This window comes from Artibeus jamaicensis, unplaced genomic scaffold (assembly GCF_021234435.1).
Source record: "Artibeus jamaicensis isolate MK-2021 breed Jamaican fruit bat unplaced genomic scaffold, CSHL_Jam_final scaffold_537, whole genome shotgun sequence".
NCBI classification, from domain to species: Eukaryota; Metazoa; Chordata; class Mammalia; order Chiroptera; family Phyllostomidae; genus Artibeus; species Artibeus jamaicensis.
The window spans coordinates 44,401,614-44,645,406 of NW_026522047.1; the positions used below are offsets into that span (position 1 = coordinate 44,401,614).

The 243,793-nt window shown below is 51.3% G+C and overlaps 11 protein-coding genes, 2 non-coding genes and 1 pseudogene across 20 annotated transcripts; 9 read left to right on the plus strand and 5 right to left on the minus strand.

Annotated features, from left to right (window-relative positions):
• Positions 1 to 1,319: 1,319 nt before the first annotated feature.
• Positions 1,320 to 5,840, minus strand: FBXL12 (F-box and leucine rich repeat protein 12). The gene is made up of 3 exons (XM_037127323.2): positions 5,408 to 5,840; positions 5,250 to 5,322; positions 1,320 to 2,608 (listed from the first exon to the last, which is right to left on the minus strand). Exons 1-3 carry the CDS (start codon positions 5,491 to 5,493, stop codon positions 1,787 to 1,789), a joined length of 981 nt encoding a protein of 326 aa, XP_036983218.1. The 5' UTR covers positions 5,494 to 5,840; the 3' UTR covers positions 1,320 to 1,786.
• A 3,469-nt stretch (positions 5,841 to 9,309) lies between these two features.
• On the plus strand, positions 9,310 to 11,179 carry UBL5 (ubiquitin like 5). Its single transcript, XM_037127329.2, has 5 exons — positions 9,310 to 9,417; positions 9,665 to 9,747; positions 9,920 to 10,003; positions 10,516 to 10,553; positions 11,014 to 11,179. Exons 2-5 carry the CDS (start codon positions 9,692 to 9,694, stop codon positions 11,055 to 11,057), a joined length of 222 nt encoding a protein of 73 aa, XP_036983224.1. The 5' UTR covers positions 9,310 to 9,417; positions 9,665 to 9,691; the 3' UTR covers positions 11,058 to 11,179.
• Positions 11,180 to 17,127: 5,948 nt separating this feature from the next.
• Positions 17,128 to 28,402, plus strand: PIN1 (peptidylprolyl cis/trans isomerase, NIMA-interacting 1). The gene is made up of 4 exons (XM_037127322.2): positions 17,128 to 17,219; positions 19,176 to 19,388; positions 26,832 to 26,942; positions 27,808 to 28,402. The coding sequence occupies exons 1-4, from the start codon at positions 17,162 to 17,164 to the stop codon at positions 27,915 to 27,917; spliced, it is 492 nt and encodes a 163-aa protein (XP_036983217.2). The 5' UTR covers positions 17,128 to 17,161; the 3' UTR covers positions 27,918 to 28,402.
• A 3,430-nt stretch (positions 28,403 to 31,832) lies between these two features.
• On the minus strand, positions 31,833 to 101,943 carry OLFM2 (olfactomedin 2). Of its 2 annotated transcripts, none has more exons than XM_037127327.2 (6): positions 101,833 to 101,943; positions 37,048 to 37,197; positions 35,291 to 35,437; positions 34,843 to 35,062; positions 34,415 to 34,521; positions 31,833 to 33,302 (listed from the first exon to the last, which is right to left on the minus strand). In XM_037127327.2, exons 1-6 carry the CDS (start codon positions 101,899 to 101,901, stop codon positions 32,625 to 32,627), a joined length of 1,371 nt encoding a protein of 456 aa, XP_036983222.2. In that variant the 5' UTR covers positions 101,902 to 101,943; the 3' UTR covers positions 31,833 to 32,624. The 2 variants fall into 2 exon arrangements, with proteins under 2 accessions (XP_036983222.2, XP_036983223.1); XM_037127328.2 differs by lacking the exon at positions 101,833 to 101,943 and adding an exon at positions 71,402 to 71,445.
• Positions 101,944 to 117,397: 15,454 nt separating this feature from the next.
• Positions 117,398 to 163,872, minus strand: COL5A3 (collagen type V alpha 3 chain). Of its 4 annotated transcripts, XM_053658532.1 has the most exons (68): positions 163,613 to 163,872; positions 162,779 to 162,853; positions 159,625 to 159,786; positions 159,340 to 159,529; positions 159,111 to 159,267; positions 158,324 to 158,428; positions 157,895 to 158,047; positions 156,280 to 156,393; positions 156,028 to 156,174; positions 154,686 to 154,733; positions 154,572 to 154,613; positions 154,209 to 154,271; positions 153,655 to 153,729; positions 153,492 to 153,575; positions 153,242 to 153,298; positions 153,101 to 153,154; positions 152,858 to 152,911; positions 152,226 to 152,279; positions 152,092 to 152,145; positions 151,843 to 151,896; positions 151,434 to 151,478; positions 151,277 to 151,330; positions 151,054 to 151,098; positions 150,839 to 150,892; positions 150,654 to 150,698; positions 149,679 to 149,732; positions 149,532 to 149,576; positions 149,334 to 149,387; positions 147,788 to 147,832; positions 147,626 to 147,679; positions 147,374 to 147,481; positions 146,877 to 146,930; positions 133,261 to 133,314; positions 132,363 to 132,407; positions 132,089 to 132,142; positions 131,923 to 131,967; positions 131,565 to 131,618; positions 131,411 to 131,464; positions 131,264 to 131,317; positions 131,019 to 131,126; positions 130,759 to 130,848; positions 130,319 to 130,372; positions 129,479 to 129,586; positions 129,269 to 129,376; positions 129,132 to 129,185; positions 128,531 to 128,584; positions 127,799 to 127,906; positions 127,669 to 127,722; positions 127,437 to 127,490; positions 127,278 to 127,331; positions 127,088 to 127,141; positions 126,451 to 126,558; positions 125,749 to 125,802; positions 125,470 to 125,523; positions 125,128 to 125,181; positions 124,939 to 124,992; positions 124,641 to 124,748; positions 124,417 to 124,470; positions 123,885 to 123,938; positions 123,601 to 123,708; positions 123,307 to 123,360; positions 123,191 to 123,226; positions 122,720 to 122,773; positions 122,021 to 122,234; positions 121,829 to 121,941; positions 120,278 to 120,346; positions 118,452 to 118,691; positions 117,398 to 118,361 (listed from the first exon to the last, which is right to left on the minus strand). In XM_053658532.1, the coding sequence occupies exons 1-68, from the start codon at positions 163,698 to 163,700 to the stop codon at positions 118,215 to 118,217; spliced, it is 5,322 nt and encodes a 1,773-aa protein (XP_053514507.1). In that variant the 5' UTR covers positions 163,701 to 163,872; the 3' UTR covers positions 117,398 to 118,214. The 4 variants fall into 4 exon arrangements, with proteins under 4 accessions (XP_053514507.1, XP_036983216.2, XP_036983215.2 ...); XM_037127321.2 differs by lacking the exon at positions 162,779 to 162,853 and having other exon boundaries at positions 159,625 to 159,783; positions 163,613 to 163,868; XM_037127320.2 differs by lacking the exon at positions 162,779 to 162,853 and having other exon boundaries at positions 163,613 to 163,868.
• A 1,611-nt stretch (positions 163,873 to 165,483) lies between these two features.
• On the plus strand, positions 165,484 to 171,965 carry RDH8 (retinol dehydrogenase 8). 2 transcript variants are annotated; one of them, XM_037127319.2, is made up of 6 exons: positions 165,484 to 165,609; positions 167,924 to 168,082; positions 168,685 to 168,864; positions 169,836 to 169,929; positions 170,158 to 170,341; positions 170,426 to 171,965. In XM_037127319.2, exons 1-6 carry the CDS (start codon positions 165,501 to 165,503, stop codon positions 170,660 to 170,662), a joined length of 963 nt encoding a protein of 320 aa, XP_036983214.2. In that variant the 5' UTR covers positions 165,484 to 165,500; the 3' UTR covers positions 170,663 to 171,965. The 2 variants fall into 2 exon arrangements, with proteins under 2 accessions (XP_036983214.2, XP_036983211.2); XM_037127316.2 differs by having other exon boundaries at positions 170,447 to 171,965.
• A 7,350-nt stretch (positions 171,966 to 179,315) lies between these two features.
• LOC119037075 (complement C3-like) lies at positions 179,316 to 204,867 on the plus strand. Its single transcript, XM_037129119.2, has 41 exons — positions 179,316 to 179,466; positions 179,602 to 179,809; positions 180,263 to 180,437; positions 180,595 to 180,665; positions 180,760 to 180,848; positions 180,926 to 181,008; positions 181,245 to 181,332; positions 182,119 to 182,221; positions 182,319 to 182,439; positions 182,705 to 182,820; positions 183,477 to 183,617; positions 183,701 to 183,910; positions 184,111 to 184,320; positions 184,608 to 184,769; positions 185,003 to 185,132; positions 186,229 to 186,312; positions 187,634 to 187,831; positions 187,983 to 188,094; positions 188,355 to 188,443; positions 188,551 to 188,690; positions 189,085 to 189,291; positions 189,948 to 189,999; positions 190,171 to 190,257; positions 190,417 to 190,620; positions 191,901 to 191,976; positions 192,200 to 192,368; positions 195,479 to 195,574; positions 195,735 to 195,888; positions 196,704 to 196,882; positions 197,050 to 197,208; positions 198,337 to 198,396; positions 199,304 to 199,394; positions 200,620 to 200,665; positions 201,679 to 201,766; positions 202,063 to 202,149; positions 202,376 to 202,481; positions 202,867 to 202,956; positions 203,197 to 203,283; positions 203,369 to 203,458; positions 203,555 to 203,690; positions 204,357 to 204,867. Exons 1-41 carry the CDS (start codon positions 179,396 to 179,398, stop codon positions 204,487 to 204,489), a joined length of 4,998 nt encoding a protein of 1,665 aa, XP_036985014.2. The 5' UTR covers positions 179,316 to 179,395; the 3' UTR covers positions 204,490 to 204,867.
• Positions 204,868 to 204,949: 82 nt separating this feature from the next.
• On the plus strand, positions 204,950 to 214,622 carry LOC128626340 (translationally-controlled tumor protein-like; annotated as a pseudogene).
• A 1,508-nt stretch (positions 214,623 to 216,130) lies between these two features.
• Positions 216,131 to 220,869, plus strand: SHFL (shiftless antiviral inhibitor of ribosomal frameshifting). Its single transcript, XM_037129134.2, has 8 exons — positions 216,131 to 216,433; positions 216,900 to 217,023; positions 217,208 to 217,257; positions 218,614 to 218,652; positions 218,800 to 218,949; positions 219,399 to 219,502; positions 219,589 to 219,743; positions 220,259 to 220,869. The coding sequence occupies exons 1-8, from the start codon at positions 216,413 to 216,415 to the stop codon at positions 220,483 to 220,485; spliced, it is 870 nt and encodes a 289-aa protein (XP_036985029.1). The 5' UTR covers positions 216,131 to 216,412; the 3' UTR covers positions 220,486 to 220,869.
• Positions 220,768 to 226,187, minus strand: ANGPTL6 (angiopoietin like 6). The gene is made up of 6 exons (XM_037129108.2): positions 225,966 to 226,187; positions 223,345 to 223,927; positions 222,521 to 222,695; positions 221,794 to 221,981; positions 221,443 to 221,713; positions 220,768 to 220,958 (listed from the first exon to the last, which is right to left on the minus strand). Exons 2-6 carry the CDS (start codon positions 223,918 to 223,920, stop codon positions 220,768 to 220,770), a joined length of 1,401 nt encoding a protein of 466 aa, XP_036985003.2. The 5' UTR covers positions 223,921 to 223,927; positions 225,966 to 226,187.
• Positions 226,188 to 228,498: 2,311 nt separating this feature from the next.
• P2RY11 (purinergic receptor P2Y11) lies at positions 228,499 to 235,352 on the plus strand. Of its 3 annotated transcripts, XM_037129130.2 has the most exons (13): positions 228,499 to 228,580; positions 228,669 to 228,839; positions 229,558 to 229,659; positions 229,852 to 229,902; positions 229,998 to 230,168; positions 230,729 to 230,805; positions 230,996 to 231,103; positions 231,204 to 231,327; positions 231,410 to 231,488; positions 231,604 to 231,733; positions 231,804 to 231,967; positions 232,050 to 232,133; positions 234,061 to 235,352. In XM_037129130.2, the coding sequence occupies exons 1-13, from the start codon at positions 228,563 to 228,565 to the stop codon at positions 235,164 to 235,166; spliced, it is 2,385 nt and encodes a 794-aa protein (XP_036985025.2). In that variant the 5' UTR covers positions 228,499 to 228,562; the 3' UTR covers positions 235,167 to 235,352. The 3 variants fall into 3 exon arrangements, with proteins under 3 accessions (XP_036985025.2, XP_036985023.2, XP_036985024.2); XM_037129128.2 differs by lacking the exon at positions 234,061 to 235,352 and having other exon boundaries at positions 228,528 to 228,585; positions 232,050 to 232,412; XM_037129129.2 differs by lacking the exons at positions 228,499 to 228,580; positions 228,669 to 228,839; positions 229,558 to 229,659; ... (7 more) ...; positions 231,804 to 231,967; positions 232,050 to 232,133 and adding exons at positions 232,201 to 232,338; positions 232,692 to 232,774.
• LOC119037094 (small nucleolar RNA SNORD105) lies at positions 229,702 to 229,788 on the plus strand. The gene has a single exon (XR_005080153.1). It is a non-coding gene; the product is annotated as a small nucleolar RNA SNORD105 (small nucleolar RNA).
• Positions 230,842 to 230,921, plus strand: LOC119037090 (small nucleolar RNA U105B). Its single transcript, XR_005080149.1, has one exon. It is a non-coding gene; the product is annotated as a small nucleolar RNA U105B (small nucleolar RNA).
• A 76-nt stretch (positions 235,353 to 235,428) lies between the features above and the next one.
• On the minus strand, positions 235,429 to 239,699 carry EIF3G (eukaryotic translation initiation factor 3 subunit G). The gene is made up of 11 exons (XM_037129133.2): positions 239,619 to 239,699; positions 239,435 to 239,481; positions 238,868 to 238,951; positions 238,663 to 238,751; positions 238,463 to 238,522; positions 237,564 to 237,668; positions 237,283 to 237,472; positions 236,309 to 236,416; positions 236,045 to 236,181; positions 235,851 to 235,957; positions 235,429 to 235,547 (listed from the first exon to the last, which is right to left on the minus strand). The coding sequence occupies exons 1-11, from the start codon at positions 239,636 to 239,638 to the stop codon at positions 235,532 to 235,534; spliced, it is 963 nt and encodes a 320-aa protein (XP_036985028.1). The 5' UTR covers positions 239,639 to 239,699; the 3' UTR covers positions 235,429 to 235,531.
• Between the last annotated feature and the right edge of the window lie 4,094 nt (positions 239,700 to 243,793).

Sequence of the window (243,793 nt, forward strand, 5' to 3'; positions counted from 1 at the left end):
GGAGAACTCATACCCCAATGCTCATGCAGCCAGATGGGGAGGGAATCTCCACTCCAACCTGCAGTGGGAAAAGCATGGGAGAAACACCTGGGTCTTCTCTGACAGGTGCACTTGAAATAAGGAATCAAGGTGTAGGGTGAGTGCAGGCAGGCTGGCTTCCCCACCCAGGTGTCTGGGTGACTAAGTGGAGCAGTGTTCCCATAGCCTTGGAGGGGCCTGATAACCAGTGTTCTCACAGCCTTGAGACTGGGTCCAATAAACTGTTCCCATAACATGAAGTGGGTTCACATGTGCAGAATAATGTTATGTTATGTAATATTCTGGCATCTTGCCAGCTTTGTTCCCCTCTAGTACTTAAACAGGTAGGGACTCCTTGCTAGGGGTGATGATGGGAGACACATACAAAGGGACAGGTGCCATGATGGGGGCCACGCTGGGGAGCAGGGGCCATGACATGAGACATGCATATAGACATGCTTGCAGCATGCGTGGCTCACCCACCCATGAATAAATGCACGGCAGACATCTCAAAGTCCCTGTGAATCTTTTTCCGTCTGCACAAATACCATGAACCTGCCTGGCCTTGAAGGGTGGCAACACACAAGGTTACCCAGCTCAGCCCCCTTCTCTGTCTCCTGGCTCTGCCCACCACAGAGCAGGCCGACTGGCTGAGGGGGCAGATGGTGAGGCGGAAGAGACCTCCTACCTCGCTGGGCTCAGAAGTAACGCTCATCTCACCAGGTGGCGCCCATGATCACTATCAGTCTGCCACCTGCATGTTTCAAGTGGTTCAGACTCAAAAGGCAGGAAGAGGAGCCCCTAAAACCAGAGCCACCTGTGAGGCCCTCTCCAACCTCACCCCATCATCTCCGACTTCACTCCTATTGCTCACTCCTCGTTCCTTCAACTACGGGGACTTTCGTCCAGTTCGTGGAAATGCTAAGATCATTTCCATCTCAGCAACTTTGCCTTTTCTATCTTCCCCAGCCCTCCCCAGGGCTGGTTACCCAACGCAGCTCAGAGGCCCACTCTACAAAACATGCACCTCCATCACGTGACCCTGGCTTATTGTCTCGGTTTCTGAAACTGTTCCCTGGACGTGCTCATGTGTTTACCACCCTGTCTTCTCAGGTCTTGTCTGTTTGGTCACTGCTGTGACCCAGCACCTAGGGCAGTGCCTGCAAAATTGTAGGGGCTTAGAAATGTGTGTTGAATAAACTGAATGCTTTCTTTTTCTAAAAAAAAATAAGTGTATTTTTCTTTAATAGTAAAGTAATATATATTGTGGAAAACTAGAGAAATATAAAATACAAAAAAAATAAAATTCATTAACACTTTAATCCATGCATGTAGGTATAATCGGTGTGTAGGTATATGGTTGCACATGTACTCAGTCCTTCCAGGCTTCCTAAGGGCCCCTATCCCTTCAGGTCCCCCTAACTCCTAACCACACCCTTCTGCATCCCTCCTGTTCCTGAGGGCTGCCTGACAATGACCCTTCACTGAGGACCTTTTCGGACCCAGGAATGTGTAAGGCTTTGCAATATAACCAAGAGGTAGCTATGGTCTTCCCCATTTCCAAATGTGGGGGGCAGGCCAGCTGATGTCACAGAGGCCACACAGGTGGCAAACAATTCCAATGGTCTGACGGTGCCAAGACCATTGACCTCTCTCTACCTTTGGCCTTCAGGCCCTCTAATCAAATTACCTACCAGCTGCAAGATGCTGCCTAAAGGGCTTGGGTCTCATTGATAAAAACTGTTACACCTCAGGGTCAGGTGGTGAGTCATATCCACCAGTCCATAGACTCATTGGGGCAGGCCCTGACAATGACCAGACAGTGGGGCAGGCCCTTACGTAGGATCCTCACTGCCTCCTGACCCTCCCACTCCAGCCCCTGCAGCTCCAGGACCCTAAGCTTGGGCATAGTGAGGCAGGAGGAGATTATTTCTGCTGGGGAAGGCATTTCCGGGGTGATGTGCAGGCCCTGCAGGCACAGACTCTCCAGGGCTGGCATTCCCTCCAGAACTGACAGACCAGGGGCAGAGAGGCCTCTGATGGTCACCCGGATCTTCCGAACATCTCGGAGGTGGCGGCTGATGGCCAGGAGGGTGCTGTCAGCTGAGGGGGTGCAACCCAGAACCTCCAACCTTTGCAGGTAGCTCAGCTCCTGCAGGCTTGCATCCAATCCTGTCTCAGTCACCCGGTAGGTGCCGCCCAGCACCAGTGAGCGCAGGGCGCGAAAGCGAGTCAGGCCCTGCAGATGCTCATCCCGAAAGGCAGGAACGCGAGACAGCACCATGCACTCAAGTAGAGGCAGCACGGTGGGGTCCTGCCTCTCAAGGAGCCAGCCCATGGAAATCTCACAACTGTGCAGCTCCAGGGTCCTCAGGGTGCAAGGTAAACTGGTGACTGGCACCATGCTCAGGTTGGCCACATGCAGGCAGAGATGCTTCAGGTTGGGGCACTTCTGGCCCAGAGCATTCATCAGGGCTGGGGACAACTGGGTAGCCTGGGAGTCTGAGAGCAGGTAGCCACCCAGGCGCAGAGAATGGAGGCGGGGTGTCATGTACCGGTGAAGGAGGTGCCATATGACTTTAGGCCGCACCTAAGAGCCAAAGATAGGGGTGACCAGGTGAGACATACAGGGGTCTTCCAAGGTCCTCACCTATCTGGAGTCCTCACCTATCTGGAGTCAGATGAACCCCAGTCAGATGAATCTGGAGTCTACTGCTCCCTTGGAATTATCCTCCCACCACCAACTTCACCTGACCAGACACTCGTCCAGGGTAACAAAACAATTTAACTCCAACACTTTGACTTCCAGATTTGAATAAAAACAATGACAGAAAAAGACTATAACAGACCTATAACTCTGTCTTTAGCAACAGAGTGGATTCTCTTTATGTTCTGGAGTAAGTAACCACGATTTTTATCCCTATTTTAATGACCACCTCGGAAAGAAATAATGTAAAAGAAAACTGAAAAAAGCTAAAACTGCCCAGGGTACATCAGTTCTAGGTTAAAAAAAAAAAATCGCAGCCTAGCAATAGCAAAAACTGTAAAAAAGTAGCCCTGAGAAGTTAGACTGAGAAAACAAGCAACTGACAGATAGCACTGTGCCAATGCAGGCCATTGCCCTCTCTCTACCTTTGGCCTTCAAGCCCCTCTAATCTAATTCCCTGTACACTGTATGTACATTTTACCTAGAAAAAAAATAAAAAGAAAACACGGCATAAATCTTGTTTTATTTTTCACAGAGGAATCACATCTTCCTAGCCAACTTTAAACCTGCAACTTTAAAGGACAAATTTTTTTGTTTCAGAATATCAAGTATTAGCCAACATGTGGAGAACCAGCTCTTGAGCCCTGCTGGTGGGAACTGATCTCGCTACTTTGGAATGCAATCTGGTGATTTCTATTAAAATTTTAAATGTAGATACCCACTACCACCTGTTTTGCTTTTTGAGATAGATATTTGTGTTTTTGCATGCAGAAAATACCTCCAGAAGGATTCCAAAGAAAAACGGGAGCATCTGCTGCCTCTGGGGGAAAAGCCAGGGTGACCTCGGTGACAAGATTGATGGGGGGAGACACTCCTTTCCACCTTTTATTATTTTGCATGTTTTGAATCCTGGTTACTCTGGGGAAGGGTTAAGGGCACCAGGAAACAACCATCAAAGGCTCTTAGCTTCATCTGTAGTAATACTTCAACATTTTTTATTTTCCTTTGTTTTATCTGCAATTTATTTTGCAATGTATTTAGAAAATAAAATGGATTGGTGGATGGAAAGAGGGATGAATGGATGGATCAACAGGTGATAAAACAAATGTAGTTCCCTATAAATGGTGGCGTATCTTGGTGTTCCCTGTACTATTCTTTCAACTTTTATGTATTTTTTAAAATTTTTCATAAGATAATAGGAAAAAAATAATACAGAAAAAATAATCATTTTTAAAAAGTAATCTCAATAAAAATAATTTCTATACAGTGCCACAATTCCTTATCCAAAACCCTTGTGGACAGATGGGTTTCAGAAATCAGAATTAACGTGGTTCAGACACCATTACGATACCATTAGTGGGGTCTAGGTCAGCCCCCTGTTATCGGATTACTGTTACTCAGTATAACATAAGACTATTCTAAATGAAATAAGAAAAAGGACAATATCTTCACCCCACTTCAGGTCAGGTTTTGACAACAAATGAATTAGTGTCAAACTTGCAAAACAAAACTTTCCACTTTGCGAGTTTTGGGGTTTTTTTTAATACTCAAGGAGGACATTTTTTAAAATGCTTTTAGAGAGGAAGAGGGAGAGAGAGAGAAACATCAGTGCGAGAGAGAAACATGCATTGGTTCCTTCTATTATGTGCCCTGACCAAATCGAACCTGCAATTTGGGTATGTGCCCTGACTGGGAATGGAACCTGCACAACAACGTGATGTTCCTTTCTCTCTCTCCCTCTCCTCTCCTCTCTCTCTCTAAAATAATTTTTTTAAGTGATGTAATGTGAATAAAGCTAGTTGTGGGTGGAAATATAGGTAAAACAGCATTTAATTTTCTAAATAGATTAGCATTATGTAAACTTTAGAAACACATTAACAGTACTGTATATGGCTTATGGGCACACAAACAGGAAGTAAATAAAACGCCAAAGGAAAGCTACGATTCCATTTTATATAGTGGTTCCTCTGAGGAAGGTTTCGTTTCAAAAAAGGCAAAAAATATATCTATAAGTGTTGTGTGTGTGTACGTTTCATGTGATCCTCAATAAATTAGGCTAAAGAGTAAACCAGCTTAAATCTAGGTGGTGAGTATCTGTTTCTCTGAAACCATGTTATCCTTTATACATTTCTATATAGTTCACAATAAAAACAAAAAATGCAAATGGTGGAAAGTGGAAATGGTTCAGCTGCACTACTCAGGAAATTAACTCTGGAAATAAGTTGACTATGGAAAATTATTTTCCCGTGAAAACTCATCAATAATAATAATCACAAGTGATAATCTAGTCATCTGCCAGCATTTATCATATGTTGACTATGTAATCCCATTTCCTAACAATCTGGGCTATCCTCCCTTCGGAGATGGGGAAACTGAGGCCAGGAGGTCGCAAAGAAACACGTAGGTGAAAACAGCGGGGATGTGCCCAGGACAGCCCGGCTGGAAATCCAGGGTAGGAGGGGGCTAGTCCCTGAGGTCCAGCAGCCTGCCCGTGGCCCAAGCCCGCCCCGCTACCTTCACTTACCTTGTAGACTGACAGGTCAATGTGTCGCCACAGCCACCCGTCGTTCACCAGCCTCTTCCAACGGCGACAGACCCTGAGGAAGGCAAATGGCATTAGAACAACCCCGACCCTGCCCGGCCTTTCCCTCCCGCCCTCCCAACGAGGAGGCGAGGCCGCACCTGGAGAGGCGAATCCGGTCCCGAACGGGGAGATAAGAAAAGATGTCTAACAGAACCAAGTCTGGCAAGTCCGAAAGAGTCGCCATGATCCCGCCGACACACAGTGCCACTTCTGGTAAAGGAACTCCGTGATTCCTCCTGGAAGCGCCTCAGGAGGCGAGGGTAGTGGGGTGCGGGCAGGGAGAGGGCGGCCTCCGGTAGCCGCCGAGACTTTCAGCTTTCCTTCAGAGGGAACGTGGTCGAGTCCCAGTCTGGGGATTCCAGACGCCTAAGATGAGCTTCCAACCAGTAGTAAGCCGAGAAGGCCTTGCGGGGGGTCACTGACGCACCAGGGGGCGTGGCTAAGGGCGGGGCAGGGGCGGTTAGGGGCGGGCTTAAGAAAGGTGAGACCCCCCCCTTGGGGGCGGGGCTTGGGACCAGGACCAACCTCCCAAGTGACAGGAAGCGCCTTTGACAGAGGTGAGGACCAGGACAAGCCACAAAGCCGAGTTTAGGGTTCTGGACTGGGACCGAACTCAAAAGGCGTGGCTGGGGTGGTGACGGGCCAGGGAGCAGAACCGGAAGCAGACGTGGAGGGCCCGGGCTGGGGACCACGGCAGAGCCCAGAGGGTGAAGCAGGTGTGATGACCACCCCTGAGGGCTCGTGTTGGGGGCAGGACCAAGAGCGGAAACGTGGCGGAGTGCGGGGCTTCTACCTTTCAATACTTAACAATGTTTTTTCATGCATATGCAGGAGAATAATTTGTAGACATGAAATAATTTGTGAAAGGGCATGTTGAATTTTTCATTTTGATTGATAGTGATATTGTTGCCATAGAGGTTGAGTTGACAGTCCTATCAAATGTCATTCATTTTTACTTATTTTTTAAAAGATTTTATTTATTTTTAGAGAGAGGAAAAGGGTTGGAAAAGGAGAGGGAGAAAAACATCAATGTGGGGGTGATACATCCATGGGCCACCTCCTCAGGCCCCCAGCCAGGGACCTGGCCAGCATCCCAGGCATGTGCCCTGACTAGGGATCGAACTGGCAACCGTTTGGTTCACAGGCTAGTACTCAATCCACTGAGCCACACCAGACAGAGCTAAATATCACTCATTTTTAAAATAGTAATTAATAAAGAACACAATCAGTATGCCCCCAGGCCAGGAATCAAACCCACAACCTTTTGGTGTATGGGCCAATGCTGCAACCTAGCCACCTGGCCAGGGCTACAAAATGGAAACTTTTAAGGGTAGTTGTTCCTGGGGAGGGGCGGGGGTCTGAAGGCAAGCCGACTTTGTGTGCTATATATATACTTTTATACTGCTTGAATTTTTACCATGTGCAAGTACATATTACCTGTAAAAAAACTTAAGTCCCCAATATTTATTAATAAATAAAACCTTTGATATTTTTCCTCAAACAAGAGCACAGGAAACATGTTTCCAGCTCTGGCAGCCATCCTGTGACTGAAAGAAAATATCAAAAGGTTTTATTTTGCACAGAGGTCAAGTCATATTCCAGGACCCTAATCTCAAATTTTTCTGATGCCAGAGCATCTCACAATGCTCTATTGTCATGATTTCCTCTGGAAAACCCACATCATCTTGCAGAAGCAATGCCTCCTGGGCTTCTACTCACACCACCTATCATATCGCAGTGTGTTGCAAGGACCTCTTAATTTGTCTTCTTTTTCTTCCTCCTCTATCAAACTGAACTCTGAGGTGGCAGGTCGGCCCTGGTCATTGCGGTCATTTCAGCCAACATGCTGAAATTTTAGGGAAAGGGAACTCCTGAGCAACTCGCTCTACCCCTCAGATGATTTCCCCTCTGGTGAACCTTGGGTGTGAAGGGTACTGTTAAGTTCAGGTATCTCTGCCATCAGCACAGTTACAAGAGGTTCCTAAGAACCATCTTCTACCCCACCTGCAGAATGAAGAGAAGGGATCCCCATAAGAAAGTTCTTCCCTCTGGGCCAGAAACCCAGGAAACAAGGGAGCAGAAGGGGCCTGCCCAACTTGCTCCTTGAATCAGGACCCAGACCTCTCCTTCCTAGGAAGCACCTACCTCCCCCAGAAGGAGCAAATCTGACTGCAGATCCTACTGCCTCTCAGGCAGGGGCATGGGGCTGCCCTGGCCCTTCAATGTGCAATCACTGAGCCCCTTCCTAAGAAGCCCCAAATTAAAATTACACCTGGGTGTGGTGTCCTGTCCCCTGAGGCCCCCTCCCCCTCTAACCTGGGTTCAGGAGAGTGTCTGTCGCATTGGCAGTCTAGTACTGGGACTTCCCACTGCCTGCCCCACTCAGGATGGTTTAGCCCAGCGGGAACTCCCCATGGATCCCAAGCCCCCAGCAACCTCCGCCTTCTTTCCCTCCCCTTTCCAAAACACTCCCCACCCCTTTCCAATCTCCCCCAGCCCATAACTCAGCACCATGATCCTGTGCTTGAGCTATCGATGATTAACATTGAGAAATTAGAACTTCCTTAAAAAAACAACAAAAAATACTAACAGCCCTGGCCAGTGTGCTCAGTTGGTTGAAGCATCCTCCTGTACACCAGAAGGTTGCAGGTTTGATTCCCAGTCAGAAGGTTGCAGGTTCGATCCTTGGTCGGGGCTTATAAGGGAGGATGTTTCTCTCTCACATCAATGTTTCTCTCTCTCATCCCCTCTTTCTCTCTCTCTAAAAGTAATGAAAAATGTCCTCAGGCAAGGGCTAAGAAACAACTCACATTTACTACCCCACCCTCACCCCATTACAAATGTAACATGTTCACTGTAGATATTCTGGGCAAATACCAAAAAGTACCAAGGAAAATAGGCCTCAGCAATTTATCTTGTGGTATCAACATAAGAAACATTCAAACTTGTAGATAATTTTTACAAGACTTTATCTGAGTCAAACTGACAACATGCTGGGAAGATCTCAAATGCTCCACAGAGCAAGTTTTGCAGCTCTTATGCATTTGAAATTAAGGAGGGAACCAGCAAAGAGAGAAAGGAAAGGCAGAGATTGGATTACAGGATAGTTAACAAGATTATGTGCTCTCTTGATCGTGGTGAAGTTCATTACAAAGGTGTATTACCCTAGATTCTCGGAAACAAAGGACAGTACTGGCTTAAAGCAAAGTAAACCTTTTACTAAAACGTTCTATGCCCGAGACTAGACTACCCACTATGACCTCTCAGTTTGGAATTTATAATCAGATCACCCTATAAGGTTACTGTCCTTAGAACTCCCTTTCATCCACCGAACATAGGGAGGGGTGTCCCCTGTCGCACCAGCCCTGGGGAACCAGCCTGTAGTACAGGGGCTACAAGGTATGTTTGAGATTTACAAAGTGCTTCCTTGAGGGCGTAAGCTACCTTTGTTGAAAATAAAAACCTGGAAGATTTTGCATTTGTGCCATTTCCACCTTCCTCGCTTCTGTTGCCGTCAGCGTGCAACGTCCATTCCAGTAAGTGCTGGTATCCGGGTGAGGATCCAGAATCTGGCGGTTCCGTTCCTTCGCTTATCGACTCTAGTCTGCACCCCAGAGGGGAGGCCCAACCTAGAATGAAGGCAGAGAGCGGGACTCGACCCGGCTCCCCGTAGGCCCCGTAGCTGCAGTAAGAGGCACCGGCAGGCTCAGGAACAGCAGGTCACCCGGGCCCCCTAGAGTCCCCACCAACTAACGGTGTCTCCCCACAGCAAATGGGGCCTCAATCAGCTGAGCCCTGACCCTTGACCTCTGACTCCCCTCTACGTCCCTTCCCCCGGCCTTCCACAGGCTGGGACCCCACTCGGCCCCAGGCACCAATTGCAAGTTTCCCCTACCTAATCTGGGGACCCCAAAACCGCGCCTGAGGACCGCAAGCCTAAGCTGGTGTGATAGAGCAAAGAATTCAATGGGGTGTTAACCGGCACCGGGGAAGGGGCGGGCGCTTTAAACTGCGCACTTCCGCTTCCGGTTCTCATCCTAAACTCTGGCCTAGACACAGGTTTCCCCACGACTAGGAGGTGGCGTTGGGAGGTTCTAGGCGATTCGAGGTGAGCGGCCAGGTAGAGTGGTCTGGAGTCAGAAAAAGCTGTCGGGACCCGGCTATCGACGGTTTACAGTCCCGAGAGAGGGGACCTGAAAGGGGGGAGGTGTGGCTAGGTGGAATCCGCGGTCCTGGGACACGGAACTGGGGGTCCCGGAGGACTCGCGTCTGGGGGGTTGGGAAGTGAACCTAAGTCTAAACCGGAGGTCTTGGGGCCTGGGAGACTTTGACGTCCCGCCTCTGCTGCTTCCCAGGTACTGCCCTCTGTAGTTCCAGACAGGATGATCGAGGTTGTTTGCAACGACCGTCTGGGGAAGAAGGTCCGCGTAAAGTGCAAGTATCCACTGGTGGCAGAGAGACAGTGGTCCCTGGGGATGCATGGAGTAAGACAACTCAGTCTGTGTTGCAGAGGGGGTGGATGGGGTCCTGGCAAAGTGCATTCAGCCCTGCAGTGCCCTCTTCTGCCTTCTACTACTCCGAACCGTTTTCCTTAACTCCTTTGCGCCCAGCACCGATGACACCATCGGGGACCTTAAGAAGCTGATCGCAGCCCAAACGGGTACCCGTTGGAACAAGATCGTATTAAAGAAGTGGTGAGTGCAGTGACAGGACTGGGGGACTGACTGGGCAGGACTACATCAGAATGTTTGGGCTGGAGGAGTGCTGCAGACAGCCCTTTGCTTAGGCAGGGCTTCCTTAGCTGACCTCCAGGGTGAAGAGCCGCCTCGGGTTTCTGTCTGAAAGGTTGCTGTCCCGTAGGTACACCTGTTTTGTTTTGGTTTTCTTTTCACTTTTTTTCCAATCTTTTTGTTGTTGTTGTTATTCTGTTATGGTTGGCCCAATTTTCCCCCTCTGCCCCCCTCTGCCCATCCCACTCCGGCTCCCCCAGCCAATTCCCACACTGTTGTCCATGTCTATAAATCATTCCTTCATGTTCTTTGTCTAGTCCCTTCCCCTTCTTTCCATCATTATCCTCCTCCCCATCCCCTCTAGTCACTTTCATTCTGTTCCATATTTCCATGCCTGTGGTTCTATTTTGTTCATTAGTTTATTTTGTTCATTAGATTCCTCTTATAGGTGAAATCATATGCTATTTGTCTTTCAGGTACACGATTTTTAAGGACCATGTTTCTCTGGGGGACTGTATCCTTTGTGTGATTTCTTGAGGAAGGGTCCACACACCGCATCCTGGTTCTCTTTGTTCAATACTTAGTCTGAGATTATGCAATAAGATGTTTAACTTAGTATGTAGCACATGGTAAGCATTTAGAAAATGGGAGTCACGTGATCATTTTGTTGGAGGAGGAGGGTGGTTTCCTTGTTAAATGTTTCGAGGCTTAGAAGACACTTTAAGGTCAAAATATTTATTACTGAGCTCCACCTAGTGTGGACAAGAGGTCAGGGTGGAGTGAGTCAGCTGTGCAAACGAAGCATGAGCTTTTTTTTTTTAAATAGTTTGGATTCTTTTCATATCAAAATGACCCAGTACAAAATGGCTTCCTTGACTCTAGGCTGAGCACTCAAGTTGCCCTGTCCCAGCTATGAGAGATGAAAGGGTGGGGACCGAACCCATAGTAAGGATTCCTTAACACCTTTACTTCAGATGAAATCCACGATGGGATGAACCTGGAGCTTTATTACCAATAAAGCAGAATTTCTTCTCTACGCTCTGCCCTGCCTAACTCTCCCCACTTCTCCCACCCTCAACCCCCACACTGGTATGGATACTTGTTTTTAAAAAGTCATGTTAATAAAAACTTAGAAGCAGATTGCTTCACTGTTGTCATCTTTGAATGAGAGCTGTTTAAGGAGGGGAGGCTGGCATCTTGTTGTCACTATATCCTCAGTGCCCAGCTACTCAGTAAGGGCTCGAGATTGACTGGATCAGTGAGGGAAGAGCAAGCCAGTAGACTGGAACCCTGTGTGGAAGCCCAGCGCTCTGGGGCTTTCCATTGGTTTCTGAAGGGCAGGAGATCCTGAGATGATTTTCGTCCTGATACACCAAGGAGCCTCTGGGTAGGAATAGTAGATGTAGTACAGTAGTTAGAAATACAGGTTCTGGATTCAGACAGACTGTGGGTAGAATCCCAGCTCTCATACCAACAGAAACCCTGCACAAGTTACTTAACGTCCCTAAGCCTTCACCTCCTTTTCCAAACTTGAACTGATAGTTCATTGTCGTGTTGTGAAGTATAGATGAGACAAAACATGGTTAAGCATCTACAGTGCCAGACATTTATGAAGTCCTAGTGGACAGAGCAAGAGAATGTGGCATAGGCTGAATTTTGACTGATCATTAGTAGTGGGATTTGAGGAAGTCAGCTTCTTTGATCCTCAGTTTCCTCTTTGAAATGGGGTACCATGATGACGCTCATATCTCAATGAGATGATGTAGTTAAAACAGCAGGATGTCTGCTGTGTGGTTTTATTAGTTGTCTCCAGCCTTCTCCAAGATGTGAGTAGACAGGATGCCAAACACCCCATCTCTGTTTCCCTAGCCATAGATCCAAGGCCAAGAACCTTGGCCTTGTTCTTTCCCAGACCCATATACTGGAGCCCTTCTCAGGAGCTCCATTCTTTCTCCCCGGTCTTGCACTGACCTGCCCTATCCTACCTCAGTACACAGTCAAGTCCAGACAAGTGCTCCTTCCCTTCCCCCCAAGCTCCTCCCAGCCTCTGCCTCCTCTTTATCACCAAGCTTCTTGGGAGGTGAACCCACCAGCTGCCAAGGATGCTGCTGGCCTGTAGTCAGTTGAGAATGTTTCTCTTTGGTCTCCATTAGTCACATCTCTACCCACCTGTCGGCTTTCCTCCTGTCCCTAAGAGATACCGGTTTCCGGGTACCCTTCCTCTTACACTTACAGCTCAATCTCCCCTTTACTTGTCTGTTGAAATACAACCCCACACCAAAATTTTATAGCTCCATGACAGCCTTTTATTAACCAGTATTACCCCAATACATTTGATTAAAAATACATATATAGGGAATTAACAAATGTAAAACCTGAGATAAAGCAAAAAAGAAAAGATGTAATAATAACCTACGTGACAGCCTTTACAAGGTGATTCCTTATACATTCACATCAGCATAGAAAAGTGCACACTAAAAGTGAAACCCCTTTCCTCACTGCAGTCTCCTAGGTCAGGACTTTTTCAGTGCATTGGTATAAACTTCAGTTTTATTTTTAACAGATAACTATGCTAATATCTGTTGGTAAAAAAAAAATCCAGATGTTATGTTAAAATTGTTTCATATTAAACCACCCCCCCCACCGGGGGAAGTCATTAACATATTTGAGTGAATACAGACATTTTCTGAAACACAACCTATAGTTTTTATACAATTGGGATAATTACATATTCTGTAATATTCACATACCATGCAGTTTGCTTTTTTATGGTTTCGACATCTATCCATACAAGTTATATATCCCACTCTTTAATTAGTATTTTTTATTGATTTTTGTTATACTCTTTTTTTAAACATAAAAGGGCAGTATGGAGGGCACTGTGGTGGTAGAGGCAGAACTCTTCACCTGTCAAGAAAGATGTAGGAAGAAAGATGGAATGCAGGCCATCAAATGATTCTGCCTGTATTATAGATGAATCACATGACTGCACTGAAGAGGCTGAGAATGAGAGCTGACCTAAGTCTGGGAAAAGTGTATGATGTGGGCCCTGGCTGGTGTGGCCCAGAGGACTGAGCGCTGGTCTGAGCACTGGAGGGTTGCGGGCTCAATTTCCAGTTAGGGCACATGCGTGAGTTGCAGGCTGGGTCCCCCACGGGGGGAGGGTGTGAGAAGCAATCGATGGATCTTACACATGTTTCTGTCCCTCTCCCCTTGCCCCTCTCTAAAAATAAATAAAATCTTAGAAAAAAATTTAAGTAGTATATGATGAGGTCCTAGAAGGTTATGGACAAAAAGTGTGCAAAAACACTATACTGGTAAATATGTTCCTCGCAGGGGTATGGTTTAGCAGTTCTGAAACTTTGTACATGTATGTCCACACAGCTGAACAAATGGGTAAATATATTATAGATAATGAGAGCCAGGTTTCTCACTGCTGGAGAAAGAAGTTACAAATAAAATAAGGATCGGTGGGTGGGAGGGTATGCTTAGAATGAACCCTGTAGGACTGGATTAGACCTGGAGGCATCCATGTGGACATGGTTTTTATTTACTGTGTATACAGACAATGCAGATATATGTGTGTATACATTTATTTCCTTGCTTTTTCCACCTAGAGGGACCAGAAGCAGTGACACCACACTAGCAATGGGCATGCCCAACACCCAGGTCTTGTTGTCTAAATAACATTCTCCAATGAAAGAAGCCAGGGTTTCTTGGAGAACTGATTGTTTCCAGAGCTAGGGGCAGGGAAGATATGAGCTGAGCAGGGAGCACCGTGTGGTGTCAGGAAGTAGGAAGTGCCCAGACAAAAAGGATGATGGCATGCTGAAAGCACACAGTCTCAAAGTATCTCCTTAAAGTATTTATTCATTACAATAGTAAGTTCGGAAACTGCCTTAACCAAATGATCAAAGTTAACATTTCAGGTGTGGTACGCAGCCTTTGAAGTGGTGCCTAATGATCCCCTTGTCCTTGTGTATTCACACCCTTGTGTAATCCCTTCCTCTTGAGTATAGGCTAAATCTAGCTTCGAACAAATAGAACATGGCAAAAGTGATGGCATATCACCTCTGAGATGAGGTTGCAAGGAGACTGGCTTCTGTCTTGCTCTCTCAACTGTTCATTGATGAAAGCCAGCTGCTAATGTTGTGAGCTGAACAGTAGCCAGCAAGGAACTGCAGTCTTAAGACTAATATCCTGTTAGCAACTGAATCCTGCCAGCAGACACAGGAGAGAGCTTAGAAGCAGATCCTGCCCCACTCAAATCTTTAGATGAGACCACAGCCACCCTTGCTGACACTGGCTAAACTGTGCCTGGATTCCTGAGCCACAAAAACTGTGAGGAAATAAATGTTAAGCCACTAAATTGTGGGGTAATTTGTTATTGCAACCGGTGTAATAATACCTTACTACAACCAAGAATACATCCCATACTAGGTATGATGCACTGAAGTTATATCGTCTCTATGGTATCCTTCCCAATAATGTATAACCTCAATCTAATCATGAGAAAATGCCCAACAAAGCCCATCATGACAAAACATCAAAATCAGGGCCATTCTACTATTCAAAAGCATCAAGATCGTGCAAGACAAGGAAGACCTAAAAATTGTCATATATCAGAAGAGACTAAGGAGATGTGACAATGTGGATTCAAGTCTAGTTTAGCTAATAGTATTGCACCAATGTTGACTTCTTTCCTTTGGTAGTCTATGGCAGAGTTTCTCAGCTCTGGCACCGTTGGCATTTTGGGCTGGATAATTCTATGTTGTAGATGCTGTGCATTATAGGTTATTTAGCAGCATCCTTGTTCTCTACCCACTAAATGCCAGTAACATTTCCCTCCCCTCTTTTGTGACAACCAAAAATGTTAAGACATTGTCAATCCATGACAGGTGTGGCTCAGTTCGTTGGGCCTCCTCCTGCTAGCAAAAGGCCACTCACTGGTTCAATTCTTGGTCGGAGCACGTGCCTATGTTGCAGGTTTGGTCCTGGGCTGGGGAGCATATGAGAAGCAACTGATCAATGTTTCTTCTGTCTCTCTCTCCCCTTCCTCCTCCCTAGAGGAGAATAATAAAAAGAATAAATAAATAAAATCTTTTTAAAAAAATACATTGTCAGATGTCTCCTGGGGAACAAAATTACCTCTGGTTAAGGACCTCAATTCTGTTATTTGCATCTGTTATTAAGTGCTAATACAAGGGAAGGCTGGGTGAAGGGTATGTGAAACTCTATATTCCATATAAACTCTATACTACTTTTGTAACTCTGCCCTAAGTCTAAAATTATCTTTTTTAAAGAAGATTATTATGCTAACCATGCCTGAAAAAATCAAAATGTCATATTTAAGTTGCTTGTTGCTTCCTTTACCTGCATCACCATTGGTAGTCATTAACATTTGATGGAATCCAGAAATTTTCTGTGATATAAACCTATATTTTTTACGCAGTTGAGGCAATTATACATACTCTAATATTGATACTGTTCAGCAGCTTGTTTTTTTAATGCTTTGATATCTTTCTATAAATGATGTCATTTTTTTAAAGGAATTGTGCCTCAAGGGTCATTGGCCTGCTCCTTTTTTTTTTAAATTTACTTTTAGAGAGAAGGGAAGGGAGGGAGAAAGAGGAGAGAAACATCAATATGTGAGAGATACATTGATTGCCTCTCACACACCCCCTCCTGAGGACCTGGCCCACAACCCAGGCATGTACCCTGACTGGGAACTGAACTGGCAACCTTTTGGTTCGCAGGTTGGCGCTGAGTCCACTAAGCCACAGCAGCCATGGGTGATACCATTATTTTAAGTAACTATTTATTGATTTGTTATGCTTCTCTACACACTATAATTGCTATGCTGTACTATGATTTTTTTTCTACCCAGCAAATACATCCTTGCTATGTATAGGCCAGTCACTGTTTTGAGTGTTATATATAAATTAACTCATTTAATCTTTACATCAAGGGTATGTATGAAATATATTTTATTTCTTATCCTCATTTCATAGATGGGAAAGCTGAAATGCAGAGGTTAAGTAAGTAATTTGTTCAAGGTCATAGCAATTGGTGGAGCCAGGCTTGAACTCAAGCAAACTGGCTCCTGAACACTGTTAACCTTCTACTACATCCTGTCTCTACTTTCTTGTGAACAAGTTTCCCTGTTTTTCATGTCACTGCACCTCATTCTTTTTAAAGGTGACATAAGGGTCCATGCTATAGATGACCTGTATTTGAACTCTCCCCCATTAGTGTCTAACTTCCATATGTATCTCCATCCCTGGGTCCCCAACCACCTCCTCAGTATCCCATGGGTGCTGTAGACTCCATTTGAAATTGACTCAACTTGAATTCATCCTCCTCCCACCTGTGCTTCCTCCCATGTCCCTATCTGAGTGGCAGTGCCAACAACCACAAGTCATCAGGATGGAGGCAAAAGTCAGCATAAGAGAAAAATAGTGAAGTGAGTAGGTTCCGAAGTACCAAAGTGCTTGGGTCGGTGGCATAGGGAAAGGATTAGATTTGCACAAAATATAAAAAAGGGTGTGATAGTCTGAGAGGAAACCAGAGGGAAGAGGGAGGATGGAGTAGCCAAATTCAGGTTTTTAGTTATCAGTTGCTCATCACCAAGGCAACTGCGTTGCTACGGCAACAGCAAAGGCAGTACCGCATAGTTCCAACTACCCCATCGACTGCCGTTACCTCCACCCCAGCCAGACACTTCCGCATGGGGGTCTGCGGACGTCCGGAAATGGTTTAGGAAGAAGGGAATTGCTGCTGCAGTATCCAATCGGATGGGTTCTGTGGCTAAGAACGCGTAGAAGGGGGATAGAGATTTCTCTGAAGCTTGCCAGAGCTCCTTGAGAAGGTGGGAATGTAACCCTTCCTCGCCACTAAGGGGGCCAAAGAGAGGAGAAAGGCGTGGTTCAAGTTAAAAAGGGGGATACGCCTACTCTCGCTCCTGCCCAATAGAAAGCTATAAACCCAGTTAAGGTGCCCAATGACTGTCGTTACCAGGTTTCTGTTCCAGGAGCTACAAGCCAATAGGCGGCGGTAGCGGGCGGGCACTGGTGGTAGAGGCGGTGGGGCGGAGGCGGAGCAGGCGCTGCAGCAGGAGGGAAGATGGCGGATGAGGAGAAGCTGCCGCTGGGCTGGGAGAAGCGCATGAGCCGCAGCTCAGGTGCCGCGGGGGTCGGGGCTGGGGCGGGGCCGCGTGGGCCTGCTGAAGCAAGACTCGAGCTTGCCCCTCGGGCACGGTGCAGCCTCCCGATTCCCGTGGGGTCTTGGCTCCTCCGCGTCGTCTGGGGTAACGGCTCCGGCCCGTCCTGTGGAGGCTCGAGCCTCTGGACCTGGGAAGCCGGAGAAAACTGAGGCAGGGACGGGGTCAGGGGACCCAGCGCGCTGCGGCGCTGCTGGGGGCGGGGGGGGGGCGGTGATCCCCTGGCATCTCTCCGGGCTATGGCCCTGGCCCTGGCCCTGCGAATCTGGCTGACGTCTTTCGGCCTAATGCACCTGGTGTCGCTGGGGAACGTCTCTGCACCTCTTTGGGCCCGGGGGGGTGACCCCTGGGAGAAGATACCTCAAGCTCATGCTCAGGGCGTGGCTCCAAGGTGTTGCCAGGCCTCGGATGCACAACCTAACCCTGCCACCGCGCCTGCCACCTACACCTAATCCTGAGCCTATGGTTATATTCTGCCTGACGAGGGCTCCCATTCTTTGGTCCGGTTTAAGACTCATCTACAGTAATTATGTCGACAACAGGGCACTTTTATCAGCACCAATCATTATGCCAAACGTTTTAAGTTTCTTCTCTCTGAATGGCCAACTTTGGGAAGTCGGTTTCCATTTTGCAGGTGAAAAAACAGAGGCCATAAAAATGTAAGGAACTTGCTTAAAGTCATTCATCTGAGGGGGTGGGGGGCTTAGGGCTGGGTTAGAACCCAGTCAGTTGGACTCCAGAGCCCCATGCCCTTGTCACTGCAAGCTGGGGAGGAGCAGTCCCTGCATCTCACTCCATTGCCCACAGTAATCATAGTTGAAGTAATAACTCTGGCTTATTGAACGCCAGGCATTCTGGTGAGCATTTTTCGTACATCCTCATCCATGCTCCACATTAACTCCGGAAGTTTGATGGCCTTACCTCATAACTTCACCACCACTTTTCAGGGAGACAATCCATTGTTGAGGTTTTAGAGACCATCAGTGGCTCAGCTCTCGCTCACCTTACTCCATCCCTGCCTGTGGCTGTGACCTGTGGCATAAACCTGGTTCTCTGCTCAACTCTGGGCCCCCAGTCCTGCCATTTCTGCTTGGCCGGACCCTGACAATCCTCAGGGGTGGCACCCAGCCCTTTACAAATGCTGGCCACAAGTCTTCCATATAACCCAGGCTCTAGGGCCCTGGGATGACACCCCTTTTCTACTGGGTCCCTCCTGCTTCAAGTTGTGTGCGGTGTTCACTCCATGCTCCTCAGTCCCTGGGTAACATCTGGCCCCCAGTAGTGCGAGGCCCATTTTGTGCACTGTAGGGGAGAGAGCAAAGCTTTGGTCTGTGACATCTGGGTACAGTTCCTGCCTCTCGACATAATGTGCTTGGGGCACAGTACGTACTCAGAAAACATTACCTAGTTTTCTTGTCTATAAAATAGCAATAGTAATAGCTATCACACTCTTAATATGTGTGAGGAGCTATACTAAGCACTTTAGAAATATGAACTTATTTAGTTCTTACAACAACCCTACAGGCAGGTACTGTTGTTGTCTCCATTTTATAGGTGGGAAAACGGAGGCCTGGGAAAGGTAGGTCATGCAGTGAGTGAGGGACAGAGCCAGATTTGCGTAGGTGGTCTGGCTGCTGAGTGCATGCTTTGAACCACTTTGTCTCTCCCATCCTGGCTGCTTCTCTTGTTACCCTGGGTTATTCAGACTTATCAATGACTGAAGTTACCATGTCTTATTTGTTTGACTGGTGCCGATCTGCCCCCACCTAGAATGGTAGCTTCCTAAGGGCCTGTGGCACATGGTGAGCACACAGTGGATTTGCTGAATGATGGCAATTCATAGGCCAATTCCTTCTGACTTCAGGGTGGTGTCCTATAAGCAGGCCCAGCTGAGTTTCCCACCTCCTCTTCTTCCAGGCCGGGTGTACTACTTCAATCACATCACTAATGCCAGCCAGTGGGAACGGCCAAGTGGCAACAGCAGTGGCGGTGGCAAAAATGGACAGGGCGAACCCACCAGGGTCCGCTGCTCACACCTGCTGGTCAAGCACAGCCAGTCACGGCGGCCTTCGTCTTGGAGGCAAGAGAAGATCACTCGGACCAAGGAGGAGGCCCTGGAGCTGATCAATAGTGAGCAGGGCTGGACACACGGTCTGGGGGGAGGGGGGCTTCTCTCCCCCAGGAGGCCAGAGCAAACCTTGCAGAAATCACACCAGACCCTCCACCCCAGCTTGCTCAGCTGTCAGGTGTGGCATTGACCAACGTGGAAGTGCCTTTATATGACATGAGCCTGGCCCACACAGACACCTCTTTTTCTTTCCATCTGTAGGAGTGGGAGGACCCAGCCTTGGGGGCTGGCAGACCTGGGTCCAGGTAGTAGCTATGCCCCTATAAGCTCTATGACCACAGGGGACCCGAGTCACCTCCCTGAGACTCACTTTTCACCTCTATAAAACGGACATTGTCATATACCTGCCTCTGGGGCTTGTTGTGAAAACCCAGCGGGATAAGACAGTGCGTGGTGCACAGTGCACCCTCAGTCAGTGGGAACGGTTGTTGATGATATCATCAAGCAGGTTCTGCAGTGCATACAGGGCCCATACAAGAGGCCAGAAAGGTAGCAGCAGTACACGGCTGGCCAGCAGTTTGTAAGTTTATTCTGCCCAGGAAGAGGAGACTGTTCCTTGCTAGAGCAGTGGCTGGCAGAATTTTTCTTACAAGGCCCAATGGTAAATAGTTTAGATTTTGCTGGCTGTACAGTCTTTATAAGCTCTGTAGGCATTTTGTCTGTGATAGCAGCCACAAACAAAATGTAAACAAATGGGCGAGGCTGTAATGCCAGTAAAATTCTCTACAAAAATAGCAGGCTTTGGCCTGTGGGCTGTTGTTGGGAGAACCCTGATCTAGAGCTGTCCAGTGTGGCTGCTACTACCTACATGTGGCTATGTCCATTTAAATTAATTAAAATTAAGTAGTATGAAAGATTACTTCTTTTTTAAGATTTTATTTCTTTTTACAGAGGGGAAGGGAAGGAGAAAGAGGGAGAGAAACATCAGTGTGTGGTTGCCTCTCATACTAGGAACCTGGCCCACAACCCAGACATGTGCCCTGACTGGGAATCAAACAAATGACCCTTTGGTTCACAGGCTGGCACTCAGTCCACTGAGCCACACTAGCCAGGGCATAAGGATTGTTTCTTTAGTAGTGCTGGCTGCACTTAAAGTGTTCAGTAGCCACATGTGGCTAGTGGCTGCCATCTTGGACAGCATAGATATAAAATATTTACGTCCCTGCAAGACGTTCTGCTGGACAGTGCTGGTCTGCACCTCCATGCAATTTCATCATCCACTGAGCCTCTCCCACGAGAGACCCCAGACCTCTCCCTGGCCATTGCTACCCCACATAACTGGTCCCTCACCCATGTCCAGACAGCCTGAATTCCCATCTGACTGCCAGGTCCTGGCCATGTGACCTTAAGCAAATGACTTAACATCTCCAAGCCTCAATCTCTTACACCTCTAAAGTTAATATGATGTTAACAGGATTCACCCATAGGGAAGTCCTGGGGACTCCAACCTAATACAGTAAAGCATGAGTAATAGCACCTGGCAGCTAGTAAAATTACTAACGGCGATTATGCTTGTTATTAGCACAGGCCTGGCAAAGAGTACCCACTCAGTATTGGCTGTTGTTTAACCGTCATATCACGTGGTCCAGTACCTGGCCTGTAGGATATTTCTTACACTTGCACACACGCACCCATGTGGTGTCTGGCGTGATTAATGGCACCTGCAGCCTCATACCTCCTAGCATTGTAGAGAGGATCTGAATTCTTACACAGAATCTTTTTCTTTTTTGAGCAAGTACATCTTTGTTTTGTGATGCACATTAGGTTGAAACCCAGCTGACGCTGTTTTCTTTTAGCTTGTTGGCATCATTTTTTTTTAAAGATTTTATTTATTTATCTTTAGAGGGGAAGGGAAGGAGAGAGGAAGAGAAATATCAGTGTATGGTTGCCTCTCGTGTGTCCCCTGCTGGGAACTGGCCCGCAACCCAGGCATGTGCCCTGACTGGGAATCGAACTGCGGTTGTTTGGTTCAGAGGCCCGAGCTCATTCCACTGAGCCACACCAGCCAGGGCGGCATCATTTTGAAAAATAATTTTTTTGAGGGAGGGGCACAAAATCTTAAAGGCAGATTAAAAATCTTGCCTCCTGAGCTTTGTGAGGGCAGACACTGGATCTGTCTCCCCGCTGTATTTCCACTGCCCAACACAGCCTGGCCCATGTTAGCACTCACTATTACATGAACCAGGAGGAGGTGAGAAGGACTATTGGCAGAGGCAGTGACAAATAAAGGCCTGGGGCCAGGCTGTGCAGGGGACTGAAAAGGGACCAAGTCCTTCAGGGGCAGGTCCCAGCCAGGCAGAGGAGTGCCTAGAGTGAGGCAAATAATTGGGGTCTCTCGTGGTGATAGCAGAAAACACATGGCCAAGTGTAACCCAGAGAGGGGCCCTGCAGTGGTGTGGTTTCAGAGGCCGAAGGGCCAGGGAAGCTGGAGGGTCCAGAGCCCAGGCTGACAGGGACTGACTATCAGTGTTGGAGAAGAGGAAAAGCGGGGATGGGGGTTGTTTGCCCCAGGGGAAAAGGAGAAAGTAGGTGGGGAAAGCTCAGAGAGAATCTCGAGATGACGTCTTGGGTCCTCCAGCTCAAATGGTCCCCATTCCAAGGCTTCTGGAACACTTGAGATTGAGCAAGAGGTAACAGGCATTTGAGATTGAGTGGCAAGAGGCACCACTACTAGTAGAGGGGACTCGGGAAGAGGTGCAGTCTGGGGAGGGGCTCAGTCTGCGAAGCCAGAGGAAAAGAACTCGGGGAGGCAACTCGAAGAGGTCTTGGGTTCAGCAGATCAGCCAGACCAAAGGCAGAAACTCTTGGGACAGTCCTGGCAAGAGATGGCAGGAGGCTAAGGCAGGCAGGCACAGTGAGATCTCATCGTGTCTTGGAAGGAAAACGGGCTGTGGGGACTGCCTGGGAGCAGCAGTGAGGATGCCTCCGCCCATCTCTAGGATGGACAGGTGAGTGAGTGGTGGGGCCGACACTGTGGTGGGGGCCTGAGAGGCTGAAGTCAGCTTGGATCTTGGGGAGGGTTACCTGGGGTAAGGGGTGCTCCCAGTAAGCAGCAGGGCCCTAGGGCCTAACTTTAAGTGGATGAAGACTAGGGTTAGAGAAGATAGGGCATGCCTGCCTGTGATGGGGGGCCTGGTAGAAGCTGGGAGGAATTAGAGCTAGAGATGATGTGACTTGAACTTGGAGGTAGGTGGGAGGAGTGAAACAGATTCCAGAAAGATTTAGGAGGCAGAATCCAGAAGGGATGGGGTAAGGCTGGAACCAGTGTGGCCCGCCCTAGAGTCACGCAGAGATGGACGCTGGTGCCAGCTGTGTGGCCTTAAGCAAATGTCTTCATCGTCAGAGCCTCAGTTTCCTTTCTGTAAAACCGGGACAAGATGGCCATGAAAACCCACGGAGTGCTGAGTAGAGCAGTGGGCTCTGTCGGGCACTCACTTTCTACATGTTGGAGCCTTGACCTCAGTCATTTAGGCATGTGTGGTGGGGGGGCCAAGGTCAAGTAAGGCCTTTGTTCACAGGCAGCCCCTGCTGCTTCCCCAAGGCTGATGGAAAGAGCTCTGGGCAAGAATGCAGGAATCCAGTGGGTTCAGCATGCAGACCCTCTGATGACCTTGAGCACACTCAGGGAGACCTTGATCTCCCTCTTGGCCTCAGCGTCCCAAGACACTGAGATGGGGCTGGGCCAGGCCTCCTTCAGCCTTGTTAGGAGGGAACAGCAAGATGCAGGCTGTGGTGCCGTGTCAGCAAGCTTGGGGCATTTGGGCCTCCTGTTTTCTCCCCTGAAAGTGAATGTTCCCCTTGTCATGGCTTGTTCCAAGTGATCAGGAGATGAGGATTGGGGCAGCATGATCTGTAGCTGGCAACCTGGTCTGGAGTCCCATTGGTATCCATTTAGACCCAGTGCTCCCTCTTGCCCCAGGGAGTCAGGCTGCCTGCAGTGAGAACCAGCACATCCAAGTTTTCTGCTGATGCACCTTTTCTCAGCATCGGCTCCCCTGCAGCTGCTGGACCGTGGCCAGGGGCTATCAGAGATCCAAGAACTGGCTGCCTGGAGTTGCCGGTGTCCTTGTCTGAGGAGGCCAGGCCATAGAGGAGCCCTCCCCACCTGCTCTTTATCCCTTTGCCCCTATATTCCCAGGGCTTAGGGCTTCAGGGAGGCCCCAGTGTGAACAACAGTCCCTCCCCCCCCAGTACACCCACACCCAGGATGGAGGGTCGGTGCATGCCTTTGGTCAAGTCCCCCACCCTTGGTCAGTGACTCCTTCTGGCCTGCTGGGTTTATGGTCTCTCTGGGTCCTTCCTGCTGGATTTTGGATCTTCTGGGATGACAGGACTCAGCCTGTCACCTTTTTCCTGTCAAGGTTTCTTCCCTTGTTTGTCTCCAGACCTTTTTAAGGTCAGAGACTACCCCATTTGTTTGTCACTTCCCCTTAGGTAATTTTGCTGTGTTGGCTTGGGCTGCCATAACAGAATACCAGAGCCTGGAGGGCTTAGGCAACAGGGATTTATTTCTCACAGTTCCAGAGGCTGGAAATTCGAGATCAAGGCTCTGACTGTTTCTGGTTAGGGCTTTCTTCGGGCTCATTGACCGCTGCCTACTGATGTGTGACCACACCACCTTCGTGTGTGCCCCCGTGGGGGGAGAAAGCTAGAGCTTGTTGGTGTCTCTTATGAGAACACTAATTATTGGATCAAGGCCTTATCCTCATGACCTCATTTGACCTTAATTACCTTTGTAAAGGCCCATCTCTACATACAGTCACATTGAGAGGTTAGGGCTTCAACATGAACTAGGGGCACACAATTCGGTCTGTATTATGGGGACTGACAGCTGTTAAGGGCTTGCTCTGATCCAGGTCCTGCTCCAGCAGTAACTTCTTTACTCCTAACAGTAGCTCTCCAAGCTGCTAATTGCCCATTTTACAGGTCAGGTAAGTAAGGCTTCAAACAGAAAAGTCACCCACCAGGGTCACAGCTCAGGAGTAGCAAAGCTGGGATCTGAACACAGCAGTTAAGGTGCAGAGTCCACCCTCCTCAGCCTCCGGAATATGTTGTGATCTGCCGGCAGGAGGAGATGCTGTTCTGTTGTGCCTCCTGTTTGAGGGGCTCCTGGACTCCCCGAAGTTGGGGGAAGGTGCCTGCCCCAGACTGGGAGCTCCCTGAGAGGCCCCCATGGTCTGCTTAGCTCTCAGTGCCCTGGCTGGAGCTCTGTTTTGGTGACACTGACACAGTGAGGGGAGGCCAGGACATTGCTGGGGAAAAGCCAGGGGGCTCCGGTTTGTACTTCCTTTCTTGCTGCCTCTTTAGCATTTGGGCCTGAAGCTCACAGAAAAAGCATGAGATTTCAGCACTTCTGCCTACAGAGCCCAGTGGTGGAAGCTCTCTCCTTCCCATGGCCTGTTTCTGTCTCATTTATTCATTAATTCCTTCAACATTAGTGGACACCTGTTCTGTGTACAGCGCCGGCTACTGGGGACCCAGCAGTGAGCAAGGCCCACCCAGCCCCTGTCCTCCCAGTGTGAGGCAGGTCACAGATGCACAAACAGGGTGGTGTTCAGTTCACACCCAGGGAGGCACCTCACGCAGCCAGGTCTTAAGGAAGCCTCCTGGGTGAGACCAGAAGAGAGCAGACGAGCTTCAGGCGGGAAAAGATACCTAAGGGTGGTGTTATGGGCGCCAAGGTGGCAGGTCGACGGGTGAGAGAAGCAGGTCAGGTCAGGGGGGTGCGTGTGTAAGACTGAACTGCGGGGACGCAGATCTAAAGATTCCCTTACATCCTGTGGCCAAGAACAGACCCCTGTGACAGGGACATGGGGAACACAGGTGACAAGGATATTTGTGGGAGTACCAAGTAGATTAGATACCAGGACACTGCAGTGGCTGCTGTGATGTGCAGTGAATGGGTAATGGCAACGTAGTCATAGTCATGCCATTTTAACTGGGCCCTGGCAGGTGGGTGACAGTGACTTTGAGGTCAAACAGGAAACTGAGGCTAGTAGGCCTGGTGAGGTTTGCAGCCCAGCATCAGGCAAGTGACCCTGGTTGGGTGTCTGAGCCTCACAGTACCAGGCAGATGAATCCGCAGTGTTCCTGTGCAGCTCAGACAGGTACCAGACAGGTGTGTCACAGCCATGTTTTTATCAGACAGGAGCAGCAGTCAGAGCATCACAGGGGTGTACAGAAACCCTGGGAGGGTGACCCTCCTATCAGATGTGTGCTGGTGTCCCATTGCTGAGCCAGGTGTGCACGTGGCCCTGGGAGAGGGGTGTTCATGAAGGCCACAAGGCCCAGCTGGAGTGGAGGTCTGGGGCCAGATGTCGTGGGAGCCTGCCCTGTTGCTGCGCCTGCGGGCACAGGGAGGAGGCCTGCAGGGGCACTCATTCACGTGCCAGGGCAGCTGGCCAGAGCAGGACGGAGGCATTTCAGGGGGAGAGGGATGGGTTCTGGTGCCAAAGCCTCCTGCCTGGACTCAGAAGAGTAGGTTGTGGCTTCTTTCTACCTGCATACACAGGGTCCCCTGTGCCCTAAACCCAAAGGAGAGTCACAGTGATGCTCGTTGCTTCCCCCGGCACCCTCTACTGGGGCCCTTTTCCCTCCCCCCAGCCTCCCTCTCCATCCAGAGGAAATTGGTACCCAGTGGGGACAGTTTGGGCCACACAGCGAATATGGTGCTCTGCCAACACACCCTGTTAGGGCAGCTGGGAAAATAGCCTTGTCAGCTGCCTGTAGGGCCATAGTCCATGGGAATGACACGTGTCCTGTCACGGGGTCTCTTCACAATGCCCCAGTGGGCCACCCAGGCATTCCTCCAGCTTTTGACCAGGACAGCTAAGGCCCAGGGGCTGAGGACTCTGCTGGCTCCCCTGGGAAAGGTGGGCTCACACTCTGGCCTCCTGCCTTTCTAGAGGATTCTAGAAAAGTTCCCCACCACTGTCCTGGAGAGCCCCAGTCTTCAGCATCCCTTTTCCTCTGCCTGATTTCCTGCTGTCCTCCCCTGTGGGGCCTGGAGTTAGCTTTTCTCAGAGTATGTGTGGGAGGCGGGAGGGGACCATGCTAGCTTCATGTTATATTTGGGTGGAGTGATGGGGGGAATGGGAGTTAAGAGTGGGGTGTGAGACTCTCATGGCTGTTGAGGTTACTGCAGGGCCTCAGTGCACATGTATATGGAAGGCACCACTGCAGGGACACCTGGGACTCCAGGCATGACTACACAGGTGTGCAGGGAGAAGGCATTTGTGGATGTGTTAGCATGTGGGGGTGGCGAATATTCACCCATGAGTGTGCGCGCGCGTGTGTGTGTGTGTGTACACATGCGCACAGTAGAGCGAAGGTTGCACGGTTCCATCCTAAGTGATGTGCCACCGTCCACCTGGAGCCCTCTGCCCTGTCCGTGCTGCTGCTGACTTGGAGGTCTCCTGTGTGCCTCATGTCATGTGTGTCCACAGGCTACATCCAGAAGATCAAGTCGGGAGAAGAGGACTTTGAATCTCTGGCTTCACAGTTCAGTGACTGCAGCTCAGCCAAGGCCAGGGGAGACCTGGGTGCCTTCAGCAGAGGTGCGCAAATAATGGGCACCACCGGGCCTGTGGAGGATGGATGGCATGGTCCCTGCCGCACAGGCCTTCAGGGTCCACCAGGTGGCAGAACAGTCCCTCCCTCAGGCTTCAGAGGCTGCCTTGCTGGTGGGGGACAGGGGTGACTGTTGGAGCCTTCTCCCCATGTCATTTCATTCCGGGTTGGGGAGTCACTCTGTGTGTTTCTTTGCACATTTTTCCCCATCACAGACCCACCAAGCTGCCACTTGCCTCTCCCCCTGTTGGAGGTATAAGGCAGGGTTCTCTGAGAGCCCCCGGGTAGTCTCCCAGAATCCTCCGCCCAGCCCTTACTGGTGGGGAACCAGAGGTGAGAAGAGGATGGGTTGGTCAGATCAGCGGCCCTGAGTTTAGGCCTATATGTCTGGGACGGGAAGGGAAGAGCAGAGGGGACCAGATTTCCACCCCTTCTCTTTGTTCTCCTTTCCATCCCTAAGATACCTAGGGGGGGTGAGGGGTGTGGGGTAACCAACAAGGAGCTGCTACCCACCCCAGGAGGCAGGCGAGACATGAAGTGGCAGGGGCTGGGAACTCAGCCCAGGGAGACAAATTCATCACTAAAATGCATCTCTAAGCACCCAGCAGCGCCAGCAGCTCTGCCTGACATCCCTCATGCTGTCCTCAGGCTTCCCAGGGCCTCTTTAATGGCCCTGCCACCTCCAGCTGGGCTGCTCAGCACTGTAACAGGGCCATAAACCTAGTGACAGATGAGTGCAAGGCAGGGTGCAGGTGGGAGCCCCATCTGGCTGCCCTGCCTGGTCCTAGTTTCTGCCAGGTCTTGACCGCCCCCCCCCCCCCCCCTGCACATCATCCCTTAACGCTTCCCCAGGTCAGATGCAAAAGCCATTTGAAGATGCCTCCTTTGCACTCCGGACGGGGGAGATGAGCGGGCCCGTGTTCACAGATTCCGGCATCCACATCATCCTGCGCACGGAGTGAGGGAGCAGGTGTCCCAGGCCTGGCCTGTAGGGTGGGACGGGGCGGGGTGGCTGGGCCCGCAGACCCTGCTTACTGCCACCAGCCAAGCATGGGCGCCCCTCCCTGCTGATATCACACAGTATTTATTATTCCCAAAATGGCAAGGAGAGGGGCTCTGCACCATTTGGGGCTACCCCTGCCAGATTCCCTCCTCTTTAGGAACTGAGTTCTAACGGACAGCAGTATGGGGAGGCTCCCGGAGCTCCCAGACCCAGGGGGTGAGGGCGACCAGTCCCAAAGGGAAGGCCCTGTCTGCTGAGCTGTCCCTTGTACCCCCAGGTCCCGGACAGGGGTAGGAGGGCCTTACTTGGTTTCTGGCTATGCCATGTTCCTCTATTAAATTGCAAAAAGCAAATGCTCTGCCTGGGGCTCCAGCTGCCACTGCCCCGGGTCCACTGAGCAGCAGTGCAGCACCCTCCGCACCCTCCATTAAACCTGGAACCCCTGCTCTGCCGTCCTGTGTGTCATTTCCTTCCTGCTGAGGTGATTGGGGGCATAGGCCTCTCCTGCCACTTCTAGTGTCCAAGTGTCCAGCTGCACTTGCTCCCTCAGAAGCCTCACCACGTCCCAGACCTGAGGATGCCCTCCAGGAATTCATCCCAGCACCCAGACTCCAGGGAAGCAGGGTGCCACTCAGCGCCAGCCATCCTCAAGCCTGGGTGTGCTAGAATGCAAGGACCCTGCCTTGACCACACAGCTCTGGATTCAGCAGGTCAGGTGAAGCCGGCGATCTGTGGGGGATCCTTGGAGAGCCAGATCTGAGCCCCCCTGCTGTGGGTGCTTTCTGCAGGCCCCTCACCCCCCCACACATGGGCCACCCAGTTAGAAGAAAGGATGCCTCGCACCCTGATGCCTGCCTTCCATACCACAAGCTCTTCCGGCAGGTGGTGCCTGGGTCCTGCTGTCTTTGCAGATGCTGGGGAGGGCCTGTGCTGGAACACGGGGGGAGGGGCTGTCCTAGAGCAGAGGGGAAATCCTGTGGCAGATGGGAGGTGGGGCATGGTGGGCGTGGCCCGCCTGCTGTCCACCTTGCACTCAGTTGCCCTGTGCCAGCACCTCAGCTGGAGCTCCGAGTTCATTCTGGTGATTTATGGGTCTGTTAGGTGGTTGTGCCCACTCAGGCCACCCCTTCTTCATGGGAACCTGAGCAAATTAAAGCCTCGCTGGCTTGACCCCAAAGGAAGCCCCCAGGGCCAAATCTGCAATATAATGGCCTGAGTCTCAAACAGTCACCTGGGTGGACTCCAATCTGGCAGGTTTCTGGAGCAGTCACTGCCTGCTGCCTGCTGGAGCATTTGTCATTAGGAAGGTTTAATGACTTTCAGCTCTGGCAGCCAAGGCAACCCGCTCGGAGGCTGCACCTCCTGGCAGAATCTTCCACTGCCTGTGGGGACCATGGGGCAGGCAATGAGCAGCCCCACTGTTTGCACCAACAGCTCTGTGGGGTTGGGGGAGCAGTGGCACCCCTCCTGGCCCAATAGTGCCTCTGGGAAGGATCAGAAATGGTACTGGGTGGGGTGGAGGGTGCTGGGCAGCAGTTTGTGGAGTTCTGCTTCAAGGTGGAGGGGCTGCCTGTGCCTCACTTTCAACACCAAAGACAGAGGTGTCCCCAGGCTCCCAGATGGCTAAGAGGCTGCCAGAGAAAAGGGTGTGTATTTTCCTGTTCTGGCTGGCGGGGAAATGGTCTTTGTGGTATCCCTGTCACTTTGGGCATCCGTGTGTCTCTGTCTTTCTCACTTTCGCTCACTCTCACTCGTGTGCATGCGGCCATGTAACTGGTTGTGTCCAGTGCAACCATGGGAGTGTCCAACCCCCACCTGGGTTTGATTCCCTGCCTCTGTGGACCCCCACCCCTTCCTTTGTCTAGCTGTGCGACAGCCAAAACACAAACAAAACATCGCTCTGAGATAAACATGCCCCCAGAGCCCACTCAATGTCGGGGCTGATTCATGGTTCAGTAGCTGTGCCTTTCCTCACCTCCACATTCCCCCACCCCCTACTCCCTGGAAGCGGGCCATAAATCCCAGGCCTTCAGGATGGCAGCAACAGTGTAGTCTTCCCTCCCAGCCAGACTCCGCCCCCTCTTCCCTAGGCACCAGCCCAGGTTTCTTGTGCCTAGGCTAGGGAAGAGGGCCAGGGAAGGCCCTCTGCGCAGGGCAGGGCCAGTTCAGGTCCCTTCAACTCCAGGTAGCCCAGTACCACCACCGGATGGGCTGCAGTTATTTCCGAACGTGACCAGGTGCACATGCAGCTGGGATGTTGGAGCTCACGGAGGGTGGCCTAAATAAAACACGCTGGCGGGTGATCCTGGCCCACTGAGGGGGCGGGGAAGTATTCCTGCCTTTGCGTGGTTGGGTGTACAGTCAAACAGTGCAGGTGATGGGGCATCGGCCCTCACAGGGTCAAAAACACACATGTAACTCAAGATTTCCCCAAAACTACTTATAGCCTACTGTTAACCAGAAGCCTTATGGATAATACAGTCAATTAACACTTTGTATGTTACACATATTACATACTGAATTCTTACAGTAAGCTAGAGAGAAAAAATGTTATGTTAAAAATCATAAGGAAAACACATTTACTATATTGAAAAAGAATCAGCACATAAGTGGGTGTGTACAGCTCAAACCCATGTTGTTCAAGGGTCGGCTGTGTTTCCAGAAAGGACATCCAGTGTGAGGAGCCAGCACTAGGTCTGCCTTGGGGGGGGCATGGTTATGATGCCAAGTGCCTGTGGCATCCATTTGCGGATTGGCGTGCAGGTGTGACACACCCACACCCTTGTGTGAGTCTCCAAGTCTGTGTGTGTTTTAGACAAAGATTGTTGAACTCCGCAGCTCTACTTGGGGGAAATTCGCCATCAGAGAACAATGCCCTACCTTCTCCCCCCCTCAGCTTGGAGATTTGCCTCCAAAAAATAGAGGGCTAGTGTGCAAATGTTTTAAGTGTCCCAGCGCTGTGCCTTTCTTTTTAAAAAGGTACAGAGCAAAGTGCCTCTCAACATGTTTACCCAGGAATCGATTCTTTTTCTATGTCAACTTGTTAATTTAAATAGAAATTAATTGCTTTTCTTGAAGATTTCTTTGAAAATTGGTTTTAAGTGAGAGCATTAGGCAGTCACATATTATTCATTGGTTTCCTTCACAAGGCAGCCCCCATGTTCCCGGAGATGATTTAATCAGGGAGATCACTAATCAGAGCTGGGGTGGGGGGGTCCTTCCAGAGGAGCAGGTTTCACAGCCTCTGTGGCCTCCGTGGGGTGGAGTCTGGGCCAGTGGGGCTCTGCACAATGTTTCTGCTCAGGGTTCAGTGGGACCCATATGTTGTGGTGGACAGTACCACCCTTGTTCCCAACCAGCGGCCCCAGAGGTCACTCTCCCCACTGTCCTTGCACTGTCTCACCCAGACTACTAGCAGTCTGGCTAAAAAATGTCTTGATCTGCTCGCCCTTCTGTGACCCACTCAGCCACCACCCCCTTAGTCTTATCACCAAAGGCTACTGAGGATTTGGCCTCAGCTTGTTTCAGTCTCTACCCGAAGCCATCCTTCCCACACCCCTTCCTGTCTCTGATACTTCCTAGCTTTGCTGTCCTTCCCCTTCAAAAGCTGGGGTCCCTATGGCGGGCCCAGGCCTGACCAAGCCCCTTCCAGGTAAATGGGACCCGGGTGTGGGTGTGTTCAACGGATGGCACACTGCACCTGCAGGCTTGTTGCTAGCTTTTTATTATTGATGCAGAACAGGTGTGACTCAAAATGATTTTAAAATTACAAAGCAAAAAGAGAAGAAAAAGAAAAAATTCAACTGTGTCCTCCCAACTCATACCCAAATTCTTAAAAGCGGCCAAATTGTTTTAAAAAATTTAAAAAAAAAAACATTTAAAAAGTTGCCAGAGGGCTCTGAAGTGCACCAGAGTGAGCAACGAGTGAAAAAATGAACAACAAAGAATACTCATTTAAGGCCTGTCTTCATTGTTGTGATAGAATTCTCGAGTGTTTGGATCAAACTGCTTTTAAACAAATTGTTCTTGATTGAAACAACTTAGCCTATTTCCCCAAAGGGCTCGCCCTGGCTGCCCCACAGGCTGGGCTTGCCTGCCCTGGTTCACGAAGCTTGCCCTGTCGGACCAGGGTCCAACAGGGATGGGTCTCCGGGCTTGGGCTTACCCTCCAGGTCTCCTCTGCCCCCTCCGGACACACAGAGCAACAGAAGCATCAAATGTCAAAGGTCCCGTTTATTCCGGCAACCCAGGAAAAAAAGGTGTAAATGGAAAAAAAAAACAGATCCATGCACTCAACTCCTTGGAGGGCAAGAGGGAGGGTTTGGAGAGAGGGAGAAGGGAATGGGAGGGAAGCAAAGAGGGAGAGGAGGGAGGGATGAGGAAGAGACACGCAGGGCCGGGAATGATCTGGAGAGTCAGATCAATAAAAACAAAGAGACAGTGACATCAATAAAAAGGCAGAATGACAACTGGAGTATCAAAATCAGATCAATAAAGGAGAAGAGACAACACTGAGAAAATGCACCAGGAGAAATACAGAGGCAGGGAAGGAAAGCTGGGCCAAAGGCAGGGACAGAGAAAAGGGGACAGGGGAGGAGGTGGGGCACAACAGACAGACTAACTTGAAGGGACACAGGCAGAGTAGAAAGGGACCCTTGGAGGCCGCCTAGGGCTCCCCAGCAGTGCTGATGACATGGAAGAGGGTGACATTGTAGAGCACCTGGTGGCCATTGTTCCAGGTGTAGAGGGCCCGCTCCCGGGGGTTGTAATCCAGCATGGAGATGTGGGAGTACTGGTTGTGGAAGGGCACGTCCGTGTACTCGTAGCTGGACGTGTTGGTGAAGTAAGCAAAATAGACCTTGGCTCCGGCCAGGTGGGAGTTGGTCACGTAGAGCACGCCACAGATCATGAAGGCCTCCCCAGCGCTGCGCTTGGGGTAGCCGGTGTCCCAGGACCGCATGACCTCCAGGGTGTGCGGGTCCAGACGGCTGACCACGATGTTGCCTGCATTCTGGTTGGTGGTGTACACGGCCCAGAGCCCGCTCTCATCCACCATGAAGTCCATGTCGGAGAAGCCGCCCCAAGAGTAGGGGAAGGTATTATTGTAACCAGCTCCTGGAAGGCTCCTCTGCACCAGCACAGAGCGGGAGCGGAAGTGGTATTTGACCACCACGTTGCTCTGGTACTTGTTGTAGAACAGGGAGCCATTGTACACCACGTGGCCTGTGCCTGCCCACGGCTGGGGCAACAGATGCTGGATAAAGTTCTGGCCTTTGATGAAGTCTCCCAGAGTGCGGAACTCCAGGACGCGCCGGCCCTTGTAGTAACCATCCATGTACCAGACCTACGAGAGAGCCACTGGTCACTGGGGGGCTACTGCCAGTGACCCAAAGTCTCCAGCAACCACTCAGGAATAGACCATGGCCATTAGGGCCAATGGTCACTAGTCAGTAGTCAGTGATGGGATGACCAGTGACCATTCATAACCTGTGATAGTCCCAGTGACTAGGACTGTTTGATCAGGGAGTGCCACTAAAACACACTAAATGGGTGGTGCTTGGTCCCCAAGGATCGGAGAATTGCAGTGTCTGGGGTCTCACTGGACCCAGGAATTCACTGGCCATTGGCTATTGGACAGCCATTCAATGATGAGAGGTCACTTGAATTCATTGCCCATGGTAGCCCCTGTGACCACGAGATGACCAAGCCTGCAATCAGCATCTTCTTCACTCATCAGCCTGTTTATTAGCATGTTCACTAGCCCTAGTGCCCTTAGTAGAGCTGGTTATTGGGCTATGCATCTTAAAAGCTTTAATGCTGACATCATCATGTCCCTTTTGAAGATGAGGAAATTGAGTATCCAAGACATTAAGGAAGCTTAGACAACTAAGAATTGGTGAAACTGATACGCAAATCCAAGTCTGATTCCCAAACCCAAGCTCTTAGCCACCCGGTTGAATCACCATAATCCCTGGGAGGCCAATGCACATGGCAAGGATATCAGTCACTAGTGTAGTCACCAGGCAGTTCATGGATGGATGGTTCCTGTGGGTCAGAGGTGATGGGCAGTTGTGAATATGGAGGCCACTGGAAGTCAGTGAATGGTGCTGGATGCAGGAAGTAGGGGTGGTCCCTAGCCCTATGAAGGCACTGATTATTACTAGGTAGTTACGTAAAGGTCAGTGCTCATTGGAAGCTGGTCAGTAGTACTAGTAAACATTAGTCTCTATAGATTCATCAGAGGTCAACAGACTTGGGGATTCATAGGGCTGGAGGGCCCTGAATCGCTTGGTAGTCACTAGACACGCACGCACGGGGAAGTCCAAGGGCACTGGAGATCCCAAGATACTTCGGACTACAAGAGAATCATTAGTGTGAAGTCATCAGGCACCTACAGACAGCCACAGGCTATGTCCCTCCCAGGCTCTGACCCCTGGAATGGGCACAGTCACTCACCCGGCTATCCGCACTGGGGGCCATCGTGTCGGTCATCCAGGAGCCAAAGCGGGACCCCATGGCTCGAATGGTGATGGGGTTACTGACCCCGGTCAGCTTCCCACAGCCTGGGAGGCAGGAACAGGGGGAATAAGGGAGTGGGGGTGGAAAGAGCCCAAGGGAGGCCGGGCAATGATGAAGTGGGGTTGGGAAGAGTGGGGGCCAGGGGTGAGAGTGGATCCAGGGATCAGGTTCTAAGATGGAATTAAGTTGGGAGTGAGGGGTAAAAGTCAAGGGTCAGGGCCATTTCCAGCTTTGGGGTCTATATTTGGCCTTGGGAAGGGAGGTTAAGGTTCAAAGTTTAGAAGTTGGAGATCAAAACTGTCTAGCTTCTGCATATTGGGGTTGGGCAAGGAGGTCAGGGGTCAAGGTCAAGGATCAAGGCATACCCAATTTCTGGGCACAGGCGTGGAGCCGGGCCTCCAGAGCCATCACCCGCTGCTGTAGGTCCTCATACCCGTAGGCACCCATCTCTTCCTGGATGGCTGCAAGGCTGCCGGACAGATTCCTCACCTCTTCCCGCAGGCGCACGATAGTCCGCGTGTCTGCCTTATACTGCTCCAGGACTGAGCTCAGGGGCAACAGCTCCGTCATCCTGTCCTTCAGTTCCTGCCCACCAAGACGGAACTGTTGCTGATCCCTACTCCTGACCTTTGACCCAGACATGATCCAAACATGTGACCCATAACCTCACCCCTTATGTTTGACATTTTGCCCATACTGGACCCTAGACCCCAGCCAACCCTCAGTCTTCCCAGATGTGATCCCATTCTCAGAAAAATGGGCATCATTCCCAATTCTTCCTTTGACCCCTGTCCTGAACCCAGAAGGACCCACCTGGAAGCTCTTGGCCGAGAGGGACCCATCAGCTGCCCGGAGGCGTGCATCCAGGCTCCGCATGAGGGTCTCCATGCTGCGCACATACTGGAGGTCACGGTACGTCCGCAACTCAAGAACCTCCATGGACTGGGAGACATTCTGGACCTAGGAACTGGGAGGGTTAGAGAAAGCCAGACTCCTGCCCCCACCCCATCCCTGCAGATGCCACAGACAAGACCTGGCAAACACCCAACCATCCTTTTCTTCCCCTGATCTTACAAGCAGTCTCCCAAAGGCATGCCCATCCCATCCATCGGCTCTTCCTGGAATGGCCACCATCACCTTTCACCACCCTCCTCTCCTCCCTGGCCTCGTGCTCCCACCCTAGCCCCCAACAGTCAGATCTCCACACAGCAGCCAGAGGGAGATTTGCCAAAGGAAGACTGGATCACCTCCTTGCCCTGAAGACCCTGTGGGCTGGTTCTGCCCCCCACCTTGCCTGTCTCCTCTCCTCGTTCATCCACTCCAACCACCAGACCCCCTTCACTCTCACAGATTCTAAGTTCCTTCGCTCCTCAGGGTCTTGGCACTCACGATCCCTCTGCCTGGAGCACTGTTACCATCATCTTCCCACAGCCTCTCCTTCTCATTCTTCAGGTCTCGACTCCAGCACCACCCCCTCAGAGTGACTTTCTCTGACCACGTTAGCTGGTTATTATCTTCCCAGCTGTGACTTTTATCTGGAACGTTCCTATTCATCTGCCTCCTTCAAGGGCCTAATTCCTAGTGCCCAGCATTGGTCCCAAGCAGATGCTTAATAAATACTTTTTGGCTAAATGAGTAAACTGAAATTCCCTAGACCTGTCCTCTCTTAACCCAAACTGGGCAAAGTGAGCTGCACAAGGCCGAGGTGAGCCCCACTGGCTAAGGTGAACTCAAAGGCAGCACTGGATGCTTGGTGAAATACACAGGCTTTCCACATGACACTTGGAAGCTCTCAAAACCCCAGCAGCCTGCTACCCACCCTAGTCACCACAGAACATTCCACAGCCATTGTCAACAATCAGGGGACGGTACATGGGCCTCCCAGATTGCTGAGGAAAGCAGCTCTGGTGTTGAGGTTAGGGCAGGACCCTACAGAGTGAACGGGTGGGAGCCTCTCGCACTGAAAAGGGTCTCTCCTGTCCTCTGCCAAGCCTCAGCTTCCCCCTTTATAGGGTGATGCTGGGGGACAGCCAGTGCCTTTCAAAACCAACATTAGAATTGTCTAATGGGCAGTCAGCTGGGCAGCAGCAAGGGACAGCAATCAGTCTATAAAGGGCAGTAAGACTATAAAGGGATGTATTGAATGGGGATCATTTTCTACTGACCACAATCAGAGGGGGAGGAATTTTTATACAAGCCTCTTGGGATAGAGGGTGAGACCCCCTCCCCAAGGGACACCAAGCACCTTTTCAGCAGGTGAGTCTGGCGAACCACAGGGCTGAGTGGGGTGTGCACAGTGGGCAGGCCAGAGCACACACACGCAGGAGGCACAGATGCTGCCATGGGGGCCTCTTTCCTCCTGGTCCCCACACAGCCCTCAGCTCCTCCTCCAAAGAATCACGGAGCAGATGTTAACTAAAATATCCACCTGGATGGGAGGCATGTTATCTGCCAGCTCTGAATAACCTACATGGCTAGATGTGGCTCTGGCTGACCTGAACGGGGCCAGGGGGCAAGTTGGGGACCGAGACAGTTCTCTGGCTTCCGCAAGGAACCTGGAAGGCTCTCACCTTCTCCATCAGTTGCCGCAGCTCACGACTCCTGCCATCTCGGGAGCAGGTGCTCTGGGCAGGGATCACCGCAGTGCAGATGCATTTCCCATCGGGGGCCTGGGCCGAAGTATACAGTTGCCAACCTTCCTCTGGGCTTTGAAAGAGGGTCTGTGGGAAGGTCAGGGATTAGAAAGCAGGAACCTAATGGAGGAGACAGGGGTCCCAGAGAAAAAACAGATGCCCTTTGCTGGACCCCTGGAATGTGCCGGACCAGGTGCTGAGTGCCCGATGCATGGAACCCCACTTTGCAGATGGCAAGACTGAGGGGTTAAAGAACATGGCAAGGACTTGTGGGATTTGAGCCCTTCCACAAGACAGGAATTTATTCTCTCACACATGTTGCCTCCATACACACAACATTGCCTCCATAACAACCATTAGAAATTGGCCTTTTAAAAAAATTGTTGTTCTATTACAGTTGTCCCAGCTTTTCCCCTTTTGCCCTCCTCCACCTATTCCACCCCCGCTCTCACAGTCAGTCCCCACACTGTTGTCCATGTCCATGGGTCATTCGTTCATGCTCTTTGGCTAATCCCTTCCCCTTCTTCCCACCATTATCCACCCCCGCTCCTTCGCTCTGGCCACTGTCAGTCTGTTCCATGTTTCTTGCCTCTGGTACTATTTTGCTCATTAATTTATTTTGTTCATTAGATTCTTCTTATAAGTGAGATCATATGATATTTGTATTTCACAGATGGCTTATTTCACTTAGCAATATAGGCTCCAGTTCCAACCATGCTGCAGCAAAAAGTAGGAGTTCCTTCTTTCTTTCTGCTGCACAGTATTCCATCATGTAAATGTACCACAGTTTTTTTATCTTCTCATCTACTGATGGGCACTCAGGCTGTTTCTAGAAAAAGAACGAAGCCTGCTTGTACTGACACCAAACCTAGACCGCTCTTTCTTGCTTCCCCAGTCCAGGGCAACACAGAAACCCTGGGCACACCCTGTTGTCCCCACCAGACCTCTGCCCCTGCTCCTGAGAAGCCCAGGCAAGGCAATGGCCAAACGGCGACGACTCTCTCAGAGAACTCCAGGCCCTTGAACAGAGCCATCACCTTCAGACCCCTCCTGATGAAACTTCCAGCTAGTTTACATCCCTCGGACAGCTCTGGGATCAATCACAGCTGTGTTTCCCAAGCCGTAGTCCTGGGAACCCTGGCGATCTCACCGGGCGCGCTGAGAAGGGGTCCTCTGCGGTCAGGGGAGTTTGTACGCTGTTCAAAACACACCCACTGCCAAAACTTGGACACTGCTCTCAGCAATATTTTTCTGATTTATCACCCCAGGCAAGGAAAACAGAAAAATAAATAAATAGGACTATATCAAACTAAAAAGGTTTTACACAGCAAAGGATACCATCAACAAAAGAAAAAGACTACCTACCGAACGGGAAAAGATATTTGACAACGACATGTTCAATACACCAAAAAAGGTGCACGTACACTCAGGGGCTCTCAGGAGGCAACCAATCAACATTTCTCTCTCATGTCTGTTTCTCTCTCTCTCTCCCCACACCCCACCCTCTTCTCTTTCTAAAATCAATAAGTATGTCCATGGGTGACAAAATTTATAAAGAACTCACACAACTCAAAACAAACAAAAAAAAAACCTATTAAAAAATGAGCAGTCCTCCATGACCAGTGTGGCTCAGTGTGTTGGGCGTCGTCCCATAAAGGGAGAGGCAGCTGGTTTGATTCCTAGTCAGGGCACTTGCCTGGGTCACGGGTTCAGAAGAGCCCCGGTGGGGCACATATGAGAGGCAACCAATTGATGTTTCTCTCTTTCATCGAGGCTCCTCTTCCCCTCTTTCTCCCTCCCTTCTCCTCTCTCTAAAAATATTTTTTAAATAATGAGCAGCCCTGGTAAGGTGGCTCAGTTGCTTGGAGCACCATCCTATACACCAAAACAGGTGCACATACACTCAGGGGCTCTCAGGAGGCAACCAATCAGCATTTCTCTCTCACGTCTGTTTTTTCTCTCTCTCTCCCCACACCCCACCTTCTTCTCTTTCTAAAATCAATAAATAGACTTCCGCCAAGATGGAGGCATAGGTGGATATGCCGTGCCTTCTCACACAACCAAGTTTAGAGACAACTAAATATTAGCAACAGAAAACACAGCCAGAACACAGAAAATTGAACTTTTCAGAAGTCTGTTAACAACAAATTCTTCAACCTGACCGGTAAGGAGTGAAACCAGCAGCTGGTGGAGCGGGGTTGCACAGGAAAACTCGGTCAGACGGACTCAGGCGCACGGAATCCAGGCGTAGGGTTGGACCTAGTGAGCGACCGAGGGAGCGACCAAGCGAGTGACCGCGGGGGAAACAGCGAGGGAGCAGTGCCACGGGGTTGACTGTGGTCACGCATTTGTACGTGAATAGACAAGTGAGGGAGTGGGCAATTGGACTGGGACCCAGCGGGTCCCCACAGCAAGCGGCAGGGAGGGCGCCGCCATTTCCCTGCTCTGACCCCACCTCCACATATAGCGTCATAACCCAGCGACTCTGAGTGGCATAGCCCTGGTGAACCACCTAAGGTGCTGCTCCTCACCCTGCGGCACGAAACAGCAGAGGGGACCGCTATTTCCCTGCTCTGACCACGCCCCCACATACAGCGTCACAACCCAGCGACCTGGGAGTCCAAGGCACCGCTTCTCACACTTAAAGAGCCAGAACAGACCAAAAATGGCTCAAGAAGATTTCAAAGCCCCAGAGCCTATAAATCTAAGTGATGAAGAAATAGCAAAACTCTCAGACGCACTGGTGATCAGGATCCTCAAAGAACTGGTTGATTACAGCCACAAATTAGACAAATATATAAAGGCAAAACTAATTGAAATGAATGGAATTGCACAGGACACCAATAGCAATGAAAAGGAAACTGGGACTCAAATCAATGGAGTGGACCAGAAGAAAGCAAATAATGGCCAAACAGAAAAGAGTCAAGAAACAAGAATACAAAGAAATGAGGAGAGTCTTAGGAACCTCCAGGACATCTTTAAACGCTCCAACATCTGAATTATAGGGGTACCAGAAGGGGGAAAGACACAGCCACCAGTGGAAAACTTATTTGAACAAATAATAAAGGAGAATTTCCCTAATCTGGCAAAGGAAATAGACTTCCAGGAAATCCAGGAAGCTCAGAGAGTACCAAAGAAGTTGGACCCAAGAAGGAACACACCAAGGCACATCATAATTACATTAGCCAAAATTAAAATGAAGGAGAGAATCCTAGAAGCAGCAAGAGATAAGGGGACAGTCACCTACAAAGGAGTCCGCATCAGACTGTTAGCTGATTTCTCAAAAGAGACCTTACAGGCAAGAAGGGGCTGGAAAGAGGTATTCCAAGTCATGAAATCCAAAGACCTACAACCAAGATTGCTCTATCCAGCAAAACTTTCATTTAGAATGGAAGAACAGATAAAGTGCTTCTCAGATAAGATCAAATTCAAGCAGTTCATCATCACCAAGCCCTTATTATATGAAATGTTAAAGGGACTTATCTAAGAAAAAGAAGTTAAAGAAACATGAACAGTGAAAGGACAACAAACTCACAGTTATTAACAACCACACCTAAAATGAAAGCAAACTAAAAGGACAGCTAGATCAGGAGTGGAAACATAGAAATGAAGATCTCAAGGAGGGTTAGCAACAGGGGAGTGGGAGGAGGAGATGGGGGGAGAAGGTACAGAAAATAAGTAGCATAGACAGTAGATAGAAAATAGATGAGGGGGGCAAGAATAGCATGGGAAATATAGAATCTAAAGGACTTGAGACACATGGTCATAAACTAAAGGGGGGTAATGGTGGGGACGGGGGGGGTAGGGTGGAGGGGAATAGAACAACTGTAACAGCATAATCAATAAAAAAATAAAAATAAATAAAATAAAATCAATAAATATATCCATGGGTGACAATTACAATAAAAAATGAGCAGAGGACATAAATAGACACTTCTCCAAAGAGGACATTCAGATCGCCAACAGACACATGAAAAGATATCCAATGTCACTAATCATCAGAGAATGTAAATTAAAACCACAATGAGATATCACCTTGCACCTGTCAGAATGGCTACTATCAATAATCAACAAACAAGTGCTGGAGAGGATGTGGAGAAAAGCAAACCGTTGCGCACTGCTGCTGGGAATGCAGATGGGGCAGCCAGTGTGGAAAGCAGTGTGGTGATTCCTCAAAAAAACTAAAAATGGAACTGCCCAGCAACTCCACTTCTGGGTATATATCTGAAGAAACCCAAAACACTGATTCAGAAAAGATACATGCACCCCTATGTTCACTGCAGCAGTATTTACAATAGCCAAAATATACAAGCAACCTAAGTGTCTGTCAATACACAATTGTTAAAGAAGATGCAGTATATATATATATATATATATATATATAATGGAATATTACTTGGCCATAAAAAAGAATGAAATCTTACCATTTGCAACATCATTGATGAACCTAGAGGGTATTATGCTAAATGAGACAGAGAAAGATACATACCATATGATTTTACTTATGTGTGGAATCTAAAGAACAAAGTAAAAGAACAAACAAAATAGAAACAGACTCATAGATGCACAGAACAAACTGACGGCTGTCAGAGGGGAGGCACATCAGGGGATGGGTGGAAAAGGTGAAGGATTAAGAAGTACAAATTGGTAGTTATAAGATAGTCACAGGATGTGACATACAACATAGAGACTATAGTCAATAATATTGTAAGAACTATGGATGACGATATCAAGTAGGTACTTAAATTATTGGGGGGTCACCTTGTAAATTTATAATTGTCTAACTGTGGGGGTGACTTCCTCGAGAGTCCCCCCATGTACCACGGATGAAAATTAATGTGGCCAAGACATGACAGTGATCTTTTTGGGGGAGGAGAGGTGAGCAGTGGCCAGTTTCCCTGGTGAAAAAGGCCAGCAGCAGCCAGTTTCTCCGAGGAGAAAAAGGCCCCGAGGGCCCTGCTCCATAGCCTTTTATTGGGTTGTAATACACAGGAATACAGTGCAGCAAGGATCAAACAGTAGATAACATTTCAAAGAAATCTGAGGGCTTAGTCTGAGTCAGTGTCTGTCAGGAAGAAAGTTGCAGAAACTTCGGGAGACATACTCATTTCCTCTCGGACCCTTATCATAAGAATGAAAGCAGTCTTAGCAGAGCAGATTTCACAGGTTTATCAGCAAGTCTTTGTGATGCCAGATTTTTTGCCAGGACACACTCTAGCAAGGCAAGGAGCTGCACCTCTCCCCAACAGGTATTCAGGCTTAAGGGGATTGGAGCCAGGAAGCAATTGTCCCAGAGAACATGGGGTCTCAGGCTATCTCAAAGCTGGGGGAGGGGGCCCAAGAGTCCACTGCTCCCTCTTTGTTGCAGCCCCGCCCACCCCCAGTCCTTCCATGAAGGCCTCCCAAGTGATCGAGTCTGGCTTAGGTTGCCCCCTGCTGTGAGGGGTCTTACCTGTCATTGACTTCCGACCAAGCTTTGGGGGCAGGGAGAGGAAACTGAGGCAGCATTTCCTACCAGAGACAGGCTTTGTCTCCTGCAGCTCGCATTCCAAAGGTCATCCCTCGCCCTTAGCCACAAGGGATCGAGACACAATTCCTAAAACCAGGCAGAGCGGTCTACAACATCTAACCACTATACTGTGCCCTGAAACTAATATAAATGATACTGAATGTCAACAGTAATTGAAAAATAAGCACTGATTGCCACTGGGTGGCGCATGCTGAGCCCCCAGGTCAGGACCCCTTCAGCTTCCCCAGAACACGCTGAAGTTTATCACAAGTCCCAATCCTCTTGTTTTCATTAGGGCACGAAGGTCTCATTTGTTCAACAAGTATTTGTAAAGCACCTACTGTGTGTCAAGCTCTATTCTGGACCCTGAAAATACAGCAAGTGAATAAAACACAAACACAAAAACTCTTCTAGGAGTGCACATTAGAGACACAGAAATAAACATCACGTGTAAGTAATGTTTATTACTTTACATGTGAGTGTAAACATCACGTTTTTAAAGGGCAATGAGTACCACAGAGAGAGGTAACACGGGGAAGAAGTGACGGGGGGACACAGGGGCTGGGGGTAGTTAGGGGTTGCAGTTTTAGGCCTGGGAAAGCTTCCACGAGAAGATGCATTTGAGTCCAGACTTGAAGAAGGTAAGGGGGAATCATGTGCAGCCATCTAGGAAGTATGTTCCAGGCAGAAAGAACACAAGGTGCAAAGGCCCCGCGGCAAGATCATGCCTTAGCATGTTTAGGAAACAGGGAAGAGGCTGGTGTGGCTGGAGCAAAGTGAGCAAAGGGATAAGTGGTGGGGGGTGAGCAGGGAGGAGGGAGATGAGGGCAGAGAGGAGACAGAGCAACATGCCCAGGGCCAAAGGCAGGGAGGAGGATTTGGTGTTTGCTCTGAGTCAGATGGGAGCCATGGAGGGTTCTGAACAGAGGATGGACGTGACCTAACTCACAGGCACCCTCTGGCTGCTGTGGGGGAAACAGACTGTGGGAGTTGGGGAGCTGGGCCAGGGCAGGAGACCAGGGCAGAAGTGACTGCACATGCAGGCAAGAGAAGATGGGTGGTGAACATAGAGGTGGGAAGTGAAAGATTCTGGTCCTAATTAGGATGCATTCCTACAGACACCATAGAAATTCTGATAAAAGCCCCACAATAATTGATCATTTGCAGGCTGTTAACTAAGGCTGTTCCCAGGAGTTGTAGCAGAGATAAGCCAGGCTGTGAGTTACGCACAATCTCAGAGTCTCCAGCTATTATACGCCCACCTTTTTCTCTCGCACTCAATAAAGTCTTTTTTTAAAGCTTATTGGAATGTGAGCAAGTGATATAATTATACAGATGAGTTTGACTCCTCACTGATTTATAAGGGAAAAAGCACTCATAAACACCATCTAAAACTACTGTACTTAGTTATTCTCTGTGCCTTATGGACACCCTTCTGAAGTTGGGAGAACCCCCTCTTTATGCGTCCACATCTCCCCTGTGGAGAAATGGAGTCACTCACCTCCCCAGACTTCCTCACATGCAGGTATGCTTCAGGTGGAGCCTGGCTCATGACTCTGCAGAATTGCCCAGGATCCCCCACTGACAAGGGCTTTCTCTTCTGGTCTGAGCCTGTTCTGCCTTTGCACTAGGCAGGCAGTCCCTCCCACCCGCGGGCCCCATCCACACTTCATAGGAGTTACTGATAAGTTCCACCCCTCTCCCTGAGGTGTGCACTGCACGGTTCCCCACGGGAGCCCATTAGGACTGGCGCTCCAGGAGCCCACGGCAGCACCCTGCTCACTGGCTCACCCTGCGTGGGTTTCCTTGGCTCCTCGTCTCACTTCCCCCACTGGCTCCTCTGGGGGTCACCTGAAGGCAATTGCCTGTATTCAACTCCTCTCCTCCAGCTCTGCTCCTGCGGTAGCCCAACCCAAGACAAGACGGGCGACCCAAGATGAGAAGTGACCCAAGACAAGATGGGTGACTCAAGAAAGCTTCCCCCTTGGCTTTGCCTCCTTTGAAAACAAATCCAGTTCTTTAAAAACACACACACAACATAACACAACACAAACAAAAACAATGAACATGAGACCCAGATTCCCATCCCTGTTCCCCTGGCTCTAATCCCCAAGCAATTTGGACAAAACCCCCTGAAAATTCTCACTTGTGCAGAAACAGAACTGCTCCATACAACAGAATTAACATCACCTTTCTACAGTTCCTACCCTCTGCTTTGAAGCAAACAATCCATGTTCTCTCAACAACTGAAATACTGAATTGCAAAAGAGAAGCAAGATTTAAGTGGCCAGGAGAGGCGGCCTCCACGGCTTTCCTAAAATAATTGTCCGCGTGGACACACCCCGCCAGAGTGCTCTCTGCAGCAGCGTGATTAAATGCCTGGGTTTGGCTGCCAACTCTCGGCACAGCAAAGATCCTGAATTTTGCTCCTTGTCAGGTTCAAGATCAAATGCACAGGCAGTTCATGTCCTGAGAGGACCCGTGGAATGTCCTGGAAGTTTCAATGTTTGAGCATCCAAATGCCTGCTCTCCAGACTGGGTTTAGCTTGGACCCAAAGTCATGCAGTCTTGGTGGTCACAGCCTCAGGGACAGAATGGCGTACACTAAAGGAAATGCTGTAACAGCAGGGGTGAGAGCCCAGGAGCTCCCCAGGTACAGACACCTCCGACGGGATGGCCTGTCTCACCTCAGATGCAGCAAATGCTCCTGAGAAGCCAGCCACTCTCTTGGCTCAGCTGCTAGTTCCAAGTTTAATATTCCTGCTAATGAGCTCTAAGAGGGTAAGCTATCCACTCGGTGGCTGCTCCTTAAATTGTCTTTCTGGCTGGGATTTTTCAAACACTTCTGCTGAGGCTGCTGCCCCAATTAAGCTGATGTCTCTATAACAGACCCAGGATTGACAGAGTATGAGAAACTCAAGAAAATTTTTCTCGCTGTCACACCCAGGGTCATCATCTCAGAGTACAGTTCTGCCACCTACACCTTGGTTTACAAACAATTTCTGGATCTTCCAGGGGTGGAGGGATTGCTCCAAGATCCTGGGGGCAGCCAGCCAGCCAGCACTGGCTATCAGGGATTAGCCAACAGGAATAGAGCAAGCAGCTGCCTCTTAATAAGACAAGGATATTATTGCATTTGAGGCTGGACAATTTAATCAGGAAATAGAAGTGGCTTGGGGCTTATAAATATATTTGTACCTTGCCTTATTCCAGACAGGACTCCGAGTGGTTCACAAGGATATGTAAAATACCACACGATAGCTCCAATTAAATAGAAGAGTGGGAATTAGATGTTTCTGGAGGGCAGTCTGCCAATCCAGGGCCAGAGCTTTAAGGTTTCTGCATTTGTATTTGACCCAGCCAAGCTGAGTCTGAAAATTTAGCCCAGGGAGATGGTGTGGACGAACACACTGCTACAAGAATCCTCATTAAAGTACTGTTTAAAATTGGACAACTGGAATTTTTTCCCTCATTTTGCCTGATGATAAGAGGATTGACTTTGAAACTTAAGGTGCATTCACAGGATGAAATACTATGCAGACATTAAAGGTGGAGATTGGCCCTGGCCCGGTGGGTCAGCTGGTTGGAGCGACGCCCCCAGCACCAAAAAAGGTTTCCATTAGATCCCCAGTCCGGACACACACAGGGGGCAACCAATCAATGTTTCTCTCTCACATTGATGTCTCCATTTCTCTCTCTCTCTCTCTCTCTCTCCCTAAAATCAATAACTATATTTCCTTGGGGGAAGATTTTTTAAAAATTGGGGCTTAGTGGGGATTTTTATTGCCATCTTCAAAAGTACCTTATTTTCTAAAATGAATGCATAGTGGTCTTGCAAAGATTTTTTTCAACCCCTTAATTTTTTTTTTTTTTTTGGCAAGGAAGAAAAGGGAAAAAAGAGAAAAGTGGGGGCAGAGAGACAGAAACGAGGCTAAGAAAAACCTGAACAACCAGCATATGGCTGGGCCATAAAACTGGCTCCTGGCTCCTTAGCAGCCAAACTCAAAAAGGGAAAGCTGGTCATTTATGCGGTTCCCAGTGTCCTGAGACAAAGAACACCAGATGCTCAGGGGATGGCTTGAGTATTTTTGGTACCCAGAACAGGCAAGGATCTCTCCCACAGTCCTCCGGAAAAGGGGCCCGTGTGATGTCACCAGCATCTCTCCAGACAACTTCCTACGGCAGGAGCAACTTGTTCCTCTGGCTGCTTCCTAGTGCCACTCAGGTGGCAGAGTCGAGCCACATGGTTGAGAGCTGTGTCCTGGGGTCAGGCTGCCTGGGCTTATGTCCTGGCTCAGCCACTCACTTGCTGTGTGAAGTGGGCAAGTCAGTTAACCTCTCTCTGCCACCATCTCCTTGTTTGTAAAAACGGACATGATAACTGTACTGATCTCACAGGGTTGCTGGGAAGCGGGAACACGTTCATACTGTACATACAAGCAATTAGAACAGCCATCAAAAGTGTTTGTTGTTGTTGTTTCAACCCTCATGACACTCTACAGCCAGTCGAGGAACTTTCTGAGGGCAGAATGGTTGGAGCTTGATGTGGTCACTAAATTGAGACAATCTGCAAGGACTGATGAAACTCGTCATCAGTCCCCGTGGAGTTGGGGCTGAGGCTGTGGAGTGAGGAGGCATCACGTAATGTCCAATGAGAGAGGAGTGAGTGAGAGCCCCGCGGAAGATGGCCAGAGACGCTTGCAGTGTCCTGGTCCCTACGTGGCTCAGCGGCTTCCTGTCCAAGGGGCTCTCTCCTTGATACAACCTGGCGGAGGTGAGCCCTGCTTCGACGAGGCTCACAATGCCGTGCTCTCTCTGGCCCATCCTCTAGTTGTCCTGCCCTTCCTGGAACACACCAGGCTTTTTCTCACCACCAGGCCTCTGCACTGGCTGGACTCTGCCATCGACACCCACCCCATCTCCTGGCCGGGCTCGAGCATAAACGTCTGCTCCACAAGCAGCCCGGCTGCACCTGTCCCGTGTAACCCATCGCCCAAGGCATCCTGTGCATTTTCCTCCCAATACTTCTATTTTTTACTATATGTTAAGCACTGTTCTAAGTACTTTTCATGTTTTAACTGATTCAGTTCTCACCACAAAGCTAGGAGGCAGGCGCTGTCATTATCCTCTTCCTAGAGTTGAAAAAACTGGGTGTAAGAGGCCTCGTGTCTCTTGACCAGAGCCTCACACCCTGTAAGTGGTGGACCTGGGATTCGAACAGGGGTCATCCGGCTCCAGTCCACAGCATCAGGCTGCACCTCCCTGTCCTCCTTCAAGCCCTGATCACAGTGGCCATTAGGACCTCATGGTGAGAGAATTCTGTCTGTTTTGCTCATCTCTGAATCCCTCCCCCCCCAAGGCCTGGTACAATGTTTGTTGAATGACTGGATACTAGTCGGACAGTGGGACAGAGAACAAATATCTTCACAGATCCACCGTGCCTCTCCCTGCTGCCACCAAACGGGCTCCCACAGAGGGGTGGTCTGAGATCAGGCTGCAGACGGACCCCCAGCAGGCTCAGAGGCAGCTGTGAGTGGCACATAGCCGTGTGTGAGCCATGACAGGGGCCATGTCCCTTTGGAGGGCTTAAAATAACAGCAGGCAGCCCCTGTCAAACCTCGAGGTATTGGGCAAATCCTCGCTGAGTGATAAGCTTGACAGGCCTTAAAGAAGATGTCAGCTCATTCATGCCAAGAGAGAGAACTGGGCCCTCCCTCAGGCTGAGCGGCTGGGGCTTTGCCTGTGAGAGACTGTGACTTCGGGGGGGCTGGGTCGGGGGCAACCTCCAGTCTGTCCGTTCATTCATTCACTCCCCACGTAGTTAACCCATCTTTCCCTGAGAGGCTATGCAGGCTGGCAGCACAGCACCACTTCTGACCCTCTGAAGACCCCCAGGTCTTGGCAGAAGACCCCAGCGGTCGCTGAGCCACAATCCAGGCCAGCACATACGTTCTAGCATGTCCTGGTTGCTGCCTTCAGAGAGTCAATGCAGACCAATAGTCAGTGAGATGGACTCCCTGGGAAAGGCGGGAAGAAACACAGTCTCTGAGCTCAACGGATTTCCTTCCCTGGAGTTCAGGGAAGGGGTGCCAGAGGCCTGCCTTATGCAAGAGTTTACAAAAACAAAGACTCAATTTAAACTCAGAAGTAAGCCAAGATTTGAAAGCAGCCCAAGTGCCCATCAGTAGATGAAGGGATAAAAAAGCTGTGGTACATTTACACCATGGAATACTACTCAGTCATGAAGAATAAGGAAATCTACCTTTGGCAACAGCATGGATGGACCTGGAGAGTATTACACTAAATGAAATAAGCCAGTCAGAGAAAGACAAGTATGATTTCACTTATATGTGGAATTTAATGAACAAAATAAACTAACAAAATAGAAACAGACTCATAGATAGAACAGAGTGACAGCTGTCAGAGGGGAGTGGCTGGGGGCTGGGTGAAAAAGGTAAAGGTGTTTAGCAGAGAAAAAAACTCGTGGACACAGACAATGGTATGGTGATTACCAGCGGGAAAGGGGGTGGGGGAGGTAGGAGGGTAAGGAGGGGATAAATGATGATGGAAGGAGACTTGACTTGGGTTGGTGAACACACAATACAGTATACAGGTGATATAGAACTGTACACCTGAGACCTATGTAATTGTATTAACCAATGTCATACCAATAAATTCAATAAAAAAATTTTAAAACATAAACAAATTTTTAGAAATGAAAAAGAAGTTACAACAGGCATCCCAGAGATACAAAGGACTGTGCAAGAATACTATGAAAGGCTACACACCACCAACTCCATAACCTAGAAGAAATGGACACGTTTTTAGAAATACAGCTTTCCTAGACTAGATCATGAAGAACTGGAAAATCTAAATAGACCAATCACCGGTAAGGAAATTGAAACAGTCATCAAAAACCTCCCCCCAAATAAAAGTCCTGCCCTGGTTGGTGTGGCTTAGTAGATTGAGTGCCAACCTGCAAACCAAAAAGTCCACAGTTCAATTCCCAGTCGGGGCACATGCCTGGGCTGTGGGCCAGGTCCCTGGTGGGGTGAGCTTGAGATTCAACCACACATTGATGTTTCTCTATCTCTTTTTCTCCCTCCCTTTCCCTTTTTAAAAATAAATAAATAAATAAAGTGGACTACATCATATTAAAAAGCTTCTGCACAACAAAAGAAACCATCAATAAAACTTTTTTTTTTAAAAAGGCAACCAACTGAATGGGAGAAGGTATTTGCAAATAATACCTTCAATAAGGGGCTACTATCCAAAATACATAAAGAACCCATACAACTCAACAACAAAAAATCCTATTAAAAATGTGCAGAGGACCTCAATAAACACTTTCCCCAAGAAGATATACGAACAGATGCTCAATTTCACTAGGTATAAGGAAAATGCAAAGCAAAACCACAATAAGATATTCACCTCACAGCTGTTAGAATGGCTATTATTAACAAGAAATAGCAGGTGTTAAAGAGGATGGGGAGAAAAAGGGGCACTTACACACGGCTGGTGGGAATGTGACTGGTAGAGCCCCTGTGGAAAATGTTTTGAGGAGGTTCCTCAAAAAATTAAGAATAGATACAGCAATTCCTCTTCTGGGTATCTACCCCAAAAACTTGAAAACATTTGTCCATAAACATGTATGTACCTCCATGTTTATTGCAGTATTATTCACAGTAGCCAAGACATGGAAACAACCTAAATGTCCTTCAGCAAATAACTGGACAAAGAAGGTGTGGTGCATACACACAATGAAATACCACCATTTGTGACAGCACGGATGGATCTTGGGACTATCACGCTAAGTGAAATGTCAGACAGAAAAGGACAAGAGTGGTATGATTTCACTCACATGGGGCATATGAAACAGAGAGTAATAAACAAACAGGCTCAAAGACACAGACAACAGGGTGAAGGTTACCAGAGGGTATGGGAGGTTGAAGAGGGTAAACAGGGAGGTGATGGGAGGAGACTAGACTTCGGGTGGTGAGCACACAATGATTGCATACAACATACATAAAACAGAAGTTGCATGCATTCAACATACAACAGATGGTGTATTGCAGAACTGTACACTTGAAACCCTATGTAATTTTATTAACCAGTGTCACCCCAATAAATTTCATCAGAAATCTACAAACACAGTTCATTTCCTCTGAGTGTGGCCCAGGCTGTGTTGGAACCAGGAACCCCTGCAGAGGGCAGGTTTTATGGACTGAGGTCTGCTTTGAGGCTATAAGTTCTCACTCAGGAGCCACATCAAGCTTGCTTTGAAGAAGGGCAAGTCTCCCACCTCAGCCCTCAAGAATAACCAACTGAGAAAACACTTCTAGGAGGAAACAAATTCTCACTTGAGTCTCCTGAGTCTCACAGAGCTCCTCTCAGATTCTCAAAGACTCCTTGGCTCTTTATCACCCCAGGGCCCTTGAACATCCTGCCAACACCACCATCGTCCAGGTGAGCCATGGCTAGCGCCAGTGTAGGTGTGACAGACAAATGGGTAGATTCCTATGCTTCATTTTATTTTAATTTCTTAGTTTTTATCCTTCAATTACAGTTGACATTCAATATTGTATTAGTTTTGGGTGTACAGCATAGTGGTTAGGCATTTAAATAACTTACAGAGTGATCCACCAATAAGTCCTGCACCCACCTGGCATCATACACACATAGTTATTACAATATTATTAATTGTGCTGTAGTCTACATTCCCATGACTGTTCTGGAACTGCCAATTTGTACTCCTTAGTCCCTTCACCTTTTTCACCCAGCCCCCAACTCCCTGCCTGCTGGCACCCATCAGTTTCTTCTCTGTATCTGAATTTGTTTCTGTTCTGTTTGTTCATTTATTTTGTTTTTTGGGATTCCATATATAAATGAAATCATATGGTGATTGTCTTGCTCTGTCTGACTCATTTCACTTGGCATACTATCCTCTAAGTCCTCCCATGTTCTTGCGAATGGTAAGATTTCATTCTTTTTATGGTCAAGTAATATTCTATTGTATATAAGTACCGTTTCTTTATCTGTTTGTCTTTTGACTGGAGCATTTAATCCATTTGCATTTAAAGCAATTATTGATAGGTAGTTATTTCCACTTCATTGTTTTCTGATTATTTTTTCTGTAGTTCTTTGTTCCTCTCTCATTCTCCTACTCACTTCTGTTGTATGTTGATGGCTTTCTGTAGTGTTGCTTGAATTCCTTCCTTTCCATCTCTTGTATCTCTCCTGTGGATTTTTGGTTTGTGGTTACCATGTTCCCTCATATATACCAACCTATGTATGGCAGTCTATTTTAAGTTGATGGTTGCTTAATTTCAAACACATCCTAAAATCACTGTTTTTACTCACTCCCTCTACTTTGTTTTTGTCATTATTTCTTTACTTCTTTTGTGTGTGTATGTTTGTTAATTTATTATTGCAATTATAATATTCCTTCTTTTGCTTTTTAACCTTTGCACTAGCTTCAGTGTTGGTTGATCCACTGATTTTATGTGTTTGCCTTTGTCAGTGAGATTTTTTTTTCTGTGCAATAGTTTCTTATTCATATTTTTAAATTTTTCTTCTTTTTCTTAAAAAAGTCCCTTTAGCCCTGGCTGGTGGAGCTCAGTGGATTGAGCACGGGCCTGCGAACCAAAGGATCATGTCTCCATTCCCATGCTTGGGCTGTGGGCCAGTTCCCAGCAGGGGACGCATGAGAGGCAACCATACATTAATATTTCTTTCCCTCTCTCCTTCCCTTCCCCTCTAAAGATAAATAAATAAAATCTTTTTTTAAAAAGTCCCTTTAACATTTCTTGTAATACTGAATTGGAGGTGATGAACTCCTTCAGCTTTTCTTGTCTGAGAACTTCGTTATCTGTCCTTCAATTCTATCTGATAGCCTTGCTGGGAAGTCTTGGTGTAGGTCCTTGTTTCTCGCCACTTTGAATACTCCATGTCAGTCCCTTCTGGCCGGCAGAATTTCTGTTGAGTCATCAGCTGAAAGTCTCGTGGGAGCTCCCTTGTAGGTAACTGACTGCTTTTCTCTTACTAAGTTTTAGATTCTCTCTTTCTTTTTAGCCTTTGACATTTTGATCGTGATGTGTCTTGGTGTGGGCCTCTTCAGGTTCATCTTGTTTGGAACTCTCTGCACTTCCCAGACCTGTATGTTCATTTCTCTCTCCAGGTTAAGAAATTTTTTAGTCATTATTTTTTCAAATAGGTTAACAATAAGTAGCTATTTTTTCAAATAGGTTATCAATCCTCTACTCTCTCTCTTCTCCTGGTACTCCTGTGATGTGAATGTTGTTACACTTGATGTTGTCCCACAGGTGCCTTAAACTATCCACACTTTTATAATTATTTTTTCTTTTTGCTATTCTGATTGGGTGTTTTCCACTACCTTGTCTTCTAAATCAGTGATTTGATCCTCTGCTTCCTCTCATCTGTTGTTGATTCCATCTAATGTATTCTTTATTTCAGTTATTGTACCCTATATTTCTGATTGGTTCTTTTTCATGGTTTCCATCTCCTTTTTTATTTGAATATTTTATTTATTTATTTTTAAACAGAGGGGAAGGGAGGGAAAAAGAGAGGGAGAGAAACATCAATGTGTGGTTTCATCTTGCACACTCCACACTGGGGACCTGGCCCACAACCCGGGCACGTGCCCTGACTGGGAATCAAACCAGCAACCCTTTGGTTTGTAGGCCAGTGGTGAATCCACTGAGCCACAACAGCCAGGGCTCCACCTCCTTTTTTATGTGTCCTATCTTTGTAGAAGTCCTAAGGTCATGCACTCTTACCCTAAGTTCATAGAGCATTCTTATAACCAGTGTTTTGAACTCTGCATCTCGTAAATTATTTGCCTCCTTTTCTTGTGTTCTTTAATTTAGGGCATATTTCTTGGTCTCCTCATTGTGGCAGCTTCCCTTTGTTTGTTTCTATGTATTAGACGTAGAGCTGCGACGTCTCCCAGTCTTGTCAGAGTGGCCCTGTGTAGTAGGGTCCTGTGGCATAGTCTCCCTGGTCACCTGAGTCAGGTATTCCAGGGTGTCATTTGTGTGGGTGGTCTGTGCCTTCCTACTGTAGCTGAGCCTTGACTGTTGCTGGCACTTGAGTGGGTGAGACTGCCCCTCAGGCTGACTGGCTGACTTCAGTGGACAAGCTGTTGTGTGGCAGCTGACCTGATGGAGCTGGTTCGATTTAGCAGAGCTCTGCTATCTGCCAAAGCCACCCTTTGCATGTGTCATTTGTGGCACTAACTGGGTGGTGCTCTGGTGTGGTCTGAAGCCAGCACCTGGAGAGTTGGTTCTGGGGGCTCTTGGGAGAGGCTCAGGTACAAGCCAAGGTCAGCCACTGCCTGCGTCCAGCCTGGAGCACCTGGTAGAAGCTACAAAGTGCTTTGCAGTTGGTAGCTGCATGTGCTGGGCTTGGAGGTGCCTGGGAGTGTGAACTGAGAGCCTGGCTGCCACTAGTGCCAGGCTGGGGCCACTTAGCAAGAGGTACAAGGCACTCTGAGGTCAGCCACCATTTGTTTGGGGTTTATGAACTTCCGAGAGATTTTAGAAAAGTTTGCAGTGCCTCTTGTGTAGATTAGCCTGTGCAAGAGATTTGGGCCAAGCTCATGAATTAGATAAAGTGGGTCTCAGGGAATCACTAGGACAGAGAAGAGCTGCATTAGCTAGGATGATGGAGACTCAGCTATGGTGCCCACCTGCACCTGCAGGCTGCATGTGGGGAGGGTCCAACAAAGGAACAATGTCACCTGCCAGCACTTTACTCCCAGACAGAACTGCCCCCTAGCCCTTGCCCTGAAGCCAGAGAATTCGGTTCCTCTCCATATGTCCCTGGTGCCTTATGAGCTGGTGTCGCTTCTCCAGAATTTAGGGTGAGTGTGGGTGAGTTTGTGCACAAACCCTTTAAAAGGACGCCTGGGTCTACAGCAGCCTTCTGTCGCACCTGGGCTGAATCTCTGCTGATTTTCACAGCCAGCTGTTGCGAGGATTCCTCTTCTCAGCACTGGTACCCTGAGCTGAGGACTTCTTGCTCCTCAGTGGGAGAAGGGGATGTCATTTGCATCAGAGATACCCATCCTGATTCTTACCCATCCTAGCCGTTTCACATCTCTGCCCTTCCTACCAGTCTCCACATGGCTTCTTCACGAAGAAGTTATTACAGTTTAAGGGTATTAGAGTCTAATACCCTTAGTTATTAGAGTTTTCTTCACCTAGTCCTCAGGTGGTTCTCCAAGTTGGTTGTTCTATAATTTAGTTGTGATTTTAATGTGGTTATGGGAGGAGGCAAGCACAGGGCTTACCTACTCCTCCATCCTGACCAAAAGTTTTATATTCTTATGTTTTAAAGGCTGAGCCCACAGGCTTGGAGGAACCAGATGTGGGGTAGAAGGGAAAGAGGGGAGTTGAGGATGACTTCCGCTTTCAGAACCCAGGTGATGTAGTGGACAAGTGGGAGTGCCATTTGCTGAGCTGGAGAAGGCTGGGAGGATGAAAATCGAGAGTCCAGCCTGAAGGCACGTTCCAGTTATGACGCTGAGACCACAGCCCGGTGAAAATGTCGGGTCGGCAGCTAAGAAGAGCAGCAGCACAGGGACTCGAATTTGGGTGCTGCCAGCAGACAGGTCGAACGTCACAGGAACGGGTGAAGGAGTGGACCAGGCACCAAGCACCCACCAGCAAGGTTTTCTATTTTGATGAACACTGACAGAGCCTATTCTTTGCTACAGACTGAATGTTTTTATCCCTCCCAAGTGGGTATTTGAAACCTAGCCCCCACCGTGTTGGTATTTGGAAGTGAGGCCTTTGGAGTAGAGGCCTGAGGACCCAACAAGAAGACACCTTCTGCGAACCAGAAATCTGGTTCTCATCAGACACTGAATCTGCCAGTGCCTTGATATTGGACTTTTCAGCCTCCCCAAGTGTGAAAAATAAATGTTTTGTTGTTTGAGTCACACCCTCCATTGGATTTTTGTTGTAGCAGCCTGAATGGACAGGACTCTTCTAAGCTGCTTCACAAGTATGAAACCCTTACAGCTTCCCCTCCCCTGATGAGGTAGGTACTAACACTACCACATGTTACAGATGGAGAAACTGAGGTACAGAAACGAAAAGCAGAGCTGGTAAGCATCCGAGCTGAGATTTGGACCCTGGCGCACCAGACTCTCAAGTCTTCCGTCTTAGCCAGCAGGCTCTGGGTAGAGAAGAGCCCATTTCTTCATAGAAGCTTGGCCTCAAGCTTCTATGATACATTCTCCCCAAAGAAGCCAGAGCTGGCTTTTGACAAGTCACCCCCACATGGGATTCTTCATGGATCCCAGGACCCTCAGTATAAAGCCCAAATGCCACCTGGACACTCACCTGTCCTGCTCTGTTGGGCTTGACTGAATTAGCCTCATCACTTGCCTGTCTCTACCCTGTTGTTTCCGTTCCCTGTGCCCTTCGCCTGCCTCTGGACCTTTGTCTGTGCTGTATTTATTGCTTAGAGCACTCTCCCCCCACCCCCTTCACATGGGGAAAACCTGCTCAGGCCTTAGCAGTGATGGGTGCCCTGGTTCCAGGACGAGCCCCCCTTCAGTGGTCCCCTGGCATTGTAGTAACCCCCACATACACACAGAGTCCCGTGACGGTGGGACATGATAGTTCTACACAAAGGAAGGTCCTTAAGCATCACCAAAACAGCAGCAATCATCATCATCATCATCATCATCATCCAGCTCACATTTCTGGAGCACACCCTGTGAGCCAGGCCCCGTTCTAAGTGCAGCTCACTCTCACCAATCTTCAGAAGAACCTACGAGGTTGAACCATACTCATTGTTCAAGTTCCCGGACCTGCCACTTCCTCTTTGTGAGTTCTGAAGCAGACCTCTGCCTCTGTCACTTGTAAAGTGGGCATCAAAACTGTCCCCTACACTTCTTCCCCGGGGCCCCCTATGCACACACAAGCTGAAGTGTAAGCTTCCTGACAGCTGGACTTTCATTCCCTTTCCCTCCCCTGCCCTGCTCTGGGAGCTTGGGAACAAAGATTCCCACACCCCTTCGACCTCTGGCTTCCAGGAAGGTTCAGACAATAGGAGGCATTCATGGGAGATCTGAGGGCAGGACAAAGGGAGAAGCAGGAGTACTTGCCCCCTTTCCCTGCCTCCTGGGCTCTGCCGTGGCTGCATCTTTTCTGTGGCTTCAGCTCCCACTGGTAGCCACACTGCTGGGCTTCACTGATATCACCTCTTTCATCTGACACCTCCCCTCCATGTCCTGAGGGGACAGAGTCTCTCTGCTATTGTCAATCACTGAGCCTCATCTCCATTCTCTACTCATTTCTCCTCCCATAATCTTTGTAACCAAGTCCCTGAATTAATATCTCTGAAAGACCTAGAAGAGTTCTTTTTCTCTAGGCAGCCCCTGAGGGGATATAGTAGCTGCTCAATAAATGCCTGTGTGTGAATGGGCAAGTGTAGAATTTAATAGCTCAGGCTGCTTGGGTCCAAATTCTGATTTCTGCCTCCCTGTGTGACCTTGGGCAAGCAGCTTATCCTCTCTGTGCCTTTCTTAACCTCTCTGCTTCCTCATATAAAAGTTGAGATCATAATGGCTGGGCTTCTCGAGGCTGTTGATTAGTACGTTGAGTCAACCCCAGTGCCTGGCACTTAGTGAATGCCCAGCGACGAGGAGCTTTTATATCAACTCACAGAACCAGCACTGTTCTAGAATTGTTCCACGCCCCTAAAGACTTTTTTAAAATAGACTTTTCATTTTGGAATAATTTGAGATTTACAGAGAAGTTATGAAGTTAAGACAGAGAGCTCCCATGTGCCCCTCACCCAGTTTCCCTGTTTGTCATCATCTTTCCATAGATCCAGAATATATTAGTCACAACTAAAACATCAACATTGACGTGTCACTATTACTAAACTCTAGACACGGCACTCCGACTTCCACTCCTATACTTTGCTGGTCCAGAATACCATGTCACTGGATCATCACGTCTCCTTTGTCTTCCTGGTCTGCAACAGTTTCTGTCTTCCCTTGTTTTCCGTGACCATGAGAGTTTTGAGGACTAGTGGTCAGGAATTTTGCAGCATGCCCCGCGGGCTTGTACGGCCAGAAACTGGGTTCTAATCTGCCCCTGCAGTTCCCCCAGCTCACAGCCGCTCACCTGTCATGCAGGAGTTGCTTTGCGGGCGCTTCCTGAATGAATGAACACATGAACGGCAGTCGTTTATTTCTTTATCCTCCCACACCCCGTGTTCTGCAGACATCCCTGCCAGAGGCTAGATCTCGAACGTTCACAGTGAAATAAAAGCCCTTCTCCTTTCAGAAAGGTTTGTTTTTGATCCTTTTTTGTCAACATCAAAGATTCATCTCTTTAATATCATACCAAAGAGAAACAGCTACATTTGCATCAGACGTCTCATTTTTCAAGGCAAGCAAGAGAGATCTTCCTAGCGAGATGGGGTTTCTTCCTTCACAGAGCCCTTTCTTGGTTTCTCTGCTTCTCCTTTCCCCACCTTTGGGCCTGTGGCAGGGGGTGGAATGGAGGTGAGGGGCTCTGGAAATATCCACACTTTGAGGTCTTCTCCACTGCAACCCAAGGAAACTTAATTAGAACCTTGCAAAGCTGTGGAGACTAAGTTGGCCTCAGGAACTGGTGCAGGAGCCTGGCTGAATTAGAAGCTTTACCTCCCATTTCCCCGAATGGCTCAATATTTACCACAGGGACCAGGAGGCTTGCCTTTGGGTACACAGAGTGTGCCCTTTTTCTAACATTAGCTGATCAGAAATGGGAATTCCCTGCAACGGTGCAGGCCTGTGGGCCTGGCTGTTTTTTATGTCTGAGCCCTGGAAGGCCAAGCTCAAGGCAGAGAATGTAAAGAAAATACCCACAGTGAGTCATTTCCCCCCCGCAGCACGGTCCCTGCTGGTGGAAGACACTCGCCCAGGTTTAATCTCCCGACTGAAGTTTGTCAGAAGTAAAAATGAGTCTGGATGAGCTCCTCAGACACTTCCCTCGACTTACAGGAATTCAATTTCTGGCACCGGCATAAATTTGCAGCCGTCAGTGCCTGTGGTGGGGGCTGGGCCTGAGCACACTGGTGAGGGATAGATCTCTGAAATCAATCCATCAGCACGTGGAAAAGGTCGTCATGGGGTAAGTTAATCTTCCGTGGCTGGCAGAGGCATTTCCCCAGATAGCCGGGCCACCCCTGCCCACCACGGAGGTGCTTGCTGCAAGGCTCCCGGGCGGGGGCCGCGTGGAGAAAGGCCTCAGAGACTGGACAGAGTGGCAGGGGAGGTGACAGAGGAACCAATCTGCCAGCTAAGAACTCACAGGGACAGCCAGGGGTCAGCACTGCCTGGAACCCACTTCCACGGGCTCTGTGTGTGCCCATGGGGGCGCCAAGTTAATTTGGGTCCAAAGCTTTTATCATGTGGCTGCACCTTGGACACACATGCCAGGGTTTCAGAGAAATGATTCAGAAAGATATTCAAGTCGCCAGCCAAGGCAAGGCAACAGAGTGTGTTGTTTAGGGCGCTGGCTCCAGAGTTCAAATCCCCATTCTGCTGTGTGAGCTTAGGCTAGTGACTTAACAACTCTGGGCCTTCATTTCCCCAGTTGTAATATGATGTCATGGAGGTGGTTGTTAATACATGCAAATGGCTTCATACAGGCCATGTAATATAAAAGTGACTACAACAAAGTTGATTATGGAATAAAAATAAGCAAATAGATGCTGACAGAGAATATAGAAAGACAAACCATTACCTGGGGACCAGAAAGTCTGCATTTAAATCCTAGCTCTGTGTTACCCTGGGCAGCTTACCTATCTGCTCTGTGCCCCAGTTTCCTCATCTCTCAAAAGGGAGGGGATGGTGACAATGTTGGTGTTCTGTGGGTTCAGTAAGCTGATATATTTGAAAGATGAGGAAGAGGTGATGAAAAATGGTGTGTGACATGTGCTGTGATGGGGACAGCACAGGGCGCTCTAAGAACAGGGGCTGGCTACAGAACCTGGATGTGAGGGTGCAGGGACAGCCTCCTGGGAGAGCGATAGCTAAACAGACTGAGTGAAGGAGCAGGAGTCAGCAAGGAGAGGAGGAGACGGTTCCAGGCACAGGGAACAGCATGGGCAAAGGCCTGGAGAGCAGAGAGCATCTGTGCAGCCCACACATACTCACTGAGCATGTACTACGTGCCAGGCACTGCTCCAGGCACTGGAGGCACAGCAGCCAGCGAGACAGGCAAAGATCCCTGCCCTCCCAAAGGTTCCACTCTAGCAGGGAGAGGCATGGGGCACCTGGAAACTATCCAACGAGGAGTTGAAGCTCAAATCGGGAGGACCCTGTTCACCCTTCCAGATCCTCTCTCCCCACGCATCCATCTGCTCTATGCTCCGGGGGCTGGGCCCTGCAGTGCCCCCCTCCCAGAATCTCCTGCCCTGCAGCCTCCAGTGAGGCCTGGCTATGAAAGCAGGCACAGGGGTCAGAAGAGAGAAGTCTGGGTACTTAGTCCCCTCGTTCCCTCTGGCCAAGCAGTGGTTCCACCGTGGCTTTGTCCCTCTCCTGAAGCTGGTGGTTGCTTTGGGTATCCCTTCTGTTACGGACTGGGTTGTGTTCCTCCCGAAATCTATGTTAAAGTCCTCACCCCCGGGACCTCAGAATGAGACTGTATTTACAGATAGGGCCTTAGAGGAAGTAACTAATGGGGTGACTAGGGTGGGGTGGGCCCCAATCCAATGGGATTGCTGTCCTTACATAGATCAGGACACAATATCCACAGAGCAAAGACCGTGCGAAGACACAAGGAGGTGGCCACCAGCAAGCCAAGAAGAGAGGTCTCGGGTCAGGAGCCAACCCTGTGGACATCTTGTTCTCGGTCTTCCAGCCTCCAGAACGACGAGCAATCACAAGTCTGTGGTGTCAGCCACCCAGACGGTGGTATTCGGTTATGGTAGCTTGAGCAGGCGCACACCCTCTCCCACAGCCACGGCTCTCCCTGAGGCCTGCAGATGGCAACAGCTCCCCTCAGCTGCTGACCCCAGAGGTCTTCAACACCCCCTTGCTTATCCTCTTAACCCTGCCCACCCCCCTGAAAATAGCCATTTCATTGAATTCTGTTTACTCATCCCTTGTGAGGGAGCCATGCTTCCCACTGGGGCCAGGTCACACAGGGCCGGGAATAATGGACTCAGAGTTTACCCCAAGAGTCATGAAGGTGTGTGCATCAATTTGCTGGGGCTGCCACAACAAAGCACCCCGACTGGGGGCCGTAAGAGGAACTTAGTATTTCACCATTCTGCATGCTGGAAGTCCAAGATGAATCGCCACCAGAGTTGGTTTCCCCTGAGGCCCCTCTGAGTGGCTTGTGGATGGCTGCCTTTTTCCCATGTCTTCACATGGTCTTGTCTCTGTGCATATCTGTGACCTCCCCATACAAGGACACCAGTCATATTGGATTAGGACCCACCTTAATGACCTCATTTTAACTTAATTACCTCTTTCAAGGCCCTTTCTCCAAATATAGTCACATTCTGGGGTCCTGGGGAGAAGGACTTCATATGAATGGGGGAGGGGCACAATTCAGCCCATAACCACCTGTGAGTGGGGGAAGGACCTGGTCAGGAAGATCATGGAAGGTGGGCTGACCAGGGCAAGACAGAGACAGAGAAAGCCACCAGTGAGCTTCAGGTGAGCACACAGCCTTGGTGAGAAAGCTACCTCAGCTCATCCTAGTTTTCCAGAGCTTTCAAAGAAATGAATCCCGAAGACAGAAAACAGCTCCAGCAGGCTGCAAGGCACATCCTCCACTCAGAAGGGAGGGGCAGTGATGGCCACCTGGGTGAGGGAGCCCTTTGTTAGCGGGAATGGGCCAGTTGAAGGGAAATCGATTCTGGCTAAGCATAGAGCAGCTGCTCTCCGCCCAAGCTGCTAGAGAGAGACCCTTCACCCCTGCCCCTCTAGGGCTGCTCTGGGGCCAGCAGGAGCCTGAGGACAGTTCTCCCACATGGTCAATCCTAGAAGGGCCTTGGATCAGCACACATTGTGGCCGCCAGTGCCTCGCGTCCATCTGAGGTAGAGTTTCAGCATCACCTCCGTCCTCGGCACTCACCAGAGACCAGCTCCACGTGGACTGGTCATCATCATCCCCAACTTGCCAAGTGCTGCACATGCACAATGCGTGTGCAAGGGACCTGCTAGCCATGTGACCTTGAACAAGTGACTTGAACCTCACTGTGCCTCAGTTTCCCCATAAAACAGAGCTAACAGTAGCACCCACCCCTTAGGATTGTTATGGGGGTTAAACAAGAGCCTGTGCGGAGCCTCAAACCATACAAGAACCGTGTAAGGTCAGCTACTGAGAGCATGGTCTCCCTGCACCTCACAACAGCTATGTGATATTGGTAGTATCACAAACTGAAGGGCAGGGAGGAAAAGTCAAGTGGCAGTGCCTGATGTGCCATCCGTCAGTTAAGGGGACAGAGGGCACGCCTGCTGGTTCACGGAGGAAATGTAATATGGGGAGTGTGGTGCTAAGGAGCCAGAAGGGCTGAAAGAGGGCAGTGGAGGTGACATGAGCAAAAGAAGAGCAACTGCAAGAAGCTGCAGGGTTGGAGGACAAATGGAGGAGTAGTGTTACCAGAACCCAGGAACCAAAGCCACCAAGCAGGAAGCAGAGCTGCCTGAGTGGAGGCCAGGTGGGAGGGAGCTGGACCCAGGGAGGAAAAGGGCACTGCCTGCAGCAAAGAAACAGGGAGAAACCCCCTGGCTTCTTGCTTCCTCCCGCCTCCAAACTCCCATCCTGTTTCCCTTCAGCTAAATCTAATAGGAAGTCAGTGGGCAAGGGAACCTGGGAAATGTAGTTTTCAGGGGTCAACTCACCTGAGATCCAGACGGAAGGGGCAAGGAAGGAACAGATCTGAGACACCAGCCAGCAGGACTCAGGGCCCAGACTGCCTCTGTCTAAAATGGTCATACCCACCGTACTACATACTCAGGGAGTATTTGCTCATGTCAACTGTCCCATTTCACCCCCTACAATACAGTCTTTGAAGGAACAGTGAAAATGCTGAATCTTTCTTATCCAGAGTTAAGAATTAAATTTAAAAGCCACCTCCTCGGGGAAGTCTCCCCTGACTGCCTCTTCAAAGAAGCCCTTCTCAGTCCCCATCTCCCAGCCTGGCATTTGTCATGGCAGAAACCATACTACATGTTTGTTGGCTGGTGCGGTGTATGACCCACTAGGAGGGGCATGTACAAGGGCCTCAAGTCTTGGTCACTACCATGTTCCCAATGCCTAAAAGCACTTGGCACATAGTAGGTGCTCAATAAGGATTTGTACAAGTTTTTAAAACCTTAAAGTTGATGATGCTTGCCGTATATATAGAGTGGTAAAGCTGGAATCATAAACCCAGTTCTGTGGGCGGCACTGATGCTGGTGTCTCTTCTCTGCCGCCCTCCCATCAGCTACGCCAGGGCTGTCCAAACTCTGTGCATCCTCCAGGCTCAGAGGGAACATCACCACCACCGCCAGGAAGCCTTCTCTATCCCTGCAGACAGGTCATGATCCACTCAAACGTTCCCTACCCCTTCCCTGTTGCAAGATTCTTACATTATATTCTCTTCTGTGCCTGGCTGACAGTCTGTGTGTCCTGTTAAACTTTGAGCTCCAAAGGGGCAGGGCCGAGGTCGTTCTTCATTCTCGCTGTGGCCCCACAACAGCACAGGCTGGACAGACTAGGCAGGCATCATCAGGTCATGAGTGAATGAATGAATGAATGAATGAATGCCTCTTGCACAGTCCAAGTCCTCAATGTCACTCCTTTCTCCCCCACTCTCCACACACCTTCTGTTCCATTCTCTCAGGCTCACCTCCCTCCTTCTCCTCCATGTCAGAGTAGATACAGGGGCTCTGAATTTTTAAGAAGTTATGGAGTTTAAGGCAGTTGAGTGTAGCTCTGAAGCATACAGATGCCAGAGCCTAGTGACTTGAGTTCAAATCCTGACTCCTCCACATTCTAGCTGTTGATCTTGGGTAAGTAACTTAACTTCTCTGTGCATCCACTTCCACATCTGCAAAACGGGAGTGATAGCAGTGCCTTTCTGTCAGGCCATGAGAGAATGAAATGAGCCATTCTGACCTGTTTCAGGACAGCATCTCTCCCTCTAAGCTCCGTTCTGCAATTCCCAGGCAATCTGGGAAGCAGAGGGCTGAGGCTTTGGCAGTTAATGAATCCGGAAAGGATCTCAGCTGCGTCAGGAGAGCCCCAGTGCCAAGTTGGCCTGATTGTCATACCGAGAGAGCTGAGAACAGGCTCTGGTGTCAGACATCCATGCTGTGATTGGCATAAATGCCTGGTGCTTCTCTGACCCTCTTTGGCAGAGCCTGGGGCTCTGCCCAGATCACTTACTGACTGGACACACCCATTCCACAGCTGCGGAGAGCAGAGGCTCACAGCTGGCACCTGTGACCGTCTCTGGAGACTTAACCTTGGCTTTTGGGAGCCAGCTCACCCTGGAGATGTCTAGAAGATGTCCTCTAGCCCCAGGAGTAGCCAATGATTGATTGATGTGGGGACCCAAGAGCCCACCCCTTTGCAGTACAATTTATCTTCTGGAGGGGCCCCCACCCCTGTGGATCAGGCTAAGCCTGGACCTTACTGGAAACTTCGTCCTTGGTCAATTCATTCCCCACATTATTCTACTTCTCTTAGCTCCCAATCTCAATTAATCATGTACTCCAAATCCCTACCTCAGGTTCTGCTTCTCAGGAACCCAGCCTAAAATGGGGGAAACTATGAATATTCAGTGTAAGGAGTATTTATGTGGGTGTCCCTTCAAAGCTCAAATTCACACCCAAGCACAAAGTTCTGTCATTTCCACCTACATGTGCATTCTGCCAGCCAATCCTGAGAAAAGCTCTCACTTCGAAATGCATCCCAAATTCTGCCCAGTCCACTCAGTCTACATGTGTGGCCCCATTACTCCCCAAGTCTTGCTTTTCTGCATTTTTGTCTGTAAAACTTCTTATCCTTGGCTCTAGATTAAAATTTATCTTGTTTCTTGTCTGCCTCCTCCCTGATACTAACAAATCCCCAAGGGCAGGATAATTATCACTTTGTTCATTGCCGTGTTCTCAAGTCAGAACTGTGCCTGGCACAATAGTGGGTACTCAATAAACATTTCTGGAACTAAAGAATGAATTCTTGAAATGCATTTATTTTGAGACAGCTTTAATTGTCTCTTTTTTTTTCTAGAGTTATTTATTTATCTTTAGAGGGGAAGGAAAGGAGAGAGGGAGAGAAATATCAATGTATGGTTGCCTCTAGTGCATCCCCTGCAGGGAACTGGCCTGCAGGGAACCTGCCTGCAACCCAGGCATGTGCCCTGACTGGGAATCGAACCGCGATCCTCTGGTTCGCAGGCCCGTGCTCAATTAATTGTCTCTTTTTTGTACAGCTTTACCATCAGAATCTACTCATTTCCCCAGCTCTCCACGACCAGACGTCCACCCAATGCCGCCGCCTTTGTGCTGGCGCCCTGGCCGCCACCCTTGCCTCCCAGTTTGTTCCCACCACAGCAGCCAGAAGGTGCCTGTGAGCACCTGAGCAGGTCCTTTTTTTTTTTCCTTCTAAATACAATACAATCAAAAGTTTATTTAGAACATCAGAGATAGAAAAAGTGAGCCAGCTGGGCTGCGTGGGCTCAGGAAAGAAGTTACAGAGGCAAAGGGAGGGCCCTTGGAGCTTAGAAGAGAGAGAGCAAAGGTATGCGCCTTGAGGGAGGCAGAGGGAGAAAGGTGCAGCATATTCAAGAGAGAGGGAGAGAGAGAAAGTGCCAGGTCATATCCTTTCTCATCTCAAAACCCTGCATGGCTCCCATCTCACTGGAGGCAAAAACCAAAGTCCCCCCACCACCTCGGGCTCACCAGGCCCAGCAAGATCGGATGCCCTGTCCCCTCCCTGCCCTCACCTCCTCCACACTACCCTTGGCTCACTCTGCTTTGCCACACCGGCCTCCTCGCTCCATCTGCAACCTGAGGCGTGTCTCTTTGATATCAAGTCTTCGCACAGGCTGCTATTCTCTCTGCCTGAAATGCCCTTCTACTTCCTTCAAATGCCCTGTTTCCAGAGGACTTCCCTGATCTCCTCCCCACCAGTCAGAACTACGTGTGTCTTGGCAGTAGCCTCCCCCCCACTTTATCAGCTTCTAACACACTGCATGATTTGTTCGTTAATTTTGAATATTATCTTTCTTCCCCACCAGATGTCAGGCAGGGATTTTTTTTTTAGCTGTTTTTGTTCACTTTTGTACTGCCGGTACCTAGAATAGTACCTTGCACACAACAGGAACTTGGTATCTATTTTTTATTTTTAAAAATCTGCACAATCACCCTATGAGGTAGGGACTCTCAGCATCCCCCTTGCACAGATGAGGAAACCAAGCCCCAGAAAAGGGGAAGCGAGGTGCTTGGGTGGTGGGTCAGGAAGTGAGCCCATGAGCAGGGGCCCTGTGCCTCTCTCTGGTGAGTGTGACTGAGTGCAGCTACGTGTTGTGTGTGCCAGTCTGAGCCCAAGTGGACGTATCTGCCTGAAAGAGGACCCAAGAGGCCACCGGACACAGGAAGATTTTGCATGTCAGTGTGTGCGGGGAAGGGAGGCAGTGGGGCCAGGCCCCAGGCAGGTGCGAACACGTATCTGTGCGTTCCGCAGGGTGTGAATGTGTGCCTGAGTGACAGCGCTCTGGAGGACAGCAATCCATGCAGCCAGCGCCAGACTGTGTGTGTGCATGCGCGCACAGGGTAGTTCTGTGAGGCTCGGACACGACTGGAGCTCAAGTTGAAGTAATGTGGTGGGTGAGGGAAGTACCCCATCAGCCACAGGCCTGTTATTTATAGACGTATCCGGGTTCATAAATTCCAATTTTTTTTTATCTCCCTTACTCCCTGGGCTCTATAAATATTCATGAGTTCCCTGCCTTGGAATATTTAAGTAGTTGGAAGGAGGAGTGGGGCAGGCCTTGAGAGGGGAAGGAGAGGGTCCCAGCGGTGGTGGGGAAGTGCAGCGGGGAGGACGGAGGTCTCCGGATTCGCCTTCTCCCCTCCAGGCTCCCCTTCCCAGCTGCAGCTGGCAACGTGGGGAAGGTGCTCGGCCTATCTGGAGATCTCCCAATGCCTATTATTATTCTTCCCCAGTGTCTGTGGAAAAATACCGCCCACTCCGGGGGCAGAGAAGGTGTCTGCGCTGTTTTCTCAGCTCTGACTCTAGCTCCAGCTTGAAAATTTGTTACCCTGGGACCCCCCAGCCCAGGAGGGAGGGGGAGACTCTTCGGATGTGCCACCAAAGGCACTCTGGCGGCAGACCAGGCGGAGGGCATGTGTGGCCTCTTGCCTTATCCTATGGAGAGGAGCGTGTCATAAAGACTGGTGCTATGACAGGGAATAAAGTGGGGGGGGGCACTGCATATGCGAGTGTGGTAGCTCTCTGAACGTGAAAGAGACTGGGGACAGTCAACAGAAGCGTTCACAAATTTTCTAGTTCTTCTCTCTCGGGCACGCTAGGACTGTATTTCCTCAGCATGGCCTTCCTTAGCCAATGCCACGCGAGGGGCAGTGACTTCCAGGTGACAGCCTTAAAAGCCATGTTCTTGCCTCAGCCATTGTGGAAGTGCTTGTCAATGAGAAGCCTCTGTCAACTGGAGTCTCTGGGGGACTAACGACACTAGGCAGGCCCCTACCAATGGGTGTACAGTAAGAGCGATACCTCGTTTGGTTGTACTAATTCACGGATGCTCTGGGAGTGTGCGCTACACAGCACTGCCTCACTTCACCGACTAGCTCAGAGCCTATCAATGTGTGGCACTTCTGTGTCCATGTGGCCAAGAACACACATGAGTGTGTAGCCATTTATAGGCCTACATGTGCAAGCATCAGCAAGTATATAAAACTACACGAGTGTGTAAAACAAGAACTGAGTAAGAGTGTGCAAGACTGTGTAAGTGGGTGAAAAAATGTGAATGTGAGAGACGGGGCATTTCACGGCACAACTCCAAGGGGCACCATGCCCCCTAGAGTTGTACCACTGTTACAGATGGGAGAGTGCCGTGGTGTGGGAGACAACACCTGAATGTGCTGGCTGACCCGGCTAGTGTGAGACCTCGAGGTGGTCCATGCATGTGAGTGCAAGGATTCCTGTGCAGCTGCTGGGTCAATGTGCATGTGTGCTGCTGTGGGTTTGAGGTACGTGTGTGGGGCTTGGGTGCTGTGTGTGTGTGTGTGTGTCTGCTGTGGTGTGAAAATGTGAGCCCCTGTGTGGGATGAGCCTATGCAGAGTACAAGCACCACTCTAGTCCGCATCAGAGTGGCCATGGCCAACATGCATGGAAGGATGGTCACCCTGGGCATTCCCAAGTTGTCAGGTCTGCTGAGTGCGTTTCCCGATTCGAGCCTAAGCTAGCTTAAACTTGGGTCCTAGGACGACCTGGCATTTGAAAGTAAGATTTACTTCCCCTCATCAGTCCTAGGACACGCCACATCATTTGCAATGAACATCAGGCCCAGAGGTATTCAGTAGTTTGAGCAAAGTGGCTCAACAAGTAGGGAGACCCCCACAGGGCAAACCTATTCTGTCCTAATTTCCCCATGATCAGCTTATTTTCTGTTTCCACCTTTACGTGTGTGGGTCTATCTCAGGACATGGGTTCAGCACCGGTCCATCTCAGCACTCAGGTTCAACTCTGGTCTATCCCAGCACCTGAGTTAGGCCTCGTGTCTCTCAGCTGGTACCATGACCCTGCTTCACCCAGGACTGGGATTCAGTTCTGGTCTCCTACATCTCCCAGCACCAGGTTTATCTTTGGTCTCTCCCTACATCCAAGTTCAGTCTTTGTCAGTTCAGGGCTTGGGCTTCACCCTAGTCCATCTCAGGATCAACCATGGAGTATCTTAAAACCTCAGGAGAATATCCCTGTTCTGTCCCAGGACTTGAATTAATCCCTCATCTCAGGATCTGAGCCAAGCCTGGTCCATCTCAGAACCCAGTTTCCCCAGGTGTGTCTCAGTGCCTGCATCCACCTGGCCCTTGCTTGACTTTCACAGTCAAGTGAAAAATCCAGAGCTGAAGTGTCCTCTTCCTGAGCATCTCCCCATTTATGGCGCACTTCCCCCGAAGTGCTCAGACTCTGGGGTGAATATCCACTGCAAATGATTGGTGTGACCAAGGATTAACGAGGTTAAGGGGATTTTATTTTTGCCATGCTATTATCTAAGGCTCATTAAAGTAGATTTTATGGGTCTTTGGTCAAGGATTATTGCAAGGCTTTCTTGAAGGGCTATTATAAACAGCATTAATTTTCAAAAGTTGGGGACTTTGAGAGAAACCATTATGAGTCTTAAATACTGGATTGGACATCCCCCATCCAAGCTCTCTCTAGGCTCAGTTGCCAAACCTCAGACCAGGAGCTCAGGAGAGGACTTTGAAGAGGGATTTTTTTCAGGGTTGTGTACAGGAGGAAGGCCAGCACACCGTCTCAGGGCGATTCAAGCTGAATAGGAAGACTCAAAACATTCTCCATTCTCCTCCAGCCTCCTCTGAACTGCCAGGGAAAACATAAAATGGAATCTCTCTTCTCCCATCATGACTGACAAACTTTTGCCCCATCCTGACCCCTCCCTCCTGTCAAATAGAAGAGCTGCTCTTCATCTTAAGGTTCATGTAGCTATTCTTGCTTTGGTCCTCCTCGACCTTTTTGGGAATCCCAAATAATCAACATACTATCTTTACCTTGCATATTCAACTTCTTCCTCTCAAGCAGAACTTTCTCATTGGTTTTCAAATAAACTCAAGTCTCTCCTGTTAAAAAAACAAAACACCTTCCTTGATTCATCCTTCCATCTGTCTCCTGCTTCTCTCATCCCTTCCTTAGTTGCACACACCAACTGCCTCCTTTTCCTCACTTCCGTGGAACTCGCTCCTCCACCTCTCCTACCTAGTTTCTGATCTGATCATACCACTAACACAGCTCTTGTGAAGTCCACCGAGCCCCCATGATTCTAAATCCCATGGAAGCCTTTCAGCCTGCCGATGTTCTTGACCTTTCAGCAGGATTCAACTCTGTTGACTACTCTCTTTTCTCGACATGTTTCCTTCTTTTGGGCACCATAACACAGACTTGCATGGTTCCCTTCCATCTCAGTGCGTCACCTTTGCAGACTCACCGTCCTCCACCTGACTATGCTACTCTAGACCCAGGTTTCTCTACCTGAGCACCATTGCTATTTTGGCCAGATAACAATTCTGTGCACTGTAAAGATATTCAGCAGCATTCCTGGCTTCTCCCCTCTAGATGCCAGTAGTACCCCCTCCCAATTGCAACAGTTACATATCTCCAGACATTACCAAATGTTCCGTGGGTGCGAAATCGCCTCCTGGCTGAGAACCAAGGCTCCAGACTCAGACCTTAGCTTCTCTCTTTGCCTCAATCTTTCTCTAAGTGTTCTTAACCTTGTCAAATCTCCCACCACCACCTGCTTACATCTATGTCCTCAGAACTCCAGATCCATGTATACATCTGACTTCTTGACTCCCACCCTTGGAGGCCTCAAAAGCATCTCAGTCCCTCAAAATGAAATGTAAGATTACGTCTCTTGAACCTAGTCCTCATCCAGTCCTTCCTCTGTGACCATCCTGGTTTCCCCAGGTCAGTGGGTCAGATACCCGAGCACTATCCTCACCCCCACCTCCACTCCCTCAGCAAGTCCGGCTGACTTTAACTCCTAGATATTTTCAGTTCATACATGGTTCTCCGTCTCTATCACCACTCAGTGGTCCAAGCCACCCCTCGCAGTTCTGAAAGTCCCTCTGGTCTACCTGGATCTACCCTTTCTCTTACCAGTCCACCCTATACATAGGAGCCTTCAGGGAACTTTCACAATGCACACCTGATCCTGTTATCCTCCCAACCAAAACCTCAGTGGTAAGTTCCTTTTATTCTCAGGATATAGCTAAAACTCTTTAACAAGGCCTCCAGGCCCTGCAGGTCTGCCCTTTACTTACCTCTCTGCTTTCATCCCAAAGGGTCTTTCCCATCAAGGTCCCCTTTGGTCGGTGACACTGTCCACACCTTTTCTCACCCCCAGGGCTTCTGCATAAGCAGGTAGCTCTGCCTGGAATACCCTTTGCTTTCTGCTTCAGATCTCAGTTTCTACTTCCTCTGAGCTTCTAAATTGGATTAAATCCCCTGTTAGAAGCTCCTGTAACACCAAGAATCTTTTCCTCAAGCTGTTATCACAGCTGCCTTTTATATCTATTTGGGTACCTTTGATCATACCTGTCTCCTGTTTGGAAGGAAGCTCCATATATCCCTGCCTCCTTAGCTCACACACCATCTTAACTCCCATGATGGGCACACATTAGGTCCTCAAAAGCACTTGTTGAATAAATACATAGAGGATAAATGGCCCCACTGCTTTCAGGATCACGTCCAAGTGTGCCCTGGCATTTAAGGCTCTCCATCACCTTGCTCTCTATCTGGTCTGTGCTCTCAGTCCAGATAGAGACTGGAGCAGAGACCAAACGGCAACAGATGCCAGATGGGGGGCAACAATTAGCAGAAGCAGGGAGTTGGAGGCAGAGATCATCATGAGAATATAGGCCCCCTAGGAAGGGTGGAAATCTTGGGGAGACCCTCGCCTTCCATGGAGCATGGAGGGGGGTTCAGGCCATTATCTCCTCCTGGCTATTAAGGTAGGATGACCCAGCTGACTTCTGGTCTGCTCTTACCCCCTCCCGCGTTTTAGAAATTCTTCTTAGGCAGTCCTGGTTGGTGTGGCCCATTTGGTTGAAGCATCATCCTGTAACAGAAAGGTTGCAGGTTCGATTCCCAGTCAGGGCACATACCTAGGTTGTGGGTTCAATCCCCTGTCCAGGCACATATGATCCCTGGTCTGGGCACATACAGGAAGCAACCAATCTATGCTTCTCTCTCACATTGATGTGTCTCTCCCTTCCTCTCTCTCTAAAAAAAGCAATGAAAAAATGTCTTTGGGTTGAAGATAAAAAAAAAATTTGAAAGAAATTCTCCCTAGGCCTCAGGCTTCTCTCCAGCCACCACCGGTTTCTCCGCTCCTTCCTCTCACTCCTCACGCCTGATCCATCAGCAAGTCCTGACGGCGCTCCTACTACGACATGAGCCAAACCTGCCCACTGCTCACCATTCGATGCTTCTGTGCTGGCTCAGCCACCACTGGCTTTTGCTTAGACTATTGCAGTCCCCTCCTCCCTGGTCTCCGTGCTCCCATCGTCTTCCCCTGGAATTCACTCCCCATCACAGAAGAGAGAGGGATCTTTAAACATCGGGAGTCGACCCACAGCACTCCTCCCCACTGCCGCTAGTCCAGCGGCTTCTCACTGCATTCAGATCGAACACCCACAATGCACTTCGGCCTGGGAGGCCGTGCATGCAGCGCCGCCAGCCAACCTGCACGACCTCGTCCCCTCCCCCCTCAGGCCACCCAGCCCTCTCTTTCCAGAAGCCAGTTGCCAGGCTCATGTTCATGTCAGAGGCACGTGCACTTGCGGTTCCCTCTCCCAGAATGTTCCTCTCCTGTTCTTCCCGTGGCCGGCTCCTCATCTGTCAGGTTTCTGCTCGAATGTCACCTCCCCAACTTCCAAGTACAAGATGAATAAGTCACAGCGTGGTGACTGTAGTCAACGATACTGTATTATACATTTGAAAGATGCTGAGAGTGTAGATCTTAAATGCTCTCAACACACACACACACACATGCACACAGGTAATTAATTATGTGAGGAGGAGGTGGAGGTGTTAACTAACCCTAATGTGGCAATCATTCTGCAATATATACAAATACCAAATCATTTCACTGCACACCTTAAACTTACACAATATGATATGTCAATTACATCTCCAAAAAAGCTGGGGGAAATGTCATCTCCCCAGAGAGCCTAGCCCAATGTCCCAACCAAATGGGGTTCTCCAGTCACTTTCTTTCCCGTCTTGTTATTTACTCTGCGGCACTTATCTATACAAAATAAGCATGCTGATTCATTTGCTTATATGTTTCCTGTACCTCCATTGTAAATACGCATCACAAAACAGAGGCTTACCTGCCACATTCACACTGTGGCTCAGCACCTATAACGGTGCCTGGGACTGGCACAGTCAGTCTGTCCAGCGAGTGAACAACTGAAGGACAATGTCTACCATGGCCTCCCTTCCCAATGCCCCTTCCAAGAGAACACCCTTACCCCAAAGGAATGCCCTTACCCATAAATCCCTGCTGAGAGGAAGACCTCCATAACCATGTGTTCCCAGCTGCCCAAGCTGTCCAGTTTCGGTGAATTGGATGAGAGTGGATTACTGATACATGTTGAAAGAGGCTAATTCTCCAGTCCAGGGAGTTGGAATTGGAACATGGAGGTCAAGGTGATAAAACCTGTCGAACCGTGGAACTGAAGGCTCATGGGGGACCAGGGGCTGTAGAAACTCAGAGTCATGGGCCAGCTAGAGTGACAGATGTAGAAACAAAGGGCCCTCAGAGTGGAGAGGGGACAGGAAAGTGGGGATTTGCTGCTAGACCCAGAGTGGCCCCACCTCCACGACCATCCCTCTCTGCATAGCACTGTTACTGGATGACAATTTCTCACATGTTTGTGACTGGCCTCTTCCCACTGAAATGTCAGCCACATGAGAGCAAGCATCTCATCTGCCTTGTCTACCTGGTGCACAGTAGGTAGGTAATAAATATTTGCTAACTAAATTGAGAAATGGGTGTGTGAATTATGGCTTTTCAAATCCCAAGAACCTCAGTTATTGGGTTTTGTGAGATTCCCTGAATTTCTTACATGAGGCTCCTATTTCACTGGGCCACTTTAGGGAGCTCTCTATTCCAAACAGACTCTCTGACACCCACCTACCCCCCATCCCTGGCAAACAGACTGGAACTGTGATGCCTGTAGGTAAATGAGAATAAAGAGAGGTGTAAGGAAAGAGCCCACCAGTAAGAAAGGAAACCAAGGTTTTCAAGAACTGACTCTCTGAAGTGAGAGCAAGAGAGAAACAGATGAAGCTGGAAGGCTAGCAGGACATCAGGGCAGATGCTGGGACAGGCAGGGGGATGATAGGAAAGGCTGGACAACGAGACACAAAGGACTAGGAGCTCTCTGCATTGCAAGGAGAATATTCCCAATGGTAACAACAATTCCACTCAATGATAATGATGGTCCCTAACACGCACTGAGCTCTGCCTTGTGCCAGGGGCCACTCCAAGCCACTTCTGAGCATTGGCTAACATAATTCGCTCTGACTGTAGGGGTTATCAACAGGGCAGAATCCCAGCTAAGACAGCCAGGTTTGCGAGGCCGGGCTCAGGGCTCTGTATTCTTGGATGATGTTGCCAGATCACCCATGTGACTCTGTACTCCCCCCGCAAAAAGGACCTGGGCAGTTCAGAGGCCACTCTGAGGTTGTCTCTGAAACCTCATTTTGCCAGTAGTCCAGGGGATTGGAGGGGATTTGGTCAGTTGTGTCCCAAAATAGTGGCATGTAGGAATCGGTGCACACAAGGGTTCTGTAACTGTCTGGGGACATCCATGTTTATCCACAGGTACCCGTGAGCATCATTCTGGACATATACAGAACATCTGGACACATCTGTGACTAGCCATGTGTACAGGTGCACATACATGCAAACCCAGATGAATGCTAGTGTGCACCAGTGGAGAAGTGCAAGTATACGTGTACCTTGCACTGTTGCCCATGGCCACAAACATTTCCTTCATTCAGACACACTCACAGTATTCTGTTCCCATATGCTCTGTACAATTCATGAGCCCACAAGTCAATCCTGATATGTGTACACCCGATATATTTGTGTCCATATTCCTCTCCCCTTGAGCATTTACATCCATGTGCTGCCCTACAGCCATGTATGGAAATGCACACGGCCTCTGCCCACAAAGAGCTCCGCCACAGCGGGCCATCACACGGGTGAAGGCCTCCCTGTAGGTACCCTTGGCCTCTGTGTGCTATTCTGGACAGCCACAGACATGTTACAGTGGTCCCTTTAAGACCGTGAGTGCCCTTTCTGGTGTATTTCTTCACGTCCCTAGGTGCCCACCTGCCTGTATCTGTGAACATCCCTACACGCCTCTCCCTAGGAAGTGGCATCTGTGTACATTCTGTCAGCTGCCCTCTTAGTTCTCCCTAACTCATTAGCATTGCACTCAGTCCTGACATGTTCCTGCAGAATTTATGCTTTACAAATAAGTCTGGTGTCCTGCCGAGGTCATACGGCACTTACAAGGGCTAATGAAGCCACCTTGGCCAGTAGGGGTGAGGAATCCTGGCTTCCTGGAATAGCCAGAGAAGCACTCACCAGGATGAGCAAATTCCTCTTCCCTCTGACTGCACCAAATGTCCCAGCCAGTGCCAGTCTGCAGACCAAAGTCACATTTCAAGATATTTCACGTTTACGGCCCCGGCACTACCCTGGCATCACACTAAGAGCCGCATCACCAGACTTGTCACTATACCGAAGGCCACGTCACTCCCCAGGGCCCTGCACGGAGGGCTGCATCCTCAGACCTGCCATTACCTGAGAGTGGCCCACCTCATCGGACGTCACACTGAGGGCTGCATCGTCACACCTATCATTATGGGAGGGCCAAATCACCTTTCAGTCACACCACTGGGGTTTCGGGCTGAGTACTGTACTGAAGGCTTCATAACTAGAAGGTGAAATTTGAGAAGCAACATTTTCCCTGTGTGGGGTGGGACGGGGCACGCAGAGGTGAGAAGCAACCCGAAGAGGCCTGGTGAGAATAGAGCAACGGGCAAGCCGGGGACTCTGCAGCTATGCACTGGGGGCAGAGGAGGTTGCTCCAGAGGACAGAGCAACAGACTGAGATTGGGAACTCAACCCCTCTGGTCCGCCAGTGCTGAAGGGGCTGGGGGATCCCGAGTGTGGAGCAGGGGATGGGAGCTGGGGGATGACCAGTTCCCCCTGGAAGCTGTGGACATTGTCATGTCTCCACTGTCCTGGCCGGGGGACCTACAACACCTATCTCACTGTACCCTCAAGGAGAGATGCCCCGCACGAGAGACAGGCCTGACCTGCTCCAACATGTCCCATGCGCTCAGACGCGCCCGGTGGCCAGCGGACTCTCCTTATACACAGGGGCGTGCCTGCCACACAGACATGCTGGGACAGGTTTAAACACGCTATGACCCTCCCTGACACGCAGGGCAGGCTCCATGGTGCACGCACCCGCCCCAGCACGCCATGGGGGGGTCGGAGGTCTCCAGACTCTGCCCAAGTCTACACGCCTGCAGCCACCTTGCCCTTCTGGATGGACTGACGGCATGTGGAGAGAAGGCTGTTATAAATTAAACATTGAGACTCGGTCTGAGCACCAGACTGCCATCCACTCACTGGCTGCTTCTCTCCCAGGAGGCCTCGGGACGACGGGGTGGAGGAGAGGGCAGGGGCAGAGTGGCTCGCTTAATTAATTAGTTCTAATTGAGATATCTTTGTAAATATCCCTTCATTGAAGGACAGGATCGCATTGTGTCCTGGGAATTTGCCATCTCTGCTTGTCTCCAGCCCCTGAGCATCACTGAGACAGAGACATATCGCAGAAACAACAAGAAAAAGAGCAGTCCGAGGCTGCTCAGACCTTCGCGGTGCTTCTGATAATGACAGCGGCACCGAGGGACTGCGCGGCAGCTCAGGGACGCAGAGAGACCCGGGCAGAGGGGCGGGCAGACAGGCAGACGCAGGCTCCGATATACGGGAGGAGGGCGAGATAGGCGGAGAAACTTCAGAACCAGGGGGACCAGAAGTGTGGACAGATGGACCCACGGCTGGACAGACCCCCTCTGCCTTTTCTTGCCTCAGAAAAGCCACCCGGTTTCCCCATTTCCCAGGCAAACCACCCACTGCGGCAGCAGCAACAATCAAGCCTGATTCCGTTTGGCCCCTGCCGCCCTCCCCTTTGCTCTCCCTCCCCCCGTCACTCCTGCAATCATCTCCCTTGTTCAAAACGAGCTTCTGCAGCTGCAGCCCAGACAGCTGTTCCATCTTGGAGCTGGCACTGGGGCGGGGTGGCTGGGTTCTAGCAGGATATACGTCCTCCTGGGCAGCAGGGGGAGTGGGAATGGGCGATGCAGGGCTGGGGGTCACCTGGAGCTTGGGCGCCACCCTCCCCTCATCCCTGGCTCCCACCAGATCTCATCCCCAACTGCCCCAGGGGTCCAGGCACACTCTGGGGCCTTCACAAGCTCGCGATGGTCTGGCTCACCCTGCCCCGCTCCAACATGGGTCCTGGCTCTGTCCTGTCTAAAGAGCCCTTTTGGTCCTGAGAATTCTGGTCCCTCCCCTCCCCTCTCTCTGTCAGGGTCCTAGGCTGTGCTACAGCAACTACAGGAACATGGAAACAGAATCTCAGACAGACAGACAGACTGAGAGACTGATGAGAGAGAGACTAAGACACCAAGAGACAGAAATGACGGACAGAATCAGACTCAAAAGAGGCAGAGACAGGAAAGGAAAGACACAGAGACGACGACATAGACACGGAGACAAACAGCAACAAGACAGACAGGAAGTATGACAGAGAAAGGCAGACAAAGAGGTAATCATCCGTATTCACTCAACAAACACGTATTAAATGTCTACTGTGCATTGTGGATACACAGAGAGAAGGAATAAAGATAGTTCATGAAACGAAGATGAAAGAGAGACTCAAACAACGAGAGTTTAAAAATAGAGACGCGTTAAGGCTGAGACGGAGACAAGGACTGGTCTCCAGTGGAAGCCTCTTCACTCCCACACACAAACAATCCGACCCGCATCACACTGCCCAAGCGCCAGGGCCGCCGGCAGCCGCTTTTCTTCCTCGCCTTGTGGCTGTTCCCTGCCAGAGCTCCACAAAGACACATCAGCCGCACAGGGCTGGAGGTGAGAAGAGCTGGGGGCACGAAGGAACCAAGAGCCAGAAAACAGAGCTTCCCGCTGGAAGAGGAGGAAGCCAGTTTTAGCCACACACCAGTGGCCCGGACGGCCTCGCCTGGGCAGCTAGCTGCCCGTGGCTCTGACTGGGTGGGCAAAGGTCGGCATCACAGTGGGGGCGGACTGGGTCCACGGTGGGCGCCACCTCTGGGGGAAGGCTCCCTCCCACCTCGCCAGATCCTCCAACACTCCACCTGCCGTCCACTCCAACACCTTCACAAACCCCATTCTCTTCGTCTCTGTCCCTCCACCTGACCAGCTCTGTCCTTGCTTTATGCATCCTCCCTGTCTCAGGGCAAATGTCATCTCCTCAGGGAAGCCTTCCCTGACCACCCTTTCCAATTGCATGCCCCCCATGGCTCCGCATCTTCTCCTTCATTGCCTTTATCAAACCGTGCTTACACAGCCATCTGCACACTCCCATCTTCACTGTCTCCCTGGGAAGCTCTGGGAGGGGAGAGACTGAGCCTCTTCCGTTCACAGCTGTATCCCCAGGCCCTGGCCCAGGACTCAGCGCAGAGAGGGGCTCAACCATTGCTAGCTGGGGATGACTCTGTTCTGCCCTTGGGTGGCAACACCACTCCCTACCTTTAGGGGGGAAGTTGGCGATGCACACACTTTCTGACCATCCCCTCTGAGCCAGGGGAGAAGACCTGGGGTCACAGACATACTCATCGAGGTGCAGAGCTGTCCCTGGGGGGACGAAGGGGCAGCACTGAGGCCACTCAGAAAACATCCACTGTTTGACATGAGAGGCTCCCAGGAATAAACAGGAGGGGCAAAGTTTTTCTCCCACGGCACTTCCAGTTTGGTTGGTGGTAAACAAACAGTGACCGTGACCATTTCCGATGATTCTGAGTGCTGGGCAGAAAATAGAACAGGTTCAAATAATAGAGTGGGGACAGGCAGTCCAGGAAGGCCTCCTGAGGCGGTGACACTTGAGCGGGGACCTGAGTGGTGAGAAGGGGCAGGTTGGAGGATGGGTGCTCCCAGAGGGTGGCCCAGCAAGCGCGAAGCTCCAGAGGAGAGAACGAGAAGAGTGTGGAGGGTGGATGGGTGGCCCAAGGTGTTGGACTCGGGAAGGTGGGCTGCTGTAATGATAATGGAGGTGACCGCAGTAACAGTAGCTGACCCTTACAGGCCCCTCCACCACGTGTCAGGAACACGGCTGAGCACAGTGCTACGCAGTGCATTCTACTATCACGCCCATTTTGCGAATGAAGAAGGGAGGCTCAACAAGTCGGGCCAGGTAAGGAGTTTAGATTTGGTGCAAGTGAGATGGGCAAACGTTAAAGGGGGCAGACCTCACACTCGCAATCCAGAAAGATTTTCTAACCGTGAGGTCTCTAGAAAAATGGGACGGACCACCTCCTATCACTTCCCTGCTCCAAACCCCCCCAAGTCTCCCAGCCTTTGACACTTGGGACAAGCACAGGCACCTCAAGCCAAACCCCTTTGTGACGTGGACCCTCCTGACCACTCAGGCCACTTCCACAGGCCTCCCGATGTAGCGTGGGAGTCTCCAGCAACCGTGAACTCTCCGCAGTCTCTGTGCCCACGAGCAGGCTCCTGGCGTCTGAGCCTTGTCACACGCTGTTCCTGCGGTGCTCCGGGATGCTGCGCTCTGTCTTCCTCTGGCCAATTCCTTTAAGACACAGTCTGGGCAGCGTCGCCTCCATCACTCCCTGGCTGGCTCAGGGCCCCTCCTCTCTGCCCTTGTACCACTCCAGAAACATCCCTAGCACCTGCTGATGAGGCTGCAATCTGATTGAAGTTGGGGGGCACTATTTGTCTCTATATTCCATGACAGGAAGTAGGTGTTTGACAAATATTTCTTCACACTCTGACGTGCTGGGGCAGAGGCTCTAAGTCCACGATTAGGAGCAGGAGAATAAGGCAGGTGTGGTCACATCCACAGTACACCCAGGTACCTTTCTCTACCTGCTTGGCCCCTACCCTGGCCCAGTCCCCACCAGCCCTCATCGGGGCCAGGGCAGTCACCTCCTGCCTGGTCTCCCAGTTCCTGCCCTCACTTCCTACAGTCTGTCCTGCCCACCGAGGCCACAGGGAAACTATGAACACCGGAGTCAAGACCATCCCTCCTCTGCTCAGAACCCTCCTTCACATCCCATTTATTCAGTTACAAGTATCCGTTCAACACAAATTGTGTGCTAGGCCCGGGGCTAGGCCCTGGGGCTACAACAGTCGACAAAAATTGATTTTTTAAAAATCCCTGTCTTCAAGTTGCTGGCATTACAGTGGGGAGAACCAGACAAGATAAAGAAGCCAAGTACGTAGAGTGCATCGGAGGGCTAAAAGTACAGGGGAGAAAAGGAAAGCATGAGAGGATGGCAGGGGATGTGCGAGGGGTTTCATGCTCAATCCAAAACTTCTACAAGGCTCCCCCACCCCAAACAGAGAGTGGCTTCCACGTCCTCCGCACCCTCATCTCCTCTTGCTGCCCCCTACCTCACCCACTCTGTTCCAGCCATACTCGTACCTTCACTGTTTCTCCAACATTCCAGGCATATTCCCACCTCAGGGCCTTTGCACATACTGCTCCCTCCACTTGTAATTTCTTTCTTCTAGATATGAGCCTTCTCTCCCTTCCTTCAGCTCTCTGCTCAAACGTCACCTCCTCAGAGAGGCCACTCAACCTAAAAGTGCCCCCAGCACTCTCCACGCCCCTCATAGTGCTCTGTGCTTCTTCACAGCACATACGTCATCACTGGAAATGGTGCAGATTTGTCTACATACTTACTTATGTCTCCAATCCCTGCCCTAGCATGTCAGTTCACAGGGACAAGGGTATTTGTCAATTTTGTTCACTGTTATATCTTTGATATCTAGAATAGTGCCTGCCACATAGTAGGTACTCGGTACATATTTGTTGAACGGAGATACCCTCTAAGAGAAATCTTGTCACTTAGGGTAAAAGGAGGAGGGAATCAGTAGGGCAGGGAGGCATTCAGTGTTGTTCACAAACATCTGGTTTTCCTTTCCATCCAGGTCAGGGTAAGACCACACTCCTTACCCTCCTTGAGGTTAGGCACGCCATGTGACTTGCACTGACCAATGAATTGTGAGCAAAGGTAACATGTGGCACCGTCCAGGGCAAGGCGTTAGCAGCTGGTGAGGGTTTGCTGCGCCCTCCTTTTCTTGTCTCAGTGATTATGTCACCACACAGCCTCCGTCGCCCTGCGTCCCTGAGTGACCACCACAGACAGAGCCCTCCAGCCAACAGTGGACACCTAGCGCAAGAGAGAAATGCATAAATCACAGAGACGGAGGCTGCTCCATCACCGCAGTGTAACTCGGCCTGTCTGGGCTGATACATGCGTTGACTCTCTGAGGCGTTTTCCCCCAGAAAACTGTCAAGAAGAGACATGGATTCGGCACTTTGGTTCTTCACAGGAAAGTCCTCAAAGAACATTTTGCTGATAGCCACTCAGCCCTCCCCATTCCTCCATGAGGAGAGGGTCCTCCCCAGACAGAATACCCTCCTCCACCTCCCCTTTCTTCCCTCCCACCCTTCAGGATGAGGGAGATGGGCAAGGACGTAATATATAAGATGCAGGTAACTCACTTCAGGCCCCACAATGACAGCAGCTGCTGGCAACGAGGATGACAGCTTTTGGTCTGGCTCCGGATTTATGGTTCCGGGTGAGAAGCCATTTCATTGGAGGCTCCCATCCCACAAGGATGGTTTATGGCTGGGCGTTGGCCAAAGACAGGAGCGGTGACAGCTCCTTTCCAGGGATGGTCTGTACCACCATCTCTCAGAACCTCTTATAATGTTAAGCTGCTCCTCTGGGTCAGATCCGGGAGAGACAGCCAGAGACAAGAATGGCCACAGGGTCTGGGTTCCCCAGCCCCCACACCTCACAACTGATGTTCGTTATTAAGACAAATACCAGCACCCAATCTTCTGCTATATAACTGGGAATTCTCACTAGAATCCATCAGGTAACCCATATTGGTGCCCTACACCTTCCTACAGCCCCGCCTTACTGGGTACCTACTCGGTGCCTTGCCATTTCTCCTCGCTCTTCCCAATCCTTAGGAAGGTGGATTATTGTTTTAGACACTTGACAAATATTTATTTCAGGCCTACTGTGTGCCTGACTATAATGGCAAGCAAAGCAATTCCTCCTTACTGAGCACTTACATCAGCGATTTCAACAGGCGCGCCACAAGAATTTTTAAAGCACACAATACCTGACCATTTAGTCAGGGCCCTGACCTCTATACCCTTAGATTATCAAAAAATGACAACAGCCCATCCAGTGTGAATAAATAAAAACTATAGCACTTTTTTGTTAGATCAGTAAAAAATATATATTTTGGTGTGCCACAAAATTTTAGTAATTAATATGTGCCATGAGATGAAAAAGGTTTGAGAATCACCGACCTACATGCACCCACCCATTTGTTTCTATTTGAAGGTGGGATCCGTGAATCCTTATGAAGACATGATTTTTGGTTCTGCCGCCTGACAAATATTTATTGCAGACCTACTATGCATCAAGCCTTAGGGTTCAGTAGTGAGCAAAACATACCTGTCCTCATGGATCCTGTGGTCTAACGGGGACTCTGACCTCTCCTTGACTAATGAGGATATTGGAGCTGAAAGAGATGAAATAGCTTCTCTCAAGGTCATACTGCTAGTGTGGGACAGAGTTCAAACCCAGATGTTTGACTCAGAGTCCTAGCACTAACTGAGAATCTACTATGGCAGGCACTGAGCTGCAGCTTTCGAACATACACATGCTTGACATAAAGGAGGCACTCAATAAGTCTGTTGACGAAACAAGATGGATGGGAGGATGGATAGATAGGGAGAGATAGGTGGATGGAAGGGTGAATAAATAGAGGACAGATGAAGAAATGCCAGATGATGGATACTGACTGAATGGAGAGATAGGTGGCCGCATGGATAGATAAATAGATGGATGGAAGGATGGATGCATGAAAGGATAGATGGAGAGACAAGTGATGGATAATCAATGGAAAGATGGATGGAGGTGGATGGAAAGATAAATGGAAGGATAAAGAGACAAATGAACAGGCGGGTGGATAGATGGGTGGAGAGATAGATGGATGGATGGAGAGATGGATAAATGGGTGCAAGGAAGGATGGACGGACAGGGAGCTGGGCAGTAGATCTGTCACCCATGACAGTTCTGTGAAGTAGGAGTCATCATGGCCATTTGATTCACGGAGAAGCCACAGCTCAAAGTGCTGAATGAAGTCACTGGCCTCAAGTCAAGAGCAAGTTAGGGGAACGTCTGGATTCCACCTAGGTCTCTCAGACACTCCCGAGGCCCTCCTAGAGCACCCTCATGTCACAGTCCCCTCCCAGGTCCCAAACTGAATCCCTTGACATCCACAGAGCCCTTCTGGCAAGGCTTAGTGAGGCTCAAGGATAGGGTGGGGATCAGGGATCGGAGAACTGTTAGCTTTCAGCAGGCAATTTCATGGAAGCACTGATCAAGGCACTATTAACTATGGGTTGGCCAGAGTGGAGACCAGGTCTGTTTGGGTGCGCGCACACACACACACACACACACACACACACACACTCACAGAAAACACATATACACCCAGGAATCCACCACATGAGTATAATACAAGGTAGACACACATTATTCAGATACACACTTGCACATGTATGCATATTCTTCTAAAAATGCACACGTCCACATTTATATGCACATGCATGCATATGTACATACATCTTTGCAGATTCATATGTGCACACAAAATCATAACTCAGAGACACACTGTTACACACTTATGTGCACTTTCTCCAGACAGAGCATATATCCTCATTTACACACTGTATACTGCACATAATACATGCACACAGTCACACAAAGTCACATTCCTTCAGCGGTAGGGGAGGGGAACCTGGCTTCTAATTCCGATGAAACATCTTTCTTGCCCCTCAGAAGGTAACAGCAAGTAGGCTGTCTCAGACTCATGTATGCAAACACTTTTGGGCACATGCAACCACATAACAAGTGCAAACCCACCATCAGCAACATACAACTGCAGGTACACATTTAGATGCATCCACACCCAGACACACTCGCTCAGGGACACACTCACACTCATCCTGGGACTCACTGTTACACACGCAAAAATATGCTTAGGCCCCCGAACTGGCAAAGAGCATAAACTTTCTCTCACCCCCATTCACACACCCCCCCCACACGGAAACCCATGCATGGACAGACACATCAGGACGGACGCTGAGGCATCATATCTGATTCACACACTGGCTTCAAGTCTGAGAGTTTGGACCAATATCCCTCACCTGTGCGGAGCCCAGGGCAATTCCCCCCGCGGGGCTGGGCAGGGCCTGGGCACAGGGCAATGGCATACCCTCTCCACTTGCCTGACCCTCTTGGGAGCAAAGACCCCTTCTCTTTCACGGAAGGGAGAGAAAGAAGCAGTGCGGTAGCATTTGGGGCTAAACAGGGTTGCTGGGGAAGTTGGGGCGCAATCAAGCAGGAGAGGAAGCCCACGCACCCCAGCTCCACCTATCGGGAGGACTCCCGCAAACACACCGAAGAGGGGACGGGGTGGGAGGGGCTCATCCAGAGGAGACTGAGGGAAGTTTGCAATGGAGGCTGCCTCCTCCCCTCTCCTCGGACACCGGGACCACCGTTACTAGCCCCGGCTGGGTTCCCTGCCCTCCCCTCAAGCTCCACGGCAGGAAGGGCGGAGGATGAAGGTGATGGAGGATAGGACGGCACGGGGGAGGGGCAACACCGGAGCTTCTGGGGGCAGCGTAGGTCCCTGCCCCAGGCTGAAACCCTTCTGCATCCTACGGAGGGCAGGTTGTGGGGATAAATATACTCAGATTCAGCACGTGGTGAGCAGGTAATGAAGAGTGAGATTCTGGGGGGCGGGGGCGATAGGAGAGAGACAGACAGACAGAAAGAAGACACAAAGTCAGAGACAGTGCGACAGAGACAGGGGCAGGGAGAGACGTAAATGGAGAAGCGCACGAGGGGGAAACCGACGGAGAGGCAGACAGCCTCTCAGACGGGACAACTCAGAGACGCCGACGCAAACAGCAGCGGTCCCGAGGCTGCGGGGCTGGGCCAGGGTCCCTCTCCGGGGGGCGGAACCTGCCCCCGGCTCTGCCCGCTCAGCCCGACCCTCGCCGCCTGCACCCCGGGCCGAGGCGAGCCCAGGACCTTGCTGCCACTCGGACGCTGCTCACTAATAATAAATAATAACAGCAGCAGCGATGCTGAACCGCGCGGAGTTAGCCGAGGGTCGCGAGGCCCCTCCGCCCGTGCGTTTGGCCCCCGGCCCCGGAAGAGCGTCCCCGGGCAGGGAAGCCGGGGGTCCCCGGGGGCTGCGGCGGCGGCGCGGGCACCACGCCCCCCGGGAGCGCCCCCCGCGCCGCGGCCACTCACGATTTTCTCGGAGGCGCCGGCACGGGACACTGTGCCGTTGAGCCCCACGAGCGAGGGCAGCGTCTGCGACATCCAGTTGGTGACCATGGCCATGGTGCTGAGCACGGCCCCGATCTTGAGCAGCGGCACCGACATCGCGCCCCCGCCTCATGCCCCGCGGCCGCCCGCCGCCTGGCGCTCCGTCCCTCGCCGCCCAGCCGCCCCGGGCGCGCGAGCGCGAGCTGGAGTTCGGGGCCGGCCGGCCGGGGGGCTCCGGGACGCGGGCTGCGGCTCGGCGCGCCGGGCGGGCTCCGCTTATAAAGCACCGGCCCGACTCCCGCCCCCTCCCGCGCCTCCGCGCCGGGCACTTCCAGCCGCTGTGACGTCACGGCCAGGCCCGGAGCCCGCGGGGGGGGGGCGGGGGGCGCCCGAACCGCCCCGGCCCCTCCCCCGGCCAAGCCGCTGCCCTGCCCGGGACCGTCCGGCCCCGGGAGGCACCACCGCACCTTCCCCGCGGCCCCGCCCCCTCCCCGCGGGGTCTCCCCCGCCCCCCACAGGCGGCGTTCCCGGGCCACCGTCGGCGCCCAGAACCGCAGGTGCTCGGCCACCCAAAGCTGGCAGGGGACCCGAGTCACGACTCCCCGCCCATCTCCCGTTAGGACGGCGACCCCGGCTCTCTAACGCCCGCGGGGACAGGTATGAGGGTCTATGGGGGGCGAGACTCTGGTGCGCCCCCAGGAACCCAGCGGCCCGGAGTTTCCTTTTCCTTGGGGAGGGGGCTTTCCTGGGACCAGGACCACTTCGGGGTCCCCTGGGTCGTTTCGGAACGAGGGAAGCCCAGAGCGGCGGGTCCGAAGCCCGTGGACGCGGAGCTCTGGGCGAAGAGGGTCACTGGGTCAGCAGGAGGATTCCCCGGGGCACCCGGGGCGGCGTTCCGACCCGGCGCGGCGGAGACGGGGGCTGGGCTTTTGCAGACAAGTCCCAGGTGGCTCTCCACTCACAACTTGAACTTGGGGTGGGGGTGGGTAACTGACGCTTTCGACCCTCTCCACGCCCCAGGGCTCCAGGTGCCCCCGCTTTGAGGAGCGGAGTGCAGAGCCCCCGAACCTCCCACCCCTGCACCGGCCGGCTGCGGGGGCGGCGGGGGCGGCGAGGGCGGCGAGGCTGCCGCGGCTGCCGCGAGGAGCGCCCGGCGGGTTTAATTTCCTCTGTTTTCCCTGCACTCACGCCCCCTCCTGGCGCTCCGGCTTCACCTCGCGCCGCCACCGCTGTCTGGAGGCGGCGATGACTCAGGCTTTTGCAGGGCTCGCCTGGAGAGTAGCCCGTAACAGGGGAGTGCGGGTCTTAAACTGTCCTTTTCCTGACACCGAAAGGTAGGTTCTGCCCCTGTGTGACCTCCCGCAATGACCTCTCTGCTTCAGTTTCCTCATCTGCAAAGTGGGTTGTTGTGTGGACTCTGGACCTGGTACGTGTCAGGGACTCCAGTGTCCCGAGAATCAAGTGAAAGAAAGGTAGATTGAGCATCTATGCCCCAGGCACTGTGAACCACAAACAAAATGCCTGCCTTTGTGGGGCTGAACATTCTGCGGGCTGAATCAGACAAGAACTAGGAAAACAAAAGTAAAATAAGACACAGGGATTCAGGTGGGGCAGAAGAATAAATAGGGGAGTAAACTTTAAACAGGGTGGTTGAGGAAAGTGACATCTGAGCGGAGACGTGCAGGAGGTGAGGGAGGGAGCCACGTGGATAGGGGAGGGAAGAGTTCCAGGCAATGGAAACAGCAAGTGCCAAGGCCCGGGCAGAAGGGTAGGTGTTCAAGGCACAGGCTGGCGGCCATTGTGGTTGGAGCAGAGTGAGCTGGGGAGAGTGGGGGGAGATGGGGCTTGGAAAGTATTTCGCAGGGTGTCTGGGAGATGGTGAGTGTTTTATAAATAGTAGCTGCCATCCTTATTATTATTTGCAACTGATGGCGAGCTTACAAAAAGATGAGATGTGTCCTTACCTACTTGTACTACAGCCTGCATTTATGAGCGCTGAACACGCTGCAAATGTGCTTGCTGAGCAGTTATCGCAACCTCCCATGAAAAGTACAGTGATTTCCCTATTTACTGGGCAGGAAACTGGGCTCAGAAAGGAGAGGGGACCAGGTCAAAGTGACCCAGCAGGTAAGTGTGGGCCCAGGATTTGAACTCAGGTGTGTCTGATACTAGACACCTAGTGCTCCAGGTCTCCTGGCTTAGAGGATGGGGCATTCAGTGACACTGTCACTCATTCACCATTGGTGTAGGCTGTAGGAAACTGCCCTGGCTCCTTTCAGCCAAGCTTCTCCAAGGAGGTTTACACTCACATCTGCCCTCACTGTCTCTGCTTCTTCACCTCCCACCTGCTCCATCTTTCCGAAACTCCTCTCATCATGGGGGCCAATGACCTTCCAATTTGCTAGTCCCACAGCCTTGCACTGGCCCTCAGTCACTCTCACAGGTGAGTCTTCATGGTCCGTTTCCTCCTTCTTGAAAGTCATTTGTCCCTTGATTTCAAACACAACATTTTCTACTTCTGCTCCCACTCTCTAGCTGCACCACCACTGGGTTCTGCCTTCTCCCTAAATAGTTAACATCTCTCAGGCTTTTGCTGTAGATCTCCAGGCCCTCTCACTCTGCACACTTAGCGTAGACCATCACACCCACTCTCAGGGGTTTGGTTCCATCTGGCCTCAGGACCTTTGAACTTGCTGTCCTTTACCCAGCACATTATTACCACAGATACACATATGGTTTGTTCATTTACTTCACTTATATTTCTGTTCTAGTGTCTGGGTAAGAGACATTCTCGACCATTCTCCAGAAAACTACACTTCCCAGGTCCCCTTGCACATTGGCTTCCTGTTAGACTCATCCAATGGGAGGCACTGGAGGGAGATTGGAGAGTGGGAAGGAAGGAAGAAGCCAGGGTATTTCTCTTCTCTCTTTCTGCCTGTGGCCAGGGTGTGTCCTGACATCATGGTTACACACCCTCTGTGGTGCCAGCTCCCACACAAAAGCCCCTTTCTCATCCCACCACCCTTTTTCATGCCCCTCTAACAGCTTTGTACTGTGGCTAACTGCTGGATTCCCTGATCTTTCCATCAGTTTGGCTTCTCAACTCTTCCATCTCACACGCAACCAGTTTCCTGTATTAAATTCCCTCCCTTTGAAACCCTGGAATAGTCTGTTTCCCTGACCAGACTCTGAGTTGTGAAGAACATAGACTCTGCAGTCTATATTCTTCACAACTGCAACCCCAAGACTTGGGACAGTCATTGGCACACAGCAGATGCCCATAGTAGATTGACTGACTAAATGAATCTAAAGCTGAGGCCTCCCCCTGAAGCCCAGATCCCTATGCCCATCTGCTTCTCAGACGTCTCCACTTGTGGTATTTTACAGAACTAACGGCACTTGGCATCCGCCGGAACAACCCCATTCAAAAAGGCAGTATCACCCTGGCTGGTGTGGTTTGGTTGGTTGGAGCATCGTTCCTCAGCCAAAAGGTTGAGGCTTCAGTTCCTGGTCGGGGTGCATGCCTGGGTTGAGGGTTCAATTCCCAATCCAGGCACATGCAGGAGGCAACTGATCAATGCTTCTTTCTTGCATTGATATCTCAACCTTCCTCTCTCCCTTCCTCTCTCTCTAAAAGCAATGAAAAAAAATGTCCTCGGGTGAGGATTTGAGAAATGGGGTCGGGGGTAATGCCAAATATTGGTAATGATATGGCAAAACCCATTGCAAGTGGGAATATAAAACATTGCCTCCAGTTTGAGAAACAATTTAGCAGTTTCCTAAAAAGCTAAACTTCCCATAAGACCCAACAATTCCATCAGTGTCATCTACCCAAGAGAAATAGAAACATGTCCATGGAAAGGCTTGTATATGAATATTCAAAGCAACATTTTAATAACGAAGGAAATGACCCAAATGCCCATCAACTGGTGAACGCACAAACTCTGGTCCATCCATATAATGGAATGCCATTCAACAATAAAAAGAAATGAACTACTGACACATGCTGCAAAATGGATAAGCCTCAAAAATAATTTGGCTAGCCCTGGCTGCGTGGCTCAGTTGGATGTTGTCCCATGCACCAAAAGGTTGCTGGTTCAATTCCTGGTCAGGGCACATCCCTAAGTCGTGGGTTGAATTCCATGTTGGGGTGCATACAAGAGGCAAAAAATCAATGTCTGTTTTCCTCTCTCAAATCAATAAAACATACCCTCAAATGAGGATTTTTGACATAGAATCACAAAATATTTGGCTAAGTGAAATAAGCAAGACAATCACTAATTTGAAGCACTGTCATTATTTCAGGTTGGAGAGAAGATGGACTGCAAACGGGCATGAGGGATCTTATGGAGAGGAGGGGTGGCAGAAATGCCCTAAAACCGGATTGGGGTGACGTTTGCACAACTCTGTAAATTTACTAAAAGCCAGTGAATTTCACACTTAAACAGGCCGATTCTGTAGTATGTAGATTAAACTTCAATAAAACTGTTAAAAGAGGAGAACATTCTTAAACTTTCCTCGCAGGCCCCCTTCCCTGAGACACCCTGGCTTGCACTGACAGGAGGTGACCCCTGCCTTAGACTTTTCACCCCATGTGCCTTGCTTCCCAGGAACATGGCCCAGGTGTACCCACAGATCTTGCTCTCTTTTACCCCCTTGTTCTCTCTTCCTACTCCTCCATTGTCACTCTAAGCATGGTGTTTGGGAGAGCTGTGAATTGAATGTGTGTGTTCTCCCAAACCCATATGTCGAAGCCCTAACCCCCCAGGTGACAGTACTGTATTAGGAGGTCGGGTGTTTGGGAGGCGATTAGATCCTGAAGGTGGAGCCCTCATGAATGGGATTAGTGCTCCTATAGACGAAACGCCTCGCCCCTTCCACCCTGTGAGGTCACAGCAAGCAGGCACTGTCTGTGAACCAGGAAGTGGGCTCTCACCAGGCACCCTGTCTCCTGGCACCTTGGTCTTGGACTTCCCAGCCTCCTGAACCGTGAAGTGTAAGTCTGTGTTGCTTAGAAACCACCCAGTCTGTGGTATTCTGTTACAGCAGCTTGAATACACTGAGACTGGGAGCTATGGAAAGTAATGTGTTTTTTACCTCAAAAATTCCCAGGAGGAAGAAGTTCATAACTGTCAAAAACCATAACCATAATTGCTAAGGTTTATTAAATACTTATGTACTACACATCGTTTGCGGTGATGTAATAACCCAACCCTCAGAATACTACTATGAAGTACACAGGATTAGAATTCCTATAATTCTCATTTTTTAAATGAGGAAATAGACACACAGAGATGCGAAGAAATTTTCCCGAAGGCCTCCAGGATTCTATCCTGGACAGACAGGTTACAGGGTGCTGGGCCAATCAGACCCATTCACAGATTGCACATTCTAAAGGTGAAAGTCAAACCATAAAGCTTTTAGAAGAAAATACAGAACACCTTCATTACTCAGGGGTAAGCAAAGATCACTGAAACTGAACAGTAACAAGCACTAACCCTGAAAGAAAAAATTATTTGAACTACATTAAGATTTAAAATTGTGCCCTAGCTGGTGTGGCTGAGTGAATTGAGCACCTGTCTGTGAACCAAAGGGTCACCAGTTCAATTCCAGTCAGGGCACATGCCTGGGTTGCAGGTCAGGTCCCCAGTGGGGGCACACGAGAGGCAACCACACATGGATGTTTCTCTCCCTCTCTTCCTCCCTTGCCCTCTCTAAAAAATAAATAAAATATTTTTTAAAAAGATGTAAAAATTTCATTTGTCGAAGGTTCCATGTTAAGAATGAAAAGACGAGCCACAGAGTAAGAGGAGGTATATTCAATATTTATGTCTAATAAAGAACTCGTATCTTGATTTTATACTTATATGAAATATGTAGAGATAGATAGGTGAGATATTCCTACAAACCAACAAGAACAAGGCAGACATCTTTCTAGAGAAATGAGCAAAAGACTTGAATGGACATTTCACAGATGGAAATACCTGAATGGTCAATAAACATGTGAAGCCCTGGCTGGTGTTGCTCAGTGGATTGAGCGCCTCTTGCAGACTGAACCTGAAACGTCACCGGTTATACTTCCAGTCAGGTCACTGTGCCTGGTTTGCAGGCCAGGTCCCCTCACACACACATCGATGATTCTCTCCCTCTCTTTCTCCCGCCCGTCCCCTCTCTCTGAAGATAAGTGAGTAAAATATTTTTTAAAACTAAACATGTGAAAAGGTAGCACAATTAGTCATCAGGAAATGTACATTAAACCCATAGCCTGGCCAGGTGGCTCAGAAGGTCGGGGTATTGTCCCTGCACCAAAAGTTTACAGGTTTGATTCCTGGTCAGGACACACACCTAGGTTTCAGGTTTGATACCTGGTCGGGGCACATGCAAGAGGCAACTGATCAATGTTGCTCTTTCACACCCATGTCTCTCTCTTTCTCTTTCCCTCCCCTCTTTCTAAAACCAATAAATATATCCTCAAGTGAGGATTTAAAAAAAATTAAACCCACGATGTGATATCACTGCACACCCATCAGAATGTCTAAAATGGAAAAGAACACCACATACTTCCGTCTCTGACCTAGCCAGTAGCGCTCTCAGGAACAGGGTGAACGTTCCTAAAACGCTCTGGACTCTGTAGGAGGTGTGGCAAGCACCAGTCCCACAAAGAGACGCGGTACAAGAAGGGCAGGGATGCTCTGCGCGCGGGGAAGGCGGCGTTACAACTGGAAGCAGAGTGGCTGGGGTGGGCGGGTGTGTGGAGCCCGACCGCCTGCAGGTCGGAGAGATGCTGCCTGTTCAGAAACAAGCAGTTTGAACTGGGAGGAGGGAAGACGAGAAAGGGCCAAGCGATCGGGTCTCAGCTTCATGTTTTGTTTTATTATGTAACAATAAAATCCTGAGGATGTGATCAGGAAAAGAAAAGGACAACGCCAGGTGTTGGAGACTGTGTGGAACAACTGGAAGGCTCGGGCAGTGCGGGCGGAAGAGTAACCGGTAAACTCTTGGAAGACCCTTCGGAACTGGAAGGCTGTTTGGCAGTATCTCCTAAAGCTCAGTATACCCGCCCCCCGCGCATGACCCAGCAGCTCGACTCTCAGGTACCTGCGGTTGAGTCTCGTTATTTGCAGATCCCGAGTCGGCAAGCTCGCCTACTCACTACGGTTTATTGGTGGCCCCCCACTCCCATCGATACGCGCAGGACTTTTGTGGTCATTCGTGGACATGCACGGAGTGGCAAAAATGTTGGTCACACCCACAGGTTCCCAGCTGAGGTCCAGCACGGCCATGTGCTGCCTTCTTTTTTTCAGTTTAACCGTATACAGGTCCTTTTCCGTCTATTTAGTGCCAAACTGTCCCCATGTTCATGGTTTTCATTGGTGATTTCTCTGTTTTAAGCGGCTCCCGCACATAATGCCGGAGAGCTGTCTGGTGGCTCTAGGCACGAGAACGCTGTGACGTGTCTTCAGGAGAAAATACTTCTGGTCGATAAACTTCACTCGGGTGCAAGCTGTACCGCCTTGGCTGCGAGTTCAATGCTAACAGACCAACGATGTATATTAATTAAGGTGTTTCTAAACAAAAACATATAAAACCAGGCTGCTATTGTTTGGTCCACAAATATGCTGTGACCGGAGGCTTGCAGGAATCTCACCCTGCGATGGATGGTTCAGTGTCCACGGGGTCTTCACAGAACAGAACTGCCGTGAAGAACGAGAATCCGCTGAGCGTGCACACCCAGGCGTTCACTGCAGACGTGTGTCAGAAAGTCTGCAGCAGCACCGTCTGTGCCGGCCACAAGCTCCCAGCCCGAATGCCAAGAAAGGACAGACCACCTGTGCCCTGTCACACAACGAGACACCGTGAAGAGGTGGGGACGTGCGATCTATCCCAAAACACCAGCGTGGAGGAAGCTTACAAACATCATGCCGAGCAAAAGAAATCGAACACCAAACAAAAAAGTGGGTCAAACCAGTGTGTGGTGGGACACGTCAGGTCTGTGGTTACACCCTAGGGTGCGGGTGGCACCCGGGAGGAGCCTGAGGGGGCCGCTGGATTTTTGCAAAGTTCTGTTTCTTGAACTGGTGTGATAACACTATGTCACTTCAGGACAATTTATGAAGCTGCACCTTTACGATTTGTGCATGTCTCTAGCTAGGTTTTATGTCAAGAAGAAAATTTACTCAAAAGTATGAATTAAGGTATTAAGCATAAAACATAGGTTTGATCTCTGTTTGATGGGCAGCAGTTTAAAAATAGCAGGACTTTCCAGTAGAAAGTCTAGAAAATACAAACCAGCAAAACTAAGTGTCCTTTGCAATAAGCCAAGCAGGCTCTGTGGGTTGGGCCCCCGTAGTGTTCCATTCACACATAAGGAAGGCATGAATTCATGTCCACACGTACACGGCTCCGGTCCCTCAGAACAAGAATGGTGTGAGCTTTTTGGCCTATGGCTAGTTTTAGTTTTTTCTTGGTTACAGCAAGTTTTGGGAAATGGTGTTGAAATATGCCTGCTTTCCACCACCCGCCCCGCTTGGAAGAGCTGTTTTTCCTCTCCTCTCAGCGCCAGCTCTCTCCCGGCATCTCCACTTCCCTGCCTGGTTCAGAATTCCAGGACTAGGCGGGAGGAGAACAGTAGGTCTTGTTGAGGACTTCAGACATCAGACAGGGAGAAGTGCCCTCCCTGCACCCCCCACCCCCAAGCATTCATCTCACTGTGCCTCTGGCCACCATCAATCTGCCTCAGGCCTTGTCAGCTCCTGAAATAATTCTGTCTTCACACCTTTACTCTTCCCACTCCAGCCTGGCTTCCATGTTAGCACCAGAGGATCTGTCCCGCACACAAATGCAACCGTGTCTCATTCCTGGCTTTATAATCTCTTTAAACAACAACAAAGAAAACCCAACTGAAAAATGAACAAAGATGTCCATTTAAGCTAGAAATATCTAGCTTAACTAGATATTTCTCCAAAGAAGGTGTACAGATGACCAGTAAACACATAGAAAGATGCTCAACATCACTCACCCTTAATGATATGCAAATTGAAGCCACAATGAGAGATCACCTCACACCCATTAGGATGGGCCAGAGTCAAAAGTCAGATGATGACAAGTGTTAGGACGTGGGGAGAGTGGAGCCACTGCACACGGCTGGTGAGAATGGAAAACGGTTCTGGTGAGAAAGCAGCCACTGTGGGAAACAGCATGGAAGTTCCTCAAACAAATACAGCGTTGGCTCGGAGGGCTGCTCGTGTGCTCATTTGATGCGAACCTGGTACGTCTTTTCTGAAACAGCAGCTGAATCCCCAGCCAGGGAAGGCGTCAGACTGAGAACCAGGATCATATTAGTTGGGAGGTGGCGGGTCAGCATGGTTCTGGGGTGCAGTTTATGATTAAGAGGCATACACCACTCAGTCAATTAATTAATTTGTTTAGTAAATGAAATGATTGTGAAGGACAGGGTGTGTGAATGAGGCAGATCAGATTCCGATCTGAGGGGCAGCCAACCAAGGAAGCAGACACGCCCGCAGGTGAGAAAGGGAAGATGAAGACCAGAGACGTGTTGGAGCAGCAGGCCGGCGGAGGCCGGGGAAAGCAAACACCCGCCACTCCACTCTAGAACTCGGTCCCTCCGGACCAGGAAGAGTCCTCAACGAGAAAACCGCCGTTTGGTTCCAGCACACCCTGACTCTGCCCTCTCATTTTCCCCTTCCCCGTTCCTCTACTGTACGTAACGTAACCGACGTACGCACACAGCATTTGCATGTTGAACAAAATGGCCAGTGGTATGTTTCAATCAACCTCCAATGGAGACGGGATGGAGAAAAGTACTGGTTCTGCGGAAATACCCTCTTTATCCATTAGTGAAATTAGCTCTTATCTTTATTTGTGCTAGTAAGTCATTTTGCTCACACTGTTTAACAAAAAAAAAGGACATCAAAATCCTTGCATACCTTGTTTGATTGCAGAATTTTAATGTTTTTCATTTACCATAGTAAAACTAAGGACAATTTTTTTAAATAAGATTTTATTCATTTATTTTTAGACAGAGGAGAAGGGAGGGGAAAAAAGAGGAAGAGAAACATCAGTGTATGGTTGCCTGTCACATGCCCCCTACCTGGGACTTGGCCTGAAACCCAGGCATGTGCCCTGGCTGGGAATAGAACTGGCGCCCCTTTGGTTCACAGGTTTATGCTCAATCTACTGAGCCACACCAGCCGGGGCCAGTTTTGTAACTTTTTTTGTATGTAGCTGTTACATGTAGGTCAATCTGTCTTTAAGTGGGAATAAATTAAAAGAAATGCATCCTAGCCAGCGTTCCCTTCAAGTCAAGTATCATGTTTAAAATTTTCATTTAAAATAAAAAATAGCCCTGGCTGGTGTGGATTGAGTCCCGGCCTGTGAACCAAAAGGTTGCAGGTTCGACTCCCAGTCAGGGCACATGCCTGGGTTGCAGGCCAGGTCCCAGGTAGGGAACACGTGAGAGGCAACCACACACTGATGTTTCTTCCCCTCTCTTCCTCTCTCTCTTCCCCCTCTCTAAAAAATATAATCTTTTTAAAAATGAAAAACAATTAATTACATTATTACCATATAACCCAGCAGTCCCACTTCTGATATGCAGGACTAGCACAAATAACACCCTCTTTTTATTACAAGGTCATAAGCATGTAATTCTGTAACATAACAATATCACACTCATATGATATCATATGACATTTTAGTGAAATGTTCAAGTTAAAACTATAAATTATTACTCCCATATTATTACCCTACCAACTACTCTCAAGGAGGCATTACTTCTGCCAGACCCTGTATATTCAAAAGAGCTGGAAGAAAGGTCTAGAAAAATATTTGTCCACTATGTTCATAACAGCATTGTTCACAATAGCCAAAGGGTGGAAGCAACCCAAGGGTCTGCCAAAGGATGAATGGATAAACAGAATGTGGTGTGTGTCTACAATGGAATATTATTCAGCTGGAAAGAATCGAATTCCTTCCTACAAAGTGGATGAATCTGGAGGACATCATTCTAAGCGAAGTAAGGCAGTTAACAACAAAATACTATATGGTTCACTTATGTGAGTTCCTTAGAGGAATCAGATTCATAAAGACAGAAAGTAAAATGTTTGCCAGGGGCTGGGGGAGGGAGGATGGATAATTATTGATTAGTGGGGACAAAGTTTCAGTTTGGGAAGATGAAAAGAGTTCTAGAGATGGATGGTGGTGATGGTTGCACAAAAAATGCGAGTGTACTTAATGCCATTAAATTGTACACTTAAAATGGATAAGATGGCAAATTGTATGTGTATTTTACTGATTTTTTAAAAGAAAGACCTTCTGTGTAAACACACACAGACAGACACCTACGCACACACATGTCCCATTCCATGGCCTCATATTGCCAGCTCAATAAATTGTAAAATCCTTAGCCAGCTTTCAACGCACTTATAACCAGACCACAGCCTACTTGTCCAAGCTCACCTCCTTTCTCACCACCCCGTGCGTACCATCCCCCTTCCACCCAGCTCCCATTTTCAGAACCCACCGTGTGCTGTAAATCTTGCGGCTTGGCCAACAACCTTCTTCTGCATGGAATGTCCACCCTCCAGTCTTCACTCACTCACCCTTCAAGGCCCAACTCAAGTGCTACTTCCTTCAGGAAGCCTGCCTGACTCTTGACGTTTTGCACATTGTACCATGTGCCTGCCACGTGCTCCCCAACTTGGCCCAGAAAACTCCTCCACAGTGAGCTGTGTCACAGCCCTTCACCTCCCCAGAGCCTCGCTTGATGTCTTTCACACAGGAATGACTAGAGAAATCAGGAACAGAAAGAATCTGGCACATCTTGCGCATACCCTGTGTTCTTCATGAGAATGACCAGAAGTCTCTCAGGGCCTACAAGGTAAGGAGCCATTTACTTCCATTTCATTCCATGGCTTCAGCTGACTTGGCCCTTTGGTTTCTGTCTTCCACAATCTGACTTCCTGTCTTCCTATCTGCTGGGCAGGGCTTAGATGCTAGCTTCCCGGGCTTGCTAGAACTGTGAGTAAAGTAAGAGTAAACAGGCACTGAGAGCCCACTGGGGCTCCCATGCAAATACGCTACTTTGCACAGACCTCATGGAATCTATTCTGACTCCTTTCTGCTCCATCTGGTTCCTCCTTGATTTGTGACTGAGCTCTGGAGGGATGAGGTTGTAACATGGACCAGGATCAGTGTTGCCAGACTAGAGTTCCCAGTAAGTGGGAACAAAGTCTCCTGCTCCTGTCACAACTCCCTTCTCCCCAGCACGGCCAGACCCAACATCACAGAAGTTACGTCTTCCATCCCACCCCTTGAGAGCTCAAACTGTCACCCAGCCCTTGGGATCTGGTTTAAGGCTCGGCACACAGAAGGCTCCCAATGCTTCCTAAATAAGCACAAAGGGAAAACAGCAAGCTACTGCCTCCCAGGCGCTGACACTGAATTGTGAGGACACAACGTCACTGCCACCCCAGCTGCTGGGCTCATGAGAAATCCACACATGTCCACATGATCAACCCATGAGGTCAGAGAGGCACTGTGTGCACACACCACAGGCATGATGATGGCACACACATGTCTCTGTGCCCAGCTTGGCCAGTGCCAAGTACACAATCACTAAACATACATACACACTCCTATAGAGCCAGGGGTAAGGTGAGGCAAGTGATGTGAGATGCACAGGTGCAGAGTTGAATCTTGTATTTACTTAAAATTGTGATATTTTGCTCATCATAGATTTTTGAATTTTCATTTTCTTAAGATATTGCATTATTATTTATCTCAGTTTCAGAACTTTTCGGTACCCCTCCAACTTTGCACCACAGGCAAGTGCTTCATTTGCCTCAACCTGAACGGGGGCCCTGACACAAACACACAGGGGCATCAGCCAGCACACCTTTGCCAGGTGCGCGCACGCACACGGTCTCTGCACAAACCTCATTCCACCAGTAGGTGTCGCCCCAGCTCCTCCTTCTTGGGTCCAGCCCCAGCCCTGAGCTTCCCTTCCTAAGAAGAATATGTCCAATTCACTTATTTTCTAAGAGTCCTTAAGATTTGCCTTTACTCCCCTCCACCTGGAACATTTACATTTTCTAAAGGGGCCTAGGATAACAGCATATTAACCCCAAATAATGGTGCCCTATAATGTAGAGTTTTAGGCACAGACGAGGAGGGATTTTCCGGATGCTTCATATCCAGGAGCAGTGGTTGACTTGAAGTGGGTACACAGTGGTGCAAGAATAGCGTGTTTTCCCCGACTCTCCCTTGCACAATAGTCCCACCGTTTGAGGAAAAAAAGATTCTGTTGGAGGAGGAAGAGAATCTATTCACTCATTCATTCATTCAACAAATATTTGTTGAGCACCTATTAATGAACAAATAAATCGTGTAAAGGTGATGACAAAGGCTATGAAGAAAAATAACTCAGAGAATGGCAGCAGGGAGGTTATTTTAAATGGATGTTTGAGGTGGGCCTCTCAGAGTAAATGACATTTAAGCCAAAGGAGAGAGAGGGAGTCAAGTAGCTACCTGTGGGAACAGTGTCCCAGGTAGAGGGAATGGCAAGTGCAGAGGCCCTGAGGCATGCAATGCAATCTGAACTACTATCCTGTCCTATCTTATGGGGAACCCAGGAAAGAGGTGACCCCAAACCCAGACGGTACCAAAGATGCAACTAGCTCTTAGGGGAAACCTAATGGTCAGCAAGGGGACATCCTTTCCCACACGAAAAGCTCTCTAGTAGCTTCAAGGCACTTATGGACCACACCCAGAACATTCCAGACATATCCGTGGTGGGTGGACCACTCCTCTGACAGGTGCTATTTCCCTGCTATCAGGGTCAAATCCAATCCCCTGCCCATAGCCCACAAGTTCCCATGTGATCAACCCCCTCCTGACTTCCCTGGTCTCCTCTCCCTGAAACTCTCCTTTTGCTCACTCCTCTTCAGCTACACCCAGCCTCCTCACTGCTCCTCAAACTCACCAAGTTTGTTCCCACCTCAGGACCTTTGCACTTACTGTCCCCTGCCTTGAATGTTCTGCTCCTGGATACCCAGAAGGCTCCCTCTCTCACCTCTTTCACGTGTGGCCTCAAATGCCACCTCCTTAGAGACACTGTCCCTGGCCACACCTTCTAAAAGAGCCCCCACCCCACCACCATTACTCTTAAATTCTCTTTCCCCTGCTTATTCTTTTATGACACTTGCATTGTATTATATATTTAGTTTTGACGTTGTATTATGTATTTATTTGGTTCTTGTCTGTCTCTCCTGCTAGAAGATCAGCTCCAGGAAGGCAGGGGTTTGATTACTTAGTTCATGGCTGCATCCCAGTGCTTAATCAAGTGTTGATTGAATGGAAAAATGAGTGCTTCCTAGAAGGAACTTCTCGTAGCTCCCAGGACCCAGCAGGGACCGAGAAGGGGCTCTGGTAAGAACCCCTTCCTTGCCTCCGGCATCAGTCTGCTGGGCAAGCTAGGGCCTGAGGCCTATTTGCGACACTGTAGTGCCCATTGTGGCCGCCTGGAGGAACTGCAGCCTGTGGTAGGAGCTCAAGCCCCGCCCCAGCGGATTATTCCGGTTTAGCCCCGCCCCATCCGCCATTTAGCCCCGCCCCCACGGGCCCCAGCTTTGTCCCGCCCAAATAGCCCCGTTTAGCCCCGCCCCATAGAACCTCTAGTTAGCCCCAACCCCATTCAACTTTCCCAGCCCTAGGGTCTGCTGAAAGACTTACTTTCCAGCACCCCCTAGCCCATCTTGGCTATAAATCAGGGGAACTGAGTTCCACAGGGGCTAGCAAGGGTAGGGGCGAATACCCAGCTGGTGGTTCCAAGGACCTCCCTGGAAATCAAATTAAACTTCTTTCCTCATTCACTTTTTCGTAGCAGATTGTCAAGTGTATGGTTCTTTGGTTTCTTGTCTCTTTCTTTCTCAGCTGACTCTGCTTCTCTCTGGTTCACATATCAATCGAGCATCTACTGTGTGTAGCCTGATGCTAGGTACTGAGCATGCTTCTTACCCCACCTAGTACGCGGGTCCTGAAATGGGAAACAGGAGTTGCTACAGGAAGGGAACCCCACAACCTCCCTTCGAGGCTGAAAAGCCAATCTAGAATCTGACTGTCCCTCCCAATGCCCCCTTCACGTTGGGTACAGGGGTCTGATTCATTTCTTTTCTTGACCAGGAAAGAGAAGGTGCCAGGATTTTTCCTAAAATGAAGTTTCTCCCTAAACCCCTTCCAAGGGTCTACACAGGCCGTCAACCATGGAGAGGATTATTTCACAAGAGGGTAAACATGTGGGCTAAGAATCCAGACTGCCTCTGGTAAACCCTAGCTGGGCCGCTCCCAGGTGGTCTGAGCTTGGGTTAGTGACTTCATTTTCCTGTGCCTCAGTTTCTCCATCTGTTAAATAAGGGTAACAATAGCATCCACCAGTGGGGTGCTGAAAATATTAAATGACTTCGTTCATGCTGTGTGCTTGAAACAGTGCCAGCCCATAATAAGCACTTAATAAATGTTTGCTGTGATGATCATTTTATTTTTTTTCAATTCCATCTTCCCTCTGAGCTCCTACAGATCTGAGACCTGAGGGTGCCCCCACCCCCAAGATGGAGGAGGAAAAAGGTTTCCCAATAGCTGAAGAAAGCTTGGACCCCCACATTTTGCAAGGCGCCCCAAGCCTACCAAAGAGATGGGGTAACATGGACAGGGTGACCTCCTTCTCTGAAAACATAAAGGAGCGTCCGAGGCACCAGCGACACATATACACACACAGACATGTGGATGCACACATTTGCACACACAGCCCTTGCTCTTTACACCCCCTTTTAAGTGATTTACTCAAAGGCACTGCACAGCACACGGTCACCTGAAACCTCTCACATAGCTGCACACCTGGTCACACACATTCCCAGGCAGGTGGACAGAGTCATGGGGACAGTCACACACTGTCCTCTACACACAGCTATAGCTGCCCAGATACCGCCAGGATTAAGAGTCCTCACTTGCTGTCACATCACGGGTGGCACAGAGACACACAACTCCCCAGTCACAGCCTCACATTGTCACACCAACCCTCCAGCCACAGCCTCCCCCTGTGACGCTCAGACCCTCACACACAAACATCCTCCCTGATCACACCCAGCTCACACAGTTGGACACACACCAGCACATCCACACACACAAACTCTCAGTCACACCCAGCCATGACACAAAGACACACGTTTACCCAGCACCCCTCGGCACCTCACACATGTCCCCGTCAGTCACCCACACGTGAGCCCCGCCCCCTTCTTCACATTGGGGGTGCCGGTGAGGAGCGGGGGGGCTTCAGAAGCTGGGCACCTCCAGCCATGATGGGGGGAGTGAAGGGTAAGCAACATCCCAAAGCCCCCTGAAGTTCCCCCCCAACCCCACCTCAGCTCCAGCGAGATGGCGGGCGTGGTGGGCTCCCGGTCGCCGAGGAGCTGAGAACCCTGAAGCCGGGGTCAGACTGTCCCCCGAACCATCTCAGCCTGAGGCTGGATCTGAAGCCCTCCTTCTTTTCCCCAACGCCGGAGTGGACATTCCAGCCCATCCCCCGCTGAGACCTCCGCCCCTCGCAGCCCCGGGGGGCCTCGTGGAGCCCCAAACCGCGTTCCTGCGGGAACCCTCTGAGCCCCCCTCCCCTCCTGGAGCCCCCTGCGCCCGCACCTGCCTGCCGGGCCCCTACCTGTCCGGCGAGGCCTGAACACAGCAGCAGCAGCAGCAGCAGCAGCGGCAGGACCGTGAGCGGCCACATGACGCGCCCCCAGCCCGGCGTCCTGTCCCCCCACCCACCCTAGCGGCGCCTCGGCGCGGGACCGCCACAGGCGCGACCCCGCCCGCCCCGCCGGGCGACCCTCCGCCACCGCCTCCCCGGCCCTGCCGGCGGCCGGGATTCCGCCCCGCCCCTGGCTCCCCTCACTCGCTGCGAGTCTTTGTTACGGGCTCCGCCCCCCGCCCCGCCCCCAGTTCGTCTCAGGAGTCTGGGGGGTGGGGAAGTGGGGGATCCCGCACTGGGGACGGTACCTGGGGACAAAACCCGAAGCCCCCCAGGCCATTATGCGGGTAAGTCACGGAGACGGGGGAGGGGTTCCATCACGTGTCTGTAAATTTCACTCTTTCTGGACATTTCCTTCTTTGAAAATGGGGATGGGGGCACCAAGGGGCAGGAGAGTTGGAGGAAGGCCTGGTAGCAAAGGAGAGAAATCGAGAGGCTCCCTCCTTAAAGAACTCAAGAATCAACAGAGAAACTGAGTCAGAGCCTGTGAGATTGGGCGTTTGGGGAAGGGAGTCACTGCCAGGACCAGGGGCCTGAGGCAGAGGCGGGGCCTGAGAGTGAGGGGCAGCAACAGGGGCAGGAGACAGAGCAGAGGCCCGCGGAGATGGCCCCCACAGGGGCGCCCCGTCTTCACTCTCCCCACCCCGCCTACCGTGCCCCGCGGGTGCTCCCGCTCAAAGTCTCCCCTCCCCCTCCACACCTGGGGCAGTCTCTCACTCCCGGTTCAAAGGCCCAACATGGGAGACTAGACTGTGAGAGAATCAAAATATTAAGCCACTGCCACTCAAGTCATTTGCATATGAAGGGGTGTCCTTATCCTTCCTCCAGCCTTTCTCTGCCTCTCCCTCTTCATCAGTCTCCAGAGGCACCTTCCCTCCCCATAGCCCCTCGATGGCTTTTTTTAGGGGGCCACAAGCGAGTCACGTTATAGAAGAATCGGCCATAATAGGTGGGAGGCCTGGTTTTTTTTGACCCTACTGTGTGCCAGGCAGATAACACATTATGGATGGTTTTGTCAAAGCAAGGAGAAGAGCTTGATGTCCTGTAGAACATGGGACCAACACTGGTTCTGTCACTTCTTGGCCCTGTGACCTTAGGCAAAGAGCATCCCTTCTCTCTGAAGACCAGTGTCCTCATAGAATTGCTGGGAGGCATCGGTGACACATGCGTAAAGAGAGCACCTAGCCCGTGCAGCGCGCTCGACCCCCAGAGGACGTTACTGCAGTGAAGCTTGGGGCTGAGGACACCAGCCATGAGATGTAGGACACAAAACAGAAGCTGAGCCAGGAAAGGTGTCTCATCCGTCCCCTACATCCTCTTTCCAAATGGGAGCCAGTCCTTTGCTGACCCCTCAGGCCAAGCCTACAGTAGGCATGAGGTAAGGGAGGTATGCAGGCTGGCACAGCCCTTGAGGTTTTGACCAAGAGTGGGCTGTGGTCAACACTGAGATGGGGGAGGGCCCTGACTGTTTCTTTCCCACAGAGTAGTGTCCTTGTTAGTGCTGTGTTTCAAGACTGTGAACAATGTCCCCCTTGGGGCTCTGGTTACTGAGATGGTCATTGCCATGGTCAAGCTATGGCTTGTGTTGTGTGATTGGCATTGGTCAATATGCCCTTAGGTACATTCTCCACCTGCTTTCTCTGAATCAGGGGAGACAGTCCCTGAAAACTGCATATTCCAGGTTCCCATGTCCCCCTCAAACTCTATTTCCCAGGCTCCCTTGCTCTGGCTAGGTTCAGCCAATGGGAGACCAGGAGGAAGATTGGCAGGTGGGAAGAAGCCAGAGTGTGTCTCCCTCTCTCCCCACTTTGGGTGTCTCTAGGAGCAGCTGTCATGTCTCTGCTGTGCCCTCCACCCCACTGACAGAATCCATCACGGTTTGGCTCCTGGCAGGCGACCTCCTCCCTTTGCTGCTTCAGCCCTGGGTAAGACGGTGTTTTACTAATCTAGAGTCAATCCTTCTTCTGCCATTTGCTGTTAAAGTTTAACTAACACCTCTGTTTAAATCCACATATTAAGTTTTCTATTGAACTACCTGATGTGAGCTCTATTCCTCTGAACGAGGTCCTGGCCAATACATTTGATGCTGTGGCCATGCCCACAGCTGTGGTCAGTGGCAATCTCAGTGTCCTGGACATGCTGTGGTCGCTGCCCTATGGAACTGTGATCTCTGGTCAGCATCTGGTTCTCCTGGGGTCAGCATTGTGGTCACTGTTGTGGTCTCCACCGGCCATTCCTGGTTGTTGTGGCCGGTGCGGCAATCAGTTTCCTGGCTATGTTCTGCTCAGTCACAATCACTGTCCCGGTCAGGTTCTGACTGTGCTTTGCCCAGTTACCTGGCCATGCTACGGTTACAATTATGATCAGGTCATACTGTGGTCAGGGGAAGGGAGGAAGAGAGAGAGAGAGGAACATTGATGTGAGCGAGAAATGTTAATCAGTTGCCTCTTGTATGTACCCTGAACCCCAACCAGGGTCCTAACCTGCAGCCTAGGCATGTGCCCTGACCGGGAAAGAAGACCGCAACCTTTTGGTTTACAGGATGGCGCTCCAACCAACTGAGCCACAACAGCCAGAGCTCATGGTGTGTTTTTGAAGTTAGTGGTACCCAGAGGGTGATTCCCCACCTTCCTGTGAATAACAGAGGCAGAAGGTCCTAAGAGGGGCCAATTCAGAAGTGATGTTCTGAAGCAAGTCTTCCTATAGGTTTAACTTAGCGTCCCTCCCGCCAGCCTCCCAAGTTTTTGTAAGCACCGAGTTCCCTGATTTGGGCCCTGGTTTCTTACAGCTAAACCCTAATTGATATGTGTCTGGAGTGTTCTTTCTCTTGACCTGTTTGGACAGAACGTCATTATTCCTGACACCCTAACACCCCAGGTTGTGTGTGGTGACCCCACATCTCTTCAGTGACAACCACCAAGCTCCCACTAAGAACTCAACACAAGGCCAGTCCTCTCCACACATTATTTCCTTGAATTCTTACAATGACCCCATGAGGTAGGAATTATTATTCCAATTTAAGAACAGAGAGTTTGAACCTCAGAGAGGTTAGGTAACTTGACTAACGTCACCCACCTATAAAAAAGAGACACAGGATTCGAACACAGTTCTGTCGAACTCAAAGCCGACGTGTCGATCTCTGTAGTATTGTAGTGGGTTGTTTGTTTTGCATTCTTCCTTCCCCATCACACCCATGTAGGTGACTGAGCGTCCTGCTGGGGACCCCTGGGAAAGAGAGTAGAATCCATGCCTCAGAGTTGTCCCATCTGAGGGTGAGAGAGGTGGGTGTTTATGGTCCAGGTCCTACGTGTTATTGCTGGGGGGCTGCTTCGGGCACCAGCTCCTTGGTGTTTCTGGCCTGGCCGGTGTATGAGCTGAGACGGCCCTGAGGCTGGAAAAACAGTGCACAGGAACATGTGAAAGCTGAAGTGATTCAGGAGGGGCACCAACAGCATCTGCCCAGAGCCCATTTTTCGGATGGAAAAACTGAGGCACAGAAAACTTAAGATGCTTGACCAGGGCCACAGAGAGGAAACAGCAGAGCTAAGGCCATAATCTGGTTTGTGTCTGGCTCCAGGTGTCAGGCTCTTTATGCCGTGGTTGCCGGGAAATGCCTGGGCCAGAGCCTCTAGTGTTCACAAAGCACTGAGAAGGCCTGGCCCTGCCCGGGTGGGCTGAGCATCACCTTCACCCCTCTTCATCCCCGACACCATTCACTCCACGGTTCTCCAGGTACAGGTCTCCCAATTCCCACTCCCTCTACCCGCTGCCAAGTACTTGCACAGAGTGGAGCACAGCCCCCCTTCGGTGTCCAGGAAAAGGCTCCTGAGAGGAGACTGAGTTAACCCTCAACTCAGAGTTCCCCTTGTATGGTCCCCACCATTCAGCCCCGTTCTTTCCTTCTCTGGGGCATTTCTTGCTGTGAACCCGCAGCCACCCCTGAGACTTCCTCACCTCTGGGCATCTCACACACATGCGGGATGAACGACCCAGGTGTGGGGGCAGGAATTGTCCTCCAGTCGCCCAGGCCAACTGGGAACTGACATCAATCACACAACATGGGCACATGTCATCCAGAGACACCATGCCCAGATACATGGCCCAGGCGCACCGTCACACCCACCCAGCACACACACACATACAACACATAGCCAGATGCACACCCCAGGCACAGGGCATGCACAGAAACACACACCCAGCCTCAGGTGGTGAAGAATATCAAAGGTGAGCCAGCCACAGTTACTCAAGAACCAGCGCTCGCAAATACAACGACCCAACCACACGCAGACCCTCCCTGACACAGAAAATACACAAACCCCACAATGTAAGCACACAGCTCACACACAGAGATGCCAAGGATAGATGTGTAGTTCATGCATCAGACACCCATAAACCCACAATACAGTCACACAGACAACACACAATATAAGCACATACTTCACATACATGGACAGCCACAAAACAGACATGTAGTTAACACAGGCACAGACACAGTCACACAAAACAGGCAGCAGTTCATAGGCAAACACACAGACCCACAACATAAGTACATAGTTTGAACAGAAACACCCACAGTTCAGACAGAATCACACACACAAACACACTACAGGCAGATAGTTCACACACAGATCCACAGAAATCTGTGGCATGACACCATCTGACGTGAACCGCAGGCCAGGGCAGCGTGGGAATGAGGCTGTGAGAAGAGGCGAGGTGGACAGGATGACTCAGGGGGCCTCCTGGGGGAGGAGGAGGAGGAGAGAAAGATCAGGGCTGGGCAGGCATCCAGCACATGTGGTCCCCATTACAGGCTTGGGAATTGAGGGATGAGCTGGCGGGACAAGCAGACCGAGCATTGCCTCCCAGCCCTGCCAAGCCAGGAAGGAGCAAGTCCCCAGTCCAAGGTTACAGGGCCGGAACTTGGCTCAGAACCGCAGTAGCTCCTACCAGGAGTGGTCTACCCTGAGCCAGGCCTGAATGGGGCTCATTTCAATCCCTGCAACAGCCCTGGGAAGGGTTTTACAGGAAAGGAAAGTGAGGAGCTTAGAGAGGTTAAGCCACTTGCCTGAGGTCACACACTAGGAAGTGGTGGGCCGGGCCAGGCTGGGCTAGGAGCCCAGGTCTCTGCAGCCAGCCCCAAGGTAGATGCAAGAGCTCCTCCATTCATCCACAAGTTGAGACCAGGTGCTCCCTCCAGGCCTGTCCAGCACTCAATTTGTGGCTATGAACAAGGCAGCCTCTGTCTTCAAGTCGTTGAAAGTTAAGAGTGCATGCACAGATGGGCAGGGTTTTCTGAGTGTCACTGGGGGGCCCTGATCTAGCCCAGGGTGTCAGGGTCAGGGAATGACACTGCAGCTGAAACCTGAGGGATGAGTAAGAGCAGGACATGATGGACAGAGAGAAGAACAGATGCAAAGGCCCTGAGGCCATGAGGTGAGGAGGCTGGTCTCCTCATGAGGTACAGTGACAAGTGAGGCCAGAGCTGCCAGATAGAGGACCAGACTTGATCTTGGGGCCCACAAGGGAGCCTCAGGAGAGCAGTGAGAGGAAAGGGACCCGGTGAGGTTTGACAACCAGCATGAAGATCCTCCTCAGGACCATAACCCAAAGGTTCCATACGTACACATTACATATTCCAGAGGTGGTCATTGCGTGCACAGCAGACCTGCTGGGACACGTGACCAGGAGCAAACTGGGAAGCACCCAGGAGTTCATGAGCAGAATGAACAACTATGCTGAAGCAAGCATTGAAAAAGTAATTAAAGCCCTGGCCAAACTGTCCCGTTGGTGAGAGCATTGTCCCGTACACCAAAAGGCTGAGGTTTTGATTCCTGGTCACGACACATACCTAGGTTGAGGGTTCAATCCCCAGTTGGGGTGCACACAGTAGGTGGCTGATTGATGTTTCTCTCCCACATTGATGTTTCTCTCTCTCTCTAAAATCAATAAATGCACCCTTGGGTGAGGGGTAAAAAAAAAAAGACAGGACTAGAAATACTTGTGTCTACATGGAAAAGATACAAAAAGCCCCAGCTGAGTAACAAAGCAAATTGCAAAAGAAAATGCTCAGCATTGTACCAGTTACAGTTTAAAAACCTGCCAAGTCATGTTGTATTATCGTCATGGATTCAGCCCCCATATGCCATGAAACGGGGAGAAATCTTCCGAGCAGGAGCTCCCCAGGGAAGGGGAAAGTAGGGAATTGGTGTTAATGGGGACAGAGTTCCAGTTGGGGAAGATGAAAACGTTCTGGGGATGGATGGGGGGAACAGTCACACAATAATGTGACTGTACTTCGTGGCATTGAACTAGACACAAAAATGGTTAAATGGTAAATTTTACCACAACTTAAAAAATTTTTTTTAATTCTCTACACCCATCTACCTACCATTAGTGGGGGAAGGAGAGGGACACAATGGCAGAAATGTATGCCGAGGGCATCAACTGTGTGCACATTGCTTTTATTTCTTAGGCTGAGTGTGGTGCACACAAGTGTTCATTACAAAGTTCTCACGGTACATGATTTTTTAAATAATAGCAACACTTTGATAGTGTTTACTACATGGCTGACATTGGTCTAAGTGTTTTATCTAATTTAATTAATTTAACCCTCACAAACCTGTTGCTATAGGTGCTATTATTCATCCCACTTCACAGCTGAGAAGACCGAAGCCCAGAGGGTTGAAGGTCACATCTGTCACAGTAGAGGGCTAAAACTTGGACCAAGTGGCTTAGCTCTAACCACTACCCCACACTGCCTCCACACACATTTTATATTTCATCCATCGATTTTGTCACACTAGGAATGTATCCAAGAAGAGCCTATGTCTTGGAAGGGTCATGGAAAAGGGCCATGAGGAATTTTCTGGGGTGCTGGAAACAGTCTAATTCTTGCTTAGGGTGTGTAGACAATTGTCAAAAATCATCCAACAGAATGCTTGAGATCAGTGCATTTTATCATATAGTGTGTGCCTCAGTGAAAACAAATATGTAGAAAGAAATATACCCAATCCAGCAATCCCACTTCCGGAGAATATTTATTTGTTTGTTTGTTTGTTTGTTTGTTTTCTCCCCAAAAGACTTGAAAGCAGGATCATAGCAGCTTTATTCACAGTAGCCAAAAACTGGAAGCAACCAAAGTGCCGTGGGTGAATAGATAAACAAATGGAATAACAGAATGGAATGTTATTCAGCCTTAAAAGGGAGGGAAATTCTGACACATGTGTCCCTTGAGGACATTATGCTAAGCGAAGTAGGTCAATTACAAAAAGACGAATGCTGTGTGTATAATTCCACTTACAGGAGGTCTCTGGAAGAGCCAAAGTCACAGAAACAGGAAGTAGGTGGTGGGTGCCAGGGGCTGGGGGAGGGGGACAGAGAGTTAGTGTTCAGTGGGGACAGAGGTTCAGTTTTGCACAACAGAAAAGTCCTAGAGGTTGGTTGCATGGTGATGTGGGTATACTTAACACCACTGAACTGAACACTGAAAAATGGTTAAGATGGCCCTGGCTGGTGTGGTGCAGTGGGTTGAGTGCCAGCCTGCGAACCAAAGGTTCACCGGTTCAATTCCCAGTCAGGGCGTATGCCTGGGTTGCAGGCCAGGTCCCCAGTAGAGGGCACACCAGAGGCAAGCACACATTAATGTTTCTCTCCCTTTCTTTCGCCTTCTGTTCCCCCTCTCTAAAAATAAGTATATAATCTAAAAAATGGTAAAGGTCAATTTTATGTTACATGGTGTTTTCTTACCATAAAAATGCAATAAAATAAAGTAAGATATAGACCAAGGTTGGGGGGAATAGACCAAGTTGGAGACCAACTTCAAGGGAGGCTGGCTAGCCTCTCCGGGTCACTCGGTCTTTGCTCTACTCAGCTTTCCCTGGCTCCCCAGCACCTCCACTGTTACCTCCCAGGTCCAGGCCCACCCTTTCTAAAGGAATCTCTGGTGTATGGGGCACTCGGGATACTAGGCCACACGTCCCCCCTGGCAGGGACAGGGCCCTCGTGAATCTACGAGGCATTTTCCTGGGCATGGCTGTGTGAGACAGCACGTGGCTCCCTTGCTCTCTGTGGGAGCAGCTGCTTGCAGGATGCCTTCCTGGAGGAGGCTTTTTGTCCTCCTCGCTGCCTTCTTGCTCTCCGCAGTACAACCTGACAGACCACCTGTGTATTTGTCACTGCCTGTCAGCCCCACTGGAGGGTTCGTTCCACCAGGGCAGCAATCTGTTTTGTTCACTGCTGGACCCCAGAGCCTGGAACAGCACCTTGGCACATCGCAGGTGCTCAACAAATTTTCACTGAATGAACAAGTGTGTGGAGACGGGGCAGGGACCTCAGAGATGTCCATGAGGGAGTTTGCCTGGGTCTGTGCATGTAGCTTATGTGTTGGTGGCACATCTCGGGGTGGGGCTGTGTGTCCCTCTGCATGCCTCATACGTGTGTGTGACAGCGGGGTTCTCCCTGCAGACATGGCTCCATTACCACATGTGACTTTGTGAACAGTTGTTTGTGTGTATATGTGGGGGGTGGGCTGTGCTCTGGGTGTGTGTCCAGGCACAAAGGGGTGTGTGCAGCTGTGCGTGTGGCCTGCTAATTGTGTCAACATGTCTGATCTGGCTGAGGGCCCAGCGTTGTGTATAACATGAGTCTGGCCCTAGGAGTTTGCCCGTGGGTCCTGGATGTGACCTGCACCTACAGCGGGGGAGGAGGGGAGCAAGTGACGAGATGAGGGGCCAACTCCATGGGCCATTGGTTTGTGCATGTCACTGCGTATTTCTGAGGACGAGTGTGTATGTGAAATCCACTACTCCACCCATCCCCCACAACCATTTCTGTATAAAGCCGCAGGTGCCCCCAAACTGGCTGCCCTGCCCAACCCCCTGCTCAGAACAGTGGGTGCAATTGCTCTGGAAGTACAAGCAGTGATTAATTACGCCGCTGGATATGCAGATCAGCTGGGGGCTTTCCCAGCAGCCGCCTGGGTGCTGGCAATGCCGCTGAGTAAATTCACAGAGCTGAGCCAGCTGAGCCTGGAAACCCAGAAGTTCCTCCCTACACCTTTGTCAATTACCCTTTAATTTAGCAATGCTTAATTTCTAATTATTTAACAAGTTTTTAGCTAATTAAGCAGTTCTTGTTACACTATTAATTATTCCTCCCCTCCAAAATACCTGCACTGTGGTAGGGTTGGAATTACAAAGGCTGATGCCAGTCAATCCACGTGCAAACCCTGAGCTGTATATTGAATGTCATTTTTTAGAAGGGCAGGGGGGAAATTCCCTCAAAGGAGATGATGGGTATTTGTGTAGCAAAATTTCTAGCTCTAGGCTCTGGGCAAGGCACTCCACATCTTTGTCCCTCAGTTCCCTTACCTGCAACATGAGAATTGTAACAGAACCTTCTTTAAGGTTTTGATGAGGAACAAATAAATTCATCCAGGGAAAACATTTGATGAACAGTGTTTGGCATACGGATTACGTGAGCGTGAAGATACAGTCTATGAGGAGGATTGAGTGAATGGTTCTTCATTAAAAAGTAAGATAAATTTGATCAGCGTGTAGACAGCCTTAGAGAAAGGGGGCAAAGAGGTTAGGCAAGGGGAGATGTCAGGGAGGGAGAAAGTGGGGAGGGCGGCAGAAGGAAATCCAGACTTGGGGAGAGCACATGTCCAGTGACAAATTCACGGCACTGGGCACTTTTGGGGATAAGGATATTCAATATTAAACTTTAACTTGTTGATTTTCTTGCAATGAGACCTCCTGGTTCACACACACACTAACATGCTGACCTTCAGTAAAAGTTAGATTCATTCACTGTATTAGTCAGGATAATTCATGTTAGCTGCTGTAATAAGCAACCCTTACAAATTTCAAGTGCTTAAAACAAGTTATTTCTTGATCACATCTGATGGGGGTCTCCTTTGTAGCATTCCTCCAAGCGGCAACTGGGGGAACCAGGCCCTTGTCTAGGTGTGTATGTGACACACTCCATCTTACACAGGTGACCTCCAAAGTCACTGTGGGGTGGGGAGAAGGCTCACGGAGGACTACATAGGAGGAAAATAGCACAGCTTTGCTGTTACCATATGCGTTGAGTTAAAGATGTCTGGGAGAGGAACTAAAAGGAAAGCAGGTCCAAGTCTACATCTGGGTCAATAGAAGAGAATGTGGGGTGAAGAAATCAGCAAAAGCAACAAATCAGGAGAAGAAATGACCAAGAAAAACACCATCCCCTCAAGAGCCCTCATCGGTATTCGAGGGTTTCTGGGTTCTTCACTGTGTGTGGCACACTTCCTCAAGACTCCACATTGCTCTTCCCTACATCCTTCATGTCTCTGCTCAAACGTCACCTCCTCAGTAAAGCCTCTCCTGACCACGCTATTTTAAATACCTTCCCACCCCATCGCTCTCTAGCCACATAACTTGTTTGATTTTCCTTCACAACAAGCACTACTGCCTAAAGTCACATCTATATAGTATAATCGTCTCTCTCAGAGGGCAGATTCAGAGGGCAGACAGCCTATCACCCTATCGCTTTTCTATCCCCAGCACCTGGAACAGTGCCTGGCACTGAGTAAACACTCAGTAGAATGAAACAAATGAATAAGTGAGTGAATGAGTGAACTCATCAATCCACCTCCAGACATCAACATTCTTCATGGTGATAAGAGTTCTAGTGACATTTATTGAATAAGGGAATCCAAGACAAATATTCAGGTGGCCTTAAGGAGCCTGGTGACAGGAGTAGGAGGGTAAGCTCTGGATTTGGGGGAAGCACTCACCCCAACTAACAACCTCTATGCACCGTACCCCACCTGATCCAACTCAACACACATGCCCTCCATCACTACTACCTCAACAGTCTCCATTAACTGATGAATGGGTATATCCAACCAATGAAATATTCAACAATAAAAGTAATAAAGGACACCGCATGAAAATTCAGGGACTTCTGGCCAAGATTGAGGCATAGGTAGATATACTTTGCCTCCTCACACAACCAAAAGAAGGACAGCAACAAATTTAAAAACACAAAATAACCAGATGGTCAGAAAATCAAACTCTATGGAAGTCCAATAACCAAGGAGTTAAAGGAGAAACATTCATCCAGACCAGTAGAAGGGATGAGATAGGCAGCCAGGGTGGAGAGGACCCAGTGGCTAGCAGATCAGGTGGTCCCACATTAGCATGTGGATAAATCAAGAGGAATAACTGGGGAGCAAGACACTGCGCAACTCAGAGTTCCAGCATGGGGAAAATAAAGTCTCAAAACTTCTGACTGTAAAAACCTGCAATCGGTAGTTGCAGCAGCAGAAGAAACACTCAGCTTCTTAAGAGAGTTCATTGGAGAGACCCACAGGGTCCTAGAATGTACACAAACCCTCCGACCTGGAAATCAGCACCAGAAGGGTCCAATGTGCTTGTGGGAAGCAGGGGAAGTGACTGAAAGCAAGCCAAGAGCCAAGCAAGCAGCACTGTTCCATCTCAGACCCCTCCCCCACAAACAGTGCCACAACAAAGCAATGTGGGTTGCCTGGCCCCGATGAATACCTAAGGCTCCTCCCCTTCCTATGGTAACAGACTCACTGAGACAAAAAAATATGGCCCAAATGAAAGAACAGATCAGAGCTCCAAAAATAGAACTAAGTGATGAAGGCATAGCCAACCTATCAGATGCAGAGTTCAAAACACTGGTAATCAGGATGCTCACAGATATGGTTGAGTATAGTCACAAAATAGAGAAAAAAATGAAGGCTATGCAAAGTGAAATAAAGGAAAATGTACAAGAAACCAATGGTGACCAGAAGGAAACTAGGACTCAAATCAATGGTTTGGAGCAGAAGGGAGAAATAAACATTCAACCAGAACAGAATGAAGAAACAAGAATTCAAAAAATGAGGAGAGGCTTAGGACCCTCTGGGACAACTTTAAACATTCCAATATCTGAATCATAGGGGTGGCCAGAAGAAGAAGAGGAAGAGTAAGAAATCAGAAACTTACTTGAAAAAATAATGAAGGAGAACTTCCCTAATCTGGCAAAGAAAGAGACTTCCAAGAAGTTCAGGAAGCTCAGAAAGTCCCAAAGAAGTTTGACCCAAGGAAGCACACACCAAGGCACATCATAATTACATTACCCAAGATTAAAGATAAGGAGAGAATCTTAAAAGCAGCAAGAGAAAAAAAAGACACCTACAAAGGAGTTCGCATAAGACTATCAGCTAATTTCTCAAAGAAAACTTGCAGACAAGAAAGGGCTGGAAAAAAGTATTCAAAGTCATGAAAGGCAAGGACCTACATCCAAGATTGCTCTACCCAGCAAAGCTTTCATTTAGAATGGAAGGGCAGATAAGTGCTTCTCAGATAAGGTCAAGTTAAAGGAGTTCGTCATCAATAAGCCCTTTAACATTATGAAATGTTAAAGGAACTCATCTAAGAAAAAGAAGATAAAAAATATGAACGGTAAAATAACAAATAACAATCAACAACTGAACCTAAAAAAACAAAAACAAACTGAGCAAACAACTAGAACGGGAACAGAATCACAGAAATGGCGATCACATGGAGGGCTATCAGCACGGAGGGTGAGGGGGAAGAATGAAGGAAAAGGTACAGAGAATAAGAAGCATAAACGATAGGTACAAAATAGACAGGGGAAGGTTAAGAATAGCATGGGAAATGGAAAAGCCAAAGAATTTATATGTATGACCCATGGACATAAACCGAAGTCGGGGAATGCTGGTAGAAAGGAGTAAAGGGTGGAGGGAACAAAGGGGAGAAAACAATGGGAAAATTGTAATAGCATCATCAATAAAATATATTAAAAGCAAAGAGCCCTGGCTGGTGTGGCTCAGTGGATTGAGTGCCAACCTGAGAACCAAACTGTCATTGGTTCAATTCCCAGTCGGGGCACATGCCTGGATTGCGGGCCAGGTCTCCAGTGCAGGACACATGAGAGGCAACCACACAGTGCTATTTCTCTCCCTCTCTTTCTCCCTCCCTTCTCCTCACTCTATAAATAGATAAATAAGTAAAATCTTTTTAAATTTTCTTTTAGATTTTATTTATTTATCTTTAGAGGGGAAGGGAAGGAGAGAGGGAGAGAAATATCAATGTATGGTTACCTCTCACATGTCCCCTGATGGGAACTGGCCTGCAACCCAGGCATGTGCCCTGACTGGGAATCAAACTGTGATCCTTTGATTCGCAGGTCTGCGCTCAATCCACTGAGCTACACCAGCCAGGGCTTAACTTTTTTTTTTTCTAGAGAAAATTCAGATCTACTGGAAAGAATGAAGACCACCAAAAAATGCTAGATATATGGAAAAATATTTTTAAAGGGAATAAAGTATGGATGCATACTACAGAATGAACCTTGAAATTATTATGCTAAATGAAAGAAGCCGCACACAAAGGGCCCTATATCGTAAGACTCCATTTATATGAAGTGTCCAAAATAGGCAAATTCATAGAGACAGAAAGATTAGTGGTTTGCCTACCGCTGAGAAGGTTGAGGGGCATAGAGAGTGACTGCAAATGGATATGGATTTCTTTTGAGGTGAGGGAAATGTTCTAAAATTGATCGTGGTGGTGACAAGTCTGCGAATGTAGCAAACCCCATTTAATTGTATAATTCAAATAAGTGAATTATATGGTATTAAATTATACCTCAATAAATCTGTTTTAAAAAGTACCTCAACCTGCCCTGGCTGGTGTGGCTCAGTGGACTGAGTGCCAGCCTATGAACCGAGGGGTCGCCAGTTTGATTCCCAGTCAGGGCACATGCCTGGGATGTGGGCCAGGCCCCCAGTAGGGGATGTTTCTCTCCCTCTCTTTCTCCCTCCCTTCCTTTCTCTAACAATAAATAAATAAAATCTTCTTTTAATCCTTTCTTTTTTTTCCACATTTTTTAAAGATTTTATTTATTTATTTCTAGAGAGGGGAAGGGAGGGAGAAAGAGAGGAAGAGAAACATCAATGTGTGGTTTCCTCTCGCTCACCCCCTGTTGGGGACCTGGCCAGTAACTCAGGCATGTGCCCTGACTGGGAATCAAACCGTGACCCTTTGGTTTGCAGCCCATGCTCAACCCACTAAGCTACACCAGCCAGGGCTAAAATCTTAAAACCAAAACAAACAAACAAACAAAAACCTCAACTCAACATTGAACCCCCAGTTCAAGCCACCTCAAACCCAACTCTCATCTTAACTGATACCATCTTGAGTTACCAAATGACAATTCCCACCACCTGTTCATAGCAACCACAACTTACCTCTACTCAGTTCATCCTACATCTCAAATCAACCCTAATTCAATTTAACCCAACATCCAATTCCAAACCCTTAACCCAATCTATTCATTGCCCACCCTCCACCTCAACAGATCCCATCATTAATTCACAACTCCAAACTCACTCCAAACCAACCTCCAATTCAATTCATCTTCAACCTACAAGTATTTTCAACAAAACTCATTGAACCCCTAACTGCTAACCTGTAGGGAACTGCTTTGTGTGCCATGGAAATGTAGTTCAGCACTCACATGGAAAACCAGTGGGGAGCAAGTGGCACACAGGACCACACCCATGGAAAGGTTTTCCCGTGGGGAATCAGGCCTGCATTGTACCCAGACTATGAGACTTGTTTTTGCTAAAACTCCCTCACCCTGAACTGAGGCAGCAAGGGCTTACTGCAGCTTCCTAAAGTCTGTGCTAAACCTCCCAAGTATGGAGTGTGACCAGTTCAACCACTTCTCCCCTTGGTCTGCAACATCCTTCTCTTTGAAGTAACTAGCAACATTCTTTCCTTTGTTATCTGTAAAAGGTAATCACCTACAGCGAATCTGTGCATAGTAAATGAGGACTACCCTCCATGTAATGTACCCAGAAAAGCAATAAAAGCCTGTCCAGGCAGGGGCTGGGGCCTCCAGCCCTCCTCTCCCTCTCTCTCTCTCTCTCTCTCCCTGAGAGTGGCCATGCCTCCCCTTTTTCTACACAGGACTTCTGTTGTCCATATGTATTTGTTCTCTAGTAATTGCAACATACACGGATCCTGCAGGCCAGGATCCGCCTCACCAACCCCAAACTCATTTCAAGGCTTAACTCCCAATTCAATTCTCTTCATCTCCAACCCATCCCCTGACTTGCCACCCAGACCATTGACACCTAGTCATTTCATCTCAAATCAAAACCACATCCTGTGTCATCTCTTGGTGCATCTCTCGATGACATCTCTCGATGTCATTTCAGCTCAGCCATTGCCTCCAGTACCAGTCAAGATCAACATGGAGATCTGCTCTTTCTGCCTGCCTTCCCTCCTGTCTTAAAGATCTGGCTATTCTCAACCCAAAGTGAGTTCCCCCAGCCCCTAAGTCAACTTCACCAAACAGCACACTTAATTACAATAGGTTGTGACAATTCCTCAGGGGAGACAAGCACCAGACCCTAAGAAAGATACAGCCAGCACAAGATGGACACAGACTGGGACACAGTTCACTGGTTTATTCTCAGACTTGAGATGCCAATTATGCCCTGGGGTGGGGAGGGGGTCATGCTAGAATCTCTTTCATCATGTCCCAGCCTTCCATAAGGAGGAAGCAGATTAAATATACAACAGAGGGGGTTTTCCCTTTTAATACAGACCCAGATATAAATAGGGCAGCACCATTGGGATCCTGATTTACCCCATATCTTGGCCTCCAAGCCATCTGGCATGGTAAGGTACATTAGGGGAGACATGAGGGGGCCAGTATGCAGAGCTGAGCTGGAGCAGCCAAAGGAACACACAGCTCAGTCCAGGGAAGTCCCACTTCCCTCTGTAGTCTGACTTCAGTTCCTTCGCTCTGAACCCACCTGAAAACAGGAAGGAGTGAAGGGGTCTCAGCCTGGGATCAGGAGACGTCCAGTGCTTAACTATCGGGAAGGGTAGCACCAAAGGCTGTTGGGGGCACTGACTGAGGAAGGGAAGGCAGGCGTGGGGAGCAGTCATCAGCTGTGAATGAGTTCATTGCTTGGGCGATCGGGGGTGGGCAGGTGCAGACTGAATGGGCACGGAGGGGAGAAGGAGGCAGAGTACATTCATTCCAGCAGGGGTGCGGTTGCAGCAAAGAGGCGGGGCTCTTGGGTCCATGGAGTCCCGCCACAGCCCCCTGGGATGGAGAAGGAGCACTGTTGGACCATGCTGAGCAGACTTTCCCCTGGCTCTTCAGTCACAGGAGATGATAAATAGGGTGGCTTCAAAGCCTCAGCACCAAATGTGCCCCATCCGGGGCTCCCTCGTGGTCCTGCCCACCCTCAAGACTTCTCAGCTGCTGAAGCAGACAGGGCCCAGTTCAAACCCAAACTTCTGGTTCGTCTGGCCAAAGTCAGTGGCCGACACGTCCCACAGGGGCAGAAACCCGGCTCGGGAAGAGCTGAACTCCAGGAGGGTCTTCGCCTGTCCCTTCCGGAGCTGACCATGGAAAGACACCAATGGGGAGTTAGGGGGAGGGCAGCTGAGGCCTCCCCTCCCTGTGCCAGTAACCCTGTGCCTCTGCCTTACCCGGCAGCCATCAGAGGGGACAGTAACGGTGGCTGCCGCTGTCTGGTTGAAGGACAGCTCCTCTCCATTGGTGCCAAGGAAGCGAAGGGAGTGGCCATGGTCGCCGGCAGCTTCATCCAGCCAGGCAGCAGCGTTCTGGCAGGAGTAGGTAAAGCTCTGGCGGGCTGTGGCGCTCAGCAACTTCAGGAAGGTCAGCTGCACCACGTTCACCGGGGACCCATCAGCGTCCACATAGGAGAACTGGGGGTGGGACAGAGCGGGAGGTGAGAGGCCCCACCCAGACGACCATGGTTCTCTCGTGAGTCCCCAGGCAGGGGTGGCCACTGAGCACTTAACATGTGCCCGATGAGCCTGAGAAACTTTGTTGAAACTTTACTTGTGTAACTTTAATTTTTATGTAATTATTTAATTCAAATTTTCTACTCACACTCACAACTCATAACGTAGTCTCCATCCAGTTATTAGAAAACTCAGGTTTGGGATGAACTGGATTTGTGAACCTACCTTTCCCACTGCGGGTTTTATGAAATCCAAGTATTTTCAATGAAATTTCGCTTCTAGATTTAGTCCTGTAAATGTAGCTTTGTACCAGACTCTGAAAATCTTGTACGGACAAAATGTAAAAAGTAACCTTTACATTGCTGTGCCGACATTTCAGACCTGATAATATACTTAATAAAGTATATTAGTAGCATAGCACTGGCTTGAGACGGTATGCTCATTAACACGTCCTCCGGCTTTTTTTCCTGTCTCATTTCCACAGTCCCCACCTCATACGTCCTGGACTCACCTCCTAGATAAACTACTTGCATTTGAATCTTTGTCTCGGGGTCTCTTTGGAGGGAATCCAAACCAAGATACTCCCTTACATCATAGTACAGCTTTATTTGTTTCCTTGGTTATATTCCCAGTAGAATATCAGCTTCATGAAGTCAAGAACTGTGTTTAACATGCTACTATGCTTCCAGTGCTTAGCACATATGTATATGTTTCACAAAAAGGCCCCAAATGGAACCCAAGATCCCCTGCCCCTGAAACCCGATCTTCTCCTTCATGTATCTCAGAATCTCACTGCAGGCCAGTTTCCCAAGCCAGGAACCTGGGCATGTGCATCTCCATCTCACCAGTTACTAAGTCCTATTAACATGCCCGCATTGATGTTTTCTCAAGTCATGCCTTCCTGTCTATCCCCACAGCACCAGCTCCAGCCTGGACCCCCCTCCTCACTCTCCTGGACCAGCACATCCGTCTCCCCCTGGTCTCTCGGCCTCCAGTCTGACCACCACCAACAGCAGCAGCCCCAGGGGCATTTTTTCTAACACAGAGATTTGATCTGGGCCCCTCCCTCAATCAAACACAAGCCTCAGCTCTCTACTGCCCTCGGCTCTTTCTGGAGAGATGGGCCTAGATTTCACCTACCTCCCCAGTCTCTTCTATAACTACATTCCCCCTTTTACTCTCTAAAGCAGAGAAAGTGGCTTTTTCTTCTTTAAATTCACCATACCCTCTCTCGACTCTAAGCCTTTGCAAGTGCTGTTCCCTCTGCCTACAACACTTTTTCTTGTCCTCTTGAACTTGCTAACCCAACTCACTCTTTAGGCCTCAGCTAAGCTGGCACTCCTACCACGCCCTTCCAGCACAGCCCCTGGATTTCCACCCTGCCTCCCGCTTCCCTCAGCACAGGTCTGGCACTGCCCCAGTCAGCCTCCCTTCCCCAGTCGGCAGACTTGTTCCATTCAGCTCACCTCTCCAAGCCCCTCTCCCAACCTCTCCAATGGTCCCCACAGGTTTTCAAACCATCGGCCACTTCGCCTTCAGCAACTCACCTTCTTCCCTCGACGGAATGTGCTATACCAGCTGCCCGGCTTTTCCCTGGACCAGGAAGCCAGTTTCACCTGCGGAGAGAGGGAGGGTCAGTGGCAGATGCCCACCAGGTCCTTTCTCCATTTACCTCCCACTGATGAAGGCTGCAGGTTGTAAACAGGTGGGACGCTCAGGCTGTCGGCTGGCCAGGGTAGTGGCCGTGGCTGGTGTATGGGGCAGGCCCAAGAGGAGGGGGCCCAGCCCTCTGAGGCAGCCCTCAACTGGTGACTGACAAGAGTCGGAGGATGAATGCCCCAGCATCCTCTCTGCCCAGGTGGGACGCCTCCCAGAAGTCGTCAGGGGAGCAGAGCCTTGGGTGCCCTATGGTGGCACCTGAACAATACATGCCTCTCTCGATCCTCCTCACATCCTCCTCTCCCCTCCTGGTGTCTCCTGGGATTACTTCCTAAATAAATGACTTGCCTGAAATCTGGGGAACCCAAACCTAGAACCTTCCTCACTTCCCTCCCCAGCTTCTGTCCGAGCAGGAGGAAAGTGAGCTGATGAGGGACCAGGCCTCAGATGTCAGCACCTGCTTACAGATCAAGTTCTGCATCCAGCCCCCATGCGTGACGGGGTCTGAGTGCTCACTACCCAGGGCTCTGACAGTTAAAAATAGTAATAAAGTACCAGAAGAATATTCTTAGGCATCTTTGCAGGCCCTGTGCTGGCTGTGTATGTTACCTGCAGCTGAGATATTAGCACACAGCCGGTGTTTAGTCAGTGTGTCCTGGTACGCACTTTAGCACTGCAACAACGGCACAACCACCCCAGCGGCGACCCTTGCTTGAGCCCCATTTCACAGATTTAAACACCAGGTGCCAGACCTGGGTTCCCGCGCAGCCATGCAGAGCTGGGCTGCTCACGCACTGCCCTCCACTGCTGCGCCTGGTGCTTAGTGGGAGGCTGTTAGTCTCAGGGCTCCCTGCTGGAGAACCCCAGGATTTCTGGGGGCCAGATGACCTCACCTCTCAGCTTGCAGCTTGGAGCTCAGTGAACCCACCAGGCCTATAAGATAGTAAGCAAGTCAGGAGGTGGGTGGCCACATGGCTAAGGGCTGGGACTCCAGAGGCAGACTGCCCTGGGTAACCTCATCGCCTCTCTGTGCCTCAGTTTCCCCATCTGGGGGATGACAGAGCTACCACGGCTGGTGGTTAGGGCTCAGTACGTCAATGCACCTAAGTTACTGGAACGGGCCTGGCACGTGTAGGCACTACTTAAAGGTTCATCATCATTCCTGGTTTCTTTACTAGTTTTTCTTGCCTGTCTTCCTCTGAGAAGACAAGCTCCATAAACGCAGAGAATTTTTTTTTTTAATTTTCGGCTGTAACCCCAGCACTAGATACTCCATAAATGTTGGCGGAAGGAAGGACCAGGTCCCGGACAAAGCCAGGCGTGCACCGGGGGTGCTGGGGGCGGGGAAGGCGGGAACAGCCTTTCCTGGAGGGTAGGAGAACGGGATGGTCCCCAGAGACCCATTTCTCCTCCCACCAACGGCCCCCAGAGGCACTCACGGTCTCAAACTTTTTGTCGGGGTAGAGGCAGGTCTCTCCTCCTGCCGTGAAGTTGCAGAAAACCCTGAGCGCGTCTCGCGCACAGCCCTGGTTGGGGTCAATCCAGTATTCCCCTGCCGCAGAGCCAGGCGGGGCGCGTGAGCGGGGCGGGACCGACGGCTCCCCGCCCCCGGGGGAGGGGCAGGACCTCACCATCTGGCAGGTGCGGGTGGTTTCGGTGTAGTTCACCGCACACAAGACCCGGACGCTCAGCGGTGCCGGGAGGGCTCCGCAGCTGCTCCAGCTCAAAGCTCAGCGACAGGAGAGAAGCCAGTACCTCCTCCAGGCCGCCCTCCGGGGCCTCCAGCGCTCCCCTGCCGGAGACGGAGCGCCGGCGCCGGACTCCGTGTATCTCCGCAGGGAGACCCTGAGCAGAGACCAGGGCGGAAGGGACAGCAAGAGAGCCGGGCAGAAATGACAGCGACGTGGGACGCAGAGAGAGACGGGGGGGGGGGTGGAAAGATGAGAACGGGACGGGGAGGTGGAGACAGACAGACACGCGGGAAGGAGAGAGACAGGGATAGGGAGGGAGAGAAGTAGGAAGACAGAGAAGAGAGTGAACCACAAGGTCAGGCAAAGAGCAGAGAGAGAAAAAAACAGATAAAATAGCGGAACAAATGTTGGAGACAGAGGAAGGCCAGGTGAGTCCGAAGAGGTGGACAGGACAGAGTGGAGAGACCGCGGGTCAGCGCCCCGTGGACGTCCCCCAGATCCCCACCCCCAGCCCAGATCCCTCTTCGACTTTGGAGGCACCTGCATCTGCAGAGCAGATGCGCCCCACCCGGTTCTGAGCGCGGGGGGGGGGGGGGGACCCCGTGGGGGCACTTCAACCTTAGGCCCTGGGGAACTTACCGGGGGGCCTGGGGGACCTGGGGGGCCGGTGTCACCACGGGGGCCAAGGGATCCCTGCAGGGAGAAGTCATTTGGGGGTGGACTCTGTCTCTGCAGGCCCCCCAACACCTGCACACACACATAAACACAGAGCCCTGGGGGGGGTGCGATTTTGAGCACCAAGCATAAAACACACATCTTCTTTCAGTATTTTAATGTCTCTAAAATCAGCATCTTAGCCTCTTTGGCAAGCCATGGTTTACTTGGCAGAACTATTGTCTTTCACAGCAGTTTATAAAGTAATGGTGCATCTCACAACTGATGGCATCTTAGGTTTCATTAAATACAATGGTAGGTGTTGGGTAAATATTTGCTGCATGTGTGATTGAATGACTAAATAAGAGAACAAATGCAAAGGCGTCGAGGGTTCAGTGCAATGGAGGCGGGCAGGGGGCTGAAACATGGAAGCCCCCGAGAGCGGGGAGGACTCACCGGCACCCCCTTTGAGCCTTTCTGTCCCAGCGGGCCCTGCAGAGTAGAGACAGAGAGAATGGAGTCCTGGCTGGCTCACCACAGTGACCCCCATCTCACAGACCCCTCATACTCACCGCCACACCTGGGGGCCCAGGGGGCCCTGAAGGGCCAATGGAACCAGGGGGACCCTGGAGAAAGGACATCAGGGTCGTTATTGATGGGGTTCTTCTCTATGGTCCAGTCCCCTCAAGACAGCCTCCAGCCTTCAAGCCCCCAGAGAGAGCCCCGGTTTTCCCCAGACAAACCCCTATCATTCCAGACCCAGGCTTCCCTGACCCCCCCCAGTCTGCAAACCAGCCCATCTCTGCCACCCCACCTGCCCCTCCTTCAAACACATTCTCCCCACGGGGGGCAGGACACACACTCACAGGCTCCCCCTTGGGGCCAGGAGGGCCCTGCACGCCTGGCAGCCCCTGATCCCCTTTCTCACCGGCCTCCCCAGGGGGGCCGATGAGGCCGATTAATCCGATGTGGCCCTGGAGGACAAGAGAGGCATGTGTGGGGGAAGAAAGGGGGGGGGGGGGGGGGGGTTCCTCCTAGAGCCCCGGGGCAGTGCGTTTGGGAGTGAAGGAGACCTCAGGCTCCCAGCCCTCCGCCAGGGAGGAAAGGGAGGCCCGTGAGGGAGGGAAGTCACGGAAGAAGGTCTCCTCACCTTTTCCCCCTTGAGGCCAGCCTCTCCCTTCAGCCCTGGGAGGCCAGAGGGCCCCTGGAAGGGGAGGGAGAGTCAGACGGTGAGGTTCAGACATAAAATCTCCAGGCCCATGTGGGTGATTGGGAGGCGGTCAAATGGGAAATTTCCCAGGTTTCAAAGGGGCATTACCGAGGATACGATCATGGGGATGGTCAGGAGAGAGGGGGATGGCGAGGGGAATGGAGGGGTTGGCTGGAGAACGGCTAATACTCAGTGGTGAGGATCAGTGTGGTGGTCAGTGTAGACTATCAGGACTGATGGTCAGGTTGGCCTGTTGAGATGGTCTACACTGTGGTCAGTGTAGACCGTCAACATGGAGGGTCGGTGTGGCTGGCCAGTGCAGACCACCAAGACGAGTGGTCAGAATAGATAATACACATGGTCAGGGCAGACCTTCGGACAGTCAGTGAGGGGGCAGCCGGGCCATCAGCACCAGGGTCACACCACATGGGCCTCTCAGTGCCAGGGCCGCAGGGACAAAGAAGTGTCTTACCATGGGGCCAGGAGGACCCATCTGTCCAGGAGGTCCCAGGAGGCCTGGTTCACCCTGGGATGCGACAGAACATTGGGGGACCGCACCCTGCCAGAACGCAGTGTGGCTGCCCCTCCCACTACCAGGATCAGCCCCTCCCAAATTCGATGAGAAATTATAAAGTGTGAGCACACAGGGAAGGCCTGATCCCACCCCCACCCCACCCCTGTTCCTGCCCCACTCACCACAGGGCCAGGGATCCCCCGAAGACCCTCAGGCCCAACACGTCCAGGGGGCCCTTGAGCCCCCAGAGGACCTGTCCTCCCTATGGGCCCGTCAGGACCTGGCTCCCCCTACAGTGAACAGGGGCAAGGGAGGGGGCCGAGAGTCAGGACATACCTGCCTCCTGACCCCCTAACCAAGAACTGTGTGTGGGGGGGGAATTGGCGCACTGGTGTGGTCACAGGGCCCCTCCCCATTCTGATGAGCCAGCTGTTGGCTGAGGGATCAGGGCAGGGACCCTTCTGTGGACAAGCCACTCACCTTGGCACCTTTCTCCCCTTCTCTACCTTCTCGTCCCATTTGGCCAGGAGGACCCTGAGAAAGGGGAGACAGTTAAGGGGGCCCTTTGGGAATGAGTGGGGGGTCACGTGAGTGGGGGCCTGTGGGAGTGAGTGGGACAAGGTTGGAGCCAGGGCAGCCAGGGCAGCTCGGAGGCAGGTCATCACTCACCCTCTTGCCAGGGGGCCCAGGGGGGCCAGGCTCCCCAGAAGCTCCAGGCGGGCCCTGTGGAGATTGCGACAGCAGCAGGGTGGAATCGGCCAGCGTCGGCTGACCGTGACTGTAGCAGGAGGCCTCTGACCCAAAGACAGCCTCACCCAAACATCGCCCAGCACCAGCCATCACTGCCCCTCCCTTGGGCTGCTCACATTCACAGCGAGGCCCCAGAGAGGCAAAGCAGGCGCACCCGCAGAGGCCCCGGTACCTCATTCACCCACGCCTCTGGCCCCCCAGCTCGCCCGCTCACCAGCCCCCACCCCCCCCAGCACCGCCATCCTCCATTTCCTCACTCACGGGTCCTCCAACATCACCAGGATCTCCTCTTTCCCCTGGAGAACCATCTAGACCCTGTGGGGGTAGAGCGCAGAGTAGGGAGGGAACGTGGGGACACACGAGAATTTGGGGGTGAGGCTTGGAGGATAACGCAGGTTATTTGTGCCAATGACCTTACCCAGGTGTGTGGGGGTAGGGAGATTAGGACACCAGGTCTGTGGGTGGTGAGGGGGCCTATGGGGTGAGTGAAGAATTAAAAACTATGGTGGGCTTGGTGGGCGGGGGAGGGCTCACACCCACCGAAACGCCAGGGTCCCCAGGGGGTCCTGGATCTCCTGGGAGCCCTGTGGGGCCCTGAAACACAGAAGGGTGAACAATCACATGCTGGAAATGTTGCGCATTCATTCATTCAGTGAACAGATCGGTGTGGCCCCGGCACAGTGCTGGTTCCTGGGTTACACGAGGAACAAACCACAAAACCCCCATCCCAGTAGGGAGAACAGTCCAGTGTTCAGTGCATGGGGGGCTGAGCCAAGTAAGAACCTGCATGCATCACCCCACTGTCCGGCTGGCAGCCTCCCAGCTCTGGACTCACAGATAGAACTGACCCAGAGGGACGCTGCAGTGGCGGGGTGGTCCCACAGACTGAAGCTCCTCACTGCCCTGCCACCCCAACCCGAGCCCCGGCCCCAAGACGCAGGAGGGCCTCAATCCCTGCTGGAGCGCAAAGCCCACATAAGCACCGGTCTCAACCTTGTTCCCAACATCGTTAGAACAGCCCCATGTGGAAGCAAGGTTCACTCCCACAGTGATGTATAACCACTGCGTTTCCACATTGATTCATTCATCCATTCATTCATTCAATCAATCATTCACTCACTCGGCCATGTTCTGGTTGCTGGTGGAATCGGCACACTGGAGGACGGGGCACCGGGCTGAAGCCGGGTTTGTGCAGACAGAAGTGCCTCCCCCATCTCCGCCCCCACCTTCCCCAGGACTCACCACGTTCCCTTTGGCTCCATCCTCCCCAGGGGGGCCCTTCTTGCCTGGGGGTCCTGCAGCCCCAGGTGGGCCTGAGTCCCCCTTTTCGCCAACTTCTCCCTTGGGCCCCTTTGTAGAAACATAAGTCAGAAGTTAGCAGAACCTGGACTCTCCAGGGGTCAAGTGTAGCATACCTGGATTTAAGAATCTGGGTGGTCTGGGACTTTCTGGGGGTCAGGGATCAGAGTAGCCTAGACTGCCCAAGAGCAAGGAGTCAAATATATCTAGAACTTAACAAGAGTCAGGGATCGGGGTACTCCATTTGCCTAGAGGTCATGGGCAAGGTGGGTCGAGCCCGTGCGCCCCCCTTGAGTGAATTAGAGAAGGGGCCCCTGTGGGCACCTGACTCCCAGCCCAGGGCTCACGCTGGATCTGAGCCCCATATACCTGCTCGGTTCCACGACCCTGTGCAGTGTGCAACCTGGAGAGCTCTATGTAGCACTGACACCTTTAAGGCTCTGTCATCAAAATCACCCAGATGTCCATAGGTTCTGGGTCAGCAGGTGACCTAGGACTGCCTAGAGGTCAAGGTGGCCTGAGATGCCCAGAGGCTAGGGGTTCCCTGAGATGGGTGCAGGGGTTCAGGACAGTCACTCACAAGGATGCCTGAGGCTCCTGGGGGCCCGGGGTCTCCAGCCTCTCCTGGCTCACCCTACAGGAGGCAAAGTCGGGTCAGGGGGAGTAGAGGTTCGATCCTGGCAGACAAGAAGAGGCTTCCCCGAACAGCCACCCCCAATCAGGACTGGTGGAGCTTCCCCCACCCTGTGTGGTCCGCAGCCCTCTCTCACCTTCTCGCCCACAGCGCCCGGCTGACCGACTCCTCCGGGTGGCCCTGGGGAGCCCTGGAGAGACAGCAAGGGGCGGAGTGGGGACGTGGGACCCCAACCTCTCCTTGGGAACTAGATGTCCCACCTCTGAAGCCCTTCCCCCAGCCTCAGAATCCTCACCTCTGATCCACTAGGGCCAGGGGGACCCCGAGGACCTGGAGCTCCAGGGGGACCCTGTGGAACAGTCAGAATAGCATCAAGTGACCCCCATGCACCCCCAAGCACAGCCCTTGGTGCTGTGCCTCGCAGGATCCTTAAAATGACAATGCGCCCTGTGACCCCCGTGTCGGTCTAATGGGCTCCCTCACTCTGCCACCCCTCGCCCTTCCATCTTCTCCCCTGTTGTCCATACCATGGACCCCACGTCTCCGACCTCCCCTTTTTCTCCAGGAGGGCCTGGCAGTCCCTGGGGAACAAAGAGGCGAGATTAAGGCAAAGTGTGAGGGGAGCCAGAGGCTGTACCCCCAAACTCAGACACCTACCTGAAGGCCAGGGGGGCCAATCACCCCCACGAAGCCTCTCACTCCATCATCTCCTTTCTGCCCAAAGAGGCCCGGGGGTCCCCGGCGTCCCTGAGCCCCGTCTGCTCCCTGGGGGAAGGAAAGGGCCAGGCAAAGTTAGGGTCTAGGTCAATGGTTGGAAACAGACTCAGGGTCAAAGTCAAGACTGAGGATGATGGTTAGAGTTGAAGTTGGGATTAAGTTTACGGAGAGTCAGGGTTAGGTTTGGAGTTGGGGGTTTGGGTTGTCAGAGCTTGGGAATGAAGTCAAGGGCTGAGTCAAAGTTTTGAGATAGACATTGGGTGATAAGACAGGTTCAGATGAAAGTCAAGGTCATGAGCAAGGTTCAGACAGGGCTGAGATGGAATTTAGGCTTGGGTTTGAGGTTGGGGCCAAGGCCAGATTCAGAATTTGAGCTCGGATTTTAGGTCAGCACTAGAGGTAGGTTAGGGTTGGGGTCGTGGTGGGAGTGGGCCAGGGTCTGGCTCACGCAGGAATTGGAGATAAAGACTGAGCTGGGAGTGAAGTTGAGGTCATAAGCAGGGTTGAGATTAGGGGTGAATTAGGGTTCAGGGCAGGGTTCAGGTTCACACTGGGTGTCAGTGTGGAGGAGTGGATAGGGCTGGAATTGAGTCTGGGATGGAACTGAGGTGTAGGACACTGTCCCTTTCCACTGGGGACCCAGGGGATGGTCGCAAAGCCAGGAGCACCTACCGGGGAACCTGGGTGTCCCGCAGGACCCCGTATCCCTGCTGGTCCAGGTGGGCCCTGGAGGAACAAACAGAGTTGAAAACTCCCTCAAGTTCAAGATGGTGGGTGGCACTGGAGATGTCAATCACTGTCAGCTGCCTATTCCCCCCACCAGCAAGCCACAGCTGCACAACACCCTGCAACCTTGCCTTCCTGGCCACCGACTGACGGGATCAGACAGACGGCTGTCCTGAGCTTGGCCTAGCAGGACTTTTCCCCAGAAGTCCCACCAGCACCAATGCTGGGACTGGGCCTGAAGTCCAAAGGGAGGCCGGAGATGCGATGCCTCAGAGCCAAGCAGTCACAGCAGAGAGAACCAGGTGCCACCAAGAAGAGGGACAGGAGAGAGTAACCAGCTCAGTGCCCTCCCTGGTCTCCTGGGGTCCCAGCAACTCTTCAGGTATTTGAGTAGCTCTGTTACTATCAGGTGTCAAGGTGGGGCTCAGGAAGGCAGGAAGCCCCATGACTTCTCCCCCTGACCGACCTCCCATCCTCCGCATCCCTCTCCCCTCCCTGAGACCGCACCCCCAGTGAGAACCCGCCCCCAGTGAGGGCCCCCACTCACCGCATCCCCCTTATCACCTTTGCTCCCCTTGTGCCCAGGGGTGCCCACCTCCCCCTGGAAAGAAAACAGGATGAGGGAGGACCCTGGCACCCCTACCCACGGCTTTCCCCAGCCTCTTCCTCTTCATGAATGCTCACCTTGTACCCTTCCTCCCCAGAAGGTCCGGCAGCTCCAGGGGGCCCAGGAAGCCCCAGGGGCCCTGGGATCCCATCTTGGCCAGTGGGACCAGGGGGACCACGTTCACCCTGATGCAGGAGTAGAAGGAGGGATGTCAGGGACTAGGGCAGGAGTGGAGTCCCGGTATGTGGAGGGCCTGGCATGTGGAATGGGGTGGGCAGAGCACTTACCGGGGACCCCTTCTCTCCTGTAGAGCCAACAGGGCCTGGGCTTCCACTTTGACCAGGAAGCCCGATGCCTCCTGCTGAGCCCACAGGCCCACGCTCCCCAGGGGAGCCCTGAAAACAGGGGTGAGAGGTCAGGAAAAATAGCAGTAGTTGTAGTTCCCATTTCTGGACTGTTTTCAAGCTGCCAGGCACTGAGTTCATGTGATTACCAGCACATATCCAGCATGACCCCTCCCTGCCCTTGCTTCCTCCTGCTTTCACTGTGGTTCACTCCTCTCCAGCCACATAGGTTCCCTTGCTATTTCCTCCAATAAGCAAGGCATGGTCCTGCCTCAGGGCCTTTGCACATGCTGTCCCTCTGCCTGGAATGCTGTTCCTTCAGACAATCACATGATTCCTTCCTTACCTCCTCAGGTCTCAACTCAAATGCTACCTTCTCAGGAGGCCTTCGCTGACCAGCCCCTTTCACCCGCTCTTCTGCTTCCCTCTCTCTGCACTGCTCTGTTTTCTCATCATTGCTGATTTCTCATCTTCCCAACTAGACTGTGACCTCCAGGAGAAAGGAGGTTTTATATGTTTTTGTCTGTCATGCAGATAAGCTTGCATCAGAAGGATCATCTCATCAAGTTCAGTGATAACCTATGAGAGGGGCTATGATATAGATGAGGAAACTAAGGCCCACCAAGTGACATAACTGCCCAGTGAGTGAGTGACAGAACTGGATGTGACCCGGAGCTGTTTGACTCCCAAAATAGTGGGCTTAATAAAGACAATGCCCAGCCTCCCAGACACCCCAAGTTCCCTCCACCCTGCTCCCCACCCAGCAGAAGGGGTTGCACTTACATTGGCCCCAGTGGGGCCCGGGGGGCCTCTGTCACCCTTCAAACCGATAGGTCCCTGAAGGAGGGGACAATTCAGTCAAGAGACTCCCACAGGTGGCCCAGGTCCTGTCTTTACTCTGCAGGGCTCATGGTTCCCACCCCCTTCCGGGCACCGAGGTTCATGGGTCAGTCTCCTCCAGGTCACACGTGTCCCACAGTTCCCACCCCCTTCCGGGCACCGAGGTTCATGGGTCAGTCTCCTCCAGGTCACACGTGTCCCACAGTTCCCACCCCCTTCCGGGCACCGAGGTTCATGGGTCAGTCTCCTCCAGGTCATTCCTTTACTTTCATGGTTGTCCCCACCCAGGATGCTGTCACCGTGTCCCTGCCCTGAGGTCCCCGTCCCCTTCTCTGCTTCACAGCCCAGCCAGACAGACACAAAAGGGCCCAGAGGATACTCACAGGGTCCCCTGGGGCTCCTTTGGGGCCAGGGAAGCCCACAGGTCCAGGTGGCCCTTCCTTCCCAAGGGCTCCCATTGGCCCCAGGTCCCCCTACAGGAGCGCAGAGGAGGAAGGTCAGGCTCCGGGGAAGGGTTGTCTCCCCCAAACCTAAGTCTGAGCCCCTCCCCTGTGGGGCTAATGCTGAGCCTTCAGGTGGCCTGGGGCCACTGAGGAGCCCATGGGGCCACTCTGCCAAGATTCCCCACAGGACAGGGTCTCACCTTGGCCCCCTCTCTGCCCTCCAGTCCTGGAAGACCTTGTTCACCAGGAGGTCCAGGTGGGCCTGGGGGCCCCCGCTCACCTAGAGGTCCTGCTTCTCCTGTCTTTCCCTGGAGAGAAAGATGACCCCATTAGGCCCATCTTGAACAGAAGTGGTCTGGGGTGGAGGGTCTATCTGAGATCCATTTGCCCCCAAATATCCCCCAACTGGGACAAAACTGGGGGCGCTCGTTGACTCTGCTCTGACCTGAGGACCCACGACACCAGCTGGACCAGGTGGGCCTGTTTGACCTTGAAAGCCCTGAGGAGAAAAATTAAAAGGCGATGTCACATGGGGTGGGGGGAGCGGAGAAATGGAGAGCCTGATGGGGTCAAAGGTCAAAGGGTCACTCACCAAGTCTCCTCTCTGTCCAGGGTGCCCAGGTCGCCCATCTTTCCCCTGGGGGCCCTGAGGGACAAGGTGGGAGAGAGTCAAGGCACCAATAAGGAGCCTCTTCATTCTCCAGCTCCCCTCCCACCCACCGCCCAATCAGGGTGAGCTCACTTACAGGGGGCCCCTTTGGCCCAGGGAATCCAGGGGGCCCTTGTAGCCCTGGAAGGCCCTGAAATGGAACCAGAAGTCATTACTCATCCCTCCTGCCTAGCCCCCCTGAGTCCCACATAACGACAAGAGCTTGCACATATTGATCACCTTCTGCATATTATGCACACAGAAGTCATTTCATTCACCACTGAGGCCCAGAGAAGTTAAGTGATGGGCTCAATGTCACAGAGCAGATAAGTGGCCAAGGTAGGATTTTAACTCATGGCTCTGATGTCAGAGGTTGTACTGTTTCCACTCCCTACTTCCTGGATTTGTCTCCTCCCCAGAAACACACACACACACATACATATACACACACTCACCTTTTCTCCAGGGGTCCCAGGGGCTCCATCCTGGCCTACATCACCCTAGGACAGAGTGAATGAGATTCAGGCTGCAGAGCACGCTCACTGGGAGGGGCTGGTGGGGGCTTGGTGAACCTGGGCAGAGGGCCTGCCTGGGGTGCTTGAGCACCCACCTACCCCATACCTTGGGGCCTGGTTGCCCTGTGGCACCTGGTTGCCCCCTCTCTCCCCGGGAGCCCTGAATAGAAAAGAAACAAGGATTAGAAGTGAGAGGGTGGAGGAGCTCAGGATATGAGATCAAATCCTCTGGGTCCTCTCCCTCCGTGACTCCCCCTCTTATCCCACCAGGGACACTGATATAACCCAAATCCTCTTCCTCGCTCACTCCCCTACTCTCCCCTCGCAGCGGCCCCCACAAGACCCTGTGGAGTGGGAGAAGCTCTCTGTTTTTTTCTTACTTGCGGTCCCCGCTCTCCCTCCAGACCAGGCTGCCCTGCCTTCCCCTGGAAAACAAGTCAGGTGAGGGGGAAGCAGAAGAGACTCATGGTACAAACACATGACACAAAGGCTCCCTGTCACAGATCTAGAAAGACACCTGCCACCATCTGTTCACAAGCCTTTCACTCACACACACACTCAACCACGCAAAGATCACAGACATGTCTGATTGCACCTAGAGGATCCACAAGTACAAGCATGTTTACCTGCATGGACACCTATGTATCACAGCTACACACTAGGCACACATGACTGCATGCCATCATGACAGGCTTAGGCTGACATGTGGAGCTCAGCATGTAGTGTTTCTTGAACACGTGTGTACTTGATGTAGACACATGTATGCATGGATTTATGTGAAAACTCAGTCCTTCTAAACACAGCACATGTATCCACTCATGTGCACTATACAGTGTCCATTTACACAGCAACAATGCAGAGCAAAGAAATGCATGCATACATACACAGCCACCCAGTATACACAGGAATGCACGTGTGTGTTGTATCCTTTCATACATGTGTGCATGCCCCTCACATGCATTTGTGTCACAGTCACACAATGCATGCACAGACTCATGCTCTGTTCACTCAGTCACAGGTCCTCAAGCTGCAGCACCCAGACCCCAGCTAATCCACACTGAGAGGCACATGAGACACACACTCACATGCACACACAGACACCTGTGCCATAATGCCAGGTGGGGTCACCTGTGTGTGCCCTGCATTGCACATGGAAAGAAGCATGCATATAAGTGTCTCCAACATAGACGCAGTTACCCGGGGCCCACCCACCATCACGCACAGCCACGGTGTTGACCCCAGGTGTGCCCTTCCCTCCCCCTGCCCATCACAACTCACCCGCTTTCCTTTCTCCCCTAATGGTCCCAGGGGACCAGGAAGGCCAGTAGATCCCTGAGTAGAGAGAATTAGAGAGAAAAGATCAGGTGAGGAGTATGGGTGGTGAGCAACATTGGGGTGAGCACCCCATTCAACCACCCATTTTTTAGGCTATTTTGGGCCACTGACTCCAGAAGCTTCTTTGGTCCCTCCAGCCCCAGCCTCCTCCAGAGCAGTCCTCCACCCTCCTCTCCCCTTACTTTCCCTGCTTGCTCACTCCACTGCAGTCACACTGGCTTGCTCAGTGCTGCTCAGAGGACACCAATACTTTCCTGCCCCAAGGCCTTTGCACTGGCTGCTCCCTTTGCCTAAGATGCTCTTCTCTCAGGTACCCACAGAGCCAGCTACTCCTCACCATTTACATATCACTCAGACATCTGGCTTGCTGCCAGCTTCCTGACCACCACATCCTCTGAGTCACTCTCTCTCGATCACACTGTCCCATTTTATTTTCCCTTATTCCCTTGCTTATTTATTCAACATCTGTTTTCCCCACTAGGGCACAGTGCTCTGGTCTTATTCCCCACCACCTGGCATGCAGTGTGTGTTTCCTCAATGCTCATTAACTAACCCACTGTCCCTCCTGTTCTGCCCCTTGGAGGCTCCCGCCTCCCCACAGGCTCTGATATTCCCTCCCACACCTCACTGTGTTTTGAATCCCAGATCCACCACTCTGTGACCCTGGAAAAATGGCTTAGCCCTTCTAAGAATCAGTCTCCTTGTTTGTAGCCAATAGTATCTCCCTCATAAGGTTTTGGTGAGGCTTAAATAGGATAAAGTATAGAAGGAGTTTTACACAGTGCATGGCACATAGTAAGTATTCAAGAAATGCTAGCTGTCACTATTATTTCTGGTTATCACTATCCACTATGTACTGAATAGTTCCTCATCAAAATTCACATGCTGAAGCTCTAATCTCCAGTATTAAACCCCGGTGTGATGGTACTTGGGTTTTTTGTTTGTCTGTTTGTTTGTTGTTTTTATTCTTGCCTGAGAATATGTTTATTGATTTGAGAGAGGTGGGATGGGGGGCAGAGAAAGAGAGATGTGAGAAATATCAACTGGTTGCCTCCCATACCTGCCCTGATGGGGAATGGAACCCATGACCTAAGTATGTGCCCTGACCAGGAATTGAACCCACAAAATTTAATGTACGTTCCAACCAACTAAGTGTACATTACTGGCCAAGGCAGTGTGATGGTATTTGGAGGTGAGTTCTTTGGAAGGTGGGTAATTATGAAACAGGATGTAGCCAGAGCCCCTCCCACCCCCCACTCAAAGAGACATTTGTAACAGGGTCCAGAACTCGGGGTATCCAGGAAATATTAAAAGTATATAGATGTTCTAACACCCACAAGCCTGAACTGGTGATGGAACACAGGGAGCAGGACCATTGAGAGTTATTTTGCATATCAATAGTTTTGCAAATAACAGCAAAAGTGGTTATTTAACATATCTATAATGGCTGGTTAGTTTCATGGATATGTTAAGTAGCTGTGGCCATGCTTTTGAGCCAGGGAGATGGGAGTGATTTCGACCCAGGTTGTAACTGGGAGGCAGCTCCCCTTGGTTGCAGCACCTGTGTGAGAACTTGGAGTTGGTTTGCTCCATGCCATGGGGCCACACCTGCCTGGACTTACTATGGCAGCCCAGAAAAGCTGGAAAAAAAAATACCAGAATGCTGGCAGGTATAGCCAATTGTAGGAGGAGTCAGAAAAGGGGCTGCAGAGGAAGATTGGCGCTGGGATTTAAACCCAGGCTTGGCAGCCATGACAAGCAGAACCACACAGCTTTAGGAGAGAGGAACCATGCGGCTTTGGCAGGGGAGAACCACGTAGCTTTGGGTCTCCCTTTGCCATGCAGCTTAGGAAGCCAGAAAGCAAGACATAGCAGTGATGCAGAGCTCTCTCAGTGGTTTGGAAGAATGCAGGAGAGATGCTGCAGGAGGGAAAGGGGTGAAAGGACTCTTGCTGGTGGGCCATGAGAAGGTGCCATGCGGGTCTGGATTAAGAACTAGCGATCGCAGCAACACAGCTGATGGTGCTGGGAACCATGGGAGGCCTGCCAGCTGAGCACGGGGAAGGACCAGGGGCTACCTAAGCCACAGACTTCTATTTTTTTCCTGAGATACAGTACCCATAACTGGGCAAAGGGGGGAAGGAAGGACTGTGTATGTTTGTGGGTGTTTTAAGGGACTTTGGCATTTTAACAAAGACATTAAGTCATTACTCTAAGTCTGTATAACTTTTGAATAAATAGTTCCTTTCCTTTTCACCAAACTCTGACACTGAGACCCATAATTTCAATTTCCAAGGGTGGTGGGCAGGGCAAACCTAGTACAGAGGGTCCCTGGGAGACAGGGGGGTCCATTTGGTAACAGTATCTTGTCCCCTACCACAGGTCCATTCTGTAACAGTTTGGTCATGTGAGTGGAGCCCTCATGAATGGGATTAGACTGGATCTCTCTATCTGTCTACCCATCTCTTCCCCACCCTCCCCCAAAAGAAGAGTGTCAGGCACAAATGAGGAAGTGCCCTCACAAGAACCCAACCACACTGGCATTCTGACCTCAGAGAGCCACCCTCCAGAACTGTGCAAAATAAATTTCTGTTGTTTAAGCCACTCAGTCTAAGATACTTTTGTTACACAACAGCCTGAGCTAACTAAGACGCTGACCTCACCTTAACAGACACACCACACCTCCTGCAATGCATTGCTCGATGCCCAAGCCACACTCACCAGCCTTGGCTTGGTGTCTTCCCTTCAACATCCATGAAGTTCTCCCACAGACTGAGTTCTATTCTTGGCTATGGTGCCATGAGTTTATTACCAAACCTAATTATGTCAGTTGCCTTTGCTACTGGAGTCCTGTGACTTAGTGAACATTTACGAAAACTGATGAGATGTAGAAAGGAAAAGAAAAATGTCTGTCAAGTCTAAGTTAAGATCCAAGATGGTGGAGGAGTATGTGGAAGCTACACAAACCTCCCCACTGGACCAATCTGGAATTACAACTAAGTTGTAGAGAAATCATCCAGAACAACAAGCTGATCACTAGCTGGAGAGAAGCCTTCTAACCACGGACAGATGGAAGAAACAACCTCACCACAGCAAGACTGGTAGGGAGTGTGGAGGAGGCACGAGAGGGCTGGCTGGGCTCCAACAGGCAGCAGCTGAAGTTCCAGAAGGATATTTCATGGCCAGGGGTTCCTCTGAAAAGTGCGGGGTCTAAACCCCAAGGTGAATTTCCCAGCCTACGGCACCAGATCCAGAAAGAACTCAGATAACGTCCAGCTGTGAAGAGCAGCAGGGTTTCTGTCTGCCAAGGAGAGACGGCTGGAGATGCAGACAGCCTCTTAAAGGGCCAATGCAACAAGATTTAATTTGCAGCCACATACCCTGGGCTCCGGCAGAGGGAGGGCAGATTGGACCAGAGACATTTGAGGACAGTCTGGGGCAGATGGCTCTGGGGACAGGACTGAAAGCACAGCCACCAGGATCCCTGTGCTGGGTCACCCCCCGCACTGCAGGGGCCACCTTTCTCAGGCAGAGCACTCCCCTCCAAGTGGCACCCACCTGAGGAGAAGCAACAGCTATGCCCACAGGAATTACTCTGCCCTGCCCTGTGGTGCTTAAACCTGGATGCTGAGCACAGCTTGATTAGATTAACAGCTGATCTGTTTAATGGCTGATTTGTTTAACATTTAAGGCAGAAAATACAAAGAAGCAGCCAAAATGGGAAGACAAAGAAACAGACCACAAATGAAAGAACAAGGGAATTCTCCAGAAGAATAGATTAAATGAAGGCAAGCAATTATCACAGAGTAATGATTATAAGAATATTCAACAGCATGAAAAAAGACATAGAAAATTTTTAAAAAGGACTAGTCAGAAATAAAGAATGCAATATCTGAGATAAATAATACACTGCCAGGAATAAACAGTAGGTTAGATGAAGCAGTAGACAGAATCAGTGTTTTGGAAGACAAGGTAGGAAAAAACACCCACATAGAGCAGCAAAAAGAAAATAGAATTTTTAAAAATAAAGAGAGCTTGAGAAACATTTTGGACAACATGAAACATAACAACATCCACATCATGGGAATACCAGAAGGAGAAGAGAGTGAGCAAGGGATCCAGAACCTATTTGAAGAAATTATGTTGGAAAACTTCCTTAATCTGCTGAAGGAAAAAGTCACATGAGTCCAGGAAGCTCAGAGAGTCCCAAACAAATTGGATCCACAGAGGCCTACACTGGGACACATCATAATTAAAATGTCAAGGCTTAAAGACAGGGAGAGAATCCTAAAAGCCACAGGAGAAAAGCAGTTAGTTACATACAAAGAAACACCAATTAGAATGTCATCTGATTACTCAACAGAAATACTTCAAGCCGAAGTGAGTGGCATGAAATATTCAAGGTGATGAAAAGCAAGGATGTATATCCAAGGCTACTTTACCCAGAGAGGCTATCATTTAAACTTGAAGGAGAAAGAAATAAGGAGCTTCCCAGACAAGAAAAAGCTGAATGAGTCTGTTAACACCAAAACAGTACTGCAACAAATGTTGAAGGGCTGGCTTTAAGATTAAGATAAAGAAGAAAAAGAGAGGAAAACAGTCTAACAATAAAACGGCACTACACATATATCTATCAATCAATGCCTTAAATGTAAATGGCTTAAAAGCTCCAAGCAAAAGACATAGGGTGGCTGAATGAATAAGAAAAAAAGACCCATATATATGCTGCCTCCAAGAGCCCATCTCAGATCAGAAGATACATGCAACTTCCAACCAAGATGGAGGCGTAGGTAGACATACTGTGCCTCCTTGAACAACCAAAATAAGGACAACAACAATTCAGAAACAAAGTAACAACCAAAACTGAACTACATGGAAGTCTGACAACCAAGGAGTTAAAATAGACACATTCATCCAGACCAGTAAGTGGGTGGAGTCCGGCGGACAAGTGGAGAGGGGTTGCAGCACAGGAAGTGGTGACACAGGGCACGCAAGGCACTCCAGGAGCGCAAGGTGGCACTGGGCAGACCATGGGCACCCAGGCAGTGGCTGGCAGACCCCGGGCAAGGGGTGGCAACAGGCAGACCCAGTGAGGTGGCGACTGAGAAGCAGGGCACCATGTGCAAGGTGGCTGGCTGACTGGGCAGTGGCCCCACGTTGCCGTGCAGATAACTGGGGAGCAAGACAGATCGCACAACCCAGGGTCCTAGCACCAGGAAATAAAGCCTCAAAACATCTACTGAAAACACTTGTGGGGGTTGAGGCCCAGAGAGAGACTCCCACCCTCACAGGAAAGTTCATTGGAGAAACCGACAGGGTCCTAGAATGCACACAAGCCCACCCACATGGGAATCAGCACCAGAAGGGCCCAGTTTGCTTGGGGGAAGCAGCGCAAGGGACTGAGGTACAACAGAGAGCGGAACAAGCACCATTTTTTCCCTCTCAAACCCTGCCCCCATATATAACATTACAACCCAGCGACTTGGGTTGCCCTGCCCTGGTGAACACCTAAGGCTCTGCCCTTCATACATAACAGGCGCTAACAGATGAAAACATTATGGCTTAAGCAGAAAAACATCTCAAAGCCCCAGAGCCAATACTTCTAAGTGCCCAAGAGATAGCCAACCTATCAGATGCACAGTTCAAAACACTGGTGATCAGGATGCTCACAGAACTGGTTGATTTTAGTCACAAATTAGAGGAACAAATAAAGGCTACACTAAGTGAAACGATGAGAAATGCACAGGAAACTAATAGTGATGGAAAGGAAACTGGGACTCAAATCAATGGAGTGGACCAGAAGGAAGGAAGAAACATTCAACCAGAACAAAATGAAGAAACAAGAATTCAAAATAATAAGGAGAGGCTTAAGAACCTCCAGGACATCTTTAAACGCTCCAACATCCAAATTATAGGGGTACCAGAAGGGGAAGGGGAAGAGCAACAAGTGGAAAACTTATTTGAACAAATAATAAAGGAGAACTTCCCCAATCTGGCAAAGGAAATAGAATTCCAGGAAGTCCAGGAAGCTCAGAGAGTCCCAAAGAAGGTGGACCCAAAGAAGAACACACCAAGGCACATCATAATTGCATTAGCCAAGATTAAAATAAAGGAGAGAATCCTAGAAGCAGCAAGACATAAGGAGACAGTAACCTACAAAGGAGTCCCCATCAGACTGTCAGCGGATTTCTCAAAAGAGACCTTACAGGCAACAAGGGGCTGGAAAGAAGTATTCCAACTCATGAAATCCAAAGACCTACAACCAAGATTGCTCTATCCGGCAAAGCTTTCATTTAGAATGGAAGGACAGATAAAGTGCTTCTCAGATAAGGTCAAGTTGATGGAGTTCATCATTACCAAGCCCGTATTATATGAAATGTTAAAGGGACTTATCTAAGGAAAATAAGATAAAAAACATGTATACTAAAATGACAGAAAACTCACAATTACTAACAACCACACCTAAAATAAAAACAAACTAAGGAAACAACTAGAACAGGAACAGAACCACAGAAATGGAGATCACATGGAGGGCTAGCAACAGGGGAGTGGGAGGAGGAGAGGGGGGAAGGTACAGAGAATAAGTAGCATAGATGTCAAGCAGAAAATAGACAGGGGGAGAGCAAGAATAGTATAGGAAATGTAAAAGCTAAAGAACTTATGACACATGGACATGAACTAAAGGGGAGGAATGTAGGAGGGAGAGGGTGTGCAGGGTGGAGGGGAATGAAGGGGGAGAAATGGAACAACTGTAATAATATAATCAATAAAATATATTTTTTAAAAAAGAAGATACATGCAGACTAAAGGGTTGGAAGAAGATATTTTATGCAAGTGGAAAAGAAAAAAGAGCTGGGGTAGCAGTACTTGTATCTCATAAAATAGACTTTAAAACCAAAGCTATAGTAAAGACAAAAAGGCCATTACATAGTGATAAAGAGAACAATCCAACAAGAGGCTATAATATTTACACATCCAATGTAGGAGCAGCTAAGTATGTAAAGCAAATCATGATGAACATAAAAGGAGAGAATGACAGAAATAAAGCCATAATTAAGGATTTTAACACTCCATTGACTTCAATGGGTAGATCTTCCGGGCAGAAAATCAACAAGGAGACAGCAGCCTTAAACAACACACTAGATCAAATGGATTTAATTGCTATCTTCAGAGCATTTCACCCCAAAGCCACAGAATATTCATACTTTTCAAATGCACATGGAATGTTTTCAAGGATAGAACATGTGTTGGGACACAAAGCAAGTCTCAATAAATTTAAGAAGATTGAAATCATATCAAGCATATTCTCAGACCACAAGGCTATAAAACTAGAAATAAATCACAAGAAATACACTGAAAAACATGCAAAGACATGGAAGATAAAGCTAAATAATGTTATCAAACAATGAATGGGTCAACAACAAGATCAAGAAAGAAATCAAAAGATACCTTGAATCAAGTAAAAATTAGGACACAACAAAACAAAATCTGTGGGACACTGGCAAAGCAATCCTAAGAGGGAAATTCATAGCATTACAGGCCCTTCACACACACGCAAAAGCTCAAATAAACAATCTAACTTCACATTTATAGAAACTTGAAAAAAAATGACAAACAAAGCCCAAAGTGAACAAAAGGAAGGAAATAATAAAGATCAGAGCAGAAACAAATTAAATAGAGTCTTAAAAATGATACAAAAGATCAATGAATCCAAGAGCTGGTTCTTTGAAAAGATAAACAAAATTGACATACTTTTTACTAGACTCATCCAGAAAAAAAGAGAGAGGGCACAAACAAAATCAGAAATGAAAGAGGAGAAATAACAACTGACACCAAAGAAATAAAAGGATTGTAAGAAAATATTATGAACAATTATATGCCACAAACTGGACAACCTGGTGGAAACGGATAAATTCCTAGAAACATACGATCTCCCAAAAATAAATCAGAGAATCTGAAGAGACAGATTACACCTAATGAAATTGAAGCGGTGACCAAAAAATTCCCAACAAATGCCCTGGCCAGTGTGGATCAGTGTAATGAGCACCGGACTGTGAGCCAAAGAGTCATCTAATCTGTTCCCAGTCAGGGCACATGCCCAGCTTACAGGCCTGGTCTCCAGTAGGGGGCACTCAAGTGGCAACCACACATTGCTGTTTCTCTCTTCTCTCTCTTTCTCCCTTCCTTCCCTTCTCTAGAAATAAATAAATAAAATCTTAAAAAAAAAAAACACCTCCCAACAAACAAATGTCCTGGGCCAGATGGCTTTTTACCAGGAGAATTTTACCAAACATTCCGAGAAGAATTAACAATTCTCCTCAAACTATTTCATAAAATTCAAGATGAGGGAAGGCTTCCAAACTCATTTTATGAGGCCAGCATTATCCTAATTCCAAAACCAGAAAAAGACATTACAAAGAAAGAAAATTATAAGCCAATATCTCTGATGAGCATAGACACTAAAATCCTCAACAAAATATTAGCAAACCAAACACAGCAATACAACAAAAAGATGATACCCCACGATCAAGGGGGATTTATTTCAGGAAGACAAGTTTGGTGCAACACTCACAAATCAACAAATGTTATTCGCCACATAAACAAAATAAATTATAAAAAACAGATGACAAAGCTTTTGATAAAATCCAGCACCCATTTGTGATAAAAACTCTCAGCAAAGTGGGAATAGAGGGAACATACCTAAACATAACAAAGACCATATATGACAAACCCACTGCCAACATCATACTCAACAGGCAAAAACTACAAATGTGCCTCCGAGATCAGGAACAAGACAGGGATGTCCACCTCACTTATTCAACATAGCACTGGAAGTCCTAGCCACAGCAATCAAACAAGAAGAAGAAATAAAAGACACTGAATTTGAAAAGAAAGAAGTGAAACTGTCTTTATTTGCGGATGACATGATGCTGTACATAGAGGACCCCAAAGATTCCACCCAGAAACTACTAGAACCGATAAATGAATTCAGCAAAATAGCAGGATACACAATTAATATCCAGAAATGAGTTGCATTTTTATATGCCAATAATGAACTAACAGAAAGGGAAATTACAAACACAATCCCATTCACAATTGCTTCAAAAAGAATAAAATACCTAGGAATAAACATAACCAAGGATATAAAATACTTGTACTTGGAAAATTATAAGACACTGAAGAAAGAAATTGAAGAAAATACAAATAAGTAGAAGAACATACATGTTCATGGATAGGAAGAATTAACATCATTAAAATGTCCATACTACCCAAAGGAATCTATAGATTCAATGCAATTACTATCAAGATTCCAATGTAATATTTCATAGAACTAGAATGAATATTTCAGAAATTCATATGAAACCACAAAAGGCCCTGCATAGTGACAGTGATCCTGAGAAAGAACAAAGTTGGAGGAATAACACTACCTAATGTCAAACTGTACTACAAGGCCATAGTAATAAAACAGCCTGGTACTGGCATAGAAACAGACACATGGACTTCCGGCCAGGATGGAGCCATAGGTGGAGACACTGTGCCTCCTCGCACAACCAAATTTAAGGACAACAAAGACTTAAAACAAAAACACAACCAGAATAGAAAGAAAACTGAACTGTACCGAAGTCCGACAACACCGAACCATTCATCCAGACCGGTAAGAGGGGAGGAGTTGGCAGCCAGCAGAGAGGGGTCCCAGCAGGAAGAGGTGGTGGTTGGCAGAACCAGGTGCAGGGAGGAAACGAGCAAACCCAGTGAGACGCTCAAGGCAGCTGGATGACCGCGGACACACATTCGCGTGCAGATAAACCAGGCAAAAAACGAGCAGTGAGACAGACCACACAACCCAGGGCCCCAGCGATGGGAAATAAGCCTAAAAGCACTGACTGAAAAAAACTTCAGGGGTTGAGGTGCCAGGAGAGGCTCCCAGCCTCACAGGAGAGTTCGTTGGAGAGACCCACAGGGTCCTAGAACATACACAAGCCCACCCACCTGGGAACCAGCACCAGAAGGGCCCAATTGGCTTGTGGGAAGCGTCAGAGGGGACCAAAATCCAAGAAAGCATGGAACGAGCATCATTGCTCCTTCTCTGACCCTGCCCCCACATAGAGTGTCACAACCCAGCAACTGGGTCACCCCGCCCGGGCGAACACCTAAATTTCCACCCCTCATACATAACAGGCACTAACAGACCAAAATGGCTCAATCAGAAGAACAAATCAAAGCCCCAGAGCCAATACTTCTAAGTGCCCAAGAGATAGCCAACCTATCAGATGCACAGTTCAAAACACTGGTGATCAGGATGCTCACAGAACTGGTTGATTTTAGTCACAAATTAAGTGAAAAAATGAAGGCTACACTGAGTGAAGTGAAGGAAAATGCACAGGGATTCAATAGTGATGGAAAGGAAACTGGGACTCAAATCAATGGAGTGGACCAGAAGAAAGAAAGAGAAAGAGAGAGGGAGAGAGAAAGAGAGAGAGAAAAAGAGAGAGAGGGGGAAGGAAGGAAGAGGAAGGAAGGAAGGAAGGAAGGAAGGAAGGAAGGAAGGAAGGAAGGAGAAAGAAACAGAAAAGAATGAAGAAACAAGAATTCAAAAAAATGAGGAGAGGCTTAGGAACCTTCAGGACATCTTTAAATGTTCCAACATCTGAATTATAGGGGTACCAGAAGGGGAAGGGGAAGAGCAACAAGTGGAAAACTTATTTGAACAAATAATAAAGAACTTCCCCAATCTGGCAAAGGAAATAGACTTCCAGGAAGTCCAGGAAGCTCAGACAGTCCCAAAGAAGGTAGACCCAAAGAAGGACACACCAAGGCACATCATAATTACATTAGCCAAGATTAAAATGAAGGAGAGAATCCTAGAAGCAGCAAGAGATAAAGGGACAGTCACCTACAAAGGAGTTCCCATCAGACCATTAGCTGATTTCTCAAAAGAGACCTTCCAGGCAAGAAGGGGCTGGAAAGAAGTATTCCAAGTCATGAAAGGCAAGGACCTACATCCAAGATTGCTCTATCCAGCAAAGCTTTCATTTAGAATGGAAGGACAGATAAAGTGCTTCTCAGATAAGGTCAAATTCATGGAGTTCATCATCACCAAGCCCTTACTACATGAAATGTTAAAGGGATTTATCTAAGAAAAAGAAGATTAAAAAATGAACAGTGAATGAACAGCAAACTCACAGTTATTAACAACCACACCTAAAACAAAAGCAAACTAAGCAGACACCTAAAACAGGAGTGGAGCCACAGAAATGGAGATCACCTGGAGGGTTAGCAACAGGAGAGTGGGAGGAAGAGAAGGGGGGAGAAGGTACAAAGAATAAGCAGCATAGACGGTGGGGAGAAAGTAGGGGGAGGGCAGGAGTAGTGTGGGAAATGTAGAAGCTAAAGAACTTACGACACATGGACATGAACTAAAGGAGGGGGAATAGTGGGGGTGGGGTGTACAGGGTGGAGGGAAATGAAGGCGGGGGAATGGGACAACTACAATGGCATAATCAATAAAATATATTTTTTAAAAAACAGACACATGGATCAATGGAACAGAATGGAGAATCCAGAAATAAACCCATACCTTTATAGTCAATTAATATTTGACAGATGAAGCAAGCACATACAATGTGCTAAAGATAGTTTATTTAATAAATGGTGTTGTGAATATTGGACAGATATATGCAGAAAAATTCAAGTAGACCACCTACTTACACCACACACGAGTAAATTCAAAATAGATCAAAGACCTAAATGTTAGACCCGACACCATAAAAATCCTAGAAGAAAACATAAACAACAAAATCTCAGATATTGCTAACAGAAATTTTTTTATCTCCCCAAGCAAGGGCAACAAAAGAAACAATAAACAATAGAACTACGTCAAACTAAAAAGATTTTGCAAAGCAAAGGAAAACATCAACAAAATAAAAGACAACCCACAGAATGGAAGAACATATTCGCTGATACATCTGATAAGGGGTTAATATCCAAAATTTACAAAGTACTTACAAAAGTCAACACCAAAACAAATGAATTAACCCATTAAAAAATGGTCAAAGGACCTGAATAGACACTTCTCCAAAGAGGACATACAGATGCCCAATAAACCCGAAAAGATGCTTAACATCACTAATCATCAGAGAAATGGAAATTAAAACCACAATGAGATACCACCTCACACCTGTCAGAATAACTGTCATCAGTAAATCAACAAATAACAAGTGTTGGTGAGGATGTGGATAAAGGGAAACCCTTTTGCACTGTTGGTGGGAACGCAGACTGGTGCAGCCACTGTGGAAAACAGTATGGAGATATCTCAAAAAATTAAAAATGGGTCTGCCTTTTGACCCAGTGATCCCACTTCTGGAAATACATCCAAAGGAACCCAAAACACTGATCTGATATCGCCAAGATATGGAAGCAGCCTGTGTCCATCAGTGGATGAGTGGATGGAATAACCATGGGATATTTACATGATGAAATTCTACTTGGCCATAAAAAAAAATTACCCTTTGTGACAGTATGAATGGACCTGGAGAACATTACGCAAAGTGAAATAAGCCAGTCAGAGAAAGACAAATATCATGTGATTTCACTCAGATGTGGAATCAAATGACAAACTGAACTAATGAGCAAAACAGAGACAGACTCACGGATGGAGAGCAGATGACTGCCAGTGGAGAGGGGTAGTTAGTGGGTGGAGGGACTGAGCCAAAAGGAAAAAGAACGCATGGACCTGGACAACGGTGTGGTGACTGTTGGAGGGTAGGGGGTATAAAAGGGACTAAATGGTAATGAAAAAGATACAATAAAGATTAATTTTTAAAGTCTAAGTTAAATGAAAAATATTGAATGTAAAAGGAAGGCAGGGAAAAAAGTGCCGTCAAATTAGATATGGGCAAGACAACTGTGCCAGATTGAGAGGGCAAAACCGTGGAACTCTGGGAGGATTCTACACTAAGATATCTCCCCAAATGTCTTTACGCTTCTGCTCCAATTTATATAAACAAAAACTATAAATCATTAGTGATGTCATGTGGGTGTAGCTTTGGCAGAAAGACATGTCTAATCAGAAGCCTCATCCATCAAAACACTGGCAAGCCATGCACATTTTTATATAAGCACATAAGTTATAACTAATTCAAGCTATGTAAGATATGTATTTTTATGATTCTTTTCCTTACTGGCTGTGTTTGAACCAATTTCAATCACATAAAATAAGGAAGATCCTACAATTTTATTATCATAAAATCATCATCACTATAATCAAACGGGTGAAACAGATACTACTGGTGTCTCCACTGTGCAACTGAAAAAAATTAGCTCAAGAGACTCCCTCGGGGTGGCTCAGCAAGTAAGGGGTGACTCGCCCAGGAGCACACAGTGCCTAATGGGTGGGTGTTTGAGCCCAAGTCTGTGTGCGGCTGAAGCCCATATCTTGTGCTGTTTATCAGTGACCCATGGGGTGAATAGCTCTCCCCCCAGACCATAGCCCAGAACCCCAGAGGTTAATCAGTCTCTGAACCCTGGCCCTGCCCACCTTCATCCCTCTGGCCTCTTACCTTAGGGCCTGGACGTCCTGGGTAACCTGGGAGGCCTGGCACCCCAAGTTTGCCCTGCAGAGAGATTATGGAACAAAGGTCAGAAACTGCAACCTGGAGGTCAGAGGAGAAAAGGCAGGGCCACTGGAGCATGAAGGAAGGAGCAGCAGGATGAGATCCAGGCAAACATGGCTCCAGGTCTTGGCTCCTGCCTGGTAGGGGCTTGTCCTCAGGCAGCTCATTCAACCATCCCCAAAAATCTCAGTTTCCTTGTCTATAAAATGGGGGGTAGAATGCCCATTGCACATGGTTGTCATGGAAATAAAAATCAGATAATGTACATGGAATTGCTCCGTAATGCTGAGCTGAGGAATTAAAGGAAATCACTAGGAGGGCCACAGTCTCCTGAGGTTGGAGAAAGAAAGGCAGAGGGCAGAAGGCAAAAGGCCAGGAAATACTGTAACCGCAAGATGAGAAGCTGGAGAATAGACTGGAGGGAGTGATTAAGGTCCACTCACCTTCTCCCCTGCTGAGCCTGGGGGCCCTTCCTCACCAGGCAGCCCTCCTTGTCCTTTAAGTCCTTCAGGACCATCGTCTCCCCGGGGACCTGGGGGCCCAGGGGGTCCCTGGAATAGAAAGGAGAGGCCCTGATGTTAGTCCCTTTTTCACTCTTGCTCCCTCCAGCCCCCTGTCTTAGCCCCAACTCCCTCCCTCCTTGTCTTCCCCAGGTCCCAGAACCCACAAAACCCATTATCTGGAGATCACCTTACCCAATCGCCTTTAAGCCCCCCATCACCCTTGAAGCCTGGGAAGCCATCCTCTCCCTGAATGGGAGAGAGTACAGAGGTCAGAGTTCAGAGTTTCAGGGAAGGGATGCAGGCAGAGCCCCAGTATTATGGCTCCCCCTACCAAGGAATCATCTCCCTTCTCACCTTCTCGCCTTTCTCCCCCTGAAGGCCCCTGTTGCCAGAGGTACCCTGAAAAATAGAAAAAGCTCTCAGGTCCTTCCCCTGTTTAAGAAGGGCCCCAAACTTAGTCCTCTGCCCTAAAACAGCCAGGACAGTCCTAAAAAGATGTTGGACTGCAGTGGGGTGAGGGCAGCCTGAGAGGGAATGATCTTCCCCAAAGCCTACTAGCATGGCATGCAAGAAGCTGCCTCTCCCCCGCCCCTTCTCCTTGGCAGCCTTCCAAGGTCATCTGTGTGGGGATGTGCAGGGAAGGCCAAATTTCCAAGTAATTCCCATCTCCTGGGGACACTGTGTCCACATTTCCTTCTGGCAGGGGAAGGAGGATGAACATTCCAGGCCCCAGTCTCACTCTAGAGCAAAGGAATGTTCCCCATTTTACTGGCTACAATGTGACTCTGTGCCTAGCAACAAGGCAAGTCTGTGCTTGGCTACAGCGAGTTGCTCAGTGCAAGCCCAGATGCTGTTCACACCAGACTCTGGGCTTGGGCCCCAAGGAAAGCTGCACTTGGCTAAAGTGTAACTCAGCTCAGAGACTACAGTGAATTACACTAGGATACTGTCTAATTATGTGTTTTGACAATAGCATGACTGTCTCTAGCCACAGGGAGACACAAGGTAACTGAGCACAGTGACTACAAAGAAACTAGATACAATCTACTATGTGTTTTGGCAATAGCATGACCTCCAGGCACAGAGTCACTTGACCACAATGTAACTGAGCTTGGTTGGCAACAACTGTTCTCTGGCCTTGGCTACAATGTAACTAGATTCAGTGATAACAACTGTTTCGAATATATATATATATATATATATATATATATATATATATATATATATATATATATAAAACTATGCCTGGATACAATGTAACTCTGAGTTTAGTCACCCACTAGACTCTGGCCTGCCATAATATAGCCTCCTCCCTGGTTACAGTGTAACTGAGCTTATGTACAATGCAAAAATGTGAAGAACATCTCTGGCTACCACCAAACTCTGTTCTTAAACCACAAGTAACAATATCTGTACTTGGCTACAATGTAACTAGACTTAGCTACCGAATAGATGTGAATTCTGCTGTCCCTGCCCTTGGTCAACAGTGCAATTCTATTTAGCCACAGTGCAGCCTTCAGCTTGTCTCCACACTGTTGTGCTTGCAGATTGCATGACTCTGGCCTTGAGCTTTACAACAACCCTCTGCTCGACTACACTGTGCTGACATGGACTTGGGTATAGCATAGGTACTACAGTGAACAACTTCAAAATGGACTCAGCTGTTCTCAACTACAAGGTGATGACTATACTGTAAGGCTGTCCTGTGGCTGTTCAGCTCCAAGGTAACATGGAGAAGTGGCTATACTTCTCTGTGTAGCCACTCAGACCCAAACCCCACTGCCAGTACACTGGCAAACTGATCGCTCTCATCTCACATGCAGATGTTTCTGAGGGAACCGTCTCCCCAAAACCAATGCTAATGAATCACCCCTACCTGCAGGCCCTACATATCACCTACCTTCACACCCCGAGGTCCAGGATATCCCCGAGGGCCTGCTGACCCTGGTGGACCCTAAGATGAAGGCAATATTAGTGCCGTCCTGTCCTCTCCCCTTCCTTGTTCTCATTGCTCTCATCTCTCTCCTCATTAGCCCCTGACTCCCGGTCCTGCCTACCACCTCTTGTCCCCAGTGCAACCTCTCTCCAGCTCACTTACCTGGGCTCCTTTCTCTCCTGTGGGGCCCTCATGGCCTGGATGACCCTAGGGGGAAAATAATCTAAATTGCCAGAGACCTACATTTACCACCCAAATTCCCAAGTTTCCCCTGTCTTCTTCCTCCCTCTTTCAGCATCCAGGTCTTACCGGAGGGCCATCAGATCCTGTGAGGCCTGGAATTCCTGGGTGTCCAGGGAGACCCTGAAAGATAATGAACAGCAGGAAGAGACAGAGGGTCTCAGAGCCTGGCATCCCACCAGAAACAGCCCTGCTCAGACGTGCAGCTGCATCAGGTTCCAGAACAAGCAGATCCCCAGGGTCAGGAAACCTAACCCCAGCTCTGCCCAGACTTGCTTTGTGACCCTGGCTAAGCCCCCTCCCCTCCCAGAGGCTCAGAAATCCTCTGCCTCTATGAGGGTTGAGACAAAGGGTAGAAAAATGCTGTGAGAGACATGTTGAAGTGGGGGGTCCCTAAGCACGCCCCTTTCTTTAGAAGCACCTCCCACCCACAGCTTCATCTGAAGAGGGATAGGCCTTGGCAAACATGCGGTGGCCCCTATGTCCTACCAACAGTTAACAGGTCACTCCCTATGTCCTGCAGACAGAGGCAGGTAACTTGGCCCGGCTAAGCCAATCGGATTCTCTCCTGAAATTTACCTGATAGAAACTAGGACCAGCTGAATTGGGGTAAAGAAACCACAAGGTCATGAGCAACTGTGAGCTGAAATGGTAACAAAGCAGCTCCAGGTCGGTGGAAATGAAAGCTGGGTAAAGACACACCGAATATGAATAGAAAGAAGCCTGACTGCCAGGGGAGATGGAGACAAGTGCAGAGAGAGAAAGCTGAACCGTAGGACCCCCGAGAGAAGGGCTTTCCTGGCCCAGGAGTCCTGGTAGTATTTTGTGACTGGCTTCTGAGGGGCCCCCTGTATCCTGACAATATCCCCTTATGTGATCTGGCTTTGGTAGCTTTTGATTTCTCCTAACCTACTCTCACCCAGCAAGGATACTTCGTTTAGGGAATATTGCAATTTGTCATTATCCAGAGCTAACCAAAGGGGTCCCGGTAGGAAGATTTTCCTGCAGACAGAATTGGGGTGCACAGACAGAGCTGCAACTCACCTTCTCCCCAGGAATGCCAATGGGTCCCTGGGGGCCAGGGATTCCCTGGAAACATTAAAAAGGGGTGGGGGGCAAAGGAAGGCATGAGAAAGGGGTGGTGAGTGCTGCAGTTGGGGAGGTTGGGCGTGGTCTATGACCTTGGCTGACCATCACCACCCCGTGTTATTGGGAAATAGAACTCAAACCTGGGACCCAGGATTTCCCTGCTGTCCTGGGGGGCCTGGTTCTCCTGGAGGACCCTGGGGAGAAAGTGGGGGCTTCATGAAGCTGGGAGGGGTTGTGGTGTTGAGGTGTCACTGAAGCTGACATGGGGGGGACAGGTGACGAGAGTAGACAAGGATGTGCGTGGTCATGGGGGTAGAGTGTCAGACAGCATCAGGGTCAGGAGTAGGACACGTACCACGTTTCCTTTGGCACCTGGAGCGCCATCGATGCCAACTGCACCCTGGGGGAGGAGAAGCTGTGAGACCAGGGCAGACACACACACAGGAGCCTGTGTCTGAGCTGCTGCGAGGTGCAGGTGGAAAGGTGAGTGCACAGAAGAGCAACTGGGCAGCAGTGGTAGACATGCAGAGGAAGGTGAGAAGACAGGCAGGGATGCAGAGAGACAGCGACATCCTCACCGGGCTTCCCAGGGGGCCAGGGGAGCCTCTAGGGCCGAGCAGTCCTCGGGGCCCCTGCAAGGAAGTAGGAACATTATTCCCTCCTCACTGCGCTGAGGCCCCATGAGTCCCGACTTCCGTCCCCTGCACCAGGCAAGGAAGGCATCCGGACACTCACCGGCTCCCCCGCCTGGCCGGTGGGCCCTGGAGGTCCCTCTGCTCCCTGTGGGAAAGCATCGTCAGTTGGGGAGGGGGGAGGGAGGACCCTTGCAGGACCCCTTTCCTCATGTGGGCAGCCCCTTCCAGGGGACGCCAGGGTCAGGGCATGCACTGGGGTCCAGCTGACTGAGCACAGGCGATTCGATTCAGGCCCCCAGCCCCAAACCTGGACCACCCATCTTGAGTCTTACCCCCTAACCCCAGGGCTAGCCCTCAGCTCTCCATCTGTCTTTCTGAGCCTCACTGAGGCCTCCTGGCCTCCAGTGCAGACCCTCACCCCTCATCTTGTCCCCTGAATACTCTACTCCTCTCTGACTCTCATTCTGGCTTCCAGCCCAAACCGTCTCCTAACTCACTTCTGAACTTACCCTCTCACCATCTTCTCCTGGGGGACCAGGTTGCCCTGTATGGCCAAAGTCACCCTGGGGAGCAGAAGGGAGGTCAGTGTGGAAAGGTGAGGGAGGAGACCAGCCCCCCGGGAAGGGAGATGGCACCTGAAGGGTGAGGACTCAGACACAGGAATGGAGGCTCTGAGGCTCGGACAGAGGGTGGCAGGGGTGGGGCTCGTGAAGACTGGGAGGGGTCTCTGGCAGAAGAGAGGGGCCTCGCACACTCACCCTTTGGCCCTTCTCACCAGGCAGCCCTGGAAGGCCATCAAAGCCCCTATCACCCTGCACGAAGAGACAGCAGCTGAGCCTTGAATCCTCGACCCTGGCATTTCCTCAAGTTTCAGTCCTGGCCCATCACCTACCTTAGGTCCTGTGTCTCCTGGGAGGCCCCGAGCCCCATCTGCTCCAGAGCGTCCCTGAGGGGGATGGGGTATCATCATCAAGGTAGCTACTGCCATTTACTGAGCCCCTTCGTCATGCAGAGTCCTGTGCTGGGAGCTTTCGTGTATATTAATGTAACCCCCCAAATGTACCTCAAGCCCATCCACTACTCTTTATAACCACTGCCCCTTCTCTAGTCCAAGTTGCCGTCACCACAAAGGCTGAAAGCCCTCATCTCCCACCTCCGTTAACCGCCCTGCTGTGCATTGTTTCTCGTGGCACTCGAACCTCTCCGGAGTCACCTTGCTCATGTCCCCCGAGGTGCCAGGCTTGTCCTCTCTCACGTGCTGTTCCTCCTACTGGAGTGCCCTTCCTCCCCCTTGACCTGGCTCTACCTCAGATCCCAGCTCAAGCCTCGTTTTCTCAGCAAGTCTTCCCCGACTCTGTCACCTGGCCTGGCTCTTTGGCCCCACAGTCAGTGGAGATGCCATTCTGGGTCCTCTACCCTCATCCCACCGATGACACTGGCAGACCCTGGGAGCAGAAAGCTGAGGCTCGTGCTGGGTGTTGAGCAATGGATAAAAGATGACCCAAGGGCCTGCGAGCCACTCACCATCTTGCCCTGTCGGCCAGGGGGCCCGACGGGTCCCTGAAGGCCTCGGGGACCCTAGAAGAGAAAGACAAGAGAATGCAGAGGGAGGAGGAAAAGCTTATTTTAAATCATTCCCTCGCAAGGGCAGTCATTACAAGGGCATCCCCAGCCCCTCTGTCATCTTCCCCAACTGCACACTTCACCCTTTGGCCCTACAGGAAGACCGTCCTCCTGCAGTCCTGTCCCCACGCCCTCCGAGCTCACCTGTGGCCCCATTTCTCCCATCTCTCCTTTCAGACCTGGATACCCAGGGAGGCCCTTGGGGGAAGAGATGGGGTAATACTATTAGAACAGGCTCCCCCTCCACGGAGGTGTCTCCCTCCCCCACGCAGCCTCTTTACTCACCACGGGGCCTGGGCGCCCAGTGAGCCCTACCGGGCCAGGGGGGCCTGTCATAGAGAGCTGGAAAGGCAGAGAGGGCAGCAGGGCCTCAGATCTCCCGCAAGATTCCAGCACCCCCGCCAGCCAGAGGGACCCTCAGGAGACCAGTATCTGCCGGTCTCCTGACTAGCCCTCCATTACCCCCCATCTCTGCCATTTTGTCAGTGTCCTCCCATTCTCCGCCCCCCGGGTCCCCTGACGGTCCTCCACACACCTGAGCCTGTTGCAGTATTGCCTGAGCCTGTGCCTGCTGGAAGGAGACTGGGGGTCCTTTGAGGGAGCCGCTTGCAAACTGGAACTAGCAGGCAACCGGTGGTGAGGGAGGCGCCAGGAGAGGCTCCACCCCCCGCGGCTGTGCCCCCCAGTCTCCTCCTTACCGGCATCATGATCACAGTGCCCGGCAGGCCCCGGACTCCGTCGATGCCAGGGATGCCTGGGAGGCCGGCGGGGCCCTGCGGGAGGGAGACACGCAGAGAGGCCGAGAGGGGCGGGGAGAGGTGAGAGAGACGCGGAGGAGGAGAAGTGGAGAGAGGGAGGCAGGAGAAAGGGAACGGAGGCAGAAACAGAGAGATGGAGGGAGGGAGGGTCAGAAAAAGTGGTGGAGGCAGAACACAGAGACCGACAGACAAACGGAAGAGAGAGGACGAGACGGAGACACAGGGAGAAAAAACAGAGATAAAAGGCACTTGGAGACAGACTCGGGGAGAAACGCGGGAGACAGGCCCCCAGAGACAGCAGGGGGGCCAGAGCCAGAGTGCCCGTTCACAGACAAGGGCGGGGGGGGGGGCAGGAGGGTCGGCCCCAGCTCCAGGCTGCTGTCCCCAGGCCCAGCCTCTCAGTCCCATGTTCAGACAGCCAGGCTCCCAGCCTCAGCTCCACAGCTTGACGCCTCACTCCCCTGAGATGGATATATCCTGGGGGAGCCTCTTACCGGTGGACCGGGGTCCCCAAGGAATCCTGGGGGTCCAGGGGGGCCTGAGGGGCCGACCACCCCCTGTTGAGAACAGAGGGACAGAGGTACAACGTGTGAACCAGGCTGACTTCTGACCCACCACTGACCCTGACCCCATGCTGACCTCCCCACCCCACCACCGAGCCATCCCCGGCCCCCTAACACTGTATTAACACTCGTCGCCTTTACACTCCAGTCTCCATTTTGACATCCTTTCAGTTTCCAATGTCTAATAGTCTTCGAATGGCCTGGCAATATTACAGCCCAAATCCTCACCCCAGGGGCTCAAAAACCCCAACTGGAGGAGAAAGACAGGAAGAGGGGGATGCAGCCGCGACTCACCCGGGGTCCTGGGGCTCCTGGAGGTCCCTCAAACTGCTGTCCCTGAAGGAGAAATGAGTGTGACCCCCAGTCTAGCCCGGATTCCACCACTTTCTCCAGCCCCAGGCCCCTCACCTCTTCAATCACTGCAGGTTCTCCTTTGGCTCCCTTCTCTCTGGCGCCCTGGGAGAGGGGGTGGAGAGAAAAGAGGTGTGAGCCCTGGAACTCGGATGAAGGACTCCCAGCCAACCAGCCTCACACTCAGCACACACACATGCGTGTATGCGTGCACAGCCAGCCTATGGACCATAGGGGGAGCCAGAGAGGCAGCAGGGAAACCGGCAGTCTCAGCAGCAGGGGGTGGTGACCTGGAGGAGGGCAGTGGAGGTGGGGGTAGAAACAAGTGGACGGATTTGCACCGCCCTCCATTTTGGAAGCACAGTGCAATTGTGCTTCAAACCGCTGAAGCAGTTCACTTCCAGCTGCTAGCTGGCCACACTGCACCGAGGGGCAGGGCGCCAGCCCTAGAGCCTGGTGTGTGGCCCTAGTCCTGGAACCTCCTCTCACTAGCTGAGAGATGGTCGGCAGCCTATTCACCTTCTATGGCATTCCCTGCACACTCTGTAGGTGGATGATGGCTGTGTGTCTCCCATGAAAACATGAACAAGATGAAACAATGTTTGGCCCATCACAGGCACTCCAATATGCTGATGAGAATTTTTCACCTCCACCCTGTCCAACACCAAGGCTAGAACCTGGGTCCTCTTCTCTGTCTGCATTATTTTCCTAGGCAATTTCATCTAATTCCTTCACTTAAAATAGCGGCTCTCTGTCAATCAGTCCCAAGTCTTTATCTCCAGCCTAGAGCATGTCTCTCGATTTCCAGAATCTTCGAACCAACCGCCCACTTAACATCTCCATTTGGATGCCCAGCAGGGGTTGCCAATTTGTCACATGAGAAAGATCCTTGGCACTTTCCACCTGCTTCCCCATCTCAGTCAGCTGTCCCGTCAGGAATCTACCCAGTCATCCTTACGTCTTTCTCCACCTCCAGCAGCAAGACCAAAATGGAGCGCGGTGCAAATCCGTCCACTTGTTTCTACCCCCACCTCCACTGCCCTCCTCCAGGTCACCACCCCCTGCTGCTGAGACTGCGGGTTTCCCTGCTGCCTCTCTGGCTCCCCCTCAGGTCCATAGGCTGGCTGTTCAGCAGCCAGAAGGAGCTTTCAAAGCTCAGACTGATCTTGCTCCATCTCCAGTGGCTTCTCCTCATGCTTAGACTAAATGTTGAATGAATCACCCCACCCAGACAGCCGTCTGGTAGCACAATGCCTGTCACAGCGCAGTGTCTGTCGGTAAATGTCTGTCGACTGGGCTGAGGTGGTGGGAAGGCATTCTAGGCAAGAGAAAGAAGGCAAGAGAGGAAATGGGACCATGTGTGGCTCCCCCTGAGCCTAACCCACCCGCCCAGACTCACAGAAAAGATCTGGAACTGAGCTCGTGATGACTGTTCTGCTGCCCGGAAGTCGGGGCCCATGGTGGAGCCACCTCCTTCTTCTTCTTCTCTGGCTAACTCAGTCTCCAGGGTCCCCGGTTCAGTTCCACCGTCAGGGTCCAGCCCTTCCTGAGGACATGAGGACAGGCCAAGGTTTGCCCCTGACCTCCACATCATCTGCCTCCACCACTGCCCAGGGACCTTCCCTTCCAGCCCCTTTAAGTCCTCACTGACCTCCAGGGTAGTGACATTGCGGCCAATAGTCACAGTGGTGGTGACGACCAGGGGCGTGGGCATTGGAGGCAGAGTTGGAGCTGCTGTCTCCATCTTGGGGATGTCAGTGGAGGTCTGGAGAAGGCACAAGACTATCAGGTTCAGGGTCAAGCCAGCTAAGACAAAAAGGAGGCCAAGGAGAAGATAGGTCCTGCCCCGCCCCCACCCATCCTTAGCACTCAGTCTGGGGAAGGGGACATGGGAGGATTCCCAGAAAAGGAGAGGAGTGTTGGGTAGGAGGCTGGCCACTGGAGGCAAGGATTGTGGGCTAGACCAGGACAGCCAGCAGGGGGAGCCCTCATGTGTGGAGGAGGAAGAGGGCCGAGCCCGGTCTGGGAAGCCTGGAAGACAGAGCTAGGCTTGCTCCAGAGCACATTGGTCAGGTTCAAGGTCCAGCACACAGGGCCAGACTCTGGGAAACCTATCCCACATGTCCTCTCCAAAGGCAAGCTGCACAGTCAGCCGGCCAGGTCACAATAAGTGAGGGAGTGGCAGCTGCTCCTGGCCTGGACAGCTGCAGAGGCACTGGGTCAAGGGCATGAAGGAGACAGTGGGGACCCAGGTAAGGGGATGGGCTGAGGAGAGGCAGGCTACTCATGGTGTCCCTGCTCTAGGCCTGAAGTAATAACCTCTTTCTCCACACTAATACTGAGAGCAGATGTAGTACAGCCAGTGACCCTAGCCTAAACAAAGACTCCAGCCAATGGCCTTTACCAAGGATCACTAAGGCCCCCTGCCCAGTGACCCCCCAACTAATAAGCCCCACCAGCAATCCCTAATCAATTATTTCCCAGCCAGTGGTTCTTCAATAATGAACACCCATAAGGGAGCCTGCTAGTGCTTCCCAAACCGTGACCCCCAACACCAAACAGAAATGCCACCACCAGTAACCCATCCATGAGTTCCTAAAGAATAACCCACTGGAAAAAAAAAAGAAGAAGAACCCACTGGGGAACTTACTTCATCCATGACCCCCTGAAAGTCACTCCTCCAACTAGTGCCGTCCAGCCAACAATCCTTCGAGGATGACCTCCTCGAGTCATGACCCCCAGCAACGACCCTGCACCCATGACCCCTAAACTAGTGACACTCATAACACCTACAGTGGCCTCCAACAGAGGCACCCCCAACACTGACGTCAAGTAATGCCTCTCTCCCTATAGTGACCCTCACAACCAGTGATCTCTGTCAGGGAGGTCAGATAGTGTCCCCCATTTCAATTAATGACCCCCCAATAAATAACCCTCACCAATGGCCCCAACCAGTCAACCCCAAGCGATGGCCCACTAACCAGGGAACCCATCATTTCCCAACTGCTCTCAAACAGCACCCTCCTCACAAGCCCTCTAACAACAGGTGCTCATCCGGTGCGCCCCACCCTCCAGCCCCCCAGAACTTGGGGGCAGAGGCAGAAGAGCTCATAAGACAGGACCAGACCTCCCCCCCCCCCAGTCATCAGGCAGCTAAAAGAAATCAAAAGTCAGGGATTGGACACCAGGAGCCAGTCATCAGTGGGAATCAGAGACCAGAAGTCAGACAGTCCAAGATCGGAGGTGAGAGGTCACAGGCCCCTTACCTGGTTCTCCAGGGAGCCGAGGGACGGAGCCAGGGTCAAGGTCTCCTTGTTCTTCTTCTTCCTGCCCTTCCCCTTACGACCACGCCCTTTTTTCTTCCCCTTTCCCTTCCTCTTCCTTTGAGGGGGAGGGGTTTCTGGCTCACCCCGGGGAACCTGGGAAGAGGTGCCCAGTCAGGTCCAGAGGCCCTCTGTGGAGGCCTCCTCACTCAGGCCACCTGGGACTATGTTGGCACGTAGCCCGCTGATCCTATGTTTTGAAGCCAAAGCTCACTCAGCCTTATGACCCTGAGTTGAGGTCACTCATGCCTAGGATCTGAGTGAGGGCAGAAGTTACTCAGGCCCATGGATGGGGCTCAGAATTCACTCATTCCTGAGACCCGGAGCCAGCGGTGACTCAGCCTGTGACCTCCGGACAAGCCTCTCACTCACCCCGGTGGCTGTCGGGGCCAGGTGGTCACAGCCAGGAAGGTACTGCTCGCAGGCCTGGAAGGCAGCCTGAGGATCTGGGCTTATCAGCAGCTCCTGAATGTCTCCCTGGAGAGAGGGTGGAAGATGGGAAAGGGAGCCGAGGGCTGACTCTGACCCCATTCCAAGCACCGAGGTCTGGTGCTTCTTCACCCAGAGAACCCCGAGTATAAGGAAGGGGTGGCCACACCACAGCCCCATGGGGGGTTACTGCCCCTTAAAACTGAGAGGAGAAAGATTCTATCAGGGTCACAGCAAATCAGAACCGCAAACCACACCCCCCGATATTTATACCACCAGAGGCTCTCAGATACATGGTGACACCTACTATGTGCCGGGTACTGAGGACAAGGTGGACCACAAGGTGGATGAGGCCACCGGCCTCCTGGAGGTGGCACACGGCACACTCACCGCTGCAGCCACCACACCAAAGACAACCCTGTTCCCCAGCCAGCGCCACCGCGCCTTGCCTGCCAGCGCCCAGCATCATCACCACTTTGCACACAGTCACACACCACCACAGTCTCGTCCTCCCACCACGAGCCAAGTGCCTGCCACCACTCAACATCCTTTTGTGGCTCTGGAGTCTCGCAGTCCCACACCGGGCACATGCACAGCAATATGCGCCCCCCCCAGCTCCCTGGCAACAAGCAGGACATCCCCTTTCTCCAATCTCTTCTCCAGAGGCCAGGACGTGGGTAAAACTTCCGCCTGCCCTCTGCCTCAGCTTCCCTTATCCCCGAACCCCTACCTCGAAACTCTCCTCCCCGAGATCCTGGGTCCCCAGCACAATGAGTCCACCTGTGCTGATGAATCGAGGCCCCTGGCCCAACACAGGGGGCTGAGGTTCACAGTCGGCCACCAGGGTCACCGTGCTGCCATCCACACTGACTGCCACACGGTGCCATCTGCAGGGAGAGGTCTCAGTGAGGAGGGCTTCTCAGCCACGACTCTTAGGACCCTCACCCTCCCTTACTCACCTGCCGTCCATGAGGTTGAACTGATGGGGGAGGGGTCTAAAGGGCCCACCTAGGAGACCCAGACCTGGCCCCAGCACCAGTCCCAGCTGCCGGGCGCCACCCTCGTCATAAATGGATAGAAGGACAGACTGGTTGGTTGGTTGGGCCCGAAAAGTGATCAGCACAGAGAAGTTCTCAGGGAAGTGTCCATCTGATGGGGGGGTCAGAGGGAAAGGGGCAGCTCAGATGACCTGGCAGTGACCCATGCTCCCAGGATGACCCGCAGCCCCTCCCACACTGACCTACCTGGAAAGAGTTCCCACGTGGGGGCACCTAGTGTGCTGGCCTTGCCCACGCTGAATGCCCGGTCGCCCTCCGGAGGCCTCTGGGGGCAGAAGCCGGGCACCTCGGGGACCCCAGCCTGGCCCCCCCGCACACCCAGCACCTTCAGCACATCCACAGGGTCTGCTGCAGAAAGAAGCCGGGGTGCAAGGCACTTAAAACAAGCTCAGGACTCCATGTGAATGGCTCAGGTTTGGCGACTCAGCTCCCCCCCACACACTGTGTTTGTGGGTCAGAGAGAGGGAGCAGGTCGGGACCCTCACCCCCCTCACCCCCCACAGCTGTTCCGGCCTCATCAGCCTGTTGACTACTGTTATGTTGTGTTTTTTCCCCTTGGTTTTGGTGAGAGAAAAATACACTGACCTAGTTCTGGGATGAATAAAAGCTTCCTGGCCTGAGCCCCAGAGCTAGACCATCCCCCTCTCCACTCTCCCCCGCACCAACTCCCTGGGGCTGCTTCTCAGGCCTGAAGCCCCTGCCAGAGGAAACACTCAGAGAGGGCCCCTCCACTCCTTGTGTATCTCTGACCTCTTCCCTCTGACCTCTTCCTCCGACCACTGACCCCCAGCTCTCCTGATTGCTTCCTTCTGACTTCCACTTTGGCTGCCGTCACCGCGATCTCCTCCCTGTGACTGCTGCCACTTCAGGTCTACCGCTCTGACCGTTCTTTCTCTGGCCACCCCCCGACCTCCTCTGCCTGTCCCAGTCTCCCCCATCTGACCTGCGACCTCCCCATGTTAGCTCTCTCTTAGGTTTCTGCATGACCACCTCTCTCTGATAACCTCCTGATCCCCCTCTGACCCCACTCCCTCTCATCCCAGCGAAGGAAGGGACTGGTCCGGCCCAACCAGATCCTCGTCCAAGCAGTCCTGCCAGCCCCACCCCATGCAGCCCAGGCTGGCCAGCACTAAGTGGAACCACATGGCTTGGACAGGGGTGGCCGGGGGCTGCCCTGCCTGCTCGCCCCTCTTCTCTGCCACCCTCCCCCCAGCAGACATCGCACTGACCCCCTGACCCAGCTTCTTGGCAGGCTCTAGATTCTACTAGATCTGCTCATGACCTCACCCTGGGGGCGGCTGTGCTGACCTCACTATTGGAAGTTGGGGTAGGGGGCCAGACTTGGGGGAGATAAGGGCTTGCTTGAGGAACTCCACCCCTCAGCTCCTGCGGGGTCAGACTCCTCGTTCTCCAGACTCTGCACAGCCCGGTTGGGCCTCAGCTCCGACTCCCCCCAACCTCCTTCTGCTCTTTCTTTTCCGTCTTCTCTCCCCTGCCCCACCCTCTCTCTGTCCCACTTTCTCTCTCGGTCTTTCCAGGTCTCTCTCCACGTCCAGCTCTGAATCAGGCTCCCTCGCCCTCTTCCCCTCCCCCTCCCTCTCTCTCTCTGTCTCTTGATATTTTATTTGTTCTCCTATCTGCCTCTCTGAATGTCTCTGTCTCAGAGCCTTTCTCTCCGTCTCTCTGTGAACTGCTCCCTCCATCCCTCTCCCTCTGCCTCTTCCTCTGCCGCCTCAACCCTGCCCCCTCACCAACCCTGTCTCTCATCGCCTGCTCTGCGGCTGGGCTGTCATTAGAGGTATTTGGGTTACAGACCCTTGGGGCTAAGATCTGGGCTCCCAGGCTCTGCTGACCACAAGGGTCACTCCCTCATGGAATGATCATCCCAGCTGCGCCCCCTCCAGGCTGGAACCCGGGGGAGAGCCGAGATCCATGACCCCACCTAGTGCGGCTCTCCCAGGCTCTCCCCTTGTCCAGGCCCCAGTCTCTCCAGTGGGAAAATCTACTGACCAACAGTTCATTCACGTTTAAAAAGTCCTCCCAACCCTAGCTCAGCTGGTTACAGTGATGTCCCAAGGTTGCATGCTCAATTCTCAGTCAGGGCACATACGAGAAGCAACCAATGAAGGCATAATAAGTGGAACCACGAATCACGCTCTCTCTCTCTCAAATCAATAAATTTTTTAAAAAGTCCTTCCCATTATCTAACTCAAATGTCTTTTGCTTCAATCTTGCAGCCCTTCTTAAATGACCTTTCAAAAACTGACTGCCCTTTCTTTTCATGGCTGGCTTTGTGACAAGGAGACACACAAGAGGCATTGAGTCTTGCCTGCAGGGTCCGGAGGTGGGGGTTTGTCAAGGGCCCAGCCCACCCTGCCCCCGGACTCTCCCCTGTGGAGGTCAGGACCCAGGGACACACTGGGTGGGGCCTAGGCCATGGAGGGTGGCCGGCAGAGACCAGGCTGCAGCCCAGTTCGGCTGCCCCCAGAAGTGCAGGAGAGCAGAGGGGTGAGCGTCTGTGCAAGCGTGTGCATGTGCTACCGTGCACATGCATGAGACTGCATGTAGCACATGTGTGACTTCAGATGAACCAGAGAATGTCTAAAAGTGTAACCTGTGGTGTGTCAATGTGTGCACTTGGCCAATGTGGAAAGACTGGGCTCCGTTCTTTGACTTGTGGCTGTGTGTCCATGAGAGCCAGGTCCTGGCGGTGAGGTCACACAGGTGAGTCTGGGCGGCAGGAGCTGAGGCTCGAGCTGGGGCGATGAGGCAAATGTGAAAGCAGGCCCAGTCAGCGAGTGGGTGGCTGGTTGCGAATGTTGACGGTGCTGTACGAACGCCAGTGGAAGCATATGTGAGAGTTTGGAAGCGTGGGAGGGTGACAAAAGCTGTGACCGTGTGGCGGGTGGCTGATGGGGCTGCCTGGGCGTGGGCCCCCGTGTTTAACATTCCCGGTGTCCCAAGGGTTTGTATTCTGATTAATTGCCTGAAACTGAAAGGCTCTGTGGATGTGCGAACGTGGGAATGGGGCCTAGGCCAGTCAAGGATTACCCACGTGAGCAGGCACTTCCCTGGACTTCAGAGAAAGTGAGAAAGTGGTGTGTGTGTGTGTCTGTGTGTTTGCGCGGGCCTGTTGTGGGGCTGAGCTCACCTGAGGGAGGGATTTCCAAGAGGGCCTGGCCTGGGATCTCTCAGACCAGGGAAGCCCTCTCGACCACCACTTGAGGAACCATAATCTTCCCAAACCCCAACCCCGGGTGCCCAGCAGCAGGACCCCCGCGGGGCGGGCGCGGCAACCAGCCAGATGCGCGCAGCTGGGCGTGCGTCAGCGCTGACTCACCCGTCCGGCGGCCCCCGGGACCCTTGCGGGGGCTCCTGAGAAATTCCTCGGGAAAAACACCCCAGGCTCGCTCAGCTGGAGTGGAGAGCAATTGCCACTCATGCCCCCGCCCTCCCTCCGCCCCGCCACGCCCCGCCCCACGCCACGCCCCGCCTCGCCCCTCACCGCGGGCCTCCCCGGGCCCTGTCCATGGTGCTGATCCCAGGTCTGGGGAGCGTGGCGAGGGGGGCGGGGGGGAGGAGTTTGGGGAGAGCAGGTGGTCGCACGACCACTGGGGAGAGAGGAGGAAGAGGGAGAGTAGAGCAAAGCCATTTGGGGGGACTCGAAGGTAAGTGTGAATCTCCGATTAGCCCTCTCCCATACCACCCACTCACCGTCACGTCCTCACTGGGAATCACGCCCCCAAATCACCGCCGCACCCCTCAGGGCCACCCAGAAACGCACTATCGCACATGGTCATTCTCAAAATCTGCTCTCCCCACACACGCACAGACACACCTGCACTTCCACAACCGACAACCGCACGCTCGGATCGGCCCGTCACCCATGTCCGTGCAACCGTGGTCAACTCTCATGCTCCGGCGCACACACAATTTCACTCCAACATCCAGACGCACATCACTGCACGCGCGCACCTATAAACTGCAGCAGAGCGCGGTCGCGGCTCCCCGCCCCACCCGCGATGTCACACCCACGAGTCGCCCGGAGCCGGACACTCGCACGCAGCAGCCACGCGCAACGTAGACGCTACCCCTGCTTTCCTGACTCCACCCCGTCTGTGGGGGCCTCACTGGGTCCTGCACTCCGCGTCCTTTGTCCTCCCTCCCGGCTCACCGGCCTGTGTCCGGGGCAGGAGCCGCAGCAAGGCCAGGAACAGGCAGAGGCCGGCCCGCGGCTGGCCCCGTTCCCCGCGGGCCCCCATCCCGGCGGCGCCCACACGGAGGGTAGCGGACTGGCCCAGGCGGCGGCGGGGAGTGGCGACTCCACGGGCTCGGCACACGCACTCGGGCAGCCGGCTCCACTCGGGATCCGCAGAAGACTGCTGGAGACCCCGCCCTGGCCTCGCCCTGGGCTCCGGCGCCCGGCCAGGCGGGCCTCGCGGGAAGGGGGCTGGCTGACAGCTGGCGGCGGGGGGGTTTGGGAAAGTTTGGGCTGAGCGCCGATTGGCCAGCTTGCGGGGAGCCTGGGCCGGCGCCGGGCCCTCCGTGCCCCACCCCACGCCGGAGGAGGAGGGTCACTCTCATCCAGCCTTAGAATTTGGGTCCCAGTCTTACCCCAAGCCCTTTTCTCAGAACAAGTCCCCTCAAAGGAGATCTTAGCCTCATTTGAACCGCAGCTCCACCCAGGCCTTAGTATCGGGGGCCCAGGTTCATCCCAAACTCCTCCCGAGCCGCCCAGGGCCCCTCAGTGGGATCTCACACCCACCTCCTGACGACCTGCCTTTCCCTGATCGCCGAGCCCCACAGAAGAGGTACCGCCTCACCCCAGCACTTTCCCTTCAGGTCCCCAAGTAAGGGTACCTCTTCCTACCTCAGACCTCACCCCAGATTCCAAAATGGAGTTCCCAGACTTGCCCCAAACCTTCATCGATCCACCCAAATTCCAGGACTGGACGTCCAGCCCCATCCCCAACCCTCACCACAGACCCCCAAGCACCGGTCTTGACTTCCCCCAAACTCTCAATCTTCAAATAAAAGGCCCCAGCTCCAACCCTAGCCCTCCCCTCCCCAACCCAGTTCCCCAAATGGACCCCCGAGCCCCAATCCCAAACCCTCACGCGAACCCCCATTAGATGGGGAAGTCTGGCTGTGCTCCGACCACAGGACACTGCCACAGGGAGGAGCAGCTCCCTGACACTTCTGGAGTGAGGCTGGGGCCCCCTCATGCTACTGGGGCCCCCCAGTGTGAAGAGGCCCCAGGGGGTCAGGTGGAGCCGTTTGTGCAGCAGAACAGGAGCAGACATGTGGGATGGGAGAAAGCTTCCACAGGGAGGAACCCAAGGGGCGTATCCTGGGCCCTGAGCTACCCCCTCACCACCCAGAAGGAGAAACCAGCAGCGCCTCCCTCCCAGCCTCTGGCTCCTTAGACAAAGCGTCTCTGTGTCCCTGGAGAGGAGGGGGTGGGGCGTCTTCTGGCCTGAAGGGGGGATGGGGGCTCCCATCGTGGGGGGAGCAGAGGAAGCCTCCCCAGGGTGCTCCTCCTCCCTCCCCAGGGACATCCGAGGCTGAGACCTCTCCAGCCAAAAGATTCTCATAAAGCTTCTCCCCTGCCCTGCCTCGCTGGGAAGTTCCTGCTACATCTAATCCTGTCTGCTAACCTTTCTGTGCACATTTAAAAGGGCCTTCCTGGGGCCACACTCTCTGTCACCTTCTCTCTCTCTCCCTCCAGTCGAAGATTCTTTGCCCAGAATACAGACATTAAGCGAATGCCCCTGCGAATTCCCCGGAATCCCTGAACTACCCCCAGCCCCGAATAATTTACAGTCATAACAAAAAGTCCCCCGTTATAAGTGTAGCAGTGACAAGAAACTTTTGACAGATAAAGGAAAGTGGATGTGTTGGGGTTGAGGAACCCTCCCCCACCCACTGCCTGTCCTGGGTCAGTTTGGAATCAGGGGTTTGAGGGGGCCTTTTGCCCTGCAGGGGATCCGTTTTGAGGATGTTCGGGATGACAGGTGGCCGGGGTCAGATGCTGGCCAGCAGAGGTCACGTGTCTGGGAGGGATGAACATGGCCGATCCTCCCCGGACTGTGCTGATCTCGGGCTGCTCCTCCGGAATCGGCCTGCAGCTCGCGGTGCAGCTGGCTCGTGACCCCAGGAGACGCTACCAGGGTAAGGGCCTGGGGCAGGACTGAGAGGGGCGGGGCCCGGCACAGCTTCCCGGACCCTCAGCCCCCCTGGCACTATTCCCTTCCAGCTGCATTTGGGGGCTTGGGGGGGAGCTGGGGCCAGTGGAGGCCCCTTCCCACCTTGCCTCTCGAATCAGCCTCTCAGCCAGCGAGTGTTTCCTGAGCACCTACTCAGTGCTGGGCACTGTTCTAGGAGCTGGAAATACAGGTGTGAACAAAACAGACTAAATCTCTGCCTTTATTGGAGGTGTAGTGGGGGAGGGGAGGGAAGACAGACAATAAACAGATTTCAAATGTTTATGTGTCTAGTGCTAATAAGTGCTAAGAAGCAAAATAAAGCAAGGGCAACAGGGCAGGTGGGGAGCAGTGATAGTTTTAGAGGGGCCAGTGAAGACTTCACTCAGGTATTCCCCAGGGCTCCCCTCCTCCACCCCCCCCCAGATCACCGCTCCAAGATAAGCCTCTTATGTGATCTGACCTTGGGGCTTCCAGGGGTCCTCTAGGCCTAGGGACTTGGACGTCAGCAGTTCTGGAGTCAGTGGCCCCAGTCTGCACCCCCTGCCCCGTGGAGACCTCTGACCCAGAGCAGGCTGGAGTCAAAGTGGGCAAAGGGCTGTTGCTTAAGAAGAGGCTGTGCCGGGGCAGGGGGCGGGGGGGGGGGGTGTCCCAGTTGGCAGAGCCGCTTCTCCCAGCCCTCTGCCCCAGTCTCAGACACACGCGCAGCTGTGACTGCGGCAGCATCGGTGCCAGCGTGCAGGAAAGACTCCGCGAGCTGACGAGTGTGTGAAACTGCTGAAGCGTGATGTTCACTGAGTGCTCGCGATGCCCCAGGCTAAGTGTTTTGCATCTAGTTAGATATTTAATCCCCACATCACCCTTATGAGGTAGCTGCTATCATTTGTCCAATCTTAGAAATGAGGAAATTGAGAAACAAATTGTCAAAAGTTCTTGCTCAATGTCGCCCGGCTAGAAAGTGGTAGAGCCTGGATTCGAACCCAAGCAGCCCAGCCCCTGGGCCCGCACTTATCACTGTAGTAGGTGTGGATGCACCCATGAATCACACAGGCCCACAGGCATATGTAAATGCCCCCTAGGAGCACACATGTGTGATTGTGGTACACATACGAGGGGGGTACAAATATATATACAGGTGTGTAAGCTCAGCACTCTGATAAGCCCAGATTCAAATCTAACTTCTAACATTAGTTAGGGTTGGGACAGACTGGGACTGTCACACCGTCAGGCCTCAGTTTGCTCATCTGTATGATGGGGATGACTTTTTCTACCTGTTTGGTCACCATTGCTGAGCAAATCACCCTCAAAATCTGTGCTGTGAAACACTGTACTCATTTACCTCACAGTTTGCAAAGGCCATGAATTCAGAAGTGTTCGGCTGCACGGTTCTGACTCAGGGTCAAAGGTTAGAAGCAGAACAGAGGAGGCTGGACCATGTCACGGTGTGGACAAGCACCTCTCTCCCTTTCAGGAGTCTCAGAGCGTCCTCACGGGGTCTCCCTATCTGGGCTAGCTTGAGTTTCCCCCCAACACGGTGGCCTCGGGACAGCAGGGCTGCTACAGGGTGGCTGAAGTCATCAGGAGTGAGTGAGTGTTCAGCAACAAGCCAGGAAAAGCAGCACCTTTTCCGGCCTAATCTCAGGAGCCGCACATCACTTTCACTGTATTCATTATGGTGCACGGCCAGCTGCAAGATTCAAAGGGGGGAAGAGATTTCGGGTTTGGGTGGGGGAGCGGCAAGGTTCTAGAAGAGCACATGCAACGAAAGGTCTCTGGAAAATACGACAGTGACCTAGTCACAGAGTTCTAACAGTGTTTACAGTTTCTGGCATATGGTAGATGTTCAGTAAGTTGGAACTTACGTTGACGGTGTCAGTGACTGTTCATACTTGCATGTGCACATAGCACATACGTCAACCCTAGGTGTGCATGCATGTCTTTTCTCAAGACAATCTGTTTTGTATTTATTTTATTGTCTGACCTACTAGACCGCGAATGCCAGGAAGGCATGGACTTTATCTTGTTTTATGCAGTAGCTTCGGTACCTAGAATAGGGTGTGGTGTGTGGTAGCTGCTCAGCAGACATGTGGGATGGGTGGATGGATAAACGTGTAAAGGTATGTACCCAAGTGTGCATCTGTGGGTGTGTGGTGAGTGTAGGTGTGTAAACCTGTGGGTTGCCATCCTTCTGTGGTGGCTCATGCAAGATCACAGAGATGTGCAAGTCCATACACGGGGGGGAAGGAGCCAGGGCCTGCCCCAACTGTAACCTCTGTCCCCAGTGGTGGCCACCATGAGAGATCTGGGGAAGAAGGGGACACTGGAGGCAGCTGCCGGGGAGGCTCTGGGTCAGACCCTCACTGTGGCTCAACTGGACGTGTGCAGCGACGAGTCAGTAGCCCAGTGTCTCGGCTGCATCCGGGGAGAAGTGGACGTGCTGGGTGAGAAGTCCCTGGGCTCCCTCGCCCCGCCCTGGCCTGAGCACAGATCCCCATCCCAGCAGGGCCCTGCAGTGTGTGGGCATCAGCATCCCCTCACCCTGAACGGAAGGGGTAGACTAACTGGCCAAGAGCCCAAGGAGCCAATCAGTTTATTGGGGATACAAGAAATAAACCGAAACCTGGGCTTAGGGGGATTTTATGGAAGAAAACTTCTCACATATGGAGAAAATCATATGTGGTTGGGAAAATTATTTTGATGAGTCATTTTGGGAAGGGAGCGTGATGAAGAAAAACTCATGGTTCCTTAACAACCTTCTAAGGAGGGAGGTTGTTGCTGTTCCGCTGCAGTTTGGGGTCAGCTGAATTCCTCATGCGTTAGAGGGGGGGTTGCTCCCTGCAGCCCTCCCCCGACCCAGGCTAAGGGTCCCCTATAAGGAATGTTGAATTATTTGTAAAGGTCATCCAGGCTCCACATTTGTCACCCCAAGATACCCTGAACCTACCCTGGATTTTGAGTGGGCGGGTGGAGTGATTCAGGGAGTGTTCCTGGAGGAGTGACACCAGAGGGGACTTTGAAGTAACCCTCAGCACCTCCCCTTCAGTGAATAATGCTGGAGTGGGCCTGGCGGGGCCCCTGGAGGGGCTCAGCCTCGCTGCCATGCAGAAAGTCTTTGACACCAACTTTTTCGGAGCTGTTCGTCTGGTCAAAGCTGTGCTTCCTGGCATGAAGAGAAGGCGACAGGGCCACATTGTGGCAGTCAGCAGTGTCATGGGGCTGCAGGGTAAGCTCTGGACACCCACCCTGAGAACCCTCACAGTGTCGGACCCTCCCCAGCTAGATGGCAAATAGGTTTTAGTTCGTGTTCCAAACGAGCCTGTGTTGAGAGGGATTCTGAAGCTTGCAAGGAAAAGTTCAGGGATAGATTAATTCTGTCTGCCTTGGTGCAGGAACAGGTAGCTGTGGATGGATGCTGCCAATGGCCGTCCACATCCCAGTATCAACCCCACTTCTGAACACCTCCAAAAATCTCTCCCAACCATCCTCCAAAATAAACAAAAAATCCATCAGAACTCCTTCTCCTCAGACTCTGCCTTGACAAACACTCACCACCGGGCCCCAGAGATGTCTAGATTCAGGATTCTGAAGTTCCTTAGCAAAGGGAGCAGCGGTTGACTAGTGATGTCTGCCACGGACCCACTGTGGAAGCCACCTGCTTGCCATCCATGCTCTCGGGTCTCTCCTCCTCGAAACCCTCAAGACTCCCTTGCTCCCCTGGACATCTCCTCGGATCTGGCCCCTCCCCAGCGGATCCCACCCTATTTATTATCCTGCCACAGAGAAGGTGCATTTACTCTGCTCATCCCTTTGGACCCTCACCAGCCACTTTCACTGCCCAACGGGACTGAGAAGGACCAGCTGAACAGGACTTGTCCTTAGGAGCCCTGAGGACAGCTAGACCCAAGTGGCCCCCAGGAGTTTAGCGGATACAAGGAAGTAGGGGAGTTTCCTGGGCTGAGGGCAGACAGAGTGCTGCGGGGAACATGGGGGCACCTGGCACCCCAAGACGACCTCATCCTGACCCCTAGGCTCCCATCACACAATAACACGCACCCAGAACGCTGGCCCCAGACAGCTCCCCGTTCCAGTCGCCAAACCCCTTTTGTTCTGTCTCCCAAAGACCACCTCTCCCTCTGGACCCACAAACCCATCACCCAGGCCCCCAAAGGGTCCACCTGCCTCCAACCCTCTCAGGTGTCGTGTTCAACGACGTCTATGCAGCCTCCAAGTTTGCCCTGGAAGGATTCTTCGAGAGTCTGGCCGTCCAGCTGCTCCAGTTCGGCATCTTGTGAGGCCGGCGCTGGGCAGGGGTTGGGGGGTGGAGACAGGGAGTGGGGAATGGAGGCGGTGATGGGGCATACAAGGAAATGGGGGTAACGGAGGAAATGGGGGAACAGGGAGGAACCAAACGGTGATGGGGAAATGGGGGTCGAAAAGGAAAGAGGGACAGTAATGAGCAAGGCGGGGCGTGAGCGTGCTGGGGCACCAGACTCGGCACCCCTGTCCCCGTTCCCAGCGTCTCCCTGGTGGAACCCGGGCCGGTGGCCACCGACTTCGAGGGGAAGCTGCTGGAGCAGGCGTCGGCAGCCGAGTTTCCAGGCGCCGACGCTGACACCCGGCACTACTTCCAGGACCTCTACCTCCCGGCTTCCCGGGAGCTCTTTCGCTCTCTAGGGCAGAGCCCACAGGACGTGGCCCAGGTGAGTGGGGGCGCAGAGCCCCACGATGTGGCTTAGGTGTGTGGCGGGCCCCTCCCTCCAAAACTCCGGTCCCTGGGCCCCCAGGCTCAGGGCTCCACCCCACAGGTTATTGTCAAGGTCATCGAATCGACCAGCCCACCCCTGCGCAGACAGACCAACGCCCGCTACTCTCCCCTGACTGCGCTCAAAGCCGCAGACCCCTCGGGCAGCCTGTACGTGCGAACCGCCCACCGCCTGCTCTTCCGCTGGCCGCGCCTCCTCAGCCTGGGCCTGGGCTGCCTGGCCTGCGGCTGCCTCCGCTCTCGGGTTCTGCCCGGGTGAGCCTCGCCCAGCCCCGTCACTGCGGGACAGCCAGACCTCTTCAGTCCACACCCAGACCAGAGGTCACACAGACCATTCATTCATTCATTCATTCACTCAGCAAATGACCCGCTCTGTACCTGGGCCTTGCTCAGCCTCCAGGCGCGGGCCCCTCCGTGGTCAGCGCTGGGGCAGAGAGGAGGAAGGGTCATGGCCACGGACACTGAAGGGCGAGACAGACGGTCCCTTGGGCCTGGGAATACAGGAATCATCCAAACACCTGCACCCCCCACACAGCACAGAGCGGGATGGACTGGGGGTCTCCAGACCTCTCCGGTCACTTGCGCTCTGTCACAACACGCGCATGTGCACACACCAGCAACATGCACACATTTCATAAAATGTAGATTTGTAACCACCAACAGTAGCTACACTAAACATTTCATAAAGCTCAATTTCTTACGTCTAAATAAAAAAATTAAAAAGCAATAGGGTCCACCTCACACCCATTAGAATGGCTACTATCAACAAGAAAAACAGAAAATAGCAAGTGTTGGCATGGGTACAGAGAAATTGGAACCCTTGTGCGGAATTATGATATGATCCAGCATTCATTTCTGGGTGTCATACAGAAGAATTAAAATCAGAATCTCCAAGAGATCTCTGCACTCCAATGTTCATAGCAGCACGGTTCAAACCAGCCACTCAAGTGTCCATCAGTGCAAGAATGGATGAACAAAACGTGGCCCATCCAGACAGTAAAGTGTTATTATTCAAACTTAAAAAGCAAGGAAGTTCTGACACATGCTATGCCACGGGTGAACCTTGAGGACCTTATGCTCAGTGAAATAAGCCCATCACAAAAAGGCAAATGCCGTGTGATCCCATTTATATGAGTGTCCCTCGAGTAGGCAACTTCACAGAGATATAGAGTAGAATGGTGGGGGGCCAAGGGCTGGAGGGAGGGCTATTGAGAGTGAGCGTTTAATGGGAAAGGATTTCAATTTTGCAAGATGAAGAATTCCAGAGATAGATGGTGGTGGTATTTACATGACAATGTGAGTGTACTCAACACTGATGAACTGGACATTTAATAATGTTCAGATGGTGCCCTGGCTGGTGTGGCTCAGTGGATGGAGTGTAGGCCTGCAAACCAAAGGGTTGGCGGTTCAATTCCAAGTCAGGGCACATGCCTGGGTTTTGGGTCACATCCCCTGTGAGGGGCACATGAGAGGCAACCGCACATTGATGTTTCTCTTCCTCTCTTTCTCCTTTCCTTCCCCTCTCTCTAAAAAATAAATAAAAATCTTTTTAAAAAGCGTTAGGGTGGTAAACTTTGTGTTATGCATATCTTTACCACAATTAAAGTTATTTAAAAATTGCCCTGGCTGGTGTGGTTCAGTGGTTGAGTGCCAGCCTGCGAATGAAAGGGTCATGGGTTCAATTCCCAGTCAGGGCACATGCCTGGGTTGCAGGCCAGGTCCCCGGTGGGGGAACGCGTTAGAGGTAACCACACACTGATGTTTCTCTACCTCTCTTTCTCCCTCCCTTCCCCTCTGTCTATAAATACGTGAAATCCTAAAAATTAAATAACAGGGTTCTCACTGAGCCCTTGATATATTGTCCCCAAGTTTCTGAGCCCCGCTCTGGAGAATTTGGAAGCAGATGGAATCTGGGTGCACATGCTGACTTCGCCTCCTTCTCACTGGGTGACCCTGAGCAGGCGACTCCCCTGGTCTCAGCTTCCATGAAGCAGGGTTAGCGATGACGATGCTGAAACAACAGGAAAGTCCCCCACTGTCACACCTCGTTTGGAGTCTTTGTCGTGGTTCAGGCTCAACCACCACCTTGGAACGTCAGTCTTCAGGCAGTTTTTTTTTTTTGTAATTCATGTTTGCTCTGCAGTCTTATGAGATGGAGACACTCAGAACCTCCCCGGCTCGTAAATGAAGAAGCCAAGGTTGTCGGGACAGAGGAGAGGGGTAGGGGTAGGATCAAGTCTGAGGGTGCCCAGCTCAGTTTACGCCGGTCTTCAGGGGTCTCCGGTGCCCTAGGAAAATGAACACTGAGTCTGGGGCCCTCAGAAGAGATTTGTTGGGGACGTAAGAGGGGCTACCTAGCATGTTTTGTCAAATTAACCCTCTCCTACCCTCCCCTTTATGGAATTCTTGCAGTGATATTGGAATACCTGCCAAAGAATATGTGAAAGTGGATGATGGTGGCAGTTGTGACATTGCACGAAGTTGGGAACATGCCAACCCCCACCGAACTGTGCACTTTAAAATGGCAAATTGCATGGTACATGAACTACAGCTCAATTTAGAAATTAAGTTAATGTTTTAAAAGAACATACAAAGCACACATAAGCAGGAGGTCCTTGCCTTGCCCCAAGTGGCCCACCCAAGGGTCACATCCACCACATTCCTCCCAGTTGTGTTGGGTTCTGCCAACAGGAGGCGTTGATGGGAGATCAGCTGTAGGAGGAGAAAGGCCCAAGTATTTATCACCCCCCCCGAGATGCTGCCCTGCAACCCCACTTTGCTCCTCTCCATCTTCCAAGGCTGGTGATTGCATGAGCCCCCAGTGTCCACCCGATAAATGCCTGCATAGCTTAAATTGCCCTGAGTCAATCTCGGATGCCTTTAAGGAAGAATCACCACCAATACACATGGCAACTATAAAAATAAATGCAGTGGGGGCCTGTTGTTGAATCTAGCTGGATGTTATTGCTATGTTTTCTCATTTACCACGGAGACCAACAGAGGCTGGCAGAAGTTCAAAAGGTGTTCCAGACACTCTAACATTTGCCTCTTTATTTCAACCCTCACACCCCAAACCCCCATCTTCCTCTTCTCAACAAAGACAAGTCCATTCCTCTACAGGAGTGTCCAATCTGCAGTCTGCAGGCCACATGCAGCTCAGGATGGCTGTGAATGCCGCCCAACACAAAAGCGTGCATTTACTTAAAACGTTATGAGATTTTCGTGTCTCAATGTACTTAATGTGTGGCACAAAACAATTCTTCTTCCAGTGTGTCCCAGAGATGCCAAAAGGTTGGACACCCCTGCTAGAGGCTCAGGCCAAAAATCTTGGAGTCATCTCGAGCTCCTGTCCATCACACCTCACAGCCAACACATCAGGAGACCTCGTTCACTTTACCTGCAAAACACCTTCAGAACTAACCACTTCATCGTGCCTTCTTGGCCTCTGCACTCATCCATTTCTCACTTGCAGTATTGCACCGGCCCCATCCCCGCCCCCTTCCTGCACTTGCCCCCCACAATCCAGTTTCCACGTAACAGCCCAGAGGATCCTTAAAAAACATCGTATGAATACATAAAGTGTTCACAATGTTTTTAAAAACGTAAGCCCTGGCTGGTGTGGCTCAGTGGATTGAGCGCCGGACTGGGAAGCAGAGAGTCGCTGGTTCAATTCCCAGTCAGGGCACAGGCCTGGGTTGCAGGCCAGGCTCCCTGGTGTGGGGAGCGCAAGAAGCGACCACACATTGTTGTTTCTCTCCCTGTCTTTCTCCCTCCCTTCCCAGCTGTCTAAAAATAAATAAATAAAATCTTAAAAAATAAATAAGTAAATAATAATTAAAAGATATTTTAAAAACAATTCTATTCTCAACTGCCCAATTCCTGATCCCCCACCCCTGCCTGTTACAACTTGCTGGAATATCCATTCAGATTTTCTTTCTCATTGTGCAAGAAAAAACTGATGAATGGATAAACTGTGGTATATGCACACGTGCAAAGGAATGTCGTCCAGCCTAAAAAAGAAAGAACACTCTGACCCTGCTACAACATGGATGAACCTTGAGGACATTACGCTCAGCAAGAGCAGCCAGACACAGAAGGACAGACACTGTGCGACCCCACTCACAGGAGGCCCCCAGAGGAGTCAGGTCCACAGAGACAGGAAGTGGAGGGTGGGAGCCAAGGGCTGGGGGAGGGGGTGGGAGTCGGTGCTCAGGGGACAGAGGGTCAGTGGGGAAGGTGAGAAGGTTCTGGGGACGGGTGGTGGCCATGGCTGCACAGCAGTGTGAAGGGACTTAATGCTGATGAACTGTACACTCCGGAACAGTTAAAGTGAGAGATTTTATGTGGTCCATAGCTTATCATAATCTTTAAAACACTTATTTTAGTGGAAAACCTGAATACCTACTTTTTTACTTTTTCTCGAAAAGCAGTGCGCCATGCGCACCAGTGTGAACTTCAGCCCTTTCCCTGAGCACTGACTGCCTGGGGAGTTTCTCACGGCAGTCCCGGCAGCCCCCCCCCCTCGCACTATTCCGCAGAGCTGTGATGTATTCCGTGGTGTAGATAACGATAATTCATGCACCAAGTCCTGTCCTGATGAATTTTGGCTTTCAAGTCATAGTAACAAAGGACACGCCCAAAATGGTTCTATTGAAACAGAAAGATAATGTCACTCCCCTCTTCAAAACTCTCCCGGGGGCTTCCTCTCTGACCGAGATTCAAATCACCAACTGCCAGGTCCCCTGCATGGTCTCGTCCCTGAACACCCGTCTCAAGTCGTCTGACACTCTCTGCCTTCATCCTCTTCACTCCAGGAACACTGGCCTCCGTGCCGTTTCTTACACGGGCCATGCACACTCCCACCTCAGCACCCTCCCACTTGCTGTGCCCTCAGCCTAGCATGCTCTCCCCAGATGGCCACAGGCTCCCTGCTGCACCTCCTCTGGGTGCTCGCAGGTCACCATCCCAGAGAGGTCCTCCCTGATCACCGCAAGATAGAACACCGTCACTCTGCCCCCTTAAACTGCTTTATTTCTCGTCACCGACATGTACCACAGTTGTGTACTACAGTCTGCTTCCTGCCCATCTCCACCCCCTAGAATGTCAACTTGAGAGGAAGGAGATTGTTGTCTGCCTGCTCATTGCATCCCCAGACCCCACAATAGTAGGTGGCTCATGACAGACATCCCAACATCTGATAAGTGAATGAATGGGTGGGTAATCAATGCACTAAAATGAGGCTCTCCTTGACCTGATAAGGACTTCAAGACCTCTTTCTGCTCCTCACACCACCATGCTCCATCTTCCTTCCAGGTCTTGGCACAGGCTTCTCTCCCCAACAGACCATGCTGCCTTTCCCCTTGTGGATTACTCTTACTCCACTAAGACTTCCAGGTCTCAGAGTAAAAACGACTTCTTCGCTTCCTTTGGGAAGCCTTCCTGCACTCCCCAGGCTGGTTGGGTTGTGAGGCTCCCCTGGGCCTTCACTCCTGCTTATTCATGGGTAGGTCTCTTTGGTCAGGCGGTGAGCCCTGGTGGGCAGAGAGCTCCGCGATTCCAGATTCCAGGTTTAGGCCAGTTTCTCAAGCCTTTGGGAAAACAAGTGGGGTGGTCAGAAGCCCTCGGGAACTCAGAAATGACGGGAACAGCCTGAGCTGGGACTGGAAATGACTAAGCTGGACACCTCCAAGCTAAAAGGCTCTTTATCTCTCCTACCTGAGCCAGAAAGGGCGCTTCTCTGAGCCTCAGTTTCCTCATTTGTAATATAGAGTCGTTGCTGGAGAGAAAGTCCCTACTAGGTGCCAGAACCTAGTAACTGTTTCAAAAGTGACAGCATTCCGTGTTATTCCTTGCCTCCTGGGTCCAGCCCGGCCTTTCCCGGGAAGCCTGGGCTGGAAGCCGAGCAGGAGGGGAAGGGGGAGGGGGAGGAAGAGGGAGAGGGGGAGGGGGGAAAGGGAGGAGAGGGGAGGAAAGGGAGGAGGGGGAGGAGAAAGAAGAAGAGGAGGAGAAAACAGAAGCCGTGCATCCCTGCAAGGTCATTCCTCCTGCCTAGCCTCAGCCTCGGCCTTCTAGCTATCAGCCCTTGGTTCCAGACTCAGGAAAGCTGGTGGAATCTGAGTGGCAGCAGCAGCTGCTCTGGGTGTGCAGCCAAGGTCCCCGCCTTGCGCCAGGCATTCCTGAGGGAGGAGGTCTAGCAGCTACATCGCAGGCGGCTCGAGGCTGTCTGGCGCCCTCTCGTGGCCAAGCGAGAGACTGGCTTTGACCGTAAGCGGCCTAAGTGGACTGGGTGGAGCCTGCAGCCACTCCGCTCCACCTCTTTTACGCTCCTCCCGCTCCTTCTAAGCCCGGGTTCAGGAGCTCAGTTCCATCTCCTAACTGCTGTGTAACCCTGGGAAAGTCACTTAGCCCCTCGTGCCTCAGTTTCCTAGCTGCAAAACTTGTATCAGGACACTTCACCTTCCAGTGCCTGCATTTTTTCATCAGTAAAATTGGTCCGTGGGTTATTAAATTGCTGAGAGGCTTAAAAGAGAATGTTCTGGTGGGCGTGGCTGCAGTAACTCTCCACTGTAAACGGGTTTCTGTGCTGTTCACTGCTGAGTTCCCAGCGCCTACAACAAGACCGGAAACTGTAGGTTCCCAATGTACAATAACTGAACAAATGCTTATCTTTCTTCTGTAGAGGGACCTGGGGTTGGGGTGGGGTACCAGGAACAGATGAGTGAGGTTATGAGTTCCTGTAATCACTCATTCACCCAATTCCCATTTTTGCCTTCCATTTGTTCATTGGATGGCACGGCCGGCCGTATCCCAAAAGGTGCCCCCCCACCCCCGTTTGCTTTCAACCTGTTTCCTGTCTTCTCTGCTGTTCATCAGCGCCCCAGGGCAGATCTTCCCTTCCCGGGGCCAAGTTAGACGGAAACTCAAGGAAGCCAGAGGCCTGAGCATGCTCCACAAACGGCTCAGAGGCGCCTACCTGGCAAAGGCCGCACTCAGAAGACAGGACGCCGGCACTGCCAGAGGGCACGGAGCCTGGAGACAAGGCAGAGTAAAGAAAACTTTAAACCCCTTTAATTTATTTGGCCAACAAATATACTAACTGAGATTAACACCCAAACCCATTCCCACTTCCTCTCTCTAAAAACTAATCTATAAAAACCCCAGAATCCATTAATTTGAGACTCCCATTAAAATAAACCTCTACTCCAAAATCCTCGTTTTTCATTTCCCACAACAGAGGGACTGAGGATAGAGCCTCTGCACCTCTCGCCTTTGGACAGCACTGTGCCCTGGACACCTGGGAGCTTCCGGGACAGAGGAGGGGGCACGTGAACGCCTGGTGTGGGACAAAGAAGTGCTGGGGACAGCTCACTCCAGCCAAGGGTAGAGCTGAACAGAACCAGTGGACATTCCCTGAGAGCCCGGGACAGCAGTCAAACACGCCAAATGAACACCAAAGTTCTAGAACCTTCTAAATTAGGTGTCAATTGCAATGCAGGCCTTAATTTGATTATGTTGATTCTTTGCTTCATAAGAGATTGTTTACCGTAGACGGAAGTGTTTTACCCATCTTCCCAGCTCATCCGCATGCCACAGGGCAAGAGGCTCACCCTCCTGGGGCCCCAGTTCCCTATCTTTACAGCTGGAGCTAAATTCTTACTTTAGTGTGGCTGCGAGACATCGACAACTGGTCACAGAGCGTGTAAAACAGTGTCTGGCACGTGGCAGGTGCTCAATAAACACCTGAGGAATAAACGACTAGATGCTACCCGCCCCCTTTGTTTCCAACACGCCTGGGGTTCCAGAGCTCCGCAGAGAGAGCAGGGAAGGTGAGTGTGCATTGAACCTGATTTGCAGAAGGCCGAGGTTTAAGGAGAAAATGCACCTGGGAAACTTAGTAAATTTTGTCACTGTGCTCTCCACACGGGGAGGGATATTTTATCTGCCATGGTCACTGCTGCATCCCCAGCATGCTGAACAGGGCTGGTCTCCTAGCAAAGAGTTAATGGGCCTCTGTTGGGTAGAGTTATATTGTCATTGTTTGGGGAGACCTGGGCCCTCCAATAGGCAGACTCCCCAAGCTAGATTCCCGCGTCTTCTGACTGACCTCACAGGAGAAAGAGAAACCAGACCAACTGGTCTGCAACTGCGCCAGCTTCTAAGAGGCAGAAACCACAGAGTGGGTTCAACATCTTCAATGAGCATGTTAAACAGCCAGAGAAAATTATTTCAGAACAGAGAAAGCTTTCTTCCAGGAATGCCTCCAGCATGATGTGTTTCATCCCTGGTTTAATATGTATAATTTGCCTTTGGAAAAGGAGCCCAGGGAGCTTTGCGTGATGTAGGGACAATGGACAATGGCCACAGTTGACCAAGCATAATCGTCTCCTGCAAGGAAGGAGAAAACCACACAGCGAGAGCTGTGTGCAGGAAGATCAAGGGCGAAAGGGCCTGACCCAAGCATTTCTCAGGTCCTGATATGGCAGGGCCTGGGGCAGGTGGCCACACAGCTGCTCGGGCTGTGAGTGGGAAAGGAGTGCCTTGTGCCGGCTCTGCTTCCAGAGCTCTCACCAGTGTCACCAGGGCGGGGGGGGGGGGGGGGGCGGCGCTCCTGCTTCCTCCTGCTCCTGGCCAATCCCCACTAAGCCCCCAGTCCAGTGACCTGGTCCTCGTGGCCCGGGCTCCTTGCTGTGTGAGGGGACGGCTTCAGGATAGGACCCTACAGTTCATGGAAAGGACACTGACCCCTTACAGCTCTGGCCCCCAGATGGGGAGCTGGAACGGTTCTGAATGCAGCTAGCCCCAGCCCCTAGGCCAGGCCAGGATGACAAGGGAGGAGCAACCCTCTCCACTCCCATTGGATCCATGGGGACTCCCTCCCCATGCAGTTTACATATTAACTCGGCCAGGACAGGCCAAGGCAAACATGCCAGAGCTGAGGTGGACAAGGGAACAGCAACCGTGACCAGCGGCCCCACACCTCCCTCCAGCTGCCATGGACGTGCCCTGGTCCCTGGGCTTGATTCTGTTCCTCTTGGGGATGTCCCTCACCCACGCTGAACCACTGTGAGTGTGGGGAGCTGGGGGGGGGATCTGCCGACTGCCTACACACCTGTGGTCTTCGTGACTCTCTGAGTAGGACCCTGCTTGTCTCCGCTGTTGCCTCCCCCACTGGAGTCCCCTGTGTTCGCCCACTGGCAGGTATATCCTGGTGACCCCCCGAGTGCTGCGGGTTGGCAGCCCGGAGAACATCCACGTTCAGGCTCACCCGGACTCCAGCCAGCAGCTCAGCGGGACTCTGCAGGTGAACCTCACTGTGTGGGACTTCCCCATGAAGAAGACGACGGTGGCTAAGAGCCAGCTCACTCTCTCATCGGAAAACCACTTTATGAATCAGACATCCGTGATGGTAGGTGACAGGCCAGTACGGCTGGCCACCACGGGAGGCTCTGGGCCAGCAGCAAGAATGGAGGGGGGAGACTCTAGAGGAACTTCCTACAGGAGACACTAGGGAATACATGCAGGACTTGGATATACTTAGTGCTCCTCTAGTGTTCTGTCCACTTAGAAATCCAAAATCTCCTTAGTCTGGGCTCCAAGAAGGGCCTTGATTAGCCCATGTGTCACCTCTGCCCTGATTAACAAAAGGCGCCCTCTGCTGGTGGCTTGGAAAGCTGAGCACGGACTGCATTGCCTCTCCACTTGGCTGAAGGTCCAACCAACCGCACAGCCACGCAGGGCGACCTAGCTCCCAGAGACAGAGGCCCCCATTCGATTGCTTCTCCCAAGATCCACGCCAGCACTTTGCGCCCAGGTATGGGAACCCCAGCAGGGTCTGAGCAGCCGCGGCCTCTCTCCCCAGATCCCTGAGAGCCTGGTGTTCCCCGCCCGTCCGGGGCAGCAGTACGTCATCATCCAGGCAGCCTGGGCCCCCACCTCCACATCCTCGTGTATGGAGAAGGTGGTGCTGGTGGCTCCCCATGCTGGCTACATCTTCATCCAGACAGACAAGACCATCTACACCCCTGAGCACTTCGGTACAGCCACTGGCATTTGGCCTGGGGCAGGCTTTGACTCACCCCGAGCCTCCCCTAGTACCCAACATACTCCACCTGCCAAGATCTTCCCACTGCCCGAGACCACAGTGACCCCCTCCCCAAACTCCATCCAACTCAGTCGCCCCTTCTCCCCCAGTTCAGTACCGGGTGTTCACTCTGAACCACGGGATGGATCCTGTGACCCGGACATTCCTTCTGGACATCAAGGTGGCCTCTCCTGTTGGCAGGGTGGATCTCGGACACTGGGGTTGTGTCACGTGCTGTGGGCCTGTGGGCATAACCCACACACCTGTCCCCACAGAACCCAGAAGGGATCACTGTGACCAGCCAGGACCTGATAGCCAAGGAAGGCTTCTTCTCAAGCTCTTTCCACCTCCCAGAGCTCATCAGGTGCCCTGCTGGGAGCCCTGGGTCAGAGGGAGGGAGGGTCTCCTCAGCCTCCATCTCTCCTAACTTTCTGGCCTCAGTTTTGGGACCTGGAGCATCGAAGCCAGTTACCACAGTGCGGCCAAACAGAAGTTCAAGGCAGCCTTTGAGGTGAAGGAGTATGGTGAGCACAGTGTGACGAGGAGGGTGAGGCGGGACACACCAGAAGCAGGGCTGGAGATGAAAAGGAGGTCTTGTGGCACACCTACTGTGTGCAGGGCCTGAGCTGGCTGCTGCTGCTGAGCAGGACCATGTGTTCCCATTCTTGGGGGTTGCCAGAGTCGGCAGGGAAGGGGCAGGACGGGGGTGAGGGGAGGATGGTGACCTGTGGGGGGTGTCCACCACCTTTCCTCCACCCAGTGCTCCCATCTTTTGATGTCCGGCTGATCCCCGAAAAGAACTTCTTCTACCTCAATGACGAAGCTCTGAATGTGGAAATCAAAGCCTGGTGAGTCTCCGTACCCTCAGCCCGGCCGCAGGGCCAAGGACACCAAGAAACTGAAGGGTGGAGAAGTGAGCCGCTTCTAGAGCATGAAGGGTATAATGAGGGTGGCCTTTGACACCCAGGACCTTTGACACCCAAGGCCTTTGACAGCCTTGGTCACCACGTGGCCCCTGTGAGGCTGTGCAGTCCCTCCCTTCGGTCTTCTGGGTTTGTCCAGCCCACCTGGTCTACCTAATGGCCTGTGCCACCCCTCCTGGTCCCGACCTTCTCTGGAGGCCCACACGGTTGCACGGGCACCTGAGGCATCTGTGCAGCTGTCCGGATCATCTCTGCAACACCAGGAAACTGCAAACGCCACCCTCGCTGCCTTACAGGATTTGCAGACCTCCTCCGCAGGCCATGCCGTCCACCTAAGGTCGAAATGGCCGCGCCTGGCCCTTCTTAACATGACACAGACCATTCCTGAAGCTGTGTCATGCTGCACAGGCACCCCGTGGGCCGGCCACACTACCACATGGCTCCACGTGGCTGTCCAAGCCAACGTTACCATCTCCCAAGGCCACACAAGCCACATCTACAACCCCGAAAGGCTTTATGTGACATATTTGTCACCTTCCAGGATTTTGTGGGTCAGCAATGAAACTACCTACGTTTCCAGGGGCCACCTCTGCCCCTCCCAAAGTCCCATGGCCATAGCTGAGGCTCTGTCAGATCACACGGGCCGTCTCTGCGGCCACATGAGGCTGGGCGGGTGCTTCAGAGCCAGCATGGCGGCTCTCTCCCCCCCAGGTATGTATTCAACAAGGCAGTGGACGGGCACGCCCTGGCCATCTTCGGAGTGAAGCAGGACTCCCGCCGGATCTCCATTCAAAGCTCCCTGCAGAGGGTGGAGGTGACTAAGCCTGGGCCCCTCCCCACCTCCCCTCTCCCAACCCCCCATCACTTCCCCAGGAAACCACCCGCTCTTCTCTCTCCTGCCCTGAGAGCAGATCTCTAAAGGCCAAGGCCAGGTCTCCCTCCAGAAGGACGTGCTGATGGCTGCGTTCCAAGGCCCAGAAGAGAACTTCATAGGGGCCTCAGTCTTTGTCAACGTCACCGTGTTCTCCTCAGGTGCCACCCTCCTCCAGGCCCTCGGCTGAGCCCAGCGCACTGTGCTCTTCCCAGCCCAGGCACTCTGCCCGTGTGGCCTCGGGCCACCTCCTGCCTCAGTCCTCATCAGAGAGGTGGGAAAACGCCAGAAGGGCTGGCAGGAGCTGAGATCGCACTACTGTCTTTCCCTGTCGTCACCAAGATGGGCCCCCCCGCACCAGCAGCCCTGCCTCTGCCCCCAGACTGAACCTGCCCCACAGACCTCACGGTCCCTCTGTCTCCACAGGGGGCGAGATGGTCCAGGCCGAGTCCTCGGGGATGAAGATCGTCCGGACCCCATACAACATCAATTTCATCAAGACTCCCCAGTATTTCAAGCCGGGGATGCCCTTCCACTTTAGGGTCAGGGTCGGGGTCCACTCCACCCAAGGACTCAGGGGCCCCACCCTCAAACAGTTTCCCCCGGGAAACAAAAACCCCACTGGACTCGCCTGGCCCCTACAACCCATCTTTCTGAGAATTGAGTCCATCCTGCCCCCCAGATCAATCCCAAGGCTTTAAGTCATAATCCGGGTCTTCCTGAAGTACAGCAATGGCTCCAGAATCTCTCTGCGGGGGCTGAGGGGTCACAGTCAGGCTGGAACAGGCTGCTCACGGGTCTGTCTTGAGGCTGCACTTGCACAGCAAACATGCTGTTTTATACTTTCATCTGGGGTGGCTTTGCCATGTCTGATGGGCACTGCTTTAGTATCAACCCTACTCTGCATTCTCCCCAACCCCTCCATGTCTCCTCTTGCCTCCTCCACCCCGGTTCCACCCCACCCCCACCCCCTTGGGCCCACCAGCACTCAGGGCCACCGCCTGCGGCTGTGCACTGCAGCTCTGCAGGGGATGCCAACCCTAAAGACTCTCACAGGGACAGGGTCTCTGCTGGTGTCCAGTGCACACCTTGCTCGGCCACCCAGGGAGGTCCTATCCGGGCTGCATTTCCCGTGCCCACCCCTCAAGCCAGGCCACCCCCAGGCCCATCCTTTATCTCACCCCACATTCCACCCCAGGTCTTCGTCTCAAACCCTGACGGGTCCCCAGCCTCCAATGTCTTCGTTCGCTACAAAGACGAAAAAATGTGCACCTCAGACAGTGGGGTGGCCACTGCGATCATCAACACAGACACAAAAATGACGGAGCTCCCTATCGTGGTACCAACCCGGTGGGGCAGAGATGGTGGTGGGGTTGCATAAGCTGAATGGGTGGAGGGTCAGCAGCCCATCAACCTCCCCAGGTAAGAACTGATGAAGATCTTCGGCCAGAGGATCAGGCAGAAGCTAAGATGACGGCTTGGCCTTACTCAACTCAGGATGGATCAGGGAACTTCCTGCACATTGACACGAAGGTGTTCGGTGTAGAGGTTGGCAACAACATCCAGCTGAACCTCAACACCGAGCATCGGAACTCCAACGCCAAGGAGCAGATCACTCACTTCACCATCCTGGTGAGCAGCCAGGAACAGGACTTGAGTCAAGGAATTTTTTCCCTGGAACAGTCTTGGCCATCTGGCTGGAAGGAACTGTGAAAAATGGCGTGAGGGTGGGAACCACCTGGGTGGGCTCAGGCCAAGGAATGGGAGCAAGAGGGCTGAGGACCCCTCTTGTGGCCTGGCCTTACCCCTCCCTGGCTTCTCTGGTTTCCAAGGTCCTGAGTAAGGGTCAGATTGTGGCTGCCAAACATCAGTTAAAACACAAGGGCAGTGTCTTCACGTCAACCACTATCGATGTGACTTCAGAGATGCTGCCCTCCTTCCGCATCCTGGCCTTTTATTTACTGCCCAGAGGAACAGGCCAGGACCCTGAACTGGTGGCCGATTCCATATGGATTGACGTGAATGACAGGTGCATGGGGATGGTGAGTGAAACTCCTTGAAGTTGTACATCACCATCATAAAGTCAGGAGAAGGCATATCCAAGTTCAGGGGCTCCCAGCCTGGGGGCAGGTGAGTGTAAGAGGCAGAAATGTGACTTTAAAAGCTCACCCTAGGATGTGGCGGTGAGGCAGGTAAACGCGTGGTGTTGGGAGTGGCCTGACGGAGTTCCCATCAGAGGTGTGGGGGTGTGAACCTGAAAGTGGACTTGGAGGAGCCCGTTGGGAGCCTATGAGCCCCTTTCCTGACATATCTCTTTTTCTTGGCTCAGCTGAAGGTTGGCTTAAATAACGAAGATCACCCTGATTATCTGGAGCCCAACAACCCGGTGGAAATAAAGGTGACAGGTGATGCAGAGGCCAGAGTGGGGCTAGTGGCCGTGGACAAGGCTGTCTATATCATGAACAGCAAACACAATCTCACACAGAAGAAGGTGAGGACATGTGCATTTGGGGTCAGAAGGTTGCCTGACGTTCCAGCTGGAGCTTCATCTTCGGCTGTAAAATGGGCAACGCCGGTGGTCGCAGCGTATGGGGTGGGCAGGTGGTAAGGGCTTGACGGGCGGTAGTTGAGAATGGCCGTTTGAGCCGGCAGCTACAGCGCACCACCGTGCCTTCCCCGAGGAGCCACACAGGCACCAGGTCCAGGTTCCTCTCTTGCCGCCAGGTCTGGGATGTGGTGGAGGAGCACGACATTGGCTGCACGGCGGGCAGTGGGAGAGACAGACTTGCTGTGTTTAAGGACGCGGGACTGGACCTGAAGATGAGCTCAGGGATGGACACCCTGGCAAGCACCGGTACGGGCGGGGGGCGGGAAGGGGACAGCAAGGGGAGCCATGGAGGCAGTGCTTTCTAGTGGTTAAGAGCGGGGTCAGACACATGGGGTCAGACACATGGACTAAAACCCAGGGTCTTGATACTCACCACGGGTCAGTCACACGTCTCTGAGTCTCAGTTTCTTTGTCCATAAAATGGGGATAATAATCGAAGTAATTCACTCTGTGTTAGGTAAGGTATAGGTTGGGCCACATGTATCAAAATAAAATTAACAGCAGCTTAAGTAGGAAGTGTATTGTCCCTGGCCGGGTAGCTCAGTTGGTTAGGGTATCATCCCAATGCACCAAGGCTGCTGGTTCGATCCCTGGTTGGTGCGCATACAAGAATCAACAAACGAAGGCAGGAGTGAGTGGAACAACACGTCTGTCTCTCTCTCTCCCCCCACCCCTCTCCTTCCCTCTCCCCCTTCTCTCTGTATTCCTTTGTCTAAATCAATTAAAAATTTTAAAATAAGATAGATGTTTACTTCCCGCTCAGTAACAATCCAGAGGTCGTTCTGGACTCAGAGTCTCTCTGGCTTACTGTTCTGCGTGTACACCTCACCAGAGCCTCATTCCAGGGGGCAGGAGGAAGAGAAGAGGAAAGGAGAAGCTACTTCTCTTACATCTTATTGACCAGAACGCAGTCACATGGCCCCACCTCAGTACTAGGGGAGCTGGGAAATGTCTTCTTCATTCTGAGTGACATGTAAAGATGGAAGTTTAGTTGCCACAGACGAGGGGAGGAGAATGGGTACTGGGGACAACCAGGAGTGTGTGGCAGTTTCTATTCACCACAAGTCAGGCCCTGTGCTCAGCACTTCTAACTGCGTGATCCCTTTGATAGAACTGCAATTATGCTCATTTTACATAGCTGAGGAAAGCACCGCCCAGAGAGGCTGTGACTTGTTGAAGACCATGTAGCTTTTAAGCAGAGAGCCTTGACTATGAGGTGCCTGTGGAATAAAATGAGGTGATGTGCATAAAGCACTGGGCAGGTGGTAGCACTCAATAAACATCATCAGGGCTGTTGATAATGATCTTGACAGTTGTCTTCATTCTTCCCTCTAACCCCCAGACTGGCAGTGCCCCCAGAGCCCCTCTCGAAGCCACCGCCGCCGCCGCCGCTCCCTGAAGAGTGTGGAGACCAAGAGGAATGCAGGTCGGAGCTAAAGCTCACCACGCCCCTCTGTATCCATCGGTGCCTAAGATAGGAAACTGAAACCGCTCTAGGTACTGGAAGCAGGGAGGAAGGGATTCAATCATAGGAGTTTTGTGCTTTCCAAACTATCTGATGGGCTGTAGGAATGGAAGTTTGAAGCTGCTTGTGGGGACGCAGGATCGCCCCACTGCTGTTCTTGCAAGGCGTGGAATCTCAGGAAACGTCTGCTGGTATTTCTCCTGAGGCTGGGGGGTAAACGGTGGAACGTGGAATTGTTCCCATTAAAAACACACAGACTGAGGCCCACTCATTACCTCCCACTGCTGTGAGGCCCGTGGTCTCTGTTTCTCTTCCACCTCCGAGACTTACATAAGAGCATCTTCTAATCCCATCCAGAGCTCCAGCAGCAAGAGAGTCTGGGAAATGTAGTTCTTAGGTGTCAGGCCTCTGTGACGTAGGAGGGGATGTAGACAAAAGGAGAAAAAGTCTCTGAGTGCTGAAGGATGTCATCTAGCTCTGAGCCTGGAGTCCAGAGGAGAGGGGAGGCCCCACTGGTTGGCATCAGAAGCACGCATTCTACGAATACTAGATGTTTCCATCTCTTTGAGCAATGCTAAGGACTTGGTAGATCTAAATAAAGGGGAAATAAGTAAAATCCAATAAAAATCAGGGTAAAACCCTAACTCTAATGTCAATATCTTCTGGATAAAAGTTTATAATATGAACTGCTCTTTTATTTGCAGTAGAGATCAGTTATATCATTTAACTAGACATTCTAATCATGTTATATGGTGGGCAATAAGATTTTTACATTGCTATAATTTTATCTTTAAGGGCATTCCTTTAGTTTGCTGGTTTAGAAGCATCCAACCTGACATCATGCTTTATAGCAAGCTTTATGTTTTTAAAATACATAATGAAAATTGGGAGTCAAAGTGGCATCTTTATAAATAAACAAGGCATTACCTTGTTTATTTATTACCTTGTTTATTCAAGGCTGTCAAAAGGAAGGACGAGGAGAAGCAGGGAGGGGCAGGGGAGGGGAAGCAACAGCAACTCAGATTCTAGCACCAGGTCTGCTGCTCACGAGCTGCGTGACCCTAGACCAGTGACTCGGCCTCCCTGTCACTCAGCTTCTCAATCAGAACTCACCATGTGGGTTCAAGCGAAGTGCTGGGAGGAAAACACAGGCAACATGTTTGGGCACCTGCCAGGGTTATGGCTCAATGGAAGCCAAGTGCACATGGCATTGAGGTGGCTGGCTCCCAGCTCCCTCAGATCCTGCTCCGTCCCTTCTCATTCCTCTAACTCTGGCCCACAGTAAGCAAGTTCGACACGGAGCTGGAGCAGAAGTGCTGTGAGGCCGGGCTCCGGGAGAGCCCCGTGGGCTTGTCCTGTGAGGAGAGGACGCGGCACGTCCGCCATGGGCCGGCCTGTGTCGCTGCCTTCCTGAGCTGCTGCCATCTGTCTGAGACCCTGACTCGGGAGGCCCGGGAGGATCAGCTGCTGCTGGGGACAAGTGAGGGGGCATGGCAGGAGGCATGGGGTGCCATGGAACAGGTCAAGGGGAGATCCGGGCCATGGGAAAATGGGGTGCCCCTCTGAGGAGCCTGCTGGGCCAACCAAGGGAGAAATGCAAAGGAATCCCCACCCGCACCTGCTCCTTACAGCGGACGAAGACGAGGACTTTGAAGACATCTTCGAGGAGGACATGCCTGTCCGGACCTTGTTCCCTGAGAGCTGGCTCTGGAGGACATTTACTCTGCCAAAGGGCGCAGTGGGGTAGGGTCCCCGCCCCCATGCTGACATCCGGCCCCTGGCTCGATGTCATGGGGCAGTCGGTGGGTGTCCACTGAGCACGGTCCCGCAACAGGAGCCTCCCCGATGGAAACACAGATCCCAGCGGCCCCCCCGAAATGGTGACCCTCTGCTGGTGCTGCCTCCCATGGGCTGACCCACTGACCCCTCCACAGTGACGGTCACGCCTGGACGGCCGCTCCGTCCAGGCAGCACCAGCTCAGTGATGTCCCCACCCCTTCCAGGAGCACCTCCCACCACAGCATTCGCGTGAACGTGCCCGACTCCATGACCACGTGGCAGTTTGTGGCCATCAGCTTCAAGGCTGGAAAAGGTGAGCCCCACAGGCCCACTCATTACCTCCCACTGAGAGAATGGGAAAACGTCCAGCCCCAGGACGGCGGGCTTCTGCTTAACTTCAACGCGATCCCCTGGTCCTAGGTCTCTGTGTCTCAAAGCCCTTTGAGCTGACAGTTAGGAAGTCGTTCTTTGTGGATCTTAAGCTGCCCTTCACCGTGGTCAGGAACGAGCAAGTCCAGATTCAAGCTGTGCTGTACAATCTCATGACCCGCCAGGTCAAGGTGAAGCCCCCAGCCTTCCCTGTCCTGCCAAAACACCTGTCGGTGGGTCATGCATGGAGTGTGTCATTATTTGAAAGGGCCAACCAAGTGGTGGCCTTTTAAAAAACTTCTAAGGTATTTTCTCATGTAAACTTCACAGCAACCCCAGCAGGTGCGTGCCATTATTGTTCTTTGGAGACCGGGAGACAGAGGCACAGAGTGGTCAGGGGCGTTCTGAGATCACAGGGCACATCGGTGGCAGTGGGGCTTGAACCCAGGCAGGGTCTTTGCCATCAACCACTGCACTTGGCTGTCACCTATTTAGGATTCTCAGGGTGGGGGCAGGCGGGGATTGTGACTCTAGGCTCCTGGATCACTCATGCATCAGGACCCCCAACGGCCCACCCTGCCGCAGGTCCGCGTGGAGTTCCCCCACAAGGAGCCACTTTGCAGCGCATCCAAGCCAGGAGCCCCATACCGTCAGGTGGTGTTCGTGCCACCCGCTTCCTCCAAGATGGTGCCTTTTGTGCTTCTCCCACTGGAGATAGGCAAAGTGGATGTGGAGGTCAAGGTCATAGGCAATGGGGTCCAGGATCACGTGAGGAAGACACTCCTGGTCAAGGTAATGGATGCCCCCACACCTTGCTTCTAGTGCAGACAGCGGACCTTCCCTGTGTGATCATGAGGGGCAGGTGGGCCCAGACCAGCCAACTGGCCGCCCAGGTGGGAGTGAGGTGAGAGGCCAGGTTTGGAAGTTTAATCACAGAGCCCCTACTTCGCAACTTTGAAGTCAGACCTGGATTCGAATCCTGTGTCTGTTGTGTGATCTTGGGCAACTCACTTACTTCTCTGGGACCCCATTTTCTCATTTACAGAATGGGGATAGTCATCATGCCCACGAATAATCACAGAGCTGAGAAAGTTACACACGATCCATGTGCGACCCATCAATAACAATTGATTTTCTTAACAAAAACACGTTTAGCCCCTACAATATAGCACTTTAAGAATATTGACTCATTGAACCCTCAGAACAACCCCAGGATGTAGGAACTATTATACTCACCCTTATAAGGATGAGAAAACTGAGGCACAGACAGGTTAAGTAATTTGCAAAAGATCACACAGGCAGGAAGCAGAAGAGCTGGGATTTGAACCCAGATACCAGGGCTCCAGCTTCTGTGCTCTCATTAGCTAAGCAATGCTTCCTCTTATGGTCATTGTGATCGTCATTATGGCTGTTGTTGTTTTAACTTGTTTCCTCATTGCCTCCCACAGGCAGGGGGGAATATAGAAAAAATATCCCATAGCATCGTCCTGAACCCCCAAGGTTTGTGGGGTCTGCAGGGGCATGTGGGATCCTGGGGACATGCCAGGGCAGGGGGAGGGGTTCAAATGAGGGTCTCAGGCCAGGTGGGCAGTCCAAGCTCCTCTGGGCTCTGTGCCTTCTGACCTCCCCAGCCCCAGAGCCCACTTGTCACAGAAGGTTGTGTCTGCTCAGGTCAGACCCAGATGGAGCGGGTGCCACGACAAGACCTTTTGGACCAGATGCCCAATACAGAAGCAGAAATGTTTGTCAGCGTCCAAGGTGCTTAGGGCAGAGCTGGCGCCTGGGGGCAGGGGGAGGAGGGAGCTGGGTCCTCCAGGGCCTGCCGGGCACAGCAGCAGAAGGGGCTGGGCGTGTCCTTGTGATCAGAAAGCCGTGGTGGCTCAGACTATTCCCAGGGTGACCCTGCCCACCTGCCAGGTGACATCCTTGGCGAGACCATCCTGGGCAGCCTGACTTCCACGGAAACCCACAAGCTGCTGACTCTCCCGACTGGCTGCCCCGAGCAGACGCTGAGCCGCCTGACACCTGCGATCATCCTGACCCGCTACTTAGACGCTACGGGCCAGTGGGGCAAGGTTGGGGTGGAGCACAGGGCCCAAGTGATGAAGAACATTGTCAGTGGTGAGTGCCGCGCCTTCCTGTGACCCGGAGGAGGGCGTCCGGGTCTCTCTGGGTTTGGGGAAGGCCCCATCAACTCCTGAGACAATGACACCCAACCCTGACTCCTCCAGAGGACAAGTTGATATCAATCCACAGGTGACCCCCAAACAGTACCCCAAATAGTCATCTCAAGGTGATGCCTAGGTTATTCCTGAACTCTGATCCCTCTCCCAGATGACAGCATGACACAAAGTCCCCCAGGTGACCCCCAACAGTGGCCCTTAGGTTATTTCTTCACCTGGACCCCCTTTCCAGGTTATAATCTGACAACTGCACTTGGCTGTCACCTATTTAGGATTCTCAGGGTGGGGGCAGGCGGGGACTGTGACTCTAGGCTCCTGGATCACTCATGCATCAGGACCCCCAACTCTGGTTTACCCTCCGGCAGCAACCCTGCAGGTTCTGTTACAGGCCCACCCACCCCAGGTTGCACCCAGTCAGTGCCAAGCCCTGGGTCAACCCTAGGGAACCCCCAAGCAGAAAGCTCCAGAATAATCTCAGGCACCGGCCTCCCCCAACCTAGTTACACCTGAATGCTGACACCTCCCCAGGTGACATCCAAACCCCCAGGTAACAACTGGAGGTGAATGGCCCTAGTTTCACCCAGAGCCCTCAAGTTAATTTGGACGTTGACCCCCTCTCCCCGGTTGCTCTCAGACACCAACTCTCCATTCAGATGCTCTCAACAGCAATCTTCAGGGGACACCCAAACATCATCATGTTACACTCAGGGAACCTTCAGGAACCTTCAGATAATACCCAAAGAACGATGCTCAGAATCCACCTGATAGTTGTCCCCGCCAGACTACACCAGGAGTGACCTCTTCAAGACAACACAGACATGCTGATACCCCTAGTTTTCAGCCCAAAAAGATCCCCGAGAAAATGCCCAGATAGTGGCCCTTCAGGGGACACCCTTTCCTGGGTTTCACCTTCCGAGATCCCTCTGAGTGGCAATTCCCGCTCTCACCCTTCCCCAGATGGGGTGGTTTTCCAGGTGTCTCCTTGATTCAACTGCATGCTGCTCTCATAGTCATGGCTGGCTGTAACCTTCATTTACACCTGGGCCCCGCAGCTCCCAATGTATACAGTTTATAAGTCCCCTCCTCCAGGTTGTACATAAATGGAATGCACCCCCAAGTCATCCCCCCACCCTGGCCCTCCATACTATGCCTGATAACTTCCCAGCCACACCCCAACACCCAATCTCCCTGCAAGACCTCACCCACCTGCTTCCCCAGGATATACGCAGATGCTGACCCACCGGAGCCCAGATGGCACCTACCACATCCACAAGGGAAATCCAGGAAGCACCTGGTAAGAACACGGGGCCAGCCTGGGGCTTGATGACTCCAGGAGCATCCATGCTGTGGGGTCTCGGGGCAGGCAGCCCAAGGGCCAGCAGAATTCCACACAAGTGAGGGGTCAGTCTGAAGCAGTGTGGTCACTGGGGTAGGTCTGCATGGTGCAGGTGCCCCTGTCTTAGAAACCCCTCGCTGCCAGTCCCAGTGATCGCTTACCCCCTCGCCCTGACCGCCAGGCTCACGAGCTACGTGTTCCGCGTTTACGCGCTAGCCTACTCCATCACAACCACCAGTGTGATCGACCTGCAGTCCCTCTGTGGCATTGCCAAATGGGTCATCAGCCAGAGGCAGGCAGAGGACGGACACTTCCTGGAGAAGGGCCCGGTGATCATGGCGTCCATGCAGGTGCCCACGCCCCCGCCCCCTCCTGAGTTGTTTAAACAAAACCCAGGGCTCTGCAACAGTGATGGGGAATTTCAGGCCCCTGGCCTGCTTTCAGGCAGAATGAGAAAAGTAAACAGCCAAGGCCCAGCAGCCAGCCTGATCTCCCCTTGCTCCCTTGGACTCTTTTACAATGTGAGGGAGGCTGGGTACATCTGGGATCCCACCTCTCCCTCACCCTCAACTCAAGCAGTCACCCATCCATCCCCCTTCCCACTGGGCCTGAGTCCTCTCTGTCCCCCAGCCAGCTCACCCACCCCTCCCAAATGTTCCTCCACATGAGTCTCGAGAAACAGCTTCCAAACAGACCAGGAGGCCTCTCCAGCTCAACACCTTCTGTGCTCAAACTGCCTACAACACTGTCTCTCCGTGATAGCCCTCCTTTCTGCACCTCTTCCCAAGCCTCACTCCTCACTACTCCCGGCTCATGGGTCCCTCCTATCTATGCTTATGCTGCCCTCTCTGCATGGAATACCCACACCTCATCCTTTTTTTCTTTGTCTAGCCAAACTGTTTTCTTATTAGATTTAGCTCCACCATTGCCTCCTCCAGGAGGTCCCCCTGAATACCAGGCCTGTGCCTGTCTCTATCATTGCACCAATCACATTATTCATTCACTTATCCATCCAACAGTTCAACAAACATTTATCCAATAACTGCTGCGTGCCAGGTCTTGTGCTAGGCAGAGGGGAGACATGGCTAAAAAAAAAAAGAGAGAGAGAGAGAGACATTTAGACATTTATAGCCCCTGCCTTGAAGAACACACAAGCTGGGGGAGGAGAGAGGAAGGCAGAAGTTCACCAAACAATTATAGCTATTGATTGTTTAAGTCACGGTTGGCTGTGTCCCATGGGAGATAAATACCTGCAGAGAGTATTTACTAGGGTCCATGCTTGGCCCTGGAGGTGGCAGGGGAAGACTGCAAAAAGAAGTGGCAATACACAGACTAAAGTTCCGTGACACCTTGGCCTCTGAGTTCTTCAGAAGCTCTACCAGGAGCCAGGCCTGTTTACCAGGGTGGCCACACCACACTGGCCCCCTAAAGGAGCAAGGGTCACTGGACCTTTCTTCCATGCATCCCCTGGTGAGTGTCCACCCCAACGTGTCTATCAGGTTTCTGGGCACTGAGGTTTTCTGCTGTTAATGGACCCAACTCCTAATGCCAATGAATAAATGTTTTTGTATAGTTACACAGGAAAAAAGGAAGTGACAATGTAGGAGCAGCTTGAAGAAGGACTAGGAGTCGGTGAGGGGAAGAACTGGGAGGGGGCTGCAGGCAAAGAGAACGGCATGTGCAAAGGGCTACTGGTGCTGGCATGTTCGACGGGAGAGAAAAGAGACTATTGCCACCAGAGCCCAAGACAGGGGAAAGGTGTCAGGTCCTAGGGCCCGCAGACTCTTGGGGGCCTCAGTGAAGATTTGCAATAGTCTAGTCAGGGTTCTCTTTTTCTACGCTGTGAGTCCTTCCAGGGAAACAGGTCTAGTTCATGGTAGTTGGCAAATGTTTGCTGAATAAAACACTGGATGAATGAGTGAACCCAGCAAAGTCAGATTGCACCCCCAAAGGAAGGGAGGACTTAAGGAGTCAGGAGGACTGTGTGAGCAAGAGCCTGACGCGGTACAGGAAGGTGATGCCCAAAGGACTTATAAACGCAGGTTTCACACGCTTGCAGGTTGGAGCTTCATTGCACCAGTGCACATTTATAAGGCACCTAACAATGTGCCGGGCACTCCTTTAAGTGCTGGTGACCCCAGGCCAACAAAACAGCCCATCCTCACGGGGCAGGCAGACAGGCAATAAGCATAATGTGGACAAAAATGACATGGCAGGTTAAAAGTGACATCAGCAAGATGCAGGAAAAGGGGGATCAAGGTGATGTGGGTGTCATTTTGGAAGGCTTCATGAAGAGGTGATATTTATACAAAGACCTGGGGAGGTGAGGGAACAAGTCATGTGACTGAGTAGTGAGTCTGCCAAGCACAGGGAAATTCATGCACAAAGTCCCTGAGACCGGGCTGTGCCCCATATGTTGGAGGAACGGTGAAGAGGTCACTGTGGCTGGAACAGAATCAGGGGGGCACAGGGGTGGGGACAGGAAGATGCTGGGACAGATTGTGCAGGACCTTGGGGCCGCAGGAAGGACTTGAACTTTTCCTCCAAGTGAGGTGGAGAGTTCTGAGCAGAGGAAGAACATAGCCTGATTCAGAGTCCCCTGGCTTCGTTGGCCTCTGTGGAAGAAGAAACCATGGGGGTGTACCAGTGTCCCAGGGTTGCTGTAACAAAGTACTACAAACTAGGTGTCTCAAACAACAGAAATGTGTTTATTCTCACAGTTCTGGAGACTAGAAGTCCAAAATCAAAATGTGTAGGCAGAGCTATGTGCCTTCTGAAGTCTTAGGGAAGAATCTTCTTTGTCTCTTCTAGCTCAGTGGCTCCTGGAAACCCTTGGCTTTCCTGGGTTTGTCGCTACGTCACTCCCATCTCTGTCTCCATCTTCATATGCTCTTCTTCCTTCTGTGTGTCTTTGTATGGCCTTCTTAATAGGACACTAGACATTAGGTTCAGTGTGACCTCTTCTTAACTTAACTAATTACATCTGCAAAGACTCTATTTCCAAATAAGATTATATTCTAAGGTGTGGGGTAAACATGAATTGGGGGGGGGGGACATCATTCAACCCAGTGCAGGGGTTGAGGGTAGAAGTCAGGAAACTAAAGAGGAGTTTGAACCCTAAGTCAGTCATTCACTAGCAATGGGGAGACTCTGCCTCACTGACCCTCAGTTTTCTTGTCAGTAAAATGGAGCTGCTTCAGGAATGCTCTGAGATAGCACAGCAAGCTTGGCACAGTACTCTCTGTGGCTGTTCGCTCTTTTTAGTAAGGCAGATCCCACACAGTCAAATCTCTCTCTCTCTCTCCCTCTCCCTCTCTCCTCCCCACTCCTCTCTCTCCTGCTTTCAGCATCATCCAGCCCAGAGTTGAGAACCTGCGAGCTTTGCAAGGCCAGGCAGAAAAGGTTAGGAAAGGTGTCTCCAATATGCTAAGGGGTCGTGAGTATGGTTCTGCATCCACAGGGTGGCTACCAAGGCTCTGAGGCCGATGTATCCCTCACAGCTCTTGTTCTGATTGCGCTGGATAAAGGAAAGGTGTTGTGCCACCAAGAGATACCGGTAAGACCCAGAGAGGAGGGCAATTTCTGCAGGGCGCCACATCCCCTGCACCCACAGGTCTCCCCCACCCTCATCTCCCTCCCAGTCCATCTGCCTATTCTAACTGCCAGACCCCTTTCCTCTGATCACCTACCTCCAGCCTCCTCTCTCTCACCTCTAGGATTTGATGGCCAGCATGGAGAAAGCCCGTGGCTTCCTGGAGAGACGCCTCCCAGACATTCAGAAAACCTTTACCGTAGCCATAGTCTCCTATGCTCTGGCCCTCACCAACAGCTCCCGAGCCAATGACCGCCTGGACAGCTTTGCCAGCCACAGTGAGTGTGGGGCCGCCTCTTCAGCAACTGTGTGTTAACTGCAGTCATGGGGGTGGCAGGAGGGAGATCCAGCAATGTATGACTCATCGATTAGTGTTTATTGAGCACCTATGGCATGCCCACCCTTGGCTCAGACCCTGGGAGACCAAGGTGAACATGGCTGATATGGTTGCCACCCTCAAAGTCCCCACTGTCCCTGGGGGAATCAGGCAGAAAACAAACAAATCCATAAAGAACTACAAACTGAGTTGTACTGAGAAGACAAATGCAAAGTGGAGAGATGACAGTGGGAAAGGAGTATGGATTGGGGGGCTAGGACAGCCTCTGTGAAAAGGGGACCCCCTCAACTGGAATGAAAGATGAGAAGGCCCACCTCTGTGAAAGGCCAAGGACGTTTCAAATGGATGGAATGGCTCATGCAAAAGCCCTGATGTGGGAAAGGGTTTGGCGTGGTTGAGGATACAAAGGTCATTAAATATGGGCGCTAAAAGGGATCTGCCTCTCATGGCCTGCTCTGCCTCATCCCCAAGGGCTCTATTCCATCCCCTCCATTCCCCAAGTCGAGAGGAGTGGAGTTAGGAGAATTCCCTTTCTGTGGGACTAGAAGGACCTGGAGAAGCTTCTTAGAAACCCAGTTTCCCCATCTCTAAATAGTTAAAGTCTGTCTCAGAGTGGTTCTGGAAATAAAACGTCCATATGCCTCCTCAAAGGGTTTCGCATGACGTAAAGATGAGAAAAATGGGGCCAGATGACAAAAGAAGACAGATCTAGGTAGGGCTCAAATCTGGGTGACAAGGTGGGCATGCATCTTCTAGATAAAAACTACTGGCCAGTAAAGGACAAAGACAGGGACAGGACTTCCCTGTACACCATTGAGGCCACGGCCTACGCGCTGATGCAGAAGCTGGAGCTGGGTTTGCATAATGAGACGCAGGCCATCGCCAAGTGGCTGCTGGAGAAGCGGGAGCTGGGAGGAGGCTTCAAGTCCACCCAGGTGACCCGGGGCCTCGGAAGGGTGGGGGCTGGAGGAGTGGCGGGGCGGGGGTGATAGCCCAGGTGCAGCAGGGGACGACTGACGCTGTCCGTGGTGCTGACCCGCCACCCTTTGTCTCGGACGCTGTCCGTGGTGCTGATCCAAACCCCATGCATCCCAACACCCAGACCACAGTGGTGGCCATCGAGGCCCTCACCCGCTTTTGCGAAGCTGTCCCCTTCGAGGATGTCCAGGATCTCCACGTCGAGATCAGCGCTCCCAGGAGAGCCTTGAACGTGAAGTGGGTTATCAATCAGAACAACGCTTACCAGCAGCGATCAGCAAAAGTAAGGCGGTCAGGGGCAGATAGACAGGAAGTCCACACAGAGGTGACATTGGGGATGGGGCCAAGAATCATGTCCCTGCCAACCTCTTTCCCAAAAACATCTCAGACCACTGTCTACGCTCTCTATGCATTAATTCATTTATTCTACAAACATGTTCTGAGCACCTACCATGTGCCAAGCATTCTCCTGAGCACTGGGGGTACATTATAAAAGATCCATGGTCCCTGCTCTCATGGAACTTACAGTCTAGAAAAACAGTCAGACAATAAATATATCCTATTTAAGCTTCCAAAACCAGGAGAAAGAGATGAGTGTTTGAAGGTGAAAACAGCCTGGGTGTGGGGGTTAAGGTGATCTCCATGACCTCACTCCATGAAGGGGGTGATATTTAGCCTCAATCATTTGATACACCTTTACTGAGCACTTACTGTGTGCCAGGCATTGTTTTAGGTGTTAGGAACATGACCATGAACAAGACAACAAAATCCCTGTCCCTGTAGAATTTTATATTTTGGTGAAGAAAACAGACAATAAGGAGATATAAGTAAGTAGAAGATGTAGTGTGTTAAATGATGGCAAGAGCTATGGGGGGGGGGATTAAGCAAGAAGAGGGGTGGGGACATCAAGGAGTGAAATTTTAGGCAGGATGAGCTGGAGTGTTGTCACCAATAAGTGGCATCTGAGCAAAGACCTTAAGGAAAGAAAGGAGTGCCCCCTGTGGATATCTAGGCGGAGGAAAGAATGGGCACAAAGGGCATGACGCAGGAGTTTTCCAAGAATAGCAGTGAGGTTTAATCAGGAGTGATGTGATTGGATGTGAGTTTGTGAAATTTCACTCTGGCTCTTGAGAGAAGAACATATGAGGGAAACAAGAGTAGATGTGGAGGTGCCAGGGGGGGCTTCTTCACACAGGGGACTTTGGAGACACTGCGGAGTGTCAGACTGGAGAGGTGCACATCAGGACACAGCCTGGGTCGGCAGTTGTAGTTGATCTGTGGTAGAGTAGACACCACAAATCCTCTATCAGGAGGGAAAAGTAAAACCATCTTTCCTCCCCATCCACCACTACATTTGAGCCATGTTTTGCTGCTTCCTTTGCCCTCAAATCCTCTTCTCCCTTCCTTCCAGTTTTCTGCTCAAGACAACTTAGAGATCAAAGCCAATGGCAAAGGGAGAGGAACCATCTCGGTAGGTTGGGTGTCCCATCCCTGAGCTCAATGGCTGGAGCCCAGGGTCCCCTTAGTTGGTGGAAATAGAGACAAGTTTAAACTCCAAGACAAGATTGAAATCAGGGGAAAAATCTACTTTTTAGGACACTACTATTTGCTATGAGCCAAACTAAAGACACTGTAACCCCACCCCTGGGGAAGTTGGTGAAAATATGGACTCCATGGAACAGGTGGGGAAATAGACCCTTGGGAAAGTTTTCACTGAGACAAAAGTCAAAGAAGGTAGAGGTCAAAGGTCACTGGACCTCTCTGCTCTTCCCATGCTGAGTCCCTGGAGGGGCATCTGCTTCCTTACCCCACCAAGGGAAGAGTCTCCCTCCAGGGTGCTTCCCAATCCTCAGAGGCTAACTCCACCCTTCCTCCAGTATCTGAGCCAGCAGCTCCATTACCCTGGGCCCCATGCCCTGGGCCAACAAGAACAGCCATCTTGTGCACCAATTTTAGGGCAGCCTGTCCTCAGGTTTCCAGCAGTGCAGTCATGGTTGAATTCAGGTCCTTGTGTGACGTTGGGCCTGTCACACTTCTCCTTGAGCCTCTGTTAAATTTAAATTTATTAAATTAAATATGATTTAAAATTCACTCCCTCAATCACACCAGTCGCATTTCGCATGCTCAATAGCCACATGTGGTGTGTGGCTACCATATGAGCAGGATGCACAGAGACCATTGCCATCACTGTAGAAGACTCTACTACACAGAGCTGGTCTAGACTTCATAGAGTTTTCTGGTCACTGCACTCAGTAACTGAGGGAGCAGACTTGGCTGTGAGTTCTCCACAGGGGCAGTGACCTGGGCAGGCAAGGACTGGCCCGAGGAGGGAAGGGAATGGGTGTGAATGGGCTCTGACACCTTCCCCGCCCTGGCAGATTCTGACCATGTACTACAGATCCCCAGAGTCTGGGGAGGCCACCTGCAACCTATACCACCTGAACGCTACCCTTCGAAGTGCCCTGGAAGGTAAGCCTGGACCTGAGGATGCCCAACCCTTCATTTTCATTTTTTATTTTAGCTATGTTTCAATAAATACATTTATTGCATTATTCAGCCATTTAACAAATACTTATTGAGTATTTACTATGTGCCATGTCCTGTCTCCCGACACTGGGAACATAGGCATAAACAAGAAAAATATCTCCTCTTCTCCTGAAGCCCCCGTTCTCATAGGGAGAGACAAACAATGATACAACCATGGAAATATACATTATTTTTCTACTGTTATTTATAACATAAATGAATCTACATTGTAAAAATAAGTATATAGTATAATAGCAGTTAATGATAAGTACCATACAAAATAAAGCAGGAAAAAAATCATACGGCCTTGGAGGCAATGCAGGAGAAGCTCTCTGAGGAGGTGGCATTTGAGCTGAGACGAGAAAGAACTCTGAGGGTGAACCGTGGAGGATCAAAGGGAAAATATTGCAAGCCGGCAGAGCAGCAGGTGCAAAGGCCCCTGAGGCATTAATGAGCTCACCTGGTTTGAAGAACAGTGAGGTTGTCAGTGTAGCTACAGAGAAGAAAGGAGTAGAATTTTGGGAGAAAAATTTGGGGAGGTGACAGAGGCAGATGGTCCAGGGACGTGTTGGCCACAGTGAGGACTTCAGTTTTAGGGCAGAGTGTAGTGGGAGCCTCTTCTGAGCAGAAGAGGGACGTGACCCAGCACGGTTTGGGGGAGGCTCTCTCTGGTGGCTGTCGGGGGAGCAGACTGTAGAAGGCAAGAGTGGGAACTGGGCAGCTAAGGAGGAGGAGGCTGCACCAGTTCAACAAGAGACAATGGGGAGGCTGTGGCTCTGGTTAGAAATGGTGGGATTCTAGAGTTCCCAGTCTGGGGGACTGAGAAGGAGGATAGAGGACACTGCTGCTGGGAGCTCACTGTAGGTGTAGGAGGAAAAAGTCTCCCCAGGCCCAGGACTTTCAGGGACCAAAAGTGACCAGGGCTTTGGCTTGGACTTCATTTCTTGACATGCTGTGTTAAATGCTTTATTTGCATTAACTCACTTAATCCTTACAACACCCTGGTGGATTGGGAATATTATGATCCCATTTATAGATTAGGAAACCAAAGCACAGAGAGGTTCAGCAACTTGCCCTAAGTCACACAGCAGAGCCAGAATTTGAACCCAGAAAGGTAACTCCAAAGGCTGTTTTGCCCAACCCCTAAACTTCTGCCTTCCCTCTGCAGAAAATAAAAAGGGAGAAGAGACTTTCCAACTCCGGATGGAAGCAAGGTCAGGGCACCAGCATCTTGGACTAGGAGGGAGGAAGGCCTCACTTCCTGGTATCCAGACTCTTGTGTACTGAGTGGAGTGTGGGAACCATCTAAGCCTGCCTCTCCATGCTTGCCCCTTCACCTTACCTCCTATCCTGCCCTTCTCTGCCTGCCCCCATTCTGCCCCCACCCTGCCTTTCCATGCTTGTCTACCATCCAGCCTCCATCCTGCCATGTCCCGGGATGACTGCCTCCACCATAGTGAACATGCCCCAGATACCCAGAGCTGGCTCCAAGCCCCACAGCTCTTCCTCATCCTCATCCTTCATTGTTTCTAGACACCCCGGCCCCCAACCCAGTCCTGCCCTCTCTCCCAAATACCCTCTCCCAGGTCTGCCCCAGATGAAAAAAATGTACTGAGGGCTTACTGAGTATCAGGCTCTCTTCTAAGAGCTGGAGGCACAGACGTGAGCAAGGCAGCCTCTCCCTGCCTGGTGGAGTTCACAGCTTATCAGGGGAGACAGACAAAAACAAAACAATCACCCAGAATCAACGTAAAGTGGCAGCTGTGACTGAATGTGGCAAAAAAAAAAAAAAAAGTCAAAGAAGCTACAGGAGGGCAAATTAAAGCATGCTCTAGTGTTGGAAGTGGACAAGGCTTACCGCAGGGAGTGACTCATCAGCTGGGATTGCAAAGATCAAAGGATGTTTCAGGGCAAAGAGGGAGAAGTGAGGATTCCAGGCTGAGAGAACAGCATGTGCAAAGGTCCATGACACTTAAGAGCAATCAAATGAAGGCTGGGCTGGGAGAAGGTGAAGTGAAAGGGTGAGACAAGGTGTTTGGTAAAGGTTGCTAAGCAAGGATGTGACATATCAGATTCCTGTTTAGTAAAGCTGTCTGCTCTTGGGGAGAGAGGAGTGATGGGGTTGCCCGGGAGGAGGCCGGTGCTCTGGTTCAGGCGGGCTGTGATGGCGGTGGGAGCATGGGGGAGGGGAGGCAGGGGAAAGAAACTGGAGCTCTGAAATTCCCAGGTTCCAGGGTGATCGAGAGGCCACGATGACCATCATGGAGGTTTCCCTGCTCACCGGCTTCTACCCCAACCATGACGACCTCAAACAGGTAATGTAGGTCCCACTTGCCTCCTGCTGAACAAGATGGGGTGCCCTGGCCACACCCCGCACTTCCAGTGTTGGCACAGGGCAGAATCTACCCCGTGTCAGTGCCCCATGGTCACTTCTGGTGTCTTCTTGCCTAAACCTAGCCAGTCCTTGCCCTTCTTGGGCCTCAGTTTCCCCAGCACTGGGAGTGATTGGGAAAAGACAGGGAGTTCTGAGAATTACTTCGCTCTGACTGGAGCTCGTAGAGCTGTGAGCCTGGGGGTCTCAGCTAACCTGCAGTCTCACCCTGTGCCCCAGCTCACAAACGACGTGGAGATGTATGCTTTCCAGTACGAGACCAATACGAGATCCAGCGACAGCACCGTGGTCCTCTACCTGGAGAAGGTGAGGAAGGCCAGACGTCCACCAGAGGCTACTGGACAGCCCAGTGGGCAGAAAGCCTACGGTCAGCAAGGTCCTCCTGGGTGGTGTTGCCAGAGGTCATGCCCCATCTGAGGTCAGCACCTCAGTAGTCAAGACCACGTGTGATCAGTGGCTACGACCAAGGCCCTATGGTCAGTGTCCCATGGCCAGTGGCCCTGGTCAGCTCACACAGGACTCCCTCCCACAGCTCTCCCACAACGAAGACACGGTGCTGGGCTTCCGGGTCCACAAGATGCTGCAGGCAGAGTTCCTGCAGGCTGCCCAGGTCACCGTCTACGACTACTATGAGCCTTGTGAGCAGGGGATCTGGGGGACGCATGTCCCACAATGAGGAGGGGACTGTGAAGGGCAAGGCCAGGAGGGAGGGTAGAGGGCCGGGCAAGGAAGGTGAAATAGAACGTGACTGAGAAGGGCTTGGGGTTGGAGCGGGGGGGGGGGGGGGGGCGGGGGGGAAGGGTGCTGAAAGGACTGGGTAAGGCCTGCTGGGGATGGGCTAGGCAAGGAGGGACAGGATCTTCGAAGATGAAGGACCCAATAAGGGATGGCTGGGCCAGGCCAGGTGGAACGGTTCCGCCGCAGGGCTTGCGGCAGACAAGTATTGGGGGGCGGAGCCAGGCCCACAGGACCGCCTGACCCAGCCAAACCTTGGCCATGCTCCTGCCCTGCTCTCGCACGCAGCTCGGAGGTGCAGCTCCTTCTACAACCTGCCCTCAGAGCGATCCGACCTGCGGAAGATCTGCCACAAAGACGTCTGCAGGTGTGCTGAAGGTGAGGTCATGGGGACACGAGGGCCGGAGCTGCCGGGTTAGGGGTCCAAGGAGACTTTTGTCACCTCCAGAGTGCTGGCTAGGCTGAGTGTAGACAGAGAGACACCCAGTGAGATAGGAAGATAGAAACAGACAGAAGTTGGAGAAAAGCCAGACCCAGAGACGTGGGACCGGATGGGGGTCTGAGGGGAGGAAGCCCCTCCCACAGTACAGCCAGAGCAGCTGGCCCCTCACCCTCCAGAACTGTGTCCGGCCCCGAGGAAGAACAGCAACCAGCTAAGTCAGGAGGAGCTCCAACTAGCGGCCTGTGAGGCAGGCGTGGACTTCGGTGAGTTTCCGGTGTGGCAGGAGGCAGGAGGAGACCCACCTGCCGGCCAGCCACCAGCACAAGCCTCTCTACGTGCCTTCCCCAGTGTACAAGGTGAGGCTGAACACTGTGGAGGCCTCTGCGTCCAACCCCTATGTTTACTACAACATGCAGCTCCAAGCCGCCATCAAGAGTGGTATGTCCCAGGTGGTGTGGGTCCCTACTCTGGGGGGCCGTTGTCGGGGAGGGCCAGGCCTGGACACGGTCCCTCACTGGGTCTCCTTTCCTCCAGGCACGGACGCTGTCATGCCGAACACCATGAAGAAATTTTTCATCCACGCCACCTGTCTTGATTCTCTGGACCTGCAAGAACAAGAGTCATACCTCATCATGGGCCAGACATCAGACCTGTGGAGAGTCAGATCAGAGTGCGTGGGGCCCCCCGCTGCCCTGGGGACTCAGGCCTGGGACCCCCTCCTACCACGGCCCAGTCTCTGGTGTTGAGATCGCTACGGTACCCGGCAGCAGGAGACCTGGGTTTCCGAGCCTCACTGAATGGAGGTGTGGGCTGTGCACTGCACAGCTCCGGGGAGCTCCATTCTCACAGAGGCGTGTACATGTGTCTCACAGAGGCGTGTACATGTGTCTCACAGAGGCGTGTACATGTGTACATAGATTTGGTTTCCCAACAGAGGGTAGTACAGTCAGAAGAAGGGGAGCCGTTTTTAATCCCCAGATAAATGGACTAATGCAGGGGTGTCCAAACTTTTGGCATCCCTGGGCCACACTGGAAGAAGAGTTGTCTAGGGCCACACAAACACTAATGAAAACAAAAGAGCCGCATAGTGTTTTAAGCAAATTTATGATATTGTGTTGGGCTGCGTTCTAAGCCATCCTGGGCCACACACGGCCTGTAGACTGCAGGTTGGACACCCTGGACTGGAGGCTGGGGGACCCAAGATGGTTCTGTGGAGCAGACACTACAGACTGGGGCTCCGAGAGGCTGCCGAGCAGGGCAAAAGAGAAGGCAGGGAAGTCTCCGTGCCTCTGGGGGCACCAGACTCTCCTCACCCTCCTTCCTTCCCTCACTATAGTTACATCTACGTCCTGGGCAAGGAGACATTCCTCATGCATTGGCCAGCTCAAGGAGACATGGAAAAGAAGGAATTACTGGACCAGCTGGAGGGATTTTCAGAATACGTGAGCACCCATGGCTGCAAGTCTTGAGCCCCTGAGGCCTCTGTGGCTGTCAGGGTTGTCTCTTAGCAGGCCCAGGCCACTGGGCTTAGGCTCAGATAAAGAGTGTGGAATACCGTACCCAAGCTCCAGACGTCTGTCCCTGTTCCAAGGGTCACTGGGCCCTGCACAACCTGCCCTGGGGTTGCCTACACCTGCCCCCTCCCTCTCTCCTACTCCATTCCAATCACACTGGCCTCCTTTGCGTCTTTTCAATGCCCAAGTCAACTCCTACCTCAGGACCTTTGCACTCACAGTCCCCTCTACCGGGTACCCCTGTCCTCCAGGTATCTGCATAACAAACCCTTCCCTTGTATGGAGGAGGTGTTTAAACGTCACCTCCTCAAGGGCAATTGATTTAATCATATATCTAAAATAAACCCCCTCCCATCACTCTCTCTCTTTCCTTACTCTGTTTTATTTCTTCAATAACACTTATAAAGATATTGTATATGATATCTACTAGTTTGGTTGTTAAATGAGTGTTTCCCCTGCTGAACAATGTCAGCTCCTTAAGTCGAGGGCTGTATCTGTCTTGCTCACGGCAGTATTCCCAGTTCCTACAACAAGGGAGCTGGAATACAGTAGATGCTCCAGAAAGTACTGCGAATGATTACATTGATGAATGAATTTAGTGTCCACCCTGCACCTGATGGAAGCTTGACAGGGACCCCAAGCAACTGAGGAGCCGAGACAGGGGCAGGAGATGAGTGAGTTTCATCAACGTGGACGGGGGTGGGAGTAGGGCAACCTGACAAGCCAAGGTAGCAGCCCATGCGGGTCCAGGGACACACACCCCAAGAGTGCTGGAGGGACTGCAAGACACCCAGGATGGCTCGAACTTGGAGTGTGAAAGAGAGAGGGGGAGGAAGAGAAAGATGGGAGTGGGGAGGATGCCAGGAAGACTGACTTCATAAAGGGCTTTGGGTAATAAGACAAAGTTATTATCAAGGGCAGTGGGGAGCCATGGGAGGCTTTTGAGCAACAGAAGAACTGACCATTCCTGTGGTAGAAGGCGCAACTGGTTGAAGGTGAAAACTCAGATGATGGCCAGAAACGTCAGGAGAAAGCTGGAGCTGTGGAGCTCACCTGGCTGTGTTTTGGTTTCCTCATCTCTAACATTACTTCCTTCAGACAGTTGTTAGTGCCTAGCACATAGTAAGTGCTCAATAAACACTCACTAGACTCAGTATCAGTGAGCCAGACAAAAGTCCCTGGGAGTGAATAGAACTGCTAGAATGCACACAACAGGCAGAAGAAAATTAGAAAAAAAAAAAAGAAGAAGAAGAAAATTAGGTCACAGCAATCCCTGCTCAAAACCCCCTGGGCTCCCACTGCTCACATTCCAGCCCTCCAGGCCCTGCCCTGTGGCCATGTCACTTCCCTGACCCCTTGTCCCTCCACTCTTCGCCTCACTCCACTCCAGCCACACTGGCCTCCTCCACGGTCCCCAGAAACTCCAAACTCTTTCTTGCCTCTGGGCCTTTGCTCAAGCTGTTCCCTCTGCCCACACTTTTTCCAACACTGCTTCTGCCCATCCTTTGAATCTCTGCTCAAAGAGGCCTCCTTTATCTAGCCACCCTGGCTAGATGAAACTGGACCCTTACCCTGAAGCATCTCTCCCTGCAGTCTGCTTGTTCCCTTCAGAGTAAACGTCACAGTGCATAACATAGGTTCTTTCCCTGCACTTTTGCTGTCCTCCCCTGGAGAGCAGGGAACCTGTCTGTCTCAGTGACAGCAGCTCCCTTGGGTCCTGGCACACAGTTCATGCCCATTTTGCTGAATGAGTGATTGAATAAATAAAAGAGCAAAAGAGAGACTGAGAGAGAAAGGGGGAAAGAAGGGACGGAGAAAAAGAAAGAGGAGTGGAGGAAAGAAGAAGGGAAGGACGGAGGAAGGACAGAAAGGAAAGCAGGGAGGGAGGGAGGCTCACGACCTGTTTTTGTACAGCCCTCAAGCCAAGAATGTTTTTTACATTTTTAAAGGGTTAAAAAGAAAGAGGAGTAGAATGTGCAACAAAGACTGTATGCAACCTGAAAATGTACAATATTTATTATCTGGGCTTTACAGGGGGAAAATGTGCCTACCTCTAAGTTACTACATTAGTTATCTATTGCTATATCCAATAAATTGCCCTAAAACTTAGAGGTTAAAGCAATAAATACTTATTACCATTCAGTTTCCGCAGATTAGGAATTCCCCAGGGAGCAGCTCAGCTGCGTCATTTGGGCTCAGGGAACCGCTCCTGAGGTGACAGTCAACATGTCAGCTGAGGCTGCTGCCATCTGAAGCCCTGACTGGCCGAAGGAGCCACCTCTGCCGTAGCTCACACACGACTGGCGGGTCGGTCGTGGTCGTTAGGGGAGGACTCACTTCCTTGCCAGGTGCACCTCTCCACAGGCAGCTCCAGTGCCACCCCAGCACGGCAGCCAACTTTCTCCAGGGCAGGTGACCCAAGAGGAGGAGCAGGGAGGAAGCGAGGGTGTCTATGTATGACCTAGCGTCACACAGCATCATCTGCAAAACAGTCTGTTGGTCACACGCGCCAGCACTATTCAGTGCAGGCAAGGACCACCTGGCCATGACTGCCAGGAGGCAGGGGTCATGGGGCAAGCGTGGAGGCTGCCAACCACAGATAGTAAGTGACGGGGCTTGGGGTCTGAACCCAAGCAATCTGGCTGCAGAGTCTATGCACTCACCGCCATGTCAGAGACCCCTCCGTGTACAGATGTCCCTCCATGGCAAAAGGTGAGGACACTTTTATTTATTTATTTTTAATGTGACAACTTAGTTGGTTTTTCTAAAAGATTTTATTTATTGGTTTTTAGAGAGAGGGGAGGGGAGAGAGAGAGAGAGAGGGAGAGAAACATCAATGTGTGGTTGACTCTCGCATGGCCCCCACTGGGGACCTGCCCTCAGCCAAGGCATGTGCCCTGACTGGTAATTGAACCAGCAATCCTTTAGTTCACAGCTCATGCTCAATGCACTGAGCCACACCAGCCAGGGCAGGGACACTTTTTAAATAGCCCTTATTGTTATATCAGTTTTAGATTTACAGAAAAACTGGTAAAATAGCACAAAGAACTCTCATCTATCCCTGCACATTTCCCCTATTATTTTTTCCTTTTTTAGTTTTTTTAAATTTTTCAGTTTCAGTTGGCATACAATATTAGTTTCAGGTGTATGCCCCAGTGATTAGACATTATGTAACTGACTAAGTGATCCTCCCAGTAAATCTAATGCCCCTCGACACCATATGTAGCTATCAGAACAGTACTGACTCAGTTTCCCCGGCTGCACTTTACACCCCGGGACTGTCTGGTAACCGCTGACTGCTGCTCCTTCTCCCTTCGCCATTTTCTCCTGCCCCACACCCCCTCCCCATCTGCAACTATCAAAATGTTTTCTGTGTCTGTGAGTCTGTTTCTGTTCTGCTTGTTCATTTATTCTTTTTAAGATTCAATTGTTGATAGGTATGTATTTATTGCCATTTTATTGTTCGTGTTTTTAATCTTTTTTTTTCCTTCTTCTTAGAGAAGACCCTTCAACATTTCCTGTAATACTACTGGTCTGGTGGGGATCAACTTCTTTAACTTTTTCTTGTCTGGAAGTCTCTTTGCCTATCCTTCAATTCTAAATGATAGCTTTGCTCAGTAGTCTTACTTTTAGGTCTTACTTTCCCACACCTTGAATATTTCTTGCCAACCCCTCCTGGCCAGCAAAGTTTCTTATTGATAAATCAGCTGAAAGTCTTATGGGAGCTCCCTTGTTGGTAGCTAACTTCTTTTCTCTTGCTGCTTTCAAGATTCTCTCTTTGGCCCTGGCCAGTGTGGCTTCGTTGGTTGGGTGTGGTCCCGCAAAGTGAAAGGTCACCAGTCCAGTCCTGGGGCGGGTACATGCCTGTGTTGCAGGTTCAGTCCTGGTCAGGGTGCATGAGAGAGGCAACTGATCTCCGTGGTTGTGGTTCCCCTATTATTAACACCTCCCACTATTATAACACATTTGTCTTACTTAATAAACCAACACTGATACAGTATTATTTCCTGAAGTCCACAGTCATCACCTAATGTCTTTTTCCAAGACCTTATCCAGGACACCACATCACATTTAGTTGTCAGGTCTCCTTAGGCTCCTCGTGGCTGTGACAATTTCTCGGACTTTTCCTTGTCTGATGTCCCTGAGAGTTTAGAAAAATACTGTTCAGGAATACTTTAGGATGTCCCTCTACTGGAATGCGCCTGACATTTTCTCATGATTAGACATGTAGGGTCACAGGTTTGGGGGAGGAATGTCACAGAAAGTACCCCTTCCATCACAGTATATCAAAGGTATTTATGATCAGCATTAGGGCAACTGGTGTTGTCACACATAATCAACTGACCGAAGGAGTGTCTGTCGGGTTTCTGTGCGGTAAGACCACTGTCCCCACTGCCTTTTTCACAATGTGCTCCCAGGAAAAAAGTCTATCTGTGCAGCCCATTCTAAAGGGATGGGGTATCTGCTTGAACTATTTAAAACTCTTCTGCATGGGAGATTAGCCCCTTCTCCCTCATTTATTATTTTATTCAATTCTTTATTTATATCAGTAAGGACTCGTGGATATTTACTTGGTTTATAATCCAGTACTACTTGATTCTGTTGCTGAAATCATTCCCACATGGACACTGGGAGCTCTTTCAGTTGGCTCCTAGTGGGTAAATGTAAACTTTCATGTATATTATAACTTAGGTCTTAATAGTATTGGCAGTTTATACTTCCGCTCCACCATAGATTAAGGTTTTAATTTTTTTAATGGCATGACATTCATTTTGATTCTTTTATAAGTTCAGGTTAAATATTGCAGTAATCTGATGCAGAAAAAAAATATTAACTTATTTAAGAAAAAAAGATGCCCTGGCTGGTGTGACTCAGTGGATTGAGTGCCAGCCTATGAACTAAAGGGTCGCTGGTTCAATTCCCAGTCAGGGCACATGCCTGGGTTGGGGGTCAGGTTCCCAGTAGGAGACACCTGAGAGGCAACCACACATTGATGTTTCTCTCCCTCTCTTTCTCCCTCCCTTCCCTTCTCTAAAAATAAATAAATACAGTCTTAAAAAAAAAAAGAAATTACTCAATCTCAACAACAGAAGGTGGGACTAAAAGGTCTAACATTCCTGTCATCAGAGTCCCAGAAAGACAGGAAAAAAGAGCAGAACACAGAAAAAAATATTTCAAGAAATAATGGCTGAAAACCCACAAATGTCAAACAACACAAGCCTATAGATTCAAGAAGTTCAGCCAACCCCAAGCAGAATAAGCTCAAAGAAATCCATGCCTGGACCTGTCATAATCAAATGCTTTTCTGCTGGCTCCCCCTGACAGCAGCTTGGGCTGCACCATGCTCCCCCCAAGCTGTGGACTTCTGCCAAGCCAGTGCCACCATTGTCTCCTTCCAGCCGCCCACATGACCATCTACCAGGACCTCATCAGCCACAATAGGTTCTCCATTTATAAGATCCGGGAGATTGAAGATGAACTGTGCCTGGAGGTAGAACAGAGGGTAACACTGATGACGCACTCATTGGCAGAAATGCCTCCACGCCCAGGGCAAAGGTACCAGATGTGCAGTAATCACTTATGTTGATATTGTCATGAGCCACCATTGGCAAGGAAATAGCTTCACAAAAGAAGACTGCAGGAAGTACGTTAAAGATGACATGAAATCAATCACAGGGAAACTTGAAGAACTGAAACCAGAAAGAGTAAAGCCTCTTTATGACAGGGGCTGCAGAACAAATCCAGCACATCCTTGCTACTTTCAAAAACTACCTGTTCTTTATTGGTGAAAACATAAATCCAGATAGCATGGTTGCTCTGCTGGGCTACCATGAGGATGGCGTGACCCCATATATGATTTTCCTTAAGGAAAGACATTAAGAAATTTGACAATTTGGATCAATCACCTGTCATCATAACTGGCTGCTCCTTTTCATCCGCACACTAGGACTAGGGCAAATGGGACTGATTGTATCTTAAGCCCTTCATTTATTTTGACCTTGATTTATTTGGGGTGGAGGTATTGTTTTGAAAAAAAAACATGTTGTGGAGGTTGTCTAAAAATAAAATGCATTTAAACTCAATCACTGAAAACTAAAGACAAAGAAAAATTGCTGAAATCAGCCAAGAAGGTACCAGCCATTGCACACAAAGAATGATAATGACAGCAGATTTCTCACTGGAAAGCATGCAGGACAGAAGGCAGTGGAACAATATTTTTCAAGTTCTGAAAGAAAAGAACTGTCAACCTAAAATTCCATACGCAGTGCAAATATCCTTCAGGAATGAAGGTTAAATAAGGACATTCTCAAAGAATAACCAAGAAAATTTGTTGCTAGCAAACCTACTATAAAAAATGATTATAGGAAGTTCTTCAAATGGAAGGAAAATAATACCAGAAAGTTAAAACTTCAGGAACAAAAATTAAGAGAAATGATTAATTTCTGGTTAAACATAATAGACTCTCTCTCCCTTTTTCTTCAAAATATTTGATGGCTAAGACCCAAAATTAAAACAATAACTGACAACATTTTCAATGTATGTGGATGTTACACATGTGACAACTCCAACATAAAAAGGGGAGGGGAGGGGACTAAACAGTGGCTTTGCATTCCATTTTAAGTAGTAAAATATTAACTCTAAGTAGACTAGGAAAACTTCAGTATGCATATTGTGATCCCTGGAGCTACCATTAAAGAGTGAGATCGTAGTCCTGGCTGGTGTGGCTCAGCAGATTGGGTGTTGGCCTGCGAACTGAAAGGTTGCCGGTTTGGTTCCCAGTCAGGACACATGCCTGGGTTGGTGGCCAGGTCCCTGGTTGGGGGGTGTGCGAGAGGCAACGAATCTATGTTTTTCTTGCACATCAATGTTTCTCCCTCTCTTTCTCCCTCCCATCCACTCTCTCTAAAATAAATAAAGAAAATCTTTAAAATAAAATTTCAGCTTGAAGGAACACTGCCATCAGCTGGCCTGAGTTCGAGTTCTGGCTATGCCACTTACCAGCTGGCTGTCCTCCATGGTTTGCCTAAGCACCCTGAAATTTGGGTTCTTCGTTTGCAAAAGGGACAGTGGCACCTAAGAAGAATGCTTAGGAATGACTTGATAGGCTGGCGCCCAGAGGACAGCCCATGGACTGCCTGGCACCCAGCAAGGCCTGGGCACATTCAGAGTATTTTTGCTGCTATGATTTCCCCACTCACTGGATCCATTTGAGCAGAGCCCCAGACAAGTTACTCAACTTCTGCAGGTAATGCATTCCCAGAAATGTGTTTGAAGCTGATTTCGCAAAATGCAAACAGCAGATTTCTGTGTGGTAAAGGACTTCTGTTTATTAACAACTGAGGACTACACGAATTATGAAACCCCAAATTCCTTCTCCCCAGTTAAGTGTCATTGCCCAAGATATACTTCCAGGGTTTCACACACGTTGTTTATTTTTTTAATTAATGTTTGAATGATAGATATTTAACACTTTAAAGAGTTTTTGAATTTTTAAAAAGATTTTATTTATTTATCTTTAGAGGGGAAGGGAAGGAGAGAAATATCAATGTATTGTTGCTTCTCTTGGGTACCCTGCTGGGAACAGCCTGCAACCCAGGCATGTGCCCTGACTGGGAATCGAACCGCGATCCTTTGATTCCAGGCCCTCTGAGGAAGGTCAGTGGGTTGAGCCCACTGACCTACAGCTGCCAGGGCCACATAATGTTGTTCGAAAAAATAACTGGACTGCCCTGACTCAGTTGATTATACACCAGAAGGCCTGCTCCCTGGTCTGGGCATATGCCTGGGTTGTGGATTCAATCCTCAGTCGGAGTGCATATGGGAGGCAACCAATTGATATTTCTCTCTCACATCCATCTCTCTCTCTCTCCCCTTCCCTCTCTCTCTCTCTCTCTTTCTCTCCCTTCCTCTCTCTCTAAAATCAATGTTAAAAGACTGAATTTATCTTACTGTGTATATTTTGTTTCTAATTACAAAAGTGATGAAAGTTTGTTGCCCAAAATAATTCAGTTGCTAGAGAAATATGCCATGTGGAAAGTAAAGGTGCTATGGAGATCCTCATACGGAAGTGCCCACAGATGGTGTTTGTGTGCCCGGGGAGGGACAGCGCCCCCAGTGTCAGCAAGGTCCCGATGCCAAAGCCTCAGAATCCGGGAAATGAAAGAAATGGTTCATTCAGCATGCTTAATACCTTAGTAAGCCTTTCCAAGTTGCCCTCTCCAAAGGTTCTAACAAGGGACGCCCTCTCCAACAGTTTTGAGATTTCCCTACTTCCAGCTCTGGGCATTCCCAAATGTCTTCATTTGGTTAAACTGAGGGGGAAATTTGACTAGATTGCAAAAAGCATGCACATGCTTCAACTGTGTCCACTTCCTCTATAATTGAACATATGGTCACCACCTTAAACCTCAAAGGGCCCAGCTGAAGGTCAAGATTTGTGGCTTTTGGCCCAAGCTTCACTTGCCTCCACTATCCCCTCTTCTCCCTGAGCCCAGTCATATTGACCCTCCACTTCCTGCAATGGACCAAGCCCTTCCCCACCTCAGGACCTTTGCACATGCTGTTCCCTCTGCCCTGAACCTCTTCACTTAGATAACTCCCATTCATCCCATGAGCACATTCTTGCAATTGGAAAAAGAAAAAACCCTGTTCTCCCATTTATAATACTACTACCCACTTCATAGGGTTGCTATGAGGACCAAGTATATTTTAAAAACACTTAACACAGTGTTTCAAAATGTGTTAGGATTCAGCTCAAGAGGCACCTTCCCAATGAAGTCCTCCCTGACCACCCTAACCAGGTCAGGTTCCCGTGTGTTATCCTTTCTCATGGTTCTCTCCCTTGGGAAGGCGGGGTGGGGGAGGGGGAGCGGAATATACCATAAATATAATTAAATAATTACCTGCAATATCATCTGCTTCATGTTTCTCTTTCCATTAAGACTCTGACTCTGGAAGGGCTGCCCAGCACCGTGCCTGCGCCATCGGAAGCACCTGAGACATAAACATCTGTCAAATTAATGAATGGATCGAATGAGCTCCAATTTAACTCATCATGTTATCAGCACATCCATTTTCTGCCTTTCCACACCTTTTTATAAAGACAAAGGATAAAATGCAGTAATGCTCACACCACTGCACAGCCAGCCACATCTAGCCCTCCCCCCACCAAAAAAAAATCTCAAGCAACTGTTGCTGGGTAGGCAGCGCCCCCATGTGATCGTTGGAAATGTTCGCTTTTCCATTAATGTACACTGCTAACATTCAATCCTCTGGTCAGATATTCTGTTTGTCCTTCCAGATCAATCCCCCACTTCTCCCCCCAACTCCGTGCCCTGAGAGGCTGACTGCATGACCGGCCCCCAGCTCTCCTTGCCTTCTGGTGCAGCCACTGAGAGGCTCCGGCAGAAGATGGGAACGTGGGAGGAGAGCGGCAGGGTCTTCATTCTCCCATGCTTGGTCACAGGCTGGATCCAGTGACTCAGTTTTAAAGTTCAGAAGGAGGCAGAAGTGATACAATGTGACTCTCCAGGGTAGGTCATGAAAAGATACAACTTCCACCTGGCTTTCCTGCTCTTGAATCACTTGCTCTGAGGAAGCCTTCTGCCAAGATGGGAGTATACTCAGGCATCTCAAGGAAACAGAAATTGAGGCATTCCACCAACCAGCACCCACCTACCGGCCCTGTGAGTGAGCCATGCGGGAAGCAGATCACTTGGCCCCAATTAGACCCTCAGGCGACTGCAGCCCCCATAGACATCTCGACAGCAACCCCGAGACCCTGAGCCAGAAAAGCCCAGCGAAGCCACTCCTGGCTTCCTGACCCATAAAAACTATATGAAATAAGTTTGGGGATAACTCGTTATGCAGCGATAGAGCACCACTACAACTGCTGACCACAGTTCCACGCTCCCACCTCGGGGGCCCTTGGCACTTACTGCTCTGTCTGGGACTCTTTTCACCCACCTCCTTCAGGTCTACCCTCAGAGGTCACTTCCCATCGCCTCCTCTGATGTCCCTTTTTTCCATCTCCCTACCTCAGTTCGTGTTTCTTCTAGCACTTATTTTCTGTGTGTGTTTGTGTATGTGTGTGTTTATATATATATAATTTCTTGTCTGTCTCCCCTACTAGAATACCAGCTCTCCAAGGACAGGGGTCCTAGTTTTGTTCCCTGCTCTATCCACAGTCCCTGGAACAGTGCCTGGCACAGAGTGAGCCCTCAGTACCATGGCCACTATTAGGAGAATCTAGCGGTCCTGCTTCTTGCCATAGCTGGATCAGTCTCCTACTTGTCTCCTGCCCATTCTGTGCCCACCCTGGCCAGGGGATGGGACACAGCTGTGACCTCCCCTTCCACTGCAAAAGGAGTAATTGGCAACTATAAGGGGAAAGCCCTCCACATCTCCCCACTTCCCTGAAGACAAAATCCCAGGCCCTCTGTGCAGCCTCCAGGCCCCCATCCCTACCGGGAAGAGCCAGGAACTGTTTGCACTCCCTGATAGAGTCGTCTCCGCACACACACACAAAGCTTTGCGAGTCAAGTAGAAAACATTACAACACCTATTTTTTAAATCTCCATTTTTTGTTTGCTAAAGAATATATTTAATAGATATGTTATTATAAAATAATCTACAGAGAATCTGTTGGTATAACTGTATTCGTATGTCATTTATAAAGGAATATCCATCTGGGGTAGAGCTTCAACGTTTTTACTGATAAGGGTGCACAACTGGAAAAAGATATTGAGTCATTTGTTCTAATGTAATTATGCCCCCCAGAGGACATCTGGCAACGTCCGGAAACGTTTCCAGTTGTCAACCACTGGGGGAGGGGTGCCACTGGCATCTAGAGGGCGGACAGCAAGGATGTTGCTCAGCGTCCTACAGCGCACGGCGCAAAGAACACTCCAACCCAAAATATCCGCAGTGAAGGTTGAGAAGCCCTGGCCCAAAGCACCAGACTCTCTCTTGATTCTGGAGTCTTTGCACCAACTGCTTCCTCCTCCCCACTCTATCATTAGCCTGGCTAAAACCTCAAACTTCAAGCCGTCACCTCCTCCAAGAGGCCATCCTTCCTGCCTATGAGCTGGGTCAGGGCCCCTTCTAAGGACCCCTCCAGCCCCCAGTGCCGACTGGGTTAGAATCGCCTTGCTGTGTTTTCACAGGCACCTCCCCAAGCCCCAATGCCTGTCCCTTCGGACTGGCAGCGCTGGATGGCCCAGTGACTAGTTCGCCTCCTAGTTTGCATGCCAGGCGCCACTAAACGTTCTACCCGGGGTCTCGAATCCTGGCAAACACCCACGCAGGCACACAAACCCACACACACACCTAGAGTGTAGTCACTCTTATCCACCCCATTTTACAGAGGGGTATACTGAGGTTCAGAGAAGGAATTTGGCAAGATAAAAGACTCAGAGAGAGGTAGGGGCGCTGGTCCTAATTGGCGCCTGATTCCTGGGGGACAGGACACTAGCTTGCGGGGGCGGCAGCGCGGAGACTCTCCTTGGCCTTTCCATCAGCCCCGCCCCCACGAGGACGTGAAGACGCGGACCCCGCGCAGCGTTGGGACATGTGACCGACTGCAGAGGCCGCACCGCCTCCCCCACCCAAGGTCCGCGCGCTCCGCTGCGGGGTGCAGACCCCAGGAGCCCTCCCGGGGTTGGGGCGCAAGAGCGGAGGCGGGGCCAGGGCGGAGCCGGCACACAGCCCACTACCCACCCACCGAAAGCGAAAGCAGAGGAGGCCAGGAAGGAAAGGCGGAGCTGGCCCGGAGCCCCGCCCCCTGCCTTGCGCGCTGCCAGACCGCCGGGCGCGCCCAAGTACGGGGGGCGCCGAGCGCGCAGTGCGGACCCTCGCGGGTACCTGCGCGGCCGCCACCATGTCTCAAGAAGGTGTGGAGGTAGGAGATGACTACGACTGGACCGGGGCCCCGGAAGAGATGCTAGGGAGGGGCAGGGGCCCCGAAGGGGGCTTCACAGTTCCTGGGTACTCCATCCGCAGCTCAGACCTTGCCCTAGTGGCGCCTGACTCCCGCTCAGGAAGGAGAGTGACTGCCACCCGCGCCTGAGCAAAATGCGGCCTCCTCGACCAAAAGCGGGGGCTGCACTGTCAAGGGTCAGAGGCCAGGGGTTACCTGGCCGGCCTCCTCCCGAGCCTGGGACGCTCGCCCCAGTCCACCCTCCCCCAGAGCCCGGTGGGGACTTTGGCTTTTTCCAGGAAATGCCTTGGAGAGATGGAGGAGGGAGGTGCTGAGGCCAAAACCAAGGGTCAAGTTTGGGCGGAGAGGAGAAAGACTAGAGATGGGGGAGGGGCAGTCGCTCTTCTTCTTACACATTCGGAGCCCACCTGTCCCCTCCATCCCCCAGCTGGAGAAGAGTGTCAGGCGCCTCCGGGAGAAGTTTCATGGGAAGGTCTCCTCCAGGAAGGCGGGGACTCTGATGAGGAAATTTGGCAGCGACCACACTGGAGTGGGCCGCTCCATCGTGTATGGTGAGCGGACAGGCGGGCTGGGGTCCCGGTTCTGGTGGGGGTTCAGCGCAAGGGGAGCGTGGTCGGTGAGAAAGGCAGAAAGGGGCGTTGAGATCCTCTCTTGGTCTATATTGGGGCTCTGGGAACCTGAAATTCCCACAAGATCCTTCAAAGGCCCTTCACTTACACTTACTCTCCCTACCAGGGGTAAAGCAGAAAGACGGACAGGACCTGAGTAATGACCTGGATGCCCAGGTAAACTGCCCCCTCTCCTCAAAGGACAAGGTAACTTGGGGAGGGAGAACAGTGCGCGTCCATCCACAGTGAGCCCCCTCAGTGCACTGCCAGTCCATAACTCCTGGTCCAGCCACATTTCTTCACTTCTCAGCCAGGGAGCTTGCAAACAGTAGGTGTTCATTACATGCGGACGGTGTTAAATGGGGGAGAGAGACATGAAACAAACCAGTGACACCAGCCAGAATTAATGTCATCATAGAGGATCCCTGGAGGTCAGAGAAAGCTTCCTAGAGGATGTGTTGCCAACTCGCTGGAAAAGAGTGATCGCTGGGAATGGAGGTGTCAGAAAGGGTCTCCTAGAAGAGAGAAGGGTGTGAGCAAAGGAACACAGTCTGGGGTGAGCAGCAGATGAGGAAGAGAGGGGGGCAGGGAAGCTCAAGTGCTAAATGGATGGATGGATGAAAGGCTTTGAGACACAGAACGTCATGGCCACATTGCCCTCTGCATGGCTTTGGTGGCTGATGCACTGTGGATTTTGCTGTCTTGAAAGGCCTAGCATTGAGTTGTTAAAGACTATAATAAAATATGTATTATACTCTTTACATTTATACATTTACATCAATACCTATAAGGAATATTGTAAAATAATAGCCAAGAGGAGCATCGATGGAGCATTGCCCTTGCAGCAGGACTCCAGGAATTCTACCTGTTGACTCATTTCACTGCCACAGTGGCCCCATGAAACAGGTCCTATTATTTATCACCTCATTTTACAGATGAGGAAACCGAGACACAGAGTGAGGAAGTCACTGGCCAGGATTATGCAGCATCCAGGAGGCCATTAGGACGTGAACCCTAGCCACACAGAGTCAGAGCCTGGACTCTGAGATGCCCCTCATTAGGAACCCAGGGTGGGGGGGGGTTTGGCCACATTCCCACAGCTGGAAGTAATGGGTGGGGGGCAGGGGGGGCAGGCAACAAACTTGCTTCTGTCTGAACCCAGAGCTGGAACACATAACCTAAAGCAGCATGATCTCATAGAGTCAACATCTCAATGCCGACAAGCATATGATGTTTGCAAACAGGATGGGAGTATGAGGTCCAGACCTGCCTCACCACACTCACTGAGGGTGATCTCAGGCAAGCCCTCCGCTGGCTCTGGGCCTCAATTTCCCCATCTCAGCAGTGGGGATAACAAGTGGGCCCACCTCCCAGAACTGCTATAAGGGTAACTGAGTGAGTGCTACTCAGTCAGCTCCCTGTGAGTTAGGAACACTCTGCTCTTATATGGGGTCAAGATCCCTCCCCCAACAAATAAGGTAAAAAGAGGCCTGAGCTGAATCCTCAGCCTCTGCCCCTGGTGTCTCCACCCAGGACCCACCAGAGGACATGAAGCAGGACCAGGACATCCAGGTGAGTCTAAGACATGGGCATGGGGAGGTGGAGCAGGGAGGCCACCCATGGGGGAGAGGTATGCCTGTCAGAGAGTAGCGCTGACAAGTGTTTATTAGGGGGGAGGGGAGTGACCACACTGTAATGCCCACTGGCCCAATTCAACAGGCAGTGGCAACCTCCCTCCTCCCGCTGACGGAAGCCAACCTGCGCATGTTCCAACGTGCCCAGGAAGACCTCATCCCTGCCGTGGACCGGCAGTTCGCCTGCTCCTCCTGTGACCATGTCTGGTGGCGCCGGGTGCCTCAGCGGAAGGAGGTGATCACTCATCCCCTGACCTCGATTCTCCCAACTGCCCTAAACTCCACTCCCAACCCCCACCCTCAGTGTCTGAAGCTCTGATTTAAGCCTCTGGGAGCTCAACCTCGATCTCAGACCCCAACTCCCCCCCTGAGCTGGATGTCTGACCTTAAACTTGAGGAGCTCAACCCTAACCCCAGAGCTGGACTTCCGATTCCACAGTTTGACAGCTACCTCAGAAATCAAACCTGACCCTGAAACCACAACCCCAAATCTGACTCCTGGACCCACTGACCATTGGTGGGCTTGTGGTATGTGCTTAAGAACCAGCTCTTGCAGCATGAGAGGGACCCCAGATTTGTAGTGTTTACCGATTTGCATGGTGTAAATATTCCCACTATGGCCAATAATCAAGCTACCAGAGCTCCCCTTTGACAGGGAGCCTGTTCCCTTTTCCACACCCGCAGGTGTCCCGGTGTAGGAAATGCCGGAAGCGCTATGAGCCAGTGCCATGTGACAAGATGTGGGGCGTGGCTGAGTTCCACTGTCCAAAGTGCCGGCACAACTTTCGGTGAGGCACCCCTTAGCCCTGCCCTCCCTGCTCTGGCCCCAGCCTCAGCCTCACCCTCAGACCCTCACGGCCCTGCCTGCCCCCAGGGGCTGGGCACAGATGGGGTCCCCATCCCCTTGCTATGGATGTGGCTTTCCGGTGTATCCGACACGGATCCTCCCTCCGCGCTGGGACCGGGACACAGGGCACCGCAGCACCCACACCCACTCCTGCTCAGCTGCTGACTGCTACAACCGGCGAGGTAAGGGCCTGGCGTGTGCCCTGTGGCCTCCCCCACTCTGGGCAGTCTATTTGGCCTCGATTCAGCAACCTCTGGGGTTTTAAGCACCGAGGTCTCAGTCCCTGTGGCCACTTCCCACAGCCTGGCATTGGCCCCTCCTTCCATGTCTTCTGTGCCCCACCCCAGCCTCTCTGGCCTTCAGTACTACCTCCCACAGCATCAGCCACCTTCCGTGGTCTTGCCCGTGAGCTTCTGTAATTTTCCTCAGTGGCTGATACCCCAGTGGCCCATGGCCTCTGCCTCTGTGGTCTCTGTATTCTTGGTTCCTGTTCTGTCTCCTGGAGTCTCAGGCGATACCCATGTCCGTGGGTCTCCTGTGACTTTGACACCTATGACTTTCAACTCGGAACTTCCTGTAGCTCTGAGCCTATAGCCTCAGCCTCTCCCCTTCCCAGATCCCCCATGGCCTCAGACCCCTTACCCCCAGAGTCTCATATGACCTCAAGCCCTGGACCTCAGAACCCCTCCCTTCCCAGAGCCCCACGTGCCTGGGACATCCTGTGCACACCCCAAGAGCCGGAAGCAAAACCACCTGCCCAAAGTCCTGCACCCCAGCAACCCCCACATCAGCAGTGGCTCCACTGTGGCCACCTGCCTGAGCCAGGGGGGCCTCCTAGAACACCTGGACAACCTCATCCTGGAGGACCTGAAGGAAGAAGAGGAGGAGGAGGAGGAGGAGGAGGAGGGCGGGCACGGGGAGTGACCCCTGCCAGGTGCAGATGCGAACCAGACACAGTGTGTGGATATTTTGTGTTGTTATAAAATATGAGCTCAAACTGAGATCTAAGTGCCCTTGGGGAGCCACCTGGGTCGGAGATGCTGGCAGGGGGATTCCTGGGTCCTGTTTTCAGGGTCCTGGGGGGCAGATCCACAGTGGGAAGGTCTGTGGGACATGGCTCACACTGAACCACGAGATGTGGCCAGGACAACTTGGGCTCCTGGTGACAAACATCCCCTGGAACGTGGGGGACAGATGGACAGATGATCACAAACTCAGGGGCCGGATCAGCATGGCAGCCTTCTTGAGAGAGTAAGCCCCTCCACGAAACTCAGCCCAATAGACGCCATCCTGGTAGCGGTTACGGTAGTGGCCACCACGGTGCCACACACCATTGAGGTTGGAGTGGGCACAGGCATGGTACCACCAGCCTCCCCGATGGTACAGGGCGCAGTTACCTATAAGGGGAGAGAGAGTCCATGTCCTCTTACCAGAATAATAGTATCTACCAGTATCTCACTAGTGCAAGGCTTTTAGCCAGGCATCCCTTGGCCCTCCACTTCTTCAAAGTAATGGCCTTAATTCCTTCCCTATCCCCTTACCAAAGTACAAGTCACACTTTTCCCACCCTTTTCTGCAACCTAGGATCTCTACCTCATTCCTTTGGGGGGAGGGCGGGGAGCAGAATCTCCACTTCCTTTCTAGAATAAGAGTTTTAGCTCTGACAGAGCCCTTCATGCATCCCAGGAGAACAAGAGTCCTGACACTTAACTATTGCCTCATCAGAGAATGAATCTGAGCTCCCCAGCCCTTCACCGGAATAAAAGTCCTATGCCCTGTTCTCTTGCGTACCCTGATCCTTACCAGAGAGAAATCTTACCACCTTCCATTCTCACTAGAAGTCCCACCACCCCACCCCACACCGGAATAAGAGCTGCTTACCAGAATAGGAATCTCGGTCCCTATCCACGGTGCTGAAAGGCTTATCACTGTGCCAGGAAAGAGAGTCTCCAGCATCTCCATGGTACTGGCCAAGCCGTAGGCGGTAGTGGTCCCTCTCAGGCTCCAGGGAGAAACCATCATAGTGGGCACGGGCACCACGGCCCCCCCAGTCCTCCAGGAGCACCAGTAGCTCATGGTCCCTGTGGCTGGTCAGCTGATGTACTGGTTCAAGGCCTAGCCAGTATTCCCCATCAGGCTGCCCAAAGCCCACCTGGCAGGGCAGGAAAGTCGGAAAGTGAGAAGCAGGTCCCCTCCTCTGCCCAGCCCTGCCCCCTACCTAGCTGTGCCCACCTTGTAGTCCTGCCAGGTAGTGAAGAAGTTGACTGAGCCATCTTGCCGCCTCTGAATCACAGTCCAGCCTCCACCCTCCAGCTGTTGCTCACACCAAGCTGACACCATACGCCGGCCCAGTCGCAGTTCATACACTCCGCTCTGCCCATGGCCTGCCTGGTGCGCCTCTGCACAATCTTGCCATGGGCCTGTGGGCACAGACATGTGAGTTAAGTACAGCCTAGACCAACCTACCCCTTATTAGAGTAAGAGTCCTAGTTTTCACTGGTTCCCCTTACCAGAATAACAGTCCTGCCTCTCCCATTGTCATCAAAATTAAGTACTCCAGTACCAATTTCTTTGGAAGTCACTCTTCTCTCACTACAGCACATGTGGATCCTGGAGTTTTTAAATCCTGGTTATGTGGTCTCACCAGAATAAAAGTCCTGAACATGGTACTCTAAACCAGCTGAAATTCTCACCAAAGTAGCAATCTTAAACTCCCTGATCCCCCATCAAAATAAAAGTACCTCTCCTATTTTCATACCATAGTAAAAATTTTGGCCTTTATCAGAGTAAAAGCCATAGACCCTTGTACCATCACCATATTAACAGTATTACTTCCTCCAGTCCTCTCGCTGTGGGAGGAATATGCCATTAGAATCCTGATTCTAATTTCCCTCTGCTCATGCTACACTGGAAGTCCCCTGGCTCCTCACCCCCCCCAACAGCCCCACCCTCATCTTACCCATTGGCTTGGTAGGGAGAGCAGGATGCCCTGCAGGCACGGGGGAGGCCGAGGGACCCTGCTGCCTCAGGATCTGGTCTCTCTGGGACTCTGGAGCTGGGTCTAAGCTGCTGGTGTCATTGGTGCTACCCACCAGACTGACTGGAACCACAGGCACCAGGGGCGGTGGCAAAACCTGGGTGACAAGAGAATCAGATGTGATTTCGTTAACCATCACCCCAGGCTACTTTCGGCTGCTCAACCTCTCAGCGCCCAGGTGGGCAGGAGACCAGGCAAAGACATGGGCTGATCCTCCCCAAAACCCTAACTCTAGCTGCCAAGGACAGACAGCTGAGCTTAAATTCCTGTTCTGATGTGCACAACTTAACCAATCTGGGCCTCCAACTCCTTTAAAGTAAGAATAATGATATGAGTGGCTCCAACAATGAGTATTAGCTTACTGAGTGCTCCTGACAACTCTGTGAGTTAGGGACTGTCCCAGAGTCACACGTTCCAGAATTCGGAATACTATGCCGGAGTTAGAATCAGTAATACAGGGTCTATGTCATATATCATAACACTTCCATAACAGGGCTCTTTGGTCTTTATCCACACAATATGCTTGATTACAAGATTCTAAGAATATTCATATGAAGTGGGTAAGTAAAGATTTTAAGTAGCCACCGTTGAGTTTTAGGAGACCCAGATGAATTATAGGAGAGGCAGGAATGTGGGTTTCAGAACTTTGCGGATTTTGGAATACAGATAAGACCATTGGGTTGCAGGAGGCCCATCTTACATACAGTGCACACAGGCTGCGATTCTGAAGGTACAACGGAGGTTACCTGCTGTTGCCCGCCCGCGCCGCCCGGACACAGGCGCTCCAGACGGGCAATAAGGCTACTCTGACGGCTAACTAGCTGCGCCAGCTCTCGGAACTTGACATCCAGCTGATGAAAGCGGATGGCTGCTCGCTGTGCTTCGGCCGACGCGTTGAGCACGCGCTCCCCGAGCAGTTCCAGCGCAGCAGCGGGCTCGGCCCTCGGACCTGGCCACTCCCCCGGGCCCGCCTCGTGTTGCAGCTGCGTCTGCAGCTGGCCTAGGCGCGTGCTCAGGCTGCGGCTCTCCTTGCGCAGCGCGCGCACCTCGCCGGCCACTGCGCCGTCAGCCGCCGCCAACCGCTGGAGTTCCTGCAGCAGCTCCTCGTGGCGGCCTACACGCACGCGCAGCGCTGCAACTTCGCTGGCATTCACGGCCTCCGGCGCTGGGCGCGCCACAGTCGGTCCGCTCCAACACACTGCGCCTGTGAACTTCTGCTGGGGTAACACGAAGGTGTAGGTGCAGCGCGGGGCGCCCGCCCGCGCCCACGAAACGCCCAGCAGAAGCAGCAGCTGCAGCGTGTGCAGACCTGGTACCCACATGCCGGACCTGCAGGCAGAGGACGAACGGGAGGGAGAGGAGGGCCGGGGAATCCAGACTAGACCGCCGACTCTCAGGCCGAACCAAACCCAGTTGCGCCCAATGCGCGTGTTTACACCATGTGGCTCCAGGACCACCCACACCCATCACTATACTTCCCCCCACCCCCAAGCCTGAAGGCAACCCTGTGGAATCCTGCCCAAGGCTTTCCACTGAGCTCCAGGCACCCTGCCGGACAGAACTCAACTCAACAAGCCTTCCCTGAGTGCCTACTGTGTGCCGGTCTCATTTCTAGGCGTTGGGAATACTGTCAGAAACAAAATCTCTGCCCTGCTGCGCAAGGAACAAAATAAAGTATGAGATTAATAAAATGTTTTAGATGGTGCTAGGAGAGACACGGGGATCTATACAGTGGCAATTTAAGAGGAGAGGAAGACCTCCTGGAGGATGTGACGTTTGACTGAAGACCTGAAAGGGGAAAGGAGAAAGACATGGGGATGTCTGGCGTGGAGAAGAGAAGCTCTTGCGGGGGAACAACATGTGCAGCATGAGGCTAAATCATGCTGATGTATTTTTTGGGGAAAAAAAAAACCACCTCGGGAGGCTGGAGCAGAAACAGGGGAAGCGTGGGAGGGAGGGAGGGAGGGAGGGTGAGGGGCAAGTCTCAGTCTAGTAGTGGACGGACCATCTCCCATGTCCTCAGATCAAAACATAACCCCCCAGTACCCACGTGCTCCAGGTCTGCTGTGTCCCCCCAGGTGTTACCCAACTTACACAGGTGACCTCCAAGCGTCCTCACTCAAGGATGTGTACTCTGGCCATCTACACCTGACCCTGTAGGACCCTCACAGGGGCTCCCATTGCCTTCACACGTGGGGGTCACCGCCTCTCCGAGGAGGACACGCACACCTCCCATATGCACTTGCTGACACTCAGAACACTTAGCGCGGCTCCACAGGCCGACCCCATCTGCACCAAGTCCCACCACGTCCTAACCCACACGTCCTGGTGGCCACACAGGCACGTGTCCCATGGTCTTTATCATCACATACATCTCCCTTTCACACATTCAACAAACACTCCTTGGGTGCCTATTGTGTGCCAGGAGCTGTTCCAGGCTATGAGGAGACAGCCATGACCAACACAGACAAAATCCTGCCTTCATAAAGTTGACATCCTGGTTGGGACAATGGATGGCAGGTAGGTCAGGGTGATAAGTGCATAGGAGAAACCTCAAGTAGGGAAAGGGATAGGAATCCTGGGCTGGGAGGGGCATTTTAAATAGAGAGTTAAGGCCTGGTATAGGTCAGTGGACTGAGCACTGGCTTGTGAACCGAAGCATCACTGGTTCGATTCCCAGTCAGGGCACATACCTGGGTTGCAGGCCAGGTCCCCAACTGGGGGCATGCGAGAGGCAACCACACATTGATGTGTGTGGTTCCCTCTCTTTCTCCTTCCCTTCCCTTCTTTCTTAAATAAATTCTTTAAAAATAATAATAATAATAATAATAATAATAATAATAAAGAGAAGATGACACTCGAATGAGGACCTGAAGGAAAAGAGAGAAAGGGAAGGACATTCAGGCAGAGGGAATAGCAAGTGCAAAAGCCCTGAGGTGGGAGCTTGCTTCATGTGCCCAAGGAATAGCAGAGAGGCCTGTGCGGCTGGAACAGTGAGTGAAGAGGTAGCGGTAGGAAGGTGAGGCCACAAAGTGTGCAGGGCCCTGAGAGGCTCAAGGAGGACTTGGGCTTTACCCTGGCTCATGTGGGAGCCAGGAGGGGTTCTGAGCTGGAAAAAGACACATTCATGACTGAACTCACACATCACACAGGAGCTCCCAAGGGCAGAGGGGGGTCCTCTCCTTGCCCCCAAAACACCAGGCCCTCCACAACAACAATGGACTACATCCCCTGGAGCTAGAATATGTAACATCCACTGCCTACCAGGATCTCAGTCTGAGGTAAGGAAGAGGTCTGGGAAGCCCCCCAGCCAAGCAGAAGCCCAGGTATGTCGATAGACAGAATCAGCCTCCACCTGCCCTCTCACCTCTCGCCACCAAGATGCTGAATCCAGCGAGGAGGCCCGTAGCAGGTACAGAAGTCAGAGGAAAAGCCAAGGGTCTAGTCCAGCAGGGACCTCTGAGCTGGGGAAGGGAAGAGCCGGTGGGAGAGCAGGAGGGAGGAGACTTGGTAACCCCCCAGCCCGCTGAATCTCCGGAGCCTGGGACTAGAGCTGTGATGCTGAGCCCAGGAGCTCCAACTGTAAATATTTAGCCTTTCCCGCATGAGAACTGAAGCCAAATTGCCAGACACCCTTGCCTAGGCCACCAGAGCCTGATAACACAGGTCAGTGCCCTGGACATTCCCCCCATAGCAGAGCATAGAGCGTGGGAGGCTGCAGGCCCCAGGAAGCCAGGGAGGTCCAGCGTCAGACACAGACATATGCACATGCACAGAAAAGGACAATCACCAACATCACCAGTGGCATCTGCTGTGTGCCAGCCACGACTCTCAGCTCTTTACACCTTTTATCTCATATAATCCTCGCAAACCTAGCTGGCTTCTGTGTGTAGCCTCACTTTGCAGCAGGGAAAACTGAGCCTCAGAGAGGGCAAGTGACTTGCTCATGGTGCCACAGCCCAAAAGAGTCAACAGTGGGATTTGGTCCGGGTAGCTTGTCCAAAACTGGCACGTGTATATCCTGTAACAGTCACACACACCCACGTGCACACAACAATGCAGTACAAAGACATGCAGACACCCAACAACACATGCTAATTGCTGCACAAAGCAGCAGATACACAGATGTGATCTGTGTGTGTGTGTTTGCCTGGTATGGGTATACACAGATTCCTTTGGCCAAAAACACAGTTGGAAACACAACTCAGATTCAGGCAGCAGTTGTGTGTTCAAAATGTGGTCACACACAGACATACACATCATGACTTAAAGGAAAACACAGTGAGACTGTGATACTCCCCTCCGCCATAGTGTGCATGTTTTCATTTGTCTACCACACACACCATCACATCTTCACACTAGGCAAGTCATGCAGGGACAGAAAGAGGCAAAAGTAACCATACAGCCATTTCTCAGGGGTACAAAGAAACTCATGCAGAGCCCCAGAGCACAGGTCTGAGCTCTCCAACCTGTGCAAAGGCCTTGCTCGCCAACCAGCAGACCAGCAGCCTTCTTCCCCAGTTCCTACCGTCCTGAACTCGTAATCCAAGTGGACTCCTGGGCTGTAAGAGGAAATGGTCCTTCCAGATCTGAGAGAGGCTGCCAGGCTGGGCCCCTTGTCCCCCCACCCGCAGCCCCCTCCAGCTTCCCTTATTGGCAGCAGAGAGAGAAAAACCTAAGTCACAGAAAGGCTGACAGAAAGGAGAGTCCGAGAGACAGACAGAAGGAGAGAGAGAAGGGGAGAGACGTGGGAGAAATGGGGAGAGATAGGGGGTTGGAAGAGAGAGAATGTGAGAGAAGGGGGTAGGGAGAGAGAGAATGGAAGAGAAGAGAAGGGGAGGAGAGGGGAGGGGGGAGGGGAGGGAAGGGAGGGAGGGAGGGGAGGGGAGGGGAGAAAGATGGGAACTTAGAAGTTATGAAAGAGACAATTGACAGCAGAAACAAAGTTGGGGGAGAGGAAGATGGACAGGGAGAAGAAGACAGAGTGAAGGAAGAATTGGGGAGGGGAGAGAGACAAAGAAGGGAGGCAGATGGAGGAGGGAAAGCAAGTGGGACAGGAAAAGAAATTTTGGGGGTTGTCCCCTCCCCCACCAGAAGGTTCTGGGGAAGAAGCCAGAGGCCTGAAGCCAAGACTGGGGCTTTGAGCAAAAACCGGGAGGGGATGAATTTTTCAGCATGGCCCACATCCCCCTGAGTTTCCAGAAGGTGATGTGGAGTTTCCACGCTTAGCCTGACCGCAGTCAGGGCCCCCTGAAGAGGACAGCTAGCCCTCAGAAGCTGGGGGCCCAAATGAGTAAACCGGGGACCCATATGAGTAACCGGCCACGATGCTACCCCCTTCTCTGGTTGCTTCCCAAGTATCTGGCACTAGTGTGCCACGCACTGTGCATACATCCTCTCTCTTTATTCACAGATCAGGCCAAGGATTAAAGGACTATCATATTTACTTTAGGGGTGTGGAAATTGGCTCTCAAAATCGCACCACTGGCGGAAATGGTCGAGGCGGGATTCGAACCCCCCTTCCTTTCTCAGAGCTGTCACAGGCTCCCTGAGAGACGCGGATCCAGCCCGTTTCCGTAGAAACAGGCACCCGGTGTCTCTATAGCAATAGAGGCAATGGTTTCTTAAAGTTTTTATTTATTGATTTCAGAGAATCATCGATTTGTGGTTTCACCAATTTATGCGTTTATTGCTTGTGCCCCGACCGGGGATCGAACCCTCAGTTTTGGCGTTTTGGTGCAAAGTCCATATGACTGAATGACTAGGACCTGATTTTTTTTTTTTTTTTTTTTTTAATTTGTTATTTCTTCCCCCGTGTCCACCCGTTTCGCTGTCTGGTGCGTTTGCCCAACTGGTGACGTCACCACGTAGCGACGCCACGGGCGAGTGCCTCTCCGGTGCCGGATGTGAGCAGAAAGGTTCCGGAAGCGGCCGGCAGAAAGGGCTCGTGGACTAGACGGCAGCATGCGGCAGTCCGGGCGGGTGAGGTGCGGCGGTCGGGGAGGTGGGCGGTGCGGGCGGCTGGCCGCTGGGGGCCGCAGAGCTCACCGCTCGCCTTTCACTCCCGTAGTCCCGGTACCAGAAGCGGGCGCGCGCCCAGGCTCAACAGCGCAACCTCGAGGCCTATGCCGCGCAGCCTCATTCGTTCGTGTTCGCCCGCGGCCGTGCGGGTCGCGGCGTGCGGCAGCTCAGCCTGGACCTACGGCGGGTCATGGAGCCGCTCACCGCCACTCGCCTGCAGGTCTGCACCCGCCCCCCCAGCCCACCTCCACCTGCCCTGCCTGGGTCGCGTCTTCGAGGCTGCGGGAGTAGCTTCAACCGCGCGGGGTCTCATTCTACTTGGTCGGAGAAAGGGACCCTTATGGGGACTACCGTGCTGCTGTTTGGAGCTTTGCAGGGCAGCAGCGAGGGCGCGCGGGTGAAGGGCTTGGCTGGTGCCTGGGACTGGTGATTACAAGGGGACTCGAATCAGCTAACCTGGGTTGGAAACTTGACTTCCCTCAAAGGTCTAAAGCAGAGTTGTCAAACTCATTTTCACCAGTGGCCACATCAGCCTCGTGGTTGCCTTTTAAGGGCCAAACGTAATTTCAACTCCTTAACGGTTAAGCAGTAGTTACATCTATACAGTCCTAAAATTACTTTGGCCCTTCGAAGGCAACTGCGAGGCTGTTGTGGCCCTCGGTGAAAACTAGTTCAACGCCCCTGGTAGAGCAAGTTAGGTAACTTTGCTGGGCTTCAGTTGGCTCATCTGCAAAATGGGGCGATGCATACAGTAGACAAGGAACAAAGGCGGTAGTAAAACTAACGTCTGATGAGCTGTAGAGATCAAGAGTATTCTGCTACCCTCTCACCCCCTTCTCCGAAAGGATAGATGCGAGAAAGGGCATAACAGTTTAAATTTAGAACCTTTGCTCAAAAGGAGCGTGTCTTTAATCATTTCTCTTTCTTTATAATACCAGATACGAAAGAAAAATTCTCTGAAGGATTGTGTGGCAGTGGCTGGGCCTCTTGGGGTCACTCATTTCCTGATACTGAGCAAAACAGAGACTAATATCTACTTTGTGAGTGGATGCCTGCACCCATCTTCCCCATACCCTCCTTCTCCCCCAACTCTCTTGATGAACCCATGTGCCTCTGAGTTGCCATGATTCTGGCTTCAAAGTAAACGCTCTGAAGAGATGGGGCAAAGGTTCTCACTGCCCCTGCTCTCTACATGGACGCCTCAACCCTCATTTTGATCTTTTCTTCTATAGAAGCTGATGCGCCTCCCAGGAGGCCCCACTTTGACCTTCCGGATCAATAAGGTAAGGCTGGGAGGTAGTGTGAGGACCATGTGGGGTAGGAGCTGGCGCCAGCCATGTGTGGTTGGTGGTCACCCACTCCTCACCCTGCCCTGCAGTACACACTGGTTCGTGACGTGGTCTCTTCTCTGCGCCGCCACCGCATGCACGAGCAGCAGTTCACTCACCCTCCCCTCCTGGTGCTCAACAGCTTCGGCCCCCATGGCATGCACGTGAAGCTTATGGCCACTATGTTCCAGAACCTGTTTCCCTCCATCAACGTACACCAGGTGGGCAGGGCCTGGTGTGGTGGCAGGTGTGGGTGCACGAGGCAGGTAGCAGGTACCACACAGGCCCTGGGGTTGATGGCTCAGACCTCACTTCCTAGCACTGGGGTGGGGAGCTCCAGCTCCCAAGGCCAAATCTCACATGTGTGAGCTGGGGCAAGAGGCTACCCGTGTGCTGTGCTGCCTTTCCATCTGGCAGGTGGGTCGTGCCTGTGGTGCTGTATTGAGTGCTGGTTTAAGCAGTGCAGTTTGTGTTGTCATGGCCCCAACCTAGGAGGGACGCTGAGGCGGACGGGTGAAGTTGATAGTCTGAGGTTAGATATAAGGCAACAGCTCCTAATTTCTGGTACCAGCAGGTCCCACATTCGTCTTGTTGGTTGTGATCACCAGGGAGTCCAGAGTGGGTGGCCTTGGTGGGTGCTGGAACCAGGATTTCTAGCCGGCAGTCCATGGACATCACTTGCAGCCCCATCGGTCCCTGCAGGAATTGGCTTGGGCTCTCGCACATAGTGATGCCTGAAGGCAGCTGACATGATACTGTGCCCTCATCGTCTCCTTTCCAGGTGAATCTGAATACCATCAAGCGCTGTCTTCTCATCAGCTACAACCCTGACTCCCAGGATCTGGATTTCCGCCACTAGTGAGTGGGGAGGATGGGCCAGGGTGGGGGGCTGCTCTGTGTGTGGCTGATGACAGTGCTGCTGCTGAGACTCAGTGATTGCCCAGTCTCAAAGTAAACGCCCTGACGCACCGTGAAAAGGGGAGAAGGTAGGGCTGGTCTCCAACCCTGTGGCCCCTAACCCCCTCCTCACTCACTCTGGCCCCCGCAGTAGCATCAAAGTTGTGCCTGTGGGTGCAAGTCGTGGTATGAAGAAACTTCTCCAAGAGAAGTTCCCCAACATGAGCCGCCTGCAGGACATCAGCGAGCTGCTGGCCACGTGAGGAAGGGGCGAGGTGGGAGGCTACCACAGTCCAAGGGGTCCCAGAACTGTCCCAGGAGTCTGGGATTCTCTGCTGAGCTATGTGTTCCCAGCACAGGGGCGCAGGGCTGTCCGAGAGTGAGGCAGAGCCCGACGGCGAACACAACATCACAGAGCTGCCCCAGGCTGTCGCAGGGCGCGGCAACATGCGGGCCCAGCAGAGTGCTGTGAGGCTTACCGAGGTGAGGCCCAGTGGCTGATGGGATTTCTTCTGGCATCGTTCAGCCCTAAGGAAGGACTGACTTTTGCTTTGTGTCCCTCCAGATTGGGCCTCGGATGACGCTGCAGCTTATCAAGATCCAGGAGGGCGTCGGGGAGGGGAATGTGCTCTTTCATAGTTTCGGTGAGGACAGGGCTGGCAGGCATAGGGCTGGGGTCTGAGGCCCTTCCAAGGTGGGTTGTTAGGTGCGCTGGGCACCCCTGGTACTTGGTGAAAATCTTGAACCATCTCTTCTAAGTGCACAAGACAGAGGAGGAACTACAGGCCATACTAGCAGCCAAGGAAGAAAAGCTGCGGCTCAAGGCCCAGAGGCAGGCCCAGCAGGCCCAGAATGTCCAGCGTAAACAGGAACGACGAGAGGCCCACAGGTGTGTGGTCAGTGGGTAAGGTATGTCCCTGCTGCGGGCTGCTGCACTGGTCAACGTCCCTCTCCTCCAGGAAGAAGAGCCTGGCAGGCATGAAGCGGGCTCGGGCAGAGGCTGATGGGGATAGTGATGCTGAGGACCCTGGGGCCCCCCCAGGGGCAGAGGTGGCTGGCCAGCAGGAGGAGGAGGATGAAGCTGAGTATTTCCGCCAGGCAGTGGGTGAAGAGCCTGATGAAGGTGTGTGGCAGGAATTGTTGCAGCCAGGTGTTATGAACCTGTCTCTGTGCCCTGGTGACCCTGACACAATCTCTCCTCACAGACATGTTCCCAAAGGCTCAGCGGCGATGGCCCACCGGGCCTCCAGGCAAGAAGCAGCGAGTAAAGCAGAGGAGGCCAGACCGTGGCAGTGACCAGAGGCCTCTAAAGACCAAGGGCAGGCCCTGGGGGGCCCGAGCCAAGCTAGGGCCTCAAGGGGCTGCTCAGGACTGTGGCCGAGGCCGAGCAAAGCCACCAAAGAGAGTGGCCTGAAGCCGAGTCTGAGCAGCTGATGGAATGTCCCAGATTGGGGCCCCTGAGATGCTGCCCTGGGCTCCTGCCTGGGTGTCCAGGTACAGCCCTGTTTCCTTTCATAAAGGAGGTGGTTCCCCAATCTCCACTCTAATAAACACTGATTTTCCATGAATCAGAGGCTGCATTTGCAATAGGGGCCTGGGGGCAGAGGGCCCAGCCAGGCTAATGGGCCCAGGGAGTTGGGCCTGGACATGTAGAATCTGAGGGCAGAGCTCAGATTTGATCCATCTTTGGTGCCTCTGGGTCCTAGGCCCCTCCCCAACCTCCCTCAGACTAAGGGCTCCCCTTCTAGCAGAAAGGCTAGATTTGGAGGGTGTCATGAGAAAGGAAATGGGCAGAAGGGTGGTTGGCGCCTGACTGAACCTGATTTGTTCTGCTCTGTGGGCTGTAGGTGGAGCTGCTGGGGGAGGGACCAAGACACGTCGTGGGTAGCATACTCAAGCGGAGCAAGGGACATGGCGGCCACCACCTCAGGTGAGGGGAGTGTGCAGCAGGTTTCTTGGGCTGAGCACACATCTAGGGCCCTGGACCTTGTGTAACTCAGCCTAGGACTTGGGGTTAGAGGGGCAGTGGGGGCAGGAGGATGGTTTAAGAATCATCTCTAAAAGGTAGCTTCCTCCCCGAGCCCTGGCGCCAAGAGCTGGGACAGGAAGGCAGAAGTGAAAGCACAGAAACAGTCTGTGGGGAGGGAGGGTCGGGGCACGTAGCACTGTGGATGGCCTGCTGGATCCACTGGGGAAGACGCATTCATTTCTCAAAAAGCTCAGGCTGAGCCGGGTGTGCGGGAATTAACTGCAGGGCTGGCTCTCCCCACACTGTACTGTCCCGTGTACTGTTGTGGACACTAGGGAACCTCAAGGCGGCACTCCCTTCAAAAGGGGCCTTTTCCTGGGGACTTTAAACAGCAATCACGTGGAGAAAGAGGCTCTTTTGAGAAAAAAGGGAAGTGGGCTGAGGCACAGTGGCAATGTTAGGGTGGCCAGAGCCAGAGGTGAGGGAGACAGCCTATGATTCAAGCAAAAAGAGTAGCCAGTGCAAAGTCCCGGAAGCAGGATGTGCCTAGGAACAGCCAGGAAGTGGGCTGTGGGACTCACTGAAAGCTGGAGAGGATGAAGGCAAGTGGAAGCAATGAGGCAAGCCCTGGCTTTCCCTTCTGATAGGAGGGAGCCCTAGGACAGGCTGAGCCAAGTGATACGACCTTAGGTGCTCACAGGCGCCCTCTGGAGGACATGGGGAGAATAGACATGAGGGGAGCTAGGAGGGCAGGGCCCAGGCAACCGCATATGTGGTGGGAGATGATGCGAGCTGGACACCAGTGGTGCTAATGGTGTGTCAGATTCTGAAGGAGGGGACTTGCTGATGGATTGGAGTTGGGAGAGTACAGTGGGGTCTGAGACTGTCTTGGGTTCCTGCTCGTCCACCCCAGGCCTGATGACTCTGTCATCACTGCCAGGTTACATGGGTCCTATGAGGGGAGCAGTCCTCCCTGGTTCTTGGCCCAACTGGTTCTTGAGTGTGCAGGACCCCAGAAGAGCCCGGTGTACTCTGGGTTTCTGGTGTTTATGGACCTGATTCCCTCTAAAAAGGAGCTGAAGCTGGTGCCCCTCCTGGGGGAGGACAGGACTCAGCAAAAATCCACAAAGGGGTTGTGCAGGCCTGGCACAAAGGCGCTCAGGACTGATGCCACGGTGCAGTGCAGCTCTGACCGCAGGAGCCACATTGCAGGACAGGCCTCACTTGGCAATACCCTTGGTTCACAGGTGCCCCACCTTGCCCAGACAACATCACAGCAGCTGCTGACCAAATCCTCGGTAGCTTCCAGGAAGTCTTTCTGTGGCCTATTCTGGTGATTGAGTTCCTGGTGGCCGTGGCTGGCAACAGCGTGGCCCTCTACCGCTTCAGCACACGGGAGCAGCGCCCATGGTCCCCAGCTGTGGTCTTCTCCACCCAGCTGGCTGTCAGCGACCTGCTCTACGCCCTGACACTACCCCCACTAGCTGCCTACTTCTACCCACCCAAACACTGGCGCTACGGGGAGGCTGCCTGCCGCCTGGAGCGTTTCCTATTCACCTGCAACCTGCTGGGCAGCGTCACCTTCGTCACGTGCATCAGCCTCAATCGTTACCTGGGTGTTGTCCACCCCTTCTTCACCCGCTCTCACCTGCAGCCCAAGCACGCCTGGATCCTAAGTGCCATTGGCTGGGTGCTAGTGGCTCTGCTGGCTGCTCCCACACTCAGCTTTTCTCACCTGACGACACCACAGCAGGAAGGTAACTGCACTGTGGCCAGGCCCAAGGCCTGCATCAAGTGCCTGGGGACTACGGGTGACAGCCAGCTTGAGGCCTACATAGCCTACAGCCTGGTACTGGGGGTACTGGGCTGTGGCCTGCCATTGCTGCTCACCCTAGCAGCCTACAGTGCCCTTGGACGAGCCATACTGGGTAGCCATGGCATGACAGCAGCTGAAAAGAAGCATGTGGCAGTACTTGTGGCCAGTGGTGTGGCACTCTACGCCAGCTCCTATGTGCCCTACTTCGTCACACGGGTAATCAATCTTTGGGCTCGGCAGCGCTGGAGAGCCCGCTGCCCAGCCTTTGTGGACGTGGCTCAGGCTGTGGAGGCATTAGACCTGGGGTCCTATGTGGGGCACCAGGTGACACGGGGTCTCGTGCCTCTGGCCATCTGCATCCACCCACTGCTCTACATGGCTGTAGTACCCAGTGTGGCCTGCCACTACCAGCAGTCCTGCCTTGGCTGCGGGGAGGGCCAGGCCCCAAAGAATGCTGAGAGCTGCAGCCAAGCCCTGCCCCTCACCATCCCAGGCACTAAAACCTCAGGGCCCCACCACCCTGAGCTGAGCCCATGACCTGGCCTATCTTGAGCCTCTTTCCGCCCACAAGGCACTGGGAACCAGCAGCAGAACGAGGGTGACAACACGGCAGGCCCCAAACCACCTCCCCAAAGAGAGGCCTGTCGCAGGAGCGGTGAGCACCCAGGCCAGAGCTACAAGAACTTCAGCCCACAGCACCAACCCTGAGCAGGGCCGGAGAGCAAGCCCCAGCAAGGGGAGGGCTGACCCCAACTGCCACAAAGTGGGTGACATTCACAAATAAACAGGATGCACAAAGGGTGACTGAGCCTTTTTATTGCCCTTGGCACGCCCTGCTTTGTGAGGCTGCCTTCTGTTGTGGTACAGCCAGGGGCCGGACAGCAGCAGCAGGGACCGCTGGCTTAGTTGGTGGATGGCCTAGAGAGGAAGACAGCAGTGATGAAGAGGGCAAGTGCTGGGGCTTCAGACCCCAACGGGAATCCCAAAACATCCCCACCCACACACACAACTGGGGCCTGTATAGGCCTGGGGCAGGGTACGTGCAGAGCCAGACCAGCAGTTACCAGCCAAGCCCTGCACGGCAGTGGCCCCTCCTCAAAATAAAGGACAATAAATGACCCGCATCTTAGAACAGGCCTGGTGATTATTCTGCTGGTATGGGGCCACTGTCAGCCCCAAGTGTCAGCCATGGCACAGTGATGGGCAGGAGAGGGGTCTTACTTGGCCCATTCAACGTTGAGGATGAGGTGGTCGTAGCCGAAGCCGGACACCCCAGCAATGGCACGGGCAGCATCCTCTCGACGATGGAAGCTGATGAAGGCAAAGCCCTGGAGAAGGGTGGGAAGGGGAGGAAGGGGGCATTCAGAGCAGAGCCAGACAGATAACCCCTCCCTGATCATGGCTGCCACGCCCACCTTGGACTGGCCAGTGGTCTTGTCCTTTGCCAAGTAGATACGGGAGATGGAGCCAAAGGGCCTGAAGAGCTCTTGCAAGTCGGTCTCACGAGTGTCCTCTGACAGGTTGGTGACACGGATGGTGGCATTGTCATCAGCTAGGCACCAGGCAAGGAGAAGCAGCTGTGAAGGGCCAGGCAGCTTGGGCCCTACCCACAGGATCACCACAGGGTGCTAAGAGGTGCGTGCCCACAGGCCAGCATCAGGGTGGTCCCACTGCCTCACCTCTGCGGTTGGGCTGCATGGACTCCCCACGGCGGCTGGCCCCGTCCCGCAGGCTTGGTGGCACGTACTTCCCTGTCTTGTTCTGGGCTGCCTGCACAGGCTCCAGCTCTGGAGACCGAAAGCAGTCGGGTCGGGCCTCAGCCTAGCCCAGCAGAGGTACAGCGCAACCCAGGATGCTGGTGTTTCCAGCCCCAACCCAGCCCAGGCACTATCTGTCAAAGCCACAGGCACCCAGCTGGTCCCTCAGAGACCTGGTGGCCACGATGACGTAAGGGCCACATCCAGGAAGCCAGCACTACACAGAGGAGAAGCCACAGGTGTTGACACAGTCTGAGGTGCCCAGAGGACTGAGAGCTAGAGGGACTCTGCCCAGCCAACACAGAGGAACACAAGCACACGAGGCAGGGACAGTCCTCTGGTCCCACGCACATGGCAGTTAACAAAAAGACTGCACCCAGGGTGAAATTCAGAGTTGTGTGAACTCAGTCACCAGCAGCAAATCACACTGAAGAACACAGACTGTAGACAGTCACTTGTGACTACTCAGAAGTATGCATGTGCATGCACAGAAACACAGGGTGGCAGCCGTGTCCATGCAGACAGACAGAGCACACTCACATCAGGACCATCACAAAATCAGCAGCAGAATCACAGCAGGCGAGTCTCACATACGGGGGCCCACCGTCTCCCAACCATGCACTGTGTAGTTCACACACAGGCATCCACATAAATGGTTCTCACAGACCCCAACAAGGGACAGGTGACATCACCAGCAGTCACAGCACCCACCTGACCAGTCTCTCTCACACACACAAAGACTGTGGCCACAGCCTTTGCAGTACTCATGCTGTAGTGTGCAAGATGGTAGCTGTGACGAGGACCACCGTTCACACAAAGCAGATGACAACCTAGGACTGTCAGTGGCACAGAGCCCCCCTCCATGACCTGCTAGCCACACCCCCAGGCCCCAGCACCTCCAGGCAGTTTCTCCTTCTCGCCAGTGGACAGGCCCAGCTGTTCAGCCAGCTCCTTTTGCATGGGCCCTAGCGTGTCCTTGTAGGGGCAGCGTGTGGTCCAGTGATCACCCTTGCAGATGCGGCAGGACACGATCTTCTGGCCCTTGAGCTTGTTCATCGGGTCCTCCTCCTCCTGGCAGTTCAGATCCTGGCAGGGCAGGCAGAAGCAGCTCAGAGGGGGACTACCACATATCCCCACCACCCTGGCCACCACCACCCTGCCCTACTGCCACACTTACCTCCTTGCTGGTGATAAAAGTCATGGACACATCATCACTGACTGTGGTGGTGGCCACATTGGGCCCTGGTGGGTCAAACTCTGAATTCCCAAACTTCTTCCAGTTCTGGGCTCCAGGGAGAGTGGGCAACAGGGCAGGGCAGGGGCACGTAAGCCCTCCCCTCTTCAGCCAAGACCTACACTAGCCCCTTCCAGGATGTCCTGGACATAAATCCCACTCCCCACCCTCTCCGCCACACACATAGTAGTAACAACAGCTCCTATTTCCTGAGTGCACACAAAGCACCAAGCCCTGGCGGCTCCAGGAGGCTAGGCAGCTCTGGGCCCCATGTTCTAGATGAGAGAACAGAGGCTCAGGGGGAAGCAGCTGCATGGCCAACAAGACCAGCTTCCACCAGGGAGCGATGCTCAGAAGTGTGCAGGGGTCACCGAGACCTCAAGGGGCCTCGGGCTAGTTGAACAACCTGAGCCTCAGCTTCACGCCCTTTAAAGTGGGGACCACACATGCTCTCCACCATCCTGTGCTGTTATGGGGATAAACTGAAAAAACTTCAACAAAACATATGGCATGGGGTCTGGCAAAAAGTATGCAGACAGCTGTGCCGAGTCTACTTATTGCTATGGCTCCTTGTGCTGTGACCACCTCAGGGGAGCACTTGACTCTGCTCCTCCTGGTAGACGAGCCAAGAATAATAAGAAACAACCTCATCCACTCCAGCACCCCAGACTTTTTGGGACCCCAACAAGGTGTACACACCCTCAACTGTCCTCCAACAAAATAGGTAAACCAGTTAAACCCCACTTCTGAAAATAGAGACACCGGGGAAAAGAATTCTCAATTCTTCTGATTCAACCCTCTGGACTGCCCCCACCCCCAAGGAAAGGGGAGCAGGGTCTCACCTTCCTCCTTGCAACAGCCTTTGAGGCCTTCCGGGTCTCAATTCTGAAGGTGCGGACAATCTGGGCATGGGAGAGAGGAGGACAGGTTTGGGTTTCCTGTGCCTCAGGCTACTGGGCCCAGGGGATCTTCCTCACCAACCCACCCAACACACACCACCCCCTCCTGGTCCAACTGCCCCCGCCTCCTCACCCAGCCTCACCTTGAACTTCTTGCCATCCTCATCTACCTTATATTCAGTCACTGTCTTGATGTTTCCATTGATGACCTCCTTGGGAGATGGAAGTGGACCTGGAATAGCAGGAGAGGTGAGAGGAACTGAGCCGCATGTAATAGGGACAGAAGGGAATATGGCTAGGAAAAGATGTAGCCTCTTCCTCAGGGACGGAGTGGAGGTTGTCACTCACCTCCTGGCAGTAGCTCAGGTTCTGGGCTGGTGTCGCCAGTGGCCAAAGGGATCCCCTTGAGAAGCTCGCTGGTGACACATTTGTCTGTCAGAGGGAGTGTGGGGAGAAGGGTGAGGTGGAGGGGCAGGAGTTCCTAAGCTGAAATGAAGGGACCTTTGGGATGATGCCATGCCAGGAGCTGAGGGAGGCAGGCCCAAGGCCAAAGGACTGACCAGGAAGTGCCCTGGGACAGCCGCGAGGGGACACCTGAAGTGGCTGTGATAACCCCGAGCAATGGCAAAGATAAGGGTGGCCTGGCACAAAGGCAGGAGGCAGACTGTTACAACGTCCTCCCCGGCAAAGGGGAGCGACTGCGAGAACTGGGGCGGACGCATGGGAGAAAGGGGCCGACCAGAGAACATGTGGAACCGGCGATAGCCTGACCCAGATGAGGATGGAGGGGGGCAGAGGCTACCCGGAGGGGAAATAAGGGGTCGGACGGCTTTTCCACGGTGGGGGCCTGGTGCAGGCGACAGTGACCGGGCTGGGCGCTGGCAGCGGTGACCCGGGGAGACCGGGAGTACTCACCGTCCTCTCCCTCTTCCTCCACCTGGTCGGCCCAGCTGGGCTTCGAACTGAGACAAGTTTGTAGAGGAAAAGCGTCGAGTCAGCGAAACCCTGCTTCCGCCACCTCTGCGAACCCACACCCATAATCACCCCTAGGACGTCCCCAAATCGCCTCCAGAACCCCGTTCCCAAGCCCTCAACTTACTCAAAGTCTCCAGTAGGCATTGCAAATCCTTCTCCACGCAGCCGGAGCCTAGCCAGAGACCGGAAGTAAGGGGAGACCGAGACTTCCGGTTCCTTGGCCTACAACAGCTCCATCCGGCGCACGCAGCGCCCCCTGCTGCCGGAGATGCCCGGAGTGGCTGGGCCCTGGTACCCAAGAGACGCACCTCAGGGCCTACCCCAGCACGTTAAAAATATGAAAAATAATATGTACACCCGATGTATCACCACCAAACCAGCATTACAAAAAAACATTAAGTGGACTTCCTTAAGAAGCAGAAAAAAAGATTAAAAATATTAATAATGAAATGGCAACAGCTCTGGCTGGGGTGGCCTGTAAACCAAAGAGTCACCTCCGGTTTCCTCTCCCTTCCCCTCTCTCTAAAAAATAATAAATAAATAAATAAATAAATAAATAAATAAATAAAAAAAATATATATATATATATATATATATATATATATTTTATATAGATATATCTATGTATATAGATATGTAGGTAAATATAGATATATAGATAAATATATCTACATATAGAGATAGATATATCTATCTATATATAGATGCAGATAGATATATCTGTATCTATATATATCTTTAAAAAAATAAAATGGCAATAGCCGTGGCTGGTGTGACTCAGTGGACTGAGTGCAAACCACAGAGTCGCAGGCCCAATTCCCAGTCAGGACACAAGCCTGAATTTCAGGCCCGGTCCCCACAAGGGGACACGTGAGAGGCAACCACACATTGATGTTTCTCTCCCTTCCCCACACCCCCCACCCGCTCAAAAAATAAATAAATAAAATCTTTTTTTTTTTTTTTTAGATTTTATTTATTTTTAGACAGGGAAAGGGAGGGAGAGAGTTAGAGAAATATCAATGTGTGGTTGCCTCCTACATGGCCCCCACTGGAACCTGGCCTGCAACCCAGGCATGTGCCCTGACTGGGAATCGAACTAGCGACCCTTTGGTTTGCAGCCCGTGCTCAGTCCACTGAGCTACACCAGCCGGGAATAAAATCTTTTTAAAAAAATGGTAATAAACACCCTGTCTGTTGTGGCTGAGTGGGTTGGATGTTGACCTGCAAACCCAAAGGTGGCATGCAGTTAGATTTTCAGTCAAGGCAAAGGCCTGGGTTGCAGGGCAGGACCCTAGTTGGGGGTGTGCAAGAGACAACCCATAGATGTTACTCTCTCACATTGATGATTCTCTCTCTCTCTCTCTCTCCCTCTCTCTCTCTCCCTCCATCTGCTTCCCCCTTCCCGTTTCTCTAAAATCAGTAAATAATATCCCTGGGTGAAGATTTTCTTAAAAGACACAGGATGGCTGAGTGGATAAGAAAATAAGACGGTTACATATGCTGTCTACAAGAGACTCACTTCAGACTGCAAGACACACATAGACTAAAAATAAAGGGATGCAAAAAGATACTTCATGCAAGTGGAAACAAAACAAAAAGCTGGAGTAGCAATACTTATACCACACAAAGTAGACTTTGAAACAAAAGCTATACCAAGAAATAAAGAGAGACCCAGAAATCCCACTCCTGGGTATTTATCTGAAGAAACTCAAAACACTAATTCAAAAAGATACACGAACCTTATATTCACTACAGCAGTATTTACAATAGCTGAGATATGGAAGCAACCTAAATGTCTGTCAAAAGACAAATGACAAATGAATAGAGAAGAGGTGGCACATATATATGATGGAATATTACTCAGCCATAAAAGAGTGAAATCTTGCCATTTGCGACAACATGGATCAACCTAGAGCATATTATGCTAAGTGAAACAAATCAGATTTCACTTATCTGTGGAACCTAAAAAAACAAAACATATGAACAAACAAAACAGAAGCAAACTCATAGATACAGAGAACAGACTGATTGGTGCCAGATGGGGGGGGGGAGTATGGGAATGCGTTAAAAGGGCAAGGGATTAAAATGTAAAAACTGCTAGTTATAAAAACAGTCACAGAGATGTCAAGTACATCATAGGCAATATAATCAATAATATTGCAATAACTATGTATGGTGTAGGATGGGTACTAGACTTATTGGGAGATCATCTTCATAAGTTATATAAATGTTGAATCACTACATTGTACACCTAAAACTAATATAATACTGTATGGAAACTGTAACTTAAACTATAAAAATATATATTTTTAAAAGTTTTAAAGCATTGCCAGTTCAGTTCCCAGTCAGGGCACATGCCTGGGTTGCAGGCCATGTTGCCGGCAGGGGGCACAGAAGAGGCAACCACACATTGATGTTTCCCTCCTTTTTTCTCCCTCCCTCCCCCCTCTCTAAAAATAAATAAATAAAATATTTATAAAAAATGTTAATTGTCATCCCTGGATGGCGTAGCTCAGTGGATTGAGTGCGAAACAGAGGATCACTGGTTCAATTCCCAGTCTAGGGCACATGCCTAGGTTGCAGTCCAGGTCCCCTGGCCAGGGGGACACACGAGAAGCAACCGCACAATGATGTGTCTCTCCCTCTATTTCTCCTTCCCTTCTCCTCTCTCTTAAAATAAATAAAATCTTTTTAAAAAAAGTTAATTGTCAGCCTGACCAGTGTGGCTCAGTTGGTTGGGTGTCGTCCCACAAAGTGAGAGGTCATCGGTTCAGTTCCTGGTCAGGGCACATGACTGGGTTGTGGATTTGCTCTCCAGTTGGGGTGCATACGAGAGGCAACGATCGATGTTTCTCTCCCTCTCTTGCTCCCTCCATTCCCCATCTCTAATAAGTAAATAAATAAAATCTAAAAATTGTCTACCATACCTTAATAAGAATAATAAAATAATTATAATAACAATAAAGCCCACTCATTGAGCACTGGTTGTATGCCAGGCACTGTGAGAAGGAAATTATCGCATCCACTTTGCAGCTGAAATAAATCGAGGCTGGTTACTTCCTCCTTGTCTGGAAAGAACTTTTGTGGTTCAGATGATCAAGACGGCAAGTGGCACCCTCAACCACTCTCGCTTCTTTCCTTCGTGACATTCTTGACTCTCTTGATAGAATCTTTTCCATTTATCTGTGTACTGTCCAGCTCTCCCTTCAGAGCATGCATTTTCAGTGTGAATGGTATGGCCCCCAAGGAGGCCAACATGAATTCTTAGGGGGCAAAAAAACCCTCAAACATTATGGTGGCTTGTGACCCTCCGAAGCCAACCCTCCCAAATAAAATACTGTTACTAAGTATTCAGTTTCCACAATCAGGGAGAAATTGAATGCAATTAGAATGAAATATGAAATTAAAATATTTATTTATCTTTAGAGGGGAAGAGAAAGGGAGAGAAACATAATGTATGGTTGCCTCTAGTGCATCCCCCAGGGCCTTCAGCCGCCCCAAACCCCATCCTTCACAGCCTCCACTATACCAGCCAGGGCTGATTGATTTAAATTTTAAAATAATTAATTTTTTTCTTTAGAGGGGCAGTAATGAAGAAAATGTTTGAGAAACACTGCTCTAGAATGTTAGCAGCAGAAGCAGACATTTGACTGTTCTGTTCACCTGTGGCTCCCAGCACCCACGGGGCACCTGCGCGTAGTAAGTGTTCAATTAATGACCATTTGGGGCAGGGTAGGAACCAGATTATAAAGGACTTTTTAAACCAGACTAAAGAGTGTAGGTTCTTTATCCTGTAGGCTGCGGGTGTGGGTGAGGTCACTGACATGTTTTTAGTGGTAACTCAGTGTGATCAGAGTTTCTTGTGAGAAAGATTACTCCAGAAGCCTGAAGAGGGTGGAGTGGAAAGGGATAAACTAGCAAGAGACCTGGAAGGAAACTGAGAAAGTGAATGAAAGAAAGGGTGTTCTGGACATAAGGATGAAAGTATTAAGTTTGTACAAAGGACCAATAAACATTTGTGCACTTATTCAAATTTACTCCAAGAAATGCAAAATCCAAACAACATAACACTTGGGCAAAACTTTAAAAATGTGATATTACCCAGTGGTAACAAAGATGTAGGGAAACAGACACACGCACTGTTAGTGTGTGCAAGTATGCAAATTTTTTGGATTGAAATTTGACATCTACTTAAACTTACACTGCACAGGTGTATTTTTCTTTGACCCAACTAGTAATTCAACCTGTGATAAAAACTTGTAAATGTTTGCAAAGATGTGAGAATAAAATATCCATGCA

Bases quoted from the DNA above. Each gene is read 5' to 3' on its own strand.
- EIF3G (XM_037129133.2), bottom strand. From the start codon at position 239,638: ATGCCTACTGGAGACTTTGA. The intron at 237,669-238,462 runs GTGAGACCCTGC...CCTGGAGCCCAG, and splicing joins AGGCTGTTGCAAGGAGGAAG to AACTGGAAGAAGTTTGGGAA. The intron at 236,417-237,282 runs GTGCTGGGGCCT...TTCGGTCTCCAG, and splicing joins GAAGGAGAAACTGCCTGGAG to AGCTGGAGCCTGTGCAGGCA.
- PIN1 (XM_037127322.2), top strand. From the start codon at position 17,162: ATGGCGGATGAGGAGAAGCTGCCGCTGGGCTGGGAGAAGCGCATGAGC. The intron at 19,389-26,831 runs GTGAGCAGGGCT...GTGTGTCCACAG, and splicing joins GGCCCTGGAGCTGATCAATA to GCTACATCCAGAAGATCAAG. The intron at 26,943-27,807 runs GTGCGCAAATAA...ACGCTTCCCCAG, and splicing joins CCTGGGTGCCTTCAGCAGAG to GTCAGATGCAAAAGCCATTT.
- FBXL12 (XM_037127323.2), bottom strand. From the start codon at position 5,493: ATGGCGACTCTTTCGGACTTGCCAGACTTGGTTCTGTTAGACATCTTT. The intron at 5,323-5,407 runs GTGCGGCCTCGC...TGCCTTCCTCAG, and splicing joins GACCGGATTCGCCTCTCCAG to GGTCTGTCGCCGTTGGAAGA. The intron at 2,609-5,249 runs GTAAGTGAAGGT...TTTGGCTCTTAG, and splicing joins TTGACCTGTCAGTCTACAAG to GTGCGGCCTAAAGTCATATG.
- COL5A3 (XM_053658532.1), bottom strand. From the start codon at position 163,700: ATGGGGGCCCGCGGGGAACGGGGCCAGCCGCGGGCCGGCCTCTGCCTG. The intron at 151,099-151,276 runs GTGAGGATGTCG...CTCCTCCCCCAG, and splicing joins CTGGCCCCCTGGGAAGCCCG to GGTGCAGTTGGCATCGATGG. The intron at 131,318-131,410 runs GTGAGTGACCCT...TTTTCTCCTCAG, and splicing joins CTGGACAGAGAGGAGACTTG to GGCTTTCAAGGTCAAACAGG.
- OLFM2 (XM_037127327.2), bottom strand. From the start codon at position 101,901: ATGTGGCCGCTCACGGTCCTGCCGCTGCTGCTGCTGCTGCTGCTGCTG. The intron at 35,438-37,047 runs GTGAGAGCCTTC...CCCAGTTCCTAG, and splicing joins TGCGGCAACTGATGGAGAAG to GTCCAGAATGTCTCCCAGTC. The intron at 33,303-34,414 runs GTGAGTGACTGT...GCTCTCTCGTAG, and splicing joins CCCCCAGTGCGGATAGCCGG to GTCTGGTACATGGATGGTTA.
- RDH8 (XM_037127319.2), top strand. From the start codon at position 165,501: ATGAACATGGCCGATCCTCCCCGGACTGTGCTGATCTCGGGCTGCTCC. The intron at 165,610-167,923 runs GTAAGGGCCTGG...CTCTGTCCCCAG, and splicing joins CCCCAGGAGACGCTACCAGG to TGGTGGCCACCATGAGAGAT. The intron at 168,865-169,835 runs GTAAGCTCTGGA...CAACCCTCTCAG, and splicing joins CAGTGTCATGGGGCTGCAGG to GTGTCGTGTTCAACGACGTC.
- SHFL (XM_037129134.2), top strand. From the start codon at position 216,413: ATGTCTCAAGAAGGTGTGGAG. The intron at 217,024-217,207 runs GTGAGCGGACAG...TCTCCCTACCAG, and splicing joins GGGCCGCTCCATCGTGTATG to GGGTAAAGCAGAAAGACGGA. The intron at 219,744-220,258 runs GTAAGGGCCTGG...CTCCCTTCCCAG, and splicing joins TGACTGCTACAACCGGCGAG to AGCCCCACGTGCCTGGGACA.
- UBL5 (XM_037127329.2), top strand. From the start codon at position 9,692: ATGATCGAGGTTGTTTGCAACGACCGTCTGGGGAAGAAGGTCCGCGTA. The intron at 10,004-10,515 runs GTGAGTGCAGTG...TTTGTCTTTCAG, and splicing joins AAGATCGTATTAAAGAAGTG to GTACACGATTTTTAAGGACC. The intron at 10,554-11,013 runs GTATCCTTTGTG...CCTTTACTTCAG, and splicing joins CCATGTTTCTCTGGGGGACT to ATGAAATCCACGATGGGATG.
- LOC119037075 (XM_037129119.2), top strand. From the start codon at position 179,396: ATGGACGTGCCCTGGTCCCTGGGCTTGATTCTGTTCCTCTTGGGGATG. The intron at 182,222-182,318 runs GTGACTAAGCCT...CCCTGAGAGCAG, and splicing joins GCTCCCTGCAGAGGGTGGAG to ATCTCTAAAGGCCAAGGCCA. The intron at 195,575-195,734 runs GTAAGACCCAGA...TCTCACCTCTAG, and splicing joins TGTGCCACCAAGAGATACCG to GATTTGATGGCCAGCATGGA.
- P2RY11 (XM_037129130.2), top strand. The intron at 231,328-231,409 runs GTGAGGCCCAGT...GTGTCCCTCCAG, and splicing joins GTGCTGTGAGGCTTACCGAG to ATTGGGCCTCGGATGACGCT. The intron at 232,134-234,060 runs GCAGTGACCAGA...CTTGGTTCACAG, and splicing joins GCAGAGGAGGCCAGACCGTG to GTGCCCCACCTTGCCCAGAC.
- ANGPTL6 (XM_037129108.2), bottom strand. From the start codon at position 223,920: ATGTGGGTACCAGGTCTGCACACGCTGCAGCTGCTGCTTCTGCTGGGC. The intron at 221,982-222,520 runs GTAAGATGAGGG...CTGTGCCCACAG, and splicing joins TCTCCCTACCAAGCCAATGG to GCCCATGGCAAGATTGTGCA. The intron at 221,714-221,793 runs GTGGGCACAGCT...CTGCCCTGCCAG, and splicing joins CTACCTGGCAGGACTACAAG to GTGGGCTTTGGGCAGCCTGA.